Consider the following 288,358-nt stretch of genomic DNA (forward strand, 5'->3'; position numbering starts at 1 on the left):
TTCCTACTTTTCACCTGCAATGAGTTCAAGGTGCTTCTCAGAATCTGAGGAAGTATGGTAGTATGGATGTTTTCAATGTTAACCTGCTTCTTTCTGCTGGAATGCATTTTCATGCATTTGATTTGTATCCAACCAACAAACAAATTCTTTTTTAACATTTTTGACACCTTGTTCATTTTTAATCATGTAAAGCATTAAACTATTGCGAGTGGATGAAAAGTATGACATTATTTGAAGATAACCCACTTGAATGAAGGGAAAACAGTTTGAGATGGTACAGCAGGCACACATTTCAATTCATGGTAAAAGCAGGGCATGATATTTTACAGGAACTTTGCACTGTGCACAGATTAGTACTAAAAGTAGTTCAAACCAGCTATATGAACACTTTCACCTCTTTGAAATCAAATTATCATTGCTTTACAGAATGTATTTTTCACTTCTGTGGTTTAGCTTTTGCTAAATGAAGAATGAAGTGAAAACCTCACTTTATAAAATACTTTATTAGTGACCTGAACTGCAATGTTCACTTCCTTTGCAAACCAGGCTGCACCACTGCAGTGACAGCTTTGATCTACCTTGTCTTTCAAGGGGAATATTACCAAAGTATGGTTTACCTACCAGCTTGTGTTAAATACCATTCTCTTAAGGCTTAGTTCCATTGTTTCAGGCTCTTAATGGTACTTTTCTGTAAAAATACTTTGCATGTCTGTTTTATTTATCTAGAGACCAGTTTTCAAAACATTATTCCTTTAACAGCAAATGTTGTTGGTATCTAGAATTTATTTTTGCATTGCTACAGCAGTTGAATTCCTACTACAGCCGTATGTACCTTTCCTGCGGATTTTCTTGTAAAGAATGTTGAGACTGATTCACCCAAGGCCTGAATCAGAGAAGTCCTGAGGAATTCCTGTAAGGTGACAAGCACCTCAGCCAGTATCAGTAGGGACAAAACTTGCTGGATTTGGCCCATAGTGCTTTTAAGTCCACCATGAAAATGCGGTTGTTTGTTCAAGCTTAATTCACTTACAGACATTCGTTCTGTAATTGCCTGCAAATAGCCTTGAGAAGTTTGGAATGAAACATGCTACAAAAGTGAAATATTTTGTAATACTGCAAACACACTGCAGCCCCCTCCAGATACGTGCTTCCCTCACAGTAACCTGCCTTTGCTGGACATGAAAGTGCACTTGAGAATCAATTAGGAGTTTTTCAAAAAGAAAAGGATTGTGCTTTTTCTCCTTATATTTTCATTTTTTTGTATATTTGTCTCCTCCTACTCTCCCTCAATAGAACTTTGTACACAGGGTCCAACTCAAATTCTGAAGCTGAAATTACATACATGTATTTATATTTGTTTGTTTCTAGTTGCGTTACCATTATAAAATATACTTCTTTAAACACTTCCAGTGCAAGCTTTCCCATTAGCATTCACACTACTCTCTGCATAGATATCTTCCTCTGGGAACCAATGATCTGTTTTGCAAAGAACACAAGAAACCTTGGAAATAAGTTAAGTAACATTAGCAAGACTGACAGTGCTCTGAGTAGCACAAGTGCTCATATTTGAAATGCGTATTCCTTCACCAAAACAAAATGACAAGAACTAAATGACAGAAAAAAATTACCTTTGTTATTTGCCTGTAGCCTTGTAATAAGGAGCCAAATGAAAGTGAAGAATGAGATAAAAAGAGCAGTGAAGTTTTCAAGGACTAAAGACGCAATAGAAGAATGGAAGAAACAGAAAAGTGGATTCTGAACTGATGCTAAAAATTAAAGGCACCATTTTTTGCAACTCTTGTAAAAATTTCTCTAGAATATTAGAATTCTTTTTACACAAGTAGCCACAACATCACTGAGTTAGGTAGCTGAACATCTGGGGAGGTTCCTGAACACTACTACATAATTAAAACTGCTATGGACTACTAAACAGAGACAGACTGAAGTTCACTTGAAGGTATAACTAGTGAAAGAGGCCAGGACAGTTGTACCAGCATTGTAGGAGCTATGTACAATACATTCTCCTGCTTGAAGAAATATTGTTTTTGCAACAAGATCATTTGCCGTCTTTGGGTGAAATAGAGTAGATTTTATTAGAATTGATTTTATCTAGAAGCTCAATAGAATCTTTCATTTGGACATTTTGGCTGACTCTGTGTTCTGTGAATAATATCCTGTAGGTAGATAGTGTAGATATTTTTTATCTGCTCAAGTACTACCTTAATGGTTTCTTATTATCTTCATCCACAAGCATGAGCGTGTTCTCTCTCTCTCTTGTTTCTGAAACTGTATATAAGTAAAACCTCTTTATTCCTTTTAGCGCTTCATGGGAGCAAGTCATTGTAGACAATTTATTAATCAGTTCATCCATTATAGGATGCAAAGAAGCTTCTAAAAAATAAGTGTTCCCATTCATTATATGATATGAGGTCTCACTTTTAAACAAGTCTGGGTAAACTACTGTGGGATTTCCTGTCATTAAGGATAAAAAAAGAAGAAAAGGGTAATCAGAGAAGATGTCAGTGTGTGTTAATCTTAGGCCAGTTGGCAAAAGTACATTAATGACAATGATTTAAATTTTGAAGTTTTTAAATTGGAAAACATTGGGTAGAAGGTGTCAATTTGTGAAGAGATGAACTGTCGTAAAAGTGTATTTGTGGAAAAGACCAGCTTGCTCAGATGACACTGAAGAAAATGCAGTACAGCACTATGTACTATACACACTGGTTTGGCCTCCTTTGGTAGAACCTGCTACCACACTCCCAGATAGGTCCTGAATGAGCTGGTTGAAAAAACCCTCCTCATACAACTTCTGCTGCAGGCTGGTCATCTCCCAGATGCTGTGCCGCACTGCTTGCCTTGCAAACTACTCTTCCATAAGGTCAGGTGCAAACCTGGTAAAACCTAGTCAGTAATTCATGACTAGCCTATTTTTCCCTGGACATATCTGCTAACTCCTTGACTTCATTTTAGGTGCTGCTCTGTGATTTCCTGGCCCATTCCTAGCCCAGTGAACACCACAGGGTGGCCTAGAAACCACTATATGTTATGTGAAAGACCACCAAATAGAATTTCTACAAGCAAGCCAGAACACAGGGACATGAGGAGCACCCTGCCTCATGGGCATCAGATCTGCTTTCCCTTGGGGAAGGAGGCAGTCCTAGAAGCCATTTCAGAACTATAAGGGTCCTGGTTTAATTCAGCCTCCTGTGCAGGACATAAGGTGCTCTTAAAGTCCTTGCCATCTTGGATTCTCGTGATGTATAAAGAGTGCAGGGAGCTCCTACAGAAGTCTAGAGAAAACAGAGAATGCTTGAAAGGAAATTTACTTGAATCCTGTATGTAGCTACCAGTGTATTTTCTTTGGATTAACCTTACTGGTGACATCAATATCCTTGCAGAAACTGCTCATAGACAGGACGTCTATCTGGGATATATATGGTTGCTAGAGTGAAAACAAAGTAGCTTCTGTAGACAGCTGTTCTTCTATAAACAGTGACTGAGTTGCAAAGAGTGCTGTGGTGTGGTAGATCTAGACCATATAGGAGGCCCATCGACGTCTTTTTGTTTTGGTTTTAAATGAATTGGGTGAGGTTTCTAAGTAGCTAAGGCAGGCCTCATGGTACCTCTGTTACCTGGGGCCTCCATCACCTGCTGCCCTCAGTGTAAAATACTCAGGACACAGAACAAATGCTCATCAAGAAAAGGTTCAATTTACCTCACCCAGTGCTGAATTCAGTAAATCTGCCTCTCTGTGCAAGGGCAATGGAAACAAGAAGTTTTGAGTGTGGTGCTATATTATTTCCTTTTACAGTTTAATTTTTAAGTCTGAGTGTTTAGCCAGCTGTGCATTCCTTCTAGACAATTGAAGCTGTGTGCAGTCAGAAGTTCTCTTGAGATTTGCAGTCTCAAACTGGCCTAATCATCTGAGTCAAAGCACTGGTATTTGGGCATTTTTTGTTTATTCTTTTTCACTCCCTCAGCAAAGCTTCCTCCACCTTTTTTTGTTTGTTTGTTTGTGAAATAGTGATGATGTCAATACAACATATCTCCTTCCACAGCCTTGACATCTCATTTCAATTGTTCTTTGAGAAGTTGATACAGTGAAATCCCTAGAATTATGAATGGATCTGATGCTGGCCATTCATGTTTTAAGCCAATTGATTCTGAATAAAGCTGTCTTGAACCTGTATTAGGCAACAAGGAATTCTTGATGCTGCTATTGATCTGCTATATGTAATGTGAGAATCATGGTATCAGTCACCACTGCTTTGCTTTTCTCATCCACAAGAACCAAACTTTAAAAAGTGTGCTGAGGTCACAAATTAAAGAGGTTTTTTGAGCATTAAGACCCAGATTCTGCTGCCTTCATTAGATAATATCTTGCAGTGCAAAACAGATTAATTACTCCTCCAGTAATACATCGTGCAAAGCGATGGACTCAAACATCACCTGATTACTGGAACATCAACGTTGGGCAGTGTGAATCTGCTGCCTCTTGCACATAAACTTTATGTCTGAGCAGATAAAACACAAAATTGATCTGCTCCTTAAGCCAATCATAATTCAACAAAACATTAATGACAAATGGCAGAATGCCCCAGCCATCCTTCCAGACAATACTCCAGATGGAAGTCACTGGATAAAGAACAAGAATGTTTGGCAGAATGAGAAAAGAGAATAAATTTACTACACATCACTCTTTTTGCCTGACTGCAATAAAGTAATCGTAATAGAATGTTGTCACAGGATAATGGTCTCCTGCTGCTTTAGAAATGCTTTGCAAAACAGATGTTTACTTTCTCTGTGGGAGACATTGATCCCGGGACAACAATCTTTTCTATTAAAGGAAAATTAAGTACTTATAGGTTCAGCAGTACTATAAAAAGATAATTATAAAAAAGCCATGCCATGTAATAGGTGAAATAATATCAAATATATTGTGATGTATGAGATATATGCAACTAATTCCTAAGAGGGTTTAATTCAAATAGTTTCTTCGGGCAGCTCTGCGACAAACACTTTCTCAACATGTGCAGACAGGGCAATGCAGTGCACTATGATGAAGTTGTTTTTGTTATTTTAATCTTCCAAGGCTCTATGAACTGCAGAACAACAGCATTTGTAAATAAAATAACATAATAATATAATAATGGCAAGTAAAGACCATGCATTTTCTGTCTGAACTCAGTATTGTGAGTTTTGCTTACTAGCGCCAAGACAAAGTTTTGGAAACAGATAAAAATGTATAAAATCATAGAATATTAGAATAGTTAGGGTTGGAAAGGATCTTAAGACCATCTAGTTCCAACCCCCCTGCCATGGGCAGGGACACCTCACACTAAACCATGCCACCCAAGGATCTGTCCAACCCAGCCTTGAACACCGCCAGGGATGGAGCATTCACAACTTCCCTGGGCAACCCATCCCAGTGCCTCACCACCCTTACAGTAAAGAACTTCCTCGTTATATCCAATCTAAACTTCCCCTGCATGTTTCAAAATAATTTTCTTAGAAGAGCAATTATGCGAGATCGTAAAAAAATTCAAAGTATGCATATACATGCACACATTGCATTCTGTTGTAACGATTGAAAGGTTACATAGGCACTGTTTTGGTGAACTTTATACATTTTGCAGACACTTCTATTCATCCAGTAATGTGCCAACTAAAAAATTGGGCTGATGAGACATATATGAAAGAAGGACATTTGTTCTCTTATGTGCTGTAACTGCCTATGTCTATGTACTGTCAAAGGCATTTGACTGTCAGATGAAGCAGCCAGCCCTCTATGGTATTTAGCTTTAGCCAAGGCTGCATCTAGATCAGGGGGAACAAAATTAGAAAATTAACGAGGGTCTGAATGACTTGTTGGCTCACAAGACTGGCCTCCAGACCTTCATCATCTTGGATCTTCTGTTGTCCATTCCTATTTAGCTCAAGACATCTTGTGAAGGTGTTTGGTACTTTTACAGCTAAGGCCTTTATCCAACTCTGTGTATTCTATATCATGAATCCCAAACAGAGTTGCAGTATGCAGACTACTGACATCTTTGTAACCAGATCAGGCAGGTATCAGGTTGGCTTCCACAAGTTTTAAAGATCGTAGCTGAGCAGAATAGCCAGTGAATAGTGACACTGTGCCTGGGTTTACTCAAAATGCTTCTTCAGCTGAGGCAATAGAAGACTTGAACCTCTAATTGCGCTTTTTACTCTGCATGGTGAACTTCAGCATCTACATGCTGAAGAAAAATATCTTTTACATTCTTGAAAAGAGTAAGTTTGCTATATGAGTGCATTCAGTTATAATGATCCTGACCCGAGAGACAGTCACTGAGGCAAAGAACTTCCCTTCCTATTTCAGGTGTATACATTACAGGCATAAAATGAATATGGCCATGGGGGCATGAATTTTTAATGCTGCAAGGGTAACTCAAGAGTTCTGTCAAACGTTAATGATAACTTGCATTGGAAAATGCTACTTTAAGATAAAGAGGAAACTGAAGACTTAAAAAGTGTCAGTTTTGTCATCTCGAAACCATTTTTCCCTAGTGCTGAATAAAATGCAAATATGCCCACAGGCGAGTTGCTTACCCTACAGCTGAAGTACTGCACATGGAACCAGTTGACACTTTGGTAGTTTAGCAGTTTAGACTTATAAATATGTATTTGCATTTTCAATGCTAAGCTATGTAGCTCTTACCCAGTTGTCACTGTCACTGCATCAGCGAGGAAACCAGTTGAAGTTTGCTTCACTGAGGACTGTATGATATGATCAATGAGAAGGGAGTTTAATGGAAACTGAAGCATGTAAAGAGAGATAACATCTTAACACATAGTACCTGTGCTAGGGAAAGTGTTCAACACCAAAGGACACCTTCCAGACCCCTTAATTCCTGAATCTCCTCAATAGCAGGAGCTTGGCTGAAGGGCAGGCAGGGGCTTATGGCACAGGTCTCAAAGAAACTGTTAAAATGATTTCTTCAGAGGGAAGAAGGAAAAGGCAGAGTAACTGTCTCATCTCTCTGCACTCAGGCACTGACGAGTACTATTCCCTAAAAGAGGAAAGACAGAGGAAGGCATTGGATCTGGAAGCTCATGTGTGAATTAACTTTCAGGTGAAGTCATGTCTGGTTCCTGTCCTGGGGCTGCTGAGGGCATCACCAGGACTGCAGAAAGAAAATCTCTGTATCCAGTCATAATATTTAATAAAGCAACAGAAAGTAGTATGGACCACTCTGGCTTTGTTATTCATTTTTTCAAGCCAAAGGCTTCAAGCCCTAGAAAGTATGGCAAGATGAAAGGAGATTCACTGCTTATCTTATTCCATATATATTTATATAAGAAAAAAAAAAGAAAAAAGAAAATAAATAGAAACTGGGTGAGTCAAGAGAAACAAGGATGGCAACATTGAAAGCAATACCCTGGCAAAGGGATGTTGTGCCCTTGTTAAAACCAGCATGCTTAGCCACAGACCTGTGCCCCTTCTTGAAAGGAGACACGTGGTTTGGGCTGCCTAGGGCTGCACTCAAAAGCTTCTTCCTACCTGTGCAAATCTTCCCAGTCTCTCCAGTGGGTTCTTGTTCAGACATTTAACAGGATAAGGTTGTAAAACATGTCATAATACAGGGGATAGGTAAGTCATCTTAAAATCTTTGCCCTTTAAAATAAGTTTCGTTTGAACAAAGGTAATGGCAAGCTGTCTTCCCTGAAGGTAGGACAAATCACTACAGCTATAATCCCATTTCCTGGTAGCCTTTCTCCTGAGAAAGGACGATGTGGGGTTTCCATTATTGCCATGAAACTCCCCAGGTGTCTTTAAATTACCTCCATTGGTAGGGAAAGTTGGGAAGGAGACACCTTGCATTGTTTTCGAGGGTGCCATCCTGTACCCAAGCTCTTCTGCTGTGTGTCCTCTACCCCCCTCCCTTCTCTTTCTGCACGGCTGTAGCACAAAGCTGCTACAGCGGAAGGAAATCAGTTTTCTCTTTTCCTTTTTGGACATGACCCGCATGTCCATGTTTCTTTCTTGGACATGACTTCGTGGGAGCAGTGCTCTCACAAAGATAAGAACTTTTGCCTCTGAAGACCGATGGCAGCATCATGACTTCCCAGCTTTTAAAACCAGTTTTTTTCCTAAACTTAAGCTTCGAAACGCCAGCCGGGAAAGTTCGCTGGCGGCAACAACTGCCCGGGAAACGAGCACCGGCTTCTCCCGGCGTCAGGGGCAGGGAGCTGTCCAGCACCCCGCGGGACGGGCGGCAGCAGCGCGCAGCCGGAACCGGGGCGGCCGTACCTCGAGGACTCCCGGGTGCCCCAGCACTGCGCGGGCAGTACCGCTCCCCGCGGAGCCGGAGGGGATATCTGTCTTCTTCCCCGCTCCCCTTCCCTCGGCTCCAAAGCTCAGAGAGGGGAGCGCAGCGCCCTGTCCTCCCTCCCCGCAGCCGGCTTCGGCCGTCTGCCCTCCCGGGCGGTGCTGCCGGGGGCCGCTTCCCCCACCCCCCGGCGCCGGGGAGCGGGGCCCGGAGGCGGCTGCGGGCCGCGGGGAGCGGGACTGAGAGTGGCAGGCGGCGAGCGGGGCGGGGGCAGGCGGAGGGAGGAGGAGGAGGGGGAAAGGGCTCCGAACAACACGTGATTCCCGCGGAGCAGCGAGGGAGCCGGGGGAGGGGAAGCGAGGGCGGGCGGCCGAGGCAGAGGAGGGCAGCAGCCGCCGCCGCCGCTTTAAATCCTCCCGGCGCGGCGCCGCGCAGCACCCGCTGCTCCCAGGGCCCGGCGCGGGCTGTGCCTCCCGCCCAGGGGCACCCGCGGCCATGCGAGGCGGCCGTCCCTGCGGCCGCAGGGCTCGGAGCTGCCCCCCGCGGCTGCCCGCCGCCCCGCGCTGAGCAGAGCCGCCGCCGCCGCCGCCGCCCCGCGGCACCATGTCCCGGCGCAAGATCTCCTCGGAGTCCTTCAGCTCGCTGGGCTCGGACTGCCCGGAGACCAGCCCTGAGGAGGAGGGCGAGTGTCCCCTGTCCCGCCTCTGCTGGAACGGCAGCCGCAGCCCCCCCGGCCACCCCGACGCTCCCTTCGCCTCCGCCGCCACCGCCGCCGCCGCCGCCGCGGCCAGCGCCGGGGCTCGCCGCGCTCTTCGCCGGCGGCGGGTCAACCTGGACTCGCTGGGCGAGAGCATCCGCCGGCTAACGGCCCCCGCGGTGAGTGCCTCGCGCCCGGCTCCGTCCCGGTCCCCCCTGCTGCCGGCGGCAGCTCCGGGGGTCCGGTGTGCGTCGGGGCAGAGGCGGCGGTGCCCGCGCCCTCCTGCCGGCCGGCCCCGCGAACCTGCGGGAGTGACGATCTCGGCAGCCCGGTGCTGGAAATCGGGTCGGGAGGCACAAATACGCGCGCTGCCGGTTTAGCTGGGTTTATGGTTTCCGCCGAGTTTCTAAATTACAGCAGTAAAATCATGAAGTGCTTATCTCTGTCTGGCGCTAGCAACATTTTCGTATAAAAAGTTACATCTCTGTGATACATGGCATGCACGTTCTTCCTTCAGCGCAGGGGAGATGTCAACTTCTTGCATTCGGAGGGTTTTTCTGTATTCAATGGGGGAGAAAAAAAAAGTTTCGACTTTTTGGTCAGAAATATTTCAGCAACAGATTTCTCTGTGCCTCCCAGATGTGCTGGCATTCTGAGAGATCAGTGTATCCACAATGTAGTTTGAAATCTGTTAATTAACGGTTATCTGGGTAGCTACACCTGTATTTGCGGATCAGTGAAGCATTGCGCATTCTGAAAGAAGTGAATTTGGGTAGGACCCGTAATGTACGCTTGTATCACTCTATGACTGAAATGAGTGGCTCAGGAGTTCTGGTAGACTAATGTAAAACAGGAGGTCCTTCTCCAGCCTTTCTGTTATGATTGTGCTACACCTCTGTAAATGCCTCTATGACCATCACTACATTTTCCTCATAAAGTTTCAGCTGCACCTGAATGTTTCTTTGGTCTCTGAGATATTTTAATGTGTTTAGGTATAAAACATTAACGGCAACAAGTAGTCTTGATCTGTAAACAAGTTGCTATCGTGGCATTGGATCATCTTTTTGCCTGGTGTTGTCCAGCTTTGGAAATTAAGAGTCTCCTCACTATCAGCTGTCACTTTGCTTTGGTTTTAAGGATCTCTTTTTTGGGGTGTTTCTTAACCTGTTTGGGTAGGAGTAGACAAGCTGCTTAATGGGAGAAGTTAGCAGAGCATTACATAGCTAATGGTCGTCCAGCTTTAGTGAGGACTTTTCTTTCCCATTTTTTTTTTCCCTCGCCACTGGGAATCTGGTCTTGTAATGCTAGTATTAATAGATGATATCTCAGGTGACCCGTCTTGTTTTAGTACAAAAGAAAAGAAAAAAGAAGCTATTTAATTTTATAATAATGCAACAGTATAATTAGAGCATGTGTTACCCAAAATATTAGAATTATTCTGAAGTAGCTCAGTGCAGTATTTTTAGATAACCTCAGTATTTGTATTTTCTCAGCTTTGACTGTTACCACCTGTATTAAGTTGCTATAAAAGATAATTACAGTTTTCCAGCTTTGATGGATCGTTGTATGTGTTTTCAAAATAAGCATGCTCTTTGAATTAAAAGACAAGGAAAACTTTGGTAGCTCTTACAGTCCTCTTTCTTCCCTGCTCTCAGAGAAATTCCATTTAAGAATGCAAAAATTTCATCCAGCCTGGTTTTGATATCCCAAACAACAGCTTCCATGGTTTCCTTGGAAGCTAATTATAGCAATCCTTATTGCTGAACAACTGTGTTCTTTTTAAATTTTAATGTGATACATATTGCTTAAAATTTCCCTTTTTATCTTGGCATCGTAACTGGTGCTTCACTCTCATCTTACACATTTTGGCATAAATTAATGTGATTAAGTCTAAAAGTCATGTTGTCACAGTCCTGCTACACAAAGAGAATCAGTCTGCTGTCTTTTCATTTTTCACTCTGATAAATCACTGCTCAGGTGCATTATTATTTTGGTGCATCCTTTTTTTACTAAGAATCTGTTCTGTGATACGGAATAGATGCTTTCTTGCAACAAGTCAAGTTACCATATGTCTAGTGCTTTGATATTTTTTGCATATCTGCTAATACAAATCAGAAATAACTTTAATCGGAAATAAAAAAAAATAATACTTTGCCTATAAAATTAGTGTCAAATGGGACTCATTTCCATTATTTGTAAAATTGAAAGGCAAGCCTGAAGGTTGCATTGACATGTTCCTTCTGAACAAAAAAACTCTAATTATATCTTCATTCTATGATGCTATAGATATAGGTCTCCAGTAACTATATAGACATGATATATGTACACAGGAGTGTGTGTGAAGGTATATACTACCTATATTGCCTGCAATGGCTGCAGGCAGGAATGCAGCAGCAATTTGTCCCCACCCCAGTGCTGAACACTTTCAAAGTTGAAGGATGCTACAGGTTCTTTAGCCTTAATTTTGTGCTTTCCTTCAGCAACAGCTAGGATTGAAATACTGATGAAAATACTTTTTGTGTGTTTTCACCAAGGAAAATTTCTGTGTGTGTGTGTTTAACACTCCTGTGGCATGCAGAGAGATATCTGGGCTGGTGGTGTTTCAGTGTGGTGGTAGCAGGGGCTACCAAGAGCTGCTCTAGGGATGTGGGGAGCTGTGAACTGAGCAGAAGGAGCGCCCAAAGTGTGAAGGAACTGAGCAAGAGAGACATCCATGGGGCAGAATGGCAAGAAAGCTGTGCAAGCAGGCTAGGCCTGATGAGTGGTAGTGCACAAATATGTATGAAAATATTAATGTCTTCAGCACGATGAATTCATGAGTTAGTACAACTGTACTGATCATCAATGAAAAGTAATTCTGTAGAGTAATATGCAGTAATGCAGTATTTGAGGTGTCTTATACTAAAACAGTGAAAAGAAGTTACTGCATTTTGTGAGTATTTTGCACAAATATTACTTTTTCTGGAACTGTGGACAAAACCTGAAGAGTGAACCTTGCTGTGTTGCAGCATTGAATCCAACCCCTTCTGCTTACTTGCAGAGAACAGCTTCTAGCACTTTCCAGCACACATGATTTTCCAGCTTTTCTCTTAAATACCTCTTTAGAGATTTTTCCTGCAGTTGTTATATTAGAGGATGTCAGGCCCTGATCCTCAATCAGCACAGGGTCATTTTATGTTCCTGTGGGTTTGTAAATGTTCCCTGATGTGACTGAATGATTGAAGGTTGGACACTGTTCATCTGGAGCTTGCTTAGCCCAACCCTTCTCTTTCTTAACAGCCAGAACCAGAAGTCTAGTTCCTATAGGGCTCAACTCCGACCAAAACAGCCCCATATTTTGTGGAAAAGCATGTGATGATGAGGAGGGTGAGCAGACTTCCACATGTACCCTACTGCTGGCATTTGTGTTTGCTGGGGAGGGTCAGGGAAGCAGGGTGTGCTGGGCCGGGAGGCAGAGCAGTGGTGATGCAAGAAGAGAGGCAACTCTTAGTCACAGCCACACTCAACAAACTAACCATGTGTATGCTTAACATCACATTGAGCTGCTGCCCCATTGGCCCCTGAAGTACCATTTTGCTGAATAAGCAGGAGCACTGGTAGCAGGAGGGTTGAGGGTCTCCCAGGAGCAGGGCATAGCCAGGTGCTGCGGTCCAAAGGGTCAGGGACACTGTGCCAAGCCATAGTGTGCTCGGCATCTGAGTGTGAAGATAATGTTTTGTGGCACCAAACTTAGTTACTCAGTGCCATAACGCCAGCATTGCACACACTCAGCTCTTGTGACTCCTTTAGCTCACAAGATCACAGACAATGGTGCTCCATGCTTATTGCTCATGTCTGGCTCTGCCTTCTCACAGCCCTTCATCCCTGTGATGTTCCCACAAAGCTGAGCCTGTAAGTGCATAGGCAGCTCCTATCCACTCTAGCATGTTCCTAAATCATGTTCCTGATTGGGCACAGATGTCCCTTCTGTCCTCCTTCATCTGAAAGACCATCAAAGAGTCTTTGGTTATGTTCTCAATCAAATAAATCTGGAGCTAGATCCTGCTGCTGTCAAAATAAACAGGTGCTCTTCTCACTGGGCTGGGTTTAGTGTTTTTGGAGATAAATACTAAAATAATTATATGTACATAACAAGCAAATTTAATGATAAATTTTTCTTTTAATTCCAGCTTTGTTGTTGTGTTCCACTTTAAAGGATGAGTTTTACACCCACAGTGATAGAAAATTTGATTAATTATAACTAAAGATGATGACAGTATATGCTATTCCTTATCAGCATATTTTTTTCTGCCTTTAAGAGCTCTACTGTATAGGAATGATATCCTGGCATCTATGGCCACAGTTTTATTCTTTAGTGTCTTGCAGCAATTTTCACATTTGCTCCAGTTCTATCTTGACTTGTATCCAATACCAGGCTGAAAATAGAATCAAAATTAGGGAAAAAAGAAAAAAAAGTCACTGATTTGAACAGTCAAATACTCTGCTCCCATCTAAGGGGCATGGACTACCCTGAAGGAGCTGCAAGTGACTGGGCATGCATTCAGAGGAGATTGTGTCCCCCTGAGTGCTGTACTGATCATTCTGGAAAGAGAATTACAACATCACACAGCGTTAAACTGACTTACATTTCCGTTTGATTTTCTGAATGGCCTATGTAGCTCATCACTTGAACTAGAAACATTAAGTGAAAATTGCTTCTGATATACTTTTCTGTTCATTCAGAATTATTCCTGCTATTTTTTAAAGGCCCAGTTGGAGACAAAGTAAGAACATTTTTTCCCCTGTTTAATTTACAAAGCTGCTACTGGCTGCCAAATAGTTTGAATTTAAGAACTGTGTTATTGAATACAACCTTTTCCCTGACAGTGGAAGAAAAGCGAACCTGAAGACAGTCACTTAGGTTACCGGGTAAGCTATTATTTATGTCACAGGACTGCTGTAACTTTAAATTGTTTAATTGCAAGTGAATTTTCCAGTGAGCTCTGGTGCGGTTTTGGCAGAGAAGTTGCAATATAGCAGCTCAGATTGGACTTGGCTCTATCATAAACCTCTACCACTTACTCTTGAGGGATAGCTACTCTTTTTAGTAGCCATAACAAATTGTTGCCACTAGCAAGAGAAGTAACAAACTGATTTTACATGAGATTTTATAAACATTTTGCACAAGTATTCTGAGCTCCTTATGACTCACATCAACCCATCAGGTATATGTCAGTTCTACTATTGTAGGAATAACTTCTGGCTATCTTGCTGATAAAGTATAATAAAATCAGACTTTTGCTGAGTATCTTTCAACTTAACAGAGAGAAAAACCATTTATACACAAGGTCACACAAGCAGTCCACAGACAGTCAATCTGCTGTTTCCTACCTTGGAACAGAGCTGTTTAAGGTGTCTTAAACAGGAAAATTCTGGAAAATGTTATCAGTATGAGCACTATGGTGGGCTTTGATTGTTTGTCTTGTTTGGTAGTTTGACATCTCATTTAACCTCAGCAAATGAAATATTAAACAAACGAGTTAAGCTGCACCCAACAGCCTGCAGCCATTTTATTTACCCTGATGAAATTTTATTTAAGGTGAGTTTATTTGACATTTAGTGCTTAGAACAAACAGTAGAGAAAGTCGTTGTAAAGTAGGAGGGAATGTTATAATCATCAGTATATGCCCTAATAGCAGCGTGCAGTCATGGCTACATCACTGTCAGGGTGAATGTCTTTCATTTGCAGCTGCTTGAGCAAAGACAGTTTCCACTTTGCAGCGGTCCAGTATAGTCCTGGGGAAACTGTAATGTTAACACAGAGGAAATCCCTCTCTTTCCTTCTAACTCTTGTGCTAATGTTAAAGGCTGTTATAAAATGCTTTGAGTAAACAAAATTGTTCCATTTCATATCCAAATTCTTTCTAGACATGTCTGCTTGCTAACTCTCAAACTGTAAGTTTCAAAATGAAGATTAAAAAATCTGTGGTTTGTCTATAGGTCTCAAGGGATAAGCAACTTTGCAGCTCTGCATATGAAATTAGGTTCAGTCATACTGAGAAAATTGGTTATTTTCTATCCCAGAAGAATAAATTCCTTGTGAAGGACTGACGTGTAAAGCCTTTCATTTCCTATCTGTCTGCTATAGCAGCACCGATGATTTTATGTAGTAGATGTGAGTTGCATCAAAACATGAACAGGTAGCATTAGCAATAGATCATCTATTATATTCTCACATACTGAATAGATTCTTTCTGCAGCGCGGACAATATCTTCTATCCATTTTAGACATGGTGAAATTCAAAGATGAACAAAGTGATCTCAGCCAGTATTATAATGGATAGCACCCTGAGATATTTATCCATTGCTTTCAATGAGTTAGACTAGATGATGTAATAGTCAATTTCTATCCATAATGTCTGATTCTTCTCATTGAAAGGCATCTGGGGATGCAGGAGTTACAATTTCTAATTATTATTTAGTTCTGTTTTATTTCTTCAGTGTTTGCATTGTTCTAGCCATAAAATAATATGGGATAAAATTCTTAGTTTTAATGTTATTTAATAAATTAAGGCATTTTCTGTGATGTGCACAAGTATATACTCTGAGGAGTACCCCAGTTTACTTAAACTGAGGAGCAAAACGGTTTCAGGTTTAGGTGGTGCTGAGCTCAGGTACTAAACCCTTGCCTGGACCTGTCTGGATCATTGTGAGCTGTTGCAAGGCAGCCTGTTTTGCCTCCAGCTGTCAGGCATCCTGCTCTGGATCCCCAGACAGTCCCCTCCTGGGGATTCTGCGTCTTCTGCATCTCACCCAAATCTGGCACTAGTCATGGTCTGCAAGCAGTTGGTGGTTTTGTCTAAAGCACAAACTTCTGGAATCAGGAAGCTGGTTTATATGAAGAAAAATACATTTTTAGCTTATACAGTTACAGAGAAAAGAAGGACTGCACCCTAAAGGTTCAGAAACTAGAGAGTAAAAAACATTTATTTTCCTGATATTATCAAAAGCACTATTAAACCCCAAAATAGTTTTTTTAAAAGATTTTTGTAATTTTCATTTTATTATTTTGGGGATCTGCTTCTGCATTTCTGATTTATGTCTGTGCCTTTTCATACCATTCTTCAGCTATTGGGAGGGGCACAGGGAAGGATCCTGGTTGTGCAGGGTCTGCAAGGATCTGCTAGGTAGCCTTCTTTCTTTCTCCATCATCAGAAAATTCTCAGATGCCAAAGGAGCCTTCTTTTCTTTTCAGTTCTTCTTTTCCCTAGTTGTATCAATTTCAGTGCTTATCTCCCCACTCCTGGCATTTGGGAATGTGATAACTCTTTACCTTCAGCTGGATCCTTTGTTTACAGCCATTAACACCATTATTTTGGTGACCAGAAGGACAGGGGAAGAACAGTTTTCCACTGCTTTCATGATCATGGGGTAAATATTAAAAAACCTCAGACTGGATGTGAAAATGACTATTTTTGCCAGTTATCTCTTCTGGATGAGCCAGGTGCACACCTACTCATGTGTGCTTAGAGATCTGTAATCACCCGTGCAGAAAGACTTGACTAAAATTGTTTCTGCAATATGGAAAAAATAATGTTATTCATTAGTGAATGATCACCAGCAGTGAAGCTGGCAATTAAAGTCTTGCACATCTGCCGAGTTAGTGATTGAACACTACAGGTTTGAAACATGTAAAACTTTCAGCATCAAAGTGCTGATATGGCTGAGGTCTGTGGTAATGTGTGCCTGCCATATGCAGAAGTGTGGGTTCTTCTAGGAAGGACTTTGCTGCTCCCCAGGGCACAAGAGTCTGGAGGAGCCCCCTGACCCAACAGACTTCTGCAAAGAAACTGTGACAGAAGCAAAGTGGTTTCTTGCTGAGCCTATTACGCTCTTCAGTGCTTCGACTTCCATGTTTAACATTTTAAGCATTCGATTTTTCATGAGCCTGGCTGCTGAAGCACTTCTGAGGCTCAGCTAGGAGCCACTTAGCTTTCCTTGAAGGTCTTTGAAGCCTTGTTAGGGTTAAGGAGAAGCTGTCTATGTACCTGGCTGCTCTCTTGGCTCAGACCTTCCTGTTCTGTATAGTCCCCTTGTTTTCTAATTCTATTTGGTTATCTTAGGATGCAGAAGGAATGGGATGGAATATTTGGAACTGCATTTATGCAAATTTAGACTGAGTCATCTAGGACACTGTGTGCTGGTCTGTCACCTCTGGGTGGGTTTTGTCTGTCTTTACTTAAATATTTAAAAGATGTCTAAGTCTAAAGCAATCACTCAACATATTTTCTAGACAAAAGAAAGAAATGGGTATTTCTAAAGACTGAGTCTTCAGACATGTGTTAGATATCAACCATAGTATGAAATGAATCACTTTGGGTGCCTACAGTTGGGCAGATGAGCCCTACCATTTATTTCTGAAGGAGTTGCCATCAAATGAAAGACATTCCAGAAACAACAGAGAATGGCTAGGGAATCGGCTTAAATCTCTGTCCTTTGAGAAGATTGGAAAGCTTACTTTAGATTGCTTTAGGAAAGACATTTACAACAAAGGACACAATTAAAGTGGAAGTCCCCGTCTCTTTGTCTCTAAAACTGGCAGCAATGAAGTTAAAAGTTGGGAAAATTAAACTTAAAGAAAAAACCAAAGCCAAATCCCCCAAAATCCCCAAAATTGTACACAGTGTTTAAACTGGAATCCATTTTCAAAGGAAGTTGTCTGAATAAAAAAAAAAAAAGAAAGAATATTTTTAGTTCATTTAGACAAGTATCTTCATAAAGATTTTCTCCAATTAGTCATAAAAGTGCTTTTGAAGAGCTATTATTCCTCTAGCTTCAGGTCTCGAAACCAGTTTCACACTACTGGAGAACAGAGTGAGGTCTAACAAAAAGGGCAGATTTCTCCATGAGTGCATCCTGCAAACAGCAGTGGCTGGTGGAATAACAGTCACTGCCATGGCAGGGCTGTGACGGTCAGGGATGCTGCCTGCTGGTGTGCAACAACAGCGTACTCTGCTTACAGCATTGAGGTGCCACGTGAAAGAGCTGTGGTAGACGGTGAGCAGGTTGTACACATCAGGGAGGGTGGACAGGTCTTTCCAGAGACACAACCAAGAACCTGAGCCCCATGTTGAAAGGAAGGAGGGAAAAATAGAGATAACCCTTGAGGGTGAAGGGTATAAACTTCTGAGATGGAGAAGGCTGGAAGTTCGTTACTTCTGACAACACAACTAAGGCCCCTTTTCCACCAGTGGTTCACCAGTTACACTGCCCTGGAAATAAGTGGGAGAAGTGACCTCCCTTGCGATGAGGCATCAGAGCCATCTAAGCCTCAACCCTTAGAGGCTTCAAGAAAAGGAGGGTGATAGGTAGCAGAAGCTTTCTCCTAAAGAGACAGAGGCACTCATTCACCAGCCTGACTTGCTGCCTCAGGAGGTTTGTTGCTTGCCAAGAGCTCAGACATTGCGTTGCGAAGAAGCTGCCAAAGCTTGTTTGTCTCTTGGACTATGACCCCTGCTGCTCATGCATTATGGGCACCAGTGATACAGCCAGGGGAGACCTTGAGATAACTGTCTCAGTGGATGGAGGGATGTTGTCTACCATGACTCTAGAAAAGTCTGTCATGGTCGCCCATAGTGTCATTAGAGCCAGATTCGTGAGATATGGCCTGCTTAAGGGGGTGATGTGTGTAGAATATTGACTAGACCTGATGGCTCAAAAGGTGGCCATCAGAGTCACAAAGTTTGAATTAGCAACTAGTTACCTCTGCATATGCCTCAGGGATTGTTAACGGGTGCCAGCAGAAGATGGCCAGGATGGTCAGGGGATGGAGCACCTGACATCTGAGGAGAGGCTGGGGGTGCTGTGTCTGTTCAGCTTTTAAGAAAATACAGTTTTGGGGGTATCTTAATGTAATCTACACCCACCTAATCAGGGTGTGTAGAGAAGATGGATCCAGACTTTTCACAGAGGTGCAGAGTTGCATTGCACAGGAAAGACCTCCAGAAGTTCCATCAAACCTGTATGATTCATTGATTTGGTGATGTGTTACTATTTATTATGACACATTAGGATTAGCCATGGCATAATGTCTGGCTTCTGAATTAATTCAGGGAAGTCCTATGGCCTCTGCCATGCAAGAGATCAGTCTGAATATCTCCAGTGTTCCCTTCTACCTTGTATACCATCATTGCAAACAGAGTTTGGATATGATTTGATGTAGCAATTCTTGGATTAATTTACAGTTAACTATAGCAATATTCATAGAATCATAGAATAATTAGGGTTGGAAAGGACCTTAAGATCATCTAGTTCTAACCCCCCTGCCATGGGCAGGGACACCTCACACTAAACCATGTCACCCAAAGCTCTGTCCAACCTGGTCTTGAACAGTGCCAGGGATGGAGCATTCACAACCTCCCTGGGCAGCCCATTCCAGGGCCTCACCACCCTAACAGGAAAGAATTTCCTCCTTATATCCAATCTAAACTTCCCCTGTTTAAGTTTTAACCCGTTACCCCTTGTCCTATCACTACAGTCCCTAATGAAGAGTCCCTCCCCAGCATCCCTATAGGCCCTTCAGATACTGGAAGGCTGCTATGAGGTCTCCAAGCAGCCTTCTCTTCTCCAGGCTGAACAGCCCCAACTTTCTCAGCCTGTCTTCATACAGGAGGTGCTCCAGTCCCCTGATCATCCTTGTGCCCCTCCTCTGGACTTGTTCCAACAGTTCCATGTCCTTTTGATGTTGAGGACACCAGAACTGCACACAATACTCCAGGTGAGGTCTCACAAGAGCAGAGTAAAGGGGCAGGATCACCTCCTTCGACCTGCTGGTCGCGCTCCTTTTGATGCAGCCCAGGATACGGTTGGCTTTCTGGGCTGTGAGCGCACACTGAAGCTGGCTCATGTTCATTTTCTCATCAACCAACACCCCCAAGTCCTTCTCCGCAGGGCTGCTCTGAATCTCTTCTCTGCCCAAGCTGGAGCTGTGCCTGGGATTGCTCCGACCCAGGTGTAGGACCTTGCACTTGGCATGGTTAAACTTCATGAGGTTGGCATCAGCCCACCTCACAAGCGTGTCAAGGTCCCTCTGGATGGCATTCCTTCCCTCCAGTGTATCAACCAAACCACACAGCTTGGTGTCATCTGCAAACTTGCTGAGGGCGCACTCAATCCCACTGTCCATGTCAGCGATGAAGATGTTGGCATGTCACAATTTGATTTGCCCTTAGAAACATTGAGCTGATGTGACTATTCCTTTTGTAATGCATACCAAATATTAGTAAATCATTATAATCAAAATGAGTTGGTAACATTTACTGGTTTAGGCAACAGTTGTTATTTTCTATTTATATTAAGTCTTTCACTGGAAGTGGTCATGAGGCTTTAAAACCTCTCCAGTAAATAAGTGCCACTGGGTACCTGTGTAGCACACTTATATAGCAGGGGGGAAAGCTGTTGTAAGCTATCTTTTAGCTCCCTGAACAGCAGAATTATTCTTCTTGGAAAGGTTGTGTGTTTCATGCTACTAGGAAAAGGTTTAGCTGTTTTCCTCCATCCAGTCTTGCCCCTGGATGAAGAAAAGAGGTGGAAATGTTTTCCTGCTCACCTTCTCTCTCATGGGCAATGCATAGTCAGTAACGGGAGAAGTGGTACAGCAAACTACTCTTGTATGCAGCTATGAGCAGGTGTCATATCTCGTCTCGGTTTTGGTTAGTCATGGTCATAGTTACAGAATTGCATCTACAGCATAATGACATTCACCACAGATGAAATACAGCAAACTGAAAAGGTGAGTGCAGTGGCTTTTGAACTGTGCACAGTGACATGCCGTCATAATTCTTGTCAGAAGTGAAGAAAGACTTTGTGACTCCTCAGGTCAGTTTTCATACTGGCTGAGAGCACATTGCATAGAGCTCTGTTTATGACCAGTGTTTTAATCATAAATCCTATTTCTTGTCTGCACTTCGTTTCTAAGATTTGATAGGAGATAGCAGTGAAAAGGGGTATGAGTTCATGGGGTAAAATTGTCTCAAAACAGCTGGCAGCTGATTTAGCTTTCAGAAGAGGGAGTTAACATGGAGTATTTTTTATGCTTTCATTCAGCACTGCAGGAGAAGGGAGGTCTACTGATGATGTAAGCTCAGGGTTTGGGTTGCTTGTATGGTCAAATCCTGAGATAATCAAAACGATTATTCCCTGGGTAAGGAGTGCAACATCTGTGTGTAAGGCAAAGACAGTCCTTGGAAGATTTCTCAGGTATTGTAAGCTCCAAAACTGCCTGAGAAGATAAAACGCTATTTATTTTCTCTCTGCTGTGGTAGCAGGCATTTCTGCCTTCCATACTCATGCTGTAAAGGGAGAGCCGGAAGGGAGATTTAATTTAACAATCAAACATTTCTACCGTTACCTATTTCATGTCAGAGGAGTTGCTGGTGAAGTACTAATGTCCTGTGTGTAGAGAGTGCGGCTGAGGAAAATGCTGTATGGAGATGGGAGATGGCAGCTCTATGGACCTCTTTGCTTAATGCCATTTGGATTTTCTCCATTGCTAGTGAGGGAAGAGGCATCTTTTCTATATGTGAAGGCTGGATTTTTCTGCCTGCTGAGAGCAGGAAAGCTGCTGAATCACTTTTAGTAGCCCAGCAGGCCTAAGGGCTTCAACACCGCCTGAATCACTGAGAAGGGAGATAGACATGATGGTTTCAGTCATATGGTGTTTCCACTGTGTTTTCCAAGAGAACGTGTAACTTTCAATGCCTTTTAGCACATGAAACTTAGCTCCCACAGGGAAGAGAAGTATTTATCTGATACAGAATTAGAGAAAAACCCAGTAACTCTTTCTTATATTTTTGTTCATATAGTTATAGAATGGTTTGGGTTGGAAGGGGCCTTTAAAGTTTGTCTAGTCCTAGCTCCTCTCCACAGACAGGGACACTTTCCACTAGACCAGGTTGCTCCAAGCCCTGTCCAACCTGGCCTTGAACACTGCCAGGGATGGGGCAGCCACAGCTTCTCTGGGCACCCTGTGCAAGCACCTCACCACCCTCACAGTGAAAAATTCCTTTCTTATATCTAGTCTAAATCTACCCTCTTTTAGTTTAGAACCACTACCCCTTTTCCTGTCATTACAGGCCATGATAAAAAGGGCCTAAACTTTTTCTGAGTCCGCTCATGCACTTGTTAAATGCATGCCTTTCTACACATTTGAATTCAAAAGGGGAGACATGTTCTTATAGTTTGGTATTAAAAAGAGATTTTTACTATTGTACAAACCTAGTGCAGCCTACTGTACACTTCTTCATTCCTGCTGTCATCAAAACAGATACCTCCTCCTGCAAACTCAGAAGCAAGAGCAGGTAGAAAGCTCACCTCCCGAACTACACAGTTTTGTACAGCATTTGTATAGCAGTAAGCAAAATCTGAGACTGTCAAAGATGATGGCAGTTTTAGAACTAAATTCCTCTAGTCTGTTTCAGGGACATTTCGGATATTAATTTACAAAACAATTAGATATCCTTTCCAAAAAGTAGGGAAGTACCAAATATCTCTAATACTTGAGTATCTGCTGCTGCAGACCTGATCAAAATATCCCTGTGGGCCTCTGATACAAAAGGAAGGCTTATAAATCCCAGTTGTGTACCTTTGTCTAACCTCTGGCACCAGAACAAAATGGACATGTGGAAAACCTCAGATATTGTACAGACTAGTCTTTTTGAAAGAATGATGTTTTTGCCGTAAGTGACTTGGAAAATTCAAGATAGAATTACATGGATTTCACATTTGCTTTATTTACTCAGAGATCTCGCGTGCATTAATTCAAAATAATAAGTATAGCCTTGGCAGTAGTAGTAAGGAAAATAAAATAAAATAATCTAAAAGATTACTGGAGAGTCACAGCTTGTCAGGAATGTAAGCCAAAATAAATTGTATCTTTATAATATTCTGTCCTGGTTTGGGCTGAGATAGAGTTAATTTTCTTCCTAGTAGCTGGTGCAATGCTGTGTTTTGGCTTTAGTCTGAGTTTGTTTGTTTTAGTTGTTGCTAAATAATGCTTACCTGGATCAAGGACTTTTCAGTCTCATGCTCTGCCAATGAGGTGGGGCATGGGAAGCCAAGAGGGAACAGAGACAGAACACTTGACCCAAACTAACCAGAGGGGTATTCCATACCACAGCACGTCATGCCCAGTATATAAACTGGGAGAGTCACCTGGAAGGGCCAGATCACTGCTTGGGTCAGGCTGGGTATCAGTCATTGGGTGGTGAGCAATTGTGGTTGCTGTGCCTCACTTGTGTTTATTGGGGTTTATTCCTTTCTGGTTTTATCTTTGTTTTAATAATAATTATAATAATATTTTATTTAATTTGTGAAACTGTTCTGATCTCAACCCATGGGTTTCACCTTTTTTTGATTCTCCTCCCTGTCCCACAAAGGGGTACAGGGACTGAGCGCATCGCTGCGTGGTACTTAGTTGCTGGCTGGGGTTAAACCATGACATATTCTTTAGTACAAAATGCCCTAAGGAGCATACAAAGTTTAAAAACCAAATGCCTTTTCCTGATGATAATTTCATCACAAAGTAATAGCGTTTTCTTGAAGACTATTTAAAAATAATTATTTTTAATAACTGAGATAATTGGTGGGTGATTGTTTTTGAGAGGTAATAGTGAAGCAGCTCCTTTGTTATGCACAACTAGTCTTGTAAGGACTATTAATTATGTCACATTGCAAAATTCATTCTATTTAAATGGTGAAGTAACATACAAGGGATTAAAAATACCTCATTTGAAAAATAATATCATTGTGGTGGGCCTCTGGAAGGTAGAAGATGGAAGAGGAGTAAAACTGTAGAAAAATAGTGTGCTAAAATATCTGTTAATTAAACTGTACTATACTTCCCTAATCTTACAATTTGTATTATTCTTCCATAGCCCCAGACCATTCGGCAAACTCTTCAAAGGACACTGCAGTATTTTGAGCATCAAGTTATTGGGTAAGTGTTAATGTGAGGTAATGCAAGGTGTGTGGTAATGTTTTGCTCTGTACTTCCCAAGTGACAGCCTTGCATGCCAAGCTTTCTACTTTTTCTCTCAGATTCTCAGAGCATCAGAACTCAGTGTTTCCTATATGAAGAAAATAGGGAATCTTTTCTATAAAAGTATAAGATCTATACCAATTTGCTTTTCACAGAGCTGGCTGAGAATGTTGTTTATTCCATGACTTGAGGATCCAAATCTTTAAAAATCCTGCATCAGTGCCTGTCACACACATACACTGTTACATACTTCCAGGTTTTTGCAGAGACAGGGCTTAAAGCCACCTCCTAAGAGTTCATTTAGAAAATTAATAGATGACTGAGGAATAAGAAGGTAATAGCAACTAACAGCATGAAAACCTAAGGAATTCCCTTACAGATTAAAGTAATCTCCTTTCAACCTTTTCCTTACTTGCATGATATTTTACTGCCACAGCTTGCTTTTCCTAACAGACAGGATAGAATGGCTGTATGTCTGTAGCCATTCAATGACTATGCCATATGACAAATGAAGAATGCTGTCCTCTGAATTTAATTACACAGATGTAAGGTTTTGTGGTTTGTTTGTTTTTTGGTTTATTTTCAAGCTATAATGAGGGTCTTTTTAGCGTTTATGACACAGTTTCAGATCTCAGTGCACCGGAGGGAGTTGTCCTTTCTGGTTTCTCAATGTTTGGTTAACATTCTCAGGGAGCTGTAGCTTGGAGGTGATATCTGCAATATTAGCAGTCTGGTGGCACCTGGGGGCAGTGAGGGAGCCAGTCTTGGCAGGTAGCTGTGACGGGAGAAGGCAGGGGGAGAAGCCTTCTGGCTGCTAATGTTTTCAGTTGCTGAAAAAATTGCTTCAAGTGTCACATTCGGATACTTCAGAGGATGATGCAGTGCCTTGAGGGAAGCCTGTGTGCAATTACAATGCAGCTTTTTATTTATGGCTACATGTGGCTTAGATGTAGTTTTTTAAATGGACAAACTTTAAAACTGGGACACTGAAAACCTAGAATTCCTGTGATTTACAGTACACTAAGTTTGTGAACACCAGTATGAGCTGGCTAAAGTAGTATCTGTCTCTAGCGGATGTCCTATATAATAAGATGAGAAAAGCTTTCGGGTTGATATAAAAGCATTCCTGACTCCTGCCCTGAGTGGTGCAGGGGGATGGGGCTTGTGGTCAGTCCATAAGAACTCGTCTCTGCTGCTCCAACCTCCTCATGCTGTTATAGAATAGAATAGTTTGGGTTGGAAAGGACCTTAAGATCATCTAGTTCCAACCCCCCTGCCATGGGCAGGGGCACCTCACCCTAAACCATCTCACCCACGGCTCTGTCCAACCTGGCCTTCAACACTGCCAGGGATGGAGCATTCACAACTTCTTTGGGCAACCCGTTCCAGTGCCTCACGATGCTCACTGTAGAGAACTCCATCCCCCTGATCATCCTCGTGGCCCTTTTCTGGACTTGTTCCAACAGTTCCATGTCCTTTTTATGTTGAGGACACCAGAACTGCACACAATACTCCAGGTGAGGTTTCACAAGAGCAGAGTAGAGGGACAGGATCACCTCCTTCGACCTGCTGGTCACGCTCCTTTTGATGCAGCCCAGGATACTGTTGGCTTTCTGGGCTGTGAGTGCACACTGCCTGCTCATGTTCATTTTCTCATCAACCAACACCCCCAAGTCCTTCTCGGCAGGGCTGCTCTGAATCTCTTCTCTGCCCAACCTGTAGCTGTGCCTGAGATTGCTCCGACCCAGGTGTAGGACCTTGCACTTGGCATGGTTAAACTTCATGAGGTTGGCATCAGCCCACCTCACAAGTGTGTCGAGGTCCCTCTGCATGGCATTCCTTCCCTCCAGCGTATCAACTGAACCACAGAGCTTGGTGTCATCGGCAAACTTGCTGAGGGCGCACTCAATCCCACTGTCCATGTCAGCGACGAAGATGTTAAACAAGACCGGTCCCAACACCGATCCCTGAGGGACACCACTCGTTACTGGTCTCCAGCTGGACATTGAGCCATTGACCACAACTCTTTGTGTGCAGCCATCCAGCCAGTTCTTTATCCACTGAGTGGTCCATCCATCAACTTGATGTCTCTCCAATTTAGAAAGGAAACTGCTGTTCCCCTGCTCCAGCACAGTCTTTTCAAAGGCTGTAGCTTCCTTCAGGACACATCCACCTGCTCCACCTTGGATCTCTATGTGCTGCAGCGGCACAGCCTACCTCACCATGGGCTACGCCATGGGCTGCAGAGGAATCTCTGCTCCAACACCTGGAGCACCTCCTCCTCTCCTTCTGCACTGACCTGGGTGTCTGCCGGGATGTTTCTTTCACACCTCACACCTCCATGAAATGTTTTGCCCTGTCTTCATTTCCCCAGAAGCAGCGGCTGGCACTGGCTGTGCTCAGCATGGGGCAGCCCACATATTTCCTCACAACAGCCCCTGCAGCCACTCTGCCAGCAGCTGGGCACTGACACCTGGTAACACGTAAGTGTTCATCAGATCTGTCCTGGCCAAGATGTAACCATATAATCATAGAATCATGGGATTTCTTAGCTTGAAAAGATCTTTGATATCATTGAGTCCAATTGTTAATCCAGTACCGTGGAGTCCACCACTAAACCATGTCCCAGAGTGCCACATCTACACATCTTTTGAATACCTCCAGGGATGGTGACTCAACCACTTCCCTGGGAAGCCTGTTCCAGTGTTTGGCAACCCTTTCAGGGAAGAAATTTTTCCTAATATCTGATCTAAGTTTTCCCTGGTGCAACTTGAGGGCATTTCCTCTCATCCTACCACTTGTTACTTGGGAGAAGAGACAGTCACCCACCTTGCTACAGCCCCCTACCGTTGTAGAAAGCTCAGCTGCTCCTCATGACACTTGTGCTCCAGACCCTTCACCAGCTTCACTTCCCTTCTCTGGACCCCCTCCAACACCTCAATGTCTTTCTTGTAGTGAGGGACCCAGAACTGAACACAGGATTTTAGGTGTGGCGAGGATGCTGTTGGCTTTCACTTGGGCGCAAGCTGGCTCATGTTCTTCCAGCTGTTGACCAACACCCCCAGGTCCTTTTCCTCTGGGCAGCTTTTCATTCACTCTTCCCCAAGCCTGTAACATTGTATGGTCAATTGTTGTGACCCAAGTGCAGGACACAGCACTGAGGCTTGTAGAACCTCCAGATGAGAGGATTGGCTGTAGTGTCATTCATGGAGTTGGTGACACTGGCTGAAGAGATCATGCCTCTTGGCATGGTGGTGGGGTTGGGCCGTGACCATGGGCCATGACAGTTTGGGCAGTGTGTCAGGTATGTGGTCTGGCATCACTGGGGACTTGGAAAGCAGAGCAGACCATGCAGCTCACTGCAGAGTGCACCAGCTCTTACCACTGGGTTTTCCGTGTCTAATATGAGCCCACTCTTCCCAATATACATTACCTCCCCTGGAGAACCATTTTCCCTGTTGGGGGTAATGTGCTGTTCAGCTCTGAAGCCTTTCTAGTCCTTTTCCACAGGTGCTGGCAACCCAGGTGCTGAGATTATGCAGACATTAACCAGATGAAGAGTAAAATCCTTAAAACTGCTATTCATGATTTAGGAAGTATAAACAAAGTATGAAAGAATAACAAAAATGTTAATAAAATACTTATCAGTCAAGCTTTTCTCTGTGTAATGAGGTAAATCGATTGTATATTTTGCCTAGTGATTATCACTCTGGGGCAATATTTTCTTCACTTGTATTCCCTCTTCTGTCCTTATTATCATCTCGTAAAGCAGGTGCTAATGATAACTAAACATAGTTTCAGCTTCTGTTCTGTTTCTGTTGAATTAGGGAAAAACAACAAAACCAAGTCAAATATAATAATTTAGATGGCAGCTGCTTTCTTGCTGATTGGACCATTGCTCTGTGCCTTTCATCAGTGGTGGGATTCTTTTTAACTTTTTCTCAAGCAGGCTATAACACAAACTTTATTCTTGATAGCATATTGAGTTGCGGCTTGACATCCTTAATTCTGCTGAGATCTTTTCAGAAGTTCATTCATGGAGAAAGCCAAGTTTTAGACTTGAAGTGCTAATCTAATGTGGTGTGAAGGATTTATTATTCTTATTAGATACTCACCACTGCCTCACAAACATTTTGCTTAGAGTTTACTGTACAACTTTGTTACACACAAAACACCAGTCAGAATGATATATCCAGGACAGACATGTATAATGCCCTTCCCTCATATGTCAGCCCTTTGGAACTATTCTATTCTAATGTATTCATTTGCATTACAGATGATATTCCAGATTCTAGTATAATACTTGAAGTACCCAGGCTACTAATGCAGGGTCATCTATGTGTGATAATGCATGAATAGAAGGGAGGAAATGGAAGGAAGGAAGGAGGAGAGAAAGGAAGCTAAAGTTACCCTTTACCACTGCTTCTGAAAGACATTTGTTGACCTTACGTTTGTATAAGGAGATACTACAACTTTTTAACTTTTTCTTTTCACTAGTTACAGGGATGCAGAGAAGAACTTTCACAATATATCATACAGATGCTCCTATACAGACTGCTCTGGCAATGAAGAAACTGAAGATGTCTCAGGAATTCTACAGTGTACAGCAAATGTACTTGGTATGTGCTCTTTCAAGGGACTTTGCTTCCTTTAGCTGAAAGGAAAGTTTAGTGACCGTCCTAATGAACCAAGGAATTCTTGCTCCAACAAATGAAATTTAGGATGTAGGCAGCTACATCACTGTGCACTGTTACTACATTTGTATACATATATTTTGTGCCTTTGAGACAATCTGGCCTGATATTGCAGTGGAGATTTATTGTGCAATACTCAGTGATTAGAGAAGTTTCAAAGGCTTTGAGTCCAAATATCTGTGACAGACTTGCATCTGTGCAGGCCTTGGTCTTGAAATTATCTGAAGTGGTTTTATAGGGGTTCTACAGAACCAGAGATACTCTTATCATCTATGCTCCTGGTGGATAGAGGGTGTGAGAAACACAGAGCAGGATGTACCTGAGACATAAAAAATTCTGGAAGCTTACATTCATGTTGAAGAATAATTGCTGTAATAAACTTTCAGAAATGTTGCATGTCAAAATGATGTCATTCACCATTGAAGTGCGACTGTCTTAATAGGTATCAAAATGAGATAGTTGGCTATTTGCATCCATTCATATGATTTATCCAGCTTATTCTCCTTCCTAAGTGTTAGTAAGCTTTACTGCTTTTCAGTCAAACTTGTGTTGCTGATACAAATCTACCAAAAAAAGACAAAAAAATAAATAAAAATGCATAGCTTGACACTGAGAGCTTAATTTTTGATTGGGGTTAAGTATTTCACTTCTATGAAACTGATCATATACTTTGGTTTAGAGTAAACTTTACACATTGAGCTTTAACCAGGGGGCAATTGTCTATACTTTACAGGGAACTGTGAGGAGGAAAAGCAGTAACTGTTTTCAAAGATAATTTTTTCAAATGGATAATTCCTGATTTATTTATGATAGACATTTGCAGAGTAGCAAAGCTGATGTTACACAGCTCTACTTCCAGGACTGTAACAATTGACAATAAGTCTTTAAGTAAGGTCTAAGGTATGAAGTGTTCTCATATATTAATCGTATGCAATTATGCCTTTGCCGAAAGTCATACTAACGTGGACATGTGGGTTGAGGTGTGTTTACCAGTATTACATGTGTTTGTGCTCAGTCCTGAGTCAGGTAACCACAACTCAACTGCTTGCAGCACAGCAGCTGAGCTAGCATAGGTGTGTGCCTGCTGCTGTCTAGTGTCTGCTGTGGAGCACTGTCATTTGCTGTCTGCTGCTTTCATAGAGTTTGCAAATGAAGAGTTGTTCCAGTTGTTTCTCTGTGGGAAAGGCCCTGAGTGTCCTGGTGGCTAGCAAATGAGACATGAGCCAGAGGTGAGTCGTGGTAGCAAAGGTGGCAATAGCAGCCTCGGCTATATGGACAGTGAAGGGATTCATTATCCCCCTCTGCTCAGTACTTGATAGACCACATCTGGATTACTGAATCTGATATTGGGAGTGCAAAAACCATAGAGAAGTTGATAAACCAGAGGAAGTTTGGTTGAGACCATCAAGCTGGTAGGGACTACTGTACCTGCCCTGTGGGGAGAGGCTGGAGGAGCTGGGCTTGTTCAGCTTGGAGCAGAAATGGTTTTGAAAGAACCTACCAGCAGTCCCCAGTGCCTGTGGGGAAGTCCTCAAGGAGAGGGAGCAGCCCTAAGCTGAAACAGCAGACATTCAGATGGGGTCTTTTTTCCCATAAGGACAGTCAGGGAGAGGCACAGTTTGCCCAGAGAAGCAACCTCTGCGTGGTCTCTGTCCTTGGAGGTTTCTAACCCCAGCTGGGTAAAACCATGAACAACCTGGCCTTAACGACCAGGCAACTCAGCTCTGATTCTCTCAGCAGCTTCTCTGATTCTGGCCCAGCTAACATGAATCAGCTGTTTATATCACAGTGACATTTTTTGCTAGTTGAGTACTGGGCTTTTCTTTCTAAACTTTTATAAAGCACTTATAACACTTGTGGCTATATTTTTTGTAATGTTGAAACCCTCTTTGCTCTTCCATTTGAGGTTTTGGTAGGCTGCTGAAGTTGGGGTGGAAGGCATGAAATATGGCATTCTGCTTCAATAAAGGTTTCCTTTCAGCTGGTAATATACAATATAAGCGTGATTTTTTTATGGGATTATGCAGTTAGAGAGATGTTCTTCAACAGGAGGCACGACTCTGATATCAGGTCTTGTATGATAATTAAAGGTAATGATTTACCTTCCATGTCAGGGGAATATGGTAAGGTGATATTCTTCGGTCTGGACCATTGTATCCTGCTGACTTAAAAATCCTTCTGCGGGTATATGCATTGCATGTCTGTCTTTTCTGTCTCGTACTGTTAAACAGACTTGGTATGCTCTGTGAAACAGCTAACACGTTCTAGTTGAGAGATCACTGTGTTTCAATGACATTCAAAATGCTTTGGGTTTTTTTTGGTGTCAGGTGCTGTGTTCTGCAAGATGCTAGGTGCTGTCAGGGAGGTTCTGACTGCCTTTAACTGCTGCTGGGAAGAGACTGTAGTTGGCACTTGGCACATTTGGTCATGGAGAGAATTTAGAACAAATTAAATTGTAAATGCACCCAGTATTAGTTGCCATATTTTTTGGTTTGCATTTTAAAATAATTGAATGATAATGCTTAGAAAAAAATGCTATGATTGGTTAAGGGAGGACTCATGAAAGCAAAGACTTTTCATGTTATCATTTCCATATTAAAATTATTTAAAAAAATCAATTATTCAGTACTTATTTCACCATAATACAAAATATGTGTCCTAGAGTTATGAATATTTTTTCATCTTCAGACTGCTTTTAAATCAATATGTTAGTCTTGGCCCCATAGCATGGCTGACTAATGTAACAGACTGCTTTTTCAGTGTTATCCATGCAGGGCATGTGTGTCAGGCAGACCAGACCATTGGGATCACAGTGTAGGGATAATGTCTGGAGGATACTGTCTTGGGGAATTATTAAAGTCAACTTTACTGAAAATAAGGTTGCAGAGACTTACTCTTGGGAAAGCTCACCTTTTCAATAAGAAATTTTAGTTCCTAGCAAAAAAATAGATAAAACCTGTGTGAGCAAAACACTGAGACAGTTTAAAAGCAGTACTTTGTTGCTTCTCCTTATCTGGGAAAAGAGCATACAGGAATGAGCAGTAAAAACAGCTTCTTAATTTTAATTGCACCTCCTGTCACAACAGGTAAATAATAAATGGAGGCTGTGTAATTAATTCTCCCATACACAACTATTTTTCTGGTTGTATAAGAGTTAGTGGGAGCTGCTTCTATGCAAGAAGGATGTAACCACTCGGCTGTGTACCCAGAGCAATTGGCACTGCTAAGACAGGAGACAGGAATGAATCTGACTGTGATGGAGGCTAGAGAAACTGTTGAACCAAATCTGGCTCTCAGGTTTATTTATATGAATGGTACCAGGGACTTGCTGTCTACGGCTGGAAGAAAGTCTTTTCTTAAAGGTGATTGGAAGCAACTTCCTGCTCTCTTACCTTAGATAATGCCAACATGATTCACCTCTCCTGACACTCTAACTGACTCTAAAATAGTCATTTGGCATTCCTTATTCATCTGAAGACAGCAAATGCTGAGATCATTAGTAAGCTTGGAAAATTGTGAGCAGATGCTTCACCGCATGGTTCTGGTGCTTACACTGCTCACAGGAAAGTGCTGACTGCAAGCTGTATGCTCAGCTCAATGCATGTGATTTATCATGTATGAATACTGGAATTTTCCTCCTGTCAAGTCATCACTAAAGTGTGACACCATCTTCCTGAAGTGGGAGGACCTGATTCCCTTGTCTCCTTGCTGAGTTGCTCTGCTGAGTTGCTCCTGCTACAAGTCTAGACATCAGCAGAACTCTTCCTGCTTTGGTTCACTGTAATTAAGGGAGCCACGTCCATCATGTTCACCTGCTGTAAACTATGTCTGATACCAGATCAATAACACAGCTTTCCTTTGCAGTGACAGCTTCTGAGGCTGGAATATTTAATTTAAGTTTGTATCCTTTCCAAAATAGTCCAGACAGCTTTATTGTGGACTCAGTTTTCTTTAATTGGTGTATACACACTTTTACAATGTCCTTCATAAGCTTATAGAACCACAGAGCCATGGGATTTTTTTCAGTTTGGAAAGGATCTTTAATATCATTGAGTCCAACTGTTGATCCAGCAGTGCCATGTCCACCACTAAACCGTGTCTCAAAGTGCCACATCTACACATCTTTTTAATACCTCCAGGGATGGTTACTCAACCACTTCCCTGGGAAGCCTGTTCCAGTGCTTCCAATGCTTCCCCTTTCAGGGAAGAAATTTTCCCTAATATGCAATCTAAATTTTCCCTGGTGAACTTGAGGACGTGTCCTCTCTTCCTATCGCTTGTTACTTGGGAGAAAAGACTGATCCCCCACCTTGCTACAAACTCCTTTTAAGTAGTTTTAGACAGTGATAAGGTCCCCCTGAGCCTCCTTTTCTCCAGGCAAAACAACCTCCGTTCCCTCAGTTGTACCTCATCACACTTGTGCTCCAGACCCTTCACCAGCTTCATTGCCCTTCTCTGGACCTGCTCCAGCAGTTCAATATCTTTCTTGGAGTGAGGGGCCCAGAACTGAATACAGTATTCCAAGTGTGGCCTCACCAGTGCCGAGTACAGGGGGACGATCACTTCCCTGTTCCTATCATCCAAAGGAAAAGCACATGAAATTATACTGAAGTTGGGAAAAAGAGAAATCTGTTTCTACAGGGAGTCTTTATAAAGTTCCTAGTTGGAAATAAAGTATTTCAAAGGCTAAATGCTGGCTGTTTTTATCCTGTTGGTATGTGTACTGCTTTTAGCTGGCTCACTAAGCTGTGTTCAGAGCAGATTGTTGGTGTTAGTTTGATCTGAATTTAGATATAATGATAAGAAAAAACATCCTATGGTGAAGTATATTATGTTGGTGACTACCATATTTCTCCAAATAACTGTAAATTTATAATGAGGTATGTTAGAGAGAAAGATAGTATTTGAAGAGACTTCTTATTTGACCTTGAGAAGTTTTTATTCTTTCTGTGCCTCAATTTCCTATCTGAATAATGGAGATAACATTTTTTTTTTGTTTGTTTTTTTTATTCTTAATCTTTTAAAACATGTCGGTTGTATTCAGATTTTAACCTTCTCAAAGGGAAGGTGTTTTTGTACCATTTGTACATTCAGCATTTTGAGCAATGACAGGAAAATCCTGTTTGGGACTGCTTTTGTCCCCATAGTTTGAAATTATTTGACTTCAAGTAATATTAGACTTAATTACATATAGTCGGAATAAAGGGAAAAGCTTCCAGTTAACTGCATGTTAAAACTTTGGCAAGAAAAAAATAAGGGTGCAAACTTTTTCTGTTAGTAATTCCTACTGTAAGGAATTTATTTTGTGACATAAAGCCTTCATGACCTGTCTCCTGCTTATCTTTTGGTCAGATATTCCAAGCAGGTCTGTGCTACTGAGCTTTATGAAGTAATCTATTCCTTCATCTGCCATTGCTTCAAGTGCCCAGTTTCCATTTTTCAAACCCACTGATACTTCTGATATATGAAATTTTGCTTCTCACATCCCAAATGCACAAACTAGATAAAAACTGTACAGCCTTCACTTCCCCTCCTCCAAGCATTCTTTTAAAACACAGCACACAATTAATGTATCCTTTGTGGACATCAAGTATTTTTCACTCTTATTTCAATCCTTCACAGAAAACAAGAAAGGGAGTTTCATGAAGGGAGTTACCTGTTTTCCTTTGAATGGAAACAGTATTTCCTTTGGAGCCTTTTTGCATCTTGATAAGGAACTCTGTAATCTATTATAACTTTAACAGTAAAACTAATGAAAAGTCACCTAAATTCATAAACATTTATAAAAAAATCTGTAATGAAAAATTTGCAAAGCAGAGATAGGTGCTCGTACGTAACCTTGAACCACATGGAAGAAATGTTGTCTTTGAAAGCTTACTTGTATAATAGACTACAATATCTAAATTGCATGTACTGCAGTGCCATGCTATATATATTGCATAAATAACGCTTGCAAAACCTTGGGCACACAGCCCAAAGTTGCAAATGCATTTATACTAGATAGTTGTTTCAACAAGGAGGAGAAATAATTGCACCTATCTGACTTTCCATTGCAAGATACAGAAAAACATTCTCTTCCATTTTTTTATTCAAGAAATTAGCTTGTACAACAGAATCCTTTTTCATCTGTTATAAATATATTGGGTCCTAAAACCTTACTACACTTAATTCATTTTCCTTAAAAATGCACAACATGCATCAGTGGCTAAGTCAGCTCTGCCTGTGGCTCAGATGTATTGTAAGAATTTTTTCTGTTAGGCTTTCTTAACTTACAGGTTAATAATAGTGCTAGTCCTCTTGATTTTGCTTCTGAGAGTGGTGTGGGGGACTTTGCTTCTTTGTCATTTCTAAGTGAATATCTTTCTTGTCATCTTCCATTTGGAGGCTGATATGGCACAGTAGCAAGGATTCCCAAATATCCCGGTAAAAAGTTATGTGGAATCCCAGCCCAGAGCCCTGTCCTGTCAGGGAGATCAATCATGTCTCTGGATTCAGCCTCCCCAAGACACTGAGGAGAAGGTGGAATCCATCGCTGGTGTAGAGGTTTAGAGACCTCTTGATCTGGTGACATTTGCTTGTCACCACCAAAGAAGTTATGTGCTGTAGGCTACTCCATATAGAGCAAAGTAATTCATGCCTAAATATATCTTGCAGGACTGTTCCACAATTCTATGTCATGAAAGTAAGAAAATCTCAGCTTCGACTCATGTTGTATAGTTAAAAAGGAATAAATTTGTGATCATTCTAGTAACTATTAAATAGTAATACCACATCACTGATGAGAAATACTGCAATTTAAGAGGCAGGATATGTGTTGAAAAGGAGAAGCCAGGACAGATCTTAGACTACAATGAGATTAAACCAGGTGATGCAACTGAAAAAGATGGACAGGGTTTGGAACTCTGACTGTTCAGCAAGTATCTGAAACCCTACATAAATGCTTATATATTGAAGGTATGTAAATTACTATCATTTTTCTTTTCCTTTAAGCTAAGAACTACAGATAGTCATTAGGACGCAACTAATTTAGGATACATGGCCTGATTTATAATTAAAGTTGTTGGTTTACAAATGTCATAAAAGGAAATGTTACATGGCCCAGAGGACTTGCAATACTAATGGATTTTAATAATACTTGAAACTGTATCCTGGGGAGTCTAAGCTATACACACAGGACTCCTATTATTTAGCAGATGTTACAATGCACTGGCAATATAAGAGTACTCTAAACAAAAATCACATAGTTCATGTGATTTGAAATCTAAATTAGAATAGGACAAATGTTTATACCAAGTGGCCTTTGACATCCACTCTTCTCACATTGGAGCTATTTATTGCTAGAAAGCAGATGAGCTACCAGTAGATAGTCACCAGTTTGAAGTTACAATGTACAATAACATCTTGTAGAAGTCTATTTATAAAGCAGTAGACATTCTGGTCATGATTCATTGACTAAATGTAGGTGTTTGCCATTATTTTAGGTGCTGTGGGGTATCTTGTGTGGCCTCTGTCAAGCCTTCACAAATGTGTAGGTCTCCCTTGTGTCCCATATCTTGGCAAATGTAGATGTCTTGGATGCCTTACAAAGACTCAAGTAGAATTAGATTTTTATACTTATCTGAATTGAGCCCTTTATATATGTCAGGAATTATGAGAGATGATAGAGCATTTCATGGGTTTTTAAATTTCACTGTAATTTTATTCTTTCCAGAAAGCAAAGTTCTGCCCCCTATGTCAATTAACGGCATACTTATTTTAATAAAAAAGCAAATGAAAAAACTCTGTTCTTATTGCTGTTTGATCTCTAGAGTGAACATGAAACAAAATGGGTCTGCCTTAGTTTTAAGAATCATCAACCTAGTTATTGCAGTTTTCATTTAATAAACCCTATACAAAACTAAGAAGTGAGGTTCCAGAAATGTGATGTGCAACATAAAATGATGAGAGCTTTGCTTCAGACAGCTTGGCTTTGCCTGAAGAACTGGCTGCTATTGAAAGAGTTGAAAGGGGCATGTATGTGTGTGTGAAAGAACATTGCCTTTTCTTAATATCTCAGCTGAGTTTCCTGTGTCAGCAGTTTGGAATAGAATCTTTTACATGTATGCTGAGCACAAGTGATCAGGTCCTCACTAAGAGGTGGTAATTGCAATGATATTTCCAAGCATCATTTGTTAGAGGAGACCCTTGCTTTAACAAAGAAAGAAAACACCTTGTTATAATTGGATAAAACAAGTAATATAGGTGAACAAGTGCGAAGAATTCTTTTTAACAGTAATTCTCATGTTTATCATATGAAATCTTGAAATATATGGAGGCCCTGTATGGCACTATAGGAGAGGCGTAGTACAAATTTTACAGTTGTGTCAAAACCATATGTAAAGGTATAAAATAATGTTATTGTAAGTATATAAAAAACACTGAAAAGAGTAATACAAAAATACTATCTATACTCCCAGGTTGCTATAAATTCGCCATCATAATGAAGTAAGATCCAAGTCTTTTATACAGTAATTAGATACTGGTACTAGGCTCACTTACAAACCGAATGATTCATCTAACGTACCTTCAGCATTAGCCTGTGCACATCAAAACCTTTTTTATTGAGAGAATAAACATTGCTTTCCCTACCATCTTAAACTATGCTTTGGAACTTTGAACCGCCACCTGCCTTTCTGTTCAAAAGGCTGTGTAAAGAAAAGACCTAATTCGCGCCAGAAATCTGATAATCCAGAAATGTTTAAGAGATATTTGCTATAATTGAAGATGGCAAATTCTGCTTCCGTCCACAGTATGAGTTCTGGAATTGCATATTGAATTGTCTCATCCCCTTAATGTTTGACATTTACAGATACTTAATGCTATCCCAGAAAAAGTATTTTTCTATGCCAAAGGAATCAGATGCTGACCACGCTGCAATCATCTCCTCCAGGATTTACTAGAAGGAAGACCTGGATAGCTCATAACTGCTTCTGTGTGCTCTGCAAGTTAATGGTTTACTTTGAGGTTTTTATCACATATTTTATCTTCTGTTTGTTTCTGAAGAGCCTGTGAATTATGATTTTCTTTATGGGAACAAATTCCTATCTAATTTCTCCACTTAGTAATGTACAAAATTCTTAGAAATACTGTATTAGTTCCTTGACATTTTGTGGGGGATTCACAGTTTACAGGAACTGCTGAAAAGATGAAGGCAGACCTTTTACTAACATGTTATTACAGAATGAAGTCATCTATTTCTGCTCCATTTCAGTGAAATACTCAATTTGAGCCTATGCTTAAAGACTTTGGTAATTTTGAATCTGGCTCATAAGTATAGGATCTCTTCTCTAAATGTCATTGAGACACATTTTCAGAGAATAATAACTGTCCTTACATAGCACTTTTGTCATACATTCCAAAGTGTTTTGTAGTGGAAGCCCATAGCAGTATTTTCATTCTATGGTTGCTTTGCCTCTATGTCCTTCCACAATGTGCATATTTAATTTCTATCCAGTACGGGCTACAATAAAAACAGCATTGTAGGAAAAAGCAACAAAAATAAACTACTATGGAAAACCCCCAAACTAATTAGAGTTAAGACATGTGATTTATCCTCTCAAAGGAGTTGATTAAGTGGTAGGAACACAGTAGATCACTTTCCAAGAAGAAAGCAAATTGAGACTGATGAATTTTTAGAATTTCATTCAGTATATTAGTAAAAGGTCAGTAAATAGTAGAAGCTCAAAATAACAAATTACTTCACTTGGGCAACAGCAAAGAGTGTTGGGATAAATTTTCGTTTATTTAGTGTCACTACTGTTTAATGAAGTGTCTTGGTGAAACTAGGGGCCTGTAAGGGTGCTGGAGAGGGACTCTTCATTAGGGACTGTAGTGAAAGGATAAGGGGTAGCAGGTTCAAACTTAAACAGGGGAAATTTAGATTGGCTATAAGGAGGAAGTTCTTTACTGTGAGGATGGTGAGGCCCTGGAATGGGTTGCCCAGGGAAGTTGTGAATGCTCCATCTCTGGCGGTGTTCAGGGCCAGGTTGGACAGAGCCTTGGGTGGCATGGTTTAGTGTGAGATGTCCCTGCCCATGGCAAGTGGGTTGGAACTTGATGATCTTAAGGTCCTTTCCAACCCTAACTATTCTATGATTCTATGAACTAAGGAGGACCTTTTCCTACCTACTGATTGCAAGTTAGTGCCCATTAGGAAGCCTGTCTACGGTTATTGAGGTCACACGTGAGGCTATATAGGAACGCAGTGGCCTCTGCATTTGGAAGTTCGGGGCACACATACAGATCGCAAATGCTATTTTTTTTATGGGCAACTGAATGAAAGTTTTGATTACATGTCCACAGTGGGAAAAAAAAGAGTGGAAGTTCCAGCTTTTCAGAAAGGAATAGCAAATCATTGATTTGATGACTAAAAATTGACTCAAATTTTCAGTGAATTTGAATTATTTGGAATTATTGGAATTATTCAGTTGGAATTATCCCACTGCAAAATCAAAATAACAAAAAAAGAAGTATGACTCAGAGAAAGAGACAAGATTGGAAAGATTAGACTGTTTATGTATATGTGTAACCTGAAGGCTATAAGAAGATTATTTTGAAGATGTTATTGGTCCTTTCCTCAAAAGAAAAAACACGAAGGAAATACTGAATTTCTTGGAATTTGAAATCATACTGAATGTAATTTTTAACTATAGTAAATAGCCCATGGAGGTCTCCAGATGTAGTAAAGTATGCACGGCAGAGACAATGAATTCTGGGGATTTTTGTAACAAGCAGGTTTTTCTACATGTAGTAAAACTGTCTCCTGATCTGGCACTTCCATCCATTTCAGCGAATAAGCCAAACATTTACTGTAGCAGTTAGTGAGAAGCTTTCTCAAACCCATGTGTTTTCATGATTTTCCATCAGATTTTACAGTTTTCCTAAAGCATCTGATGCCAGTCACTGCTGAGACAAGATTTCAGAGCATCTGAACAGCAATGTAATGCAGTCTGACATTTTCTCTCCTTGTGATGATGATGGTCATTTCTGTTGTCTCTTGAAAGCTAAACAGATATAAGCATAGAGAAAGGGGCATAGAGAAACTCCAGAGAAGATATTAAAAAGATTAGGATCATTTATGTGGCAGTAAATGAAAAAGTTATGATGAAATACATAGAGCTAGTGTTAGATAAATATGTGATCCTGTTCATCATGTCTTGAAATAGGAAAGGCAGGAATAAGACAGTTAAAATACAGATTAAGTATGTTGTGCAAATTCAGACATGCATGTCACTGAAAGCAAATGCTTTGTAGAAATACGGAAAAATTGTGTGATAAAGTTGTTTGATTTAAAGAAAACCCATCATGCTTCAAGTGAAAATTGACGTCTTTTTGATGAGGCTTAGAAAGAAACTTTTCTGATAGGTATGTTATACTTGTTTGTTTTAGAAAGTTGTTTCACTTTGCTTGATTTTATCATTATCTCATGGTGTCTATTATTAGAGAGAAAATTCTCAGCTAAGATGGACCAGCAGTTTGTTCAAGCATACCTATTTTTATATTCTGAGCTAATCTGATTTTCTGTTTGTACTGTGTAAACTCAATGCAAAGCTAAAATGTTTTTAAAAGTAGTGGGATGTCCTTGAGCCAGGTCATTGACCTGAATTTTGTAGTATAATTCATGTTGCTTGGAGTCAGTGTGTTGTGTCCACACCAAACAGCCAGTCCTCCAGAGTAGATAGCGAGACTTATGTAAGATAACCACAAAACCTTAGGCTGAATACTGAGATAACAGCTCTCATTACCGATAGTGAGACAGTGCTTACATATGTAGCAGTAAAGTGCACAAGTGATCAGTTCTGCACACCCTATTTTCAGTTAGTGGCTCCAGGGTAACTGACTGCTTTACCATAATTTTATAATACCCTTTAAAGACAGCTTGTCTATGCTATCAATTTGGGCAGCTTTGTGGGGTGTTACATAGTTCTGTAACAGTATTTGGTCATTTCTATGAACAGCCTAGGGATTTCTGACACTGTCCAGTTCCTCTACTTTCAGGGCCTCTGCAATCTTACAGCCTTGGGTGCCCTTGCTAGACTACTCACTTTTTCACACAGGCTTCTAAAGTTACACACAGTTCCCTCTATGGAACAATGAGATTTAAAAGTATGTATATGTGTTTTTGTACACATACAAATATAATTTCTTGCCTCCTTGCTATTACTATCCAACTATGACTATTGTCTTATTTGGACAATAGTTATTGGTATGGGTTAGAATTTGATTCTTTCTGGGCTATATTGAGTATTTTTATGGAAGATATTACAATACTATGTTATGTAGACATAGAGGTAATGAGTCAGGAATTGGCACACTGTCCTCTGAGTCAGGGTATTAGGGCGCATTGTGTACCAGCGGTACTTTCTTTTGGCTTAACCGCAGATCTGACCATCTGTGGTCATAAAAGATCCTGGGAATATTTTTGTAATAACCTAGTTTAGTGCCCAAATTTGATTATGAGTAATGGCATCTGAATGAACTTTCCCAAATTATAACTATTACATCTCTTATAAAACATGCTTTGTCATGTTGTCATGTTTTGCTGTTTATAGATGTCATTTTATGCATTTTAATCTACTATTAATCATATTCAAGGTCCAAACAAAACTATCATTGCAGATAGTTTGCGAAGCTGTGGAACGCTCAGATTCCTTCTGAATATTGATAATTATAACCATGCCCGTGTGCACAGGCAGATCAGATGCTGCCTTGAGATGATCAAAGGTTATTGTCTGCAGACAACAGATGCATGACTTTTTCTGTCCCTTGTTATACCTCTTGGGCATGAAAGTCACTAATCACACTGTTCTAAATTTGAGAGTGTACAAGCAATCGAAACAAACAATAAGAAGTTCAGTGATACACTGAAATGTTATCAGTGTTACAAAGCACACTGAGTACATATTAAAATAAAGTACCTGTTATGCACTAAGGAAATTAAATTGCCTTCGTGTCTGTTAGAATTAAAGGTAAATTTTAAGCTGTTTGACTATATGACTGAACTGCAATTTGATTTGATTTCAATACACTGAAGGAACTGTGTTGTAAATTCCTGTATTAATTTCATTTGAAAACTCTTGCTGGATATTTGTAATTCACAAATTCACATACAGCTGATTCATATTTTTCTTTTTTATTACAGCTGAGAACAATGCAAACATATCTGTTTAATTTTATAATTCTACTATGTGTTGTACGGATTATATATGCATGAAAATTAACACAGCATGTCTTCCCTAAAATAAGACAGAAGAAAACTTTTAACAGCCATCTCAAAATTTCTTTTTCTAAGTTGTTAATTTTTATGCTTATCCTTAAAATGGTAAATAACAAACTGGAATAGGATTTGATACACATTTGTACCCAAGGGCTTCCATCACTGATATTTTTTCATTCCTTCAGCAGCACAAGCCTTATCACCTCTGTAAATCAAACCTTTTGAATTTCTGTGATGGAGTCTTGAAGTGGCATTGTGAGACACCACAGAGCTACCCATCTACTAGCAGTGTGGGTCACTCTAAGAAGCAGGTTTTTTTTTAAAGATGGGTGAGTGTAGAAACCTAAAATGGAAAGGCTTTGCTCTCTTTTACAGGCAACAAAAGAGTAATTATTCTTTTGTATCTTCTGGCAGTGCCCAATATCTGTAATGAGGAAAGTATTTTGTTTGAAAAAAAAACACACCAAAACCCAACCCCACACACCACCCCCCTCCCCCAGCTATGAAATTGTCATCTGACTGCAAAGCTTTGCATTGCTTATTGAAAGCCAAAGGCTGGAGTTTCAGTAGCTTGTTCTTCGGGCTGGGGACAGCTGGATCTTTCACACACAGTGAACAGAGGGGCTATAAAAGTAAAGACTCGTTTGTGACTAGGTCAACAATGCAAGGGATGCACCCCTTTTCACACAGTGGACTGCATGCGGCATGCAAAAGTCAGGGAAATTGTAATGTATCTTGTCTTTCAGTAGGGAAAGGGAGACAGACTAGTGTAAATCCCACAAGTAGTCACCTAGGACAGCAAACTGAAAGCATGAGTACTTCAACTAACAGGCAAAAATGGCTTCCTATGGTTAATTCCAACCACCAGAGAAAACAGAAGTCCTATGGGTAGGTATCCGGTAAAAAGTGACTCTCACTGACTTGGTAGAATACTGTGCAAGCAGAGTACAAAGGAAAAATGCTCCATTCCTGGAAATGTTCAAGCCCAGGTTGGACAGGGCTCTGAGAAACCTGGTCTAGTGGAAGGTGTCCCTGCCCATGGATCTAAAAATCTAGATGATTTTTAAGGTTCCTTCTAACCCAAACCATTCTACAACTCTATGATTCTATGAAAATGTGATACAGTAGCAATACTATGTTGTTAATGTCAGTGTCTTATTGTCCTATAGGTTTGAAGTTTGAGGAAATGCAAGAAAAGTTTGGGGAGGAATTCTTCAATATCTGCTTTGATGAGAATGAAAGAGTTCTTCGAGCTGTAGGTGGAACCCTTCAAGATTTCTTCAATGGCTTTGATGCTTTGCTGGAGCACATTAGAACTTCATTTGGAAGACAGGCCACCCTGGAGTCCCCTTCTTTCCTATGCAAAGAGCTCCCTGAAGGCAATCTCATGCTTCATTACTTTCACCCACATCAGATTGTGGGATTTGCAATGATGGGAATGATAAAGGCAGCAGCAAAGAAGATATACCACTTGGAAGTTGAAGTAGAACAGGTCACAAATGATAAGTTGTGTTCAGAGGGGACGAACACAGGTAACTGCAGTTGTCTGACTTTCCTTATCAAAGAACATGAAAATGCAAATATCACAAAAGCACTTCCACCGGGAACTTCCCATTCTCCCTTAGACCTGAGGATTAGCATCAGCACCTTCTGCAGAGCTTTCCCCTTTCACCTGATGTTTGATCCAAACATGCTGCTTCTCCAGCTTGGAGAAGGTCTTAGGAAGCAGCTCAGATGCGACACTCATAAAACTCTGAAATTCCAAGACTGCTTTGACATAGTTTCTCCTAAAATCAGTGCCACATTTGAACGAGTTCTCCTAAGATTATCTACTCCATTTGTCATTCGGACCAAACTTGAGGATTCTGGCTCTGAAAATAAAGATAAGGTAAGAACACTGATTTGGAAAGGGATGTGTGTATATGTGTGCAATGGGAGATGGTTATTTACTCAGAGAGAAGCAAGTCCTGTGTACTCTGGAAAGCTCACTTATGCCTTGCAAACAGCCAAGTGAATATTTTCCTAAATTATTTACAAGCTTTACCTGTGATGTAACAGTCGTGACATTGCCATTCAGAAAATTCTGCTCTGTAGAGTTAAATAGTGCTTAAATCAAAAAGGCGAGGAATTCTACAAAATGTCCATATCTAATCATTAATTTCACTCCAGCTATATTATGATATAACAGTAATAGTTATTAAGTCATTTAATAGGAAATAGGTTTCAGTATGTTTTCTGAAAGACTCTCACAGCAGGGTTCATGTTGCCACTTTATTATAGCCTAATTCTCTATTTCAGAATGCTGCTTTCCTCTGTGTTTCTTATCTCTCACCCTGCACTCAAGGGAACCAGGGCTATAAGTGGCACCAAGTATCGCTTATGCCAGTTTCAGTGCTTTCCAGTCACTTAAATAGGCACTTGTCCTCCCACACTGCCTCTTCCCTCAGTGTTTTAGAAAAGACCTACCTTAACTAGTGAGCCCTATGTTGAGTTCAGTGCATACCAGGTGAGTTGGGTGCGAACATGTCTTCTAGAGTGGACCTTTACAAAGGGTGGACGGAGTTTGTCTCATTGCATATCCTTGAAATATGGGAAGGCTTTTTGGTGTGAAGCATTTTGAGGGAGGTAATTCTCCCCCTCTACTTTGCTCTTGTGAGACTCGGAGTACTGTGTACAGCTCTGGGGCCCCCAGTGTAAGAAGGACAAATCCAGAGGAGGGTCATAAAGATGCTTAGAAGGCTGGAGCACCTCAACTATGTAGACAGGCTGAGAGAGTTTATCCTGGGGAAGAGAAAGCTCCAGGGAGACTTTAGACCATCTTCCAGTACCTAAAGGGGCCTATGAGAAATCTGGAGAGGGACTTTTTACACTGGTGGGTAGTGATAGGACAAGGGGGAATGGCTTTGAACTGAAAGAGGGTAGGTTCAGATTAGATATTATCATAGAATCATAGAATAGTTAGGGTTGGAAAGGACCTTAAGATCATCAAGTTCCAATCCCCCTGCCATGGGCAGGGACACCTCACACTAAACCATCTCACCCAAGGCTTCATCCAACCTGGTCTTGAGCACTGCCAGGGATGGAGCATTCACAACCTTCCTGGGCAACCCATTCCAGTGCCTCACCACCCTAACAGGAAAGAATTTCCTCCTTATATCCAATCTAAACTTCCCCTGTTTAAATTTTAACCCATTACCCCTTGCCCTGTCACTACAGCCCCTAATGAAGAGTCCCCCCCCAGCATCCCTATAGGCCCCCTTCAGATCCTGGAAGGCTGCTATGAGGTCTCCACGCAGCCTTCTCTTCTCCAGGTTGAACAGCCCCAACTTTCTCAGTCTATCTTCATACGGAAGTTTAGCTTCATTAGGAAGAAGCTCTTCACTGTGAGGGTGGTGAGAGACTGGCACAGGTTGCCCAAAGAAATTGTGGCTTCCCCATCCCTGGAAGTGCTGAAGGCCAGGTTGGATGGGTGGAAGGTGTTCCTGCCCATGGCAGGGGGGTTGGAGCTAGATGGTCTTTAAGGTGTCTTCCAACCCAAATCATCCCATGATTCTATGATGATTCAAAATATAGCCATTTCTGACAGCAGCAATGTTTTCATCTCCTAACTGGGCACTGCTCTTTGGCACCACTAAACTTGTTTCTGCTGCATTTTGCCCTGGAAATGGCATGTTGCCCCAAAAGAAGCAAACTACTTCTCATTTTGTATGAACTGATGGAATTTAACCTATTTAAAACCAAGGGGAGTTTATTTTTCTGAATCTGTCCTCAAAATCACCCTAGCCTTTAATTATGAAAAGGAAATGTTGTGTGAAAAGTTTGGAGGTGTTTACTCTCAGCTACCTTTCAGCACAATCATTCCTCCATTGAAAGAGGCTTGTGCCATGCTTCTTCCTCCCTTGGAACTTGCCCATCAATCTTGAGCACCTTCCTCTGTCCTGGGGTAGATGCATAGCCCTTTGACCATATTCTGCTCTGCATAAATCTGCTGTAAATCACTTTGAAGAGGAAGGTTTTGATGGGGAGGTTTTAGAACTTTTTTCCTATCTAATTACAAGTTAAACAAACAAAGCATTCTCTTACCTGGGCAGGTTTTATATGCTTGTGGGTTGCTCTTAGGAGAGGTGTCAGGGAGCAGAGCTTGCTAGAGGCAAGTTTTACAGCCAGCTTGGAAAGCAACTCCAGTTTCAGAAGCTTGTTCTGTAGCATCAGGCTGTGCAGCTCTGAGTGCATCCTTGTGTTATTGCTGTGGTTTGTACCATGTGTCGTTACAGTACATAATGGTTCGTATCAGTGGTGGCCCCATATCACTCTCACATGGGAGAATGACCCTGTCTTTCCTAAAGTCAGACCCTGAATAACAAGTATCAGTACTAGCACTGTAGTAGCAATTCAGAATTTCTTGATAAGCAGATGAAAGGGAATGGAAGTAAAGGAAATCCTTTGTCTGCCAGCAGTTAGAAGAAAAATTGTCTTGAACAGTAGGGTGTAAATAAGAGAGAAAAGGCTGATGGTGAGGTACAGGGGACCTGAGGTAAATGTTCTGCTGCAGGCACGGGAATTCATTTGGGAATGTTAATTTAGCTGAAGAGGTATTTTCTTCTGACTCACCCTTTTTATAAGCACTTTCTGAAGTTAATGAGTAGTTAAACGAAGCTTTGTGAGTAGTTAAATGGAGCTCAGCATGTGAAGAATTTTGCTAGATATTTCCTCTTTTTTTTTTTTTCCTAAGAAGAAAGGTTGCACAGATTCAGAGGTTGTGGTTGTCTTGCTTACATAGATTTTGAGAGGAGCAACATGGCAATACTGTTATGTCATGCTCAAGTCCTTAATATCTCTTGGATTAAAAAAACAGATTGAGCCTTGGGAACTGCATGCTGTATTATTTTCCCAGGACTCATGTCACTCATGTAGCTCATTTTTGAATTCTGTTTTATTTGCCAGCACTTGTTTACAAGTAGAATAGGCAGGTACGTCAGTGGCTATAAGCATGACCCTACTTAAAAGTTGGCAGTAACTGGCTTCGGTATTTCCATGTTTCTCTGTCACACACCTCTATTCACTTCACACTGCAATTACATCCTGTTTAAAACTATTTGTCTTTATTTTTAAAGCAAATTCTGACTCTGCAATAACCTCAACACTTTTCAGACTTGCTTGCTTTAAATGGCAGCTGAAGGGATGCAACCCAGACAACTCTGCTGCAGTTCTGAAGCTGTTTAAATATCTCAGTGGTTCATCAAGAAATCAAAGACGTTTTAAAAGGCGTTGAGATGAACAGAGGACCTTTCAGCCTTTCTTCAAAGCACTTTTATCTTCAATACGTAAATTAGATCATGTTTCAGGTTTGCAGTGAGAAAGAATAACAAAACAGTTTTCATTTAGTCTTGACACCAGATGTGTGTTCAGATGAGAGTAAGTCACAAATCATGGTATTACCTTAACTCAGCACCCAGAAGCAAATTGCAAAAACTATCTGTCCTGACTTTCAGGGTGATCAGTGCTTGTCACATTTATGCACAGGCTCACTTGTGTGCTTTGATTTACTGGGATTTGAATCACTGGAGTAAATGACTTGGCTTTATAACACTATCCTAAATTTCTGATGTAAGGCCTATGAGGACTGGGTGATAGGTGGCAATTCCTGCAAATATGCATGTACACCTTCGTGAAGGCACAGCTTCGTGTGTCAATGCACAAATATCACAGCAAAGGTTTTCTTAATTTTGAAATGTCACCTCGGAGCTTTGAGCATTTACAGGTTCCCATTATTGTAGGGGCCAAACAGGCAAAAGAACTCCCTACACAAAGAACATGGACTCTAGTTTTAGTCCCAGTTTTTGACACTATCTGTACTCCTGCATCATAATTCTAATGTTTTCATATTTACTTGGCTGATATTTCAGTCTCCATTATGCAATGGACACATGTGGACAATGCAAGAATTTATTCTGCAAAATAGTAAGCAACTATTGAATACATTTATTAGATAAGCAGTCTCACTGATGTTACCTGAATTTGTCAGAAGTTTCCAACTAAACACACCTGTAAGTCTGTGGAGAATAAGAACCAAATTGTGCAAACTAATCCAGAATAAAGCAGGAGATGATGATTTGCTTCCAGCTTTTCTTTCCTCCCTCCTTCTGTCCTTCCATTTTATTTTCTGTGCTTCCAGCTTTTCTTTCCTCCCTCCTTCTGTCCTTCCATTTTATTTTCTGCATTGATCAAGTCATCCGCACTGATTCTTTGGGTTTTTTCTTGATTATTCTGCACGTTCAAAGTTGTCTATATGCACAATTATGACTGTCTTTAGATCAGGTTTCCTGGTATGCATACAGCTCTTCAGATGCATAAAAGCTGAATATGATCTGATTTTGAGATTTCCAGTTTTTCTGTGAAGCTGAATTCTTGTTATTGTTTGTTGTTTACAGTATGATACTATTCAGATGCTGAGTATTAGGCCCTGTTGCTCTACTTCTACAAACATTCTGTTGTTTTTTCATATTTCACACTGATTTTTATTCAGGGCTATTTTTGTGTTTAACTGGAGAGCTTCAATTGCATGCAATCAGATTTTCCAAATAACAGTGTTTTCTGACTATATTAGTGAAGAAGGCCACCTGTGACATGATGTAAATGCTTGTCTTCTTGAGAGTACAGTAAGATGGCTAGAGCTGCTTTACTTTTTTAGATTAGGAAGACAAGCACTGACCCTCCTGGTTTTCCTTCCCTGGCTAATGTCTTCCTCAGGTGCCACTCCTGTACCATCAGTGCTAGGCAGATCTAGAGGAGACAGGGCTGCTCTTGTAGGGACCCCGTGTGTCCCCAGGGCACAGATTGACAGATAGAGCCCTGCCAGCACTGGCTTGTGGTACCTTTCTGAAACTGTGACTTAGCAGTAAGTGAGAAAGTTGAAAATGAATTATGAAAGAAATTATTTGGTTCTCTGCCATATACTCTGCAGCTGTATTTTCCTTGTACTACCACTCTCCTGCTCAGACTAACATCCCTTTTCCACCTTTGAAATAAATCAGTTTTTATAAGGATGTTCACTGGCCTTTGACTTACTGTTAGGCCTGTGAACACTTTAATTTGGAGAACTTGTCTAAGAATAAAGTTGGCACCTAAAACTGCATTACTGAGGGTGGCCAGATCTTTTCTGCTGGGATGTATTCTCTTTGAACATGCCGTTTTATCAAACCCACAAATTCTGCAGTAGTTTGGCAAAATGTGTTCCGGAAAATAATTTACTTTTATTGTGCTAAACAGTTTTGTTCAATAATTTTAGATACAAAATACCTTTTATTAGGAAAAAAAAGTTTTGATTATAGGCTATAATGTAACATATAAATATTAAACATTGAGTTTGATGAAAAGAATCTTCTGAAAATTTTATATTGTAAGAAGTTCCAAACACAACATATAATACAGATTTTCAAGAAACACCAACTCTGTAATGGTAAAATGTCCAGCAAAATGGTAGTGTCAGCTTTTTATAGCTCTACTGGTTGTGCATGCTGAGCCAGTGCCTCATCTTGTCAGTGGGGAAGAGAATTTTGTGGTAGATGAGCTAGACAGCACCAGCAGGAATTTGTCCCAGTGTATGATTTAGATAAATGAAAATAAGTAAAATTAAACCAGTGCAGAGCCAATATTAGAATCAACTATATCTGGAAAGTTAGATTCTCAAGTGTACAGATAGAAGCATAGTAAATGGCAGCATTTTTTTAAATGATGAGTAATAAACAACTATTCATTTTACAATGCAGGCTGATTCAGTGGAAGCTGGTGGGAATTTCCTCTGTTCATTTCCATTGTTTTTATGGTGCAGTTATTCCTCTAGTTCCTCTTTCATGGTATGAGGAAGTGCCATCTCTGGGTCAAGTATTTCCTTTCAGTAACTCAACTGTGTTTTTAGCATGTATGATCAGATCAAAAGTCCATCCAGTCCAGCATGCTGGCTCTCACAGTGTCCAACAGACAATGCTTAATAAACAATGTAAGAAAAAGTTAAGTCTGCAGTGCTCTTTTCTGTAATATACCCTCCAACTTTTACCTCTTCCAAGATGAAAGCACATCCTCTTGCAGTGGCATGCAGGATGTGGCACCTGATAGCCACATCCAGGACTACTCCTCCATAATTTTCTCTAGCACCTCTTGAACCAGGGAAAGTTGGCTTCTGTGGCATCCTGTGGACATGAGGTCTAGTGTTTACTAGAAACTGTGAAGATGAGAACTCTGTGGCCGCTTGCAGCCAGGTCTGTGGGGACATAGGGTGCAGGGTAGAGCAGCTGGTGAGGAAGCGTGCTTACCCATTGCTTCAGCAAAACACTTTCCCATTGTGTTTGTTAACCACTGGAAATTAAAAAGTGCATAAAAATGACACTTGTTAAAATCCAGAAGGTACATTGTCTCCTTTTCTGTATTGAGAGTCTATTCTGTATCTGTTACATTCATTTTTATTTTGGACCAGCTGAATGAAACGAGCAGCCCTGGTGCTGGCAGACTAATTTAAAACCCACCACACACAATCTTGAAGTGATTTGCTTTTGCTCTGTAACTGTGTTTTTTGTCCTTTTCTAATAAAATTCAAATGAAGTGGCGTGAAAGTCATTCTAGCATGAGGGACATCTGTCACTTGTGATCAAGGAATTCTAATTTTCCCCAGAGCTGAGTTACTCACAGTCAGTCAGCCTTTGACACTAAGCTCCCATTGCTTTGCAGACTCCTGGAGCTCTCAAAATAAGTGTTTCTTCTGCTTCCGCTAATGCTAATAATCTACCGTTTGCTTGTCAAAATGTGTTCGGCCTTTGATGGTTTTCAGATGAATTGGTCTGTCTGTCTGGACTGCTTCTAGAGGCTGTGATGGGTTATAAGAAACAATAGATGACATGACTTTCTTATCTCACTAACGGTTGTGCTTCACAGAACTTTAGTAACACTGAGAGAGTGGCCCAGCATTTTTAATATTTCTTCTTTAAGACAGGCCAATGAAAATGCCATTTTTAAAATGTTTTCAATGATAGGACTGAGAAGTGTAACAGCCTAAAGATAAAATACTTTCTTCTCTTTTCCATTATCTGAAAACCAAAGAAGCAGTTAGGAAATTATTTTGTGAAGTGGCTATTAATACAATTTGACTCTGTGCTGAACTCTCCCGTCTTATGATTTATATATTTTTTTTAATGATAAGGAAGCTGCTTGCACATGAAAATGTCCGACTTTCTCTATTTGATTTAAAGCTATTGAATGAGTTTCTAAATTATATCACAACCAGAATGAAACAGTACATTTTGTTAATTTTTACATTACAGGCACATCTTAGTTTGATTTTCAGGGAAGCATTTTTTCCTACCTCTCTCTTCTAGTGACCAAAATAAGTACTGGTTATTCAAAATGCCTTTTTATCTTTTCCTCATTTGCTTATGTGAGATCTTGACTGACCGTGCTTTTTATGGCATCACAGTCCTATAGTCTGAATAGGCATGATGTGAATAAAAGCCATTTTTCTTGGGATGGTTTAATTCAAGTAGTTTGTCTTATTTGTTGCTCTTTTTTAACATGCCTTTTATAACTGTATATATTCACATTCTCTCCAGCTGAAACTATTTATGATACATCTTCTTTTAAAAAGTATAACACCCCCTTGTGATTAAATAAAGTGAGTTAACCCATAAAATAATATTTATATTATTTGTTCCTGTCACTAAACTTTGGCTTTTATAAGTGAGGATTTAGAATAAGTATCTGAAAAGGAAAATAGATGTTATTTTTCCACAGATGTGGGACAGGCATTTAAGATAATCCTAGCACATAATTTTTGTCCTGTATTTGTTCAGAACAGAATAAACTTGTTCCTGTTTGCAGATTGCAGATGAGTAATAAACATCTTGTACTTTGACACCTCAGAAAGAGGTAAACATTCTAAAACTAAGTCCTAGATGAAGAAACATTTAAATATCATTTTGAACATTTTGACCAATGTAGTTTCCATCTGCCTTGTGAGTTTTATATATTTTACATCACTGTTACTCTATTTCCTTCTTTCTAAGAACTGTAACTGATCTCGCTCACACTGGACAGCATCTTTTTCTTTAACGATTCTCTTCTCTAGGACTACTATCAGAGCAGGTCTGTGCAACTCTGGTGTGAACATATAGTTTGATCTGTCTAAATAAGCATTTTAGCTATTAATTGCTATGTCTTTTTGACAGCATCTTCCTAGGAATACTGCAGATTCTTTAGTGGATTGCTGTTGTGACTGGAGTTGGTAGGGTCTGATTACGTGACATCTCAGTACTTCAGTCTAGTACTTCACTCCTCAATTGTTGAACAAGTAGCTTGAAAAATAACTGTTCTGTTGAAAATACAGGTCTAGGGAACCCTCCTTCAGACAGTACAGATAACATCATTGAAGTGTTTAAAAGAGTTGGCTAACATTGACATGTTACAAAGAGAACTGCTTCTGAAAATTCATAAAATACAAGCTTAAAACATAAAACTTTTGTAGGGAATGCCCAATGAATTCGAAATTAATGATATTCTAAATGTTAATCTTAAATGCAAAAGAGTTATTGTCTTTCTTTTTTTTTTTTTTTTTTTGGTAAAACCCTCAGTATTTTCTGCTTTGGTACCTCCAAGGCATCCAGCAGAGGGAATGTTTGAAAGGGTTAACAGAGCATGGGGATTATTCTCAGCTGTGCTTGCTGGGACTCCATAGCAGTGAGGACTTTTGAATGACTTCCCTGTGAAAGTCATTTCTGCCTTCATGGACACTGCACCTGGTAAAAGTCAGGCAAAAGGAATGAAGAGACTCCCTGTTCCCAAAGTTCTGTTATGCCAATAAAGGAGAGCTACCAATAAAAGAACAGAAAAGGCTATGTTTATTTCAACTCCATTGAAACCCAAGGGCAAAAATAGCAGTGCTTGTCAAATATTAAAGAAGATACCTCATATTGAAAATTTCCTAATTCTTAAGCTTCATTGAATTTTATTTATTTTTTCATTTTAAATGGAAAATATGCAATAAAAATACTGTCTACAGCAATGATGTGAGTCCTGTGCAGATATGCAGTGTTGTTTATTTTTCAGGTGGAAGAGCATACCATTAAAAGGGCATTGAATTTTCTCACTCATCTCAGTGGACTGCTGATTCAGTCTATTTCCTCTTTGCTCAGGAAGGCTTCAAATTCAGTTATTGGATAACTTCCGAGTCTTGAACGTGCAGTTTCTGGCATTCGTTCCTGGGAATATGGGATAAAATAGCTGAGAAAATTTTCTGACAGCAAAAATGCAGAAACATCTGAGAGGTCTCCCAACTATGTTCAGCAGCATTAGGGGGTCCTGAAAAGCTTTTAGACCCATTCTGAGTGATAGGGAACTCCGCAGAGAATTTCAGGGACATGGGAATAACACTGACAAATCCATAACGGTATTTAAAAATAACTGACTTATTTGCTCTCATTCTGTTTTTCCCATGGTGCCATATAATCATACATGGGCTTACTGAATGTGTTGAGCACACCAGGGTACTATACTGGGCTAGCAGGACTTGAAGGACTGTCCTAGCAGCACACTGCTTGTATTGTCTAGAAATTCCAGGGTTTTTTAGTAGAATATTCTGTGGAAAGACATTCACTGTGTGAGCATTGGTGTACTCAGGTGTGGGAGTGTAAAAGCCAAGAGAAGTGCCAGCAGATGTGGTCAGGATCTTCTGACCCCTAACTGATAACATAAATCAAGTTACAGTTCTAAATTAAGGATATCATCCTGATACTGTGGGATGAAATCCTGGTGGGTTATCATCCCAAACCCTGGTGCCTTTGCTCAGGATAAATAAGATGCTAATTCTTGATTTGCCTCACCAGTTAGCATCAACCTAGTTTCAAGAGGTTTTCTTTGAGAGAAGGTGCTTATTTTGAGTAAGGAGAGCAAAACAGATTCTGATTTGACATTAAATGCAGTATTTGGTGACTGCTCCTACAAATGTCTTGAGCATGAAACTCTTTCGGTAACAGAAGCTGTCCATATGGCATGTTCAGGGAATTAAACTTTTATTTCTAAAGAGGAGTCTTTAACTTCGTCAACAGTATTGCTGTATTTTTTTTTTTTGTTTAAGAGAGACACAATTATAAATTATCGTCTTCCTTTTTTTTTAGAAAAAAATCCCTTTTCCCTATAAGATTAGTTCACCATTCAACAAATTCTGACTCAAAGAATTGTATAAGCTTTATCTTTTTGTATGTGTCAATTTGATTGACATTTTAAGACTCATTTCTATAATAACTGTTGAAGTAGAGATTGTAGCATTCATTATGGGAAATGTCCACAAAATTGCTAGTGCATTAATAGCAAGAAATGACTAACACATTGTTTTCCACCTATGCCAAAGTACACCTCTACAAAATTATGAGCTGAAAGAACTGATTGACCACCTACCCAAGTGTTTATTTCTGGGTTTGTTTTCAGCTACAAATGGCTATTTGTAGGCCAAACCCTAGGCTCCTTTCACTAGCAGATCTTACAATGAAGTTGTTGGATGTTGGTCTGGGTAACTGCTGGGTAAGGATATAAATAAATTCTATGTGAAACTAAGGAGATTTTGCTCAAGAAATGACTTAATTAAGAGGATAGGACAGATCTAAGATTTTGTCTTAAGATGTTTTAATCAAAATAGAGATTTTTAAATGAATGTTACTATCATCTAATGCAGGTGTAGCTTTACAAAACCATAATATACAGGGAATTAACTTGCAGCCTGCCAAAGGAAGCAACACCCAAGTGGCATGTCTGAGATCATGAAAGCTTGATCTGCTGGCTTTTTTGTGACACAGATAAAAACGTTCTGTACGAAAAACCCTGTCACCAAAGCTCTTGGTATTGAATCTTCACTCAAAGAAGATGCTCATATGTTGCATTTCGTATTCTAATTCCTTTCTTCCCTAACCATCTCACTTTGCTGCCTGTGCTGCAGCCAGGCAGTGCTGGTTCTCATCCACGGTTACAGAAGTCAATTGTACTTCATAGCACTGTTTTCCCATCACAGTACTATATTTATTCTTAAAAAATTGAAAAATGAATAAAACGTTTGTTTGTGGACTTTTGTCCTGTTTTGTATCCAGTACCTGATACCTTTTCTGCAGTGAAACACCATTAAATCAGTTGTGGCATTCTCCAGGAGATGATCAGTTACTCTCTGACAAGCTGTGTGCTGGAAACAGTATCTGAGATAAGGTTTCTGGTTTGAAACTGCAGTCTGAATGTAGGATCCTTAATGTGAATGCAAGTGGACATGGTCTTGGCAGAGGCCCAAATAGTCCTCCAGCTAAAGTCCCCTACATATCTTTTCTGTTTGCCTTTAATATTTATACTTACGCATTACCCAAAAGGGTCTATAGTTCATGCCTGTATGCAGATATGAAGGGTGACATAGTCTCCAGATTGGATTGCTCAGAATCTAAGCAGATAGGCACTGTGTAGGACAAAACGAACATCTTGGTATGTCATGATTGTAGTGATAGGACAAGGGGTAATGGGCTAAAACTTAAACAGGGGAAGTTTAGATTGGGTCTAAGGAGCAATTTCTTTCCTGTTAGGGTGGTGAGGCACTGGAATGGGTTGCCCAGGGAGGTTGTGAATGCTTCATCCATGTCAGTGTTCAAGACCAGGTTGGACGAGGCCTTTCGTGATATGGTTTAGTGTGAAGTGTCCCTGCAAGGGGGTTGGAACTAGATTATCTTAAGGTCCTTTCCAACCCTAACTATTCTATGATTCTATGATATATGTTCAGTTTGCAATTTAAGCCCAGTTTGCTAGGATCCTGTATATAAAATATCCATTTATCATTAAATTTATTACATATGCTCTGTTACTCTGTTATCTTGTTTTAATGAATGTCACTGTCCTTACTTTCCAAGCAATTTTTACCTGATTTTGTCCATGAGAGAAACTCCCAGAATTTATACTTGAGCCATCTTGCCTCCTAGTGCTTACCTGAAGGGGTAAAACATAGGTCCTCTGGGCTTGTAGTTTAATTTCTTCAGCAAGGATGTGACAGAGATGCATGGAATGTATTTTCTTGAGACAGAAATAAGAATTTCTCCAGAGAAGGAATTTCGTTTTAGTATCACTTATGACTACTGGATGCTTTTGAATAAAATATGCTGGGACATGTTCCTCTCTCTTTGTTTGACCACCTTCTAATCCCTTTGTCTATAATCTCCTTCAGTTTGTTTGCATTTCGTGAGCAGTTTGGAGTGGGGAAAGTCCTCCTTCCCTCTCTGTGGGCAGTCTGTTTCTCCTGGAACAAAGCACAGTTGTGGTTATTCAGGGTCTTCAGTTGCTTGCCTGGTGAGCCCACTGAGAAGCCTCAACCCTTTAGCTGTGTTAGCCCTAGTATTTGAAAACCACTGTGGCAGTGAGCATCCAAATTAATGGACACACCACTGCAAATGGTTACCCCCATGAATAATTTTCACAGTGGCTGACACTAAGGAGGCCTCTTTAAACAGATGAATGGCTGTTTTCCTACTTAGGGTCCTTTTCTGAAAGGAGACTTTATTGTCACACTTTCCTGGCTATGCGATATTCTGATTAATGTCAGAAATAGGTAGCTGCCAGATTAGAGATGGCTTTATGCTTTCAAGTGTTAATTGCTTTCTATGCTGCATTATACAGCAAGCAGTAGTGGCTGCTGTTCAAACAGAGCTTTTGCACATGACTGGGGAAGCAGAAGGATTACATGTAAAGGAAAAACAGATTCCATTTCCTAACAAGCTGAAGGCTTACTAACATTTTTAAGGTATCTGCGTGTATGAATTGTGGCTGCTGGAGTGAAAATTGTACAAATGATCAGTAGTTGATAACATGTTATGGAATTAAAAAAAAAAGAGATAGTTTCTGATCCCTGGCTAGATTAAAAAGCATGAGGCTTACTTGTTTGAAAGAAGTGCTGTATGAATCATAAAAAAAATGCCTTGGGAGTTTAAACTTAGCAGATCTTTCCCTGTGTAATCCTTCCAGCATTTATATTTGTAGGTAGTAATCCACCTAAAGTCTGTCTGGTGCTTTCCCAGTTTAGTTAGAGAAAATGAGCAGAAATAAGGCATTCTGCTGAGCAAGACTGACATCCCACAGCATATTATAAAGGACTTGAGTAAACCTGTCTTCCCTTTAGCAGAAGTAGGACTGAGAAATGAGTTTAATTTGTAGGTTTATTCCCTTTGAAGAAATGTACCAGTAAGGGATATTTGTCAATCTGCTACTGCAGATCTGTGGGAAGAACCTAATAAATATAACTCTGTTCTTGTTCATGAAAGTGATCTAGATTTAAAATAGCTTCTCCCAGAGGACAGGGGAAGGATTGTTTTAAACTGGGATCAGAAACATCCTGAAAAGTTTACCTGAATGCCCTAGTTACCGGGACCCATTTACTGCTAATACATTTGTTACCAATGTGTTTTTCTAAAACACTGTGATTTGGGAAAAGCTAAAAGGCAATAGGAAACAAATGAGTTCTTATGTAGACGAATGAGAGGCTGAGACAGCCAGACAGAATGTTTGCTGCGCTTGCACGAGAGCTTGGTACACAGATGTTTAACTAACACTGATCTTCTTTGCAAGAGAAGTCCTCTCTCCACTAAATTCATCAGCATTTGTGCAAATTGCTGTAAGAGAGGCAGGATTTTAGATAAGGTGAAAAAAACACAAAAAGGTATCCCTTTGAGTAGCCTATTGCCAGAATTGCAGCACAGTCCTGTATAACTAAACTCAAACTGTAATTCAGAAAGTCTGGTTTTCTGTTATCTTGCATTTTGTTTGAGAACGAACAAGTTACGTGATAGCCTTTCTTATCTGCTTTGCACAGGAGTCTGAAAAGAAGAGGTGAAGAATTATCTTTTTACTTGTGCAATGTAATGCTGTTGATAGCCCACCAATGTACTTACTTTTAAGAATGCTAGTTTGCTTGATTTTTTTTTTTATTTCTCATTGAAGTGCTTTCATTTTCTACTTCAAAGATTTCTGCAGAGTAAATACATTAATAAAGTCATCGGTACGTATTTTTATTATACCACTGTGGATATTTGGAAATTCAGAATTTCCCAACTTCTGAATGAATTAATAATATTAATAATATAATATTTTAAAATGGTTTCTTAATTGATCTAAAATATGTCATGTGGCCTTGTTGGCTTTTAGAAAAGTGTAATTATCTGTAATCATTATACGATGCTCTTTAGGTAATCATAATGTGTACATCACGACACAGTCCACATTCTGTAAATATTCTAATAAGACATAGACATACTGCACACTGGACAGTGATACCATATATCTAATTATTTCCATATACTTGTATTAAGAAAAGCACTGATAAATGAAAAATAAACATAGGTTTTAGGAATTCACATTGCAAGCGTGTGTAGCATACCTGTGTCCTGTTTGGCATTTGCAAGATTTTACTTTTGAAGTGTCTACCTGTCAGTGTCAAATGAAAGGTTCCTTTCCTTGAATCTATCTTGCTGAATGAAACCTTATTTTGTATGCATTTAAAACATGAAGATCAATTTGAGATACACTGCATTAGAAGTGTTCTTTAGATGAAAGAAGATTTTACTTCCCAGTATTTAGACTTCTGTTCAGGAAAGTAAGCCTTGGAGGAAGCACCCTTGAAGTGTCAAATGGCACTGGAAGTTCCCTTGTTACCTGGCAAATGAGACTGGTTTGTAATGCTGTTATTATTGACCGCCAAATTTCATTAACGCTTGTGTGAGTTAGTTTTAATTAGAGATTTTAAATGTTTTCTTCTCTGATATTTTTGGAAATACAAGTGTCTTGAGTCATACAAATTCCATGTAGTGTGTGATTTTCTTGTAAAGTTCAAAATCTCCATAGGATGATGCATAAATCATTAAGAGGCTGTATATATTAGACACTCCTCAGTACCGAGTAGAGCTATTCTAATGCTATCTTGAAATCTAAAGTAAGGTATTAACAGATGTTGGTTGCATGAAAAGCAAGTCCTGAATCCTTTATATATTTCTCAGTGGCAATCCTGCCATCTTCTGAACAAAAAGAGCTTTACCCTTTGGACTCACTCATGAAGCTTAGCACCCACGTTCCTCTGGGTGATCCCTGTTCTGTAAGGTGTTAAGTATGATGAGGCGTTGGCCATTTCAGTGATACTTCTGTCTGTATGGCTACAGACACCTGCTAGTGCACCACAAATTAGAAAGCCGAGGCTATTGAATGTGAAATTTTTTTGCTTCTTTGTGTCCACATTGCAGGTCTGCCACAAGCTGATGTATTGTGTTATATATATTCGAAGTTTCACTAACTCTAAGTAAAGCATTTATTGACACTGTAAGTAGGAAGGGTACAAGAAACAAAGAAAAATTTTTTTAAAAAGTTTTTTTCATATAACTTGATAACTAGAGTGAAGTTATAACATTTGACATTTTATGTGTTTTGTCAGTTATAATGTGACTGTCCAAGTATTATTTGTTTATTAATGGACTCTTTCACAGGGAAGATAAGCTTGGGGTTCAAGCAAGTTGATGTGTTTGGCCATTTCAGATATCCAATAAGTACAAAATGTTTTCTTTGCTTTGGTATGAAATTGTTGGCTAAATACAACATCACATGGTAAGCCATGCTATGTGTTGGCATAAGGCCAAGCCATCAGTCCTGATACAATTTTCACAGTCCAAACCATTTATAGTTTTTTTCTTGGGTGCAGTCAACAAAGGCTTTGAACTGACTCCTTCTGCTGGGACAGTAGAAAGCCCTTCCAATAAAAAGCCTTTAAGAATATCTAAGACAATATTATAAGATTAAACCCAGTAAGATCTATTTATTTGTTTTAATCTATATGGCAAATGAGTATTAGAGAAAACCCCACAGCCTGTTGTAAGACAATGCTAGAACTAGAAAGCATAAGTGTAAATCAGTAGCACATAGAGAAGCGTTTCAGCCAGCCAGACATGGCCATGGCAGAATACATTCTGAACTGTATGCATAGCAGTGGCAGCTGTCCAGAGTCATTCCTTAGAGCTGAATTTGTCAAAAGAAAAAGCAGTAAAAAGCTAAATAAAATGTAGCATAAAATTGTATCTAATATTTCTGAAATCCAAAGAAGAAACGGTCTTTGTATTTTGCATTTGCAGGTTTGTCTGCAAGAGCAATCCTTTAAAACCAGAAATGACATCTGAAATCATGAAAAGCATAGCAGTGTGCCATGCTGTGTTCTTGCTCTAAAGAGAGGCACTGGATATGTGGAGGGGCACATATGTGCATCTCTTTTTGTCCCCTCTGACAATTTAGTTCATAATCCACTGTCTAGAATTACCATTTATTCAGCATAAAAATATTACCTTAACTCATGCTTAGCTTGTCTGGATCTTGGAATTTTCTTAACTATTGTACTGTTTAATGGGGGTGAAGAAGATGAGGACACAGAAATAACTTTTTGCTCTTAATGTAGCTCACCTTTCAGATTATACTGAGGATGCAAAGGGTGTCACTAATTCTAGCTCGTTGCAGGCTTTATGGGAAGGGACCTGCTGAGATACAACCCCCTCAGGTGGGTCTGTGGTGTTCTCACAGTGAAATTGAGTCTTAGAGGCACAAAACCACATTCTGTTTATAGCTATTACTTCATATAAGCTTATAGCACTTCATGCTCATAGCACTTCATATAAGTATGAAGTGCTGTAACTGAAAACTCTCCTTTAATTCTTTGTTCAAGTTAAATTGTTTTAATGAAATAAAGACTATTTGTGGATGATAATTGATGACTGTGTGGAGCACAATCCAGTGCAGACAGATTACAAAGGAACAAAAGGAATTTAACATAAAACACTGACCTTTGTATTTGACAGATTAAAAACCCTAAACTTAATATGGACTTTATATTCTTTGAGGCAGGACCATCTTTTTTCTCTGTTACATAGCACAACAAAGTACCAGTCTAATTAGCTAGTTTCCTAGGCACACTGCATTAAAACAATAAACTTAATGGATAAAAGCACATCTCTGCCAGAATCAAAGGTTTCATCCATAGACTGTTCCTCAGAATTTTGATCCTCATACCAAAATTCATTAATATTAGCAATACAAATGTTTCTTGACTGCTGATATCAGTAAGCAGTTTCCTGGGGTGCTGGGTGAAGCAGCTGTTATTGAGCCTCATTGACTCTTACTGTCCATGAGGGTCACACTACTCTGTCGAAGGCACCCATTCTGATTTCATTTTACCACACATGCACCTGCATTTGAATCTGTTTTCAGAAGTGTATTTATGACTCCCTGATGCCACCATCTGCAGGCCTATACAGCCTGGCAACATTTAAAAAATATCTTAGCTTTCCTGCTCATCCTTTCACATTTTCCAAGTACTACCTTGCTCTTAGTAATATCAGTTGACGCAGTTAGTGTTTTCCATGTTTCTAGGAGGTAGAACACTCAGGACTCTTTCCATGGAAATCTTTATGATTTAAATTGTGCTTAATGTTTTAGTAATGCCACCATATTTCTCTTTTCTGGGGGAAAAAAAAACAGCTTTTAAAAAACCTCAGAACTATTAAGACTTCCTTTTCAAATCTGGAGATTTGGGTTACAGTCTCTCTGTAGCAAATTAGAGACTGATGGGACACATTAGAGCCATTAGCTACTTTTCACATCATCTCTGTCTAGTAAAACAGGCATTAGTCCCATTTGTGCTTAACAAAGAACTAAGTTTGAAAGAGTAAATTAGTTGCTCACAGCTATGAGGTAAGTAACATACCTGAAAGATTGTAGCACTGTGTTCAGTTCATTTCTTCATCCTTTTGGCTATATTCAACTATTTTCGTACTTTTATGTAGTCTTCCTATTACACCAGTCTGTAATATACTCCTTCCCTACTGTTCTAGGTATTTTCTGTTTCCCATTTCCTCTTCTTTAACAATTCTGTTTCCTCAGTACTTCTAACTTTGCTAAAATTAATTTTTCATTTTGTGTTGACTGTTTTCATTATAATCCCAGTAACAGTGCATATTTTTAGGACCCTAAAGAGTCCAATTTCCAGCGATTGCAGGCAAATTTTTCATAACATGATCAAGTGCTGTTTTAAATTGGTTAGATTTTTTTTTGCCTCCAGTTCTCTTATTTGCAAGACTTTCACAATACTTTACTCCCCTGATGTTTGGAGACATTCTCTAATTTCCTGTTTAAATGTATTTGTTTCTAGCCTGTGCGCATTTATTGTTGTGCAGAGAGTATTGAAGGTATTCCTGAACCACAGTAATCTAGGTCCTGATGGGAACTCTCTTATGAGATATGAAATATGAATGGCCATACCCTAGGCAGATGAAGATTTCATTAATGTAAAAGACTGTCAGATGACATACGAGACCAATGGGAGTGATCAGGTTTTTTCCGCCCTTCTGTTTAATCATAGCTTAGCTTTTACTGGTTTTATATCACAACCCATTAAGCCTGTTCAAAGCTCAAAGCTTTGAGATGATGCATGCAAAAGCTAAGATTCACTGTGCTAGTTTGCCTTTCTAGGTGCTTTAAGTGTGTGACTGATTATGTTGTTTCTTTGGCTGCTGCTGCTGTGCTCTTTAAAAGCCATATTCCATGCACAGTTTGGTTGGTATTTGTTTGTTTGTTTGTTTTTTGTTGCTAGGAATTAGCTTAAACATTTTGCTCTAACATGTTAAGTCTATGAGATTTAGGGTAACTCAGAACCAGTAAGGTTTGATTTGATATGCTGTATGTATGTGCTGAAAATCCCAGACTGGATTTGCGACATAATTAACCACAATATTTAAGGATCTGAATAGACGCATTGTCAGACCCAAATAATAATAAAAATTAATCTTTGTGAGCAAAACTAATTCCATACAAAACAATTTCCATACAACTAATTCCATACAATCGCAATTACAATCTCAAGAACAATTTTTTTAATTTTATATTGAGTTTATACCAGAATAACTGCTCACTTCAGAGCAATTATTCTGGTTTAGATAAAAGGTACATAATACTGAGATCAAGCCTTTAATATAGGTCCTACTGCTATCTCCAGAAATATTGCTGACTGAAAGTCACATAACTTTTGTTTTGATGTTTCCAAGGAAACACAGCTTGCTTCCTCTGCCAGTTGGTTTCACCATGTGTGGAAGATATGTATTTTTTTCTCACTGTGTAGTCTTCTGGATTGCTTTAAAATTTCCTTCTGTGATGACTGCATATTTCACTCTGCATCTGCAGTGTCTTTGCATTGAATTGAACCACGCTTTCCTTCTAATCTTGATTTACCCGAGTATCAGGCACCAGACGGATTCAGCTGTCTTCCAGTCATAGTACATTGTAGCTGATTGTACATTTCAGGGGTTTGTTACTGGCTTTGTTTTGGTGGGATTTTTTTTCACTGAATGTTTCCATCACTCAGGCTCTTTTACTCCTACACGCTTCTGCAAAATGGTTCCTATGGTGACACTGCTAAATACCTTTCCATGTGCCTTGCATTGCACCCTGTCATCTTTGCCTTCAGAAGAAAAGGTGGTATCATGACATCCCATCCACGCTGCTTCTATAAGGCTAAACCAGCATTTTACAGCATATATTTGTTTTACAGAGCATTTTCAGTACATTTCTTACTTATTGAGGATCTTTATTAAATAGCAGTATGAATGAATTTTCAGTTCTTATTCACTTCCTATTGCACTGTCCATGTTTCTTCTTTCTCTGTAGAGCTTGCTTTCATAACTGCTCTCTGCCTGCAGCACTTGACATCCCTAATGCAAAGGGTACCCTCCTGAAGATGGCCATGCTCTTGACTTTTAAAATGCTTTCAAGGCTTTATTACAGTTTGAGTAAATGCCTTCCTGTTTGTGAGTGTTGCACTCATGCAAATTTATGTTACTTCAGAGACCATGGTAAAAAGGTACAAGGATCAGCTACATGGTGTCATCTATTAGCTTCAGGAAAATGCTTCCATAGGACTGCCAGTATTATTTATAGGGCATACACTATGCCAACCTAACAGTTCACCTGCATACTCTTACTCTTTGGGAAGCGTAAAGTAGCTTGGACAGTTTTATTGAGTGTCATACCTTAGAATACTTGAAAGGTAAAACATGTCCTGCAGCGCAGGTTATGGCATGTCAGCTGCTTTCTTCATGGTAATATTTTACTGTAGCCATTTCTATATATCTGACTTGGCTCCAAATCTATTATTTCTGAGACTCCATATGCATTTTAAAAGAGAGAATGAATATTCCTTCAGCTGGATAATAACATGTCAGTTTTGTTTACCTATAGGTTGTTACAAGTGTGCCATAGCTCTGTGAAGTGTTACAGGCTACTTTGGTTTCTCACATGGAAAAGTTAATTTTTGATGTATTTATACCAATTTGAGATTTTCCATTTTCTTTTCATTTGTTCTTTTCGATGCAAATATTCTGGCAGGATCTTTATCCATTTTTTGTACATGATTACTACTGAAGTTGTACTGTGGTTCTAACAGCACTGCACATGTAAATCATTATTGCTACTGACTCCTCTGTAACACCTTTGGAATAGTTCAGGTGCAACACAGCTTTTCAGTGAAGAATCTGTCTTGATTTGCAATTTAAAGGATTTTTTTCAGTTTTTTTTTTTGTATATGAGTTTGTTGAAACTCAATACAGTAGATGAAATGTGGAGAAAAATCTTAATGTGCAGACTTTGCATTATAGAAATCAGTGATTAAATTCTGGTCTAGTTGGAAGAAGAGGCTCTGCATAAATACAGCTTCAGGAGTTTTGAATTGCTAGTGGCTTTTGTAGATAATTGGAAAAGGTGGCTTCCAAGCTCACTGTGTAATTGCTACTTTCACAATTAATGCAAAGCTGATATTTTTTATTATAGGATGAGAATTTAGTGCAAAAAGGCTCACTGTCTATGTGTAACATAGGGAAAATCTCCAAAAATATAGGGCTCTTGTCAAAATTCTCAAAGACTGTCACTGATTTGATGTTTTCAGCTGGATCTTTGCTATAAAGTTTGTTAACCTAACTTTGTTAAAAATTGAAGGCAAAAGTTTAGAAGTAACATAGATCCTTACTACATCTTCAGTAATATTCTTAATAGTTTTTAATTTTTAACTTTATACTGCTAGTAGGTCTCGCATACTTTTGCTTATAAAGGTTGTCATGCTTCTGGTATGGAGTGATTTTGTCTGTGACACGATAGTGGTTTGAAAGCTAGAGGTTTGCATTTTTGCCTACCAAAATTTTAAATAATATTTGTATTTTGTAAGAACAGTAGCTTGGAGGAAAGCCAAGATGACATTGCTCCCTAAAAGTTAGAAATATGCCTAAAAATATCTCTTTAGGAAGAGGTAGATTTTCTCTTATCTATATACTGGTAAAGCAGATTATGTTTTCACTGTGCCTCTTTATTCAGTCTTGAAAGGTGGGTAATGATGACACAAGGTAAGCGATTTCAGTTCCTGTGTTTTCACCCAGCAGTGTGTGTAGAGCCCAGGATCTGGAATTGCAGGATGTCTGTTCAGCCCTGAACTATAGCTCACACAGGGCATGTATCTCCTGAAATATGTTACCAGCCGCCTGATAAACATGTCTCTAAAGGGTATCTGCATTTGTTAATTTGGATGAGTTGACAGAATGGCATAACCACATGCCTGGTACAGATGCTAAGTTTCAAATTCACAGTCTTACACACAAAAATACTAGAAATGACCAGTATAAGGGTTGTTATTTCCTACTTTATTGGGATTGATTTGCTTTAACCATGAGGACTTCGGTTGGTTGGTTGGTTTTTTAAATGGCCCCATTTTGGTGTAAATTCTCTAATGCCATGATAGCCTGAATGGTTCAAATATGACAAAGTTATGAGCAATGGAAAATGAGATCTGTTAATGGGAAATATTTGTCACCTTTAGTAGGGAAAGAGGCTTGTAATATTGCTTATGATGCAGAAGGAACAGCTTTTAGTCACAGTGTTTTTTAACTTTCTCAGGGTATGAAGGTTAACGTAACTGAAATGCTCAGATGGTATTAGTTTATGGCAGTGAATGGTTCTTTCCAGGTGTAATTAAAAAAGTGGATTGTGGCCTTTGCCATCTGCTTAAGTTATGTTTATGAGAAAAATGCTTTCCTCGCGGTGTAAGGACACAGGTAACTGTGTGTTGATAGCTTGAGTTACTGACTACATTCATACTTAAAATTCCTCACTTGAGAAAAACCCAAGGCCCTGGCAAACCACCATAGGTGTATATATGCGCTACATTCACTGGGATGCCTTAATTCTCTGAGGCTACTTAATGAGCCCTATACCTGAGTCCATGGTGGCTTTGTCAGTGCTTCTGACCTTAGCTTAAAATGTCTGTTTGGGATGGGAAAGGTGGCTTAGAACATACAGGCTTAGTATGGCTTAGATACTGAGGAGAAAGCAAAGCAAAAAAGCTGAGGCCAAATGTGATGGCTCCATCCCTATGGCTCTCTTCCAGTGGCATTGTTGTTTTTAGGACAGGTGTAAGGTGGGCTAAATCTGTTGGCTAATGCTAGGCGATGCTATGAAGTGCCTAGTGTGAGGTGGGATGCATGTTCTTTGGGCCTTTCTGAATCATGTAGCTGTCACACACAGGTCTTTGGCTGCGAGATCTAGATTCATGACAGTCCTTTCCAATCTGAGGTTCCTGAGATTCCTCCGCTACGAATGAGGGTAATGCCAAAGTTGCCATAAATCTGCCTTCTAAATACAAACAAGATGCCTGAAGATGTCTGAGTTACTGGAATATAAAGATTACTAGGCATTTTTATTTTCAGGTTGCATTACCCATTTTTCAGGGAAATATAAGTTCTGAAGAACAGCAAGAGGTGTATTTCTCAATCATTTGTCTGTACCATATGACTGACTGATTTGATCCAGTATCTTGTTTCTCTCTGTGCCTGGCAAAATATAACTGAAGACGGTTAAAAAGTGGAATGCACACTTACATATTTGGTGGGGCATTTTTTTCTGACTTTCTATCTGATGTGAGGTGTGAAGGCTATCTTTCATGAATTAACTTTGCATGACTTCATTATCCCTATAAAGGGACTAATTGGTTTATAACTCTTACTAAATCCTTTGCCTGAATGACTCTTTTCAGTAGTTGAACAGGGTTATTTTTTTCAGTTTTAAATAAAAAGCATATGTCCTCTCCTGCTTTTTATTCTCTTTCTTCTTGCACTGAATGTTGCCTTCCTCCTTCATTATGAGAGAGGATCATTAAACTTACAAGATCAATGCCTTTAATGTCCCTATTACAGATCCCCTCCAGTCTGTCCACCTGCTTACTTTATAGCTGTTACAAGGTCTGCCATCTCAATACCACTGTGGGTTTTTTGGTGGCTTTTTGTTTGTTTTGGTTTTGGTTTTTTTTTCCAGATCACTAAGGAAAACCCAAATACAGTTCCTTTCAATTTCTTCACCTTAACAGCCCTCCTTTGAAAAACTGATCACTCTCTTCTCCATTCCTTCCCTTACCCTACTTGTGAGCTGACAGAATATTATCCTTTCCAGAATTTATATTTCTTTATTATCTTCTTGTGAAAAACTTTACCAAGGGCTTTTTAAATGTTATACATGCTCTCACCTTTTGCTGACTGCTCCTTTCAAAAGGATTTCATTTTCTTTTGGAAAAGCCATCCTATTTACTTTCTATTATGCCTCTCAAGGTGTGCAATAATTTTATCATCTCAGTCATTCCATCATGGATGAACTGGCTAGGACTGAGTAAAAGTTCTACTTGCCTAGAATTCATATGGTCAACATAAAGCTTTTTAGCTGACTGAGCTGCTAACAGGGAAGGAAGAAAATAATGCAATATCTTCATTAACTCAGCTGAAAGTTGGTATCTTAAGAACATACAGATTGAGGACTTTAGGATGATGCTGGCTGTGGCTATTTAATCACCCATTTTTCTTTTTTAGTACCAGATGTTCTGACATATCTTTCTCAGACTGTGCCTCTTTAATCAGAGCTTCTCAGCACTCCTTGTGTGAAGAAAATTACTACAAAGGCATCATCTCACCTCCCTGAAAATATCCTTACTCTCCTTGGTGAAGAGTTTTATATGTTTTACACCACATGCCAGTGTGTTAGACCTCTGAATTCATTGCTCCTTCCACAAATAGAAGTGTGAGAGGACGAAGAAACTAACCTGGGTGATTTGGAAAGCGGCCTGCCATCTGGTATGGGCATAGCTGGCTCTTGATTTGATGGTAGCAAGAATCCTTATCATGCCTGTGCTCGCCTGGGTGTCCTGTGGGGATGCAGCACGTGGGACTGACGTGCAGCAAGTGTTCAAAAAACTATCTGCTTCAAAAATGGCAATTCATGCATTTAGGAAAATGAGCTATGTGGTGTGATTGTCTTTAGCAGCGGGGAACTGGGCAAAATTAAGTGGCAGATCCTTAATGACCTGTGAAGCAAACTAATGAAAGGGACTGAAAAGTGCACATAAAATGCCATGAGCATTTTATATCCACTCTGCCTTAGTGAAAGAAAGGCGCAGTAAGAATTAGACTGTCTTGGTTTAAGTCTGCATAACCATGCAAGAAAGCATATGGGACTCATGATGAATTATAACTTCTGTTCTAAAAATATTTTTTTAAAAACTTAGATTACTGAAATATAAACCTGTATGTGATCTGGAAAAAAATATTTTGCTATGTCTCAACATAATGCCTTGCTGAAGGGCTGGAACATTAAATACTGAATACCAGTTTCATAATGGACTTCATTGTAATTCAGGAATTGCAGAAGTAGCTGGCTTTGAGGTGATAACAGCAACTACTTTTATTATTTGCAATGACAGAGCATGGTATGACAAACTGATATTTGAGTTAAGGACCAAAACCTACATGATGTATGGCAATGCAATGGCATTTTCAGGACCAAAGTGATGTTTAACAGGATTTGTACGCATAAAGAATATCTATGGTTTTTAAAATTCTACCTGTAGTCTATGTTGTAAAACAAATAGATATCATTAATCACAGAAATAGATTGTTTTCTGAAGAAGTTACATATTTGTGATAAACAGCACTTGATAATTGCAACTGACAGCATGATTATTCGACAAACAGAAATGATGCAGGGCCTGATTCCCCGCTGCTGCAGATCAGCCATGGACATTCAAACCTGTGTAAAGTGGCATTCAGTCTGTCAGAAGTGTGCTACATTCATTTAGCAATTGAATGAGATGACTGAGCTTCTAGGCAAGGAAGAATTGGGGTCATGACAATTTCATAGCTTTTTTCAAGCTGTTTCCAAGTTTAGGTACGTATGATGGTGGGTCGGCATAAAATTAAACTGGGTCAGCATAGAATTAAACTGGCATAACTCAGGAGCCCTAAATTGAATGCCAGAAAGGGTATGTCAGATAGATTGGCAGACATAAAATTAGCTCCCAAGATTATTCATGAATTTTACTTTATATAAACATTGGTTTAGAAACAGACCCAGGCATGAGCTAGGGCTTTATCTACACTAGCATTGTGGAGTGCTGGGGACAGGTCTGGGGAGCAAAACAATAACTGTTGAGTACTCAGCACCCACATTATTTGCGTCTCTGTTGGTTTTGCTGTGGATAGGCTTTAGTCTGGTCCTGTGGCTGCCTGCCCTTTGGAATATGGAGTTGAGCAGGCAACTCCTGGAGAGCAGTCTGCTCTTAAAGGCTCCTCTGCCACGCTTTGCTTCTGAGGTGTGATCCCAATCCAAATTACAGCACTATAATGCTGTCTCATCTGAATCTACTATTTTAATTACACAATTAAATGATTCAGTCATTCTGCACTTAATTATTGTGCGATGAGCTGTATAAACCTTTCATTCCTTTCTGTGCAGGCTCCAATATCAATGTGAAAGTTGTAATAAGTTAGTTCAAATGAACCCTGTTCTTCAAAGAAGTAGCAGTTGATTTTGAATCCTGATACTTGCTGGAGTATCTGCAAATAGAAAATATCTTAAATCTCAGCTATATCACTGTTCTAGCAGTCTGGCTGCATTCTGAACATACAGGCTTTTCAATTACCTTCTTGAGGCATGCACAACTCCCCATGCAGCATACAGGAAAACAGGCACCCAGGGCTCTATTCAGTTGTCTATACTGTATCATGTGGTATGACTGCGATGCCCTAAAGCACAAGAGAAACCTGGTCCTCACAAGAGAGATGGCAGGAGGTGTGGGAGTCCTGTGCTCTTTTGGAGAAAGAAGCAGAGAGTGGTACCACAGAGCACCTCAATTCTATTAATACCAGCGTGTCAATCAGTGAATTTAATACCTACGTTTCACGTTTTGTGGCACCATGCTTATTAGATGTATAAATCCTTATTTGTGTGTAACCCTAAAATTCATACTATTAGCTATGCTGAAGACACTGGTGCTCCACTGTGAAATAAGAGGGTGCACTTACTTCTTTCTGTAGCATAAAATAACACTTTGTGATGATGGTTCATCATGGATTCAAATGAGTAGTTAGCAGGGATTTGTCATATTAGTGACTGTTGAAGTGTCTGTTTTTCTTACTCCTTTTTCATCCTCTTTTGATGACCATTAGCTTATGTTTGTTTTTTTTTTTTGTTTTATTGTTGTTTGTTAGTTTTTTAGAGAAATTTCTTCTTTGTTTTCCCTTCACTAAGTTACTAGTTTACTGTCTTAATTCTTCACAGTAACATTGTGATATAGCTTGGATATGCTTAAATGGTTCCCTGAAAAGGGATGAAATGTCATGAATGCACCGAAACTTAAGGGTTTGACCACAGATAATATTATTTCTTCTCCAAATATACAGTTTCATCAACCGGACAGCTCAGGACATGTTTAAATTACTTCCTACAGAAAAGATAATACATTTTTTGTTATGAATAACAGATGATAGGCTCAAATCACTAGTCAATCATTGTTATTAATGACAGAATCAAATAGTGCCGCATGTTTGGAAAGCATCAACCTGGCATGTTTCATTATCTGTAAAGTGCAAATAGGAGACACTTATTTGCAGCATACTTCACTTCCACTTCCATTAGCATATCCTAATAATGGTGACATTTAAAAAATATATTGTTGCAATAATACCATCACGAAGCCATCTAGGCTTCATATGAACAACAGAGGTCATAATGAATACTTATTATTATCTGTGGGAATATCATATTTCTTTCAGAGCACATAAACTGAAATACATTTGTTAAATGTACCATAAAAGCACTATTACCAGTGTTTTTAATTTTCCTGTTGTAGCAGCCCAGTTTGATGAATTGTCTCGGTTAGCTCTGGAAAAATTAATATTAAAATTAAGTGGGACTCAAATATAAAAAGATACTGACATGCTCAGGAGTCGTTACAGGTTGATTCATATGTGGAATTAGCAGATCTATGAACTAGGAACAGGTATAATTTATTTATTTTATTTACCTCACATCTGGGATAATGATAACCAGCTCATTAGTGAGTTTAAAAAGAGTATATCATTGACAAGAACATGTAATGACCCAGATCTCCCTCTGTTGTATTGCTTATCCCGTACATGTGGTATGTTTCCTCAGCTGTACACTCACGTGAGAGCAGAGCCAGCATCCAGAATGAGTTCCCTCACATCCTGCAGTGTCCGTCATGGGATTAGGCTGGCTGCACACTCAGGCAGGTAGTGAAGACCCCCAGCCTGCTCTGAGCTGCTGAAGAGGACTAAAAACCCAGGCCTGAATCCCTCTCTTCTTGAATGTGACTGAGAGCAGACTTGGGAGAGATGCCTTGACTCCCAGGAGGAGGCAGCAGACTGGGGTCCAAAATGAGACCTTCATTCCTGTGAAGCAGCAGGAAACACAGACAGCAAGGGAGTCACTGGAAATGATCATCTTTCTGGAAACAAAGGCATAAATCAGGGCAGGAAGATAAAAGGTGGAGCCTCAGTAGGATTTAAAAAATAGAGTCCTCTCCCAAAGACATGTCAGTTTAATATCTAATGACCAGTGAGAGCTTGGGCCCACATCTGTTCTTCTCCCAAGTGTATTTACAGCTAGAGTACTGTGCAAAACACTGCATAACAACTGCCTCTGCAACCTTTTAAGATAGTGGAGTCTGTGAATGAGGAATCAGTGCTTGTCCGTGACATCAGGTATTTGAAGAGCGCTCACTCTGTGAGGCTCTGTAGGGACAGAGTCTGGGCTTTGGTGCTTTATTGCCTTCTGTTACATCTCAGGCAAGTGGCTGGCTGCTAATGGGCCCAGCTGGAGCGCCTCTGGGGCATGTATGCAGGCACCTATAGTGTGTTTAGGACCTGCAGGGGGATGCTCAGGGAGCTTCTGTGTCTGTAACTGCTGTGTGAGGCCTTTTTGGTTGCAGTTGAAGACTTGTGCCAAAAGGCTGCTGAAGTCCTGTTTTAGATGTCCAAATCCTTTCTTTGAAGCTGTCCCGTGGTTCTGTCTGAATGATCAGCAATAATAATTGAGGTAACAGAGATAATGATTTTGTGTGGCTCACTTCTCAAGCTATGCTTTTTGTAGAATGGAGAGAAAATATATGCTGATGAAAACCAACTTCCTGGTTCAGTTCTGTAAGTCAGTGACAACAGAACAAGTAAAACATTACAATAAAATCAGAATGTACTTTTTAATACAGTTCCTTCTTGCACTCTGTAATATAAATGTCAGGCTACTACAGACATTCTCCATGTTGTCATGCATTTTAACTCCCTAATTTGGCTATTCAATTTGAGCTCCAAATGCAACAGTCTCTGGATTTTTAAACCTCCTGGCTAATGGAATTGATGGCTTCAGCACTGTCCTATGAGAAAAAGATATGCTACAGGCTGTGCCAAATTAACTTCATTTTTTTTAATTTAAGGGACACACGCTGCTGGATGACGACTAGTATGAAATTGGACATAGTTGGCTAACAGTAATGATATAATTTCTCATTTTTCTTTGTTATGTCTCCTAGGTACAAATTTACCTTCAGAGTTCAGCCAAGAGGAAAAATATTGACAATATTAGCATCTGATAGAAAGTGTATTTGTTATTTGCAGATCTTTTTCTACTTTAGTCATTTTTTCTAAAGAAACTTCAAGAAAATTAATAGTTCCTTTTCAGTGTCTGCAGAGATTATATTTTATAATTTTCCTTTGAACATTTGTAATCTTTTAATAGCTGTTTTTTTCCAGACAATGTGACAATAATTGCTAGATTATCAAAAGAGCAGTTTGATCAAGTTTGAACACTGGCTTGATCCTATTTCCATTGAAGTTAGAGAGACTTCTTTAGTAGGAAGAGAGTTGGAATTTGCTTCATGATTGTTTCTTTTCTCCTGCCAAGTCCTCTTTCACTCATCCAAGACAGTGAAGAGTTCTGCTTTCAATCACAGTGCTGTAAATCTGGTCTAGCTGCATTGACTCAATGCGTTTGTTTTTGTAGAGATCAGTATAAATGAGAGAAGGATTTATCCCAGTTGCATTCATGCTTCTTGTTAGTGAGGCAATGTACTATATAATTGGCTCTATTAATAAGAATTTCCCAGCATTAACTTCTTCTTCAGTATATGTATGGAAACAGATGGAATATATCTTAGACTCTAATAGATATGAAAGGTATCCCAGAAAAAAAAAATGGTTTTATTTGGCTGGAGTTTTTGATTTTTTATCCTGAAATTTAAAAATAGCAACAAATGACATTTATTGCTATCCATTGCTCATTTTTGTTGCTTAACTGTCCTGGATATCATGACAGCTGATAGAATCATAACTGTTTGAAGGGTTGGATCCTAAAGTAAAAACCACAGAAGGTGCTGTTTATTATGCTGTTTATATATGCTCCAGGGGACCGGAGCATCTCTGTTAAGAGGAAAGACTGAGAAAGCTGGGCTTGTTTAGCCTGGAGAAGAGACAGCTGAGAGGAAATCTTATCAATGCGTACAAATATCGTAAGGGCAGGTGTCAAGAGGATAGTGCCAGACTCTTTTCAGTGGAGCATGGCAACAGGAAAAGGAGCAATGGACACAACCTGAAAAACTGGAAATTCAACCTGAATATGAGGAAGAACTTCTTTTCTTTGAGAGTGACTGAGCACTGGAACAGGATGATCAATGAGGTTGTGGAATCTCCTTCCTTGGAGATATTTAACAGCCATCTGGTTGTGATCATGTGCAACCTGCTCTAGGTAAACCAGCTTTAGCAGGGATTTGGACTAGATTATCTCCAGAGGTCCCTTCCAACCCCAACCATTCTGTGATTCTGTGATCTGTAGCACTCAAAAAGTGATATAGATAGACAATCTAGAAACATGTAATTTGAATCTAAGACAACTTGTGGATAATTAAAGTGAAGAATATGAAGATAACAGATGAAAGAAATGAAAATTCTGACAAAATTCGCATACTTACAGTTGCATTGAGGCTGGGATTTTAGATTGAAAAAGTTGTAGCTTAGTCATAAGAAAAGAGGAAAGGAGAGGGTCCTTTCTAAACAGAGGGGGTGTCTTAATATGAGATTTTGAAAGGACCCTTTATATTGTTTAACTTTGTGGAAAAATAATTTGAGTGGGTGCTGTGATTATCTGGGAGTTCTCAGGCAATCTGAGTTGCTACATTTTAGAGCCAAGAATTTACTTGGCATGGATTTTTTATATGACCCTTAACATACTTATTTGTGCTGCAGTTCTTCCAAACAAGAAGGGACCATGCTTATACTGTGTGTGGAAATCTGGAATGTATTCAAATAATAAAAGACAGAAGAAGATAATTTTTTTCTCAGAAGTTCTGATATACAAAATAGCTAAAGGTGGCACTGATTTCTGTACTTGGCTCCTCTTTTATATTTTGGCAGATTTCTGTATGTATGTATTTAGCTGTCTGTTTCTCATTTATATACATGTGGTCCAAGAATTCATGCAACATAAATTAAGCATGTATTTCCTGTCAGATACGTTATTTGTGAGGCAAGAGTCATTGCACCTTGTTATTTAGCGATTATAGCACTTTCAGGAAGTTTAAATTATTCATCTTTACAAAAGGAATATAAAATTTAATTCTGATTTGAGCATGCCATTTCAAACCACCTTCGTTCTCATTAGGGTTCTGGTAATCTAATGTTAGATTCATTACCATCTAAAATTATTGCAATCTGCTGCCTTTTGTTTTGATTCAAAGTCCATAATTGTGCCACATGATGTCAGTAATTACTGAGACTGCTTTAGGAAGATACGCAAAGATACGGCAAGAAAAGATGATCAAGCCAAGTTTAGATTTGTTATGTGGTTGTACATGTGCGTCAGAAACTGCATTTTAGTAGTGTATCTGTTTATACTTGATATTGCACAAATTCCAGAAAAGGAGGAATTACGCTAGAATATTAGGAAAACAAACTAAATATAGTCTTAAATCATCCAGTATTGACAGGAAAGGACTCTTAGCCACACGAATATGAAGCTTCTATTGTATTTAACAATTTTTTACTTCCATTTCTTTTAAAGATAATATATGCTCTTCTCTTTGTAGAACCAGGTTTTCTTCCATTAAAACACCCAGACCTGCTGAAAATGAATAAGTGTTCCTGACTTCAAATAATGTTACAGGTTATATATGTTAAAACGTTAAATTATTCACTCTTTTGAAATAGTAATCCATTTTATTAATTTTGTCTTCTCTTTGTAAATGAATAAGGCAGTCTTTCCACCTGAAAAGGCAGGATGAAGTGAATTTAATTTCTAATCTTTGTTTTCATACACCTTATTATGAACATTTCACTAATGAAATGAGATTCTACAAAGACTATGAATGTGAAATACACATCCCGAATAGTTTACTGTAATAATGTAACATTACTTCAAAATGAGATCCGTCATTAAAAAACTTACATCTTTGAGGAAGCTTCAGTCTACTAATGGGACACAACATTGTGTGTCTCTGTTATTTTTTATAAGGTTAGAAAATGTGAATATGAGAACCAACATTCACAGGTGTGATGGTAGATGCTCAATGTGAAGTATTTGAAAGGTCCTAATTTTCATTCCATGAAATTTTATTTTTCTTTAAAACTTCAATTCTTGGTGGCCAGAAGCAATCGATTTTGAGAATTTGGTAATTTTCTCACTTTAGAATATTTTTCTTCTTCTTTTTTTTTTTTTTGTCATTGTAGTTCTTGTGACCACCTTTCTTTTGGAAACTTTTATTTTTCTGGCGGCAGATGGGAGTTTTTGTGGAGTAAATAAAAAACAGAAGCACAGATCTTGTGTATTTTATTTTCTGAATCCATCAAATTAAAGGACTTTCCATGTTCCATGATTGGAAGTAGAAAGAAGTTGAAGAATCCTGTAAAATGTCAGAGTTCTGAAATACATGTACATTTATGGGAGCACTTAAGAAAGATTAAGGAAAATCAAACTGAAACTTGGCAAAAAAAAGCTTTTCCTTTTGGTTTTTTGCATGAAGAAATGAAAATGCGTCAAGTTTAGTGGCAGTTAATGTAGACCATTTGTGGAAGCAGCTACAAATCAAGTGTTTATTAGACTGCTGCACACTTGGAATAAGTTAGTTTACTGCAGTGGGCATTATTTTAAATTTGTACTACTGAAAATGAGACCATGATGTTTCCTGAAATCACTAGCCAAAATTAAGAGGAAACACAGAGTTTAGGAAGAAGACAAAAAAAGAAGAGATCATGTTAAAATCAAATGTCAAGAGCTTACAGTAAATAGACGAGGATTGCTACTCATATTTAGTCCTATTTCATTAGGATGATGTGTTTATGATTACTGAATGATATGAAAGAAGGAAAACAGAATCATAGCAGGCTGGAGACAAGGGTGATGACTGAAGAGTGTTACAAAAGCAAGCTCCCTTTCCATATTAAAGATGTTTTTGCCAGATGATGCAGACAACAGATTGTTGTTGATTACCAGTATAATGAGAGACGGCTTATTTGGAAATTGGAGATCATTTGGAGAATTCAGTAAGCGAGGAGATGAAACTAAATTCCCTGAAGGCATTAGGAATCCTGTAATCCCACAGATGAGCAAAGGCTAACAACAGTAATCCCACTAAGAGTTCTCTAACGGGTTTTATAAGAATAGGAAAGCAACTAGCGTCTAAATCAGAACCAGATTACAAAACACCAAAATTTAGCTGCGTTGAAGCAAGGCTGAAAACCTTTTACAGCAAATCTGCTTAACTGGGAGAGAAGTTCTGGTTTTGCTGTCTCAGAGTTCCCAGTGTGACTTTGTCATTAGCATCCCATGGTAATTTTGGGTTCTAGCTAGGTGATTTTAAGTCCTGATCTCTTCCTCTTCAACTCAAACAGCAGTTTTTTAGAGTTCCTCAAGATAGTTTTCAGAAAAGAAAAAGCCAAACTGAAAATAAAAAAGACAACATAAACAAAGTGAAAATAAAACCAAATGCCCTTTACCCCAACCACTTCTGCACCCCCTTCTCTCTGCCCTCCTCTCTCCCCTAAAACCAAGCTTATCCACTAAATACATCAGCAGCCCTAGTGACTTAGTCTGGGGTGTCTGGTATTGGTCAATAGCAGACAGAAGACAGGAGGGTAGAAGGACAATGGATTAGTCTAATACTATTTAATTTAATACTGTAATTGTAATGCTATCACAGTGCCAGCATGACCTCTTTCTAAAAAGAATACTAGATGATCTTTAAGGTCCCTTCCAATCCAAACCATTCTGTGATTCTGTGATTCTTTGTATTCCAAGGTTGATGTATGAATAAGCATAGGAAAATCATTACTTCTGTGTTAGGAATTCAGCCTGGCTCATCAGAAAGTGTGTAAAGGTGATACTGATTGCCAAACTACATAGAGGGTGACACCCTTCCCCCCCATTTCCTCTCCTGTCCTTCCTGAAGAGTCTGTATCCTTCCATACCAACATTCCAGTCATAGGAGCTAGTTCACCACATCTTTGTAACACCAATAAGATCATAGCCCCCCAGGTGTGCCCATGTTTTAACTCTGCTTGTTTATTCCCCATGCTATGTGCATGGGGAATAAACCACCTGATGAAGCCAACTTACTGGCTGGAGTGACTGGAATTCCTTTATGCTGCTCTGTTCTCATTGATTCAAGTATCACAAAGAGAGAGCTTTAAAACATAAACCTAGCTTCAATCTGATAGTATTGATATATCTGAAAATACAGGGGGTTTTGAGGGGTGGTTTTCTTCAGGTTTTGATTTGTTTTGTTTTTGTTTTTAAATTTCTTATTGTGTGAACGTGAGACAAATCTCCTGACTTCAATGATTTACACACATGAAACTGAAACTTGACCAAGCTCTGCAGAATTTAGGGTTCTCACGATCTGAAGTGAGCAAGACAGCTCTGGGCTTAACAGAAGCTGCTCTCTGGAAAGCTTTCACAGAATAAGCTTTGATTTAACTTTTCTGTTGACTTCAGTTGCTAGCTGCTTTTGTGAAAGACAAGCATTTCTTAATGTTGTGAATGTATTTTATGTACACTTGTCAATGTTCAAATAGTATATAATTTCGTAACACAGAAAAGAAGCTGCAGTGGAGTTCTCTATATAGTAAAGTAGGCTGTTTAGCCATTTATTTCACCAGGTCAGGATTTTTATTCTAGGGATTTAAATATAATTGAAGTGCCTTGGTAATCTGTGGCCATTTAAGATATTTCAGTTGGGTCATTGTGTGTGAAATACAGAAGTGTTTTAGATTGGCTGAAGGGTCATAAACCAAAAGAGAAAGGAGAGAAAGAGATTTCATTCCTCCATCTTTTCACAAGCCACCAGTACATCAAAATGAGTTTCTGTAAACAATGCCTCATTTTCTTGCCTGTTGAGCAAAGGGTGTTGTTTCCTTTCACAAATGTGTGGGAAGAAACTGGGGAAAATGGCTAGTTGCACCGTTTGGCTGTGACTGAGAAATACCAAATGTCATCAGAGAATTGTTTACGCCAGACTGTTTCCATTTATTGTAATAAACCAACAAAAGGTATACTTGTACTATATGTTGGTAGGTATAACCTAGAATCTTTTGTTTCCTCCAATAAAAGATGAATGTATTCTGATCATTTGAAAAAAGAAGGTATATTTTTGTGACCTGGAGTGTACTGTCAGAAACAGCCTCCACATTAACTTCATACAACTTCAGATCAGGCCTTTCCATTTCTGCAGCTCAGCAGCCTCCATCCCAGAGAGCCATGCATTTTTAATGCAGTTGGAAAACTTCTTTAAACAAAAGATAACATTGCCTTGTGAGAGAATTTGTGTCTTAACACAGAAATAGGCAATCGGCAGTCTGCTTTTCTGTGCCATTTCCTCTTACCTGAAGCTGGATAATCATCTTCGTTTTCTTTCATTTCCTCAGTGAATACAAGAATAGTTTATTCTTTTAAAGAAATTAACTGATCTGTGAATAATCCCATTGATTTAAATTAAAGACTATTGCAGTGTGATTAATAACTGCTAAATTTTACTGTCCTTTTTTGGGGAGTGATTATTCTTCTGGTGGAATACTGTGCAAGACCAGGTTATTTGGGAGAGGTGGCTTATTTTTACTTTTTTTAATGTTGCAAATATATCATATGAACACATAAGAGAAGCTGGGTCCTATATTCTGTACTCCCAGCAAACCAACCAGTGCAGTTTTGAGGGTTAGAATTTTATTTCATAGATTCATCACCTTGATAGTATGATAACATTCAGTATTCTTTAAAGGGCTCTATATACTCAATACTTTATTAAAAGATTATGAAAAATTAGATTCTGGAGGACACTATTTCTAGACAGAAATCTACCAATGTCTGGAATTGGTGCAAAATAACTGAAGACAACACTGTGTATTGCTAGGCCCATAAGCCAGAATAAGCCAGCAAGCCTGCTCCAGTGTGGGCTCCCCTCTCCATGCAGTCACAGGTCCTGCCATGAGCCTGCTCCAGCAGGAGCTCCCCACAGGGTCACAGCCTCCTTCAGGCTCCAGCATAGAGTCCTCCAAGGGCTGCAAGTGGGTATCTGCTCCACTGTGAGCAGCCTGCCTCACCATGATCTGTGCCATGGGCTGTCGGGAGATGAATCTCTGCTCCGGCACCTGGAGCAACTCCTCCCCTCCTTCTTTACAGCAGAGTTGTTGCTCTCACGTATTCTCACTCCTTTGGCTGCAGTCGCTGTTGAACAGCTTTTTTACCCCCCCTTCCTGACTGTTATCCACAGGCGCTACCACCATCCCCATGGGCTCAACCCTGGCCAGCGGTGGGTCCATCTGGGAGCCGGGTGATGTGGGCTTTGCTGTACATAGGGGAGCTTCTAGCAGCTTCTCACAGAAGCCACTACTGAAACCCAGTGCTACCAAAACCTTGCCACACAAACCCAATACAGATGTGGTGTCAGTTTCAAACAGTGTAATGAGGGGGAGGCTCAGCAGCAGCCTGGTGTGTCTGGAAAACTTTTGTTAAAGACCCTTCCTGTCTAATCCATGCTGTGTAACTACTGCCTTTGCAAATACAGCACACAGCTTTGTATTTTGATCAGAAAGCACAGAGGACTGTTACTTGGGTTTAGTCACCTTTGTTGAGATTTGACATGAAATGAGGCTGTGAATGTGGAACAGCAATCAGTGCCCTGCTCTTGGCAGCGGCAAAAGGAGTTTAGTTCCTGAGGGAATTCCTTTCTGATTTTTTCACAACCTTAGACTCAGAAAGATCATCTTATAACGTTTTGGGGTTTGTTTTTTTCTGTGTTTTGTTTTTCCTTGGCTTTGTATATTTACAACAAAATACCCTAGGAACTGTTGAAAAACTTCCAAAGTTAATAGTATAGGGAACTCAGCAGTCATGAATGGGAAGGAAAGTGCTTCTGACTCTTCCAAAAGGAGCAAACAAAGCATGAAATTTTGAAAGGCATCCAGATCTTTTTCCTAAAACTGATTTTTGAAACCAGGATTTTAGGTTTAAAAGCTTTAATACTCAAAGAATCATAGGAGTCAAAATGCTGAAAATTGGGAAGCCATCAAGTGGGAATTCACAGCTCCATATTAGCTGCAGGTCAGTCTTTGCATAAATTGGATGAAGTTGGTCCCGCTCATGTGTGTACAGACAGCATTTCATTAGCTTCACTACGTCTCAGCCTGTCGTGGGTAAGCTGGGCCTGATCCAAAAGCAAGGTAGCTGTGTTAGCATCATGCTGTGCCTGAGCAAATATTGTCTGCTTCTCAGCAGGGTGCTTCAGCCAAGGCAGAGCACTGTGGTAGTGCAGTCCTGTGATTCCTGGGGCAGGGCTGGCTCATGGTCTGCCCACCCACAGCAAGTACAGAGCAGTTGTACAAGCCTCCATTAAGGTATCCAAGGACAGAAATCTGCAGTCTGAGTGGGCAGCTTCCTAAGGCAGCAATACTAATCAGTTTTAGACTGACTACTTCCCATGTCCTTCTTTGCCATAACAGCTGGTCCTCCTGTTTGCATCCACACTCACACTTTCCCCATCTCCCTCCAGGCTTTGTTAGACCATAGGCAGCAATGCTGAGCAGCAAAGATCTTGGAGACCACTTCATATTTCTATCTTCTTGCAACCTGGGTCACTGAAGCAGCTTGTTTTAAAAGTTGTCTTCAATCTGTGCTAGAATGATCAAGACAACAGAGCCCAGGTTTCAAAATACCTCCTTCTACCTTATTCTTCTAATTTCCTTTGTTATCATTTCAAGTAGAAAGTAATTAGTTTCAGTGAAGAAAATGGAAGCTAAACAGGTATTTTAATGCATACAGAAATGTGAATATTCACTACACATGGCTTTTCCCTCTCATACTCTATATATGTTCCGTTTATAATTAAGTTAAAGGCATTTTAATGATTTTTTTTTCTTTTCATTTCTTATAGATTGTAAAATACATACATTGTGGAATTTGGTAAAAATTACAATCTTAACTACTAAACCAGGCCAATGCATTCTTCCCAAATTCAGGTGTTTAACATGGCCTGTAAGAGTCTCCAGCTGAAGACTGTCTTTTAATTGCACATGTCAAATATGGTAGCAAAGAGAAAGTTACGGATGGAAGGTTCGCCTAGTGCTGTAAGGTATTGTGTTGAGCATGCTGAAAGAAATGAAAGCTTTTAAAGAAAAATGCAGGAAATTTAAAAGCCTGGTAAAGTTCCCACTAATACCGGCTGGATATCTTTATAATTACTTCGGTGAGAGGTAGTATGGCTCTTTCTAATTATATCTAACTTAAGAATGATTGGACTGGGAAAAAGAAATTTCTTCTCCTGGTGTTCTGAAAATATATACTACACCAGGAGATCAGGATTGATTAATCTTGGTATCAAATTCTAATGATAGTCTTTTATCAAAGCTGCAAAAGTACTTGATATATGGGGTAATAAAGAGAAAAACAAAGCAAAAATGCCAACAAAAGACTCCACATCTAATCACTTTCCTTGCTGTGGTGCTGGCAGGAATTTTGAGCAGATTTATATACTTAAGATGAGAGTTTGAGCCTGTAAGTCCTAAAGGAGAAAACTGTCTTCAAGCTAGTTAATGCACGAGCTAAGAGATCTTTTAATCACAGGAATGTTGAGATACCTAGGTTGGTAATGAAATGTCACATTTCCTAATAACTGCTGTATATATCTGTTCTGCACAGATCAAAGGGGAAAGCTTCTGCTGCTGCTCTTTGCCTACTGTTCTCATGAATAACCTACTCTCGGTTAACCATTTTGTTACCTTTTGATAAAAGCAATTTCCACAAGGAAACAAACTGACCTGGATCTGAGAAAGCAAAATATTTAAGAATAAGTATCACAGAATGACAGAGTACTTTCTGCTAGCAGGTCATCTTGAGCAGCTGGGACAGATTGTTCAAGCTTTTGCTAGGAGCTGAATATGCTAGTGGAAGGATTAGGTGCAAGATGTATCTGTGCATCTGCACAAATCTTGCAGTGAAAAAAGTAGGAACTAATCCAAAAACTAACACTTCTGTGGAAAATGGGAGTCTTCCGTGTACTGGCACGTTCCTCTGTAATCTTGCTTGGTTGACATTGATGGAAATAAATAAAAATATCCTTAACAATGTCTTTAACAAATGAACAAATTATATTTGTCAATGATACAGTTTTTTCAGGCATGAGATAACTAGAGATTTGATCCATCTGTTTTTAACCAGATAGATAGTCTTGGTGATTTCCCTTGTGTCATGATCCTGAGTGTTAAGTAAGTCGACAATGTTGCAGTGCAAGCTCAGTAGAAAAGCAAAAGTGTGATTTGGTGTGGTTGCACAACATTCAGGAAAAAGGTGCCAAGTTCAGGGTAGTGTCTCTGGGGAAGTTTCAGACCTGGGTATTTTTTTTAGCCCTGTCATGACTGCACACAGATGCACCAAAAAACCCCACCCCCAAAAAAATGGAACAGGATGAGTTTTCAGCTATAAGAAGGACTGAGCCCATCCTTTGGTGTCTTTCAATCAGCTACTACTGTTGTTGCATAACTCAATTGTTTTTTTGTTGTTTTTTTTTTTTCTGTTAAATTATTCAAATTAACAGAAAAATCTCCAATACTGGATTTGAGTGATGTAAACAAAAAGTAAAAATAAAATTACATGGGTTTTTTAAACAACAAAATGTCATAACTTAAAGGCACTCTTAAATTATTCTTACTAATTTAAATATGGCATACCATAAAAAATTTCCATGCAGATGCTTTGACTTTTTGTAAAATTTGGTCTAGTGGAATAAGATAAGCATTACCTTACTTTGGGTTCTGGTCATTGTTCTGTTTTGTAAGATAATTCCCCAAAACCAGGGACACGGTTTCAAAGCAACATTTGAGCAGACAGAGGTACTTAATGACAGTACTTTATTTTCTATTCAGAAGTGGAATTTTCTGCTTGTAGTTTGGCATGGTCAGACCTGTCTCTGTAAAGGCTGTGCCCAGGCTGTGTAGGGACCAACCTGGACATCAGTAAAGCCAGTGGCGAGCCAGAAACTCGCCATTACTTGTGTTGTGCTTACCCCCACAAACACCCATCTAGCTGGCTGCTGGGCTGTGGTACAGACCCTTGAATCTGCTTTTGGGCAGGAGCTGTGGGTTCTTCATTTTCGCTCCAGGAATCAAGAGCTGAAACCATGGTTTCACTTTTCCATAGATTCTTTCTTCCCTGTGCTCCCACCCAAACAAAAGCAAAATGTGTTGCTTTGAGGCTCATAACTTTGTTAGAGGATTTACAGGATTTTCTTTTGACTAAGTACATGGTAACAGTTGTGCACAGAAGAAAGCTAAGGAATAACTGTTATAAATGATATTATAAATGATAATGCATATGAATGTTCCTAAAATATAAGCAGGTGCAGAAAGAGACATGAAAAGTGTTTTTTAAGGGACTATACCTATTAATTTGGGATAATTATTTCAGGTAACTTAATTGCTAACAATTAACAAGCATGATTTTTACCTCTGTGAAGTTGGCAACCTGAATGTGCATTTGTGTCACCTTCCACCTCGCTGTCTTGTCAGGCTAATGGAGATTTAATGCTTGAAGTGGAGAACCAACTTCTCAGAAAGCTTTACTGACTTTCTCAAATGTTACATTCTTGTTTTCTTGTTCCCCATTCCTTTTTAAAACTGGAAATAAAAATGCAATAAAAATAATCGATTTCTTTTTCCCAGGAAAGACTTAAAATAAGCAGTGTTAAACATACATTCTCTGTAAATGTAATGTAATTATCTCCCATTTGTTCATAAACACAGAAAGAATATTAAATATGGAAAGTTTCCCTTACACTTTCATTTGTTGTAATCAAACTGTGGTTTTGATTATATTTTGCATTTTGCTTTGGTTGAAATGAAAATTGGTACAAGTGTGTGGCTTGGGGACCTCCTTTTTGGAGCATGTTTGTTGCTACCACTATTCTGACAGCTCCTGTCACACAGCAGGAACTGGCTTCTGGTTTTCAGGAGTTTTTAAAATAAGGCTCTTGGCTGAATGAAAGTTATGTGACAGAATGGTGAAATATCCCCTAAGCTGGAATGTCCCCGGGATCTGCAGCTTCTCAGAGCTGTCCATTTTAAACTTTTGTCAAGAATACAAATCTCACAGAGAAGTTGCATGAGGCCTCTATAGGTTTTTTTAAACCCTGATGCTGTAAAATTGTAACTCTGTGTTGCTGGAGTAGCTGTACATCTGCATAGGGTATCCTGGCTTTTAATAAAGCAGCAGTGAACTGCATTATCAATACCTAAAAGTTGCCACACTAATATAAATGTGTGTGACCTGAAAGCAGTCTTAAGGGATTAAATAGATTTTGCAGTGAAAGGAAAAACAGACAACCATAGAATATCTTGAGTTGAAAGGGAACCATAAGGAACATTGAGTCCGACTACCTGCTACTCACAGCACTATCCAAAACTAAACCATGTGACTAAGAGCATCGTCCAGACAGTTGTGAGAGCTGGATATCAGTCCCACATCAGTATTGCTGAGACAGGGGCTGACATGGGGTCCTGGGCCATGGGCAGGGTGCAGGGAGCCCTGTGGGGCTGGGCAAGGACAGTCAGGACAATAGTCCCTTCAGGACCCTGACAGATCATTTTTAAGTATATGAAGGTTATTATTAATGGAAAAAAAAATCCAATGTAATCTCAGTGTATTGTTGTTAAAAGAGATTTTGAAATGATCTTGGAAACACCAGTGAGTTTCTTCCTCTTGTTTTAGCAACTATCTTCTGTACCTCCATGCCATGCAGCCTGGCACCAGTATCTCTGCCCATCTGCCATGTTGAGTTAATACACTCCTCTGCTTTGGAGCATCCATGAAGGAGATGACTCAGGCACACATAGGGTAGAGTTACAGCTTTTTGCTACCTTGTGAAGACAGGGGTTCCTTCCAAGAAATCATTTTTCCCATGATTTTTATGCTTCAGAACTTATCTTGGACTTAACAAGGAGCGGTCTGGAGTACCATCTTAAAAGCAATTTCTGTGTCTTGAAGCAACAAAAGAGAAATTATAAATCCTCATCATCTTTTCAGGTGTAACCACCATTTCCTTTTGTTTGTCTAGTTGCTTTGACAGACTGATGTGCAAAGGATGGAGCCCTGTCCTTTGCTTCTTCCCCATGCACATTTACTTACAGATGGCTGCATGCTTTGATTTGGCATGCACACCTATGCTTCATGTGAAGAAGGTCCTACCTAACCTTGTTTTGTTTGCTTTTAATGTGTTGCTTTTAATGTGTTACACTCTTAACTCTTTTGATATCAAAAAATCACTTTGGAGGTCCAAGTTTAAAACCAAAGTATTTTAATGATTCTGGCATTATAATTTTCCCTCTTTCATGTTATAGAATATGAAAATATTCCTGGTGGGTTCCCTGCAATATTCATGCTGACATTCTATGCTCATGAAGTATGTGACATACTGAAAATGTTAAATTTGGTCTCTTTGGTCTGGAGACTATTGCATATTATGTAACACCCCAGGGTTTTCTATAAATAACCAGAAATTTGTAACACTCACTTTGCTACTGTGTGTAATAGTGTTCTTTTGACAATGCATTGAGCTGGAAATCCAAACTTGCAAGCAAATGCTCTGAGTTATACTTTGCAAGAACCTGAGTGCATTCTGAGTTTTGTTGAGCAAATGATGACTTGTTTATTCAGTTGCAGTAGGCATTGATTGAAAATATATTTTTTAATTTTTGTGGAGATGATATATATTTCTCTTAGTTTTTTCAATAAAGCATAGGTGTAATGGAAGCTGCTGTTTTGTTATGATTGTTATAAACCTGTATTTGTACAAAGAAGTGGTGTCTTCCATCGGCTCAATAAATGAGGCTTTTGCCCATGCTTTTCCTTAGACTAGGCAGTGGAGTTGGTATTTGATTCATAAGCTTTTGATCCATACTTAATCCTAGGATGGCTTGCATCCAGAGCATGCAGAGCGATGGATATTGTGTACCTAATGAAGTAGCTGTTGGTGTACAGCACAGTAGGACACTCTTACGTTCTTAAACAGCAGCAATAGAGAATGTCTGTATTCCTTGGTGGGTCTCTGGGGAGAGAGGTTGAAAGAGCTCCTGAGAAGCAGGGCCCCTTCTGTTTGCTCCCTTTTCTTTGCAGTGGGTTTGCAGTGAAAGTAAAATTCTGTGGTAGGTTTTTGTTTTTTTATCCTAGAGCAATTTAGGCTGCACCATCATTTCACAGAAACAAAATCCCATAAATCAGGATGTGTAATTGCTCGTTTCAAAATGTTCTCTTATATCACTGTAGATCAGGAAAACATCCTCTGAAAACAATGGAATTATTTTATTTGGTGAAAATATAATTAAAGAAAGAAGAAAGTAATGAATGTAGCAGCAATGAAATACAACTGGTTTTGGTCTTTCCCTGCTTATAAGAAAGATAGATTATATTATCCGGATTGCATGTGTGCTTATTTTCCATGTGTAAAAGCAGTCGAGCTCTGGGAAATTACTCAGAGGTGTGACTTGCTATGGCAAGCTTCAGGCAAATCTACTGTCCTGTTCCATTTAGTTATACTTTAAGATGCAGAGAAGGATCTAAGAGGCAAGAGTCCAAAGAAATGGATGGAGGTTATGCTGGATCCAAGTTGCAGACCAAAGTCCTCTAGAAACAGTCCAAATAATCTCAAACTTCTTTGGAGAGGGCTTTTCAAAAACTGAGTTGTGCAGTCTTAGCTCTTCTCTTCTATTGTCTCCCTAGGAAATCGGAGGCAACTTTGCTTCTGCTGTCCACTTTCCTGATTTGGCAACTTGAAGAGGCTGTTAGGCCATTTTCTAAAACACTCCTCAGTCATCAAGACTGAGTAGGACATCAGAATCAGTAAAGTAATGTGAAAGGAGTGATAGGGAGCATCGACAATTCCTGTTGAGCAGAGGAAATGATAATAATATTTAGCAGATCAAGCCAAAATGGTACTGAACCTTTGACACTTTCAGAGATTAAGGAGTTACCTAGGAAGAATATAATTGCAAAAAAATAAAAAAAAAGGAAAAAAAAAAAAGGAAGCCTCAAATTTTGTGTTGTAAGGTGGTCAATACTGTTGTTCCTGCTGTGCTGAAAGGCCAGATAAGCACTCAGAGTCGATAATTTGCCTGAAGCAGAGTGGAGGACTCCAGAGTGCCTCTTTAATGCCTTATTCACTCAGTCAGCGCTTCCTGAGAAGAATCGACGCGGGGAGGGTTGGCACAATATATTCACATGGACAGAGATCGCATCAAAGAGTTTAACACCTCAAATTGCCAAAGGCAAAGCAGGAGCACAGAGGGATGCAGAATTTCCTTCTAGTCTCACAGCAGGTTAACAGAAGAAACATGGCTCCAAGCCAGGTGCCATGCCTTGCTGACAAGCAGCATACCCCCCAGGTCAGGCTGACTCAGGGAGGGTGTGTGGTCACACTCCCTCCTCCTGAGCTGACACCCTATTTTCACCTAAAGGTGGAAGAGTGAAGTGGTAATATGAGATACATTTACTTTGCACAGCAGTGAGGTTCTAGGAACAGAAAACAAAAACTGTCTGGGAAAGAGGAACAAACTAAGAAGAGAATTTAGAAATGCCATACCATGTATAACACATTTGGCAATTTGTTCTTCAGAGTTAAAACAATTTCTTATGTGGCCTTTGAAACTGTGAGGCTGCATGCATGAAGAAAGCAGTGCCCTTACGTACTGAAAAAAAGAGTCTTGGAGCATTAAATCTGCCCATTTAGGTAGCTGACCAGCGTTCTGATGGAGATGGTTCTCCCAGAGCGAAGCTGAGGAAATAAGGCTTAGAAATTTATATATTATTATGTGTGCAGGAATATAAATTAAGAATATTGACAATTTTCGTTGCTTTCACTGACTTTCATTTGCTGTGTTCCCAGGCTTACATCTGAAGCTACATCTGTTGAGTTGGTAGTGGAGTGGGGTATAGAGGCAGAGGGGCATGGGATCAGGATAAGCCAACTCCCCACATTGACAGTAGGATCTGCAATGATAGCCTAGTGTCTGAAGTAAAAAAACTCTAATAGAAACAGGAGCTTCCCAGCATCTCTCCCAAAAAAGGAAGGAGCCATGTAGGGGTGGTTCTGAGCTCAGCAGGAACTTCCAGATCTCTGGATGCTTAAATCCCATCATTATTACAGACACCTCTGGATTCTCTGATTAAGGTTTTCTTATTTTGCTTGGAAGGATTATAGATGGAAGGAGGATTAAATGATAAAGTGAATCATTGTGAGAGTGAGAGAATGCCTACATGGTGAAAGAAAGGGTGACTGCAGGAGACCTTTTTATTTCAGTGGATTGTGTGGAATGGAAAAATACAGGTTTAAGGCATTATGGTGCCTAACACTGCTCTTGCATGCACAAAGTTTGTGCGTTGTGCCTGGCTTGACTATGAGATCCTTGGGGTAAGGGCTGTGGGATTTTTAGATCACCTAGCACAGTATTGCTCTGATCTTTGTGCAGTCCTGGAATGAAAACATTAACGATGATTGTTTTTCATGGCAGAGGCTATGCAGGCTGAATTTACAAAGTTTATCTGATTTAATTATCTTCTGCTTAAACAAAACATGTTCATCTTAGTTTTCTGTTTCTTTGTGGGTTTTGTGTGGGTTTTGGTTAGTTTTTTTGTTTGTTTGGGTTTTTTGTTTGTTTGTTGTTTTTTTTTTGTTTGGTTTGGTTTGTTTTTTTTAATACAATACTCAAGTAAGAAATATTCCTTTGCAGGATTTGACAGTTATTTTTGTGTGACTCAAATTAATAGAAATCAGAATGAATGTAGCCCCAACTATCAGATACATCATTACAATTGGTTTTTGACTGATTCAGTCTGATAATTTTGTGCTTGGTTACCATCATGGAGCAAAAGAGAACAGGCCACGGCCTCAGTGGTATGAACCACTGAACAGCTCTCAAGCCATTTAACAGGCAAATGGAGGATCTATAAACCAGTATGATGAACCACCTGCTACTCCTTTCCTACTGTTCTTTCTTCTATTCTGCAGATACAAATTACATGAATCTGTGTCACCAAGAAGTCTGCAGACTCTAACAGAATGTCAGCCTTCAACCCTGCTGCATGTATGAGAAAGCAAATAGGAAACAGGAGAACTGATAAACTTTTTCTATTCCATTCACACTAACCTGAAAGATAATCCAGTTCCAACCCCTTTGCCATGGGCAGAGACGCCTTCGACTAGACCAGGTTGCCAAGCCCCGTCCAGCCTGGCCTTGAGCACTGTCAGGGATGGGGCAGCCACAGCTTCTCTGGGCAACCTGTTCCAGTGTCTCATCACTTTCACAGAGGAAGTAAAGAGCCTCTTCCTAATCTTTAATCTAAATCTACACTCTGTCCTATCCTATTTGGCCACATTTAAATTAGCAGTTGTTTCGTTGAAAAAAGAATGGAAGCTATATCACCATTTCACTAACCTGTGGTTGTAGTTATAATTTACCTTTAATTTTGTGATTTTCATAATTTATAGCTAAGTTAAAGAGAATGAGCTACTCTGGAATTTGCTTTTAAGGCTAGTTACAGTCCAGGGGCAAATTTTAGAAACATTATTTAGACACCATTCTGAGAATTACATGTTACTGTGATTACTTCTTTATTTTACTGGGTTGAAATAGAATCCAACATCTGATTTGAGAATACTTTTGTATCAGTATAGGCTGTTTTCTGACACCTTGGTGAGTAGACTCTGTGAGTCTCATTGCTTGAACATGTGAGTGTAAGAGGCTTCTGTATAAAAGGCTACTATTTTAGCTGAAGACGAAGGATGGGAAAAGTGGAATGGTGATACACTTCTAAGATTTTTTCTTTTCTAATCTCTGTTTTTGATTTTCAGGTGATGGAAATTAAAGGACAAATGATTCATGTGCCAGAATCAAATTCAGTTTTGTTTCTGGGTTCCCCCTGTGTGGACAAGCTGGATGAACTGATGGGCCGAGGCCTCCATCTTTCGGACATACCTATCCATGATGCTACTCGTGATGTCATATTGGTTGGGGAGCAAGCAAAGGCCCAGGATGGCTTGAAAAAACGAATGGATAAGCTGAAGGCAACACTAGAATGCACACATCAAGCCCTGGAAGAGGAGAAGAAGAAAACCGTAGATCTCCTAATTTCTATTTTTCCTGAAGAAGTGGCTCAGCAGCTGTGGCAGGGGCAGCAGGTTCAGGCCAGGAAGTTTGATGATGTTACCATGCTCTTCTCGGACATTGTTGGCTTCACAGCCATCTGTGCGCAGTGCACGCCCATGCAGGTCATCAGCATGCTGAACGAACTCTACACACGGTTTGACCATCAGTGTGGATTCCTGGACATCTACAAGGTAACAGCTCAAGTCTTAAGTTAGCAAAATCTAACTGAAACTAAAGGGGGAAAATAAAAACCCCAGTAGCCATCTTTCTAAGTCACATACCTTCTCTGTAAAACCATGAAGGCAATATTTTTGCTTTGTATGGAAAAAATAAATCTGAAATCACATAATGAAAATCAAACACTTTGATGCTGAGCTGTCATCATGGTTCCTCCATATATACCTCATATTCCTATTTTCCTATAGGCATTCCTTCTGTATTATAGCCTAGTTTCCTTTAGGTGACACATCAGCCACAATGTCCTAAGGATGATGAAGTGCACAGTGATTATCCTAGCCCAAGCTGCAGCTCCTGGCTGGTGCTCAAATGCATTCCATTTCAGCTGAAAGTTGAATGGTTTAGTGTTTAGGTAGGTATCTTTTATCTGAAAGAATTCAAATTTTCTATAAAAAACAAAGCATTCACTAAAAAGAAATTGTTATGAGATTTAAATTTACACTGAAAAATTGAAGATGACAACTAGTGTCCATTCATAGTAAATGGAACGAGTGGGACATGGCACTGGAGTGCCATGCTCCTTTACTACCCTCAGAAAAGGAGATGTTGCAAGGGTTGGTTCTGTTAGCAACCTCATCACCTTCCCTTCTCTTCGATGGACTTGGTGTCCATTATGTGTTTGAGAGAAAAGAGTGGGCAGGTAGAATTTAATAAGTGCAGTTAAGATATTATCTGTATAATTATCCTGTGAAGTCTACAGAGAATATATTTTGTATATGGAATACCTTTATTTTTGTATATAATAGCAAAGCAAATTTCCTTTTATAACTGAATACACCAAAGGAAAAAAATGTAGCTGTAAAATTATATATTGACTTCATTTTGTGTCTGATGCTTCCAAACTAAATCACCAGTTTTCAAGACGTTTCAAGTAGTATTTCTTGATAGGCTATAGAGAAAAGGTTTATCTTTCAATTTTAGCCTGTACAACACTTCAAAAAGCACCCAAAAATATTGATTACCCGCTTAAAAAACAACTGTAACTGTAAAGTTTCAACACATACCACAGGTAGAACTGACCATGGTGTAGATATATGTTGGTAGGACAGTAGAGCAAAGTAAAAGATCGAGCTGTATATAAGTTTTATGCTCCTGGGCTAGTGGTTTGTTTTACTAATGTTCAGAAGCAAAAGGCCATGTTGGGAGAGGACTGCAATGGAAGGTACTAACCCTTGTTTGAAAATTTTATCAGTGATATAGTCAGAAAAGATTGGAAGTTTGATCGCAGTTTGTATTGATGTGATGTTGCTTCACTTGATCTCAATCCAGCTGTGAGAATAGGACTTGAGGAAATTCTGACCCACGGTCAAGAGTGATATCTGGTGACCCTGTTTCACATGCTGTATCCAGTACATGGGTGTAGTTAGTATTTTCCCAGATGAATAATTTTAGTCATCTTTTTTGAGGCATTCAGGACATTCTTTGTTGAAAACCGTGGTTGCATGGGAATAGGAAATAAAGTATGTAAAACTCTATGACCTGTTTGGAACAAAGGTTGGTTGAGTCCTGTGAGAACACTAAGAAGGAATGTTTATACATAGGTCAGGAATATTATACCATTCAGGCTGTGGCCTTCTGCCTTTCACCTAGCTTTGTGCTGCTTTAGATGATAGAAAGATGTTAACTGTATTGAAGTACTATCCTGACCTGTGAAATAAGATAATGGCTGCTGAGATGGGTGGTGTAAGATTTATGCATTCAGAAAAGGAATAAATACTCCAAAAAGTTAAGACCCCCATGTAATTCTATGAGCAGAGGAATAAACAAAACCTAATTTTGTATGGAAGGATTTCTTACACCTCTAACACCTTTTCTCCACTGTTACTACCTTAATATAGCCAGTTATTTTCCAGATCCTTTTATCCTGGGTTTTCCTCCATCTCCCTACTCCCCCATGTCCCCTCGGCCTCCCTACACATCCCCTGCTTCCCTCCACAGCCCACTCATGAGCAAGGCAGTGTGCACTCTGGCTATTTTGGAGCTTATGTGTCTTTTTTCCTCTCCCCAGATCTTTTTTTCATATTTTTTTTTTTTTAGGCAGAAGTCTAAAAAAGCTGCTGTGGGGTTGAGTGAAAATGACTCAGTTGAACATTACAGAAAGACAAAACTCAGGCAATGAACCCTTTTTCTTTTCCTTAGAGAATCAGACTTAAAATAAAATGACAATTCTTTTGAAAAAAGCATTTGCACTCTTAAAACAAAAATAGCTTGTGTGTTTATATCTTTTTCATTTGTTTCATATGGTATTCTGGAAGGTAAGTGTATTGCTAGGAATGATCACCACCACCACCACCACAACTGTAATTTTAGAAGTTATTGTCAGGCAGTGAATTTTAGATATATAATCACCAGGATTTGTACCCACAGCCTGCCTCTAAGATATACTCCTGTAACCAGGCTACAGAAATTCCTCATGTATACACATCAAAACAGATTAGTTTTCAAATTCTCTTGGTTTTAAGCAACACAGCAAGGATAATTTGTAAAGATTATTTGGCAAGTACTTCTGAATACAAAATTCACCATTTTGTAAACAGAAAATTAAGCAAAATTCATTAAATAAATTCCATGCTGTAAATTTTTCACCCAGCTTTACTGTTAACAGCATTTTGAATTCAGAACCTCAGTGCTTCTAATCTTGGACTCAGACAATAGATGTATTTTTAATTGTCTCTTACTATTCATTCAGGGCTGTTTACAGAGAAGTATGGCACAGAAAGAAGAACAAAGATCCTTGCATTTAACAAGTCAGACATAGAGGGCAAACATAATGAGCTGTTGGATACAGAATAAGAAATTCTTGGAGGGTTGAAGGGGAATGAATTAGACTTTGAAAATTCTTGGAAAGGAAAGTAAGTAGGTATAACTGATGAGGTAGAGAAAGGATGACCAACAGATGAATGCATAGGTAAGCAAGATACATGGAGATAATGGGCTCAGAAAAGGAACTTCATGGCAGCATTTTGAATGGATATCAAAGATGACACATCACATTTGTCTAGGCTGAGGTAGAACATTGCCATAAATGATATGCATGATGATATGAGCCTGGTGACAGTGAGAGCAATTTGGAAGAATCTGTGTTTTGGAAAATGAAACTTTGGAAAAAATTTGCTTACATATAGCCTTAATGAAAGATCAAGAGAGAAATCTTGGGGTAATCACAGCAGGGAGAGGATGTGAGAGAAATGAGACCTGGCAGTGCATTTGGAAACTGGTGCTGCTGACTGAGTTAATTATATTTGGCTTTGAATTGGGGAATGGGAGAAAAGATGCTGTTTGCAGGGAGTGCAAATCAAAGTAATGCAGGGGACATGCTTGGTAAGCTAGTGTCTGCGGACATGCAAATAGGAACATGGATTCCAGAAGCAGAAGTAATGGGAGAGAGAGGTCAGTAAATTTTGAAAGCAATTGTTTTGCATAAAATTAATACTGTTTGGCCAGATTATTTTTCTTTGTTTGGACCTGTTTTTCTGTGTATGTGAGTTCCTGTTTGTGAGCCAAGTGCTGCAAAACGATGCTTCAGCTAAAGCATCTCTTTATCAAATAAGCTATTTAGATATGATGCAGCCATGGCTGCTGGTACTTAAAACTTAACCACACGGATTGAAATCCTCCCTGCATAAGATTCCTCAGCTTCTGTTTCTCCTTCCAAGTAATATGCCTTTGACATAGAAACATTTAAAGTATTTTTTCTTATTGAATCCTTTTGCCTGTGTAGGCCTGCTTTGTTTCCCCCTTACTTTCCTTTCTGAAACAACCCAGTTTCCCTCCATCACCCTTTCACTACTGCATGGAGTAAAGGCAGCATGTACTTTTTTTGGCAGCTGTTCTTTTAACCATACATGCACTAGCTGGGTGACTGTTTATGCTGACTGGTTAACGTCAAGCCAAATAGGGCAGAACCAGGCTCCCTTGTGTAGGTGTTAGTTTCTTTGTCCTTTCTCTGGACAGAGCAGCATTTGTCCTTGAAGACATTTGCACATTTTCTCATAACAGTAAACTTCACTTTCTGTGAAGTGCTGAGTTCCACTTTCCATGTCTAAGCAGATAGTCCTAAATGAACTGTCAAAATGTCTTTGCCATACATCTTTGTTGTCAAAATTTTAATTGGAAGTTTATTGAATATTTACTGAATAAGACAACGTAATTCTGCAGGTTAATTTTATGGTTATAATTGACAAACTTGTTACATGAATTTCTTCTTTCTTTTGTTTTCATTATATCGCTAAATTGATACTCCCTGAGTGGTGCCACACACAAGCTTTGAGGTCCTTTACCAGCTTCCTTGGAGTTCTCTTTGGTTATTATTGCTGGCAACATTATTTCACTTACTTTACACTGAATGATATTTTATTTTTCCTGAATGATACAGCTAGCCTGTCAGATCTTCTTTTTCTGATTTTATATACCTAACTCTGGCTATTTTTTTTTTTTTTGCTTGCTTTAGAAACCTGAGACTAAAAAAAGGTGGGAAGTCTGGACTGCTCTGCAATCACTGGAGACTGATACTCACCAGTTCTGAAAAACACTGTTTATACTGAGCTTGTGGTATAATGTTTTCAGGAACCTGATTTTAAATTCACATTTTCTAAAAATACTACTTACATTTTTACACTGGTAGTTGAGGTTTCAGAAATCAGTATAATTCTACAGAAAATACCAGTACTTTCTCAGTGCTATGACTATCCCTCCTTGAGAACTGATATTTGTACATATTCATATATATGTTCTTTAGCTTACTATCAGTGATATAATGACTAAAGATTACTGCAATTAGAGGAGTCATGAGCTTCAGGCTATTCTGAGTGTTTTCAGGCTGTATGTTTTATCAGTTAAAAAACACAGTCTTCAAGTTTTCATGTAAAATCTATTACCATGATTTTTATCTTCTTTCCATCACTTTTGAAGTTTTAACCTTTTAAGCTCAGTGCAGCTACATAAACATTTTGAGAAGCTTTCAAATTCTTTTAGCTTCAGCTTAGGCATCTGTAAGATTATTATGAAGGTCATTATGAAATGCAATTAAAATATGTAAACAATTCTGGTACTCTTATATGAGCAATACAATGCACATAAAATACCATAATATACCTGATTTAAGATGAACAGGTGTTTTAGGAACTACTAGTGCACTAGGTGTTGTTTCTTCCTGTTAAAGTCAGTGGGTTTTGAATGTGTAATAGAACAAAATGGGTAATAGATGCTTGCTTTCTCCCAGGTGCCACCAGCCTGGTAGAACTGGCCTTCAGCATGTTGTTCTTTTGAAGCCCCACCATACAGGGCTCCTGAACCTTCCTCCTTTTCTTGCTCTGAGCAGGCTATAATACTGACTTTCTCCTTAACCTCTCTGGCTGTGTGTGTTCTTGCTGGCATGCAGGTGCGTTGCACTGCAGTATGAAGTCAGGGGAAAGCTGGGGCACCTATCTTTTTGGGGAACTCAGAAGTATTTTCGGGTTAAGTTAAAAGAATAAAGCCCAGCCAAACAAACAAAACCCACAAAAGATTCCTTGGATTTTCCCTGCAGATCTGCTGTATCACCACCCAAGAGCTCCAGGATATTTTAAGACTTCCCATTACTTTAAGAACTCATTGTTCTGTAGCCTTGTGGAGGATTTACACTTTTTGTCTTTAGTGAGATGTGCAAATGAAGCCAACAGACACGCAGGGTCCAGAAGAGTTATTCTTTTCTTTATAAGCATACAGACCTGCACAAAGCACTAAAACATCTGTGCGTGTTCCCCTGCTTTAGGCAATTCATCACTCAAGAATCCTCTAAAGAGTATAGGACTTCTGCTTCTGTATATAATTTCTTCCTCAAGAATACCATGCTTGTATCTATTTCTTTCTCTCTTTCTCTTTTGTCTCTCTCCTTCCACTTTTCTCTTACCTGAAGAGCACACATTTGTTTAAAGTATCTCTCTCCATTTCCCTCAATCTTCCTGGGAAGCCTAGAGCCAATAACCAACTTGCAGGTCCTGGGAGTGCTTTCCAAGTCCTCAGTTGTGTGTGAATGAACCTTGGCTGTATCTTGACTTTGTATTTGAACAGGACCATGAAGGGGATCCTCCTCTGGGGCTTCCCGCTGCATATTGAGGAGCAAGCCCAGACATAGCAGCTGGATGGGAACAATGGCTAAGAGCATGCCCTGTTGCAGTACACTGTCTCCCCCATGCTATGTTTTATAAAACCTACCATTAATACTTAAATCCTTTGTTTTCTTGGGTCAAGTTTTGTACGTTCTAAATTTTAGTATCCGTAAGTGACTGGAGAAAGTTGATCTTACTTTCCATCAGCCTAAGCTATTTCCATCTAAACAGTCCAGTACTGTGTCAGATCTAGCACAACTGTGGCAGCATATGGCTTTCCTTCATATACCTGAGCATGCCCAGATGCAGCATTTTTTTTCATTCATTCAAATAGCATTCATGACTGCACCTTAATTTCTTATGTGATATAAATAAATGCGGAGGATACTTAGGTAAGTTAAGAGAAAATAGCCAATGTATGAATTTCAAGACAGATATATTAAAACTTATGGAAGACATTGTTCAGTAGTTCTTTTAATAGCAGGTATACCTATATCAAATTAAGACCAATCTTACACCTGGAGAAGGGCAGTCACATTAAACTGAAACATGTATCTTAAGTTATGCATATTTGTTTTAATATTTGCTTATTTTGTTAAACAGCTCTTTGCTTGGCTTTGCAACTACCTCACACAAGGAAGAATGCCAGTCAGGACATTTTCTGTTCATCAGCCACATTTGGTGTGATTTTTCCAATTTCATACTTCCTTACAGCACAGAGAAATCATTTATGCACCATGACTTTTGTATTCCGTGACTAGAAACAAACCTGATGTTGACATCATGTGAACTGTAAGTCTCATAAGATGTCTCTATTTGAACTAGTAAAAACCTCTTTTAAAATACTAGATAATAATTCTATGCAGCAAGTACCATTTGTCTCTTTTCGTTTCATAAAGGAAAAATCATTGATATTATTACGGCATACATGAAAGGGTTCCTCCATATACTGGATACTCAAAGGTTTGTGCTTAAGACTAAGTAGGTGCTACAGAAAGAGTTTGAATACAGGTCTTCCTGCAAAATCCTGAATTTGCCAGCATATAGCATCATTAAACTCACTAAAAATAAAATGCCCTGAGGCCTAGTGAGAGCAATTGCTGTATAATTAGGCTCATGGGAAAGGGACTGAGGTTTATAGTAAGACATTCCTTCTGAAAAAATAGTTTTACCAGATAAACAGATTTCTGAACTTCATAGGTGGACACTCGGAATCCATTCCTGCTCAAATGGGAGGGATTTTCCATACACTGGACTATTTCCAAAAGCAGAATGCAGTGTCATAAAAGCATTGCAGAGTTACCTTGAAACTCAGGCTTATGATTTCACTGCTTAGGAATTAATTTTGAAAACCTGAGACACAGAAACTAAGAGAATCAAATAGTGAGGTAGAAATGGAAGGAGATTTTTTGATCCATTTGAAGATAATCTTATTCTCAAATTATATCTGGAAAACTTTTAAAACTTTAAAAAACAGGAGGTTTTTTAAGGTATCCCAGAGATTTTTGGAATCTGTAATTAATATTGTATCCAAGTAGAATTAATTTCAGCAAAAAGTGTAAGTAATTTAATCTGACAGACGTTGTTAAGCTTTAAAGTGTTGCACAATTCAACTATTTCAAAGCTTTTCTGCCAAATCTCTTCAGTAGAAAAACACACAGAATACTTCAAAATGCAAACAGAAGTAAGCTTCAATTTCTATTCATACAACATAACCTTCCCCCCCCAAAAAAAAACCCACAACACCCAGATGTTTATTAATTTGAAAAAAGTCAGTATTCCCTGTTTGTTACATAGACAGATGTAGATCTGTAAGTTACCTCAGGATCAAGTATACTTAGGCTGTGCTCAGAGGAGGCTTTTCTGAACTGTACCTACTGCCTCCAGAGAAAGGACACACACACCTCATCTCTCAGTGGAATAACTTACCTAGTTTCTATCCAGTATGTTTCTTTGACATTTCTCTCCTTAGAATGTGTGTTTTAGGTTATGTGACTTGTTCAATTCTTTCTAACATAGGCTGCCCAAAATAGTTCACGTTTGCCCTCCCTCCTCTTAGTGAGTAATAACATCCCTGACCTGCGTGCCAAAATATGCATGCCAAGATACAGGATTTTTTGAGCTAAGCAGAATCCTGCTGTTGTGCTGACAAACAGTATCTTAGCACTAACAGTTAACACACTCGTTCAATCTTTTCTTTTTTTGCATGGGGTTACTTAATGTGAGCAGGAACATGCACTCTGTAGTGCACTTCGGAAATCACAGGGTCTGCCGTGCATAAGAAGGTAACAGCTCACTTGGACTCTTCTGACAGTTTCACAAACTAAGTTTTCTCAGTCTGTGGCTTCCAGTTCCTGGTGCATTCCCATCCTGAATCCTGGCTTCATTCTGGGATGAGACTTAAGAAACCACCTCCTTAAATACTCTTATGCTCCATGGAAAGGAAACCTAGGTGTATAAGAAGCTAAGATACGCTTTCTAAGTCCAGGTTGACCAGTATGGATGGCACTTGCTCCAAGAGACAGCTAGGGACATAGCCTGACTTTGTTGCTTAAGAAACTATTCCCAGCTCTTCAAAGCAAAATTAATAAGCTAGAAGTCATTGATTTTCTTGTTAATGTAATCATAAGAATCACTTAAACTTCATATTCTCCAATAAATGATGTTCTGAGCCTGGATTAATCTCTAAGAGTGGAAAGGAAACTGTCATATGGAGTGTAGAAAGGCTCATCTGTCCATCTAAAAATCAGTTTTCCAGAAGGACTGCTTGATTTCCCAAAACTTGCACTGTCCTACTTCTAAAATTTACCTGCCTCAGTGAACTTCCATATTCAGTCTGCCTTATGTCTCTTCACATGGTCTTGTTCATTCTTTCTCTCCTGCTGTTCTGGGACAGAAGTGAAACAATGCTATTTATAACATAGAAGTAGTCATCTATAGACTATTCTCAAAGTCAGCAGAGGTAAGTATGGTTTTATAGGGTAAGTGTGAATCATTTTTAGTCTGAGATTCTTTTCCTGAAGGAGATGCTTAGCATAGGTCAGATGACTGCTACAGTTCATTTAATTTCATGGATTATGGAAAGAATTGAGAGTGAATAATCCATACTCAGATTACTATATTAGAGATATCTCTGGTTAGGTGAGCTGAAACTCACCCATGTAGTCTACATCTTATTAACTTTCAGCCTATACAGAAAGGCTGAAAGTTATTAGAAGAAATATTTCTTCTTTCCTGCTTGTGCCATCTAGTTCTTGCATGCTTTAGTTTTAGTTATTTAATCACATTACATAGTTTTATGTCATGTTATGTTTTTTAATGCAGAGTGCATTTTGACTGAGTAAAATAAAGTTTCATTGCATTTTAATTTCTGTCATATAATCAGCATCAACACAAGTTATTTCTTTCCTAATTTCATTGCTTTTTGTTATAATGGGAACTAGAATAACTCCCATCACCACAGAACAGGAGTATTGTGCTGTCTCTCAGTAGGGTTCCTTAGAATACTTTACTGATTAATTCAAATCTTGACTTTCCATGACTTTTGCAAATGGATATGATGATTGTGGTCCAAAAAACTATGTATTACTCTCTTCCATTGAAACAATCAATAACATGTAGGATTGACTGTTAAAATGCAATGGAGTATTCAAGGGTCCTTAACATTACTGCTGATTCTATTCACTTTTAGCTAATAAGAGAAATATTAACAGCATTTCATCAACCATGGAAACTGAGGTGGTAATTTTACTGATGATCACTGGAGAACAATAAAGAAAGGCTGACATTCTGGCAGATACTAATCTGCTGGATGATCACCAGGGAAACTGTTGCAGCCCCAAACAATGCAACTCTGTGACTCAACTGAGCAGTAAAGTTATCTATAATAAAATACAGAGAAAAAAAGATATCAGTATAGCTAATAGGTATATTGGGAGACAGAGTGTAACAAATAGTTAAAGCTTGGATTATAGCAGAAACTGCTGTAGCTAGTGCATTATAATGGTCTGCGTTTGACAGTATTGAGCACAGATACTTGAAGAAGGACAAAAAGCCCCATGAGCTACTTATGAAATGTCAGATACATGTAGCAGACTTTGTTCTAGCATTGTCATTTTGAGATTTATGCCCTTAAAATACAAAGATTATGTTCTTTATCACTGTATTTGCTGAAGCATCTATTTAAATCCTCGCTGTCTGCAGAAATGTTTGATTATTCTTTAAAAACTTGGAAAGTTCTTTTTATCTGAGACCTTATGGTCAGTAAGTTTCACAGGCTTCCCTCTTTCCTAACCCATAAGGATTATGGATTAAGAGCCCACCTTGTCATCTCAAAGACCTCCCACAGTCACTGGAGCTGCTATTAGGTTCCCCTGAAACCGTCTCTTGCTTGTCCAGAGGCTGAGCAAGCCCAGCTCCCCCAGCCTCTTGTCACAGAGCACGTGCTTCAGCTCCCACCATCTTTATGGCCCTCCCCAGAGCCGAATCCAGTTTATCGATCTCTGTCTTGTACTGAGGGGCCTTAAACCGGGTGAAGTATCTAGGTGTCATCTAATGAATGCATCCAATGGATGAATAACCACTTTCCCCAATCTCTGTTCATACAGCCCAGGCTATCATTGGCCATCTTTGCTCCGAGGATGTGCTGCTGGCCCAAGTGCCCACCAGAACCCCCAGGGTCTTTCCCACAGAGCTTCTCCTCAGAAGTTGGCCCCAGGCTGTATCAGTTCCAGGGAGATTCCTTCCCAGGGGGAAGACTTTGCACATACCTCTGTTGAATTTCTTAGGTTTCCTGTTGGCCAACTTATCCAGCCTATTTATGTCCCTTAGGATGGCAAACAGACTGTCCCACCCAGTGTGGTATCAACTGCGGGCTTGATCAAAGTGCAAATAATGTTATTATCAGGAAAAGAATCATAGATTTTGTTAGAAAAGAGAGACATACTTACTCAGTTGAATTCTAGATAGTTTTCTTGCATACTGTTATTTTGAAAGGTGCTAACCAATCGGTACAGATTGCATGCACCTAGAACAGTGTCTTTTATTTGTGGAGGAAAGAGGAAACATGCATTGGCAACAGGTGAAAGAAGAGGCAGGTATTTTAAGGTGGAGAATTATGTTCTTTGTGGGAAAAAAACCCACATCCAAACCAGAAAAATAGTTTTCTCAGTGGGAAAAGTTAAGTAAGGAAGGAGACCACTGAAGTGTGATAGCTAAGCTCTTTTCCCTACTGCTTATTTCTATTTTTTTTATCAGTCTCAAGCTTTTTAAGAGGAAACTCGTATCACTGCAACTGCTGTTTGTTATTATTTCAGTTCTATAAAATTAAATTTTATAGACTATCTCCCAGCACTAGCAGAGTTTCAGGCTATTGGCAGATTCCTCAGAAGTGATAAGAAGCAGTCTAGTAATAAGCTTCTCTTCAGCTAAATATAGCTTATACACTTCGTATAGTGTGGCTGTAAACAGGGTATGGAGCATAAAGAAACAGTTTAATACTCCAAGTTTTCCTGCCAACTTCAAATTATAATGATTATGAACCAGTACTTACTTCAGCAGAAATAAATGTTTCTGGTGATTATAATAACAGAAACATTTGAGACCACAAGCAGGATTTGATGCATGTCAAAAATCAACTGAATTTGAAGAAATATCTGTTGCTCTATAAAAGAAGGATAAGGAATCAAGACATGGCTGAAGAATAGCTGAGTTTAGTTATTCTATGTGAAGTCTGTATGTGTGATATAGGTAATCTATACATGCTAACAGAATAAACCAAATAAACTTTGGACAGCATAATGTCTTTCTTCGTGCATGTACCACTGAAAGGTTTTCTTTTCTAAAGGAAAAGCATCCTTGAGCTAAGGATGGTTATGCAATACTTATGTATTTACTTTTCAAAGTAATCCTGCATTCACTTGTATAACATCAAGGTACACAGGACTGTCCTGTAGTTCTTTATCCAGAATTGCACTGTAATTTTTTTTTTCCAGTGCCTTGTGAGGAAAAAAACAAAGAAAAATCTGGTCTTTATATATACATATATATATATATATATATGTATATAATCTATCTATATATATCTCAGGCAGGTGCTGAATGATGACTGTCCCTTGAATGGATTTGGCTTGAGAAGGGCTCCATCAGCAGTTAATTTTATCTCAATGGGACAGCCAACTCAAACTAAAATCACTAGTGCAACCTGTATTAAGGGCTCTTATTTATGTATGACAATATTCTAATGGTATTTATTTCTATAGTGAAGACAATACAATTTTTTATTTCCAATTTATTTATTTTACAAAAAAACATTTAACAGTCCATAAAGACAGTGGCATAGAATATTTTAGGGTGAATAGCTACTAAATATTATAATCCTTAGGAGTAAGGTAATAAACACCTATGCACTGCCATGAGAATTTTGGAGTTTTGATCATAAGCAAAGAAGCCTTCTTGAGATGAATATAATTTAACCCATTAAAAAGGAATAAACCATAAAATAAACACATTTATGGCTCTTATGTGGAAAAAAAAAGAAAAAGAAAGTAATAATAATGAGTATTCCACTGTAACAGTTATAACACAAATTATGTATCAGGCTTTTACAGCAAACCTGCTGAAAGAGACAGGGCTAAAACTAGAGCCAGTTCTCCCTCCAGGTACTTCTTTCAGTGGATGTTATGTTCCTTATTGCAGTAGGAATTTGAGGTTAGAAATGCCACAAGAGTGACCCCCATGGTTACATTTTTTCATGTTTATTTCCAAGTTGTGCTTTGAAAAAGTTGCTAGCAAGATTCCTGAGACCTCTAGGATTCCTGAATTTTTTCGACAAAAATCTTTAAATTTGCCATTGCAGGTTTCACTTACAAAACGGTGTTTCCCCATGTGCGTGCAGTCCTGAGAAATGAAGTGTGACACTTCAGTTCCTTCATTACTTCTAGAGGTTCATATACATAATGATTGGTGTATATTCATGCATTCACAAGGAAGAGTAAAGAAGCAGTGATGTTATTTTGATACACCACATTTTCTCTTCTAAACTGTCACTGAGTCAACACCCTGACTTTGTACCCGGAGAACATCATTGAGCTACAACTTCCTGTTTCTCAGTGAAGTAACAGCACAGCACAAAGTTTAGCTACTGGTAATTAGAAGAGACCTGTTGGAGCTGCCCAGGGAAAAGTTTATTAACCTCTGTTCTCTAGACACGTTGGAAATGGAGAAATTGCATTCTGACTACCAGATTCATCTGAAAACCATATTCCACCTAAAATTGGTAGAAAATAAGAATGTGTCTATAATACAATAACTTTAGATTTAAAATTCTATAATAAGTACTGTTCATGTCTAAAAGAGACATATAGTATCAACCAACAGAAGTTGGGTATGTAGAAAATGACTTCTCAAAAGTAGAAGATATTTTTGCTTGCGTCCTGCTGCAAGTCTTAAGCATTGTCACTTTACAGTATTCAGCAGCATCAGGATGTCTACCAAGAAGCTTTTTCTGATTTGTAGAGTGCACACAACTACTTCAATTGATTATGAATCTTAATATTTGATTTGTTGAGGTCCTGACTGAAAATCTTTCTGGCATTTCCAATTGGGTTTCTAGAAGGCTTTAGAGAAGGCCTTTCTATAGCAGTGTAAGTAGCTGCAGTGTTTCCTGACTTATTTGTTAATGAAGAATAAAACTTATATCCTACATTTCTCAATAGATTATTATATTTTTGAAATCCAAGTTCATCCTCACTTCTGTTCAACAATGCATGTATTAATTCCCAATTAATGAAAGCTCCAGTGAACCTGGAAATGGTAAATCAGCAAAAGGGGATGAAAAGTAGCTAAGAATATGTCAGGCTATCAGTGAGTGGCTAGAAATATTAAAAGCAGTAAGAAACGATAATTTAACTAGAACAAAAATGCACTAAATCTTAATAAAGTTAAAACTGTCAATAGTATACAAAAAATTGTTGAAATATTCAAAACAATATATATTTTTAAAAAGAAGCAGGATAATGTTTTCCAGCTGTAGTGCAAAATACATTTTCCTGTATATGTATCTAGGAAGGATATAAAAATCAAATATATTACTAATAATGCACTATAATAGTCACACTGCAATATTAAACCCTCATAATTTAGTTTATCACATGGTAGAGATTTCCTCTGGAGTTTCATGACTGCCTATCATCATCTTGAAGAGCATCAAACAGATCTAACTGCTGCTATTTTTAGCCACCTTGGTTAGGATGTTCTTTTTCTCTTAATTCCATTGGCAGTTACTTGAATATTTATGGAGTAAGTTACTCTCTGGTGTGCAGAGGGATTCCAGGATCTACCCAGAAGACAGTTGGGCATGAGCTATCAGAAGTGTTCTGTTTTTCTGGTCAAATTCTTGCTCCTGAGCCAAGGAGCATGCACATCTGACTCACTGACAGGCCCACCCTGAAATTCTAAAATGCAATGAAAATCTGTATTGCTCTCATCGCTCTTTCTATTTTAATGTCCTAATACAACCTCATGAAGTTCAACAAGACCAAGTGCAAGGTCCTGCACTCCAGTTGGTGTAATCCCAAAATTAATATAGATTGGGGTATGAACGGGTTAAGAGTAGCCCTGCAGAGAAAGACTTGTGGATATTGGTAGACATGAGCTGGCAATGTGCACTTGCAGCCCAGAAAGCCAACTATATTCTGGACTGCATAAAAAGATACATGGCCGGCAGGTTAAGGGAGGTGATTTTCCCCCTGTACTCTGGGACCCCACTTGGAATGATGTTTCCAGCTTGGGTCTGAAGTACAAGAAAGACATGGACCTGGTAGAGTAGGTCCAGAGGAGAGCCACAGCACTGATCAGCAGGATGGAGCACCTCTCTTATGAGGGAATGCTTAGGGTTGGGATTGTTAAACCCGGAGAAGAGAAGACTACAGGAAGAACTTATTGTGGCCTTCCAATATATAAAGTGGGCTTATGAGAAGAGCGAAGAGGCAGACCCCAAAAAGCAGTTGTGAAAAAAATTTGAAAATTTGTCAGATCTAATTTTAAAGGAGGGCTGAGCCAAAGTTAAAGTTGGATAGATACTCAGCATGGAAATTTCAGCTTATATGCTTAGTTGGGAAAAATCTTAGTACCGACTGAAAACAGGGCCACATAATAATAAACCATTAGACAGCCTTATCTGTTGTCTTCACACCCAGTTTCAGCTACCAGGTTGGTCTCAACAGTCCTAACCATTCCCCTGGTTTCCAGTATTACTGTCAGAGGAACTTCGTAGGGACAAGCACTTTAAAGTCATGAGGAAGCTTAGGTCCAATTTTTCTGGCAGTACACAGATACGTACAATGAAACTTCAGTCATGCTACTCATTCAGTGCATGCAATTTAGCCGTTAAATTAGTTTACAGAGCTATGGAAATTTCCAAATGGGAATAAGCTAAGAAAATAAGTTGTTTCGTATGAACATTTCAGGAACATGATAGTGTCCCAGATCTGTACTTGCTTACAGTGGTGTAATACAACTATCCCTAGTGGAAAAGTTATTCTGAAATTAAATTATTCAACATTTGTATTTATTTTTTTTGTATTTCACATCATAGATTCAGCTCTTTTTGTAGTAACTGCTTTATTTCTATTCAAACTGGTTATATTTGTCCACAGCTTTTAAGAATGACAATGGATTTCTAGTATTCTCCTTCTGATTTAGTGATATGTTTAGCATCTATTTCTTAGCCATCCAGAGTGTCTTTTTAACTTCTGATACTTTTCTCACTATGTCCGTGTATTTAGTTCCCTAGTTCTACATTTGTCACCAGCCACTGCAATATACTTGCCCATCCACTTGTCTTTGGAAAGACAACCTCCTAAACTACAGGGAGTTGGCAACTCTACTTCTTGTGGACAGAGATCCTGAGATATGGCATGTATAAAACAGAAGGCAGGCAGCAGTATTGATTGCTCCTATATGTTTTTCCTATACACAAGTACTATGAGGAGCTTCCAAAAGTGATGAGGGAGTGCTAACAGCTGTCTCAGCTCTCAGCTCTTGAGAAACCCTCAGCTTCTTATATATATCCTCCTGCACAGTCAGCAGGAAAGGATAAGGTGCCAAACTTGGCAATGGACTTGTAGCAGGTCCTATAGGTTTGATGATGGGAAATATTTGCTCATATTGCTCTGGGTACATTTACCTGTAATGCTTAGTTTTTGAGATACTATTTCCAGTTCTGGAAACTAATCTGAGAAGAGCTCTATCTACTAATATAAGTAGAATCCCTGCAGAAAGAAGAAGCAGCTGTATTTATTCCCTGAACAACTCCATCCTCAGTGCAAGCTTTCTTTTCACGCAAGTCTTTGCTGAAGCCTTTACTGGCATTCCTATAGCATTGTGGGCAGGGTGAAAGCCAGATTAGTTGCACAGCTAAACTGGAATGAATCTGTGAGGACTGAGTCTTCTTGGGCATGTGTTAATGGACTGTGTGCAGAACATGTTGCAACTGTGTGGGCAAGCGGAGTGCAAAACAATGCTGATAATAAAGCTGCAGAACTTGAGGGCTTCAGTATTTCTCAGGCTGCCTTTAACCAGATCCAGTGGGCTTCTGTAATTTCTTTTGCTTTCACTTGCTCCTGAGGGACAGCTTTCTTCAAAGGAAATAAAGGATAAGAGAGAGATAAGACCTGTCTGAAAAGACCAGAGGGATCATACTGCTGAACTTGATGCCTGAAGGTAGGAAATTCAGTCAGGTAGCCTGCGTAGTAGAGAGAGGTCACAATACTTATTTGAAAATAACAGTGACAGCTACAGCAAAAAGTATGTAGCAGTAGCATCTATTTATTTGAAAATTATCCCTATACCAGGAGAAGCTACCTGCTAATGAGAAGTTATAGAGTCTTCACTGGATTTTATGGTGATGTTTTGCTTTTTCTAATTCTCTTCCTGATATAATTTTCAAGCAGAGCAAATAATAATTATGAATTATAATCATGTGGTGCTATTCTTACCCAAAAGCAAAATCAGCCAGGATGGTGTCAAAGCTGTAAGCAGTTTCTCATTTAGGAAAACAGGGTTTTCTGTGTTACAGCTATGGGAAAATGTTGTCATCTCTCAGCTGATGGCATACACTGTTCTAGATGTAATGATGTTCTTTGGTTATAATGTTGATGAACCACTATGCAATCACATGTCAGGTTTTGACTACACCTGTTTGCAAACTGAGGTAATTATGCTCCGTTGTCTAATTGCTTATTTTATGGATGTTTTACTTACACATTTTAAGCAATGATATTTGATTGCAGATAAGTAATGATAGGGTTTTCTTCTCATTATCATACTTGAACATTTGATTTGTCTGATTACTGCAGGTGGAAACAATAGGTGATGCGTACTGTGTTGCAGCAGGGCTCCATAAGAAAAGCCTTAGTCATGCTAAAGCCATTGCCCTCATGGCACTGAAGATGATGGAGCTTTCAGAAGAGGTTCTTACTCCGGATGGGAGCCCTATTAAGGTAACAGCTTTGATCTTTATTCTTAGGTAGTCAGAGGTACATAGACCTGATTAATTCTGTCATGTTCTGTCAGCTGAAATTTGTTTACTGCTAGGAGAATTTAAAATTGCATCAATATATCACAGTCTTTTTTTATGGACATATATTTCACTGGTGCCCATCAACAATCATGTAAGATATGCCTTACTTTAGTAAGCACAGTGGACCACACAGACTAGCTGTCACCTTGTCAAATGTGTTGAATGCCTGTTTGTGGCTGGAGGGTATTAAATGCATTCCTGAAGCTCTGCCTCCAATTCAGTTTAGTGGGAGAAGAAAATTCACATGATCCATGACTGTCTCATGCTACAAGCTAAAATACAGTATGCAATGACAATAGGGAAATTCAGTTTGGAAGTAGTCTCCTGATCTGAACTTCAGTACTAGGGTAGGGGCACTCAGAGTTTTGTGGCTCTAAGGGACCACATGCCTTTTTTTCTGAATAGTTATTGACCTGTATAAAAGAACAATGTGTAGACTGGGTGCTTTTTCTCAGTTGTAATGTGCTTCCTTCCCATGCTACTCCAGTTCCTTCTCCTAATCTGGTATAGGAGATAGCAGGAAGTGGAAAACAACATATCCGTTTGTACCATTTTAAAGTTACACTGGTGTTCTGCTTTTCTTAATTTTATATCAACTTTGCAGCCTCTAGTATTTGAAATTGGTAATGTTTAGGTCAGAGATGGAGATTCAGCACGAAAGAAAAACCATGGAGGTATATACGTGCCTTTCTTTTTCAAGGGTTAGATTACACATTGTTTTCATTAAGTGTACTCACTCCTATTTGTGGTTAAATTGTTTTTCCCTTTTGTTTTCAAAGAAAATGCGGGTATTATGTAGAACAATTATTCAACACTGTCTAAAGCCTGTAACAAAAGCCATATGAGAATAGATGAAAAGGCTGGACAGATTTCCCATGGGATGATTTACACCGTAGTTCAAAATGCACTTTGTAAACTGATATTCCTCATGTCTGTTAAAAAATGAGGATGCTGCTGATTTTTTCTTTTTTTTTTCTTTTTCTCCAATTACTGAAAGACTGTTTTGAAGGTTTAAAATGACAGAAAGAAGGTAAATTTTTAAAATATGTGTTCAGGGATGTTGCTATGATGCTCCTTGAGCAATCAAATTCTTCATTCCAACTCTTCTCTTTCTATTAGTTAGGTCGTATCTTGAACTATATTCCTTGAACTCTTTATGCATAGTGAATTAAGAAATATGTAATCCAAAATGAATTGTTCTGCCCAGAAGGGAAAATGTGGATGCAAGGCAACCAAGCTAGAAAGACCATGAAATATAGTATGGAAGCACAATATTCAAATGCAAATATATTGAGTTCTGGATGAAATATTTTTATTTTATACATCAATGCTGATGATGATATTTTTTTTTTAATATCAACATAAAATACCTACTTGCTTATTGAAAAATGTCCACACATTCAAAAGAATAACATACTGAAAAATGTCTGGGACTATGGATCTTGAAGAAACTTTTTTTAAAGCTTCATGTGGACATTCATCAAACACAGAATAAGCATTAAAAGACAATGTCTGAAGATGCAGAGGGCATAGTGTTTTCAAGCTGGTATTAATTTAATCCTATTAAAATAGATTTTCTAGATTGCTTGATGATTTCTCTGTTTTTTCAGTGTCTATAGCTGGCTAATGCCTTTAAGCTACACTGTCACATTCTGGGAGAGCTGTCTTCCAGATCTTCTCCATCTTTTCACTTTCTTTTGAGTGATTGCTGCAAATATAGGGAAATTTTGAAGGTGTATGGTTTACTCTGATAGTCACAGTTTATGACTGTTTTCGTTACTAACTGTAACCTTTTCAGAAAATTTCTCCTGATTTCAGTGGCTGCATAAGAAACCCTATAGGAAAAGACTATAAGGACAGTGCAAAGGAAAAATACTTGCAGAGTATAAAATGCTAGGAATAATCAAATATTTTCAAAAGTACTAATAAACTCCTTTTAGAATTCAGAAGAAAAAAGTTGGTTCATCATACTTAAGCTGAAAGTAGAAGTACTGAGAAGCTCCTCAGTGGGTGTTAGGTGTTCTGTCTTCAATTTTAGGTGCAATAGATTTCAGGACAAGGGATGGTGATATCATAGACTGTAGTTGTTACTTTTGTACCTAGAGTGGCAAATTGTGTTTAAAAGCTTGTCTTTCACAGCAGCATCTTGATTTGATTTAAAATCTATTAAGTCTAGTATTCCTCTCTCATGTATGTCTGCCCAGTAAAACAATTGAAATAAGGACTTCTGGAGAAGTCTGCTTCAATTTGTCCTAGTTTAGGATGAGATGAATCATGCTCTAAAAATGTGTTTTCTCGGTTGTCTGTAAGGCAAGTTTATGGACTTAGCCTAAATGTGGATGTCTACAGCGTAAGCTTCTACACTTTGTCAGATGAGTCCTCCTACAAATGGCAAAGAATGCATAGCTTTTCTTAGTGGTTATGTCAATGATCGTCACAGTTCAAAACACAGAATCACAGAATCAGTCATAGAATAGTTAGGGTTGGAAAGGACCTTAAGATCATCTAGTTCCAACCCCCCTGCCGTGGGCAGGGACACCTTACGCTAAATCATATGTATTATTTCTAAATTGAGGTGGCATGACTTTACCTCAGATGTCAGTGATCCCTATTTTTGTTAGCTGCCAGTTTTTCGCTTAAAAAAACGTGAAGATGCCCATTGTGCCATAGATTCCCATTAAGAAATGTTCGGTGTGTATAAGAATGTTGCAAAGCTGTGTCAGTTCAGATTGGTGTTCACGTGTTTGGGCAATGCTCTTAAATACATGATTTAACTTTTGGGTTGCCTTATATGAAGTCAGGAGTTGGACTTGGTTCTGTAAACTACCTGAAGTTTAAGAAGCCCCTATATAAGTGTAACAGTTACTATGGACTCAGCTCATAACCAATAGTAGGAAACTTACTGTGCAAAACATTTTGCAATTAAACCTTTCCATTAAAATATTTAAATATTCATTAGCATTAGATGCAAAATACACAATGTAGACTATAAGACATTATAAGTGGCCTGACTTCTAAATAGTCAATGAAACTGTACTATAATGTGGTTACTTTGGGCTGGTCCTGTTGGTATGGATGACAAGCACAGTGTTTTGACTATGTTTTGACCTTAATTCTTATCTGTGATTCATGTTAAACAAGCACAAGTCATATTTCCTGAGTCCTTGCTGAATGGGTTGAATATAGAATGCTGACACAGCTTTTGTTTTATTGTATTGAAAGACCTACATCAGTATTTGAGTATTTGAAAAGAAGTTGAAATGAGAGGGCAGTTTTCCTCATGCCCAAGATTTGGTATCTTTGACAGCATTAGTGAGCTGCTGTGACTAAATTCTAGCATTATTCTTCAGGATAGTTTAGTAGCTATTTTGAAAAGTAAGACAATTACTTCAGTAAATCTGAGGCAACTTTTCAAAACATAATTCCTGAAAATAAGGGACTTTCTGATCTCAGGGCTGAAAAGGTGGGCTCTGTTTTCTACTCATTCTCTCCCAGACTGGCTGATAAGCCCTGATTAAATACAAAAAAATTATTATCAGCCATTTTATATAATACATGACACCACAGTTATTTGAAGCTTGATTTCTGTTATTAGGCTGATAGCTACAGCACAGTTATTCTGTTTCTGATTGCATTTTCTAGTATGAAGCAAAAATGCTAAACTCTCAGTGTTTGCAGGTGATTTCTTTTCCAGAGACATATCTCTTGTTTAAGCTCTCTGAGATCAGCACTGGAAACCACGAGTTCAGTTTTATTCCCTAGGTTTTTGAGGTGTGACTGATACTATGCATATTTAAGAGGTTCATTACTTAGGGGGGAACATTTTTTTAGACAATGTCATAATGAATCTGGGTTTTCCTGGTTACAGACTTCAGCTCTAGGGAAACCTAACTGCAAATAGGAAGTTTAGTGTTTTGTATTTGATGATTGTTCACTTAGATGTATCTGGCTTTATGATTATGGTTTATGGAATTTAACCATGCCAAGTGCAAGGTCCTACACCTGGGTCGGAGCAATCCCAGGCACAGCTACAGGTTGGGCAGAGAAGAGATTCAGAGCAGCCCTGCGGAGGACTTGGGGGTGTTGGTTGATGAGAAAATGAACATGAGCCAGCTTCAGTGTGCGCTTGCAGCCCAGAAAGCCAACCGTATCCTGGGCTGCATCAAAAGGAGCGTGACCAGCAGGTCAAAGGAGGTGATCCTGCCCCTTTACTCTGCTCTTGTGAGACCTCACCTGGAGTATTGTGTGCAGTTCTGGTGTCCTCAGCATAAAAAGGACATGGAACTGTTGGAACAAGTTCAGAGAAGGGCCACGAGGATGATCAGGGGACTGGAGCACCTCCCGTATGAAGACAGGCTGAGGAAGTTGGGGCTGTTGAGCCTGGAGAAGAGAAGGCTGCTTGGAGACCTCATAGCAGCCTTCCAATATCTGAAGGGGGCCTATAGGGATGCTGGGAATGGACTCTTCATTAGGGACTGTAGTGACAGGACAAGGGGTAACGGGTTAAAACTTAAATGGGAAGTTTAGGTTGGATATAAGAAGGAAATTGTTTCCTGTTAGGGTGGTGAGGCACTGGAATGGGTTGCCCAGGGAGGTTGTGAATGCTCCATCCGTGGCAGTGTTCAAGGCCAGGTTGGACGAGGCCTTGGGTGATATGATTTAGTGTGAAGTGTCCCTGCCCATGGCAGGGGGGTTGGAATTAGATGATCTTAAGGTCCTTTCCAACCCTAACTATTCTATGATTCTATGATTCTATGTGTTTTCTAAATTACTTCAGATTTAGGATAGGATTTAGGGTATATTTTATTCTTATCTCAGGACTAAATTCACCAGAATGCAGTTATTTAGTTTTTGTAGTTATTGATGTGTTCATCCCTGTGATAGCAGTGTTATGTCTTATTAAATGACACTTAGTGACTCAGAAAGCTCAGGAAAAAACATAAATGAATGAACTAAAAAATACCATATCACATAACCGGGAATTTAGGATAAGATTTTCACCTATCAAGTGCATTTGCAGATGATCAAATTAAGGTTTTTATCTAGGTACAGAGTTTTTTTGAAAGTGTTCTTTAGGAATCACAAAAATACCTTGTTTGTACAGCCATGTGCACCTGATGAAAAATCTGCTCCTTAGAGGCATGCTTCTGCAGCCAGTGAAGAGTGATGAACCTCAGGATGGCAACAAGGTGTATGAAACAGCTCTGGTTTATATCCAGGTGATACCCCTGAGTCCGAGCTCACGGTGTGCTGTTGAGAGCACCATGGTCTGCAGCTGACATGTACTCAGTCATTTGACACTTCCAGCAGAGCCAAAGGCAGCGGAAAATCACAAGCACAATGGAGACCGAAACTACACTCCTTATGCTTGTGTGAATAGCCTGCAATTTGCAAGGTGCTGAAAAAATGTTGTTTTGCAGAAAGAGAAAGCGAGCTATAGTATATAGCAGCCTCCGCAAATTCTATCATCAGTCTGCTCTTTTCAAAAGAAATATTTGTAACAGATAATGGGCTGATCATTCTTCTGTGAGTGATGGAGAAATCGTCAGGTCTCTGTAGGAATGTTTTAAAACTCAGTTCTATTTGAGGCAAAATCCCATTACTTTGGCATGAGCTAAGGCCTTAGTACAAAAGAAGGGCTTGTGACTCATCAGTGCAAATAGAATTGGATGTACATTTATATATATTATGTACATTTATATATATATAGCAGCCTTCCAGTATCTGAAGAGACCTACAGGGATGCTGAAGAGGGACTCTTCATCAAGGACTGTAGCAATAGGACAAGGGGTAATGGGTTCAAACTTAAACAGGGGAGATTTAAGTTAGATATAAGGAAGGAATTTTTTACTGTAAGGGTGGTGAGACATTGGCACAGGTTGCCTGAGGAAGTTGTGAATGCTCCATCCCTGGCATTGTTCAAGGCCAGGTTGGATGGGGTTTTGAGCAACCTGGTCTAGTGGAAGGTGTCCCTGCCCATGGCAGGGGGTTGGACCTGGATGAGCTCTAAGGTGCCTTCCAGCCCAAAGCATTCCAGGATTCTATGACTGTATTTTCAGTGAAACATTCTTTAGTCCAGAGGCGCTCATTTGATTGAGGCTCTGTACAAATAATTATACATACTGCCCTATGACTGTGGTTTGAAAATATTGGCTTAAGATTACCTCCTACATTTAAGTAAGTGTTACTTGAATTTAAGATATGCTTCCAATTTTACTACTTTTTTTAGGTGAAGCGGAGGTACATTAATTTTAATAGCAAGAGATAATGCTGTAAGAAGAATTCTCCAGAGCATTCAACTCATTCAACTTTAAAGATAAAGGTCAAAATGTAGATTTCATTTGATGTGCTAAACCCCACAGGGTATAGTTGCAAGCATCGCTTTTTATCATGCTTCAAATCTTGTCTAATTAATGTGCAGTGTATATCCCAAAGAAACAGAAAGGCTTTTTTTTCAGTTTATTGTTAAAAGGGCTGTGCTGGCAGAACATACCTGGTTTTGACTAATGAGATTTCCCAAGAGGTTGTTCTTTAAGATTATCTGCTTACTTTTACAGTGCATGAAGGTGCCCTAATAGTTGTGAAGGGATACAGGGCTGGGAATACACAGGAGAAAAATAAACAGCTTACATGAAGCTGCTGAAATTCACTACAATTATGTAGATTTGTAGTGTAAATGTGATCCTGTCTAAAACATAATGATTGAGCCCTACCACAGTAATTCAAAGCATGTTCTAAAATATGTTCCTCTGCAGCAGAAAAACGTCCTGTGTCTTTTAAATGATTATGTTACAATGACTTTAGGATTAGGCCTGTAAATACTGTAATCAAAAACTCAAGCAAATACATACCCTCACCTTTCTTTTTGCTCACCTGCTAATGACTAGGTCATGAAATAATCTAAACAGTAGTGCAAAGAATATCTAGGTGATATACATTCAGTTAATTTATTCTCAGCTGAGTTAGGCGGGTCCTTGTCAGGTGCTTGGCTATGTGTCTGCAAGGCACATAGTCTGGTCCTCGACTCAGTTATTTCTTTATTATCTACATAGAGTGCTTGATGCACTTGCAGCTTCTAACTTTCAAATGTGCATTGCTAAACTTATTTTATTATTGGATTATAAGCTGCACTCAAACAGTGTAGTCTGATATTAACGCTATCAGTGCAAGAGCTGGTCTTCATCTATCAGCTAGGGGAAGAACAGCATGGTAGAGGGACCACTTCATGTGAGGGATTAACCTCATCTAATTTCAAACACTGGCGGTGTGAACAGCTACATCTAAAGCTGTTACTGTAGCTCCCTCTTTAAGTCTAGAGTGTCAAGCTATTTTAGTCTGTATTCATCTGACACTCTCTCAGTGTCTACTTTATAATGAAATATTTGAATGAATATTTGCCAGATAAGTCCAAACTCAAGGGTGAACAGGCTAATAAGCTCTCAGATGGATGATCTTACTGGAAGGAGCTGGACTGAAATACAGTCACAGCCTTTTCATTTTTATTTTAGACGTTATCCAGACTTTCTATACTTCAACTTCCCATATATAAGTGATAAATAATATTTTACGAATGGAGCCTTTTCTGTAGCATGTCTCAGCTGTGTGACTTTACAGCCCTGCAGCTGAATTAGTTTCAGTTTGTGTTGTCTAGTTAAATAACTGCAGTCATGATGACTGCAACAATGAAAGCTCGAGTTTAATAAACATCTAAACTCTGCTTGCCAAGTGGTAAATTTTAATAAGCATGCACTCTGCCTCATGAGTAAGGGTACAAAGAGACAAAAGGGCTCTGTGGATTGTAATGGCTCATGTCCACAATGAGAGTGACACACTCTTCTAAGTAACATGAAAACAGCTGATGAATTTTAGTGCATGTAGCATCTTCTGCCAACTCATTAAGTATTCCCCTTTGCATTACAGTAATGTGGCACTTGGGACCAGAGTACAAGAAGAATGAATGTGCCCAAATTTGCTTGAATGTATGGGGTTTTTTAGTTTTGAAATGAAGGGGCCATTCCCAAACACACAATGAGGAAGAATGGTTTAGCAAGTGTTGTCTCTGTAATCCTTATCAGTGTTTCTTGCCTTGCTTCTAATTCAGATTGCAGTGTGTTGGTTTTATAACAATTTAGTGGTCATCACCAAATGTACATCTTCACGTAAGCAGTAAAAGGTAGTCTGCTTTGTTTTAAATTGTGAAAGGCTGACTCCTGATGCAGTCCTGTGTGAAAAGCTGCCACGTTGCTGCAATGCTCCTTGCTCCATTTGTAGTCTCCTAGCAACTTTGCCTTGTACTTAATGTCTACATCAGGCTCTGGAATGTATATAATATTGTATTTCAGGCTGCATAACTTCAAATTAGAAATTTCCTGGTGTTAAAAGGTCAGGAACAGTTCCATAAAAGAAACACATTAATAGACTTTTTACTAAAAATTACCAATAAGCCAGTTCAAGAGTTCTTAGTTTCATTGGCAACATTAGGTCTTTGGAGAGCATTCAGAGCCGCACGTCTCAGGAGGAAGTTTGGTACTTTTTCTTGAGAGCATGCCTGTGAGGTGGTGAGCTAAAGTCAGCCTTAGTGATGGCTCCCTGGACTTGAGGAGAGTTCATACCTCAGTTCAGCCCAGTGCCTTTGAAAATGCAAAATGAGAGGAGCTGATCTGTATCAAAGATCAGCTTCCAAGGCATTTGGAAAACTGCAGGCTTTTTTAGGCTACCCTAAGTGAAAATTCACTTTCTTCAACCCTCCAGTCATTTTACTCAAGTGCTTCCTTTTCTGTGATTTCAAGAATTAGCAATTGCTTTAAAAAGACAAAACCACACCCATGATTCTCAACTTCTGTTCTTTTGAAAGGACTTTTTCTTATCCAGTTATATGTTACACCCACTGTATGACAGCGTTACTGTGTTTGTGCTAAAATAACAAGGGTAAGTGGGGTTTAATACGACTAGTGGGTGCACAACCGCAGCTTTGTGTAAGAAGCTGGTCTGAAAAATTAGATTGATATTTATTCTGAAAACAAGGCGCTTTCCCAAAGCATTGGTTGTTCTTTCAGGTAACGTGCATTTCTTGTTTTAGTCAGATATTCAGGTAAAGTCTGCAGTAGATGATAAAGGTAGATTTTCAAAGTTAACAGCTCCAACATAAGGGTCAGCCTGTTGTGCACACTATTGCAGGGCAGGGGCATGATATTAAGATTGGCCACCCACTGTAAGCCCCAAATTGAATTAATTAGAAGACTATGAAGATATTTTTCTGACAGCTGGCAGGAAGAGACCTAAAAGACAAGCAGAGAACTAATTAATAGAATAATAGAATCATAGAATCGTTAGGGTTGGAAGGGACCTTAAGATCATCTAGTTCCAACCCCCCTGCCGTGGGCAGGGACACCTTACGCAAAATCATATCACCCAAGGCCTCGTCCAACCTGGTCTTGAACACTGCCGGGGATGGAGCATTCACAACCTCCCTGGGCAACCCATTCCAGTGCCTCACCACCCTAACAGGAAACAATTTCCTTCTTATATCCAACCTAAACTTCCCGTTTAAGTTTTAACCTGTTACCCCTTGTCCTGTCACTACAGTCCCTCATGAAGAGTCCCTCCCCAGCATCCCTATAGGCCCCCTTCAGATACTGGAAGGCTGCTATGAGGTCTCCACGCAGCCTTCTCTTCTCCAGGCTGAACAGCCCCAACTTCCTCAGCCTGTCTTCATACGGGAGGTGCTCCAGTCCCCTGATCATCCTCGTGGCCCTTCTCTGGACTTGTTCCAACAGTTCCATGTCCTTTTTATGTTGAGGACACCAGAACTGCACACAATACTCCAAGTGAGATCTCACAAGAGCAGAGTAGAGGGGCAGGATCACCTAATTCGACCTGCTGGTCACGCTCCTTTTGATGCAGCCCAGGATACGGTTGGCTTTCTGGGCTGCAAGTGCACACTGAAGCCGGCTCATGTTCATTTTCTCATCAACCAACAGCCCCAAATCCTTCTCGGCAGGGCTGCTCTGAATCTCTTCTCTGCCCAACCTGTAGCTGTGCCTGGGATTGCTCCGACCCAGGTGTAGGACCTTGCACTTGTCATGGTTAAACTTCATGAGGTTGGCATCAGCCCACCTCACAAGTGTGTCAAGGTCCCTCTGGATGGCATTCCTTCCCTCCAGCATATCAACCGAACCACACAGCTTGGTGTCATCGGCAAACTTGCTGAGGGCGCACTCAATCCCACTGTCCATGTCAGCGATGAAGATGTTAAACAAGACCGGTCCCAACAACAATCCCTGAGGGACACCACTCATTACTGGTCTCCAGCTGGATATTGAGCCATTGACCACAACTCTTTGCGTGCGGCCATCCAGCCATTTCTTTATCCAACGAGTGGATAATTTGAGGACCACTGAGAAGAGGTTTTGTATTTGGGCCTGACCATTCTCCTCTCATGCCGTGCTTTCTCTGACATCATTGTCCTGCAAGTAAGAAGCACAAGCACCTCTCTATGTGTACTTGTCTCTACAGCAAAGATAAAGCATGTCTGTAGAAACCAGGGTAGTTACCCAGGGCATCCTGTGGACTTTTCTACTGTTTATAGTTCATAGTGACTCCTACACGATCACAGCTCTTAGTGACTCACAGTATTTAGATTTAGCTGAGTAAAGAAACACCTCTGTAATTCAGTCATATGTCCTGTTCCCTAAGGCAGACATAGCCTTTCTATGATGGCAGCACCTAGCTTGTAACTTTGTACTAATGCCTGGCAGTAGGCACATACTTTATTTTCCTTCTTCAGGTGATATGTGTACATGCACAGGGAAAAGTTGCAAGGATTTTAAGATCTTGATTTCCTGCATGGGATTTCTGGCCACAGGATGCGCAGCTGGATTGTGGGGTTAGGTTTAAGGTCATGGTGTGACATGTCTCCCTAGTCTGATTCTCACGATTCAGCAGTTGTTCCAGACACAAATGCCTCCAAGTAATACTCCAGATGTCTGACTAGTAGAAGAGCTGGTTGGGAATTTTCCATGGAAAGTGCTTTATGGCTGAGAACACTGAATGTTCGAACCCAAAAACTTCCATAGAAATGTCTTGCCACATTGTCATCAAGCAAATTTACCAGATTTTGGTAAATTTCTGATCAAAGAAAACCCTGCTCCAGAATAGTTAATATATTAGTTGCTAGGGCAGCCACCTAGGAAAAAAAAACAAACCAAAACAAACCCCAGAGTAAAAGTGTTGAAGCTGTGTTCTTTATGAAAAAACAAAACAAAAACAAAACAAACCCCCCCCAAAACCCAACAAAACAAAACACAAACCCTCCAAACCCTGCATTCTTAATTACCTAGGATAGAAGATATTCTCTGATACTGTTTTGCCTCAGGGCTTATGTTGGGGCACTTTGTGCAGCTGCCAGAACTTCACATTCTGGTTCTGACTGTTCCAGTCACTGGAGAGCTTCCATGCTGAAGCTGAAATTTTCTATTGTTGTTGTTCAACTTGACTCTGCATTCAGACAAAAAGAAAGCAGTAATAACAAGAGCAACAGCAACACAGCTCACCAGGTGAATAAATAATTAAATCTGTGGTGTACACAGGAGTTCCAGGAGGTTGACATTGTTACCTTTTTACAAAGGGAACAATGGACTAAAGTCTTTAGAAAGTGAGAACTGCCATGTGTATAATGATGTTACGTATTTATATAAAAAGGACATAAAGCCATATATTTTGAAGTTATCCATGAACGTTTAAAGAATTAGGCTAGGAAACCCAAGGTAGCTGAGTGACGAACATTTCCACTAAGTCCTAAATGTCTGTTTTCTTCTTCCCTCAGTGTGTCTGCCTGTCATATGAAAATTAAAAGTCAGGTTTCTTCTGTCAACTACAAGACTATTTTTTCGTATCTCCTGAGATGGGGAAGAGATGGAAAATATTAAACAAAAAATCAATAAAAATAGTGATATGAGATAATACACAAACTAACAAGGACTCACAGTAGTTAAGCAGTAATACACCGATAAAGAAGAACAGATTTTGCATCAAAATAGTGCTTTATTGGCTTTTATGCAGTCTGACCACATAAGCATGAACAAAAAATGCTGCTATGCTTGAATTGCCACCTCGCTGAGTTAATCAGCACAGGTGATCCCAGAAGCCTTTCAGTGGGATTTAGAAGGAAAAATGCCTTGCACTTTGCAGCTATAGATGTGGTTGCTACCTGAGCATCTGTTTCTAGCTGCTGAGATGTTGTCAGGCAGCTGCTGCCCTGTGCTGCACTGCTGCAGCATCTGCCTCCCCCTTCAGTGACCAAGCTGCCTGCACCTGCCTTTTAGTCCGCTTGCTTTGAAATGAAGGAAGCCTCTTCTGTCCAGTGCTAGTGATATTTTATTACTGTCATCTGTTATGGAAATTCTTTTCTAAACTGGGCAATATGTTTGTTTCAGAACCACCATTACATCAGTCCTGTCCCTTCATTTTCTTTCTTTCACTTCCAAGAGTCCAAACAGTTAAATCTCCTAATCCAAACATTTTACTTTATCTGGGAGCATAATTACTCCATAAATTGCAGTTTTTGACAGCAAATAGGGCAAATCTGCCCCATCCTTTAATCTGACTTTTCCCTACAAGAAAGAAAGGGTGGTATGCCTTCAGGAGCCCTCCAGTGTGGAGGGGGGTTGGAACTACATGATTTTAAGGTCCTTTCCAACCCTAACTATTCTATGATTCTATGATTCTTCTGGATAATGCAGCTGGGGCCTTCATGCACTTGGTGATAGTGCTAGCAGAGCTCCCTCTTCTTTCACTCTGATGCAGGCTTGAGAGAGAGATTGAGAAAAGGGCTTATTGCCATCTCCTCCTTCTCCCCTCTCCCTTGTTTTTTTTCCACATGAATAGTTTTAGGTAAGGTGCAGTGGAAATGAAAGAAACCCAACAAATAAAAAACCCCAGATCTGAGCTGCATGCACTTTTTTATATTGCATGCCTTGTGTTACACATTTAAAGGGCATAGCTCTCCTCTCTGTGACCTATTAGTTATGTTGTCCCTTTAATATAATTTTGCTGGGTGGATTGTGCTTACTTGAGGAAAGAGGTGCCTTGGCACAAAAGTTTTTTTATTTTCCAAGGAAGAGCACCTTGTCTTATCTGATGCTGGATTGCAAACAGTCTTGCACAGAGTTCGAGAAGAGTTGCCTATGGGTTGTCTCATGGAGAACAGCGTCTTACTCAGCCCTACTGGGTAATCTTGTAGATACATTAACCTTTATGCAGATCTGGCTTCATACTCTGGCATCCACAGTTATGGGAGTTTTAGAAGCAGCTGCCAGCATCTCCTCTGCAAAAGTAAGAAGAAAGTATACTTGTTAATGGCAATTCTCTGCTTTTCTTCCCCATTTCTTCCAACATGCACACTTCTGAGAAGAAAAGTCAAAGTCTGCAGTTTTAAGTATCACTTTAAAAACTCTATCACATAACTGTTGTAATTATTCTATGCTAAACAGTGAGTCATTACACTGTGCTATATTTGAGTGAACAGTTCAGATGGGGGGTGGATGCTGGAAGATTATACTTGGCCTTCTGTTTGAAGCTGACAAGTTCAGCAACATTGTTCAACTGTTTCAGAATAGTTTAGTTCCCTGAGGAAGAATGCATTTCCTGTCATAAATAAATCAGTAAACTAAATGTTTAGTGGTATTTCAGCTTCCTTTCATATGACACATAGAGTATTTGGGAAAAAAATGCCAGTGCTTCAGAGGAACTTGCGACAGCCTTTTGTGTTCAAATGTCTCCCTTAAATTTAAACTAAGGTAAAAGTCATTCAGCAATGGGGACTCCACCACATCCCTGGGGAGGTTGTTCCAGTGATTGATTGATCTCAGTGTAAAAAAAAAAATCCTCACTTATATCAACATGAAACCTCTCTCAGTGCAAATTGTACCTGTTGCCCATTGTTGCCTCCATGTGTCTCCTTGTGGAGAGGGAACCTCTGTCCTCTTTGTAGCTACTATTTAAGTACTGGAGTATTGTGGTGAGGTCCCACTGAGCTTTTTCTTCTTCAGGGAGAAGAAACCTAATTCCTTCAGCCTTTCCTCGCAGGGCAGGTCTCCCAGCCCCTTGATGGTCTTCGTGGGTCTCCTTCGGACGCTCTCCATTTTGTCCATGTCTTTCTTGGAAACTGGGGACTAGAACAGTACTCCAGGCATGGCCTGACAAGAGCTGAGTAGAGTGGGATGATAACATCTCTTATCTCTGATAGCGATGCCCCTCCAGGTGCAGCTCAGCATTGGATTTGCCTCTGTTGCTGCAGTGACATGCTGCTGACCCCGGCACAGCTTGTTGTCCACTGGGACCCCAGCCAGCAAGGCTGCTCCCAGACACACAGATCCTAGACTGCACCAGGCTCTTTAGTTATTCTGACCCAGGTAATATGATGATATATTTGTATTGTTAATATTTGTTGCTCATCTGGGAGACACAACATCTCCTTTGCAAAAGAGTACATTTTCAGTTGTCTGTGAAAGTCGTAACACCTCTTACATTAATTTTAATGGAAAGTGAGTAATTAAATCCCTATGTGCCTTTTAAAAAAAAGTCTCCTTTCTGTCATTTTTGTGTAGAATACTTGTTTTTCTTTCTATGACAGCTTACTTTGTAGTAGGTCCATTTGTGCTGCATTTTGAAAATGGATGGAAAAAAGTAATAAAAACCTTTACCAGAAGAAAAAGAATCCTAAAAATAGGAAGATTTTTAGCTACAAATAAGTTCTGAAGTTCTTTGGGAAAGGAGCTAACTGCTGTTCTGTTTTACTACTGCTATTACTGCAGGGTGGGTGGTCCTGCAGGGTGGTCCTGCTCTGTAGCCACAAGCCACAAACAGTGCTTTGCAGAATTAGTTACCATTTCTGCTGGAACCATCAATCTAATTTACTCAAAAGAAGCAGACTGTTATTAAACCTTACCTTAAAGTAGTCTGTTCTGATTTTTTTGACTAATCTATATCAGCTTCAATGACAAATATATAGGGTACCACCCCTTGCGTATTTGCCTCTGTGTTCCAGGGGTATGTCTGCTTTCAGGGCCGCAGTACTGGGTTAGATGGTCTTTTGGTGTGATACGGTACAGTTGTTCTTACATTCTTGCCTAATTTATTGCCTGTTTGAGTCACAGAAATTTGCAGTTAAACGTCAAAATTCTTTTCCTGAGGGAATGGCACATTTAATAGCTAGGGTTGCTCAGATAACAAGAACAATAAAGAGAGTGCAAAAATTCTGTCTGCTATGGCTGAGGTCATAGTATCTATTTCAGCCTGGTTACCCTACAACATTTTATAGAAGAGAATCATAGAATTGGTTAGGTTGGGAAAAAAACTTTCAGATCTCCAGCCATTAACCCAGCACTGCCAAATCCACGATTAAACTGTGTCCTCATGGTTTGCTTATGCACTGCCATTTACTCCTCAATGGGCTTGAAGGGAGCTTGTGAGATTGTTAGGAATAAGCATATTGAGGAGACCAGAACATCCTTCTTCTGCTCTCAGAGCTGTCATTATTTCTGAGCGTTTGATGAAGGATTTTTAGCCCTTTTCCTCTTCCTTGATTGTTGTCATTTGTTGAGTTGTGTGCACTGGTTATCTAAATTATGTGACATTCTTGCTCCCTGGACAGAAGAAAAGCTTTTAATGCATAAGAATGAATGGCAAATAGCTAAATAATAAAGCCTACACTTTTTCATACATGAAGACTATTGTTTACAGGAGATGAGGTTAATTTTGCAATGATCTGTTTCCCATTGAACACAGTAAGTTTTTTGGTCGGATTATTCATGACTAGAAAGAAATGAACAACCATTCAGAATCAAAATGATTGTTTGCAAATGTATATTTTGCAGAACAGAGAAAGGTTACTCTTGTAGTAGAATTTTCTCTCCAGTTATGTCTATACAAACTTATGGAACCACATTCTACAAATTGCAGTCTCTAAGACAATGCAGAGTTTCCAGTGTAGCTTTCCATGAGGCTGACCATTTCATCCTGGATAGTGGAAGTATATTTCTCAACTTACCTGATTTAGAAATGTGTGTCAAGTATATCCTGCTTTTTGCTGGTTTTGACAGTTTTGTATGTAGCCCCATCTGAGATTTCTTTTTTTTTTGGTGAAATGTTTTGCACATATTAAACCAAGACTTCTTGTGAAATACATTAGTTTTAATGACCTTTGAGTAGGACAAAATGTTCTATGGTTGAGGATGGCATTTCTGGAAAGACGAAAAGGCATTAAGAGCAGCCAGTGGTTAAGTGTAGTGTAGAAAACCCTGCTTAGTCTCTGTGGCTTACGTTAGACAAAGGTAAATGTCCCACACTCCAGGTGAGTGAGTACCATTAAGCCCAGAATAGCACAGTGGCTGTTCTTAAGCCTCTCATCATTTTCTCATTTCATATTGTCCTGGGTTCAGCAGTAGCAGTCATTTTTCCCCTTCTTGGTAGCTGGTGCAGTGCAGTGTTTTGACTTTCAGCTCGGGAACAGAGCTGATAACAAGGATGTTTTGGTTTGGCCAAGGACTTTGTGAGCCTCATGCTCTGCCAGGGAGGAGGGGGAGCCAGGAGGAAGCAGAGACAGGACACCAGACCCAAACTGACCAAAGAGGTATTCCATACCACAGCACGTCATGCCCAGGATGCAACTGGGAGTGAGCCGGAAGGGCTGGGAGACGGCAGGGGTGGAGGAGGTATTGGTCAGAGCTTGGTCGGGCTGGGGGGGCGAGTTATCGGTCGGCTGGTGGTGAGATGATGTATTCTCTTCCCTTGTTATTTCCTTTATCATTATTACCATTGGTGGTAGCAGTAGTGATTTGTGTTATACCTTAGTTACTAAACTGTTCTTATCTCAACCTGTGGGAGTTGCATTCTTTTCGATTCTCCTCTCCGTCCCTCCGAGAGCAGGGGGAGGGCAAGAAAGGGGGGAGAAGTGAGTGAACGAGTTACCTGACTGGGTTTAAACCACGACACATATTTTGAAAGATCTCAGTTTTGTTTCACAGAAAAGATGCTTAAAACCTGCAGTTTATACAAACCTGAATGTTTTTCTTGCTAACACAAGCATCACCATGCACAGCCCACATAACAGTAATATTAAAATGAAATCTAAGCTATACACCAGGTTTTGCAAGAAGAAGCAAAAAGTTCTTTTAAAGAAGCTAGAAATTGTGAAATAAATGCAGTTTTTAGACCTTTGTCTGTATTTAGTAGACCCTCCCCCCCCAGTTACTTTATAAATGCCTCTGGAGCTATGACCAAATTGCAACAGATGACTACTTTTAGTTTGGTCTTCTGAAGAAAGGAAATGGACATGGAACCCTGACAGCTTCCTAAAAGTTCTTGTCCATATCCTCCCTTTCTCCTTTCCAAAAACAGAAAAGAAGAAAAAAAAAGCTAATACAAATAAATTGGTAGAAGTGATAGTACACCTTTAAACAGCAAATCTGTGTGCCTAAGAACCAAACAGCAAACACTGAAATTTGTGGAAATTTCTGTGAGAGAGGGCTGTGATACCAGTTTTTCTGCTGCTTCCTTTCCAAGAACACCAGAAAAAAAGGAAATCTTTAACAGGATCACAAGGACTTGTGATTTCCTCAGCAGGATGCAGGGGTTATGCAGATGTGAATATAATTTATTTTGCTATCTAGATAAAGCATTCGTTTTAATTAATTCTGCTTGCGAGCATTCCTAAGTCCATCTCCTTATGTTTCTTGGAGAGTAATGACAATGTTTGGAATAATGCCCTTACATCCTGATGCAACTATTTCCTGAGCGTATTGCCGATTTAGTGGGATAGGGTTCCAAAATGAGAACATTACTCATGTGTCCTGTCATTACATTGGAGTAACAGAAGATGATACCATTATAGCCCAGTGCTGTTACAGAAATTATAGTTCTTCCATGTTTGCTGCGACACATCTGGAAAACTTACTTGTGCATGAAACCCTCATAGACACCTTTGTTGCTGGTGTATCTCACTATCAAAACTTAATTTACACTGGTCTCCTCTCCACATCCCTCCTCTCCCATTCCTTTGTTTTGTCTTTTATTGGAATTTCACTTTTAAGGCATTTTCTAGAAGTAAGATTCTAATTTACTCCATGTGATTATGCCCAGGCATATCAGTTGTAGTTTTTAGGATTTGGCAGTGACAGCATTTAAAATCCCGTTGGACTAATATGGATAAACAGCATTGTCATCCTTCCCAAAAATGCCCTGAAAGAGGCCTGTAGTTTATCTTGCACCATGCTCTTAACTGCTATAACCCTCTGTTTCCTTCCCTGTTCTTCTAGCTTTCTTAAACCCAGGCATCCTAACTATCCCACAGCACACTGCCCACTCACCAGCTTGCATTGCCCTCTGCAGTCCTACCATGCCTTTGACCCAAATCCTTTTTCAGGCACAGTTTGGGTCAGTGAGAGTTCATTAAAAAGGTTGAAACACTATTTTCTGTGTAATCCAGGCCTTCTGCAGTGTGCTGTCAGCTATTGTCAACATAGGGCAAACTGGGTGGAAATCCAGTCAGCCAAAATATGTGCTTTGATGGTACCTTCTGTTTCAGACTCTATTGGACTGAGCTGACGTCAAAGGCACCACTTGTGACTTCCGCAGAAATGGCACATATCAAAACTTTTAGAGATCATTTTTTGGGGTGGTTTCCAGATGTCTCCAGGCTAAGCAGAACTTGTTCTGTTCCAATGAAAAATATTTTAAAATCTACTGTATGCCAATTTTCTAATGAATTAGTTTGCTCAAATAAACTCAAGGATTTGTAGAGGAGAACAGAGATTCTTGCTGCTGAGACAGAGGACAATTTTATCGTCACCTTGATCTTATAGCTAGGTGGGCAGACAAAGGGAAAAGGAGTTGCAGTCAAGTAAGCTGTCTTTAATCAGTGCTGAGGGTTACAACAAAAGCCTCTCTTCAGTCCAATTGAATCTTTGAGGAATCTACTCACTGCATAGCTTTGAAAAATCTTGCAAAGAAAGAAGACCAGAAATATGCTGGCAATTAGGGGAGAGGCAAATATGGGAGTTACCTGCATCAGATTCACAGCAGTTAGTTCAAGCAGCCGTTAACAGTCTAGTGGGGGCATCAGAGGACATGGGGCTGAGCATCTTTCACCTCAGAAAACCCAGTGTCACAATTGGCTGGAAGCAAGGAAAGATGGAAAGGTATCGCTCTGCACTTGTCATGTTCTGATATTTTTTCATAGGTGTTGACAACTGCTATGGTTTCAGTCAGGACAGTAATTCTTATGGCCCCTTGGGCTTGCCCAATAGCAGTGCTGTGCTTCTGTGGCTACATTGGGTCAGACCTGGACAAGTTCATCTTAACATAGCTTGGAGTCTATGTGCCTCACTGAGACTTACAGAGCAGGTAATAGCTTTAAAGATACTTCAAATACAAAAATAGCCTTTCTTCATTTGGCAAGTAATAGAGATACAAAGAACTTGAATTTACTTGGCAACATTTCCTCACAATTAATATGGAAGTGAACTTTGTCAACAGGTTCTTCACAGAAAGGCATAATTTAAAAAAAAAATCTGCATTTTTTTTAGGTACACTGTTCTGTGGTTTAGACAGATATTAATTAAATGCAAGTTTTAACAAAGATTTGCTTCCCTTTGCTCAAATATGCTTAAGTTCAGCTACGTGAATTTGCTGATGTGAAGAAAACCTCTGTTTATTTATATAGAAAATAATGAATTGACTTCAGAGAAGAGGAAAGGAGTATTCATTACTCTTCCCACATTTTTAAAATGGGGAATGGTATCTGTGGAACATGCAGGCAGGGCATTTTTCATCTTTCCCATAGGGCTTATTAGAAGTGCATTAAGATTCTTGGAATTTGCTTAGAAACCAAGATAAATTTCTAAGTAAGACTAAACAAAGAAAAATTGTGGTGAGTTATCAGACACAGTCCACTGTAGTAGCTGCTTTGTAATGAGCTTTGAGACATACCATAATGAAGTCTATTGTTGCAAGTACCTTTTGTTCGTGCACTGCCTACCTTTTATGAAGTAATTGGAGTTTAAAGTGCTACAGTTTTGAAATGTGTGAAAGCCAAGACCATAATATGGGAAGCTTCTGGGATTAAACATTTTTGCAATGAAAAATCTTAAATGTGTTTTGACTAATTTCATTCAAGGTTCATCTACAGCATTTTTATGTAAGTGAATCTCTTAGTTTTATGGGCCTTACCACTCCAATTAAAGATGTCATTGTTTTATTTTACATTTCAGTTCTGAACATTTCTAATACAGCCATAACATTTTTACTTAGTAATGAATTTATTGTTACAAAGTATCAGTCACTGATTAGAATTTTAGAAAGTAATTTTGGTTGGTTTGGTTGGCTGATGTTAGGTAATCAGTTTTGCTGTCTTGTGCCTGTTGCTGATGATCCACTAGATGTGCCTGCTCATCAAGTAGATCAGTGCAACAGAAAAGGATCAGTGGATTGATGGAGTTTGTGCTGAGCCTCTTGCATCTACACTTAATGCATTCTGAGGCTTTCACTTAGACTGATTTTGAATGCTTCCACGGTATGCGACCTGAACGACCAAATGTTGATATGGATCTTGTTATGCTGATAAGAGTCTGCCTTGACTTTGGTGTACATCTTGAGCGCAGCTACTTCTTTAATTTCCTCTGACAGGGGTCTAGTTCATACAGACCAAACCCGCTTTTTAAAGTGAAGCAATGTAGAATAAGTAGGGACAATTGGGCATATGCTTCAAAACTGCACTGTTTCTGAGCTCATTGTAGGACATGGCCTCTTTTTACTTTGGATCATTTTTAGTGAAGTGATCCTTTTTCTCATCCTCATGGAGGCTGAATGTACAACTGCCAAAGTATTTCCTGTGAAAGGGTTTATTTTGATAGTTATCCACAGGAAACTTAGCTGTGATCATCTGTGATGAGGAACAGACCAATGACAAAATAAAATGACTAGTTCAGTTATGATTGCAGTATATTAACAGAACTGACAGTCACAGTCCTAAGGGATGACTATCTAAAAAAATCAAATTACTTTTCTCCCTGTGAAGATTGCACTGATTTGCTATGCATGGTGTACTTGATACTGAAAAGTATGTCATTAGACATAGATCATTGTGACGTTATGAAAAAAAAAGGTTAAAAATCCAAGTTTATATTGTAAGCAAAATTGATTCAACATAATTGCTGTACTCTTAATTTTTCACCTGTAGCAGCTAGGTTAATGTTATACCCCGATTGGAAGTTTTTTGACAAAATAGGGCTCTGATTCCATGACACCAATGATGTTTTCCAGAAAGGCAGGTTTCAAGAGCTCTAATGACAGCTTGCTTGATGCCGAGTGGATACCACATGAGTTCCAGTATTTAACAACTTTTGATCATCCTCAGTTCACCTATTAGATCTGAAGTCTATAGATCCCCATTTGTATGAGGAAGTTTTAGGCCTCCAGTCTCCCTGCTGCACTGCCATGTTCTTAGGCACAGCGCAGATCTCCCCATTGTATCTGGAGCCACCCCTTTTGCTCAATGAGGACCTAAGAAGATACAAAGCTTGTGAGGGCTCATTCTGCTGAAGCTTCTGAGCTTGGGGTCCTGGTCTCCTCTCCTTTCCAAAATACTTGAATCATTATTTCTTAATACCTTCTGACCTGTATTTTGCTAAAAATTATAAATTTATTTCTCCCACCTGCTATTACCATCGAAATAGATATTCCTGTATTGGGCACAACTTTCTAGCTCAGTGACTGTTTTCAATTACTTTTGGGTGTTGTTTGTAGTAGGTGCAGAGTACAACTTCATTTGCATAGATTTGTTCAAGGAGATAAGGCAGATTCTCAAAGTTCTTTTGGATGTCTTCTCAAAATGCTAAAATCCAGTTCAGCTCAAGTTTATTTTCTAAAATTCTAAAGAAAATGAGAACCAAGTTTTACTTAATTTAGAGTCATAGAATCATAGAACAGTTAGGGTTGGAAAGGACCTTAAGATCATCAAGTTCCACTCCCCCCGCCACGGGGACACCTCACACTAAACCATGTCACCTAAGGCTCTGTCCAACCTGGCCTTGAACACTGCCAGGGATGGAGCATTCACAGCTTCCCTGGGCAACCCATTCCAGGGCCTCACCACCCTTACAGTAAAGAACTTCTTCCTTATATCCAGTCTAAACTTCCCCTGTTTAAGTTTTAACCTGTTACCCCTTGTCCTCTCACTACAGTCCCTAATGAAGAGTCCCTCCTCAGCATCCTTGTAGGCCCCCTAAATTTAATACAGAAGTTTAAAGTTCTGTTTCTTTAGGTGGTTTCAGAACTTAAAAAAAATATTTCACCTATCCCATGTGTTATTAAGGATAACAGGAAGACAGACATTTTGTCAGTCATTGGAAACCCTCAAGCGTATCACCACTTTCTAATTAGTTGTCCTTAAATGCAGTATGATGTTAGACTTAAAAAAGGCATACATGTATTTAATGCATCCTCTCCACCTTTCTGTCAACATCCTTATAATAGTGTTTTACTAGTGCTTTAAAGAAAAGGCTTTCCTGATGGAACTTAGCACCTTGCCTCAGGAGTCTGTCGCTGATATTAGTGTAGTCTGTTTAGGCCTGGGGAAGCTGGATGTTCGCCTGTGTCTTTATTTCCACTTTATTATTTCTAGTTGTGTTTCCATCTGCCATATCTCCATCTTTGACAATTAGCAGATATTTGTAGATGATTATCATGTTCCCCCTATTGAGTAATATTTAGCCAAGCTGTGAATAATTGCAATGTTTTTTTATTTTCCCCCTTAAAAAAATCCTCTCAAGGATCGGAATGTATCATTTATCTTTTCAGAAATCATTCCTGTTGATAGTACCTAGATTTTAAGTTAATATTCTTGGTGCAGTTGAAGTAGAGTTCTGTAAGAAGGAATGACCTAGGCTGTTATATGATGTTCATAGCCCCAAGTTGCATTTTTTTTCTTTTTCATGTGACCAGATTGCATGCTAACTCAAGTTCATTTTGGTCTTTATTCAGGAGACCTTACATAGAATTTTCCATTTTTTTGTCTTGAATCATGTATTTTTAGTTTTGAGTGTATTTCGAGATGTATTCAGTTTGTGTGATGAGTTAACTTGAAATGTCTGTTGCTTATTGCAGCTGCTGTTTATTGCAGTCTGTTATTTATTGCAGCTCATTAAAAAGCACAGGAAATAAAATTCAATATAATTTTTTTTTTTATTTATTAGGTACAAATACAGGTGAAATGAAGTTCAGGAATATTTAATCTACTTTATTCCATCTATACCTTAATTTCATTTCAAGTTAAATGCAAATAAAAATTATTAAATTGACATGATTTAAATCTTCACAAAACCCCAGCCAGAGTTTCTAATGGTGTCTAATGATTTCTTGCTCTCCAACTGTTTTCCCCTGACTTATTAAGGCTGCAAGTTAGACTTTGAAACAATTATATCAAGAATAGTATTGGTTTTCCTCTGTAGATAATCATAGATATATGTAGTTTCCAGTGTAATTTTTCTTGTTTATTGATTTTAAAAGAACTATAGTTTTATTAGTAAGGTTTGTAGCTAATTTGTTTGTTTTTTTCTTGGGTGCACATTCTCCACAGATGACCTACTAAATAAATGCCATCTTAGAAAAAACTCCATATTAGTATCATAAATTTTAATGTTCATTTTAAAAAGCCCATTAATGTAAAGATCCCTTTCCCCTTACCTTTTTTTCTCAGTTTCTCTACAGTGGGGAAAACACTTTTCTTTCTGGTGCTTCAAATGGTTGCTCCTTCTTTCTGCTTTTGTCACATGGACTTGATCATATGTCATCTGATAAAATTTGAATTAATTTTTGATGGTAAATATGTGGGTGGTTTTGATAGCAATTTAAAGGAAAAAGATTGTTGAGTTTGTTGCTCTTTTTATTTGTGGGGAGAAGAATTTGTGTATTTCACTCCTGGTTTTCAGTTACACCAATTACATATATGACATGTATCTAGGATATGAAAAATATAGTGCACCAGAGAATAGAGGGACTCTCTCCATGAAAATGCATTTCTGAGGAAAGGAGTAAAGAATCAGACTAAAAGGTAAAGGAGTTGTGAGCTCCTGTAAGCAAAGGTTGAACCGAGAGACAGCTTTAGGTGAAGAAGTTGACTGGACAAGTTCCGAGTAAAGCACAATTAGACAAGAACAACAGCAGGAAAGAGGCAAGTAATGATAATGCTGGATAAGCAAAATCCAGGGCTAGGCATCTGTGTCTTTCAGCTGCCATATCCAACCAATTAGCAGTATTAAAGGTTGGCTGGGCAGCAGCGACAAACAATCAAGTTGTAGATATGCCATACTGTCATCAGCTAGTTCATCCAAAGCTAAATTAGTGTTTAATTTGTCTAGTGATTTTCAAACGAACATGCAAGGATAATGGAGGCTTAAAGTCTCTTTCTTTCTTGGTCTTTCTCACTCACACAAATAAAAGCACAAGTATGCTTTCATTTCTATGTGTGTATGCTTGTGGATTATAGAAAAATAAATTGGTAAAAGCTTGTGAAGATAGGCAAAGGAATCTCAGCTAAGCCTATTAGCATGTTAGAATTTTTGTGGTTGTAAAATGCATAATATATATAAAAGGAATTTTATTATATTTGCAATTTTTTACAAAATGCACAAGCTAAAAACAGATGTATCTCTTCCTATGCTTTATTCTTTACCAATGTATCTCTGAGAGGGGCATGACTGAGAGACACAGAGGCAGAGATCACTGAATGAAGTGAAAGAAAGTAGATAGACTCAACATTGTACTCTTTCCTTCCCACAAGTGATTCACCTTCATCTGAGAGCAATTTGTCTCCATCTGTTTGGATTTTGTCATATTCTTGACATCATCAGGTCTTCATTTGCTAATTGCTTTGAAAATAAGGTTGAAATCTTTCTAGTCATGAAAACACTGAAACATTCAGGTTCATCTTAAATATTATTCTTAAAATTGCAATGCAGTTAATTTTGTCTGAAGGAGTTCAAACAAACAGTAAAATACTATCTCATTTGCATTCATGGCACATCTGAAATGCAATAATGATTAGATACTCCTTGCAGTTTTGCAGCTAAATCTAGGAAAAGAAAATGTTACATTTCATGTGAGTTACAGAGTGATTTTTTCATTAGCCATTTTATTTACAAATCTCTTTTTTAACCTGTTTTTTTTTTTTTTTTGGTGAAGGCAACAGAGCTGTACAGAGTACTCTCTGAGTTCTGATGCTAGCTTTTGGTATACTTGTTTTGTGGTGTCAAGAAAGTTTGATTGACTTGCTGAAGTGCTGGCTATACATGAATCATGAAAGTCTGTTAATGCTTTGCTGAAATCCTCAGTTCTAACAATTCAAAAAGGGTGCAAAACAGCACCTCTTCATGCTCATTTACTTTGTTGTATGAAGTAGGTTTTCTCTACTCGTCAGATTTGATTGTCTGAAAGACTCCCAATTTCACTGAGGAGGAAATTCACTTTCCCTGTGTATATCTGAAGCTCTGTGACAGTGAAGTACAAAGGCCAGTTAGGAGTGTCAATAAACCCGTTCCCAATTATAGCCAAGCTGAAGTCTTCTTACACTCTTGCTTATAGGATCCATACAATCACAGAGTGTCTTTTCTCTTTGTATGAGATTGCCATTGCCTACTAGCTTGCTCTAGACTTGTGGAGATCTACCCCAGAGGAGGGTAAGTTCTATAAAAGTCATTGTCATCATCTAGCTCTTATATAGTCTTACGTTAAGTCTACAGAAATTGAAATTCTTAAAAGTGAAGTGATGAACAAACAAAGGAACATGGCATCATCGTTATTTTAGAGATGAGTGAGATGTATAAGGATGGTCTAATACTGTGAGCTGTTCAAACATTGGAACATACATAGTATAAATTATCTGCACACCCATCTGTCATATGGAAACTTTCTGTAATTTACAAGCTAATTTGTCCTTTAGTTAAGCTAAGCATTAGAAAGGGTGCTAGCGGTCATGCTAGACATTTAGTGTTCAAATCTCTATGATGGGAGTAGTGCCCTAGCTTTCTTCACAAGGAAGCAAACTATTTTTTACCTATCATAAATTGCAACACTAAGTGTTCCTTATGCACACATTTCCATGTCATCATTCCTTATTTACTGTATTTCCAAAGAGGATCCATGTTGACTTGTTTCTGGCTTTTGTCTATATTTAATCAGATATATTGATGGTTAGAATGAGAAATGTGATAGGAACTAGTCGCTCCACTTCTTCAAACTTATGAACAGGCCTATTTACAAAATCTGGCCCGTTGTTTTGTCATGTCTACTGTGCCCATATGAAGGAGGGGGATTAATCCATTTTTCATCTTGATTATATTTGCCTTGGTGTTGGTTGTGAGAAGCTGGGGCATCCAGTAGAAACTACACACTTAAAATGTATCTCCTCTGTGCAAAAAGTATTAAGCATTTTGCAGTGTTAAAGATTTAAATGACGTAGTCAACAATTTAGGTCTCCTTATCAGTGTATACAGATATGTACAGATATATCATTATTGTATATAGCCTAGATAAGTTTGCTTCTAATAGTAAGACTGTAAGATTCTTGTATGTCAATGGTTTCTGTAGATATTAAAGCTGTTAGGCAGCAGATCCTTGTTGATTAGTGCCAAGCTTTTCTCAAAGCAAAGCAACAGGAATTTCATCTATATATAAAAGCATGTACTATGATCAAAAGATGAAGTATGACTTTTCGATCAGAATGTCATTTCGTTTTGCAGTCTCAAGGCTTGCAGGCTAGATTCAAAGACCATCATACTAAAATACCTGAAGAAATTTCTGCTGTTCTACAAACAGAATGATCTTCTGACAAGGTCCTATCCATCAACACCTGTTTCTTTGATAATTTACACACTCTTTTTAGGCCCAGAAGATAAAAGTGTGTCAACTTTGCCAGTCTGACGGTTGAATTAATCTCACCTATCTTTATCTATCTGTGCATGATGTGTCGAGGCTAAACTTACCATTAAATGTCCCTCTCTGTTCTGCCAGTAGGGTTAGACGCCTTTGGTAGTGATTGATCCAGCCCTTCCTAGGTGCAAATTTTGGAATGTGAATAATTGCAGCCTTGACATTATTTACCTTCTTGGTTTAGAAGAGTCTAGAAATCTAAAAGCTCTAATGAGCTGCTTAACTTATGGGTGGTTGAAATTAGGTGAAATCTACCTTAAATGAGTAAATTAGCAAACACATTTAAAACTGTTTCTTAGGGTTAAAACCCTTGTGACCAACTTATTTTTTAGGATCCAGCTTTTCTGTTCTCTTAAATATTTTGAGCATGTGTCATTTATCCTTGTTAAAGTATCACCCAATCCATTCAGTATATGTCATATGATGGCACTGTGAGACAAAGATGTCCTCCTACACTAAGGATCAAACAGAACTTTGTGATTTTTTTTTTCTTTTTTGCGTGTCAGTGGAGAGGAGGCTGGGAAAAATCCTCCACTGCTATGTGGGTTTGCTTGAATGATTAGCTCTTTTTAAAGTGCCTGAACACACAGATTCACACAGTAATTAAATTCCTGCTTTGGAAATGACTATTCAAAGAAAACAATAAAAAATGGTTTTGATTAAATGCTGCATCAGCAACAAAATGCAACATTTTATTGGTGAGGGAGCAGCAGCTTATGAAGAAGTACATTAATATCCCTTCTCTGGAATTTTAGGGGAACGGTACAGGGTGTATTCTTCTACTCAGCAGCTGTAGAAATTCCTGTTTACATGGTTTATACCCCCCCCCCCCCCAAATACTTCAAGTTAGACATTTTCTCACAAATGACACCCATTCTCTTTTAACCTAAACCCTGAGCAGTGCCAAAGTGAATTCATGTGATGCCTCAGGGCAGAATTTGGCTCACAAAACCTTGCCCCAGTATAAATTGCATTGAAAACTAGTCTGAATCTTTGGTTTTCATTTTTACTTCATCTAATTCTATCTCCTTTTGCTGATGAAGACTCACAGAGGCATAAAATCACAGAATCACAGAATCAAAGAATTTGCAAGACACCTTTTGAGGTGATCTAATTCAACCACTATTCAAATCAGAACTAACTTAGATCACAGTGGAAGAGCTTAAGTGGAAAGAGAAAAGGAATTTCAGCCTTCAAGTTTGAGGCTTCTTTATGTAGAAATGCTTCGTAGCACCTTGTTCCACATTCAGGAGAGATGACTGCATGCCAAGGCTATAGTCCAGGGATGTACGTGTGCAATGTTCACCACATTGGTTATGATTTAATTTTATGCCTTTTACACAAACCACATGATTGCTTTACCCAATAGCTATTTATTTATTTGTCTGTCAAAAGGAATTCAATGTTTGTTGGTTTATTACTGCATTTTTCATTGACCTTGTATAGTTTTCTGAGTCTTTTACTTCAGGCAGGGTGAATAATTCTAAGTTTATGAGCAAGAAATCTAGGAAATTCTCATTAAAAAAAAAAAAAAAGCTAAATGTTCATTTCTTGGAATGTTGTTCAAATATGGGGGAAATATATCCTGTAGTTTAGTTCTATAGAACACCTTGTGAAATTCAAAGTGATCTATATTTTCCTCTGAGCAGGTCTGTTCCTTGGCAACAATTCTGTAGTGAGCTGTACTGTCATATGTCCCCTTCCAGAAAGACACTGTGATATTTATAAATCTATCTAAGAATACAGATAACCCCCACACTAAAGCATATGTCAGGGCAAAGCTGTCAGTCCTGTCTACTTGCAGTTCTTTGAAGGAGCACATTGACTCACCAGTGTGTGGCCCTGATTTCAGACCTCTGAGCTCTGTAGAGTCTATTTTACATTAATAAATTTTACAAATAAATGCCCCTGTGTTGTGTATGCTGAGATTTAGAGATAGCACTGTTGTAGAAGCTGCTACGATGCTAGAGCAGATAGCATCGTACAGAATTTGGCTCATTCTCTTTGAAAGTATCTGGCAGCGTGTCATGGACTGGCAGCCATGAGAGGTGACTTTTTCCTTTCTGAAGGACATTTCAAGGGCAGAAGGGAGAAGGTCCTTATTGAAACACAGACCATCATATGTATGTTAGGGCAGAAAGTGAGGAGTGCTTCATTTATCTGAGAAATGGTAGTGTACGGATATCCATGTACGTTATTGAAACTGATGTCAAAAGTCCTGATCCAGCAGAACATTTCCTATTGTATTTAAATGTTTTGCTGGGACATCCATGTGTCTGGAAGTATTTTCATACATCTACTACTTCGTGTCGGCCCTGCGCTCTGCTGTCAGCTCAGCACAAAGACTTGACCTTCTTCCGCTCAGTCACATTATTAAGTCTTGGAAAGCTCCAGGCTGGCTGAGTGGGGCATTACTTCTGCCCATGATAGTTTTCCACTGTGTCAACTAATTCACAGCCTTCCCTCACTTCTTCAGCTCACGTCTGTGTAGGGCAGGCACTTCTGTGATCATGAATTTTGAGTCCTTATGGATGCTATTAACCCGTGAAGGAATCAGACTTCTCTTTCTAGCATGGGATTATTTTTTTCAGAGTCTGAGAACTGTTTACTAAGGTCCTTCCCTCTGTGTGTGCAGTGTGAAGTACAGCTACTACTCCCATGAAATATTACGATAGCTTATATTTCAGGAGGAGCTGTGAATGACAAACACCTTTCCTCTACAAAAAGGATTTCTTTTGGCTCAAGAAATCCCTGAACTAAAAATTACTAGTGGCAGAAATAATTTTGAAAATGAGCATGTATTTTTGCCCTGTGCTTACCAGAACACAGGTTACACATAGCTTCAGTTTGAATTGGAAAGTTTGCTTGCATTTTGTAACATCAGCTACTCTTTACTGGAAGACCAAAAGAGAGGTACCCACAGACTCCTTTCTCCAACTCTGCCTTTCAATACTGTTCACAAAGAACCTTTTCAGCTCAGAAATCAATCTTCACTGTCATGTACTTTTCCAGTTCTTCATGCTGTCACCTATCAGGAAAGATGTCTCTGATGAGTCCTTTCTCTGAATTAAACACAGGTTATGCTTTTAAAAATCAGTTTGTAAGCCCTTGAACAAGATTGCAGATACTTTTGCATAGCATCATGTATATAAGAAGCTTGAAGCGTAATTAAAAAATCAGCTAATTCTCCTTTCAGGAATTGTTACAGCTTGAAACACTGTTTTATGGTCTAACTAATAAAGGAAGATTTAAAGGTCTTGTAATGCAATGTTCCAGTTTTGACTGAAGGGAAATATGAGGTTTAATGTGTTCTGTTGGCTATCAACATGCAGACATATTTTGGTCAAAAATCAAAGATTTGAGGACATTTTATGAAATTTTCTTGAAGAGACAAGTACTGCTTCTCAGACTGCAAAATGGTGTCTTGCCACTTGCATTTTAATGTCAAAGTTTTTTTTCCTTGAAAATTATGTGGTGAAATGAGAGGGAAAGGAGAATGCATTTTTCAACAGGGTTTCAAAAGAAAAAAAACTTAAGAGCTTTGAAGATAAAGCAAATAACTGGATCTGCTTATTGTGAACATACTGGTTAACAGAAAAAACTGTGGAGGAATAAATTAGCAAAGATGAAATTTACTTCAGGCACGCCACTTCACTCCTTTACTTTTTCTAAAATATTTTTGTGTCTTCATTGTACAGTGAGTGTAGATGGGTTGTGAGTTTTCAGTGTTGCGTTTTCTTTCATCTTACTTGGATTAGGCTTTATTTTGATGGGAGAATGCTGTTTTCAGTATTGTGCCTAAGAAGCCATTGGGGCTATTGGAAGTGATGGAAACTGCACAGCAAAAACAGACCCCAGCGCTTTTATTTATAAAAATTAAAAATCATGCTTTGGCAATAAGGAGGTGTAAAGGGGTTACATACAACTCTTCTAAGATTCAGTACATCAGAAAAACAGAACAGAGCACTCTGACTTTTCTGTCTTAGCCCAGTCTGGGCTATAGTTCTCACTGATGCCATTTCTGGCATGTTTCCCCATCAGAGGATGACCATAGCTCCAGTGCTCCTTATCTTTCCCTATGAACCTTCTTTATCTATTACTATTATACAAAACCACTATCCTTCCTGTCACCTGGGTTTTAGCCATTTCTGCTCCCTGTGCCTTATTCTATAGGTAATATCCAAATACTGCTACATTTTCTTTAAAATTTTTAGAAGCTTCTTTTCCTTTCCACATAGCTATGTCTTTCCTCTTAGCCTCCATTCATCAGTGCAGGCTGTTTTTCTTTTGTGCTTCTGACACTCACATCAGCTTTTCTTCACCTTACTATTACTGCAGCTGCTGCAAAGACAAAATTAATTAATCTCTATTCTCCCTGTCATTTTCCACTCTAAATCTTTCTATTGCAGCCAATTCAAGTTCTTCCTCTTTATCTAAAAGGCCTTTCATTCATGTGGCTTTATGTTTCATTTCCCATTGTGACTTCTGATATTCTGCTCTAGAAATGTCATTTGCCTTTGTCCGTCTCTTCACTGTTCTGTAAATGTGGGGGTCTCGTATTTTCTGTTTTTTTTTTTGTTTTAGCCTTGGTTGGTTGGTTGGTTGTTATTTTTGTCATGGCAGTCTTGTCTTTGTGATAGTTTCCAAAGAGCTGTCTTTCCATCTGCGTGCATAATGTCTCTGAACTTTACATCTCAGTTGTATGCTGCCCTTTTATATTTTGCCAAATAACTAAGGGCAGATGAAGGAGCCATTGTTACAGATTAAGAGCATTAATTTTATTAAACTGCTCAATTTAAGATCGTTAATACATGCATAATGTGTTACACATATTTATAGTTGTTATGGACATAATATAGTTATTATGGACAAAGAATGCACACTAGTGTTCCACGTAATTTGCATTTCATATGTTATTAATAATCTTTACTGATTAATTATCTAAACTAATAAAATTTTCTGTGAAAGCATTGATAAGGCCTGCATATACAACAGAGCTTGGGAACTGTAAGTGTACATGTATAACTGTTATTATTGTTCTAAGTCGTCTAGGCAGATTTTCTTTTGCTGCAAAGTAAATGTGAGATATTGATGTATCCCAGTAAGTGTCTTGTTAATAATTTGATCACACCTTTTCTCACTTCATAAAAAAAGGCCTTAAACTGTTATCACAACACTTTTCAACTCAGTGAGGAAAAGGCAGACTAATTTATCTGCAGATGAAGTAAAATCTTAAAAAGACATTTTTATGAAAAGCATATTTCCCTACAAAGTAATACACAACCAATATAATGGTTACTCTCAATATAAGAAAACATACTATAGAATATTTCATGGCAATAACACCACTGTTGCAGGCTTTTTTCTTTTAGCTAACCACATAATGAAGCAGAAGTGAGGCTTTATTGCAAGCCATTCGTGGTGTAATTTTGTCATGTATAAGGCATTTATCGCTATGGTTTAATGAGAAAACCACATTAGTTTTCTTGCACCCAGTGGAAACTTCAGTTTTCACACTCTCATTGGCAGCTGTATGTGGTACGTAGTTCAACCTGTGTTTGTGAGAACATCTGCATTTTTTATTGTAGGAGAATATTTTTTAAAATAGTCAAAAAAACTACAGAACACAAAATGTTCTGTACTCAGCCAAACCAAGGTTTTTTTTTTAAATCTTTTTAGGTACACACTATAGTAAATACAAAAGCTGTCTCATTCCTACTGAGGTCACAAAAGACCTAATGTATGTAGATGGTTGGACTTGATGGTCTTAAAGGTCTTTTCCAACCTAGTTAATAATTCTATGATTCTATGTACTCCTGAATGAAATTTTGAATATCCATTTATTTTTGCTCCTAGCCTCGGTTTTTCCATGGCAGCTGGCATGGCTTTAGCTTCATTCACCTAAACTTGCAAAGGAAAATACTTTCTGTTAGGGTGGTAAATCAGACTGCATTTTTTTTTAGCCAGTCTGACAGTGTAATGCCTTGGTTTCTTTGGCACATCCTGAAAAGTCTTAACCACAAAGGCCATTTCCCCAGTGTCTTTTTAAGAAAATCATGAGAAAAGGTCTTGAAAGTATTTACTGTGTGAGTGCGGTTCTTCAAGAGATCCCAAACTTTTGCTACAGAGAATATGGAAAAACACATGGATTTGGAAATCCTTGGGAAGTCCTCTGTCACTGAAACAATGAGTGATAAAAAACTATGTAGACACTTACAAAGAATCACTTCAGGAGTGAAAGCAGAAAAACAAGCAACTACTTTACTTTTCACCACATATATGGCAAAAATAGATTTTATTTTCATAGTACAGTTTTTGATAGCAGATTTTCCTTCCACTCTAATATATAGTGTCATTTCCACTTTTCAACAGCAAAACATAGCTAGTGCTTTTTCTTATAGTTTCAATCTGGCCTTCACATGTGGTTGAATGTACCTTAGAAGAGGTCACAAGTGATTCTTTAATGATTCCTAAATAAATGTGCAGTATTAGTGGAACAGATAAGTAGCATTAACTCTGTTCTTAAAATTGTGTGCAAAATAACTGATCGTTCTACAGTCTCTCAAAACCAAGGCATTGTAAATGAGTTCTTTATTATTTATCAAAAGCTGACAGCACACTTGCTTTTCTGTGAGCAAGACCTTCTGTTTGTAATCTTTTGCTGAAGGCAGGTACAGACCTCACTAATACCCAGAAGGGCTGCTTGATCACTTCTTGACTGCAGGATCACCTTTTTCACTGGCAATGAGCAATGGAGTTTAAATGTGTAAAAAGCAGGAACTCTTCATGCCCCAAAACATGACAAAAATAATGTAGGTGTGATGAGTTTGCACAGATGTTCACAGCCAAAGCAAGTTTGTGAGTGCTTCTCAGTCTGATAGGATAGAGTATTTGAAGGATTTCAGTAGCTGCCTTCCAAATTGTAGTAAAGGTTTGAAAGTTCAATTAAATTCAAGTGTTATTTATTCACAAATTAAAAAAAAAAAAAAAGAAAAGAAGGCAATCCTAGTCTGTAATTAACAGCATTTTTGTAAAGATTTTATGTTGCCTGTGAGAATGTTGTAAGTAGTACCGCACTGAACACAGAACATGTTCTTAGGTCGGGCATGGGCTTAGCATATAGCAGATATAATTCTATACCCATTGTGACATAGAGGAACAAAATGAAAAGGGTGCCTAGCTGCATGGTAAAAACCTTGAACCCAGAGGAAGAAATATATTCACTGGCATGATGTGCAGTCCCACATGTTTATAGGACTTTATGGACACCAAGGTTATCGAATGCTGGCATTTGCCTTAACATAAATAAATAAATAAATAAATTGTATTAGAGTAAGTATGTATTGTGTTATTAAAAAATGGGGGTTGAAAGACATAAGCACAGTGCAATAACTGTGAATTATGTCAAATGGCAATATTGAGTATAGTATTAGTTAAGTCACTCATTTAGACCCCTTCAGACCCTCTGTTTTAGTAGCTGCTATTTATTTTCTTTACATTATTTCATATTTTGCAGCAGTCCAGTTGCTATGAGTAAGAATATCCTCAGAAGGTATAAATATTTTACTTTCATTTTTTTAACGTTAGAAAGTTAACGAGAAAAAAACTTTCTATTCGTAAAAATTTTTTTCTTTGCAAACACAATCGGTTGCTAGAATGTGTGCAGAATAATTCTGTTTATTCACTCTGAAAGAAAATTGGTTGCTGACTCCAAGCTTTACACATCTATGTAATTGCCACATCTCAGACAATTACAGCAGATAATTGCTATATTGTCACATTTGTTTTTTGTTGTTTTTTTGTTTGGTTGGTTGTTTTTTTTTTAATTTGCTGGGAGCTATTCCTCCTTATTTTGAGGGAAATTCAATTATTTTATTAATTAGTGCCCTAATCTTCAGCATCTTTACCCCATTGCATTATCTCAGTCTGCCAAAGTGAGAAAGACACTAGACCTTGAGTAATTTGGAAGAAAAAAAAGTATGAAGAACATAAAAGTACCATATTCGTTAACTCTACTTTGCTATTCTTTCTGCCATTTTGAGAAAATTTGAGCCTTTAAAGCCTGTGTTAGAAGAGGTGGCAAAAATGCCCCCCTATAATGTATCTATTTCTGTAATTTGATGGCTGATATTGCTGTAACTCTTGGTGATCTTATCCTATTCTGTTTATGATTCCTGTTTTGTTTGTCTTCAGCAAACATGCACAGAGGAAGAAATAGTTTTAGTGAAAAGATAACCCTCATTTTTTCTTCTTTTAACTGCATATGATTTAAGCTAGAGGACTGGGAGAGCATGTTTTCTTCCCCTTCACTCTTTCTTCTTTGGTTTATTATTTCTTTGAAAGGGTTGCTGTGACTGGCTTGTTAATAAGTGCTAATGACATTACCCTGAGCAGCACAAGGGAAACAGGCTGACATGCTTCTCATGTTTTTCCAGATGAGGATAGGCATTCACTCAGGATCAGTGCTGGCTGGTGTTGTTGGTGTAAGAATGCCACGTTACTGTCTCTTTGGGAACAATGTCACCCTTGCAAGCAAGTTCGAGTCAGGAAGTCACCCACGCCGCATCAATGTCAGTCCAACCACATACCAGTAAGTCCTCTTAGCCTTTACATACTCTTTTTATTTCAAGCTGCTTTGAGTTAGATCTTGTAACTTGCCTTGTCCTCATCACATCATAGAAAGTTATCAGGGCACCAGGACAACTGGAAAGAGGTGTCGCATGGGGCTGTCACTCTTTAGTTTGCAGGTTTGCATCAGAATGCTCAAAGGTGTCAGGCAGTGAAGGCAAGAAAACATAACAGGAAGGCCAACCATTCCTGCCTAAAATAACACGTAACAGAAGAAACGGGAGATGTCTCCTAAGGCACCATAATTTTATGCACTATTACCGCTTTAGCCTAATGATTTGAGTTCCAATTGCTAGGCACAGTTCATGGAAGGAAGCATATTCCCATTTGCTCAGAAGAAAGTCTAATTTACCAGTGAAGCCAATCTTTCAAAGTATTTATGCATTCTTGAAAACAAAATTTCTGATGTAGCGCTGTAAAGAGACACTTGATAGAATCATTTTTAATGTAGGAAAAAAGACGGAAAATGGCAAAGCACCAGCCCTAGAACTTTGAAGAAATTATGCAAATAGAGACAAGGCTTGATTAAATCTGGTTATGAGGAACACCTCCTAAATAAAAACGAGGTGTTACTTATTGTTCAAATTTGACAGCTTGACTATTAGAATTTCTGCTGCTTGCATTGTTACTGATTTACTCACTTTTTTTTGGCAGGAGATCTCAATCTTACTCTTTTTTCCAGCGTTCTGTATCTGAAGTAATTTTCTGATGTGTGGTTTTGTTCAGGTGTCGGGACTGTTTCTTTATTAATCTGCATGCAATTGCTCAGACAATACCTCTTTTCCTTATTTTTTTTTTCTTATGCAGAACTGTGAATCTCAGTATTTATTTTATCCCCATACCTATCTATGTAAATTAAAGTTTAAAATGGAATTTCTTCATCCAAGAATGGAAGGGTCTGATATGCTAAAATATAAATGAGACAGAAGTTAAAGTAATTCAAATTAGTGAATAAAATTACATTCTTCTGAAAGGGCCATTCAATTGAGATCAGATTTACAGAAAGAGCAAGTATAGCTAATTAAACAAGAGGCAGAAAAACTGAATCATGAAGTGGGCAGAAACAGATTCATACAATTGTCTGTTAGTGTGTGAGAGAAACACAGACCCAGCACAGTATTGGGCAGGTCGAGGGAGGGAATTCTCTCCCTCTACTCTGCTCCTGTGACTCCTCCTGCAGTCCTGCATCCAGCTATGGGGGCCCCAGCGTAAGAATCATAGAATCGTTAGGGTTGGAAAGGACCCTAAGATCATCTAGTTCCAACCCCCCTGCCATGGGAAGGGACACCTCACACTAAACCATGTCACCCAAGGCTTCGTCCAACCTGGTCTTGAACACTGGCAGGGATGGAGCATTCACAACCTCCCTGGACAACCCATTCCATTCCCTCACCACCCTCACAGTAAAGAACTTCTTCCTTATATCCAATATAAACTACTTCTGTTTCAGTTTTAACCCATTACCCCTTATCCTTTCACTACAGTCTCTAATGAAGAGTCCCTCCCCAGCATCCGTATAGGCCCCCTAAGGGGCCTAAGAAGGACGTGGGCCTGTTGGAGTAAGTCCAAAGAGGCCATGGAGGTGATCCAAGGGCTGGAGCACTCTCCTTTGGAGGCAGGCTGAGAGAGTTGGTCTTGTTCAGTCTGGAGAAAAGAAGGCTCTGGGGAGACCTTAGAGCAGCTTCCAATGCCTAAAGGGGCCTCCAGGAAATCCTGAGAGGGACTTTTTATGAGAGCATGCAGGGACAGGACAAGGGGGAATGGATTTAAACTGAAAGAGAGTAGTTTAGATTAGATATAAAGAAGAAATCCTTCACTATGAGGGCACAGGTTGCCCAGAGGAGCTGTGGCTGCCCCATCAATGGCTTTGGGCGGGGATTTGAGCAACCTGCTCTCAAGCAGGGTGTCCCTGCCCATAGCAGGGAGGTTGGAAGTGGATGATCTTTAAGGTCCCTTCCAACCCAAACCATTCTATGATTCTGTGAATGGCTAAAAGTAGCGATGAAAAGGCAAGGAGCAAGTTTATTTTGCATGCTTCAAAATTTATATAAGAAAATAAAGTAAACGTGCATAGGGAGACTTATAAAGGCTATTTCAAACCATGCCTCCTGGCATTGTTGTAAGCATAAGAACAGACAGGGAAGAAGTCAGGAAATGACACTGCTGACATGCTGACATAGTGGTCAGGAGAGACTGCAATTACAAAACACTATTGTGCAGTATTACTCAGGGTTTCTGAGGGTGATCTAGAGGGTTTGAACATCATGTACTACCTAAATAAACAAGGATCTCATGCATCTGTATGTAACTGTGCTTAAATACAATTTGTAGGAGTGTATAATTTGCTATGTATAAATAAAATGATTCATTGCAAACTTAGATGTGTTTATAGTTGACCTTATATTTCATCAAATGTTTCTATTTGATCATACTGTGCTGCTGTGTACTCAGTTAATATTTTTATCTAAGAAGCAGTGTTTTCCAAAGTAGACAATTCTACAATCAGTATGCAAATGACAGAATTTTCAATTACCTATTGGCATTTATCAGTATGTGTTTGTGTCTACCATGGCCCCGATGCAAACTGTGATATAAGGTTTTGTGCTTACAAAGCGTGCAGTTACTGGGAACACATCTAATACTTATCAATATTTTCATTTTACAGTACAGATTATGCATTATAAAACATCATCGGCATTCAAATTATCATGGCGCTTCAGAATGCCTATCATTGGTTTCAGACACTTCCTTGTGAGCCCATAATCAGCCTATGTAAGAATCAGAGTCTAAAATTATAAATATAAGATTTGGTGTTGCCTAGCAGCAGCAGTGAACCTGGGGCAGCCTTGCTCTAGTTACACCTGCCTGGGCAGAGCTCTGCCGTGTGAAACAGCACCTTTTACAGAGGTAGCCTTTGAAGCTGTTGGGGATAAGAGCTAACTTCGGTTCACAATATCTTGTTCTCCTGACTCAGACAGGTCTTTTGACTGAAGGATTACAGAGCCCCAATTGCTTTGAATCACTGAGCATCGTAAAATGAAAGCACTGGAACAGCACTGATAAAACTTCCACTGAAACGTGGAAACTGGAGAGGAAGTGGAGGATCTCAGACTGGTCCCAGTTTAAACACGTGGCTGGGAAGGAATAACAGAAGAATAAAACATTCTCTGTTCCTTTAGCAAACTGGCAAATTCAGCTCAAGGTTTATTTAATTAATCTGAATTTAATAAAATTGCACTATTTTCCGTACTCAGGAAGTAAGGACAGTGAGATTCATGAGACTCTTCTTTAGCACAGAAGAGAGATTAACTATTTTAAAATTATTTGTTTCAGCCTAAATAATGATTTTTATCAGATATTAATATAATGTACCTACATTCATCCTGTTTCCCTAATAGCATTACTATGTAATGCCTTGGGATCTCTAAGCAGTTATCAAAAGCAGGTAAACGTAATTGTTGCTGTTTGTCAAGTAACTGTATTTAAAATGAATTCTCTTCTTCTTCTTCTTCTTTCCGTCTCTGGTCTTTTCCAGCATGTATTTCCCTTGTGGAGAAGGTGCTTCTGACATCAAGTGTTGGGTGCAGATATTTTCCATTATTACATTCTGGGCAATAAACCTGGGTCCTGAGCTTAGGCAACAATGAACAGCCTATGTCCTACATCCTTATGTGATATAGTAGAGAAAGCAACCAAGCGTACCTTCTTATTGAGCTGGGTGAAGTCACTGCTGGTTTATCTGCAAAAATTGCCCCTCAGCTTTTAAAACTGATCAAAACCTGCAGAATTTTGAATAAGTTTTTAAACTGTTATCTCACAGAATATTGTATGGAAGAAGTTTTATTAAAGGTATTAAAAGTCACTGATTGACATCCACCGTACTGAGCTGCATTTGATATACAATGCATTGCATTAAAAATGTCATACCTAGTCCTTTCATAATCTTATTACAATTGATGTGTATGAAGAAAAACACCAATATATGAACTTCCATACTTTAAAAAAATATAAAGTGCAATCTGATATTAATTAGATTGAGACATAGTCAGGGTTTTTTCAGTCTCCTGATCTTTCTGGTATGTATTGAAACAGGGAAAGATTCAAAGCTACTAGATTTAGAAAGAAGGGCACTGATTTTTGGCATTACAATAGCATATTTGTACCTTTATACAGTGTATTTTATGAGCAGCCTACCAATTTTTCTAATGAATGCCATAATAATTATAACCTGAATTCATATGAAAAGAAATGAGCTGCTGTATGCTATCAAACTAGATGGCCAGCTGGTGAAGTGGCCAATGCTTGTTGCCACAGAGGAAGGGCTCAGCAGTCCATCAGGAGACAGAATTTGTATAACCCATCTGGGAAGCCATTCATTAAATTTTCCTAATTTTACCAATTAATAGGTGCATGTGAACATGGTTAGCTACAGTTTTCACAGTTCTTTAAGAGTTAGGGTGGAAAGAAACTTTTTTCTGTTGATAGCTATCCCTGTGAAAGGTAATATTTATAGAAGATTGATCTGGCCAGTTTGCTTTTCTTGGTGCACACTGTAATTAGGAAGGCAGTGCATGTGCTCCTTTATTGAAGTGCATTGTATTTCTTTCAGAAATACTGTTCAAATTGTCTATAGAAAACAATTTTCCTGAAAGAAGTTTGCATTGAAGTTCAATTCTGAGTGGGTGCTTTTTTAACTCAGATTCAGCAAATTGCCAAATCCCATCATAACATGACTATTATTTAAGGTATGTGGAACTTCATTATACAGAGGTTAAAATGTATATATGCAAACACAAAGCTGAATAAGTATTTAGCTCTTGTTAAAATCTTACTTGAATATAATAATTATGTTACACTGTTTATTGAAGCAGCAAATGCTGTAATTGTCATGTTTCATATCTAATTAGATATGAACATGGTTTTGAAGTTTATTATATAATCCATATTTTATATACATATATATGTATGTTTATGGCACTTAGGAACTGTGGTAGAAGGTACATGTTGTGGAGGGCTTGAGGAAGACAGAAGGGAGCAACCTGTGCAGATGGAGATACCTCACTTCGTTCTGGGGAAGCTGATGCTCCTGAACTGCTCCTACAGTCAGGTGACAGCAAGTGTCAAGGTTGGCAAGCAAGAGGAGGACCCTGACTGAGGACAGGAAGCATCACCACAGGAATCGGTTGCTTCCTCCTTACTATCTGTGGATTCTGGAAAGATTTTGCCTGACTGCATGGCCTGAAGGTGGCCTTTAAAACAAACCTGGTGTTAAGGGCAAGAGAAAAGGCAGGCCCCTGAGCACTCCAAACTACACACTGTGCTGGGCTTCTGCAGCTGGAGAAATCTGATGGCATTTGGTGGGATTTGCAGATTTTGCTGGCATGTGGCAACCTGTGGTAGCCATGTCCAGCAAGCTCTAGTCACAGCAGTGGGGAGGAGGTTTCAAAGGTTTCCAGGCACTGTTCAGGCAACATGTTCTCTGAAGCCCTCATGGTGTAACTCCGGCTATTGGAGCATGCTGAAGCTTGGTGAATGCTTCCTCAGCACGGGTGCTGGAACTGAGTTAGCACATGTGGTAATCATTTATTCCTTCAGCAGTGAAAATACAGTTCTCAAACTATATTGACTTTTTCGTATTTCCGATGGAGTTGCTACTGCAGGCTGCTAAGAAGCTGCTCCTCTTACTGTCTTGTTCCTCCCTTTCAACAGATCCAATTTGTGATTGCATCTTGTTTGGGAAAAGATGGAGGAAGTTAGCCCACTTTCACAAAAGAATTCGTAAGATATTTGCAACCATCCTTTCTACTGAGTCTGAGAATACTTTCTGTGTGTGAGTTTTAGTTAATCTTCACAGCATCCAGTGATAACCACAAAGTTCTGACATCTCTGAGAGATAGAGAGAGAAAGTGGTCTACTGCTTTCCAATGGGCATGGACAGAGCAAGAATCGTGTGGAAAGCATGCATTCAGCATAGACGTCCTTGCAATAAATTATTCTTCAACAACAAGTCTTTGTTAGTTCATTTTCTGAATATAGGAACTCAGTGTTGTAGATGTGACTGTTTCTTGCCAAAATAGTTTGAAATAAAATTACCTATCATCCCACCCATGCAAAAATGAGCTACAGCTTTTAAAAGCTTCTTCAAGATTCCCACTATGATCCCAATTTTCACTCATGCACAGACCTCTTGACCTTGAAATGCTTCTTTTTTTCCACTAGAAAATAGCCACATTTTCTGTTTCTGTACTAACGCTTTTTTTTTTTTTTTTTAAATGAACAAACTGAAAATGATAAAAGAAGTGGGATAATTCTCAGATACCATTTCTTTTTGTCTAAAACCTCCAGTATTTCCACCAGGGAAGGGACAGAACAAGAATTTAAACAGTTCTGGAAGGTTTTGGATTAGGAGGAAAGGTGTTAACAATAAATCAGCTTTAAGAAATTATTTTCCTGAAACTTCAACAAAGAAGACAAGCTGAGGGCAGATGAAGTTCCAGACAACTTATAGGAATGCTTAGGTATCCCAATCCTCACAATGTAAGCACTGAATTGTAAATTGTATATCCAACCACTTGAGTGGTACACAGAATTTTGAGCCTTTGAATAACCTACTATAAGGATATCCTTTACAATAGTGCTATAAGGGAAATCCACAGAACTGATGCAGGAAATACAGCTGATATAAATGGCAATATTTTCCAAATAGTTTTTATACGCATATTGCTGAACTGTGGAGGTTATGTAACTAATGGCTTAAGCTCTACAACTATAGGACAATCTAGGGACATTATGTAGAGTTTAAGCTACCATAAAATTTCCTCAAGGTAAAGGATAGATTACAGTCTCAGACTTTCAAAACAGGCAATCCGACTTCATCACAACAAAGTACGCTGATAATGGTCTGCAGGGTGAGGCAAACAGCCAGAACGGGGTGCCACCACCCAGGAAACCTTCCAGACCAGAAGGTTTTGTACTGGCTCTTCCCCTGAGCCAGAGGGGTAATAATAAAACTGCGTGGCTCAGCCTTGCCTTCGCTGAGAATGTGCATTATTCATTCAGCTCCTTGGCAGAGGTATCTGTGATTCTTTGTACCCATGAAAAGGACAAGAAACTTAGCAAGAGCTGTTGATCTGGGCCTTGGCCATCCACTGCTACTCTCCTTTTTAACCTAACAATTGGTCTAAATTTAGGAAGGAAGGTTCCTGCAGAAAAATGTCCTCACTGCTATGCACTGAGGGTTAGCAGATAACTTATTTCTGTAGCGTACACAAAGCTATAAGAAATCTGAGCCATTACTTCTTTCTCAACCTAGGAAACCAAATGTCAGGACCAATATATTTAAGGAATCTGAAGAATTTGTTCTTTAGGAGAGTGTTAACAAGAGGCCATTTTTGTCCTAATTAAAGTCTTTCTAATACTGATATTACAAGAGATAGCAATTTTTTTTTTTTGTTAAAACTATAAGCTAAAGTTAGTAAGATAGATCATAAGCAGCTTCCATTAGCATTTGGTAAAGAAGGTTTCCTGTCATGCTTGCTTGGTAGCTTGTTATCCCAGTAAAGTTTGACTGGACAATTTCTTATGGTATGAGGCTGATTCAAACAATATACCTAATATAGGAATGTGGATTCTACCACAAGTCACAGTAGTGGAGGGATTTCCAAAGGAGTATTTGCTTACTCACCCATCCCTCCTGGAGCATTTAATTGCAACCAACTTACAATTCACAAAACAAGTGAATATAAGACCTTTAGTTAATATCTTGCACTTTTGTTCCATGAGGAAAATACTGTGAAATATCAACTAAACTCAGTGCCAGCCCTGAACTGAATCAAAGAATATATCTATATTTTACAGTTTCAGACTTGTGTAACTATCATTACAATTAGGTAATGTTAGGCTCTGAGAAGGAAACCATTGATTTTTAGCAAGGCCAGATGCTCCATAGCGAAGAGTCAGTTTGAAGAAGAATGACTACTGCAAAAGCTTGCAGATTTACCTCAGAAAGTTGTAAAAGTTCAACTGTTGCTTGCAGAAAACTAATTTGGGAAGCATCAAAGAGTTATTTCACTTTATTAAGCCTGCAGTTTTAAAACTCAAAATATTTACTGCAAGTATTGCAGAGGAGAAATAAGAGAAGCTTCTCTGTAGAGGCCTGTACAAACTCTCATGCAATTTAGAAAAGATTACAATATTTTCATCATAAATAGATTATGACATTCAAACTGCATGCTAAACAAAGACCTCCACAGAAGTTCAAAGGCAGAAACATTGTTGGATTTGTAACTAACATTATTTAAAGACTGGGAAGAAAAAGACTTTATATTTCAATGAGCTCACACAGACTGTCTCAGCCAAAACCCATGAAAAACATTTAGTAAAGAAGTGCCTTTAGATGAACTGAGAATCCTGGAAAATTTGGCTGGCAACAGGATTCATTCATTCATTTACTTTCCAGAAGTAATCTTTTGAGACATTAAATAAGCAACGTATTGCAAAATCCACTGAAGCTAATGAAGATCTTCCCACTGATGCTTTTGATCTTCAAATTGATTGAGAGAAAGAATAAATGTCTTGGGAATGGAAAATATGAAGAATACTTTTGTATATCAGAATTTCCATTACCTAAAAACTGCTCGTTTCAATGCTGCAAGGGATTGAGTATGCCTATTCAATTTACTGGAAACAAAAAGAAAATGTATACAGTCATTTTCTTTATTTTGCAAGTCCAGATCTAGCCAGACACTTCATTGCTTCATGACTCCTGTGAACCTGTATCCCTTTTTGACCCCAACCAGGAGTCCCAGATTAAACCCCTGGGTACCTCTGATGAATAGTGTCAGATTTAATTCTGGGTTTTACTGAAGCTGTATTTGCTGTGTTTGAAACCAATTTATGAAATATAATACTACTGAGTACAAGAAGGGCACAAAGTGACCACCTGTGAGACTGTCACCTTCATACCTTCTTTCCAGCAGGAGACCTGGTGATAGTCATCACCCTGAAATGTTGATTTCTGCACATCTAGCAAGACTGGTGTGTTTTAACTGAGCCAAATGACACATTATGGATAAAAAAATATTATGAATTTGATTCCCTTTCTGATATACGACTTTCTGAATCCTAACACTGATTTTCAGAGAGTGTGGTTATCTGGGCCATATCCTTAGCTTATCTCAGTCAACAAAGCTCCTTGAAGTTGATGATGTTAAGTTAATATGTATCAGCCAAGGATCCTGAGGCTTTTTTGGGTGTAACATAATACTTTCAAGTAATTTTTAACTTAGGAATGCATAGGATCAGTCTCTTCCAGAGAGATGTTTCTTTACTGTGGTTTACAGGTTTTATGTCCTTTTGTCTGGTTGTTTTTTTCCAGGCTTTTGAAAAAGGAAGAAAATTTTGTTTTCATCCCTCGTTCCCGTGAAGAGCTTCCAGAAAACTTTCCAAAGGAAATTCCTGGGATCTGTTACTTCCTCGAGGTCAGAAGTGGTCAGAAGCCGCCAAAACCCTCCATCTCATCTGCCAGAATGAGAAAGGTTTCTTACAACATTGGCACCATGTTTCTCCGGGAGACTAGCCTATGAGGCCTGCTGCAGATCAAAGACTTGTCAAAAAAGCACAAGCCCAGAAATGGGTCATGACAGGGGAGCTAGAGGTTCTTTCTGTTTCACTGCCATGCTCTGAACAAGCAGTGAAAGCTCCATGTAATGTCAGGCAATAATCATTTAAAAAGGTGGGTGGTCATTGTCAGTAACAAAGTGGAGATAGGGAAAAAAAAATTAAGCAACATACTTCCACTTCCAGAGGAATTTCTTTCATAAACTTCAGTCTGGCCCCTCTATGGCAAACAACAAACAAAACAGAAAAATCCCAACTCTCAAATTGGAGGTTGGTTTTGTTTTGTGCAGACAGGATAATGGTTCTCTGTAGATTTGCACCAGCTAAGCAGAATTGAGAGTCAGTTCTGATTATGCATTCCTACATTTAATGTGTTCTTCAGTAAGGTAATGATGTTTTTTAACTTTATGAACAAACATTTCATACATATACTGTAGACCTGTTGTAACCTTCCTGTCAGGAGGAATTATAATTCAATACAAATATTGTAGTAATTTTACCTATTTTTATACATATTTCTCTTTCTGGATTATTACATTCCACATACTGTAAGATGAGTGAACTTAGGTAGCTTTCAGAAGAAGCTACTGTATATTTCATACATTCTACCTATCAAACCTTATTGTTATACAAGTGGGAAAAGTCATTTTTTGACTTTTGAGGCAACAAAAATAATATTTTACAAAAAAACCCCACACCACTTTGGTAAGTCTCTTTACCTGAGTTTTGTGCAAAAGCTTTAGGTGAGCATTGTCTTGCTTATATAAAATAATGTTCAGTATTTATTTTCCCTACAGTGCTGTATGTCCAGACATTCCAGGACAATGCAAACAAAGTGTAGAAGGTCAATGTGTTGACAGACAGAGTTCTGCTCAGTGGAGCTTGTTTCCCATGAAATTATCAGCCAAACTGAATTTTGGTAAAAGTCCTGGACTTTTTAAAAAAATGATCTTGTGAAAACTTATTGTGAGGAATTCCAGAAGACACTGGGAGCTCACTGAATACTGTTTTTCCATATTTTTTTTTTATAGGACTTGTGTTCCTAGTAAAATTATAATTGAAAATCCCATCTCTTATTAATAATGTTCATCTGGGAATTTCCTCTATTACTGGATTGGCTGAAAGGTCCCCTACTTTATCTAATGTAGACCAAAAAAATAATGAAAAGGGGAAGGCAGTGCTTCCTAAGGTTTTATCCAAATGGCAGTTCAAGATTTAGATGAGTCCATATCAATTAAAAAAAAAAAAAAGAGGCCAGTTCTTTGTTGTTTAAAATTAATATAGCTTTATTTTCTTCAATTAATTCAGTTGAAACAAGATGTGGATCTGTCCCCTAATAGGCACATTTTCTGGCATTTTTTTATTTCTCAGGTGTTCCTTTTCAAAGCTAATAGCAGCCAGGTTTCTTCTGCAGGTGCTCTTCCTTACAGTCATTCTAAAGTGGGCCAACGTAGTTCTGCTGTTGCAGACTGTTAGTTGATACTTGTGCAGTGATTCCAAAGTGTCTTAGTTTTACATGGACCTGATCAAAGCTCACTGAAATCTAAGGTAAGACTTTAAACAGCACTAGGAGGCGTGAGATCTGCATTTCTGTAATCCAGAACAGAAATTATAGTAGTCATAACTTGAGGCATCTTTTGAAAATAAGTAAATTAGTTGCACCACATGTCCAGATTATCCAATTATACCTTTCTGTGGAGGGAATGACAGTGCTGTATTTTTTCCCTTTGAGGAGTAGCCCATTTCAGAGTGCAAGTAAGTCAGAATGACACCACTAGCTTGTGCTGAATGTGTTTCAGGCTTCCTTTCCTTGAAGCCTTTCTGGTTGAGAAAGCATTTTCTTGAACCTATACAGACCTCAGCATGTAGAGGACATCTGAATGTATTATGTAGGGGTGGTGTTTTTCTTGCCTGAAGAGGGTAGATGCATGGGAATTAGCCTAGGAATGTACTCGAATGTAAATTCCCTTACTTTCTAAAGGGACACTGATCTTAAAGATTTCTTCCACTGATATTAGTGCATCCTTGGGTTTGGAGGAATTAATCTTTTATCTGCCTTGATAAACAACATCTGCAACTCTACTGCCTATCTGAGAAATGACTTAACAAAAACTGTTTGAGCTTGTGTTTGCAGAATTTCCATCCAAACTACTGATCTGAGAATTTTCTGTGTAGGATGACTCAGCCTATAGCCATTAGTTTGTATTTACACAGGATGTAGCGTGCATTTTTTTTTCCCTGGGAACATCAGTGAGACAATGCAAGAATCATAAATGGAACAAAGTTCATGTTTCACCACTGGAAGGGCAGCAACACATTTGTTCCTCTGATGTAGAATTTACACTCCTCTGTTTCTTCACGTATCTGCAAGTAGCAACATCTGCTGTCTTGAGTTTCTGCACAAAACAAATCTATCCTCTCTGAAGACAGAGGAAGGAGATCTGCATATTACCTATACAAGGCAAAGGAAGTATGATGCGAGAACACTACCTGGCGTCATCAGTCTCTTTGCTGCAAACTTTTTCTGTGCACCTTCCCTCTGCTCCAGGCTCACAGGGACTAGACACCATGGACTGACCACAGACGCAGACCCAGTGGCCAACTTCTCATACAGAAGTCATGATGCCTAAGTAAGCAGAGGCACCAGTCATTCCCCCTGTCTTCCAGCACACCCCCCCCCCCCCCCCCAGCACTTTTTGCAGATCATGTGTCAGATTTTTCCATCTGCTTGAATTCCCCATCACACACAGGTGATGCAGTGCCTAGAGGATAGGAACCCAGAGCAAGAAGCAAATAGTGATGGAAGCGGTAGAGTGGTAGATAAATCTTGTTCTGCATCACTCTGGTAATATCTACCATTCAAAGACAAAAGTATATGCATGGGAGAATTGCTGCTAGCAGGACTGTTAAAGTGTGGTTTTATTGCAGGATCCCACAGAATATTTATTTCTTAATTCCAAAAAGATAATAGTCATTAACTGTGGTTGTGGTTTTGGCTTCACTACTCATTCCCACATCCAGTTTCAGAACTGAGTCTGTTTGGAAAGGCGTTTTGGAGCCTGGAAACATGCCTCTGCAAATAGAAAGCTAAAGCTTTTAAAACCTTGGAAATCTTGTATGGAAATTGCATATTCCAAAAAAAAAAATCTTTGAGTCATTAGCCAGTCCTATTGCATTTCATGTGCCATTTCACAGTGCTGTCTCCTCCTGTGCATACAGTGTTCCCTATGAAGCCCAACAGCAGTATGAGGTGCATAACTACCTCTTATCTGTTTTCCATTAATGGACATAAACCCAAGACAGTCCCTCTTTAATTTTTTTCTGTATACAGCAAGCAGTGCAGAGCTATGACATGTCGCATGCATTTAAAAGTATCAGCACTGCGCTGAGGCTCAAACTCAATTGATGCTAATCAATTTCACATTGTATATTTTTTCCACTGAATAGATCCTTCTTCCAGATGATTTAAAAATAAATGCAAAAAACCAAACACCCAGAACTGCTGTGTTGAATTACAAATTAGTATGAAACCTGCACCTTTTGTTGGGGCAGGTTTAGCTGATGAGTGGCTTTCAGATTCCTCAGCTGGCACTGACTGCATGAAAACTGTCTTGTCACAAAGTCTGTAATTCAAAAGCAGCATCATGAATTTTTGTCATTTTCTGGGTTTTCCTGTTCCAGTCCCTGGCCACTACCTCACCTCTGCTGAGTGTTCAGAGCTCACTGAGGAGAGCTAATTTGCTGTCCTAAGGCAATGTTGGAGCTTCTGGCTTCTGTTTGAAGTTCTGGTTATCTTTTGCAAAATTATACATGTGTAGTGTTGGAAATAGCAACATGCTAGCAATAAAAGAAGCATAAAATAGGTTGTCAATCTCAGAAACATTTGGTTCCCTTCCTTCAATGGATAATACATTATCCATAGTGCTTTAGTTGTATTGAGGGTGCCAGTGACAGTAGAGGCTGTGGAAGGATTGAGGATTCAGGATTCTGAGTGTGCAGAAGACTCGTCAGGCAGGAGCTGATTGTCCCCTGCTAGTGTTGCATTCTATTTCCTGCTCTAGGTCAAGCTTCTGCTCTTCAGAAGACCTCCACTTTCCTGCCCTTAGCATCTTGTATTGACATAGACAGTAATTCCTGTTATTGTTCTTACTAGCATTTGTGGTTGACATGGCTGTTTATATCTAAAGAATAACAGGGATTAAAGGGCTGTTCTTTCTCTTTGCAGCCCAGACAAAACTGTTTCAGTGACACGGTAGGCACACACATCCTTAGAGAAGAAGAAGACCATAAAGCAAGTTGTCACTGGTGGGTTTGGGTGGAGAAGTCAGTAAAATAATAGTCTGTGGCATGTTTTTGACTTTCCCAAGCACTAGATTTATCTGTACAGCTAGGAGTTACTCCTTAACCATGTTACTAATTTGCAATGCATGAACAGCCTTATAACAAAAATCTGTAAATTCTTTAACCTCATATACAGGATTGATCTTTTGTGGCTTTGCTGTTAATCATGCAGGAAAGCAAGCAAAACAGTGAAACTAGGGAAACTGGCCCACTTTGGCTTAAGCATTCCAAAAACCAAGTTTCATCTGAAGACAGGGACAGGTAAGTGCTTCAGGCACTTGTCTCTTCTGCTCTAGACATAGCAAGAGGCTGCCTAAATCCCTGACTAACTTCCTCTGTGACCACAGATGGCAAACTTAGATTAGACAGGGGAACAGGATGGAAGTATTAGATTAAATATTTATTTTTCAAGATGGCCAAGATAAATGAGATTGATCCCAGTGAATTAAGTTCTTAACAGACCAAGTGCTGTGTCTCATATCCTCTAGTCTTGGTGCTTTTCAGAGTTTTGCATTGGTCAAAAGAAGTTGGATCAAACTAAGTGGCACAGGGATAGATAAGCATAGAATCATAGAATAGTTAGGGTTGGAAAGGACCTTAAGATCATCTAGTTCCAACCCCCCTGCCGTGGACAGGGACAGCTCACACTAAACCATGTCACCCAAGGCCTCGTCCAACCTGGTCTTGAACACTATTCCAAAATAAATAAAGGTTTTATAGAGTAGCTGTGGGGACAGTTGAGAACAGGGGCAAATGCAGTTCTGGTAATCTCTTCCTTCTGGAAACCTCTTCCTTGTAACTCCTGGATGCCATTAGGACATTAAGGTTTAGAAAAGCTTTTGAGCTTAGAGCTCCTAGCCCAGTTATGCAAAACCTGTGTGCCACCTTCACCTGAACTATATGCTGAAATGCCTACATAAACCTTGTTATCCTGTAGCAAAGATGGTAATAAAATACATAAATTCTAAAGAGCAAAGAGATAGTTGCCAGGTTATCATTAAAATACATTTTTGTACTTTTGTGAATTTGTAAGCCCAAAATTAACTTTCCATTAGCAGGAAGTCTCACATTGAGCTGCTTGTTTTCTAGATAATTATTCCATAGCAATACTCACTAATGATAACTCTTGAAGCTCTAGGTCATGCTAATCTATTCTGTGTAGATTGTTGGAAAACACCTATCACCTTAACAAACCATCTTTTAGCAGAAGATTAAATGGCAGAATAAGATGCTGTCATGTATTGTTAGTCCTTCCATCCTGTTCCCCATAGAGAGAAGAGTATGTAGTGGAATAATTTGATTTTGTGAGGTATTGTGTTTCTGTTAGTTTTCTAAAAATATATGTTGCTACTGACTTAAATAATGAAGAGCAAAATCAGAACTCTAGACCAGAATTAGTAAAGAGTTTTAGTTATAAGCAGAGTATTTTAAAGGCTGCCCACTGAGTAAGACTAGATGCAGCAGTAGAAGTAGCATCCTAGAAACAGCAGTACCAGTAATGTATGTAAGATAAATAGGAGGCATAAAACAGGCAGATATATATAAAGGTTAACGTCTGCTTTATACACAATAGTAAATATATGGTAAAAGTAATTGATACTCAGTAATGAGGAATACTGTTTAATCCATTTTGGCATTTGTTTATTACCAGTATACCTCTAAAAGATTGGGTTTTTCTTCCATAATGGGACTGGAATATTCTACTAAATCAATATCAGAGTTTCTGAAGTTATTGCAGAAGAATATGTTATGGATAAATAATTATGGAGAGTTCTTTTAAAAATGAACCATTGCTTGAAAGAACACCATATGGAAAAAAAGAAAGAGGTATGGACAGGTATGTTTATTTTAAAAGTTTATATGGCATTTCTGACTGCTTAGAGATCATTCTGAAACTGTACATTTAAAGCTCACAGCTGCCTGGTTCAGTTATTTGTATTTGCGAAGGAGGAGGAGGTAGAATTTTCAAAATAAGGGGCATACTTCTCAATCCCATTTTCTCTGCTTAAACACAACCTCTTTCTGAGGGTTGAACCCAACTTTGCAGAATGATCCTGAGGTTCTGCATGCCTAAATAATTTTTGGAAGTGTGGGTTATAATATGTATTACTTATATTCACTTGGAATGCTGTATGAAAGTGAATTCTAAATATCCAACCAGCAACAAAGGTACATTTTCACAATGCTAACCTGTGCTGGATGATGAAATGTGGAATCGTATCTAATTTATGCAGGTTTTTACACCTTTTTTCCAAGGTGAAGGTCCCAGATACATTGCTGTGGAATAGGAATGAGACTCGTTGGCCGCCTTTATGATGTTCTAGGGTATCCTAAGTGAGAAAGCACTGTCCAGCTACCTCCATCCATATTAGGTCACCTACTGAGGGAGTGTCAACCTGAGTCTTACTTTCTTTACATTACAACTCAAAGCCAAGTCCCACATGCTTTCCAGTGTTTAAGTGTGTAAGCATCCCTCTCCAGAAAGTTTTCACAGGTCCTGAAAGTATATAGGTAAGAAGCCAACAGAGAGAAAGCATCTGAAGAAAGTGAAGTATGTGTGAAGGAGAGAGCTGCTGTATACAGATATGCTGCTGATTCTCAGCTTTCGTGTATTTAAAAGTTGGATGACCCAGAGAGTATTCTGGGTATGACGCAAAATGCAGGAGAGCGCTGTAGGTAATGTCATGAACTCTCAAGGCATTAGGATGAACTTTAGAATCCATAATCCTTAGAGTTTTAGTGGAATTGTGTGAGAATGCACTATTTTCAAAGAAGGAAAAGCTTTGTATATTAAATTAAATTTAGATGTATAGTTGTGGAGAAAATTCGGGAAGGGGGGAGAAAGTCTAAAAATTTTAAATGCAAAATGCAAAGAAGAATGTCACAATTTTTATCATTTTACTTTTCTGAAATTTTGATACTCAATACAAAATTAGATGTGGAACAGTACAAGTGAGGCACTTTGCCAGCTGGTAGAAATTTGGAGGATAGTAAGAATGCCTTTTAAAAAATATATAGGGATACAGCACTTTAAAAAAAAATGTCTTCTGCTTTGTGAGTAAATATTGTTGAGAAATGCCTAAACTGAAAGAAATCTTAGAAGACTGTTGTATAACAACAAAAAGATGCTAAGTCTATGATACAACCTACAGTTCATACAGTCCTATATATGGAGTTTTCAAAGCACATTCAACCAGCAGTTGTTTATAGTTAATTTCAGGGAGAGCAGTATTGCACTAAGCACCCTATGCAAAAATGCCAAACAGATAGTGTTAGGTAAGGCATAGATTTAACTCAGCTCTTTTAGATTGTATGAAGAGATAAACTGCATCTCAATGCAAGGCTTTAAATGCTCTTCCTAATGTGTCTTCCTAATTAAAAGAATATTCCTTTCAACTAAAAGCTAACAATCTGTGATTGTTTCAAGCTCCCCACTTCTGATCTAAGATAATACTGGTGTGCTACTCCTATAGGCTCCACCAAAAGCCGTCTCACCATACCTGAGCATATCTCACTCACATTATTTACTGCTTCAGAATAGTGGCTGTTAGCAAGCAACATGAGGAGTCCATGCCTCTCAGGAATGGATATCTGATTTTCTTAACACTGGCATGGTTGTTTTTTCTCACCTCTTTCTTTTTTTGTCTGAAATAGTGTATAGGTTGGTGTCTGCAATCACTTGGGAAAGAACAGGGGAACAGAAGGGAAGATGCTGGCTGAACGTTCCCTCACTAGTAACTGCAGCTTCTGTCTGAGCTGTCCTAAATTGTACTTGTGTTGTTACTCACTTTGAGTACCCAGATTCTCCTACAGAATCTTGGGTTGGGCTCTGAACCAAAAAGGATGAGGGCAGCCACTCTGCTATACCGCTTCCATTCTTCTCTGTTGTGTTTGCAATTGCCATTCTGATCCTTAGACATCTGTGGTGTTTTTCCCCACAGTCATGGTTAGGAAGGCCGTGGGAAAGTTCTTCTTGGGAAGAAGCAATAGTATGCAGTCCTTCCACACTGTGAACTGTCACTCTCTCCAGAGAAAAGGAATTAGAAACAGTATTGTCCTCAAGAGCTGAGAAAACTTGCAGATTTTCCATGTAGAGTAAACAGTTTCTGTAATTACCAGGAAAACAAAACAGAGAGGCAAAGTTGTACAGCAGGAGCATCCCGTCTCATACACACTGCTGTGATAAAGAAATCCAAATCCTGAGGAATCACAGGCACGTTATCCTCGCTTGCTTTAAAGGTCAGCTAAGAAGTTAATTTCTCAAATGGGCTCATAGCTCTGAGACAACATAACACTAGTCATTTCTTCCAACAAATTGCAGTTGTTAGAGAAACTGGATTAGTAGCTCATAGACCTAAAAATAGTCATTATGCACTTGCCAGAGAAGGATGAATTCAGTAACAGAGGTGAAGGTATATCAAAATAATATCTGGAGTAAAAACAACAAAAAAAAAAAGCTCAACTCAAAGCAAGTTACCTGTAAAATTACATTAAAAAAAATAATCTGAATCACCAGCTGGAAGGATGACAGGGTTTAGTCTTGGTCCTGTTTTATTCGCCTTCCAGATCCACCTTGCAGCTGTTGCTTTATTTACTAAATCAGTTTGGCCACAGTTCTTTTCAAAGTCATGTACCTCTAGTTAGGCAGTGAAAGCCATTATTTTAAAGCCATTATCTTAATACTGAAAAATGAGAGTCTTTGGCTTAACATTTTAATCTTCTTTGCAAGCGGGGGAGTGGAGAGAGAGGGATAATTGCTAAACTTATTCAACTGAAAAACAAAAACTAAACTCCCAAAGACCAAATCTAATAACAGAGCTACAGCAAAACCAAGTTTCCAGACCTCAGAATATGTTTAGTAAAAAGTGGGTAATTATTTTTCATTACACCAAGCATCTGCATTTTAAAGAATTCTCTCTTATGCCATCCTTTTATGGATTTGTATTACTACTTGCTTAGACTTAAAAAAAAAAAAAAAGGAAAAAGAAAAACACAGAACACTTCTTTATTCTTCAGTTACTTATTTTCCATAGCAGAGCAATTCCACTGTACTGTGTATGACCTTGAAGGAGCAGCACTCCACTGCAAACAGGGAGCATCAGCCTGTGTGGTGAAAAGTTCTGCAAGCTGAAGACTGTAGTTGGATGCAGTTTATACTATGACTTAAGTAATTCTTTTTACTTTTATATCCAGAAACAGACTTGTATATCACTCAGGATTAACTTTCATCATTTTCTTTAGAATTTCTTTCTATAGTGTGTGACTTTTCTGTGCATCTTTCATAAAGTCTCTGCATTTCAGATCTGAGGCATTGACAAGTGTAGGGTACAAATAATAACTGTCAGCAAATCTAATCACTGTGAAAGATATTTGTTAAATTATTTATGCTCGTCTTTCAGATATCTTATAGAGTCCTTTTTTGCATATTCAGTTCTTGCAGAAACCTTTGGTTATCATTGTAAGAAAGGTCAACAGTAATCTTGATTTTGGGATTTAAGTAGCAGCAATACCATTTGTCTGTCATTCACCATGTACCATTATTACTACAGTGTTAAGGTTCATTTGTGAAATAGGAATGTCAGGATAAGCAGCATTAGCAGTTATCTGCTTTGCACATCCTACACATTATGTACGCATTTCATGGCATACGTCTATAGAACATAATATGACTGGTAAAATATGTAGAAAAATAGGAATAAAAAATACAAAATCTGTGGACAGTGCTGTGTTTGATAGCTATTATGAGATATTATGGATATATTGTCACCTGTTCTTGGGATTGCACTGAACCAAATCATGCATCTTTGGCATCCATCCTTGCTTCAGTGAAAGGTATGATCATCGTTATCTCTTCAGTCACTACAACTCAGTTATATTAGAGCCCAGGGCTCCACTGCTAGGATTTACTTCATACCCTTCTTGATTTGATTTTAACCTTTCCCAGTTTACTAGAATTCTGCAATTCATCTTTGCAGGTTTCCGCAGTATTTTGAAAAGGCTGTGTGTAATCTGATTGTGCAATCCACTGGTGCAACACACAAATGTTAATCTGTTTCAGACCACCATCCCAGAGAGTCCACACGTTTCACAGCCACACATAATGCCCTTATTCTCTATGCCACTTTGCTCTGCCCTTGTCCAACTTTAAAAAGGAACTGAATGTTACTAAAAATATTCCAGTCATTTATATTTGTTTCAGTGGGATAAATTCATTATTAGGAGAAACTTTTGCCAACAAGCTAGTTTTATTGGCATTAACTTCACAGCCTGAGCCTATCAAGTCATAGTTCAGTCTCTTCCCAAAGCCTTTGTAGACAAATTGAACTTTGCATGCAGTATCTCGCCTAGAACTGGTAACAGTTCTCCAGATGTCTGTCACTGTGATCCTGACTCTCCCATCTAGTGGAAACCCCATGAAATTCATGAAACCATGAATGGAAAATCTCATAGTGCTGATACTTGTTTAACACTTTCTTCCAGGAGCTTGTTGCAATTCTGAAATTGGTGATCTAACTGGCAATTTATTCAGATTGTCTTCATTTCCTCTGCAGAGAACCGTAGATGACGATTAATCTTTGATGCCTAAATGTTGTATCTTCGGAGTTTTCCCTTTGATTTCAGTGTTGCCAGTGTAAAAACTGAGGTCTCATTCCTGTCTAAGATGGTGACAAAAGAGCTGCAATAATGGGATCAGACATATGTGAGGGTAATTGTTAGGTATCAGTAAAAAACTTGTATTATTGTAGGAAGATAGATGTTCGCCTGAGTTCATGCTGCTCAGTTTTAGGAGTGGCAATTTTTAGTAGGAATTACGAGCCTATATTGGTGGTCTGTCATTTATTGAGAGCCAAAGAAAGGGTAGGAGCAGTTCAGTGCAGTGCAGTTTTAATTTCAGCTTTATGAATGCTGAGAATTCCTGAGTGTCTTGTTTCAAACTTCTCTGTTCACAAGTTGGATAAAAATCTTTGCTATTCCTAAAATATGAATATTGCCCACCTCAAAGCCTGTACTCCTGTGGAAGTGGACCAATCTGTCTCCCCTGGGTGAAAATGCTGTTTGTGTAATTCTGTAGTACTCTTATAATGTGTCCTGTAAATCTTCGCTGGAGAGAATTGCACAAACATTCTGCACTAAGTAATAAGATTACGACCTTGTTTTATCAACAAAGAATGCTCAGTATTAAAATAATACTGGTTGCCATTAAATAATACTAGAGCTCTATCAAGGTTTAGAGCACTATGATATTTGCAAACTGAAGCAGTTAATATAAAATTTCTTGCAGATACAAAGATAATTAATTTTAATTTTAGTAATTTGCTGAAGAGGGAAGGTGGTGTGCCTAGATATTTCTGTGAGCATAATTGTTAATAGATTAATTTTAGTGCTATGTAAATCTGAACATTATTTTAAAACATCAGCTTGCAATCTACTGAGAAGGGATGTTGCACGTTACAGTTTTACCGTGAGCTATCAGCTCAGCAAAGCATATAAACCAATGTCTTCCCACACTGAAACCAAGGGAGTAATTGCAAAATAAAGTCTCGTTACTTGTCCTAGCTATTCAGCAGAGGAATCCACCTGCCAACAGAAGCAAAGTCCATACAAACTATCACATGGTGCATTTTGATTTTTTTTAATTGGGGATTCATTTGGCAGTCTTAGTGGTCTGGAAGTTGCAGTAAGTACCTCTAATTGAAAACTACTATTTCAGTTATGATTGCTTCCCCAAGCCAACTGAGCTTATTATTAACCAAAGACTTACTTACTTGAAAACAAAACAGTAAAGTTTGGTTCTGTTATTTATGTCTCTGACTGCAAGCAGTTGAAGTGCATAATATGTGTAATAACCAGGCCTGTGTTGTGTCATTGAGATAGTTATTCAAGGCTGCAGCACCAGTATAACGCAGCAGAATTCAGTAATAATCCCTCTATGGGAACACGAGTCTATGTAATAAATTGATGTGCCATATGTGTAGGCCATGGGAAAATTGTGTGTGCAGTGAAATACATGCAGTCTTAAAAGCTTTTAATTGTACTGCTCTTCTTATAACAGAATGTGTATCTTGATAGCTGTGACCCTATAAGCTTTTGGAAAAAAAAAAAAATCTAAAGTTTATTCTTCTTGTTTTAAAATCACTGTTTTGTGAGTTACTGTTTACATAGGCCTGCATACAGCAAGGGGTCCTTCTCCATGTGTTGCTGGGAAATGCAAAAGCAGATGCCATCTGTAAATCTTGCAGGCTGGAAAGATCAGTGAAGCCCTTTACTGGATTTCCTCCTGCTAAGCTGCTGCTTCTTCTTAGCAAATGCAAACAGTGCCAATAGCCTGGACCACCTTCAGGAGAAATAAATCATTTGTTAAATGTCCTTGTTCTGTCCAGCTTTTATTGATTCTTCTAAGTTCTCCATTTCTGCCTCCTTTTGAGTAGATTTTGTTGATAGGATTCCTGCAAAGTGTAACAGCAGTCAAATAGTTTGCCTATTTTAAAGCCCCTGAAGGCCTCAAACAAGAAGAAAAAACTTTACAAAACTCATGCAGGCATGCTGTTAACAGATAGCAGAAGGATAAACTTACCTTCTTAAGAGTACTCCAAATTATCATTTAATGGTATGCCTGAACCGCGTCACTTGACATCTTGCTTTCATAGTACAACCTGCTCTAGTGGTGTTTGTTACAGTGAAGTCCTTTTAGTTTGTCCTTAAAGATTTTACTTGCTTGTCACCATACTAGAAACATAAGGTACACTCTCTAAGAAAAGCAATATGCAATATACTCAGCATCTTCTATTTCAATGCCTCTAGTTTTAGGCTAGTATTCATATAAATGTTTCTAATCAAAATACCAGTTTTATTGTTCTTCACAAGACCAAGCAAAGAAGTTTTACCTTGTCTAAATACTAACAGTTGTCTAGATACTAACAGTAACATCTATATTCAACAAATAATCTTTGCTCATGCTTCTAGTTAGTGTGTGGTGGGATCCATCATACTCTGGTTCCCCATTAATGCATTTGAAAGGGAAAAGTAATGAGCTATTTCAGTTCATGACCTTTGTGCAGTACCTGATTCATAAAGATAAGTATATCCAAAATATCACTTATGAGTTTTTCGCTATCAGCAAAACAACAAAACCTCTTTGAGGTTCAGCTGAGTTAGTTCTGAAGATCTTGCATTGCTTATTCAGTTTCACAAAGTTTCTTGAGTCATTGTAATGGACTTATTTAATGAAGCTTTTGCATAGACACTGGCACCAGCCTTCATCAAAAATTGTTCAAATTTTTGCTTCCCATTTTATCTGGAAGTCTACTTGTAATGAAGAAATTATCTGGATTAAAAATAATAATAATAGTCTTACAGATTCCCTTCAAAACAGTTCTCAGTTTATTTGATGAAGTCCTCTGGTAGGTAGCTCACATGAATTAAATTTTGTCATATTATTAACACAATATTCAGAAAAAATGCTTCCTCAGAAAAATTCCACTGAAGAACATTTTGTTCCTGATTGTGTCCAGGATAACTCTACTTCAGAGCTGATTCACTGAAGAGGTGATAAAAAAAGCGAGAATATGAAGACAAATTCAGAAATTTTACACATGATAAATATGTTTATTTGGTTTAAAAAAAAAATATACAACAGGGAAGTAATTGTTATGTTGTTTTTTTTTCTGTCATTAAACTGTGCTTATATATGTAACAGTTTCTCATAAAATACTTATTTCTTCCCTCACATTCTCTCACTTGAAACCAATACAGCTTCAAAGAAAAAAATGTTCCCTGCTTTATTTCAATGGGTTACTTAGTAAATACATTCCAGCTGCCAAGTCTGTCCAGACTTTCACTAATTTAGCTGTCACTGAGAGTCACTGGTAGATCTTGGGTTTCTAAGCACTGCAATAACATGACATGAAATGTACCGGTTCAATTAAACTCCTGGGTGCTGAAGATACCATCCAGATGGTATTTATTACTCTTCTTCCATCATCTCTTAAAAAGATAAAAAATTAGGTTAAGTCTGTGTCTTTGCATTATTTGAGTTCTCATATGTGAAGGCTGCATCTGGTAGCATGTTGCAGACTTGCTTTCCCATAAAGGAATAGCTGTTGTACCCTTTCATGATACCTTTGTTTGTCTGTCTGGAATATTTTAACATTTCTTCAACCATGTTGGTAGCTTCAAGTGGGCTGCCCAATGTCTTGAAAACCTGGATAGAAAGCCACACTAAACGTGTACAGAATAATTCTGTATTTCAGGTGAGAAAAGTTTCCTATGGATATGTTTGCTTTACTGGTAGGCACAGACCAGCTTTACAAGTGCACTGGACTCATCTTGTGCTGAAGAGTTGGTGTGTGTAGGCACAACATATGTTGACACATTGCTCAGTGATGCAGACACATGGTCATGCATTTCAGTCTGGCAAATTCTGAGGAAAACATGGAGGTTGCAGCATTTGGAATTTCAGATGTTAGCAGGAGTACATGATTTGTACCACCTACTCTCTCATGTCATGGAAACTACCTGGAGCGTAAGAAAAGAAGAAAAAAGAAAAATAAAGATAAATGAGGGGGATTGTGAGGTAGAGCTCATTTATCAAATTTAATGTTCTCTTAATCCTTCTTTGCATTGTCATGTATGGAACTAGCACCATTCAATTACAGTGGTCAACACTTATCATCTGTCTCGTAGGAATTGTATCTGAATTTCCATAGGTAAATTTAATTCTGAGTAGCTATAATACTGCCATGGGGCAGGAGATGACTATCCTTTTTAATAACCATTGTTTAAAGATTTGTTGCTAAAATAGTCAATATCCAAATACCCTGTTGGGACTTGGCAAGTAAGGTTCACTTTCCAGCAAGGTTTTGTGGTAGGAACTTTGAATGTTCGTGTGAATCAGGAATGATCAGTGGCAGTCCTAAGCCTTCACAAATAAAGTAGGCTTTTACAGTGCAGTCAAAACCTTGGTACTGCTACGCCAGAAACCCAGTGTTCTGAACAGTTACATGCTTCCTATCTCTTGATAATGCTTGCAAAGGGAAACAGTGTGACTCCTATTATACCTAATAAGAATCCTTGTTTGGACCAGAAGTCTTCAAAGAGCATTGAAACCATATCCTACACTCCCTGCTATACAAAAACATCTGTGGTCTGATTCTGCAAGAGTTCTATTTGCTGGGTAACGCTCAGTCTGTAAACAGAACCATAGTCTGGGACATTGATGTGTAACAAGTAGGAAAAAGCACTTTCCCCTGACCTGCACTTGGGTTTAAAGCTTAGTTACATGGGCCATCAGGCTGCAGCCCTGCGTGTGGTCTGTCAAACAGGTAATTTAAAAGGTGCAGGGGTCTCACACAAAGTGTGCATTGGTCAGGCCTTCTGCAAATGTGAGCAAAGGTGGTGGGGCTGTGGCCATACCTCATCAGGTGGTTTTAGATGGGAGCCTCACACCCAGTATCTAATGCAGCATTTCAGATATATAAGGACTTATTTTTCCACACATTCTACACCCATTCCTATGTATTTTATGAATCAGGTCTGTGATCAATGTTTTGAACAATTTGTTTGCTGCAGTTTCATGGGGTTACTATCTCTTCAGTTTGCAATGTAAATAATACTGTACATCTGCTATTTTATGAAGCAAATGCCATGTGAATTGCTTATTTTTTAAAAGTTATAGCTCTGTTATGGTTTATTTGCAATGCCATCTGACAGTATTGATTTAATATATGATGTACCTGTATGGCATGAACTAAATTGCTTATATTTTACAATGTGAAATATTTTATTTTTGTTTTCTAAAATGACTACATTTCACCCTATGAAGTTTCATAAATGTTTCTTTAAATAAGTGGGCCATTAGGTCTGAAAATATTGCTTCCTCTCCAGTAGTGCAGGCATAAGAACCAGTATTCCTTATCAAAATCACTGGATATATCATCTAGCAATTTCAGATTACAAATATATGTACAAATATGTAAACATTTATAGTTAATCAGAACATCTACTATATCTTCCTTGCTTTTCATGTAATGATACATTTTAATCATTTTGTATACTTTTTATTTGTAATTATTTGTGAGACATACATAGTGTAAATAACATATTTCATTATACAAGATTTCTAGGTATTCAAGATTACAAAAAAGTTGAATTTGTATATGAAAAGAAATTGACAGTATATTGGAATGACATAAAATGAAGTGGTGATGATTATGTTCTATTTATACTGTTCATTTCCAAATTGTCTGTTAAAGAAAAAACAGTTCATTTGCCCTTTAATGTCCAACCAGTTATTTCCAGTATATTTGGATCAATAAATCATGCAAAAGTCTATTAAATTCATGATGAATCATTTACATTTCCTCTTTTTCTGTGGACAACTTACCTATGGATAACTGAATTAAAATATACTAAAACCCCGTTTAGTGAAACAGTCCAGAAAGTCAATGAAGTTCTTTGTGGAAAAGAGCCTTTTTTCACTCCTAGCTCTCAAACGTCATCTTATACCACAAACCCAAAAGTATTGTTAAACTAGTAAGATATGTTACAACAAAATTCTAGATGCTTAAATACGCATCGTGTATATATACCTTGATTTGTAAGCTTTAGTTTTCATAGTTGTTGGCATGTAAAAACCTTACTAAAGCCTTTGTTCTTGATTCAACTTTTGGAGTTTTGAGGCAGAGCTTCTTAAATTTAACAGATTGTTGGAAAGAAAACGTCTGCTTTCAATGATACTATAATGGCTGGTTTCTTCCAATGATTGTTCAGTTCTTGGTTCTGTAGAACAACAGAGCAGAACCAGATTTCAGTCCTGGAGAACAGACTTACAAAACGGATGACATTACAATGAAATCTCAATACTAGCTCATTGCTACCAATGCAAGAACAAAAGCAGCTGGCATGCTGTAATGTTGTCAGCCTTACAAATGCTGCTTGTGTTGCCCATTTTTTCATGCCTTCTTCATCTTTTCTATATCCCCAACTGAGAACATGACTCATTCTGCTCTGCTATTTTTTACAGAAGCCCATTAACTAGAATTGGTTGCAGTATTTTTCTGTGGAATGTGTTACTGGGAGAAAATGGAATTTCAATTAATTCAGAATGTTGGTAGGAGAGGCATTTCAGTACGGAATGTCCTCGCCTTTTAAGTAGCTAAACTAAATCCAAGCAAGGTCTAGCCTATCCTAAAATTTTGGGGATTTTTGCCCTTCCCACAACTGGCTTTCAGCCTGGTGAACACTTTCCAAGAAGAGATTGATATTTTGTCTATTCCTGTCTTCAAAATTATTCCAGAAGATTATTCCAGAATTTTTAGATGGAAATTTGAATAATTCTGGAATATGATAGTCATTTCTGGTCCACAATAGATTTGGGAGTACTGTGTGTCAACCAGGAAACTGTGATAAAGACAATTCTTGGAGTCTCTTGAGCTGGGAGAGTTACTCGTCTATTAAAACACTACATTTTGAGATCTCACTTTGCCCAATAAAGCTTATTTATGTGACTGTATGGATGCAGGAATGCCTTCAGCTTAACACCCATATGGAGTTCAGATAATTCAAGCACAGAATGATACAATAGGAATAAAAGAAGGTACATAGAAGGACAACAATTATGAAAACTGTTGCATATCTTCCAGAAAATAAATAGGCAAGTTTTGCCAGATTTGAAGTGACATTGCTATGGTAATGATCTCTGAATACCATGGTGAAAGGGGATAGAAAATGATTATTCTGTGTTTCTTACAATGGCAGAATTAAGGGCATGTAATGAAGTTACAGGCAGCAGATTAAAAACAAGTAATGCAAGAGAAAGTACATTCTTTTTTTATAGAGTGTGTAGTCAAATTGTTGTTCTCAGTGCCAACAGAACATTTCAGAGACTAAAATAGAAGCAATTAGAAAAGCTGACGGAGGGGAGATTTATCAGCTGATTTTAAACATGTTGAACTGCAAGCTGTTGTCAGCTGAGGAAACCACTGATCCTTTGCTGCTGGAGTCTGAGAGAGTGTACCAGCTGGAGGTCTCTTAACACTTTTTTATGCTCTCCCCTGTGTAGTATTCCCTATGGATATTGTTGCAGATGAGGTGTTGGGGTACGTGGATCTTTCCAAAAAAGGTCTGGGTTTATAGGCTTGTATGGGAGACACTGGAAGGAGAGATTCCAGGACAATCTGAAGAGTGAGGGAAGAATCAGGAGGAGATAGTGCAATGCACTGGAAATAGGCTGGACATCAGAGTTGCTTTGGGGGGTGTGGGGGAGGAAAGGTTGGCTGTTTTCTAGGAGCAAGCATACATGGTAAGGATTTTAGACTGAAAAGGATATTGGCCAGAGCAGGAAAGGCCATCTAGTGATTCTTCATCGGGGACAAATCAAGAAAGTTGATTTCTTCTGAAATGTCTCAGCACAAACAGGTTTCATCTTTCACAGAACTTTCCCCATTCCTAAGGAAAAAAAAAGAACGTGTGGACCAAGGAAATAAATGAAGACCCAGCAATGGGCCAAAACTGGTGTTACAAGGAAGACTTGTGGGTCTTTCATCATCTTGATGGGGAAAACAGTCCCTTGTATTTTGACTCTACCTGAGTACCTGGAGCATAGGCGTTGCAGGATTAAGTCTGCGATGTTGACAGTGACAGCTTTAAGCAAAAAGTGTTAAGTTTTCTAACATGCAATATTTCTCCTTTCAGTGCAGAGAAGAGAAAATTAGATAATAGTACTGAATAAAAGAGGTAGTTCTGTAAGTCTACACAGCCCAGTTATTTTCCCTACTCTGTATACAAACATATCACATCAGTTCTACTTTACTAGCTTCCTAAGATGTAAGCATGTGTGAGATGCACAGACAAAGTGGAACAGAAACTGAAGTTGAGGACCATTTTGATTCCATATTTTCAATAAAGACCCTAGTGCAGAGGTGAAGAAATGGTATCTGCTAATGGCACAGAACTGGGAGTTATCAACACAGCAAGAGCCAAATGAAATAAGGGAAGAATGGAGTGGTCTTCAGACCACATAAAAGAGAAGTAGGATGAAGAGATAAGTAATGTGTGCCAGGATTAATTGCAGGTATGTCTGTAATAAGTGGAAGCTCATAATTTAGAAATGACATAAGAAGAAAGAAATGGAAGGGTACTGTCTGAGAAGTGTATGATTATAGCTACTAATGTCATATGAAATAATCAAATGTAACCACAAGAGAGATGGTTGTGGTAGGCACAGGGAAATATCAATGTCATTATATAAGGTACTCGAGGGATCAAATCTGGAATACTGTATGTAATTCTGATTATTTGTATTCAGGAAATTAGTGTATTCCTCGACTGACAGCAAGGTAACGTCTAAGGAAAATATAATTATTTAATTAACCTGTTTCTTTTACAGCGGACCGTGCATATTTTAAAAAGCATATAAAAAAAATTTGAAGCGTGTCTGATGCAATAATATTTCTTTCAGTGATGAATACAGCATCATCAAATTTTCAAAGTGCTCATATTGCTTGCTGCTCTGTTAGACTAAGGAGATAGAATGTGATGCAGCTTAAGAATACAGCCAGGAGATGCAAAAGGCTGAGTTGCCATCTAGTGTATCTTTTGACAGATTCAGGTTGTGATTCTCTGTACCTTTTCCTGTTTTATGTGATGCTAGAGTCACCAGGTGAAGGACCTTCAGCCATCTCCAGTACTTTTCTTAAAATGTGAGACTCATGCAATCATTTATGTTGGAAAAGACTTAAGATCATTGAGTCCAACCATTAACCCAGTACCACCAAGTCCATCACTAAACCATGTCCCTAAGTGCCACATCTACACATCTTTTAAATACCTCCAGGGATGGTGACTCCACCACTTCCCTGGGCAGCCTGTTCCAATGCTCAACAACTGTTTTGGTGAAGAATTTTTCCCTAATCTCTAATCTAAATCTCCCCTGGTGCAATTTGAGGCCATTCCCTCTTATTCTATCACATGTTACTTGGGAAAAGGGACCAACCTGCACCTCGTTCCACCCTCCTTTCAGGTAGTTATAGTGAGCAATAAGGTTTCCCCTGAGCCTACTTTTCTCCAGGCTGGACAACCCTAGTTCCCTCAGTCACTCCTCATGAGACTTGTGCTCCAGATCTTTCACCAGCTTTGTTGATCTTCTCTGGACACACTTCAGCATCTCAATGTCTTGTAAGTGAGAGGCCCAGAACTGAATGCAGGATTCAAGGTGTGGCCTCACCAGTGCCCAGTACAGGAGACAATCTCCTTCCTAGTCCTGCTGGCCACACTATTTCTGATACCAGCCAGGATGCCACTGGCCTTCTTGGCCACCACAAGATGGATCATGTTCATCTGGCTGTTGACCAACACCCCCAAGTCCTTTGTCTCCGGGCAGCTTCCCAGCTCTACCACAAGCCTGTAGTGTTGCATGGGGCTGTTGTGGCCCAAATGCAAGACCTGGCACTTTGCCTTGTTGAACCTCATGCAATTGGTCTCATTGATCCACCAATCCAGCCTGTTTGGATCCCTCTGCAGAGCCTTCCTACACTCAAGCAGATCAACATTCAGAACAGCTTCATGTTGTCTGCAAACTTACTAAGGGTGCACTTGATCCCCTCATCCAGATCATTGATAAAGGTATTAAACAGAACTGGCCCCAGTACTAAGCACTGGAGAAACTACTTATGGCTGGCCTCTGACTGGATTTAACTCCATTCCACCAACACTTTCTGGGCTTGGCCGTCCATCCACGAATGAAAGTTACATATCAATATTTGTGCTAGGGGTGTTGATTCAGTTTCCCAAATACAGGAATTTGAAATGCCTAGTTCACATTGCTTGGCCTCTAGCTCCTCAGTGGCTGAAGCACTCTGTGGATCCTGGACCATATTTACTGATGCCACGTCAATCTCTTAGATGCTGTAGAATGACACTGTATTCAGGCAACTGCATTAATTACGTCAGGATGAGGTTATCATTGATTTCCAAGAAAAAGAAAAATCACATTGTTTGAAGGGAAAACTAGCTAACCAGACTAATATCAGAGTTCTTCATTTAATCAGCATACAAGATGACTTTTACTGAAGTTCATTGACAAATGATGAAATAAAGCTTTGAATATGGTCCAGAGAAATATTAAATGGAGTTTTAATAATATACTGAACATGGTAATATAATGAATTGAGGACTTGTTTGAGCAAGTAAAACAGAACTGTGATTTGCTTTATTTCATTTGACCCTGAAAATATTTCTTTAAATCCATTAATATTATATAATTTGCATCTTTTCCTCCTATCTCATTTCTGCTAATAGTAGTCCCTTGCTCTAGCTGTTATTTCTTGTATAACATGTTTCATTGTAATTACTTTCAGAAAATCAATATAATCCTACAGTGCACAGATCTCAATAGACCACTTGCCCCATGGTGATGGTGAAAGAATAAATACTGCCTTCGTGTTGTCTGTCTGGAGCTGTCAGAGCCTATTATGACATGACAACGGTGGTATTCAGACACCCTTGCAGCAATATGAGAAGATGAGTGCAAGGCTCTTCAGCCAAAAAAGATTTTTGGTTATGTTATTGGCAATCTTCAATTCCCTGTCACAAAGCCCTGTGACTGGCAGCGTGAGTCTGCTCAGCTCTGAGTTTCTTAAACCTAAGATAGTCCGTCAGTAGTGACAACAGCCTGGCAATGTGTCAGGTAAGAAGTAGAACCTGTTGTCACACACCAGAGTCATTACAAGACTGGCCTTAAAGGTTGTTACTGATATTATTTATTTGTTCCAATGCACCTATAAATACTTCTTCCCAGTTTTGAGATCAAATACTACATATCTCTTTCTTTCTTTCATTTTTTATTTCCTCTCAGGTATTTGCCTTGGGAAATGCTAAGCTGGATAATGAGTTATGACAAAGTGCTTAGCTTCATTCCTCACCTCTCTTTCCTGAGTGCCAGATGCATTTACAGTTTCTGACCTGTCCAGTTATTTCAGGTCTGAAGACGGCAGTGTTAGAGAAGTTGATTTTCCATTTACATTACTAAGCACTCTGCTATCAGGATATCAACAAAACATCTTCTTATAGGTATCCCAGACTCTAATAATTCTTCCCCCAGATGGATTCAGAGCTTCTCCAGCTCTCTCGCTAACACATATAAAAGTGCTCAATGCCTCGGGAAAAAGCTCTGAAATCCAGCACTGCTTCTTCTCCAACAATAGAAACATCACCATGTGAGGTGAGAGAACCCAGTCTGGAGTCAGAACCACATCTTCGTCTCACATTAATACCTTTTCAGATTGCAGGCTGATCCCCTCTTCCATACTATGATTTGCCTCCTTCATTGCAAACTTTTGGTCAGCTGTCAGCATTTGTAAAGGATGTTTCATAAGAACTTCATATTTTGCACCTGGCTATTATGATGGACAAGACTTCCCATTAAAATCCTAGACTATTTGTTCAAAACAGCAACTGTCCTGTTTTGGATGACATGAACGCTTGTATTTTTACATGTTGTGTTAAGACTTTATTTTTATAAGCATATTGCCTGAGCTGTATTTTGCTCTTATTCTGTATTAGTTCAACAGTATTTTTTCCAAACGAGATATTCTTACAAGTAGTACATATACAGTAAGTTCCCCATAGAAGAGTTCTAGGTCTTCATTTATAAAACTTAAGTATACTGAAGCCATAGGCTGTACAAATACCAAATATCTCCATTTCAAAGGACTTTAGAAAACACTGGGATGGCTGAAGTCTTTGAGAAGCCTACACAGTAAATTTTTGCTATGCAATGCAAACATGCATATGTGTGAAATTTAAATTTGCATGTCTGTGTGCTGTATTACATACGAGGCTTGATTTATTGCTCATTATGCCTATGTGCAAAGCACTACATGGCCGAGCAATGACACCTTCCAAGAATGGTGCACTAAATGTATCATGTATCATGTTTCAAAGTCTATTTGGACTTGTGCAAGGCACTGACACTGTTCAGCTTTACATCCTTGTCTCTAAAAGAGAGAGGCATAGATGTGATGGATAGACCACTTCATGCATAAGGAATTGGCTGGATGGTCACACTTAAGGAGTTGTGGTCAATGGCTCGATATCTAAGTGGAGACCAGTGATGAGTGGTGATCCTCAGGGCTTGGTACTTGGACTAGTGCTGTTTAACATATTTGTCAGTGACACAGACAGTGGGACTGAGTGCACCCTCAGCATGTTTGAAATGACACCAAGCTGTGAGGCATGAGTGACATGCTAGAAGGAAGGATTGACTTCCAGAAGGACCCTGGTAGGCTCAAGATATGGGCTGGTGCAAACGTCATGAATTTCAAAAGGGCCAAGTGCAAGGTGCAACAAATGAGTTGGGGCAATCCCAAGCACAAATACAGGCTGGGCAGGGAACAGACTGGGAGCAGTCCTGAGGAGAAGGACTTGGGGATATTGACTGACGAGAAGCTCAGCATGACCCAGCAGTGTGCACTTGCAGCCCAGAAACCAACCATGTGCTGGGTTGCATCAAAAACTGCACTGTCAGCAAGCGGAAGGAGGTGATCCTCCCCCTCTAGTCTGCTCTTGTGACCCCACCTCCAGTTCTGCATCCAGCTCTGGGATCCTCAACATAAGAAGAACATGGGCCTGTTGGAGCAAGTCCAGAGGAGGCCACGAAGATGCTCAGAGCGCTGGAGCAGCTTTCCTGTGGAGACAAGCTGAGAGAGCTGGGCTTGTTCATCCTGGAGAAGGCTCCAGGGAGGCATTAGAGCACCTTTCTGGTGCCTAAAGGGGCCTACAAGAAATCCAGACAGGGACTTTTTACAAGGGCATGTAGTGACAGGGCAAGGGGGAATGGCTTTAAACTGAAAGAGGGTAGATATAAGTTAAATATTGAGAAGTTCTTTACTGTGAGGGTGGTGAGACACTGTAACAGGTTGCCCAGAGAAGCTGTGGCTGTCTCATCTCTAGTAGTGGTCAAGGCCAGGCTTGATGGGGCTTTGATCAGCCTGATCTAGTGGAAGGTGTCCTTGCCCAGGGCAGGGAGGTTGGAACAAGATGATCTTCAAGGTGCCTTAGGACCCAAACCATACTATGATTCTATGAACTCAAGCTAAAATTCATGGTTCAAAGCTATCTTCTAGAACTGAATCTGAGCTCAAACTGAAATGAGTGCAAATACATCTGAAATAGGTCTTGAAATAAATGGAAGATGGAAGATGGACTATAAGTTAAGATAGGTATGTTTTCCTAAGGGCAAAGGAAGAGAGATGCTGCTGTTACCTTTAGAAAACTGTTCAGAAATCTATTACTTCTTGGTGCTGAGATTCTGTTTAAATCACAAAAGAATAATATTGCAGCCCATTAAACAAATATGCTGTTGAAAACCCATCAATAGCAGTAATAATAACCTTGAATTCCAGTATAAGTGAGGGTTTAAAATAAGATTGAATATTGGAGACTATAGTTTAGAAGGAGAAAATAATTATCTCTTGATGTCTTTGCTGGCATTCAAGGAAGGAAGACAATTTTTTCTGCCAGTAAATAGAAGATCATTGGCATAAAAGGGAAGGATTATTCTTCACTTTAGGCTCAGATTAATTTTATATTGTAATCAGGCAAAATTCTCACTATCTCAGAATAAGCTTTGAATTTTTCAGATACTCTGGAAAATCAAGACCTAATCAATTTTAATTGTATGTAACAGATCACTACCTGCAGGAAGTGTAATATATATCATCTGTGACACTTGGCTGAGTATTTGCTGAATGCTTCAGTGCAAAAGGAGCTTGTGTAAATGCCAGTGGCAGAACTGATCTGTGACACTAGAAGTGTGTGGTACATCAATATCATCTTAATTACAGTTTCTTGAGGCAAATATATAGTAGTCAGGGAAGGATGGCATATTTAGCTTTAGCATAATTTATAAAAGCTTAACTAGTTCACTTACAAATCCATTGTCTGTAAATCATTAGAAAAATCCACTACAGATTATCCCATACTGCTTATTTAACTAGGACATTCCTGGTGGAGACTTTCTAAGGGCTCTTTTGTCAGACCCACGAGCCATCATGCTCTAAGGGTTAATATGGCAGAGACCCTGGTGACACTGATCAATATCCTCATCCCTGAGGACATTACAATTTCCTTGCAGAACAAAGCCTGCAAGAGAAAATGCCTGTTGGAGTCTTAAAATGGTCAGCTAATCACCAGCTGCAGCCTTTGATAACAGCCACACATGGTGTTCACCTGCTGATGAGTGGCTTCATTGTGCATTGCTATACATTTACATGGCAACGGCAGGTTGCTCTGTGGAGCATGGGGAAGGAGAAGATGTTCAATAGTATGAGAAGGTGAGTGACCAGTGTCGACAAAGATAAATGCCCTGTGGAATGTCAAAGTCAACAAAGTGGTTACAGCTTTTCCCCAGAGAGGGGCTAGGTAGCATGTTGTGGCAGTGCCCACTCCTGCTCTCATCCCTCTGTGGCAGTGGCAGGCTGTGACTAGTGCTAGCTTTTCCATCAGGAAGAAGCATCAACTGGAGTTATCTGTTTATTCTGTATTTGTCTGGTTTAGGCCTCTTTACAGGTTTTTTGAGGTGTGGAGCAGCCCCAAAAGGGAGAATTTATGATGCTCAAAGTGCGATAGTAGTAGTAACACCCAATTAATTTAAAAAATAAGTTTCGTATTTCCATTAAGAGAGTTTTAATTGACACAGCTGCAATGATTTCCAGTGTATTGCTAAATGCTACATGAAGGCTGGTGAGACTGGTTACTGCTTCGTCTTCCCTTTCCATTTTGATGCCTCTGCCATTATATGGAAGATCATGTATCACAGAAGTAAATCAGTATAGGCATGTGCTTGCATAAAACACTGATCTTTCTCTCAGACCTTATTCTGTTGCTGTATTGGGTCTGGCTGAGATGGAGTTAATTTATTTTCCCCATAGCAGCCCTCATAGCACTGTGCTTTGTACTGGTAGCTAGAAAGGTGTTGGTACCACACCAGTGCTTTGGCTACTGCTGAGCACTGCTCGCACAGCATCAAGGCTGTCCCTCCAACATTTCCCCAACACCAGTAGGCTGGGGGTGGGTAAGATCTTGGGAGGGGAGGCAGACAGGAAAACTGACCCAAACTGACCAAAGGGATATTCCACACCGTATGACAGCTAAGGAGAGGAGCATTTGCTATCACAGTTTGCCTTCCAGAGCAAGCACTATGTGTGCTGAAGTCGTGCTTCCCAGGGAGTGGCTGGACATTGCCTGCTGAGTGGAAGTAGAGAATAAATCTTGTGTTTTACTTTGCTTCGAAGCACAACCTTTGATTTTGTTTAATTAAGCTGCCTTTATCTTGACCCATGAGTTGTTTCTTTCTCCTGTCCAGCTGAGGAGGGCAGTGACAGAGCAGCTTTGGTTGCGAGCTGGCCAAGGTCAGCCCACCACAGCTGGGTACATGGCATGTCTCTGGCAGAGTACTTTCCACACAAACCTACAGGCTGACTCAGAAAAGCTGTTCATACGTGTCTGCCCAGCAGAGACACAAGCCCCACAGGCCCCAGAGACCTGTTAGGGCTTTAGAAGGACCTTGAGGACATTGCAACACATACCAGTAGGACAGGTGAGTAATGCAGGAAAAACAGAGGCAATGTGATGGCTTGCTTGCTTGCTCCCAGGCAGCACTGTGCTGCACTGCTCCTTCTGGGTGCAAAAGCAGCCACTGAGAAAAAAACTGATCTTTTCTTCCTGAAAACCACTTTTCACTCCACTTTCCTCCTCTCTAATAAATGGTTAATGCTACAGCATTTGTTTGATTAAAGAGGATTCAAGGAGCTACTACTCAGAGGTCACTGTGAAATACAGTGGTGAATTTCACTACCCATCTCACTGCCCAGAGAGAACTTCTCTGCCTTAATCATAGCAGTACCCTTGCTCTTTTCTTTCCTTATGTAAATAATTAATGCCATGAAAATGCATTCCTTCTTTAATTTGTGTGCCACAATTTTCAATGTCACTCCATACAGTTAGGAACTTAATTCCTTAATTAGGCTCCAACATACTCAATTTTGAAAAATGTGGGATCTCACTCATAAATTAATAGACAAGTGAAATGACTCATTGATTGCACTTCAGGCATGCTTGTGAATGCCTCCACCCTCCCCACACACCTCAGTAGATGGTATGGTGTAAATGGAAGAATAGACCTAGAAGAAAATGTTCTTTGAAGGGAAAATGTGGTGGGGAAATGCAATAAGAAGTAAATATTTATGTAAAGGCTAGGAAAACAAAAAAATTGTGGAAAAAAGAAGAAAGAGGGATCCAGTTAACCAAGGTTAAAGCATACAGAACTGTTCAGAACTATTTTAATAGCATCTACTACAGGGGTTAGGAAAGCAACAGGTGACAGGGAGAAGTGCATTCAGTGAGGAAAAGCCTGTTCCATGTCGAGACTAGCCCATTGTCACATCAGCCTGAGAAAAAGTAACGGGGAGGACGAAATAAAGAAAGGGAAGGCTGCCCTCTTAGTGGAAGGAAATGTGCTCCTATCTTTTGTGTAGATTCATTCTTTTTTAATGCAGCTTCACTTGCCATTTCACACAGAAAAATACAGTTCATAATTTAGCTCCCTTTTTTTTAAATTCTTTTCTCTGCATGGTCCTGATTGGGTAGAGCTGAATTTTCTTCAGATTTCTCTGAAGCAACTTCCACCAGTTATATACATTCTTTTTATTATTATTTATATGTTAACTTCTTGATTATTTACTGAACAGTCAGACCAAGAACATCCTTGATATCTTTTTTAAATGGCTTATGAGTGCCACATTTTAGTTTGACACGTTTGGCGGCCATTTCTGCTACAAAGAAAGTTTGCCGTATATAACTTGTTTTCACAGTGGTAAAACATAAAGGTTAATTTCTTGGCATACTCAGAGTCTGAAAGAAAGAGATACAGGGGAAGTACTTGGATGAAGTGAAAAAGAACTAGTGAATAAGATCCAAACAGATATAGCGTCTGCCAGTGAAAATTATAAGTGCCATATAACACAAAACCCCACAGATAATTGAGCAATGAGGAGCAAACCACATCACTATGTGAAGAGAAAAAAAAAGGAAAACAGAATTCCATCACAACTGGTTGCTTTCAAAATTGTATTGTAAGTCAGGAGGTGCCAAACAGGCTATTGATTTAAAGGCCTTGCATGTGATCTGGAGTTTGATGCAGCACTTCATGAAATCTTGTCCGAAGAGCTGAATTACATAATGGGAAAATATCTTAAATAAAAAAAGGTTCAGGACACAAATTCACTTTCTAACATGTAACAAGAGGCATCACAGGTTTTGGTGCCTTAGGAACAGATTCCTTTGTCCCTCTGGCATTGCCACTAGACTAGCAAGGAAGTTATCTGTTCTGGAACCATATCTGAGCTCTTTGTAATTCCTTACCCTGCCTGTTTACTGCCTGCTCTTTGCCAGGAGACTGAGAAACAGCCCTCCTTGGTGGGTGGCTTCAGCAGCAGGAGATGTGAACGCAGCCCCAAAACAGCACATGCTTTTACATCCTCCCTGATTCTTGCCCCAGGGGAATACATATCACTCAGTCTGACCTTCATAACTCTAAAAAACTCCCTTATCTAATAATTTTTTCATCAGGAGCATATTTCTCTTCTCAGTAGAAAACCCCTTACAGCAAACTAGGCTTGGTTTAAAGCCATTGGCATGGAGCTCTGCAGGTTCAACTGCATTTTTCTGGAAAACACCGACTTAACCACAGTAATCCCAAAGCTGTAGTCCATCTGGCTAATTTCTGCACTGTCTGAACTGCAAGATGACACTGGATCTCTGAAAAAAAAGTCCAAAATAAAATCAAAAATTGCAGCCAGCCTGGGGTCTCAACGCAGGGAACAGCACTCGGATCAGTCAAGTGTGAAACTGGAAAGTTTAACTGTCCTTCCTTGCAGGACCACAGAAAAGCCAGGCACAGCTGAACTTTGGTAGGGAAATGATGTTTCAGGCTTTTTATTGCAAGAAAATAAAATGATAAATAATGGAATATTAAAAGCATGCACCAGGTACTGTTACATGGGCATGTCTTATGGCTTTCTCCAATATTACTTTGCTGTAACTAAAATGACCATGACTGTATCAGCAGTGCGGGTGACTCCTGCGTTGGTGAGATACAGCTGTTGCAGTGCACATTTGCTGCCACCATGGGCTCACAGGTAATAAACATTATTACCCCCATGGTACCAGCCAGTGCTTCTCCTCGCATAAATTATTTTGCAATAGCGTGACCTATCCTCATGTGGTGAGCTGTGTTTCTACTTCAGCATGGTATAAGCTGCACTGTGTCAAAGCCACAGAATTGTTGAACACAGATCCTAGAAGATTTCAGCCATTTATTGAGTTCCAAAGAAAGAATAATTTCGTACTGCAGCTTCACGAGGGCTGTTGGGGTTTTGTCTTGGTAAAGTTGTGTGATTTTTTTCCCCACGTCACATTGCATAGGCATGCTTATAGAATCTGATTTACACTTCTAGATTTATACATATATCTGATTTACACTTCCACCCCCTCTCCCGGGACAGTCTAGACGGCTTTACAAGATTGATAGACAGGAGAGTGTCTGAAAGGCTATGCTTTTCTGTCCAAAGATGCTTAGATGTTTAACACCTTTTAGCAATAGCCCTGAATCTGGGGGAGTAAACTCAGTTCCTGGAGATGGCATAAGCCGTTGAAGAAACAGTACGGCATCAAATATACTCAGCTGGAAACCGAAGAGCATGGTCTTGCACACAACGTGTAATATGAGCAAGCTGTTAGGCAAATGTCAGGTTAGCTGATCTCTGGGAGCACAGCTGTTTTTTGCAGCATCCTTTCTTTCCTGCTTCCTAGTATCATTTTTCTGCTTCAGACCCTTTTTCCCTAGTACCTCCCCAAAATATAATTTTCCAGAGCTGAGGTGGCCAGGTGCACCCTATATTCAATCTGGGACAATACCTGTTTTAGCAACATAACCCCTATTTCTGATTAAGGGAAGGTAACAGCACATGTCTGACTGTTTATGTAATATTAAATCTTTGGAGAGACTGTAAGGCTCCCTTGTTCATTCTCTGTGAGTGAGTGATCCTTCTCCTTTGAATCTCCTAACCATCTACCATCATCTATCAACATCACTGGATGTGCACCAGGACTTGCTTGACAGTGTCATGAGACACAGGGAAAGCTTGTCTTCCATGTCTGTATATTGGCTGCTTTCGCAAAGGACTACTACTGGGCATCTTGGTAGGATCTTATCAGGAAGGTCTGCATGTAGCCTGTGCTGTGTCTGACTGGGCACCAACTCCATACAGTGTGCAGACTTGACTCATCAAAACAGGCATCACACATACCCTTGAAGGACTTCTTAGAAGAGCCTTTTGCTTCAAACTGCCTAGTATTCATCACAGGATCTGTTCACAGTTTGTGCTTCTCTAACAAATTAAATTCTTTGTACTTTTCCTCTTATCTCTTTTGGGGTTTTAGATACTTGATTTTAGCTTTGTGAGTCTTTTAACATTATTATTAAGAGTACGAGGTTTCTCAGCAGGCTGAAAAAAGGAAATCTCTGCTGGCATAAACAGCCCAGGCCCCTTTAGTTCAGCCTGTGAAGTGGCTCTGTGTGTTTCTTGGAGTGGTCTGTCTTTATTAAATAAATTGATAAGCAAAATCCTAGTTCTTCAGACATTACACCGGTGTGAAATTATGCATGAGCTATAGAACAAAAGAAACAAGGCAAATAAAAGTAAAGAGAAAAGAAATAGTGATTTACTATGCAGGGAAATAAACAGCACCTTATACTGTCATTAAAACTGAGGTATTTATTTGATTTCCCTTTGCATGAGTGATTTAGTAGATTGCATCTGACAGAAGACTCAAGTATTGACCTCAGTACTTCCTTTGAAGTTCTGGTTACCAAATACATCCACTGTGGCAAAAGTTAAGAGATTTAGCTTTTTAGTCTGATATAAAAATAAGATTGGAGTTTGCCCTGTAGTTATAACTGTGATAGCATGGATTTGCTTGCTTGCATTTCCCAGTCACTCATTCCCTGGGGGTTCCAGGAACAACCCAGCCAGTCTCTGCATATAAGAGACGTGGGACTGGCTTGGTTCAATGAGCTGATGTGCAACAAAGTGCTAAGCTGAACTCCTACTGGCTTTGCTATGAAGCATTCGACCAATTTTGACAGCTGCTCTCAAGGGGGGATTTTGAGCAGATCTGCAGATTCCCCCTGGGCAGCTGCTGCTGTGTATAGACCAACTGACAGACACAGCTGCTTCTCCTCAGCATGTTGAGTAACATCCCAGGTAGTCACTCGGGCCTTTCCAGAGATGCTCTGAGGTTGCTCCTGCATCCAAATCGACTGAAATGTACATAAATGGCACCTGTATGGTCAGTGGAAACTGGTTCTGCAGATGGTCATGGCTGGAATGGTCACATAGGAAAGTCCTTTGCACACACTTAAGATAGGAAAAGCTTTTACATAGTTGAAGAAAATTGGTAGCAATGGATCTTGCTTGTAGGTGTGAACATGCAGGACCCTAGCACAGCTGAATATAAAAAATCCCCATGCCTAGAGTTTGGAGTGTCTCACCTAATCTAGCTGAAGATGCTGCTGCAATGACTCTTGCAGACCCACATCACCAACCAGACAGCAGCTGGTTATCCCACTTGAGAAATTCAATTTCCCTTGTGAGTTTTATCCTCTGTAGAGATCTCAGTAAAACAGTTTATCTAAAAAACATTCTCTGTCAGTGCCTGCACCACTATGGCAGAAGCCTTATCTTCACATATAAAAAATTAATAAAGTCTTTATGGCAGAGCCCTAAAATAACTGATAACTTTGAGAGATGCAATAATAATGTTAAAATAGTTCATTTTAAAAGTATTAGTAAACAATAGTAAGCTCTTTCCTTCCTCACAGGCTGATAAATGATTCTGTAGAGTTTTAAAGCACAGACATAGTTCCCTACTAAGTCTAACTATTAATCATAGAACCATATAATAGTTAGGGTTGGAAAGAACCTTAAGATCATCTAGTTCCAACCTCCCTGCCATGGGCAGGGTTGCCTCACTCTAAACCAGGTCACCCAAGGCTCCATCCAACCTGGCCTTGAACACCGCCAGGGATGGCGCAGCCACAGCTTCTCTGGGCAGCCTGGGCCAGTGTCTCACCAGCCTCACAGTAACATACAGACATAGCATGGACAACACGCTTAAAGTGAAACAGCTCTCCTGTTCAGACTGTCAGACTGGATATAAGGACACATTTCATCCCTGTCATGACAGTCAGTGGCATGGGCTGCCCAGAGTGGTTATGCAGTCTCTGTCCTCAGAGGTTTTCAAGTCATAGAATCATAGAATAGTTAGGGTTGGAAAGGACCTTAAGATCATCTAGTTCCAAACCTCCTGCCATGGGCAGGGACACCTCACACTAAACCATGTCACCCAAGGTTCTGTCCAACCTGGCCTTGAACACTGCCAAGGATGGAGCATTCACAGCTTCCCTGGGACACACATTCCAGTGCCTCACCACCCTTACAGTAAAGAACTTCTTCCTTATATCCAACCTAAACTTCCCCTGTTTAAGTTTGAACCCGTTACCCCTTGCCCTATCACTACAGTCCCTAATGAAGAGTCCCTTCCCAGCATCCCTATAGGCCCCCTTCAGATACTGGAAGGCTGCTATGAGGTCTCCAAGCAGCCTTCTCTTCTCCAGGCTGAACAGCCCCAACTTCCTCATCCTGTCTTCATACGGGAGGTGCTCCAGTCCCCTGATCATCCTCATGGCCCTTCTCTGGACTTGTTCCAAAAGTTCCATGTCCTTTTTATGTTGAGGACACCAGAACTGCACACAATACTCCAGGTGAGGTCTCACAAGAGCAGAGTAGAGGGGCAGAATCACCTCTTTTGACCTGCTGGTCACATTCCTTTTGATGCAGCCCAGGACACAGTTGGTTTTCAGGGCTGCAAGCGCACATCGAAGCCGGCTCATGTTCATTTTCTCATCGACCAACACACCCAAGTCTTTCTCCTCAAGGCTGCTCTGAATCTCTTCTCTGCCCAACCTGTAGCTGTGCCTGGGATTGCTCTGACTCAGGTGTAGGACCTTGCACTTGGCATGGTTAAACTTCATGAGGCTGGCATCAGCCCACCTCACAAGCATGTCCAGCACCACTCATTACTGGTCTCCAGCTGGACATTGAGCCATTGACCACAACTCTTTGCGTGCAGCCATCCAGCCAGTTCTTTATCCACCAAGTGGTCCATCCATCAATTGATGTCTCTCTAATTTAGAGACAAGGATGTCGTGTGGGACAGTGTCGAGTGCTCTACACAAGTCCAGGTAGATGACACCAACTGCTCTACCCCTGTCCATCAGTTCTGTAGCCCCATCATAGAAGGCCACCAAATTGGTCAGGCAGGGTTTCAACTTAGTGAAGCCATGCTGGCTGTCACCAACCACCTTGCTGTTTTTCATGGGCCTTAGCATGTCTTCCAGGAGAATCTTCAAGTCCCAACTGTATGAAACCTTGAGCAGCCTGGTTTGACCTTAAAGCTGACCTGATGTGGGCAGGAGGTTGGACCAGAGATTGCTAATTTTCTTCACTCCTTGATTCACCTTGTGATCCTGTGGTCCTCTAAGAAGTGTGGCTACTCTCTGCATGGCTGCTGTCTGCCTTCAAGGAACCCTTTCTTAATTCCTTTACTTACAAACCTTTTCTGCTTATATTCCCTTCACCATAATCTAGTGTTGCAGGTTTGTACCCATTTTGGTACTCAGATACATCTACTTGACAGGGCACTTGCTAAACTGGAGAGTGGTTAAGAGTGGGCTGAAACCTGAGTTTTATCAATACAGAGATGGACTCTGCTCTTGGTTGTTGGGGCTTTTTTCGCTTTGAGGATATACGTAGAAGTTTATAGAGCTTGATGTTCATACGGATATATTTACCTGTAGGAGGGGAATGACTCATCTCTGGATTTTGGAAATGGAAGTGATGACTGGATTGTTTTTTTGGAAATGGGCTTTTACACCATTTTCAGTGCTGTCATGTTACTGTGAACAGACCTAAAATGCAATCCAAGCAACACTGCAAAATAGGCTTATGTGAGAAATTCTGCTGACCGTACTATGGGAATCTTACTAATAGAAGTGAGAAATACAGTTCATATGAAAAATGAAGCCTGATACTGAGAGCCTTCTACCTGTTGCTAGAAGTGAAAAACTGGGGTTAGCCCTGAAAACTGAGGATTTATATTCTTTCTGATATTCCTGTTGGCATTAATTCATATAACCATTCAAATTTCATTCAACCTTGCAGAATCCTTGACCCCAACTGCATCTCTATCAATGTATTTGCTCCACAGTCTAATTATCTGCTGTGAGGAATGGATATTATCAGTTTTCATTTTCAGTTTTCATTTTGGCAGCTTTCAGTTTTGTTAGCATATCTTCTTGTTCTTGCATTGCAAGAGAGAGGAAACAGAAGTTCCCCATTTACCTTTCCTACCACATTTCTTTATTTTGTATAGTTACTTCTCATCTCCTTTTATTCATCTCCTTTCTAAAGGAAACAGTTCCACTCTTTTCAATCTGTGTTCTTCTGTGTTCTCAATAATTATGCCCTTCTCTCAAGCCTTCAGTAATTCTGTGCAATTTTTCTCAAAAAATGGTGGCTGATATTGTAGAACTAGCAACATAATCACACTACTTTTGCTGTATTCTCCCCCATTGATTTTTTATGTAGCCTGACGTATCATTTGGTTTTTTCCAACACTGTGATGCATTAAGTAGAGGTTCCAATAATCTGTAATGATATGCAGTTTCTTTTCCTCAGGTGATAAAACTAACAGACTTCTGATTCAACTGTTGAAGGAAAAGTAGTTTTATGGGGTTTTCTGTACATACTAACTTTACATTTCAGCTGTTCAAATACTGTCTGTTCTAAAGTTTTTCTATTTTTATGTTATGAATAGCCTAAATGACTTTATCATATTTCAGATTTTATGAACAGATTTTGTAGGTAAAATTCTGCCAGTTCTTTTGTATTGTTCTTGTTCCATGATAATGCATGGAACAAAATGATACACAATCACTCTCATGCATTTTTCTTATGCTTAGTGAGACTTCAATTTTGTTTCCTTGTGCTGGGAATGTTTTATTCCTCCTAAAGAAAGCAGACCTACCAAATTCTTGTTTTCTACAGATTCACTCACAAATAATACAAGTCATAGATAGAGAAAGAAAAGGAATAAAAGAAAAGAACAAAATGAATTTCCAGCTCAGTCCTTTGCATATTCAGTTTATCATGCAAAATACATTAATTCAGGACTTGTCTATAAAAGCATCTGTTCTCCATTCCTGCTCCTCTCCTACCACACAGAAAACCAGCAAAGACCAAATTGAAGTTTGTAAAGCTTTTTAAAGTTTAGAATTTTACCTCTAGTGTAAATAAATATTCTGAAAAATGTTTTGGTAGTGAGCAGCCCATTCAAAGACATTGCCAGCACACTGGGACATTAATAATTTCAAACTATAGCTTACCAAGTGAAAAAAAAAAACCCAACATTTTTAATTGATATCTGTAGTTTACAAAAAAAAGAAACAAGAACTCACCTGATAGTGGTGGAGGTCTCCTGTTTCGTATGCCCAACAATATGGGAGAAGACGTAGTGAGAGACTTATATTTCTTCTTTCTCCCATGCTCTTAGATGAAAATACTCATGGGAGAAGAAATACATGGCAATGTGGCAGTGTATTGTTTTGATAATGGAGCTAGCTCATTGCTAAAAGCAGGACAATGGCATCAGTGCAGCCTTCCTCTCAGACTGGGAAGCAGGACCGTATAACAAAACATCATGCTGCCATGGCTCTACCATTCCCCATATCTAAATTTGTGTGTATAGGGATACACCTAAAAGATACTGTGTGACATCACTGCATATCACTGTAAAACTTGAGAACAGAAACTCTAGACTGGGGGTGTCTGGGTTCCCTTTGAGCCCGTACAGCGTGTCCCAGACCTGCTGCAGTAAGTACCATAGTGTCTCTTCTAGCAGGCACAGTGCAGCTAGCTTTCAGGAGAAAACATCCCTACGGTCCTCTCTACAGAAGGAGGCTTGAAGTAGATGTGGAGCTACAATGCTTTCCTGAAAATCTAGGCAATGTCAAATGAAAGTTGGGTCTGAGGATCTCAGTGCAGAAAATTTTTCTAGCACTGTATTCAACTGTTCATACTTTCTGAATTGTTGATCCACGGTACAGAAGAAGCTTATCAGTGTGGCCTTAAGAGAAGGAGGGAAAGAAAAGTAACATTTATTTAAAAACAGCGATTGCAGTTATAATAATTTTATATGTAGTACTATGCAGTATCTTAAGATCATTAAAATACAGTTGTATATTCTTTTTTGAAAAAATGGCTGAAAGATTTTGAAATTACCCCATGGAGGTCCACAGGGAAGCAGATATCCACCTGCAGCACATGGAAGACCCCGTGTGGGAGCAGGGGGATGTCGGAAGGAGGCTGTGACCACATGGGAAGCCCACTCTGGAGTAGGCTTCTGGCAGGACCTGTGGCCCCATGGAGAGAGGAGCCCACACTGGCGCAGGTTTGCTGCAAGTAATTGACAAGAAATAAAATTAATTTCCCCAAATTCTGCTTGTTTGGCCTATGACAGTTGTCGATCTTTATTTTGACTCACAAGATTTTTTCATCTATTTTCTCTTTCTGTCCTGTTGAGGAGTGATAGAGCAGCTGTGTGAGGGTCTGTCAGCCAAACATGGTCAAGCCCACCTCAGAGTCCCTCTCTGTAAAGTCAACAAACTTGACATCTACCAATCACATATTTGCCGATAGAGAATAATTTTCACAATCTACGTGATTTTCAGTTCACTCAGTGATTATATTCAAATGCAAAACCTCCATGCATAACCTCTTCCACAAAAAAAAAGGCATCATATTCCATATATTATACTTTGCATCTGAGTGCCCTATGCCTGGTGATAGGTATCACAGGCCTTTGTGTAGAGACATTATAAAAAGTTTCTAATCATGGATATACTGCAGGAGGTAAGAGGGCTTTACCGTTTTGTATGACTTTGTATGTTTTCATATGTCATGTGCAGCTGTGCAACCATTTCTATTTTGAGGTTGTGTCTGTCCGTGAAGTCGCCAACCCACAAGAGTTTCAGATTCAGAGGGACTGGATGACTGGGCCCATTAGTTAGCCTGAAAGAAACTTAATTTTCAAGGCTCCAGGACGTGATTATGCTAAATGATAGAAAACTTTTCTCTGTTTGCTCAGCAGATGACCTGCTGCTGAAGTTGGCTGTTACTAGCCTCACCTGATGATATTCAGGTTAGGATTTTTAACACCTTCTAAAAGTACCTTTAAAGAACACCATCTGCTTTCTTTTTGATCACACTCTTCAGAATCTCCAGACACTGAAGAGGTCAGGGAGCTGGGAATGACGGTTGAGTTGAGACAAGAAAGTATCTTTGCTGTGCCCTCATTTATGTAGATCAGCTGACAGTTGAAAGCATACCTTCAATAGCAAGTATTAAAACCTAACCATGGAAATCTGACCCTCCCGTAAGGACAGAAGCTCCACCTCTTCTCCTTTAAAATGGTATGAACCAGCAATTTGAGATTCAGATGTTTGGAAGTACTCACTTCCTCTATTACCCTTTTTGATCATGCTCATTTCTTCAGAGCCTCTTGAAAGCCACAAAGCAGCCTGGCAAAATCAATTTTCCACCAAGAGAACCTAACATTAATTAGACCAGCTACAAAGAAGAGTGGCAAAGCAGAGGAAATTAAATCACAGAGCTCCATCTGAGAAAAAGGCAATGTGTGGCGTGAAGTGTAGACAGCTAGCAGAACAAAAAGGGCATTCTGACTGAAAACAAAACCTGTAAGGCATGTAGAACCTGTGATTGCTGCTGAAGCAGCTATGTTATACTGGTACTGAAATAGGGAGATAAAAAAAAAGCGATAAAAGAGCCAAGGCTGATGGCAGTAAGAAGTGAACAGGAAAATCACTTTCTGAGCTATAAGCTGCTGAGGAAAACGTGAAACCAAGTCCAGGGAAAGAAGGAAAGAGTTTAGATTAGTTTCCTAGAAAATGTTTCTTTCTAAGTAAAATGTTAGCAGTGAAGAAGATCTATGAACTGCCCTGCAATGGCTGTTTGTATTGAAAAAACTGCTCTATAGTTTTTATTGCGTTGGAAAATAACAGTTTTTTTTCTTTTGTATGTGTTGCATAAATTAGATTCCAGCTCCTGAGCTATGCATAACAAAAATCTGTTTAATATCATAACTTGTTCTGAGAGGAAAAAGCCTCCTGACCTATAACAAGTGGGAGAGTAGCGAAATGTATAATAGTGACAGGGATGAAATCTTGAGATAAATGTGAAGTTTTTCACATGACTGAATTTGACTCTTCATCCCCTCTATGTATACTTATCCTGGAGCAGAACTTTAAAACTATAGAAAACTTAATTTTCCACGTAACAATGCACATTATATAGGGATTCATTCTGTTGCATAGGCACATCCATCACCCTCAGGAATAATTTATTTTTCTATACTAGAGCCCAAAAGTCACTCTGACTGTGCTGGAAAATATTTGGGGATATTTAAAGTAGAGATGACTTTAGCTAGTGAAGAATGTAGAAGCTCTACACAATTTTTCTATTTGCAGGAGAAATCTGGCTTTAGATCTGTACATACTAGGTTTCCAGTGTGCCTACACTTATGACCATCTGTTGGGTGGCACTGTGCCCATTCTCAGCCACATAATAAAAGTTTCCAGGAGAAACAAGTACCAGCCAAAGTGGAGCTGACAAGGATAGCCTTCACATCAGAAGACAGCCCTTACAACAAGCTGTGTTGATTAGCACTATACACCTCTGCAAGATGGTGTCTCTGATCAACCAAGACTCTCTTCCATGGGTCAGAGGAAGAGCCTGACAGGAGGCACTCTAGTAGGCACCTCCCCCAAACGCTTTCTGATGATGTCTTCTGAACTAGCTTCTCCTTGGTGCCCTACTATGCCCTTGTTTCTCTTGGGTATCTTAAAAACAGCAGGGAAATTGGCAAAACCCGCTTTTTATGGAAGAAAGAAAGTTGCAGCCTCCTTTCTTGTAGCTCTTTGTTCTTCAGCTACTTCTAAGTTCCTCCTAAGACTCCCTACCAAACAAGCAGCCTACAGGAATGTTTGCAGCCTGGGTAAGAAGGTACTATTTTGTACATATGGAAAGGCAATCTGATTCCATAAAACTTGGAAAGAAGAACTAATGAGTCACGCTTTAGGAATCTTTTGAATTGGCTACCAGTAATGGAGCTGCCTCCTACATTGCACAGGAGACACGAGTTGCACACTTGTGAGGCTGCCCAGCTGAGAGTTTTTCAGGAAGGAAATGCCAGCTGACCAGACCCCAGGGTTACCCAAGAATAATGTATATGGATTGTTTTGAAAATGTCAGGCTCCATGCTGTGGAAAGGACATTGGAAGGCAGATCCAGCTAAATCAGTTTTTCTTTAACAATTAAGTGTCCTTGATTTATTTACTTAATATTTGCTCTGAATTGGTTACCTTAGCTTAAGCTGCGTGATGACATTGACCTTACCTAGACTGGAAAAGCTGTGGGGAAATAAATATTAAAATATGTATGTAACAAGAGTAAGCTTTTTTTTATGGCTATATGGTTTTTTTTATGACAAGAAAGTTATGAACTCAATAAAAAACTGGAAATGACAGCACTAAAAGGTTTGTCTTTCTGAAGATAAGATAAAGAAATGTGCCAATAGGTCAGTAACATGAAGCTTGGGCAATATCCATTTAGGTTTAGATGCTGATGTTTTCTGAGTGCTTATCCTTGGTGATTTGAAACTTATGCATCTGCTGAGCTGGGAGGACCTTTTTCCTTTGATTCTTAGGATTTTTTAGTTGTGTCTTGTTTAAAAATAGTGTGAAAAGAGTTTCCTTAATTTTATGAGTTCTTCCACTATTGGAAGAACAGAGAAGACAGGAACATAAAAAGAGACACAGTAAAATACCCTTTGAATTGATATTTTTGTAGTAACATTTATGCCTTCAATGCAGTTGTGCTTGATAGGGATTTTTTCCAAAGTATTTCCTCTGACTTTCAAAATAAGGTTATCTTTAGATCGAGAAGTACTGGTCAGGAGGTCCAAATGTTTCTGATTCTCTCTGATCTGCTGCATGAACCCAGGAAAGAAAGTATTTTCAGGGAGCAATTTCTTAATTCTGATGTGGCAAATCATAGGCTCCAATAGCCTGATTTATTTATGAGCAGAGGGATTTCTGCAGTCATATTGACTATCAAACTTTTGGTATGCAAGCTGGACCTAGATCTCATAGTCCTATTGTTAAAATCAAACCCCCTAAATAAATTATTGTTCCACTCCAGAGTTGTTACAAGGCTGAGTTTAAAAAGCTTATTCAAAGTATAAAAGTGTCATACTTTTTTCTTAATTTTAAATGTCAATGAAATCTTGTTTCCCAGATGAATGTCTACTTCATCTACCTACCTACCTGCCTATCTGCCTACCTCTACCTTCTCTTTCTGAAAACATGCTAGAAATAATTTTCTGAAACTTCTTAGCATATCTGTTTGAACAAGAAAGCAAACAGTATTCTGGGTAGTGAAAACAACTTGACAAAATTCAGCTTGGTATGCAAAGAGGTCCTTTCCCGCACATAATAGTTAGTATTCAGTTTGACGTGACTGCAGTTATGTCACAGCTGTGATGGTACCACTACCTTGTTCTTTTATTCTTATGCCTGGTTGACATACAGTGACAAAAGTCTGATGACCAGAATGTCTTCTCATGAAGCTGGGCCTGACTCAAATAGCATCTAGCTTGTGATGAGCCAGGGAAAAGACTTACCTTAGATCCTTTTTTTTTTCACACCACTCGTAAATATTGAGAGCCTCCCATACTCATGTATTCTATTTTTTGACAAATTAGTACTCTTGATTGCTCACACCTGACTAACATGCAACACCTATTGGAGCACTAACCATTTTAGGGAGAAAGGAGATAAAAAACAACCATAAGCTGCCAGAACTAACAGTGCAGTTATGAATTTATAATTTAAATGATGAAAGGCGTCAAAAAGGAATTTTCAATTATTAATTGTTTCAGCTAGAAAAATAATTATAGCAATTTATTAAAGGTTACTTTAAAGCAGAGATTACTTTAAAAAATTTTCCAGTTGACTCAGAGGAACTGGAAAGAAATTCACAGCAGTCTTCGCATTACAATTAAGGAAGAAGGTACTTCACAGCATGGCAAACAGTTCTGAGTTGCTTTGCTAGCTTTTCTGAAGTAATATGCAGTTGGACTGGCATTGTGTGTATTTTTTGTGTCTTGTTTACATGTATGCCTTTGCTGAGCTCTAATCAAACTATGCTGTTAGTCATAGCTGTAGCTAATTAACAAAATCATGGCAGTTACTAGCATTTTATGTATTGAAAGCTTCACATAAGGTCCTGCTTAGGGGAGACATAAAAAAAATGGATACAATTGGTGAAAAAAAAATAAAATAATCAAAATCCTCACAGAAGGATGATTTTTCATTGCCAAGTCTGATAATAGCCTTGGATCTAAAAAAGTATTTTTCACTGTTTACTTTCACTTTCCCTTTCTCCTTTTGCCAGAAGTCCTTACTGTTAGTCATGATCATAATGGATTAGAGCTGTGATTTTTTTATTTGGTTTTGAAATTCTAAGATAAAAATTAGTTTTGTTTTTTTATCTTCTTTTAAATGAGGAATTGAACAATGTTCTCATTCACTTCTGTATTTAAGGGTAGAAATCAGATAACAGTTCAGACATCTGCAGATATGTGCTAGTCCAGCTGGGAGCCGTGTTCGAAGGGCTGTTAAAATAACTTTGTATATTCCAGTTCTGCCACATAAAAGGGCTTCTCTCTAATTATAATGTGAACACTGCTAGTAACACCATTAACCTCTGAGCCAGGCATCTAAGCTCCCATCATAATCAAGGGAGATTTAATCAAGTCAGCCAACAGAATATAGAGAGCTATTTACCTGACCAAATGTAGGTGTTTGCTGTTAAAGGAGACAAACAGCTCTCCAGAGCCTGTATCTTTACTGGTCAGGTCTCCACTGACTACCATTAAAAGTTAAATTTCTGGCTCGTACAGATACCTAAATTTAAGTACCTAAACCTTTAGATAAATCTCCTGAATTTGGTAATCATCTGCAATGTGTTTGACATTTACTTATGCAATAGACATGCTGACATAAATTATTATAAAAAGCACTTTTCTCTGCAGTATATACCATTTTTTTCCTGAACATACTGTCCTGGGTTCAGCAGTAGCAGCCATTTTTTCTCCTTCTTAGTAGCTGGTGCAGCGCTGTGGTTTTTACTTTTGGCCTGGGAACAGTTCTGATGACACCAATGTTTTTAGTTACTGCTCAAATGTTTAGTCTGACCAAGGACTTTGTGAGCCTCATGCTCTGCCAGGGAGGAGGGGAAGCTGGGAGGAAGCAGAGACAGGACACCTGACCCAAACTGACCAAAAAGTTATTCCATACCACAGCACGTCATGCCCAGGGGGTAACTGGGAGCTAGCCGGAAGGGCAGTCAGTGCTTGGTCAGGCTCAGTTGGTGAGTGGTATCATATTCTCTTCCCTTGTTATTTCCCTTATCATTATTATTATTGGTGGTAGCAGCAGTGATTTGTGTTATACCTGAGTTACTGGACTGTTCTTATCTCAACCCATGGGAGTTACATTCTTTAAATTCTCCTCCCCATCCCTCTGGGAACAGGGGGGAAAGAAGAAGTGGGGGAGTGAGTGAGCGAGACTGCGTGACTGACAGAGTTTAAGCCATGACAGCATAGGTAAAGGATTTTGGTAACATCAGAGAGTCTCAGCTTCAGACAGTTATCACCTACATAAACCGGAGCTGTAGGTAGATCTGTATACATGCAAAACTGAAGAGTCAATAAAAAAAGAGGGAACACATCCTAGATGTTTCTTTCATAATTGCAAAATCCATTGTTTCTTTGCACTTGCATTTACGCGAACATTTGTGGAACTGTCCTGCTTTGTCTCTGTTCTTTCCCTGGATCTCTTCTTCACCAGGTGAATAAATTATGACCTCAATTGCCCTTTTATTATTTTCATTCTTTTTGCCTTTCAATTGTAAAGCATTCAGACACTTTTTCTGTTTTCTTTTTTAACCTGATTCTTACTGGTCTGTTCTTTTTATCCCTGGTCTCTTTATGCCATCTACCCACAGGGCTCACTTTGCTTCTCCCAAAGAAGAGAATCATATCAGTTTTAATGTCAACAGCTATTTCCTGAAGGTGAACTTTGCTTACAGATTTAACTCTCCTTTTCAGATCTGTGATGCAACAAAATTTTGTATTTTTTTTAGAAAAATAGAAATTTCCACTGTGCTTTTAAAAGCAAGATCTGCGCTGTTGTCTGAAAGAGTTGAGGCTGTTCAGCCTAGAGAAGAGAAGGCTGAGTGGAGACTTCATAGCAGCCTTCTAGTATCTGAAGGGGGCATATAAGGATCCCAGAAAGGGACTCTTCATTAGGGACTGTAGTGATAGGACAAGGGGTAACTGGTTCAAACTTAAATAAGAGACATTTAGGTTGGATCTAAGGAAGAAGTTCTTTACTGTGAGGGTGGTGAGGCACTGAAATGGGTTGCCCAAGGAAGTTGTGAATGTTCCATCCCTGGCAGTGCGCAAGGCAGGGTTGGACAGAGCCTTGGGTGACATGGTTTAATGTGAGGTGTCCCTGCCCATAGCAGGGGGATTGAAACTTGATGATCTTAAGGTCTTTTCCAACCCTGACCACAACCAGAGAATATCAACAAAGCTGGTGAAGGACCTAGAGCATACGACATGAGGAGCAGTTGAGGGAACTGGGATTGTTCAGCCTGGAGAAAAGGAGGCTGAAGGAATACTTTATCGCTTTCTGAACTACCTGAAAGGAGGTTGTAGTGAGGAGCCGATTGGTCTCTTTTCCCAAGTAAAGAGTGATAGGACAAGAGGAAATGGCCTCAAGTTGCACCAGGAGAGATTTAGATTATATAGTAGGATTTTTTTTTCATTGAAAGGGTTATGAAACATTGGAAGAGGCTGCCTATGGAAGCAGTGGAGTCACCATCCTTTGAGGGATTTAAAAAATGTGTAAATGCGGCGATTAGGGATATGGCAATGCTAAGAAAAAGGTTGGACTTGATGATCTTAAAAGTATTTCAAACCCAAGTAATTCTGTGATTCTGCACTATCTGCAGAAAAGCTGTACATTTTTTTCTAGGCTGCCACCTTTTATTTTCAACTCTTTGTTGCAGCACTTTTTATTTATTGGATTGCAGTGTAATTGCTCTCACTGGCACAGTGAAATGTGAAAGTATAACCATCCTGCTGACATTTCTTTTTTGGCAGTTTATTAAATAATGATGTGAAATACTGGTAATATGGTGCAACATGTCTATTACCGTTAAGGACACTTAAATACATGACAGCAGAAAGAAAAAGTGCAACCTTGTAAAACTCTGAAGAACACTGTAATGGATATTATTGCTCAAATGCCTGAAAAAGCACACTTACACATGTGCAGAAATAGCAGTCAAATAGGCTACTGGACTTACACTGAAACACTGGAATGTTTTGCTAAGAATTACATAAGTATGTGATCAGATTTATGTATTTATTTTCCAAAGAGCTCAACAAACTTGATCAGACATGGCTGGATTTCTAAGTCCCTAGGAAACAATGAATGCTTAGTTCAGTTTCTTGCTTAGCTGCATGTAACTACTGGGAAGAATGTCAGCAGCCCTGTGTCGTTCTTTATCAGGAAGAATAGATGTTGAAGGGTATAACGTTATGCTGGCCATGGAGCTAGATCTAGCTCCTCTTCAGCCATCTTGGATGCAGTGTCTCCAAGGTGAAAGTAAGCTCAATACAAATGAAACAAACATTTGAAATTTAAAGAAACAAAGAGGAAAGCACTGTTCAGGTAACAAAATTGCCTAATTTGTCAAGCATCACAAATGTACAGAATACTTTTCTGAAAGCAATGATATACTCCCTATTTTATAAGGGGAAATCTGCTTCTTTGAACCTTTGTTCATACAAGCAGACTTCTTCATTTGAGTATTCCCACTTGAATCAGTGCAGCTTTTATCAACAGTGAACAGAGCTGGATTTAGATTTGACAGCTGCAAGCAGAGCTGGCAGTCAAGAAAAGAGTAGGTGGAAAATTTATTGTGGCCTCAGTCTGGCACTGGACTTCAGAGTGTGATGAACTTAACATTTACACACACACCAGAGACAAGTTTCATGCTTCACGATGTCCTTATGACCAAGGATGTTACTATATTCTTAGCTAAAACAGCCTTAGTTAACACAGCCTTAGTTATCTTGGTGACTGGTTCAGCTTTAACTCAGCTAAATTCTGTATTACAAAGTATTTCAGATCCAACCTTTCCTGATTATGTCACAACCATCTCTTCCCAAAACTGATTGATAGAAAAATTGGTAGCCCTTTTCATAGGTAAATGAGGCAAATGACCAATAGACCATGTTTTATAAGATGTCTTTTGAAGCTTTTTTTAGCTAAACTGTTTGCAAGTCTGGAGAGCACTTATAGTCTGCTCACTCTAAGTGTAGGAGGCTGAAGGGAACTTGTGTCATTCTGCCAGATGTTATCTGTGAGACAGTATTTTAGCCATCAACCCAGAGGGAGGCTATATAGTTCCTTGGACATGATACTATGCTATCATTTGAGATAACAGTAAGAACTTGATATAAAGGAGCTGTCAGGTTTGTCCCCTCCAAAGTAGATATGAAGTAGAATATGAACTGAAAGCAGCACCCTAATCTGCTACCTTGCTCCCTTTTTATTGCAATTTAAATATGTGCACATCAGTCATATTGTTAAGGTAGAGGTTGCTCTTCTGTATGGCTTTTCTTTCCATCTCTCATCCACACAGTATCTCTGACTGACTCTGTCAGAAAACAAATTTGAATTTAATGGAATAATACATTTTATGCTATAGGTACTTCCCATGCATCAGCACTAGAAGAACATACATGGACTGGGATAGATGATGCACTAACTCATAGGTCAGGTTTAAAGGCAGAGTGACATGGGTTACGGTGTGGTAGAAATCCACTGCAGACTGCCTGAACAAGAAGTAGCTGGGGCTTCATATTTGCAGGCCCTGGTCCTCATGGGGGGCTTTAAACACTCCTTTATTTGCTGGAGAGAGAACACAGCAGAGCATAGACAATCGAGGAAGTTGCTGGACAGCATTTATGACAACGTCCTGACACAGGTGGTAGAGAATCTAACAAGAGGAGATGGGCCATATGCTTACAAACAAGGCAGGGAGGGTCAGGAATATGAAGGTCAGAGGTAGCCTTGACTTCAGTTAGCATGAGTGGTGGAGTTCGGGAAGAAACAAAGTAAATAGCAGGATCACAACTCTGGCCTTAAGGAGGGAAGACTTTGGCCTGTTTGGGGACCTTTTTGGAAGAGTCCATTGGTATATGACCCTGGGGAGAAGACAGGCCTGAACAGCTGGTTGATTTTCAAAGATTCTCTTCTCCAAGGTCAAGTTTGATGTACACCAGTGTGTACAAAGACAGCAGTGGGACCATGTGCATGAACAGAGATCTCTTGGCAAAACCCAAACACAAAAAAGAAAGCATGAAATATGTGGAAGTAGGAAGAAGTGATGCAGAAGGGACATAGAGACACAGTCCAAGAGTGCACAGACAAGGTTAGGAAAGCCCAAGCCCACCTGGACAGCAAATGACATCGTCTACCTGGAACTGTGCAAAGCATTTGACACTGTCCTGTACAACACCCTTAACTCTAAACTAGAAAGGCATGGGTGTGATGGACAGATAACTCAGTGGATAAAAAAATTGGCTGGATGGTTGCACTCAAAGAATTTCAGTAAATGGCTCTATGTCCAATGCTTGATGGGGTATAAGGGGTGTTCCTCAGGGCTTGGTACTGGGATGTCACAGTTTAAGGTATTTGCCAGCAACATGCTGAGGGATTGAGTGTGCCCCCAAAATGCTAGCTGATGACACCAAGCTGCGTGGCATGGGTGACACGTTAGAGGGGAGGATTGATGAAGAACTTTTCCCTCTTGTCTGATGAAAAGCACAGGGATTACAGCAGGGTTACATGTGTCAGCACCAGCCAAATTAATTCAAGAAAGAATTCTGATCCCAAATCAGGTTGCTTTTGTTGCATTACAGTTGCAGATGTGAGGGTCTGGAGTAGTCTGGATTTGCCAGTTCTTTCAAAAACTAATTCATTTGAGAAAGTTGCTGGTCACAGATTTCAGAACCTAATTGTAAATACCCACCCTTTTTATTTTGGCCATAGATTAGGTTCCTACTTATGGCCAATTCTTTCTCTCTTACAGTATTTTGAAGCATATGGCTGAAGTTAATTCGGCATCTTGCTGCATGTGTCATCCAAGCAACTCTGACACTTAAAATGTTAATCAGATGGTAGTCTTCTATTTGACAAGTAGGAATATGACATTGTGAAACTCCTGGTTTCCTAGATGCTGCTAAGTATATGCAAAGTATTGTGATTTGATGGGAATTTCAATTTGCTATAACCATGCTTTGTATGAGAAATTGTAAACAGATGGGTCACCTTGTGATAGCTAGGAATGAAATAACAAACGGGGGAGTTATTCCACTTTTATAGCACTATTACTGAGAGCAGAAACTGACTATTAGGTCATTTTCTGTCAGGCTGAAGCCTGGCCAATTGCATTTCAGTTCCTAACTGTATGAGGTACTGTATGGATTAATGTGGAGTTACTGAAATTCACTTCTCTTATATTATGCCTTATGTCCTTGCCCACCTTCTCCTTCTGCAGTATCCCCAGGTTCTCTGTATTCCCTGAATACCTGTGATACCATCTAGTTTATCACATGCCCAGTATCTCTTTTGTTCCCCTTATACCCATGTCATTCCCTTACCACTATGTTTTCTCTCTGCTTTCCATTTCCAAGGCAAGAAACTATCAATCATGTCCTGTAGCTAAATAGGAATTACAAGTGCACTGACTGGCCATAACATAACAAAGCAAAGAAACAAATCAGAATAGCTGCAGATTTTTAATCCTAGGTATTGGAAATTGTTCTTTTCAATCCAGAATATTTTTTTTATTTGGATGTCATGGTTATTAGACTTTTTTTCATTTTTGACTTTGTGCGGTGCTATGGAGGAAAAATTACCACTCATAGGATACATGTCATCTGAATTATATTTTTAAAGTCATCTGTCTGTGACACTCCATAACCAGTGGAAAGAAGGATATTTGAAAGAAGATTCATTTTATTCTGTGGTAGGTCAAATGCAACTTACATTGATGTTCAACTCTCACAGAGTAAAATTAGCTACAAAGAATCCCATAAAATAAGACTAAAGATAATTCAACCTGATTTTTGTACCTGAACATAAGAAAAAACTTTTTTACCCTGAGGGTGATCAAACACTGGAATAGTCTTTCCAGAGAGGCTGCGGAGTCTCCATCCCAGGACACATTCAAAGTGTGACTAGACATAGCCCTGAGCAACCTGCCCTAAGAGGCCTTATTTTGAGCAGGGTTGTTGGACTAGATCATCGCTAGGGAGGGCTTTCAATTTCAACCATTCTGACATTCTATGATTCTCATTTCTTTTGTTATAAAATATGTGTCTAAGAAAATGGATAATAGTGACTGATGTACCTGTACATTGTAATGCTTCTTTCAAATTCATTATCCATTCTTCTGCCAGGCAGTGAAAAATCTATACAATTTGTATGCATGAACTAACATCATACAAGTTGATTGTCTTGAGAAGATGATGTTTACTGATGTTCTCTTAAGTGTCCTCACAACTAACAGGAATTGTGTGCAGTGGAGCATGCAACAACCTTGCAGTAGACTTTTAAATATCTTGTTGAAGCTGAAGTACTCAATGTTTTCTTTGCCTCAGTTTTTCCAAAGCTTAATGTGTAGAGTTTCAGAGAGGAGAACGATCAGTTGCAGATGAAGACTGAGTCAGGGAATGCTTGCAAGGACTTCACTCACATGGGTCCAGTGCATTCAATAGGCTGAATCCAAGGGTGCTGAGAGAGATGATAAAGTCCTTGCAAGGCTGCTCTCTATCATCTCTGAAAGATCATGGAGATGGAAGAAGGTTTTCCAATGACAAGAGGAAGGCAGATGTTACACTTACGTGCAGAACAGGCCAACAGATCAATCTCAGGAACTACAGGTTGATCTGCCTCACTTCAGTCCATGACAAAATCATAGAATAAGCCCTCCTGGGGGACATTGCTGAGCACATGGAGAAGAAGAAGATAACTGGGAACAGTCAGCATGGATTTGCCAAGGTTAAACCATGCCTAACCCATATGAGTACCTTCTACAATAAAATGATTCCATGTTCAGTAGGTAGCTATGAAAATACAAAACCACAGCCTACTCTGCCAGCAGTAATAAAACTGAGATTTTGATTATTTATTTGGACAAATGTCAACTGAAATAAGGATGAGGCTGCTGAAGAGCTTGTTGTCTATTAGGAGCCACTTTTTGGAGCACATCTGTATTTCATTACAGAAATTCTATCTGCACTATGACCTGAGGCAATCTGGCAAAGATATACCACATCCTTTTTTTTTTTTTTTTTTAATAAATAGGAACTTTCTGAGTTCTTTTGTGCTTACTTCTAAGTACGCTGTTATAGCTTGAATACCAACATTTTTATCGTAGGTCATAGAAAGCACTGAACCCCAAGATGACTATCAGTCAGTGCTAGGAACAATGTAGCAGATCTGCTTGTCTGCCTATATCCTCCTGACATGCCCGCAAACAGTGGGCTTTCACCCCTCCAGGTCAAAGGCTCAGAAGCAGAGACAAAAAATCTCTACTCATCCTCTCTCTTCTTCCTCCTCATATAAATAGTATACCTAACAACTTGCACCCAGATAAATTACTTACCCACATTTTCCATTCTCTGTTTAAGTCTTGAGATTTACATATACACTAAACAGTTTCAAGATCTATTACTTCAGGGAAACAGACAGAATGGGATAACATTTTTATACTTTTTTCATAAGCAGATTGTATTGACTTGCATGTAATGTAGCTTGAAACCTTTCTCTAACTCTCAAATGAGAGCACTGAATTAGCCCACTGATCTTTACTCATCACATTAAATCCATGTGTTCATTGAAGCTGGACTGACTAATTTGTTTTTAATTCAATTTTATTCCTCTCCTAGATCTTTCTACAAGATCTATTACTCCATTTTCATTTTAATATTATTTCTAGTGGGACAATACAAAATAATTTATTCTGAAAATAAACCTCTGCAGCAAAATTCTTTACTAGTGTAACTCTTTCATTGGCAATGGATTCATTTGGTCCCACTTTAAAAACCCTTCCATTACTCCACTATTCATTTTATATATATACATATGTATATCTGAAATGCTATGAAAAGAAAACAAAACCTAATACCACACCAACAATTAGATCAATGTAAAAAAGCAACCAAAGACCTAACAGCTGAAGAACAGTGCCATTATCCAAAATGGCAATAGAATAAAAGCTCCAGACCCACCATGAAGTCCCATTATGATTTTCTCATCTGTAGCCCTGAAGCCTAGTTATACAATACTGCCATTGCTAGCAAGGGGCCGCAGAGTTTGTACTGAGTTGTCAAGGCTTTGTCTGAACTTTTCTTGACTTGCCTAGAGCTTTGTTTTCAATTAATCACAACAGCAATTTTTCTAGTCATGTCTGACTTGGTTTTATGTTGCTTACCTGTATATGGTACAACTCTCATTTCTATATAAATAGTAGTACCAAGTAGAATTAAATCTTTATGATTATAATTTAATAATGTGGTGGGGAGAAATTCCAGTCTGTCAGATGGCACAAACCTGGAAAAATGGGTTTTCAGATGGAGTAGAAAGGATTACAAGCACGAGATTCTAAGTGAGAGTACAAGTCTTGCACTAGAGACACCATGGCTGACACCATGCAATGGAGTCTGTCACCAATTGTTATTTAAAGAATTGCAGATTTAAAGCTGGACAAAACTGAGTTTAGGGGTAACAAAGAACAAGAACCTTCCATATGTAAAATGCAACATATACAAGTCTGTAGGTGAAATAAAAATCATATGAAAATGACCCCAAGTAAATACTAGAGTGAATAAAGAGAAATCATCACTACTCCTCTTCCCCACCAGAGTGAAGCTGACATGTGAGTCAGAGGAGCAGTCGTAGCATGACCATAGAACCAGGAAAAGGGGTGCTGTATACATACATGGAAACATGTGGGTAACAATTGCAACTGCATTATTACAGTCACTGATTTAGAAGTTATCTTTTTTGTTGGAAGTTGCATCTTATCTCCTCACTAGTTTATATTAAGACAGAACAGCTCATCTAAACTCTCATCTGAAAAAGTAGGAGACTCGATTCAGTGGCCCCTGAAGTCTAATCTAGTTCATTGTTCTTCTTTGTTTAATTTAGCATAACGTTATGAAAGGAGCTAAGTGATGATGATTCATATCACTCAAAGTCTTTTATGTAGAAAGTGAGCTTTAGTCAAACTCATTTAACAAAATCTCAGTATGGTGAGATTGTGGGTTCTGAGGCAAACCACAGGAAACATAAAAGGTGGCCTCCCTCAGCCTTAATGTCTGCATTTGAGTTACAAATGTTTAATTATTGCTTTAATGCTGGTTTTAACCATTAACATTCAGGAAAAGTATATAACTCTAAATGAATTGTTTTGAATGAGGAACTAACTTCCATGCTACCACTGCCTTTGGGAACACAGGTCAGGCAGAACTTTGTCCATATCTTAGCATGCTCCCACATACAGACCCCTGAATCCTTGGTACCTAAATTACCAATCACTCCCTTACCAAGGTGTATAAAGATCAAGCTGTTTACAGATCCCAGGTAACCTGTGTCACACACCTCTAGGGCCACATGAGGACGGACTCTGGATTGTTGTGTTTGCCTGACAGCCATGTAATAATGCAAATTTTCTGTCCCCACTGCAGCTGAACACACCTCTGGACTTCAGCCCAGGCTGCACTGAGAGCATAAATGTGCCTGTAGAGGGACAGTAACAATTCAGATCATGATATCTGCTGTGGGTTGTGAGGAATAGCCTTCACCTTCTAGTTTCTTTGCTTTGATTTCAGAAAAGAAGATCAGAGGTCTTGGGGGACACTTCTGTACACACTTGCTCATTTACATTTCTTTGTTGCTTATGTCAGTTTTGCAGTAAAAATAATCTTGGGAAAACACTCTCATCTTTGCTAGGATGGAGGCAACGTTGTACTTTAAAGCTGCAGAAATGAGAATGATTTTGTGTGTGAGAGTGGGATATATGGAGGGATGAAATCCAGCATGTTTCTAATGAATGAAGATGCTTCAGAACTGAAACTGTTGTGAGATAATACAGAAGTTGCATTTAGTATTTCTGTAAATCTGCAAATATAATCTGTGCCACTGAAAGATGGCAATGTGAAGAAGCATGATTTCCTAGAGGGAATGAACTACTGCAGAATGTGACATCTGTGCTGTTTCAACTCATTTATGCAAATTTTCCCACCTTCTGACCAACATTTATCTATTTATTCATCTATCTGACATTATCGCCTGCCAGCACTATAGACAGCAGGACTGTCATTGCGGCTTTTTCCTCTGGTGTCTTAATGCAGTAGATCTTGTTTGTGTAGTGCAGTAATCCCTGTTTAACAGTCCTAGCTACCACTAAAAATAGAAATAGCCATGTATTATTTATAATAGGAGTTAGGAATCTTGAATAGTGGTAGTATTTCATTTTGGCCAGCCAGTGGACTACACATGCAGTGACAAATTACAATGTGGTGGTACAGAAATTCAAGTGGGATTAAAAAGTCACAGAGGCTATGAACATCTGTTAGACCAGTATATAAACCACAAAGGCTATGGCTGTTTGTTGGGTTGTTTTATTTTTTCCCACTGCTGTTGAACACCAGTTAAGATATAGAGTTATATTTTACATACAATGAATTCATCATGTGAATCATTCTTCCCTCCTGGATCACACTGTAATAAGTATGCCAGGCAGGTCTGCTGTAGGAAATAAATTACTATTTCCTTATGCTGATTAATATGACCAGAGCTGAGGGATCAGCATGGATACGTAGAAGGTAGTTTGTGATATGTAGGAAGTTGATATTGCAGGACCTATGTTCCTGTGAGGGTGCAGCCCCAGGGCTCTGCTCAGAGGCACGTCTCTGACTGTGCTTGTCTCATTCCTGGACAAATGTCTTCTTGTCATTTGTAGATCATGACAATGTTTAATACATTCATTGGTACCAAAGCCAGACTTCCTAAGTCTTTTTTTTAGGAGCCTGCAAGCTCTTGGCTTTGCATGCTCCTTTACTCCAGTCTGAAAACAAATTTGACTTTTCCAGTCCTCAATTTTTCACGTGAACTCCTAAAAGCCTGCTTTCTTCTGTCTGGTATATATACTTCCATAAAAGGATCCAGGTCTTCAGCTAGAATGAGCTCATTTGTAGCTTACTAACAGAGCATGCAATGACTCTGTAAGTCTCCTTTTCCCTGCATTTCTCTTGGAGAGAAATTCAAATGACTGAAAGCTAACTTATCATCTTCACTTACCACAATTCAGGCAGAAATTTCAAGAGGTGGAACTTTAAAACAATGAACACTTACTGTATTTTGGAACAGAAAGCTCCTTGCTGTCTAGGAGAGAAAAAAACCCATCGAACACAAAATCAAAATGAGATCTTCCAAGCTTCCTGCTCACAACTGTTTCTGGGTGAGCTGAGGCTAAAAGAGTGGGTCAAATGATAGGTGTCTAATCTCTTGGTTAAGCCTTGTGATTCACACCACAAATCAGACTTTGAACACACCCAGAAAAACTTATCATTATATGATGGTGGAAAGTGAACCTTTTTATTGTTTTTTTTTTCAGTTCTTCTCTTGGCACTGAAAGTCCATTGTACAGACACCTGGCAACTAAAGCTGTATTATAAAGCTACACTTAACCAATATGATAGGAGGCAGATGGTTTCTTTAGCAACTTTAAAGCAAATTTTAGAGCAATTCCTCCCCACTCTGGTACATTTCAGTATAACATTCAGCACCTGCTGGCTGGGAAACTGTAATTGTTGGCACTTGAACTTACTGAGCATGATCAGAAATAAAAACAAAGATGAGCCAAACTGACTTCTTCAGTCAACACACTCATGCATGAAGGGACCCCAGATATTACCTCACAGCTCCTCTAGTCTCCAGTTCAATGATGTTCTCCAGTGCAGGAGCTCCCTGACTGAAGGGATGACAAACCCCTCCACAATGGAAAAAGTTTCTGACCAGAATTTTGTGTTTAGTCATCTACTTCCCTCAAGTCAAAAGGAATTTAAATGCAGTAGTTTTATCACCTTCTCTCCATATATGTAGTTAAAACATTAAAGGAAGCTTATCTAATAGCATTTCAGCAAGGATGTGAAGTCAAGTTAGACAATCAAACCTCTGTCAGCACCTTTGCAGGTAAAATAAAAAACATTTGGACTTCAAGAAGCTTTTAATGAAACCTGGGATTCCAAAATTGCCCATACAGCCTGGATATAAAATATGTTGTGTCTTTTTCTGATTGTTTGGAGGAAAAAATTGGAAGCATAGCCACTACATGAATTTTATATTAACATGTCTGTAGGCACGGTAGCAAACTTCTCAGACATGAATTAGTACAATAGTAGAAAATGATGCTTGCCATGATGTTTGATAAGGTCAATAAATGCTGCATATGTAAAAGGCATGAGGTATGCTTGCAGTCTAAATGAGACCAACCAGGAAATTTTCCTATTGAAATTCCTTGTACGATGCTTTATTTTGATTGATAAAATTACATCTGAAACTAAAAACTCCTTAGGAAAGCCACTTGTAAACTACTCACAACTTTTCTTCTTGAATATTTACAGCTACATATGATCATGGACATCCATTTTAGTTAAAACTTTTTAAATAACATGAAACGAGTACGTATAATATATTTTATGCAATAAATATAATAATATTCAGACAAGATTTATTCCTTCCATTTTTAGGCTATTAAAAAGTGTAAATCTGTATAGTGTCAAGCTCTTCCAGTTACATTTGACAAATTGTCTGTATGACCTAGAACAGGAAATGAAGGCCACAGATACAGCTCTGCCCTGTGTATAAAGTAAACTTGCAAAGAGATCTCTCTGCAGAAAAAATATTTATAAATTCTATAAAATTTTCATTCAGATTTTTTTGGTGCTTTTCCTCAGGATTTCACTCTGCCAATCAATCAGGATTTGTCAGAATTCCACTGGAGAAAACAAACATCCAATGCTGCAGGCCTGAGGTACTGAGCTAAGCTAAACATGTGTGGTGAGATGGTAAAGATAGGATTATATTTTTCCCTTTCAAAGCACAAGCAAGCATCACTGGAAGCCCCGGGTGCTATATGCTGACAGCTGGGTACCTAAGTGACATCCAAATGTGCACACATGTGGCTCTGAAATTTTAATTAATCTGCTCCAGAGAATGCTCTCATTTGGAAGATTTAGAGAACAAAAGACAAAGCTGTGGCGCAGATTTGAATTTGACTGTTCAGTCCAATGTGACATCTAGAGCTCCCTCTGCTTTCCTTGCCTGCACTTTTTGATTATTCTACACAGTGAGAAAGATGTACAAATAGCTCTCACAGTCCTGGTTAGCCTGATACTACTGAGCAATTGGGATGGAAATTTTTCTCCTGTGCAAACTCTTCAGAGCAAACCTACCTATACCAGCTAGTCCTGTTTTGATATATTTTTGAGAAAACTGACTTTTATTATTCTCTTTTGTATAGAAAAATATTATATGAGAAAGCAGAAATAATCCAGTGGCTTGTTTTTTTTAGTAACATTAGAGAGTTACGATTGAATATAGAGGGGTCAGCAGTGGTGGTATGGAAGGAAATGATTAATAAAAAGTTTACTCTATAATTAGACTTTTGTCTTCAAAAGAGAATATGAAGAAAAGTTGCATGGCAAAAGGTCCAACTTAATAATGACTACCTATTTCTGCATTAATAATCAAGTGATTGCTCAGGAGACAATTTTCTGGCTACATGTTGCAGTCTTTATTCAAGGATGTGTACTCTGGCCTTCTCTGGGATAACAGCCCACTTATCTTACTTTGCTCAATTCCTTTTCTTCACTTCCACCTTTCTGCTTCTCTAATATGCAATTTTTATCAAAACACATCTGACACTCTCTTGGACTGATTTACAGCAGTATAATTTACACCACTTCTGAATGTTGACCTTACAGTTGACAAGATAACAACCATTATTTTTATTTCCATCAAAGACTGAAACAGGAATGAGGGATGTCCACAGAAAAGCACAAGCCTCTGCAGAAAAAAGGGTAATTCCCTGGGCTAGATCTGCAGCAGGTCAGTTCTGCCTGTGGAAGAGTCACACATCCCACAGTGACAGTCAGACTGCACTTAGCTAAGAAATTGCATTGCACTATGAAAATCCTCAAGGAGTACTTGGGGTAGTATTTATTTAAGGTCGAGTTCCCTGTTCTCACTGATATTGGAGCAGCACCAGTGACATTAGCAGTGTTTGAATTCCTTCAGTAGACTGACATGGAGCTGCTGCTGGTATTTAACAACATGCCAGATACCTGTGTGCAAAACATGGCTAATAGCTACTGACTGCACATTCACACGTGGGTAGCCCATCAAGCTAACTGTACTGATGTTAATATGCTGGTGTCAGTGGGAAATGCATACATGTCCACAAAGCTGTGTCTTTTTAGACAATGTGTCTAAAGGCTGTGTGTCTCTTACAGTGCTGGTGTTCCCAGTCATGCAAACAGCTGGGAGCTGGGAAATGATTCAGGTCCTCTCAGATTCGAGTTAGCCATCAGAGAACCATGCCTGAAAGCACCTAGTAGTCAAAACTAGGATAAGTCTTCAACAACAAGCTTATGCCCTTGGTTTTAAACTTTTCTTCCCCTTCCTGCCAAAAGGAGTACTCCTTCAAGCTCTTTAAGATTCTGGAAGTTGTCAAAAGCCAAGTAAAGGCTAGGGAGTCATGCAACATAATGGGAACCATTTGGAATAAAAAATGTATGTGGGGACCCAAAATCTATACCATCTTTGTGTTTCCAAAGCAGTTTCACTTACTTGGACTACCTTGCTCTGGTCTGGCCATGTGAGTTCAGGGCTCATCAATGGCACAGAGGTGGGCTCCACTTCTGGTTTAGCCTTAGCTGGAAGAGTCAGTCTGTGTGCTGTAAGATCACAAATCAAAGTGGGAACAAAAGGCTACTTGCTTCCAGACCACAGTCCTGATCCCAACTGCAGCGCTACTGTAGACATACTCAAAGTCAGATGGTTTTCCAGAAGTGTTCTCTTGAAGTCTCCTACTTAGAGTAACCTAGAGGAGACTGATTTTCAGCAGTGAATTAACTAACAAACACATTGGCGTGATCAGACCACTTCAAAGCAATTCTGGTGAAAAAGTTAAATGTGGACGAAAATCATCAGACACATATGACACCCATGACCGCAAGCCAAGAGAAATGTAGATATAGGTGAGAAACAAGTCATTCCCCTTTTCCAGGGAAATATTGCTTACCAGCAATAGTCTATGCAGCTTTCTAGTCAGAGTAATATTCTTCAAGAGAACAAAGAGTACATTTTCAATTTTATAATCCAATGCAAACTTCAAACATAAAGGAATCTTAAGAATAAACTCAAAACCTGTAATTGTCATATGCAAGAAAACTGAAGCTGCCTGAGCATAAAGTAAACATCAGAAAAAATCCTGTAGCTGCCTGTAGTGAGGAACAGTCAATAAAATGGTCAATCCCTACAGGGAAAAGAAAGTACTGTACATTTCAGCTGGTTGATAGGCCACTCCTGATCCAAGGACCATCAGAAGTTCTTAAGAGGAATGTCCAATTTATTCTTATGGTTACTGAGGTGCCATAACTACTGCCACTTATAGGGGTATAACTGTTGTGCTTTTGAATGCTTGGGTCAGAAGAAGTAGTGGTTTGGTGATGAAGAAGAAAGAGAAACAGGTACCAGCAGGGGAAGCGTAACAGGAAGAATTTTCCCTGTTCTGCATTGCTGATCTTTTTGCTGATGTCATGGGCTGAACTTGGCTGGACATCAGGTGCCCATGAAGCCACTCTATCACTGCCCTCCTCAGCAGGACAGGAAGGGGGTGAAAATAAGATGGAAGAATATGTTGTGGGTCAAGATAAAGGCAATTTAGTTAAATAAAGCAAAAGCCATGCATGGGAGCAAAGGAAAACAAAAGATTTATTCATACCTTCCTATCAGCAGGCAATGCCCAGCCACTTCCAAGGAAGCAGGGCTTCAGGATGCATAGTGATTGCTTTGGAAGACAAACATTGAAATGACAAATGCCCCCCCTCCTTTCTCTTAGCTTTTATTGCTGAGCGGGTGTCATGCGGTGTGGAATATCCCTTTGGTCAGTTTGGGTCTGCTGTCCTGCCTATCCCCTCCCAAGATCTCACGCACTCCCCGCCTGCTTATGAGGGGAATGTTGGAGTGACAGCCTTGATGCTGTGCGAGCGCTGCTCAGCAGTAGCCAAAGCACTGGTATGTTACCAACACCTTGTAGCTACTAGTACAAAGCACAGAGCTATGAGGGCTGTTGTGAGGAAGGGAAAATTAATTCCGTCTCAGTCAGACCCAGTACAGCAACAGAATAAGATTTGAGAGAAAGATCAGTGTTTTATGCAAGCACATGCCTATACTGATTTCTGTGATACATGATCTTCCATATAATGCCCAGGAGGAGACATCAAAATGGAAAGGGAAGATGAAGCACTAACCATTCTCACCACCCTTCATGTAGCATTTAGAAATGCACTGGAAACTACAGCTGTGTCAATTAAAACTCTCTTAATGGAAACCTGAATGCCAAGGCATAAGGGAAATCTGAGAGTTACCTAAAGAAGAACATGTATTTGTCTATCTTTTCTGCATGTTTATTAAATAAGTATCATAGAAATAGTATTTAATATTTTTTCACAGATCTCCACCTCCATTGATTGTAAATGCAAAACTTTTTTTCTTTTCAATTTGGCTTTGCCCTTTGTAGGATTTTAATGTTCATTAACATGAAAGCAAAATGCACTGGGTATTATTCATCTTCCTTGATGCAACTCTTATGAACACACTGGAGCTACATAAGGAATCATTTTGTCTCCTTCTATCTTCTTCAAAATACATGTAACACTCTGTTCTACTCATTCTATTCTATTCTGTTCTGCTCTACAAATCTCAGAGCAAAACTAATTCTCTGTTGTATTCACAAATGTGGAAACAAGAGGTTGTACCATGCAGAGAAATCTCCATGTGATTCTGTCAGATATTTGAGATAAGACCATTTCAAGAAGATGTTGAAGGATCCTTTTTCTCTGACCTAATTCACAGACTTAGGAGGAAAATTGAATGGTATAAACCAAGTACTTCAGAAATGCCCCTTGGAAGATAGGTGCTATAGCTCAAATACTGAGACAATTTCAATAATCCATTCACTTTTCTGTTTGCTGGGGTCACTCACCATCTGCTTGAACTACTTGGCTGAACAGCTTTAGAAGTTAGCTTTTTTCTCAGTTCAGGAGGAAAAGTATCTTTTAAAGTTACCAGAGCAACCAGCTCTGGATTGCAAAATATTATTTTCGCAAGACAGATAGTCCTTGTTTATTTCTTTCTATTTTTATAAAACAACATATCTTCTAAAATGTGGAGCTATTTTCTCCTGTTAATTATGTGTAATTTAAAATTTGTTTTAACGAGCATAAAAAAGAAGACAAGAAAAAAGCAGGGTCCACAATATACAAACATACACTCTTTGGAAGGGGTACAAATGCAATTTGTGTTACTGAAACACGTCTATGTCTGCCTTGATCACCCCTCTCCTGCCTTACACTGTTTGAATATTGCTCTTTTCAGCCCCATACCTCTTCCCAGCTCATCACTTTTGCTGTGCAGCCCTCCACCAATGCACCTTGCCCTTCTCCCCCTGCTCCAGATGTTTCCTGGTCCCTCCACTATCTCAGGGTTCTCTTTCACCATCCCAGAGCCACCTCTGAATGCCTCCCCACCTCCCACATGCTAAACCTTCTCCCTAGTTCTTTTCCTTTCCTTCTTCCCACAGCTGAAAACCTCACTTTTACCCTCTTCCTACCTCACTCGCATTAACCTGATTTGCCTTTGCTTCACAGCAGCTTTGCATCTGAGCTGATGATAGTTAAAATTCGCCTTCCAACTAATTTTTTTACTTCCATTTCTTCCTAAAGTCTCTCTCAGTTCATGATCCCAATCCTTCTTGTCCTCTGCTTCCGTTTCTGTTCTCTGTAGTCTTCACGTGGTAATCCTTTCTTTATTCCTCACAGCCTGTTTTTCTATTTCTTCTTAGCCTCCATCTTAAAAAAGAAGACACCCTTCCCTTAAGTAGTATTCCTAGTAGTCTCAGTGAGAAGGGGAGCCTTCAGATGTTTAGTCCATTAAATTCTCATGGAAAGAAGAAGAGATAAAGGAAATGAATATGTATGCTGGAAAGATGTTCAGTATTTCTGTTGAAAGGGAAAATGTATCATAAAATTGAGTGAAGTTTATAATGTCAGGATATGTAAAAGTCTGGCATAAATTGACATGTCTAAGTCTGGCTAGGATGAATGGTCATCTTTTCTAAAGCAGCATTTTGCAGTTTTGTGGTCTAAAAGCCATAGAAAGTGAAGGGGAGAGGACAGTTTATCTAAGGACTGCTTGCTTTTTCTTAAATACGCATGAAGCTTTATATTGTTCTTCATGTTACATGTTCTTTCCTTTTTAGAGTGCATGAAAAACTGAACCAAAGTGCTGGTAAAATGCTAGGTTTAGTGTGGTGGTGTCCCTGCCCATGGCAGGGAGGTAGAACTGGATGATCTTAAGGTCCTTTCCAACCCTCACTATTCTATGATTCCATGATTTCCAAACTTGCTTTCCATCATCATCATCTTTCCTTCGCAGATGTCCAGTCAATGAGTGCCCTTTAAATTTCAGTATCACATTTTGACAAGAAAATGCAAAGAAGGCATATTTTGCAAGTGTTTCTTGCAGGCAAATGGCATAAAACAACGTTATATAGTTTTGCTCAATGTTAGAAATGCTTTGTCAAAATACTCCTCTAGTCAGATCTAAGGTTTGATTTTAAGGTAACACTGAAATATTTAAGCAAATAAGTAGGTTGCTGTTCTAAGAAATACATCTTCTGTTTTGCAGAGCCATGCAACAGAATGAGTATTACTCATTATCCCTGATTTATTCATTGCAGTTAGTTATTAGGCAGCCCTATTGAATTTCCTAGCAGGATACCATTCTATTTTAAAGGCATATGTGTGTTATACTAATCCTTAATTTATTGTTCTTTTACAATATAAAAGCCCTATTTGTTGTTGGTTAACAAAGCTGTAATCATGCAAAACTTTGTCATTTTATTGGCTTTCATTGAAAGTCTTGTGAGTGACATCTTCAATGCAATGTTACCATTAATCTTATTAATGGGTCGGACGAACCTCTAGATTGGAATAGTCTTCTCAAATTTTAGGAGATGTCTTTCTTATTTCACTTTTATGAACAAAGATGTCTATAGCACCAGTGTTTTCTGAGGTTTTGTATATAAAATTGCTCTGCTGAAAACTTGATGAATAGCTGGGCATTCAGAGGTTTAAAACCCTTTTTTTGGTGTTTTGATGAATGAAATCTATATATGAGTTCTATCAAAATGCCTTGATTTCCTACCATATTTCTTTTAATAAGCTACAGCTAAAAACAGCTGATCATGAATAACTTAAGAAAATGCAGTTCTCACTTAATCTCATTTAAAATATCCTTGGGTTTTCCAAGGGCCAGAAAAGCAGATTAAAAATTGTTTTACAGATCATAGGAGGTATTGCTTATTAAAGCACATATTAATTACTTCTCCGTTGATAAATTACTTCTGACACATGTAATTAAAGCAGAAGATTCAATCATTAACTTCAATCAGTGTGAAAGTACACTGAAAATGAGCAAATTGTAATGCACAAAGAGAAACAGACTAATGGTACACTGCATTTTTTTATATTTTAAAAAATATTTTCCTGGAAAATACTTATGATAAAAAATATATATATATGATTTTTCATACTTCTAAATCCATAAATCACAAAAACAACATGAAAGGAAAAAGAAATGCTTGCAACATAGATTAAAAAAAGTTTGGGTGAAGAAATGTCTGACCTTATAATCATGGTATGATACATATATGTAGTACACACCTATGATGTTCCATAGATGCAAACAGGCTGGTATCTGACACTGACAGTTATTGTAGAAACATGAAGAAAAAGACAGTCTCTGACTCAGAGAAGGGTTTGTGACATTAATAACTGCATCACTGTGTGATTGCATTACACTGCAAGGAGAAAAGTGTTATACTTACAGAAAGGCCAATGCCTCTTAGCCTTGTTAAATGCTTTGCTAATGCCAAAAGACAGTGATTTTCGGTGAAATGACTCCTTGGATTATCTCACACACTGACTAACCCTAGTGAAGTGGGTTCTACTTTGAAGTGGCTGGTAGGAAACAACTCTGTGTCCCTTTCAACCCAGATTTCAATGATGTTAACACATTTCTCTTGGATACTAGTTATCGCCTGAATATTGTCCCATTGACTGTTATCAGACTTATTACAATTCAACCAGATGATTTTCAACCCACCCAACACTGTTTGTCCAGTGCAAAACTATTTAGCTCTGAGATGATGTGTATAGTATTTCATACTTTATTATATCAAGTTCTAAATATCTCCAAGGATGGAAACTCCACGGCCTCCCTTGGAAATCTGTGACTCGTTTTCCCTTGTACCTAACTGAAATTTCTCTTGTCATGTGTTTCTGCTGTCTCTCCTCCTTCACTCTGAGGAGCCTTCTCTGTACCTTCCCATCAGGTGTTTTCCTATTAAATTAGGAATAGTACATATAAAAAGGGGACTTATAAGAAAGATGGATACAGAATTTTTAAGAGCTCCTGCTGTGATGGGACATGGGGTAATAGTTTTAAAGTAAAAGAGGGAAGATTCAGACCAGATATAGAGAAGATTTTTTTTACAAAGAGGGTGGTGAGACACTGGAGCAAGTTGCCCAGAGAGGTGGTAAATGACCCATCCCTGGCATGTTCAAGGCCAGGTCACGTGGGGCTCTGAGCAACCTGTAGTTGAAAATGTCCCTGCCCATGACAACTGGGTTGAACTAGATGACCATTAAAGGTCCTTTCCAACTCAAACTATTCTATGATTCTATGCTTAAGTGGAGAAAGGTTCTGACTGTAATGATGTTTTGAAGTATAAGCCTAACTATTTATAAAAGTGTCTGGAATAAGATAATACTTTCAGAAAGCAAACGCTGGAGCCTGGGCACTAAGGAGAGGAGAAAGTCAGTGGGAAAGCTGTTGAATGATCTCCCATGGGCTGAGAGACAGAAGCTGGAAACTGATTTAACTATCAGTGCTGCTAGCATTCTTGCTGAGAACTGGAGCATCAGTGTGTGGAATGGTTGGCAAAGAGGTGAAGTCACCCAGGAACATCTAGTGTGACTACCCTGTGAAAGAAGGTCAGACCAGAGGGTCTGTGGTGGCTTGCTTGAGTCGTTCCTGCTCCCCAAGGGTTAACAGTCCCAGCAGGTGAGTTCAGTGCTTGGGAAAAAAGCAATTGCTCAAGTTACAGCCTCCGTTGTCTATATGAGTGCAGTTTGTGAGAGAAGTCTAACTTTTAAAAGCCAAAATGAGGTGAAACAAATGCAACCTACAAAGGTGAAGTACTTGTCAAAGATCATAGAGAAAACAGGAAATAAAAAGAAGCACATTAATTTAACATAGCCTATAATATAGAGGTGAATGTGATACAGAGCTAAGTACAACTCTGGCTTCATTTACAGAAATGAAATTACACCCACTTACATTACAACTGATTATAGCTCCCACTGTCTAACTTAAACAATCCCCAGGTCTCACATACCTAATGTGTGCAAAGTTCAGAGTCACTCAGCCTTTCCTGACATTTGAAATAGCAATCTGAGGCTGCAATTCTTTCTGTCTTCTTCATTCACAATGGCTAAATTCTAATTACATTTTTTATTCAAGCAGCAAGCATGTGACTTTGTTAAGCCTGGAGGATTTTTTCATCTTTTATTTCAAGAAGGGCATAAAGAGATTGAAAAAACTTAAAACTTCTGATTAAAGATATCATAAGAGTGTGTTGCTCAAATCTGTATCTCAGCCTCTCATTGGTACCATGCATTTTATTCAGGGAGATCGTTATACCTGTTCCTACTCAGGCAGTTTGGAAGAGATGCATATTTACCTTAGGCCCACTGTAAGAGTGGATCTGGTTCGAGACCATCTTAAAAACCTGAACGTGCACAAGTCTATGGGACCTGATGAAATCCACCCACGGGTCCTGAAGTAGCTGGCAAATTAAGTTACTAAGACGCTGTCCATCATATTTGAAAAATCATGGCAGTCAGGTGAAGTTCCCGACGACTGGAAAAAGGGAAATATAACCCCCATTTTCAAGAAGGGGAAAATGAGTGACCTGGGGAATTACAGACCAGTCAGTCTCACCTCTTTGCCTGGCAAAATCTTGGAGCAGATTCTCCTGGAAGGCATGCTAAGGTACATGAAAATCACACGACATCCTTGTCTCTAAATTGCAGAGACATCAATTTGATGGATGGACCACTCGGTGGATAAAGAACTGGCTGGATGGCCGCATGCAAAGAATTGTGGTCAATGGCTCAATGTCCGGCTGGAGACCAGTAACAAGTGGTGTCCCTCAGGGATCGGAGTTGGGACCGGTCTTGTTCAACATCTTTGTCCCTGACATGGACAGTGGGATTGAGTGCGCCCTCAGCAAGTTTGCCGATGACACCAAGCTGTGTGGTTCGGTTGATACGCTGGAGGGAAGGAATGCCATCCAGAGGGACCTTGACACGCTTGTGAGGTGGGCTGATGCCAACCTCATGAACTTTCACCATGCCAAGTGCAAGGTCCTACACCTGGGTCAGAGCAATCCCAGGCACAGCTCCAGGTTGGGCAGAGAAGAGATTCAGAGCAGCCCTGCCGAGAAGGACTTGGGGGTGCTGGTTGATGAGAAAATGAACATGAGCCGGCTTCAGTGTGTGCTTGCAGCCCAGAAAGCCAACCGTATCCTGGGCTGCATCAAAAGCAGCGTGACCAGCAGGTCAAAGGAGGTGATCCTGCCCCTTTACTCTGCTCTTGTGAGACCTCACCTGGAGTATTGTGTGCAGTTCTGGTGTCCTCAACATAAAAAGGACATGGAACTGTTGGAACAAGTTCAGAGAAGGGCCACGAGGATGATCAGAGGACTGGAGCACCTCCTGTATGAAAACAGGCTGAAGAAGTTGGGGCTGTTGAGCCTGGAGAAGAGAAGGCTGCTTGGAGACCTCATAGCAGCCTTCCAGTATCTGAAGGGGGCCTATAGGGATGCTGGGGAGGGACTCTTCATTAGGGATTGTAGTGATAGGACAAGGCTTAATGGGTTAAAACTTAAACAGGGGAAGTTTAGACTGAGTATAAGGAAGAAGTTCTTTACTGTAAGGGTGGTGATGAGCTGGAATGGGTTGCCCAGGGAGGTTGTGAATGCTCCATCCTTGGCAGTGTTCAAGGCCAAGTTGGACGAAGCCTTGGGTGAGGTGGTTTAGTGTGAGGTGTCCCTGCCCATGGCAGGGGTGTTGGAACTAGATGATCTTAAGGTCCTTTCCAACCCTAACTATTCTATGATTCTATATAATTATTTTCATGACAGAATGAAAAACATTCTTAAAATTCTGTAAGTATTCGTATCAACAGTGTTTCTTCGGCAAAATAGTTAGCATCTCTCAGGATGTGTAAAAAAAACACACAATAAGAATTCACTTTTGTTTTGAGACTTTGTGATTGACACAAAATACATTTCCTCATATTGTTCTAAATTGGGTAGAATGCTGTGAAGTAAGAAACATGGATTGGGAAACCAACAAGGAAAACAAATGACTTTCAAAAAGCTACCTTTACGTTTATTTGTTCATTACTTCACCTGTTAATGAAGAATAGTGTAATAATTGTGTCATGACATACAAAAGTTCATTTTTGCCTTGCTATTTATTTCAAAGAGTGGAGAGTCATAAGATCACAGGATAACTTCCATCACAGGATATTTCAGGCTGGAAGGGACCTCAGGAGGCCTCTAATTCAACCTCCTGCTCACAGCAGGGTCAGATCTGAAGTCAGACCAGGCTGCTCAGGGCTTCATCCAGTGGAGGCTTGAAAACCTCCAAGGACAAGAAGAGCAAAACCTGTGCCTCTGCCTGTCGTCTTAGGAAAGAAATTTTTCCTTATATCAAGGGTGAACCTCTCCTGGTTCAGTTAATGCTCATTGTCCCTTGTCCTTACAATGTACATGGCTGTGATGAACCCAGCTACATAATGTTGATGACCTCCACATAGGCACTGGTGGCTACTGTTCGATTCCCCCAGAATCCGTCTTTGCTCCAAGCTATGCAAGTCCAGATGCCCCAGCCTCTTCTTAGAGGGTGACTGCCCCAGTCTTCACCAGTTTGATGTTCTAGTAGGAATATAAATGGGAGAAAAACCTAAAGAAAAAAAAAACACTATTATTTTCTCTACCTTTTGCTACAGTATTGGTCAGCTTGCCTATCCAGTATTTTACACATCTGGTTACTCACTCAGCCTGACTCTGGTGGGTGACAGTACCAAAAATCTTGCCAAAGACAAGGTGAAAGGCATCCTGTGTTCTCTCCTTATTTGTAATCCAGACATGTTTTTGCAGGAGACAATCAGGTTGCTCAGACATGATTCATCCTGGCAAACCCATACTGACTGTTCCCAGTCATCTTCCTCTCCCATCTGTTCTCAGAAATATGCTCCAAGAGGACAGAAATTTGTGCTCAGGGGAAAATGCAGAGTTAGGGGATGCCAGAAGTCACACCTACCCTATACGCACTTCCAGTTTCAAGTACACTTCGGGTTTGAGGCTTCCTGAATCAAAATTGTATCTTTGTATTGATCAGCTTTAAAGTATGTTTTCCTGCAATGGTGCCTCTAGCAACATTTGCCAGCCTAGTTAAACAGGTAGTATCTCCAACAACCTGTGACAAGGAGTGTCACACTTTAATTTCACACTCTGTGGAGATGTAGGGGTTGACAGATGTAGATCTTTGGGGTTGACAGGCTTACCCTGATCAGCAGTCTTCTCTTTCTATAAAGTGGAGAGGAGGATCCTATGAAGGAGGAACAGGCAGGGCTTGTTTTTTTTTTAACAGACATATATTTTAAACTGCTTGCTTGGAAAAGTAAATAAAAATATCAATTTTTGAGATGGAGAAAACATAGGAAAGAATGGGAAGAAAACTTGCAAAGAATGAAAAAGCAGCTCCTTCCTCTGCTCTGTCTGGGTTCATCAGCAAACTCAGGAATCGTGATAACTTTTATTTCCGTTTAGTTTCCCTTCAGAGTAGAAATACTTCATTATAATTATTTTACTTATACATACACTTTGCCCAGGGAGAGGTCAGGGTTGGAAGTGCAGACTGAATGTCTGGCTAAGCACAATAAATACGGTTACTGAGCAGGTTCCATGAAATCCCTGAATCTCACCGTTAGATAATGTCTCTTCTTACAGTAATTCAGATGCATCTTCTTTGCTGTAGGACACCTTCTTTCCAAGGACTTTACAAATCCTAAATGTAACCTGCTGTGTTCAGCTCCTGTCACTCTGTAGTTTGGTCATAACCACTAAATACAAATACACAGTTATTAGGGCTAACACACGGACTTTTGCTTAAGACAAAAGCAGCTTTAGTCACATACCCTTAGACTGTGCTTTAGATCATAAACCACAGCCAATTTCCGTGTGTACATTACAGAAACTACTTAAATAACCGTTAATTTACACACAGCTGTCAACTTCATTTTTTCCCGCTGTAGGAAAGTGTGACATACTGAAAACTGAGTAATTTTTAATATCGCAACGGGTAGAGGAGTGCTTTAATGCTTTTTAAAAATACATTTAGCTTTGTTTTCATCATGCCCTCTTTCAAGTTAGATCCCTCAAAAGCTGTCCCTGAAGGCAGGAGGCATCTTTTTTTATTTTATACTTTATGGGGAAATATGTACTGCTGTCAAAATTAAAATATTTATCTAGACATTTAATGATAACATCTGTTCAGGCAGGTATGTGTTTATGTCTGTAATATGGCTGGGTTCATACATATAAATGAATAGCTAAAGCAGTATTGTATTCTTTTAAAAAAGAATTCTTCTTTCTATGGAACAGGGGTATGTGTATCTGAGTATTTTTAAAATATTTAAGTAGAGAATATCCTGCTGTTGGTTTATTAGAAAAATCAGCAGCTAACCTTGAAGCATCTCATCTGAAATATCTGGACAGGATCTGCTTTCAAACAAAAGGTTTTAATTTCTAATTATAGGGTGCAGCCAGATTTAGATTTTAAAACGATTTAAGGAAAATACTGCAGTTTAAGTAGACATCACAGATACATTTTTAAGGTAGCAACTAGAAACTCAAATTACTGTGTAATACGTAGTTGTTTTACATAACATAAGAAGACAAAAGATGGTAGTATACTTGAGGAAAACTGCATGAATGTAAAGTAACTATATCTCTTTAAGAAAAAAAAAATTGACTGAGGAAAAAATCTTAAGGAACCTAGTGGCTGATGTACCAAATAAATGACACCTGAAAGAGGTCATTGCCTGTAATTCAACACCCTTCAAGATACTTTTGTACATAAGTGCTACTTTTTCTTGTATATTCTAAAGTATCACTAGCCTATAGGAGACTGAAAAATGCTCGTGACAGGGATGTTATGTTCCAATAGAACTTGGTAAAAAATACAATATCACAATACCATTGGTGTAGAAACTAAACTGCACACTGGTAGAAGAAGATTACATTATAATTGAAATTGAGTACTAAGCTGAATGAAGTCTCTATCCTTCTTTGAGTAGACAAGAATAATAAAATTGCAGTTGACTTCCTTGGGGACAGGATCAGACCCTAACAGGCTAAGTATGATAAATCAAAACAATTTATCAGCAGCAGATGTTTGCAACAGATGATTGAATAAGCACTATGTAGATTTTTTATGAAATACCTTTTTTTAAAATGTATAACTTGTTAAGAAATTAAATCCGATTCATGCGAATTCTAAAATGTTCTATATATTCATTACAGTATGTAGAGGGCAATTTTACTTGCCAAAGTAATCTCTATAGCAATAATGTTATACAACAGTAACATTATATATATACTCATTCAAATTTAGAAAAAAAGTTAATGCTGCTCCACATAAGAAGAATGCAATAGGAACAGGGAAACAAAGTAAGAAGAGTCAAAAAAAAAAAGTAAAACCACTTTCCCTCTAGGGCTCTTTATTTGCTCTACAAAGGCATTTAGGTACCTATTCCCTATGAAACTGGGGGTGTTTGGCTTCTAAAAATGGTGAAGCACCTACATACCTCTGTGGATATGTCTCCTGCACTCAGCTGGGTAGTGTTATATATAAAACATAACACTGAAACGTAATGGATGTTTTGACTGATCCTGTCAACACACATGATGGTAACAACTGCACACATCCCTGTGGCTACTGCATACATGACTGGGATTTCCCATCTTGATAGAAGCATGAAGCACACTGAGTACACAGCCGGGAAGCTTGATCTGTCCTGGAGGCACAAAACTACTCATTCAGCAGAAAAAAATAAACCATGCATCTGCGGCCTATCTACCAGACATCCTACCCAGATGTTCACCAGCAGTTCTGGATGGGCTGCAGGTATTCACACATCATAGGAAAGGTGTTCAGGCCCTTCACTTCCTTCTGAATAAGCCTAATAGCTTGTTGTGCATCCCAGTGACTTCCAAAACAAACACACACTATGGATGCTCTCCCTGTGCCCTCCCTTGGATTTTTGAAATACCAGTATTCCTCAGCCTATTCGGGGGGAAAATCAGTTTGCTCAGGCCAAACACATGCAAGGGAGAGTGCCAAATATCTAACAGCACATGTGGTCATTTAATGCACTTGAGCCCAAGGACAGATGCTCCTCAGTTTACTTATATAGACATAGACTTACATAGACATAGGCAAAGGTGCCATAAATCAGTTCAAATATGTCATGGGCACAAGTTAATCAAATTAGTTAGGAAAGATCCCCCTTTTCAAAGTGATAAACCTATTTAAGACCAGGACTCCAAGAATAGATTATAAATTAAAATAAAAACAGATTTATAATTTCTTCCTTAGATAAAGCAAACCAAATATCAGTTTATTACTGCAGCAAATTTATGCTGAAAACTGTGTATTCAGTGCACTCATGACTAAAAGAAGACATTAACAAAATTTAGTGCAAGAATGAGCTGTGTTTTTTTTAAAAAACAATATAATAAATTACTGGGACAACACATCAGCCACTGTGGAGTATTTTTTCATAAATGGGACTTGAAAGCAACACAGGACAGCTTTCTAAATGCTGTCTGAGATAAACACAAGAGTTACAGGATAGAATTCTGAGTCACATAAAAGATCAGAGAATTCAATGGTGACAATAAGGCCACCCCAAAAAGGAGGGGCAGGTCCACCTGGGTGCATACTTCAGGATCTCTCTCCCTAGAATTTCCCAGGTGAACAGATGACCAGTGATAAAATGCCTGCCCATGTGTAGATCCCTCATTTTGGGTTCTTGATGCAGAGCAGCCATTCTTCTGTGATTTTTGGACATTTTGATTTTTAGAACTACTGCTCCACCTGAGCTATCTGATGTCTGAAATCCTGGAAAATGTATTGGAAATTCTGCAAAATGTACTGGACAAAGCAGCAGTAAATAGTGGCTTGATGATAAAAGATGCCATAGTCTTTCCTGCCTCCGAGTTCTAAGCAGTTGACATGTCTTAGCTAATAGCAGCTGGATTGCAACAGTCACTGATCTAGGGATTGTTGTTCAGCCAGATGTTTGCAAGGTCCTTTGAGACCATCAGGCTGAAAAATGAAGTATAATCATCAGCTGTTATAAATAGCAATGGACTCAAAGAGGCTCACAGAGTCTGCACGGTATGCGCAGCATTCACAGAAATCTGGCTTTTCATTTGCTATGAGAACAGCAGACCAAGTATGAGAGTGATCCACCTCCCTCACAGCTCTTGTAACAGTCCAAGTACCCTGAAAAGTGATGGGAATATTTCCGTTCACTTCAGGGAATGCTGGATAAGATCCAGATAGGGCAGGAGATGACTCTATCAGTTTTTCCTACTTAGTATCATCTTATGAAAGGGATGTGCCAGGAAGAGATAAACCATCTGAGTAATTTTCCATATCACTTTCAAGTAAACAGAGCTTACATGGTTACAGAGCAACTATGAGTTTACAATGTACAACATTCCAGGAAAGAATGGTAAGCTAATAAAGCAAATTAAAGGAAATATTCCTGTGGTGTATATGGGGACTGATTAAGTTTAAAAGGGCTTTCACTTTGGATGGGAAAAACAAAAGTTTGTACTCTATCATCAGCACTCACCAGTCACAACATGAACACTTTAATGGTGACTGGTGCTCCTGTGGGAGTTGTTATGACTCCTATGTTCCCTTGATAAATTCTGTTCTCTGAGATGTTCCCAGGGTTTGTGTACATTCTGCTTGTGGCTGCACTGATAGCAAAGTCACATTCCTCAACTCTAAACCCCCAAGAAATATATTGTGGTTTTTTATGAGATTCATTTGGCTTTGCTCTGGAAAGTCAAGGAAGAGGACATGATTTGACCTTTAGCATATAGCCTTCCTCTTATGAGAACATCTTTTCATTTGTATGCTTGAGAAATAAAGAGCTCTTTTCAGGAAGCACGTCTTGCACAACCAACATGATCAGCCTGACCAACTTTCTTTGGCCACACACATGGGAAAGAGATGTCTGAATGACAGCATGCTGTGATCAGTGCTACCGTGTCTTAAAATAGATGTTAGGTGTGTAATACTTGGTGAAATACCTTATTCTAACAGGGCAGTCTATAAACACAGCTCCTAGACTGCTTAGATGCCTAAGACATCACTGCTGCCTGTTTTCTCTAAAATTCTTCCTCCAAACACACTCTGTAGCCTGAGAGTTGGGTGGCCATATCCTCCCTCTGAACCTCCTACACAGTTGATGCCCCTGAGAGAGGTAGCTTCTCCACCTGATGATGTGGACAATGCCCTTTGACATGTTCATGGCTGTTCAGGAGCCACTTGCTCTCCTATGCAGTTTTTGGGACACTTCTATACCCTGCTCTGCACAAGCTGCTGCATCTGTTAGCTAGGCAACTGTGTTTCTGAAAAGGTGAGCCCTCATGAAGTTCAACAAAGGGAAATGGCAAGGACTGCACGTGGGGAAGAATAATCTCAGGCACCAGGGCAGGCTGGTGCACTTTTTTATCTGAAAACTACTATTATATTGAGGAATACTTCCTATTTAGAAGAAATATTTTCTTTTAAACAAGCAAAATGAAAAAAAAATCCAAATAAATAAAAGGCATTTACATGGCTGCTCATCACAGTAGATAGGACGGTATAAAAAAAAAACAACAAATGTCACATCAACATTCCTAATGATATCAAGCTCCAAAAAGACATTCTCATTATAGCTCTGTGCCACAGATAACAAAGTGAGTCAGAAACTTGAATTACATCCAGAAATGAATGGGGAGAGGTAGGAAAGTGTGTAAATCAAAAGATAAGGGTTAGTTTTCTCCCATGAGCTCATTAAATTGGATCTTTTTGCTGCAGTTCTATGACAGCAACTTGACAACTGGGAAAGGGACAGTTTCAGTATATTTATCATCATTATTGCCCTTAGGCTGTTAGATTCCTGGAGAAAGTAAGACCAGACCCCATTTTTCTAACAAACATGCTTGATCCACTAGTTTAACCTCTCTTAAAATATATTCTATTTCTGTCAGTATCATGATTAGCACTTTCTTTTTCTTTCTTTTTTCTTGGTGGTTTGAGATGGCTGTAAACTCTGCTGAATGTGAGGTTGTCCCCTGAGGAGCCACTTGCAAGACTTCTCTGAAACTCAGTCTACCAACCCCAATTCAAATGCCTGAGTAGCTAAGTGGCTTTTACTCTCTCTCAGCTTCAAATGGACACCTAGAAGTTTGCTGAAGAAGAAAGTCTGAAAAGTCACAGCTAATCCTAAATGTTCCGCTGTATTATTCTTACCAAAACAGAGTTTCATCCTAATGAGGTCTAGAATAATGAAAGTAATTTAAAACAAAGTTACCCATAATGCAGGAACCAAAAGGATAATGGCAAATATAGCTACAAAGTGCTGTGAAATTCAGCCTTACATTCCTATTATTGACCGTTCACATCTAATGGAAATCATCAATATGTTCCTATCACCAAGTGCAATTGTGTGCTGAACAAAAAGGATAGCAGATTTATATGGTACTGGTTAATGGCTAATGCCAAGTATTCAGGCTCTTTTCTCTCCTTATCTATCAGTTAATTTCTTCATTAATTGGCCTATAGATTCTTGCATCTCCTGTCTTTTCACTTTTTGAAGAAACTACTTACTCACTTTGACCTTAAACCCTACAGCACTTCATCAGTGCTCCTCCTGTTCTCCACCAATGGATCATCTGCATTTACAGCACTGATTGCGATTTCTCAAAGGTCACAGTAAGAAGCAGCATTCAGAAGTAACAAGACCAGCTGGCCAGCTAACCAAATAAGGGGATAATACCTTCTCCAAAATACCTTACAAATGTTATGTGACAACCTATTAAATTAACCATATTTAAAATGCTACGATGATTTGCTATGTTTCAACACAATTACACCTAAAGTATGTTAAGTGACAGACAGCCTAGTCTTTGTGGACTTTTTTTGTACATACATGTACAGTGTCAAGCACAGACAGTCCTTGATCCCCTGTTAGGATGCTGGCCTACCACAATAAAAGGGCTGTATGTTTTATGACGATTCAATCTCATAGTAACAGTAAAAGAACACAGTTCTTGTTCAGAAGTACTTTGAATCTGGTCCATCCCTTCTTAACCATTTGGTTCTATTTTAGATTAAGATAGTAATGCTAGGTGCAGCCTGATTTCTCCTCTCCTTTTATTCTAATGTTATATACCTGATGGCTTCCAAGATTACCAGCAAATGTTTGTGTGAATCCATCTTCAAGAAGACAGTGACATATTATAAATACAATCTAATTTGACACTGCAGGCAGGAATGTCTTAGGTGCTAGAATTAATGTCAAATCTAGACAGCTCCAGGCTTCACAGGCATCTCCAAACAGAGGCAAAAAAAAAACCAAATTACTGTGTCTCAGAGCTGGCAACAAACACTGAGCTGCTGTGTTATCTTGTATGCACAACTTTACCAGAAGTAAAATTAATTTAGAGTATTGGTTGAATGTAATAAATACTCTGACCTTGGCATAAGAGGAGCATTTCAAGGAAAAATATCTGGAGTTCGTTCACAGCTAGCTATAGCAGAATCACAGTCATGCTGGGATTCAGCTCATTTAACTTTCAGTGCCAGCCATGCTGGCATGTGTGACAGCACTATAAGCTTTTTGCACAGTTCATAGAGAGGAACTTGCACTTCAAGGACACAGGCTATCTCCTTTCTCTTTTCAGATATCTACTTGAAGAAGAGATAAATTGAGCTCTATCTTTCCCTGATCATGCTCACTGGTTCTCTGGCAGGTGACACTGGCAACTGGGTAAGCATATATTGCCAGCCCTAGGAGAAGAGAGCAGGATATCTCCTCTGAAGGAGGCAACTCCAATCAGAGCTTGGATTGGAGCTGCCATTTGTTTTTTGCAAAATGACAGAGATGTGGCAGGTGACACACTGAACCACGTATAAGAACTCAGGAAGCTAAGAGTGATTTCTGCTATTTAATGTGCAAAAGATGAAAAATACTTTAATTTTCAGTTTATCTTCAAAGGACAAGAAAACTTCCCATGCATTTCTTTTGTATCTGAAGGAGTCCTAGTTTATTCTGGCTTAATCAAGGTAAGACTTTCAGAACTCTGCTAATGACCATTTCAGGGCAGCAAGGGCTAGGAAGAGTGTTCAAATGTAATAAGCTCATAGAAGTCACTGAATGTTTGAGCCACATTCACTGAAATCATAGATTACCTTTTCCATCAACCATTAAAAGCTATCAATAAATCTGCAGAAAAAAAATCAAACTCCAGACTATTCAGTGTAAATCTCTGCAGGTACTGAGATATTGGGAGATAAGTAAAGTTTCTAAAGTCTCTTTCTGAAGTTATTTTACTATATATTTATTTTTTCTGTACAAGTGCTTGAGGCCTTTAGAGAAAAGAAAACCCTGTAGCTATCTCCTTACACGTTTTATGATATCCAACACTACCATCATGGCTCCTGGAGAGAAACAAACAATTCAAGAGAACGATTCATCTTATGTGTATTAACTTGCTCAGCTATCCTGCTGCAGTTACCTATCTTTTTCCTGGATAGCCTTTTTTTAACTAAGATGGCTAATTAAGATGCTGAAGCAGATGAAGAGCAGTTTCACTTACCAGCTGTCCAACTTGAACACAACTGTCCATACCAGGCAAACAAACACAGTGGGAGCTGTACCATAAATAATTAATTACCAATAATCTTAAATTAAGGATACAATATATAAAAAGCATTCTCGAAAATAATTTTATCACAGAATATGCTGGTTTTCTTTCTGAGCATGCTGCAGCATGTCACTTGAAATTAAGTGCACTCCGTATTGAAACTGCAGTTGGCCCTCAGGACATTCTTTACTGGATATTTTCTATTTCATTTCTGCATGGGCTTTTATTCATTCATTCTCCAGGCTGGAAAACTCTGTGATGATCTGCAGCCTTCTGTCTGGAAAAGCAGGTGAAGGTATATTATGTTAGAAACTTCTGATAGGGCTTCTCTTACATGTGCTATCATTGCACAACAACTAGGATAGAAGCTAAGATCAGGAAACCGTCTTCATGACTAAATTATTTCACCTCTTAATTCATACACTAAGTCAAGATAAAACCAGTAAGAACAACAGTTTGCAAAAATTTCTGAATAACTTTCATGAGGCTAACTGATAAAATTCATGAGCGAAGTATATCACATGTATATATCATTGCTCCAGATTGGGGGTTGGAACTAAAGTATCTTAAGGTCCTTTCTAACCCTAACTATTCTATGATTCTATTCTATGATTGAGACTAAAATTTTAGGTAAGTGCACAGATGTTTGTCAACCCCACAAAGAAATATAGCAAGGGAAAGCTGCCTTTAGCCAGTGCTGGCAGACACATAGTGCCGAGAAGTGTATAGTAAATAATGTCAAATAACAGAATACCAATAAATATACAAACAAAACCAATAGAGAATGTGATGGGGATTTTTTTTTTTTACAAGTGTAAAGTCAAAACAATATGGAAAAATCCAAGAACAAATACTATGACACATGGAATAGCCTCAGCAAATGCGATTTTAAAGCATGCTTGATATAAATGCCATTTATTAGCATTCTGTTGAGAGAAGGTATTTTCCCTATAAAGCCTTCCAAGGGCTGTTCAATGTATAGATGGATTCATCAACATTCATTTAATAACTTGGCTAATGATGATGAGAGCTGCTTGGCAACCCTAACAAAGCTACCCATCTCTTCAGTCTGACTTTCAAGCAAGCAGCTCAGACTGCTGCCAAAGGAATGTAGTTACAGATAATGGAAACAGACTGAAGTAACTAGGCAGAGCTAGGGCTAAATAGCTTTTAAATGAGATTGGAAGTGTGGGAGGGAGGAGATGTGATAGAGGTCATCTCAGCGAGAGTGTAGAGCAGAGTGGGGTGCAGAAATGAGCAGCTCTTGCAAGTTGAGATAAAGAGTTGGAAAGATGTTTCTCCCTCACTGGTTAATTGGAAATTAACTGAGAGTGCCAGAGTTACTTATTTTTGAAACAGCATTCTGTCATTTTCCTCTCTCTTCCTTCCTTTCTACCCTATGTGTGCTTTTCTCCTTCAGAAATAAAATCCATCATCCTTGCTCAATAGCAAAGTCTGTAGTGTTGAGCAACAAAACGCTCTCTGACTTACAGAAAAGAAAGGCTGTGGGACTGGGAAAGAAACCAGTTTAGGAACGGGGATAATGATTGGACATCTTACTGATGTTACTGTTTCATGAAGAGATAAGGCAACTTCTGGAACAATACTGCTGAAGTTTGGGCTTGTAGCCAACTCATTAAACAGCAGCACAATTTAGCGAGTAGTTCATATAAAACAAAACCGTGAGAGCAGTTGCTGTCACAGTTTCCACTATTATTAAATCTCATCAGATTTTTAGCTGCAATTTGACTTGAAAGCAGAATTAGAGGTGGAAATGGTCTTAATCCTTCTCTTTCATTCAAAATTAGATGTCATTTTGGTTTTTGCACCGAATGCGAGGGAATTTTCTGGTGCAATGCTTGCTACATTCCTATTTTTGTATGGTCACAGAGTTTGTCAGTGCTTCTAAGAACTTTAATACCTCATATAAGAGAAAGAAACTAATGTGGCATGTGTTTTAATTGTTTATTTTAAGCTTAAACTTGGCCTTTTAACCTTGCACTGCAGACCACATGAATTAGTCACAATAGGGCACAAGAAGTGTATGAACTGATGTTTGGTCCAGAAGATGCATGCACTCAAGCTTGACTTTAAGTATCTGGTCAGTAACCATGAAAGAACACTCCCAAATTTAGTCCATGATCAGAACCTCATAAGAAAAGGTAGTATCTGAATGTCTGAAAGCACAGACAAATGTAACAGCATGGCAGATGACATACTTCCAGTTGTACTGCTTGATAATGTGCAAATCTAGCCCCATATTATATATATTACATGGTAATAGATGATTTCAAATGCTAGAAGAAAAATGCCAGCGTGTCAGTTTCAGGCTAATTGCTAGGGAGCAAGGCAGATTTCCTTGAATTGCAGAGTCAGAACTCTTTGCTGAAAGGATTGAAGAGTTCATTTTTATCTCCAGTATAGAGAAACTAGATGTTTACTTTTCATTTGTTCTGTGCCATTTTTTCTCTAAAGGAATAGAAAACAACAAAACATAAACCTCTTCTGTCTGGATAACTTGAAAGGATAAAACTATCATAGCAGCCTTCCAGTATCTGAAGGGGGCCTATAGGGATGCTGGGGACTGTAGTAATAGGACAAGGGGTAATGGGTTCATACTTAGAGTGGGGAGGTTTAGATTGGATATAAAGAAGAAATTCTTTCCTGTGAAGGTGGTGAGGCACTGGAATGGGTTGCCCAGGGAGGTTGTGAATGCTCCATCCCTGGCAGTGTTCAAGCCCAGGTTGGACAAGGCCTTGGGTGGCATGTTTTAGTGCGAGGTGTCCCTTGCCCACGGCAGGGGGGTTGGACCTAGATGATCTTAAGGTCCTTTCTAACCCTAACTAAACTATGATTCTATTTGGTAGTTTAAATATCCCTACAAATTTCTCTTTTCTCTTAGCACTATCCTCTGGGATAAAACAAAGATTTTTCCAGAAAAGTAGCCATTTCTCCTTTCTGTTTCATAGCCAGCATTTCTACTAAACCCTGTACAAGAATGAAATATTCCCATAACATTATTTTTAAAGTGGTGTAAATTTTGATACAGCTTTCACAGCTTCAGCACAGAAAAGCTGGCACAGAAATGGTCAGAGACTGAATGAAAATCTGGGGGAAAATCTGAAGCTCAGCAATGCCATCTTCTAGTTTGATAAACCCAAAGAGTAAATAAATAATCCAACAATTCATTTATCTTCTAGCTTACACCCATTTTAAACTTGTGCCTGCTACCTTGAAAGGCTAAGGCTTGTTTTTTTTACAGAGAAGAGAAGGGAAATCCAAAACTGTCACACAGCATGAGGATACCAACATGAGGATACCAGCAGTCGCTACTTGCGTGAAAACTCATTGCCAGCTTTGAAAAATCATGCCATTTTTGGTATCCTGTCAGACCTTATCTGTAAAGACTCCACAAGCTCCAAAATTTACCAGTTTTTCTGTCCCATCAAGAAACTTTGGCTACTTCTCCCCCATTTATGCACGCTTGGGATGCTGAACCAAAGCTACTCAGCACGAAGGCACAGCTCACCCTTCCACCCCTGCCTGCCATGGGCAACAACCAACACTTGCTACAGGAGAGAAAGAGGGAGCAAAATTAGTCAAGCCTCTTCTCCTGCTGCTGCTGTGACAGCTTGCAAGAGTTATGAGAAATCCATTCATATCTGGGGCTCATTTCTGCGTCTTAGGAAAAAGTCTCCTCTCCTGGCATTTGTTGGTCCTCATTCAGCACACTAGAGACAGCTATTTAAAGTGATTGAGGTCAAACCAACCAAAACACAAAGACTGGACTTTTCCCCCAGAAAAGGGTAACAAAATTGACCCCAGGGAAGAAGGAGATAACTACATCTTGAAGTTTCTAGTTATGGGTACTGTGGATCTTCCTTAAACACTGTATGCTTAAGAAAGCATAAATAGGTGGCTGCAGAGAATATTTTAATCCGGGCAGAGCAACAGTAGAGCAACTCTACGGCAGAGCAGATGACTGGAAAGGCAGCAGGAGACGTTAGCTCAGTTTTATACCTACAGAATGCTTTCTGGAAAACAAAACAAAAAAATGGGAAATTATAAAACATTGTTAAGATTAGGTTTCTTTGTGGGGTTGTTTTGTTGTTTGTTTGGTTTTTTTCCACACAGTTTGTGTGCACAATACAACTAGATCCTGAATTTTCCTGCTCCAGCTGTTCTGAATGTATTGCTAAACTGTGTGATGTTTCAATACACAAAGCAATTCATGACATTCCAGTTCAGTAGTTTTCATAGAGTTTTAGGAAGCATTTGAAGAACTCCAAAGAAATCAGTGCCCATTGCTACATCCCCCATGCAGTAGAGAATAATAGGGAACAAATAGGGATCAAACTACTTATAACGTGCTGGTGAGATATAGCAAACATTTCCTGATCCTGTGTGAAGAATCAATGAAACACTTCTTTGACCCAGAATGAAGTTCCTAATGAGAAAAATTTCCAGAAAGAAAAAGGATATCTTCAGAGAGTTTCACAATGCAAGATCCCTTAATGGGGCCATGGTTGCCCCTCCAGGGAGCAGCATTTCCTCTATGAGGTATTAGACAAGAAGTTTACACCCTTTGCCTGTCAGCATCTGAAATTCTTACCTGCAAATGTTACGCAAAAACTGTAAATAGTATTTATAACTGCATGTAGCAGAGCATCACCAGTATGACCACTCCTGTTTCTGGGCCTCCCATTGCCAAGGGAGTAAAAATCTTCCACTTGAAAATGGTAAGACAGAGTGACAACAAAACCCCTGAGCCTGTGTGTCCTGGGTTCAGCAGTAGCAGTCATTTTTTCTCCTTCTTAGTAGCTGGTACAGTGCTGGTTTTTTGAATTTTGGCCTGGGAACAGCACCGATAACACCGATGTTTTTTGTTACTGCTCAAATGTTTAGTCTGACCAAGGATTTTCTGAGCCTGATGCTCTGCCAGGGAGGAGGAGAAGCCAGGAGGAAGCAGAGACAGGACACCTGACCCAAACTAGCCAAAAAGGTTATCACAGCACATCATGCCCAGGGTGTAAACTGGGGGCAGTTACCCAGAAGGGCTGGTTCACTGCAGGGTTGGGCTAGGTATCAGTATCGGTCAGCGGGTGGTATTGCATTCTCTTCCCTTGTTATTTCCCTTATCATTATTATTATTGGTGGCAGCAGCAGTGATTTGTGTTATACCTTAGTTACTGGATGGTTCTTATCTCAACCCGTGGGAGTTACATTCTTTCCATTCTCCTCCCCATCCCTCTGGGAGCAGGGGGAGGAAAGGGGGGGTGGGGGGGAAGCGAGCCAAGACTGCGTGGGTCTGAGTTACTGACTGCACTTAAACTACAACACCGTGACAGGTTTCTCTTTGAGTCTCTTCCCTGGGATTCATACTTCCCTGTTCATCCCCAGCATCTGTAAGTTGCTTTTAGCATGCAGCAGCTGCCAGCTCTCTTGTTCTCTAAAGAGATTCCGTTAAATAACCACTCTGCTACAGCCATGAGAAGCATTTATTCTGATGCCTCAAAAAGTGTATTTGGAAGCCATTGCTAAACAAAAGCTTGACTGAGTATCTAGTGTAGAAAAAGCATCCTGCAGGAGAGAGCAAACTTGTTTATAGAAAAGGAAGGCTTGACTGCAGGAACGTTTCTTCTTTTCCTCAAAATCTGCTCACTCTGCCCCTTCTGCAAAAACTTTATTCCTTGAACAAAACCCATACATTCCCTGTTTCCCACCTTCTTCTTTGTCTGAGACTCAGTTTCCTGAAGTGTGGTAAGGATGCAGAATACTCTGAAATTTCTTCTCCCAGTTGACAGGGAAAGACAACAGAGCCTGTAATTTACACATAGCACAGCTGGAAAAGAGTTAGAAAGACTTGGATTCACTCAGCTCTGCCTTGATAGTCCCTGCATTAAGCATCAGGTTGACAAAAAGGCCAAAAGTGGGATGCAGTTTGGAAGCCATTGCTAAACAAAAGCTTGACTGAGTATCTAGTGTAGGGCACTAGTGGAAGTGGTTGGGATGCCAGCAGAGCCATATGCCTGAGCCCACAAATGAAGCCAGGCTGGGGCCAGCATCTTGTTAGATCCTCATGAGAGGGGACTGTTTGATGTGGGATCTCTGCTTTGATTTGCTCTTTGGGACTTATGCTAATTGTGAAGTTAGCCAGCTGCATGTGATATCCTGTCTGAGGAGGGTCAGAGTAACTACATAAAAAATATTTTCATTTCATTTCTTTCATCTAATTGGCAACCTAATGGTGTTTTGTCATGAGTCTGGGGCAATATGGCTCATTGTGTGAGAGTCCAGACAGATATAATTCATGTTTTGTTCAGCCTGTGAGAGAAACCTTAGCAATTTGAGGAATTAATTCCCTTTTGAGAGGAAGGATAATTCGATTAAAGAGATAGTCATTAAGATAATCACTGCAGATCTGCTGCTCTTGGCTTTTCTGCACAATACCTTGCAGAGCCTTCCTGCTTGTCAGCTTCTGAGAGCGCTGGTCTCCAATTCCTGATCCTTCCCATCCTCTGCACAGAAAGACCAAGTACTCAGGAGTCAACAGTGTTCAATCTTGTCAGTGGATGGTTGTCCGTCAAAGCCAAAGAAACACTCTATCTCAAAGTCTGGAAGGGTAACAGATGGGCTGAAAGATCTGATTCACAGTTATAAAAAATAATGGTTCCTAAATCTCAGAATGTGGATTTAGCTGCAGTACCCATATAAGATGTTCACTGATTAGTGTAACTGGTTGGGACTGGAAGTTCACATGTGATTGGGGGAGCAGAGAAAGACTGAGATCTGGTAAAATCACTGATCTGGAACCAGAATGTGGGGCCCTTACTGAGCTGAGGTAGCCGAGAGCTTCAGGAAGATGCTTGGTGCCAAAAGACCTCCACCCCTAAAGGCCTCCACCCCTGCCCTCTCCAGCTGCCTCCATGAGTATATGCTGATCCCTCAAGCTGCTTTCTGCCCCCCCTTCCTGGATGCAAGAAAGATGGAGAACGGCTTTTAAAACACTTCAGATTTCAAGCTCACTTTTTACCCCTCTGTCCTGAACTGTTTTGTCTGTGTCAGAGTGACAAACTTGTCCCTAAATAAAATGAAGTAAAAAGAACACTTACCAGCCCCAGTATTTTGTGCTTTGAAGAAGAGGTGCCTTGTTCAGCTAAGTGATTTACCTTGTGTTTCATCTCCCCACATCTGGCCACACTTTGCAGCTTTCAAAACCTGCATTTTGTAACCACTCAGTTGACTTTGCCCGCAGTTGATTGTTAAAATCAGAAATTTCGTATGAATGGAGTACATGCAGCAAAGGGCACAGAAATATCTATTGAAGAGATGGTGTTAGGGAATAAAACTAGTCATGGTTTTGTGGTGCTCAGGAGAATGACATGGAGATTGCCTAAGCAAAGTGATGGGCACCTGGGAAATGGAGGAAGAAGATGAATAAAATATCAAGAAGACAAAAGCTAGTAATGGATTTTGGTTTAGAAACTTAAAAGTTGACAAGAAGATATTAAAGGTACATGGACAAAGGCACTGGAGAACTCTGCTGCTGGAAGGAGGAACTGGTCAGACAGAGGATCTGGGGTAGGTACAATGACAGGTCTGCAAGCCAGAAATACCTGGAGAAGGGAGGGTGAGGTCCAAATGGAAACGACAAGGGTGAAACTAAATCATATGACAAAGACTGAGGTATTTTGTTCTCAGGTGCTGACAGCTGCTTCATCATCTTTTGGGAAAGCTGTAGGAAAAATTCATGACTGCTAGGTCTCTACAGACTGACTTGTCCTACATCTCCCAACACCTCAGAAAACACATAAGAGAAGCAGGATGGTTCTTATCCCCCAGCCTTTTGGTTGAATGTATGGTTACCCAGAGAGAATCTATCTAATAATGGATTTCTACAGAGGCAGCAGTAGTCTATTTAATGTAGTTATCCCTTCAGCCTGGGAGGGAGGGAAATTGCTGGAAAGGTGAGTTACTAATAGCTCCCTAAACAGCACAACAAAGAAGTGATGTTCAGGGCTTCTGGTGGTCTTTCTAAGCCTGCAAAGACCAAGTGCTTCCAAGAAGTTTCCAAATTATTTCACCCATGAGTTGCTGTCGTGGTTTAAACCCAGTCAGGTAATTCGTTCACTCACTCCCCCCCTTCTTTCCCTCCCCCTACTCCCGGAGGGACGGAGAGGAGAATCGAAAAGAATGCAACTCCCACAGGTTGAGATAAGAACAGTTTAGTAACTAAGGTATAACACAAATCACTACTGCTACCACCAATGATAATAATGATAAAGGAAATAACAAGGGAAGAGAATACATCATCTCACCACCAGCCGACCGATAACTTGCCCCCCCAGCCCGACCAAGCTCTGACCGATACCTCCTCCAACCCTGCAGACTCCCAGCCCTTCCGGCTAACTCCCAGTTACATCCTGGGCATGACGTGCTGTGGTATGGAATACCTCTTTGGTCAGTTTGGGTCAGGTGTCCTGTCTCTGCTTCCTCCTGGCTTCCCCTCCTCCCTGGCAGAGCATGAGGCTCACAAAGTCCTTGGCCAAACCAAAACATCCTTGTTATCAGCTCTGTTCCCGAGCTGAAAGTCAAAACACTGCACTACGCCAGCTACCAAGAAGGGGAAAAATGACTGCTACTGCTGAACCCAGGACAGTTGCTAAACATTTCAGGACAGCAGCCAAGTTACAGAAGAGTCAGTCTGGAGGCTTGGGTATCTATTCTTCATTCTTTTGTAATGAAACAGAAGACAATTCAACCACAATATACATTGTCTCTCTGTATTACTCAGGTATGTCCTTAAACTGCACCTTTCTCTCACAGACATCTTTTTCCCTTCATAATGTACAAAGCATTCTTGTCTCTGAATTGTGCCCTTAGAAGACAGATATCCTCTCCTCCCTAGTAAAAATGCTAAATCCACTAGAGGGGGCATCTGTCATACCCTATTCTTGCCATACTGAGAGTCCCTCAGGTTTCCTTTGGATTTTGAGACTTCTTTCCTCCCCCACAACTACCCTACTCCACAGCTGGGTAAGATCCTAATGGAGCCCTTTCAGTGAAATCTTACCCTAACTACATGCTTCTGTGTGAACAAGTATTTACGAAATTCAATACTTATATGCTGCTTACTGTAATTGGCTTTGATCCTTGTGGGAAAAGCCATTTTTCATCCAGATGAAGTTTTTTTCCTTTTTTTCTCTTTCCCTTTAACAACTAATATGCAGAGCAATGATCTGAACTTCCTGGAAGATCCTTGTTATCATGTATTGACTCTACTGGTCTTCAACAATTTAAGCTGTAAGTAAAACAAACCCTAAATTACACACAGAAAAATTATCAGAGGGATAGAGCACCTCTCCTAGAAGGAAAGGCTGAGAGAGTTGGCCTGTTCAGCCTGGAGGAGACTCCAGGGAGACATTATTGTAGCCTTTCAGTTCTAAAAAGGGAAAGATGGGGACAGACTTTCTAGCAGGGTCTGCTGCAATAGGATGAGGGGTGATAGTTTTAAACTAAAAGAAGGGAGATTCAGGCTGGATGTAAGGAAAAAAATCTTTACAATGAGGGTGGTGAAATACTGGCACAGATTGCCCAAAGAGGTGGTGGATGTGCCATGCCTGGAGACATACAAGGCCAGGCCTGATGTGGTTCTGGGCAACATGATCTAGTTGAAGATGTCCCTGCTCATTGCAGGAGGATTGGACTAGACGATCTTTGCAGGTCCCTTCCAACCCAAACTGTTCTATGATTCTATGACAATAGAGAACCAAGTTACAGAACAGAGAAATAGGTCAGCATGTACCACAGTAATAAGTGCGTCTTATGACCTGAAGAGATTCATATACAAGTGTCCCTTTAAACTTTAAGGTGATGGCACCCTGACACAAAACTGTAACAATAGCTGTGAACTATCCTACTGTCATAGGCTGCAGCCAGCCTGTTTCTAGCCTATTCCTATTGCTGTCTGGTATATTAAGGTAGAGCTTTGTATGAGGTTTCCCACATCAGTACTAGAGCCTGCTGCATCTCAGCTGGGAGAGAACTGTGATGTGTGCCTGTGTAGAGCTTGAAACATGCTTTGATTTATAAAGCACTGTGTTCATATAAAATAAAATTACTGTTTCTCTCTTCAATATAAAAAGTCCACAAAATTAAGAAGTTGAAAAAAGTACCAAACCCCAAGAATATTTGGTTCTCCTCACATGCATCATGTTAATTTAGAAATTCAGGAAGGCAATAAAACAGAACAGAAAATAGACCTTACTCATAGAGCTGTAACAGCACTCATGATTTGAGGTTTACCACATCCCCCAAGGCCAGAGAAGGAGTGATATACGCAATACAGTTTTAATGATTATTTGTCAAATCTGATTTCCATAATGGAGGTACCAGGACTCACATTTTCTTGGTAAAGTATTCCATAATTTGATTGATCATATTTGCCAGTTGTTCAGATTAATTTTTCCTCTTCTCAGTCTGCTGCTCTGCTGTGTCTCAGGTGAGATTTCACCTTAGCTCAAGAAAAATTTTTTCCATCTTTTCACCTGAAAATATTACGGAAATGTATCTTTAATACAACCTTTTTCCTATAAACCCAACCTTGAAAACAAGCAAACAAAAATAATAAACGTATCAGTTTCACTTTGTCTCCAAAGGCCAAAAAGTTCTGGGCAACAGATGTCCTAGTCAATGTGCTTCGGCTAAGAACAATAGATGTCCAAAGTTTCTAGGGAAAGTACCTTAGTATACACCAGCAGGTGTTATAAGAGTAAGTAAATGAGAGGTTATACCTTTGGTGGCTTGTATCCAATCCATCTGGGGTTTTCTAGCCTAGAATTACTTGAATAACAGTGTGAACTGCCATACATAGAGTGCTTTTTAAAGCATGGCTCCCATGGCAGCAAAGACTGTTCTGCTAGTGGTCTCTGAGACAGCTGAGGGAATACTGAATGACTTCAAATAATGGCTCCAAGTATCTGAGCAACTGCATCTCTATTAGTGATTTCTGTGTCAGGAAGACCAAATTGATTCAGGAATAACCAGATTCAGCTGTGGGCACCTCAACCCCAATCCTCACTACAGAAGAAACAATGGAAAGTTTAGTTCATGTGCTAATGTGCCAGCAACAAACTCTATGTTGCATCTGAAAACTCTTTTTTCTTTCCTGTGCTGCTCAGAGGTGGGAAGACACTGTTCACAATGGTGTGATCAGAAGCAAACAGGAGCAGTAACTGTTCCCTTACTACCAACCATCAGGTCTCATTACTTTTTCAGTAGCATTGCCCCTTCCCAAAAAAGAAAAAAGCAGATACACAGGCTGCTTCTCTGTTTGTTCACAAAATACACTAGGAAAATGTCTGGTGTTAGAATATGGGACCATTTATTGGCATTTTTATATCATACTGCTTACTCACATTCAGTATGCACCTGCACTGAGACCAGGCTGAAAGTGGCACAGTGAAGGGAAGCTAAGAGCTTGGCTTTTAAAATAAATTGCATTTAAAATACATGGTGATTTTTTTTTTTAAATTCAAGTACTACATGGGAGACATTGTATGTTATACAACATTTTGATTGAGACATTGTATAGTGTACAACGGTTTTGTATATTCGACACTGTCCTACACGACATCCTTGTCTCTAAATTGGAGCGACATCAATCTGATGGATGGACCACTCGGTGGATAAAGAACTGGCTGGATGGCCACACACAGAGAGTTGTGGTCAGTGGGTCAATGTCTGGCTGGAGACCAGTAATGAGTGGTGCCCCTCAGGGATCGGTGTTGGGACCGGTCTTGTTCAACATCTTCGTCTCTGACATGGACAGTGGGATTGAGTGCGCCCTCAGCAAGTTTGCTGACACCAAGCTGTGTGGTTTGGTTGATACACTGGAGGGAAGGAATGCCATCCAGAGGGACCTTGACACACTTGTGAGGTGGGCTGATGCCAACCTTATGAACTTTCACCATGCCAAGTGCAAGGTCCTACACCTGGGTCGGAGCGATCCCAGGCACAGCTACAGGTTGGGCAGAGAAGAGATTCAGAGCAGCCCTGCCGAGAAGGACTTGGGGGTGCTGGTTGATGAGAAAATGAACATGAGCTGGCTTCAGTGTGCACTTGCAGCCCAGAAAGCCAACCGTATCCTGGGCTGCATCAAAAGGAGCGTGACCAGCAGGTCAAAGGTGGTGATCCTGCCCCTCTATTCTGCTCTCGTGACACCTCACCTGGAGTATTATGTGCAGTTCTGGTGTCCTCAACAGAAAAAGGACATGGAACTGTTGGAACAAGTTCAGAGAAGGGCCATGAGGATGATCAGAGGACTGGAGCACCTCCTGTATGAAGACAGGCTGAGAAAGTTGGGGCTGTTGAGCCTGGAGAAGAGAAGGCTGCGTGGAGACCTCATAGCAGCCTTCCAGTATCTGAAGGGGGCCTATAGGGATGCTGGGGAGGGACTCTTCATTAGGGATTGTAGTGATAGGACAAGGCTTAATGGGTTCAAACTTAAACAGGGGAAGTTTAGACTGAGTATAAGGAAGAAGTTCTTTACTGTAAGGGTGGTGAGGCACTGGAATGGGTTGCCCAAGGAAGTTGAGAATGCTCCATCCCTGGTGGTGTTCAACGTTAGGTTGGACAGAGCCTTGGGTGAGGTGGTTTAGTGTGAAGTGTCCCTGCCCATGGCAGGGGTGTTGGAACTAGATGATCTTAAGGTCCTTTCCAACCCTAACTATTCTATGATTCTGTATCACCTTATTCACTCAATTCTAATCAAAAGGCTTTTTGAAGGTGTTTTTCAGTTTTTTACTAAGCATATATGAGAATTTACCTGAGAAAAGGGAGCTTTATTAACAGTTGCAGAAAATGCATAAGCAAAAGCAAAAAACTCTCCTTGTGACTGCTTTGAGAAATGACAATCATGTAGCCATGAAAACATCGTTTTTATATCTGCAAAAGTGAGATTTGAGAAAAAGGTTGACACCTACTGCTAGTACGGCAAGCATTGCAGCCTGTTTCATATTTGCATGTATTCTTTTCAAGTTTACAAAATGCATATTTTCCTGTTCAGAAAGATTTTACCAAATTTCCCCTCCTCCAAACTGCATTACAGGCTGCAATGCACAGACACATGGGTATGGCGTTTGCAAACAAACCTGCAACCCTTTTCCCTGCAGCCCAAGAAGGCCAGCTCCAACTGAGCCTGACTAAGCTGCAGGTAGGAAATACCCCTATTTCTTGTTTTGAAGATTTGCAAATCATCAATGGGGAACAAAAATGATACAGCATTGAAAAATAAAACTTGTAAAAACTGACTCTTCAGAAAACTATTTCAACTATCAAAAACATTCATTGAAAGTTTTTTTTTTAATATATTTTTCCTTGAAACTGATAGAGTAAGGGGTTGTGATGTGACTGCAGGGCAGGTTCTCCATACAAAAAGGGCTGTTTTACCACAGAGGTTACAAGTGCTGTAACAATCAGTGGAGATTCAATCCTGCTGGGTTTTTTTTAATTCTCAGGCCATAATATTTTGAATCCCCTGATGAGAAGGTTGTTAGGATGGTAATCTAAGACTTAATCAACTTTAGTAGTACTTTGATATCAATCTCCTCAGTGTCCATCTCCTCTTTATAACAACAGTCATTCCAGCTTTTGGTAACAACATGAGGACCCTTCCAAACTGGTATTCTATGATCCTATGACATCAAACCGCAAGAACATGAAAAAGTTGCCAACTCTGGCTGCCATCATTAGCAAAGCCACAGCCACTATAGGAGGGCTGGCAGAATGAGCGCGTTACAACAGCAAGCCAATCTCCAGAGCATGGGAGAGGCGTAATCAGTGTTACCTTCTCATTGTAATGCTTAATAAAAATGGATAATAAAGCATTTGGAGTACTGTTGAAACAAAAAGCTAGTTAAAATGAACCTGATAATAAAAGGCTCAGTGGGTTTTCTTGAATCAAGTGCTAGCCTTAAGCAATCAAAAAGAATTTCCCAAGAGCTTGCTTAATGAAGGAATTAAAAGACACATTTGATTCACACGGCTCATTCTCCCCATCTTTTGTGGTTGTGTTTGTGCTTGGGACCCACAGTAATGCCTTCCAGCCCTTACAGAATAATGATGTCCAACACAGCCTTCCCTTTGTCAGGGCAAGCTGCTTACACACTATAGCTGCTTGAGTGGGCAGGAATGACGTTGGTCTCTCAGATGTCCAGAAAAAGCTTAAGAAACCTTCTAGTTAAGCATGAAGAGAGACATAAAGAAAAATCCTTGTTTTTCCAACTTATAATTGCTAGAAATGTCACCTATGGAGGGCTGTGGACACTGATCTCAAATAAAGGTCAGTGTGCACTTAGACATATATAATGTGATTGATATGCTTTTGAAGAACATATGGCTATGAGAAACCCAGGGTATAAAAAATATGAAGAAGACATAAGCACTATCTTTAATGAAGAAGACATAAGTACTATCTTTATTTTCCAGATCCCTTTAGCAGCATTTCAGGAAACAATGTGAAAAAGCCCTTTTTCTAGTTAATATCTGTACTCAACCATTCTATGTTTAAAATCACATCGTATCTGTGCTGCCCTTTTTCCTGTGCCAGCTGACCAGGAGTGATTAGTTGGTCCTGCCTGTAAATGGGAGGTGGAGCAGACCATCAACCGAGGCCCACCAGTGAAGAACTACCTCTCAATCAAGTACTGAGCTTTGTCAGACTTTGAATCCCTTCCAGCAGACACAGACATTGGCATTAATCATACTATATGTGGTAAATTTTGTTTTTCAATAAAGAGAAAGCCCTTTTAGTTAAAAAAGCTTAACTTAAAGTAGAATATGGACTGGGCCTTTAATTCATCTCCTTTTGTATGTAAAATATGTCTAGTTACTCTTCTCTGTACCTGGAGTACTGAAACTTATCATGAGACGTTACATATTGCAAGGAGATGTGGCACAGTGCAAGGTGCAGCATTCAACAGCCTATCGGGGGGGAGGAGAAACCTTCTGCATGATACTTCAGAGAAACACTTGCAGATCCCTGGTACTACTACAGCCTTGGTGAAATACCAGTTTGGTTTGCTCCCTCCTGACCAGCAGCCAAAGATCCAACATTTATACTCATGCAACCTTTTCCTTTTAAAAACAACCTTTTTTTGATCTTTACTCTTATCTTCTCTGCCAATTTTCAGTAATAAATTGATGAAATCCATCCAGGATTTCTTTGAAGATACTCAGAATATGTTTTGAAGAGATGAAGGCAGAAAGGAAGGTGCATCTGTTTATACATTCCAGTCGTGTGACAAAGTAAAATATTTAGCAGTTCGCTAATGAAGGTAGAAAATGGAGTATGTTCTACAGAACAAAGCAATCCTTTGAGAACCTACTTAATGAGATTAATTCTAGCTGCAATGACAGTCTCTGGTTTAAAGTCCCAAACTACCTGCATGGAGGAAAAGATAAAGGAAGTTAAACACATTTTCTCTTTTCTTCTTCAGACTTTTTGTTTGTTTGTTTTTAAAAACTGGGGAGAGACGTTAAGCAGAAAAATGAGATTCACACTTATGTAAAGAAAGAAGCTCTTCTCAATACACTGTAGAAAAAATTGTATGCAATTTACAGTGGTAAGCTTCAAATCAGTTTGCTGCAAATGTATAGTAATCTAATAAATTATATTTAATACCCTTACAGCATGAAACCATATAACCACATAATATCCACTATTATTCAGCCTGATCAAATTTAAATGGTAGGGCTGAATACAGTCAATGTTTTTTCCAATGGAATTAGCTGAATAAATGTAAGTATGACAAATATGGATACAACTCACAGTCCTAAACTGCCTTCTAGATTGGATCAACAGAAACAGCCCGTGAGTATGTGCTACTGACTTGAATCCATACAGTTCAAAGCAAAGTTTAGAAGCATTAAGTTTACTTAGGCTAAAAGGCTACAGGAGCCTAATCTATAGAAGCTTCACAGGCATGTTGTCTTTTCCTTATTTAGTGATTGGATTTTGAACCCAGAAAGCAAGACTTTTTTCAAGATTGAAAAAGTCAGAAAATCCACTATCTCTATAAAGTTCATAAAAGGCAGTCTCGCACACAGTGATCATAAATTGCACTGTTATTTGAACAAGGCCCTTAAAGAAAAAAATTATCATCCACTTCTACGGTTACAGATGTTACAGACCAAGAACCCTTTCTCACCATCTCATAGTGTCTTGTCTATTGAGGTTTGCACAAAACACCGGTATTTACCTGATAATGGAAGATCATTTAATGGCCCTTGAAAGCTGTATGAAATTATCATGGCACAATGCATGTAGAAGGTATTTTATTCTTTTGAATTCCCGCTGCCTACAGTTGTCATGAGTGGGAGATGGCAAATGGCCAGTTCTGGACTTCCCACTTAGTTATTGTGTTATGCCCTTGGAACCTGAAGGAGACAATGATCTCCTGTGTATCTGGCATTGAACAATTCTGCTACCTTTTGTAGTAAACACTTTAATCACACAAAGTGAATGCCAAGTTTTGATGTTTGATGCAGTTCGTGATAAATTGATTACTGATTAGGTATTGCTAGTGTAGGACCTCAACCAGTCTGTGTTTCCCATTGTCCTCGTTATCTTCATTCCATGTGTTCCTACAGTGTGTAACTTATTTGTTAAGAAGGAACAGGCATCTTAGCTCAATATGCTTAACACTCCCTAGCAAAGCTAACAGAACAGGAAGGCTGAGACATGGAAATATCTTCTCTGCTTTTTTCTGATTAGGATGTGTCAGAAGGAGTGGAGAAGTACATAGAGCAAGAGATTCTGTTTTAAAACTCCTTTTTGTTTTTTAATACATTCTAGGTTGTTTGTTTATTAGAAATAATTCCTATGAATTATCACATTCAGAGCCAGCTACTGCTACTTAAATGTCATGCTATCAGTGCTGAACAAAGAATAGCTTAATGGAACAGAGAGTTGTTAATAGCAATCCCAGATAATTAGAATCATAGACAGCCTCAATCTGCATGCAGATGGTGCTCCAAAGCCATCTACCTACAAACAGTCCAGTCAAAAAGGTTTTATCTTGGCAAGGATGTTATTCAAAGCTGTACAGCAAAGTGACCATGCTTCCATATCTTAAGAGCTTCTCTTTCCTTAAATGATTGTTGAGAGATCATTTTTCCTGACCATGGCACAAATGATATTCAGGAAAGTAGGCTCAGATTTTGTTATATCATACGTAAAGCGAACAGAGACAAAGAAGACAAAACCCACAAACTAATTAGTAGTGTTCAAAATTCCCATCGATTTGACACAATGAGGAGGCTAAGTTCATTATTAAAAAAAGAAAAAACAACCAAAACCCCAATAAAATCTAACACAGAGAAAAAGCAGAATTAAGGTTTCCATGGTAACCTTAACATTGACTGTTTCAGTGACTTAAAAGATGGTCTTTCATTCTTCTGCTTAGGCAGGTCCTATCTGACATTTGATTTTTCCTACCACTTTATTGTACAGTTACAGTCCTCTACTTGCTGTTTAGTCATTTTATTGAGTCTAATAAAGCCAGCTATTACAAAATAAGACTGAAGGTCAATGTATTCACTTTCCACAGAGCAATATTAAAAGCAAGCTTTTAATATTGTGACTATATAATTATTAATAAGTATTAATAAGTATTATTAATAACAATAATGAAGTCTAGATTGTTTCCTGTGTTCTGCAAAGAGTCTGAAATGTCAGAAATATGTTGTGCAGCCCCCAACACCTGAAACCAAGACTAAGCCCACTGCTTCGTCCAGCTTTGCGCAAAGCTCTTCTCAGAGTTGGTTTTGCATTAAGTTCATGGGTGATGCTACTCTTTTAAGAACAGTGATGGACCACATCATCACACCTAGTCAGCCCAGAGACCAGAGAGATATCAGTGCTGAGTTCAGACCTTTTTTCTCTATACCTCCTCCTGAACAAGGGCACTGTGACCTTTTGTCTGGCTGCAAGAGACAAGCTTAGCAGGTTTGATTGCTCAGTGTAAAGGCAAAGGTACTTTCTCCATGAGCCAAATCCAGTCTTGTTGCAATACAGCTGACTGCAGATGAGCTTCCTTCAGCTAAATCATACAAGAAATATGGAATAAAAACCAAATAATAAAAAAGAAAGATAAATAAAATTTTGTGTCTTTTATTGCAACTTTAGGGAAAAATGCTCTGAGGTTTGTACAAATGATATATTGCTTGTGTGACACAGGTAGTGCTCTCTAGCCCTGTTCTTGACTCTGTTTTTTTAAATTCTTTAATAAAGAATTACCTCAAACATGTGTGTGTATATATATATATATATATATTAGCATAATTTGGGGTTGCCATGGCAATAAACACAGCATGAAAGTATAGTGTAATTATAACCAGCACTGAGATTCAAAAGGAAATATTTCTCAGGCAGTTTTAAGTCAATACAATGCAAGTATCTTATTTGTGTGCATTTGTGGAGATCTTATTTTTTATTACAGTGTTAAGTAGAAAAGGCATTCTCACCAAAGTCAGTGGGAGTCTTGTTGTTGATTTTAGTGATTACTCTTTTGGATGTGTGTATTCATTTTGCTTTGTACCTATGACTGTCAAAATATACAATGCAGATTTATTCCTTCCAGCATTTGCACTTCCAAGGTTTTCTGAGTTTCAGTATTTGACCAGTGGATATCTGGGTGGATGCAGGTGAATGAGGGCCTTTGCACAGTCTCTCTGTACATTCCCACCTTGTAGGTGGGAAGGGGTGTACCTTCACCTGTACATCAGTGTGCCAATAATGTAAGATGTATGCGGGAGAGGAGCAGGATGAAGATTAAAAGATTTACAGGCTCCTCCATGCTGCCTTTGAAAGGCAATAAGCAACAGAGGTGCAGGATGGATGTGGGGAAATTGCAGCAGATCATACACAAAACATCACAGGCAGAGAAGGAGGAGGTACAGCTGATATGCATTAAGGCAGCAGGTCTCATGCAATAGAATTTCTTTTAAACAGTGTAATGACTTGGTAGGTAGGGGCATAGGGGCATTGCCTCAAGATGGTAACTTCTTTGAATCAACAGTAATAAAAGGCTGACCTTTACAATACAAATTCAAGATAGAAGGCTGGATTTTTTTTGTTACATTAACTCAGTCTCTAACACTTATTTCTGCTGAGGTATCTGAGCATCAATGGTGCTTCAGAAGTCAGAGTCTTAAAATCCTTCAATTCTTTCAAAAAAGTAAATTTTTCCCCCTGGAAAAAAGTCTACTATTTGATACCTTTATCAAAGCTAAGGAACAATTCCTCTGACCTTGCCTTACTTTTAACTATTTTGGTTTTTTTTTAGAAAAATTAACTGTGTTTCTTTTTCTGCTTCTCTCAGTAAAAGAAAATCCAAGGTGTTTGTATTTTGGTTGCAGATTTACTTCTGGGAATATGTGTGAATTTCACTTAAGGGTTACTTTAAGTCTATATTTCCTGAATTCAGAATGACAGTTTCTAGAATAGTTATTTAAATAGCAGGTTTCAGTCACAGGTTACTGCTGTGTACTAAAATAAGACTCGATGCTTTTGGCCTTCATTATAACCACTAATTTGCAGTGGGGGATCCAGAACTCACACCCTAGTTATATGTGAGTTCTCTCCACTTCCCCTCCTTGGGAAGCTGCAGAGAGCAATGAGGTTGCCCCTCAGCCTCCTTTTCTCCAAATTAAAGACCAAAGTTTATAATTGCTCCTCACAGCACTTCCAGCCCTTTCACCAGCCTTGCTGCCCTCCTCTGGACACTTTCAAGGACCTTCACATCCTTAGATTGCAGGGCCCAGAACTGCACACAGTATATCCAGGTGAGGCCGCACCAGCACTGAATACAGCAGGATAATCATCACTTTTAACCTGCTGGTTATACCGTGTTTGGTGCACCCCAGGATGCAGTTTGCCCTCTTGGCTGCCAGAGCCCACTGCTGAATCATGTTGGGCTTGTTGGTGACCAGCACCTCCAGATCCCTTTCTGCAGGGCTACTCTCCAGCTGCTACTCTCCCAGTCTGTACTTGTGCCTGGCGTTATTCCATCCTAGGTGTAGGATTTGGCATATCGACTTGTGAAATTGCAATGCTAACACAGGGGGCATGAACACCAAGGTTTCTCCAAATATCTCCTGTCACACTGAGCACTCAAAACCCTTAAGCAGTCTCAGGGAAGTAGAGATAACCTTTGCCTTTTAAGTCAGGTCACATTTTTATGTATATATGTGTGTGTGATTATTATCAATATGTGGGTTTAACGTGTATATTATATAATACATATCTTTATAATGCGCAATAAAAAAAAACTAAAATATCAAATATTAGCATCAGTCTTAAAAGGCACTGATGAAACTAAATAAGAAACCTTTGTGTTGACAGAAAGGAGAGGGGAAAATAACATAGTCTGTGAGTGCATTATCATTTACAGGTGATTTTAATGCACCAAATAGTAGAGTTAGGGTAGCAGGTTGGTGCATCCAGAGCAATCACTCCATAAGAATTTTCCTGACAGTAAGAGGATGTGTGTTTTTTTTTATTCAGGAATTGGTTTTAATGGATAAGATATGGCTAAAAGGGCTGCACAGCATTTTGAAAATTGGGCACTCGTTACCAATGGTGCACTTTGGAGACAGATGATTCTGCCACAATGTGTCTGGTTTTAAAGGGGCAAAAGAAACTGAGTGGGGTGAAACATTAACTGGCAGAATGGACACAGAACCTATTACCACAGTATACTTTTGAGTAAAGAGTGAAAAAGGAGGAAATTAGAAAGCTTTCAGACACCTTGCCATGGAATTTAGGGATCTGAGACATAAAATCATTTTTTCTTATATAGTACATTGCTATTTAGGGATGACTGAGAAGCAAGAAGCACTTGGGACTTTTGTGTCTCTGAAACTACCTGAGAGAAAAATGGAGCTGTAGAAAAGAAATTACACTTCAGCAGCACTTGGGCAAACAAACTGACTACTAATAAGGGCCTAGAATTAGACTCTTGAAACAGGGCAACAAATCTATTTTCCTTATAAATAGTAATTAAAATATGATTGCCCTGCTTTCATAAATCAGTTCCAAACACAGAGGACTACACAACTGAACACTTCATATAATTTATTTGAAAGAAAAACTACTAGAACCGTTGCAGAATTTTTCACAGTTTACTCTTCGTGTACCTCTACAGTGACATGTAACTGAGAAAAAGAAACCAATCCAGAAAAAAACCAAAACCTTAAAGAATTGAGAGCATGTGCTAGTAACTCTAGGTAGGACAAGAATATAGTAGCTTTCCTGAAGCAATAATTTTTTAAATGAAAAATTGAACATGTTGAAATGTATGGATTCATGACTGAGGAACTCAAGGAATTTAAGTATACCATCTAAAGTTAGAGAAAAGAAAACCAATTATAAAGAATTACAGTATCTGTCCTTAAAAAATAGTTCAGTCAAATTTGGTATCACACACACTAAAGTTTGAAAACAGTTTTTGTTATTCAGCTATTTCAAATGTCACTGAAGTCTAAATTAAGATAAAGTAAAGAAAGCCTAACAGGTCCAAGCACTGCTTCTTTCACACTATTTCGCAGTCTTTTGGATGCTGCTTCCACTACCACACTTTTTCTGTGCCCCTGCTTTCTACTTAAAAAATTAGTCCAACTGGGTCCATTATTTTGTAAATGGAATGGAACAAATTATTTGTCCTCCTCAATTCTGAGACCAGAAGCTATTGTTCTAAATACTTTATCTGGTTTCTTTTATATGTAATCCATACATGTATATTTTTCCTAGAAGCCAAATTAAAGGGTTGTATGTTCTTTTCAAGATACCTAATCCCATTTTGAAGAATCCAGTGCAATGGAAAACATATCTTTTCACTGCAAAAACTCTCCAACAGGAAGTTAACTTTATTGCTAGAAAATTACCTCTGATTTCAAGTTTGAATGTGTATGACTTCAGCATTAAGATGCTGGTTCTTGTTATTCCTTTGCACATAAGAGAGAAGAAAAAAGCTAACAACACTGTCAAGTTACTTTTTCCTTAATACTGGTACTTTGATACCACAATAAAATAATTTCTTACCCTTCACGTCATTAAAAGGCATAATACATGGAAACCTTAATACTACAGCTGTATCTTTAGAATCCTTAGTGCTTGCACCCTTTGTGACCTACCCCATCCTTTTGGATAGGAGCCTCCAGAACTGAGGGCAACATTGCAGCAGTTATCTTCCCTGTGTAATGAATAGACCTGCACAGCTATCAGGCAGCCTAATATGGGATGGACCTGCTCCCTTTCTTGGCCTGAGTGGAAAATGACTCCCTCCAGGGTAGAGCCATTTCTGCTATGATGTTGACTTTTTGACATTGATCTGCATTACAGAGAGACCTGAAGAACCTTAGTTATCAAGAGGGAAAAAGAAACAGTGACTAAACCCTATCTAAAAATACCTTAATAGGCAAAAGGAAACAAAGGCTTGTGAGGGTTTCAGCCTAGTCCATATAACCATAATGAGTTTAAATAGCTGGGTGCTGTAGCTAACACACTGGGAGGGGAAATGGCATATACATCTTTAACAGAGAGGATTGCTTACCTAGATGGTAAAGGATTCTCTAGTGGATATTAATTATTCGAAGTCATTAAAAAAAAGAGTGACTCATACTTTCTCATGAATTATCCACCCAAATTAACAAGTAAAATGTTATGAGCTGCTTTATAGAAAGGCCCCAAAATGGCAATACTCCTTTCTGACCTTCAAAACTATAAATCAGGGGGAAAAGATGACTAATAAACCCTACCCAGCAATTAGTATGCATCAATTTACTGATTAATTCACAATTGATAAGATGGACCTTATCTCCTGCTTAACTTGTGGGAAATCACAAAGTTAAAATAAACTAATATACATGCAAATGTTTCACTCAAGGTATCTTAACATGCATGAAAAGCCCTGTTCATAACAGACCAGCAGCCTAAATTCAGATTTAAAACCTTTGTGCTAGGAAGACCTGGAGCTGAGAGATTTCTGCCATCATTAAGGGATGACAGATCACAGTCTAGCTGCTGCCATTTATCACAAGACACCAAATGAAAACAGACTCTACAAAACAAGAGAGAAATTTCCAGAGGACCAAGAAGAAATTTCAAATTACTATATCTGCATAATCTGCCCTTTGTGGCTTCCCATTGACTGACAGCTTCAGAAACACTGAGCTACTGAAGCATGAAGGCTTGGACAGCTTTTGGGCACAAAGAGAAGTTCTGCTGAAGCATCCTGCTTAATGGCACAAAGCACCTCCCACAAAGGCTGAAGTAGCTCCTAAAAGCCATTTTGGGTATAACTGGTGGGTTTTAGCTCTGAATTTCACTCCTGCTTGGAGACCACAAAGCTTCATAACATCCTGGCTGTAAACCTGGAGGAATGAGTTAGCAAAATAGGGTTTATTCAGTTTCTTTTTTCTTGCTAAATGAAGAAGTAAGCATAAACCTGCTTCCTGGAAGTTCACACTGATACTAAAAAAGAGTAGTAACATGAACACAAATAAAAGAAGGTGAGAATTTACTAAGGAGACGTAGTGCATTAGGATTTCTTGCCTTGAAAACTATCACATGGTTTTGGTGGCTTTGGTTCTTTTTCTTTCTTGGGACATAGAATTTCCACTGTTTAGGGTTGTGATTTTTCCATCAAAATTGATGCAAACACAAGTGGGTTTCATTAGCTTTCTGAAAAATCACTTGGTGCTTGATGAATCCTCTAGGCATGAAATATGGCAGCTCAGTAGGAGGCTAGAACTGATTTATTTTTCCTTTTTAAATGGCATAAGCTTGATTTCAGTAGGAATAAAAGACAGCTAAAGTAGCATATTGATTTAGCAAAGAAAGAAGCATCTTAGTATGAGATGATTCCTATGCCACTAATAAGGGCATCTGGAAGACAAACCAGAAGTAGAATTACACAGTTAAGTCTAGCAAACCTACTGCAAACTTGAGGGGGTCCACACATTGTTTGAAAGCTATGTGTGGACCATGCAGGTGGCAAGTACAGCACCTCCCTGCAGAGCTTCCTCTGTGGCTGTGGGATTTGCGATCCTCGAGTACCGAGGGCTAGGGTATTTCTGAATTTCCCTCTCACAGGTCTTTCAGCTTCCTCAAGTCCGAGAAGATAATGAAGGAGGCCTGCTTGCCCATGTACTGTGTACACAGCCCACTGTCTCCAATGAGATGGTCCCACTAATTTTTTGTTGTTAATGTTTTCTGTTATGCTACAGCATGGGAGACATTACTAGCAAGAGTGAAAACAGGGTCTTGGTGATGGGTCTCTGCAGCTTACTCTAGCTGAGGTTGTAAAGTGAGGGGGTAATCTCTGTGTCACACACAGATACATCCTCACGGTTTATTGCGGGGAGCTCATAAATCTCTTCACAAGGCACTCTGGGAAAGAAAGTGTGCAAGGGCACCCTTCATAGAATCATAGAATAATTGAATGGTTTGGGTTGGAAGGGACCTTAAAGATCATTTAGTTCTAAGCCCCTGATACAGGCAGGGACACATTTCACTAGAGCAGGCGGCTCAAAACCACACCCAACCTGGCCTTGACAGATCCTTGCAGAAGGCCAGACAGCAATTTCTACACCATAAATGTGCAGAAGATGAATCCTGGGTTGACCACATCACACCAGGGCATGTGCTGCATACAATGAGATCTATGGCTGAGCAGGATCCACTCATATATTGCTTCAAGGTTGTTCAGGTTCTTGTCCTTTCTCTTGGTTCTTTTTGATTCTTTCTGATGTCTTATTCTATCTCCAAGGTGTTACATTAGGACCTTCCTTTTTCATTATTTTATCTACTTTCCTATTTTCTTTGTTCACCCCAAGCACTGTGGAGGAGCAATCTCTCAATCCAATGAAGGCTTTGCCATATCAACCCTTCCTTCTCACCTTCTGTGAGATATACACAGGGGTGATACAGAGGAGAAGGGATTTATTTTACTAACATGGTAGTGATTTAATAAAATTCACATAAAAGAGGAAAGGGATTTACTTTGAGGTTTTGTTATTTTGAGTAACAGGACACTGGAAGTCTCTTCTTAAAACCTTTCTTGCCTTAATGCCAGGAACAAAGCTTAAAAAGGTAAAAGTGCTACAGGAATGATTTTACTGCCACTAATGTTGATGGATGTTATATGTCACTGATTCCCTTTACTCTCCAACTGCCTCTTGTCTTGGATGGTAAAGTCTTGGAAAACAGAATTTTATTTTTATTCTTTGAATAGCACTCTGCATCTCCTGTCATGCTCTATTCCTAGAATGGTCTAGGAAGAAGAAGAAGAAAATGTAAAAACTTCAGGGCATTTTTACCGGGTCAAAACAAAGATCCATCTAAGCAATTCTCCTCCTCCAACAATAGCTAGCAGCAGAGGAATAGAACAGAACACAAAAGCAGATGTAGTGCGGGCATCCAGATTTGAGCAATCTGAAACTTTGAGACTTTTTAGCTAGAGATCTTAATTTTGTTTTTATCAGCCCTGGATTATGGCATTTTCAAAATAAGCTTGAGGCATTCACATCATCCGAGGACTTGGGGGTTGCTGGTCGATGAGAAAATGAACATGAGCCGCCAGAAAGCCAACTGTATCCTGGGCTGCATCAAAAGCAGCGTGACCAGCAGGTCAAAGGAGGTGATCCTGCCCCTTTACTCTGCTCTTGTGAGACCTCACCTGGAGTATTGTGTGCAGTTCTGGTGTCCTCAACATAAAAAGGACATGGAACTGTTGGAACAAGTCCAGAGGAGGGGATGATGAGGGGATGATGAGGGGACTGGAGCACCTCCCATATGAAGATAGGCTGAGAAAGTTGGGGCTGTTCAGCCTGGAGAAGAGAAGGCTGCTTGGAGACCTCATAGCAGCCTTCCAGTATCTGAAGGGGGCCTATAGGGATGCTGGAGAGGGACTCTTCATTAGGGACTGTAGTGATAGGACAAGGGGTAACAGGTTAAAACTTAAACAGGGGAAGTTTAGATTCAATATAATGAGGAAGTTCTTTATTGTAAGGGTGGTGAGGCACTGGAATGGGTTGCCCGAGGAAGTTGAGAATGCTCCATCCCTGGCAGTGTTCAAGGACAGGCTGGACAGAGCCTTGGGTGAGATGGTTTAGTGTGAGGTGTCCCTGCCCATGGCAGGGGTTTTGGAACTAGATGATCTTAAGGTCCTTTCCAACCCTAACTGTTCTATGATTCTATGATTCTGTGAAAATGAGTCCCCCGGCTTAATTAGGCCATCTGTAAGAAAGTATTTTTTTGTTTACCTTATGCCCTGTTGAACAATCTCATTCACGGAAAAACTGTGTGGTCACAACAAGGTCAGTGGTAATATCATCAAAGCAAGGTGCTGAGTCTGCAGTGTATGCTACTGGCCCAGACTGTTTTACTAACCGGATCCCCACTAATTGTGGTGGAAATCTATGAAAGTACATGGCCCAATGAGGTAATCTGTAGTATGAGTTCATCTTCAAAAAATGCTGAGAAAACATTTGTTCATTTTCTTCTGGTGATCATTTGGGGGGAAAAAAAAAAAAAGGAAGATTTCACTCTTGTGACTAAGAAAAATTAACAATCTTTTTTACTAAGAATATAGGAGCTTTGCAGCTAAGGATGAAACTACGAAATACACAAAATTAAATAGAATTCATAGTTTAGGATTTTTCCTCTGTTTTTTTTTTTTTTTGAGATACCTGAACAAGCTGGAATTCACATAAGAGAAAAATGTCTCTGTGGTTTTACATCTTAAACCAAGACTGATTTTAGGACTGTGTTACGGTGTTGTTGCTGAACAGTACATTTAAATTTACACTCACCAATGGCTTTCACAAACCAATAACTTTCATCAACCATGATCATTAGCCCAAATGTCAGAGTTCCTCTCCAAGCTGCCTTACGGTGAAACTGATGAAATTTTCAGCCCGGATTACAAGATCCCAAGAGTGTCAACTCTCACTAATCAGTGTTAATGGCTATTTCAGCAGTTACAGGAGTGAGACTTTTGGTATCAGAGTACCCCTGCATGCAGTTATCTAAACCCATGAATGATCTGTACAAGGAAACCCTTTTTAGTGTTTCTGAAGTAATGGTCTATGAGAGACTAGATCCACATTTCACCTTTTTAGCATGTTTCATCATTTTTTCTTCCCATTGGGGAATGCTTCATGAAGTGATCCTGTCTTCATTATGATTCTGATAATACCTTTTTGAGGGGGAAACTATCTTAACTCTGATGAATGACAAACCCTATTTTACTGCCTTGCATTCATATAAACCAACGTTATGGAAAATACTTCAGGCTGTCACGGTGATCAAACGTAATTTTTCTGGTGGTGTTCTTTCCCTGGACTGGTCACATTTCTGTGTACTCACCTCACAGGAACAGAAACAGCAAATGTGAGGCACTGTTTGAGAAGACACAACTCAGTATTTCCACTGCTATTCAACTTGTCTCACATTAGAGAGCATCAGCCAGTATCTCTGCCACTTGCTTTGGCCCCATCACCCTCATGCACATGTGGGCACTGGCAGCCTCTCACCCGTGGGCCCATACCCAGCCTAGTATGTCTGGGAAGGCAGATGTCCTGGGTTCAGCAGTAGTAGTAATTTTTCTCCTTCTTGGTAGCTGGTGCAGTGCTGTTTTTTGACTTTTGGCCTGGGAACAGAGCTGATAACAAGGTTGTTTTGGTTTGGCCAAGGTCTTTGTGAGCCTCATGCTCTGCCAGGGAGGAGGGGAAGCCGGGAGGAAGCAGAGACAGGACACCTGACCCAAACTGACCAAAGAGGTATTCCATACCACAGCACGTCATGCCCAGAAGTTACCCAGAAGGGCTGGTAGACTGCGGGGTTGGAGGAGGTATTGGTCGGTGCTTGGTCGGGCTGGGGGGGGAGTTATCAGTCAGCAGGTGGGGAGGTGTTGCATTCTCTTCCCTTGTTACTTCCTTTATCATTATTATTATTGGCGGTAGCAGTAGTGGTTTGTGTTATACCTTAGTTACTAAACTGTTCTTATCTCAACCGTGGGAGTTGCATTCTTTTCGATTCTCCACTCTGTCCCTCTGGGAGTAGGGGCAGGGCAAGAAGGGGGGAAGTGAGTGAACAAGCTGTCTGACTGGTTTTAAACCACGACAGCAGATAAATAAAAAAAATTGGGTAATGCTATTATCAGCTGAACTTTAGAGCTCTCAAAGCATTCTAATTACTCAGGGGTGTGGGGAAAAAGATTTTCAAGTGCAAGATAGAATACGTCTGGATGTGTCAGTTGTCAGTGGTGTTAAAATGCTCCATATCTGAGAGCATGTTGGAATGACTTCATTGGAGTATTGACCAAGTGTTTTAAACATGCACCATCTGCCTTTCCATGCACTCCTCTTTCTGTTGAGAGCAGACAGTTTAGCAGATACACATTACACTCTCAAATACTGTCATAAGAAGTATCTGGGGCCTTGTGTTCCTTTCCTTGATGAGGACATTTAGGAGCATTCCTGGTGGTGAGAATACCTAAAGCTGTATTATTCTAAAAAAACCTCCAGAACTAAAGCCAAAATCATTGGCTTTAGGAACACTAGAACCATTTGGAGGCAGAACCTTTTTTTAAATTTTGACTAGCAGAAATGTCTAACTCCATAGTGTGTGCTTTTATGTGACTCTCCTGCTCAGAACAGTAGATGTTGCAAATAAATCAACATTATCATGAAGCAAGAGAATCATAGAATAATTTGATTTGGAAGGGACATTGAAAGGTCATCTAATCCACACACACCACTGAAATGAGAGTACCCTAAACCGCGGCAAAACATTCTCTACGACTGTGGCATCTATTAGCAACTGCTCTGCCAAAAGTTCTCTCATAAGAACTGAGGCTATAGTCAGCTTCTGGCTCAATTAATACTTAATCATTTATGCAGTATGAAACAGTTACAGTTGAATTGCAAGTAAAAGAGCATGGCTGGGGGGATGTTTATTTGCTCTGGGTAGACATATGTGAATTAGTTCTGACAATGCTCTGAGACAGTAGATTGTAATCAAACTTTGATGCAAAAGTCTTCTGACCATCCTGCATCTCACCTCCTCAAAACGAATAACAATATCCAAAGAGAAAGAGCTGGTTAGGGGGAATTGGAAAAAATAAGATATAAGGGTTGATAGGTTGCATTGGGAAAAATAATTGCAATATACCTGTGTAGAAGAAAACATAGACTGCAGAAGAATAAGACCAATTGCCAGAAGGCTGTTGAAAATTCAAGGGCTAAATACATGTACTGAAATCAAAAACTGTGGAAAACATTGTTTGATGAAGTTGCTTGGAAGAGTACATTGAAATGTCCTTAGATGCAATAGGAAGAATGAGTGGATTTTTTAAATGCAAACAAATTTTCAGGGAAACAATACTCGACTGCAGGACAGACTCAAAAAATAGCCCTGGGAGTCCCAGGTTTATGTTAATGTTGAACAAATAATTGTTATACGAACCAAAATGGAACAAGTCTAATTTCAAGTCTGTTAAAAAGAACAGAAATTCTGTTTTCTCACTGAAAGTTTCCCTTTATTTTGATGAGAAGTTTTCCCCACCAATTAAATTTAAGTGAACATCCAAATTAAACATAACTTACGTGGAAAATGTCAAAATGAAAAAATATATGAAACTATTATTATTTTTTTATTAAATCTTTAAAAGTACGAATTCTGGAGTGAAGACAGTGCAAAATATGTAATATTCTTTTGGTGCACACAAATGAGTTTCTGTATTTATACGTCTTATTTACCCAGTTACCGAAGACTATTTCAATCCTTAATTTCAGTCAGATTGTCTTTAGACATCTAGGCAAAGCACTAGAAAATGCTCTACCAGTGGCAATGATCAGAAACAGGAAAATCAATAGATGACTCTTACTGCTATTTCTCAGCTTGCTTTATGAGGTGAATAGTGAGAGGGAATAGTGTCCTATATAAGCACAGTATTCCAGCACAGACCTCACCTAATCCTTATCCACTCTTGCACCCCTTGATTGCTGTCTGTAGCGTTTTGCCCCAGCCTCTGCCCACAGGTGCTGCATGGTGATTTCTTCCCTCAGAACAGGCATGACCACTCCAGTCAGATGCTCTCAGTTATTACCTCTTTCCTCTGCTTTCTTCACAAGATTTCAGGTCATGCTCACTTGGATTGGTTCATCTGGGTGTATATCACAAAAACGAGATATATTTAAGACCATGGGAAGCATAATGGGCTAAGAAGACAGTGGATTAAATACATTATTCAGCTTTTAAGGGTAAGAATTGGTCCTTTTAACTGGTATTCCATGGTCTTTTACAACAGCTTCAGTTCTTTTTTTTTGCATTCAGACATGGATGGGATACACAATATACTAGCTCCCTAGATGAGATTTCTCACCAATAACTGCCTAACACTAAATCTCTGTGCTCTGAAGCCCAGAGGTACTGGAATTGTAGAAGGACATGTAACACTGAAAGAATCCACTCCCTCTCCTGTCAGTGAATCAGTTTGTTACCCACAGTCTGCTATCTTCCTAGGCCTTCCTTAAGCCTAACCCAGAATGACTAAATTCATGAGTACGACACTGTAGTAAAAGACCATGGAGTGCAATATGAACACCAATACCAATTCCTTCCTTTCTCTAAAAGATGTCTAATGTTCACAGTCCTGTGTCTTTCCAAAGCATTAGTTAGTTCAGCCATAATTATAGTTCCAGTCCTAACATGATATGTTCAGAAATTTAGAGGATCAATCCCCATTGTTGAAGACAATAAACCAAAAAAACCCAATTTTTCTATCCACAGCAAACTATTAACACCCAGTAAGCTACTCCCTGTCAAGTCTGTTACATTCTTTAGCCCTAACCATCATGCCAAGCAAAGCTTGCAACCAGGACAGTAAATTTCATCTGTAGATAGGAAGGGGGATTGGATTTATTTCTTTAACAGGTTTTCAAGGGCTTTTTATAGCAGGACTACATCCTCTCTAGCAATACAAGTGTCTAATGGATTATGGGGTGTTTTATATCCCCCAGTAATGTTACATGGGTTTTTCTGAAAAAAAAAATTGTCTTTATTCCTTTTCAAGCTATGTGCCATTTCTCAGAGACTGAGAAGGGGTTAAAGCCAAAGGAATGGATAACTAACGTAATTGAAAATCCTGGGGTTGTTAAGATAAGACTGATGGGGGATAAAACAACAGTTTAGTGAAAAGGCTTTATTACTAGCTTGCTTGTTTTATTCTTATTCAGGAATTTTGGTGACCTGATCCAAACTTGCTGTGTCAACAATATACATACTTTGTACTTTATGTCTCATAAATATGAAGGTGATTGATTAACAGTTCAGGCTACAAATTGGTGCTTTGTTATTTTTGTAAATATTTTCCTTATAATCTGTAAAATGCATTAATTTCTAAACCTGGAAAGTTGTCAAGGGTGAGAGTCATCCAGCAGCATAAACATACTACTGGATAATCTCCTTTGTACTTGGCAACTTCTTGTTAACCAAGTAAGAAAGTAATTGATTATGAAGTTCCATTTCTTTGGATGAACAGAAATATTTTTATGTACATCTGTCACTGAAACTGATTAAATAGTCTATTAGAATGAACACGGTTTTTGCAAACAGATGAAACACTGAATTAGAGGCAATTACAATACAGCTAATCTGAATAGACAGCACATCTACACAACAAATTCAGAGTAAATAACTTCTGTTCAGCTTGTGACTAATGTTTCCCTTTTCACTGTCAATCGAGCATGCTCAGGCAAACTTCTGAAAAGTCAGTATTAGAACAGATCGTTTGAATAATCCAAATTCATCCTGCAAAAAAAAGCCAGGGTCATGTTGACAAAGTGTCCCCATGGTCTAGGATGACTTTAAGGCTGTGTTTACACATGGCCTCATACATCCTGTCTCTAGACCTAAGTATTTAGGGTTATCCAGGGCAGACGCCCAGGTGCCAGATGTGAATCAGCTCAGGGCAAGGTGCAGTTACTTGGTTTGCTCATGGGCAGGACCACACTGAGAGTCAACTGAAGTTTCAAAGCAAGTTAGCTTCAAGATTACACTTTCCCATGTGAACTGATGATCTTGGGGATCTGTTAATTTATTGTTTTACAAACTGTACTCCATTTCACACCTGTAGGAATACCCTAGATGCAAATATGTATAATTCCCAAGGAAACTGCCCCATTGTTTTATAACAGTCTCTGAAAAGAAAATTGCAGCGGTATGTGTCTGTTTCTAATTATAACCACATCTAACCAGTTTCAAGATGGAGCTCAATTGTCTTCTGGAAAAGATGATACAATGATGATACTATCCAAGCAGGGAACTGGCGTTACTGATTTAGGAGCTTCTTTCCTTCCAGTTAGATGTATACTATGGTGATAAAACACAGGGGTCTTCAAATACCATTTAAAACTTCATTCACAGAATCAAAAGATTTTATGCAATTTATGTCATAGAATCATAAAATAGTTTGGGTTGGAAGGGATCTTCAATGGTCATCTGGTCCAGCTCCCCTGCAATGAGCAGGGTCATCTTCAACCAGATCAGGTTGTTCAGAGCTACGTATCATTAACTTGTTTTGCTTGGTTTTGTAATTCTTAAATCTGTATTGGCTTCATTTTTTTTTCCATAATTTTCCCCTATGTGAGAGTGCAGCTCATCTCAGCTAATCTTAATTGTTCAATATATTTATGTTTGGTAAGGCAGTGGTCCCAACTTTTCTTTTTGTGAAAAGAGACCAAAGCTTCTCCAAATTAGCCTACCCTAAAGCATTGTTCAAAATAGGTGAGATGAATTAAATTTGGCTGTAACATATTTCTGTCCACTGACTACATAGGAAACCAGACAATTATCTTGAAATGAGATGCTTAAGGTTTAAATGGTTGAAGTTTTGAATGGTTTAAATGGCTGAAATTAAGCAAGATTAATTGCACCCTCAAAGCTCATTTTTCCTTTTTATATTAGCAAGTGTTTTATCAAATCAACTTCTTTTTCTTTTTTTTTTTCCTACTACCACAGATGCCTCTGAAGACTTTTTGCATTTGATCTCTGTCCTTCCCGTTGATATATTATTGTTCTCTTTATTTCTATGTTATTTACCAGTGCTTTAGATTGCTTCTGGTAATAGCAAGAGTAACCCTAATATTAACAGATATATTAAACTGTGTTCTTACTGGCTCTCCCCCTGTTCTCTGCTTTGACTAACTTTCATTTTTTCTTGATAAAAAAATTTACTTATTTTTGTGCAGCTGGTTTTGAGTGATTTAGTACAGGTCAGCTGCACTCCAGGGCTGTAGCTACAGCTCCTGCAGAATTACAAAACAGGTCAGATCAATAGGAAAGCATTGTAAGTATTCAGAAATCATGATCGGGACTCAGGAAATCAACAGGTTTTTATTTTAAATGAAGAGATTAATAAATACATGTTGTAAGATCTTTTTGCCCCATGGTTTTTAAGTCTTTGAGAATTACAACTCACTGACTTGATCTACAGCCTCATGGAAAATGTGAAATATTCATAAATGCCAAAAAGAAAGAGAGAAAAAAAAGAGAGAGAGAGAGAGGGAGAAAGAGAGGCAATAGAGATGCTGCAGAATAGCATGACTACCAATGTTATGGCTTTAAATCTTGTTTCATGTTAAAATAGATTGATGGCAACAGTGAGAATATTGCTACTTCTCAGTTTTTCTGTAGCTCTTTCTGTGGTTTATAATGTTGTCAACTAATTCTCTATGTATTTATGTGGGTTTTTAAAACCTACCCTCTTAAAATCCCATTGAGGTTCAGGGCTTCATGATATTTTCATACATGCCTTCATCTGTTAGACCTTTTCTGAATGCTGGAAACATGAATGTATGCAGGCTGGGTAATGAAGACAGCCTTACTAAATTCTCTTTAAGTGCCTGTCTTAATCTCAGTGATTGTTAAGAAAAGAAATCCTCAAGAACAATAAAATGCTGTTTGAAAATAAAATACAATCACAGGTTGCCTATGAACACCAGAAAAAAATAACCCAAAAGGTAGGTTAACAGGCACACATCTCTTCAGACAGGCACATGGGAATAGATCAGCCTGGCAGCCTCTGTAGACTTTTGAAGAAGTCTCTCATTAGAGATGTTAGTTACTTTTATCTATTTATGCTACATAGCACTAGGAGCCTCCTGCTGAGACTTCAGCACCATTGTGGTAAACATGATCACAACGCAAGAGTGCTTCTGGTCTCAGCATATTTCCAGCATCAGTGGTCAGAGAAGAGCAAATAATTGCATTTATCCTCACGTGGGCAAGGAGAGGAGGCATCCAAAGATGAAACAACTTGCTCTGCAATTTGCAAGGGTATCTACAGTGGAGTCAATCTTGGACTCACTGCTTAGGAGGTGCTGATATGCCATGAGGACAGTCCCTCTTTCAAACTGTATCATGAGCCTAAATTCTAACTTTAGGTTTTTTCTATTCAGTTTATTCAATCTAGGACAGGGATATATGTGGCTTAGCCCTTGGAGAGTTAAATCTGGGTACTGAAGGAAGGACAAATGCTGTGAGCAAAGTGTGATGCTTCAGGGAGGAGTCACGCTAGGCCAGTTGTATGGCTTCTGATAGCCAAGACACTTTGGGTGTCCTTTCATAACATTGTTGTGCTGTGCTGTAGCTGTGTTGCAGGTGCAGGTTTGGATTCCCAAAGGTTTCCTGATAAGAGAGATCATTTCCATGGCTTTTCTTTAAATGCTGAGCTGAACATCTGGGTTAAGTGGTGTACGTAGTGACTGTGCTTGAAATAGACATCTCAAAGTTTCATCTCATGGAAAAACATAATTGTCTTTCTTACTGGCATTTCGCTTATATTTGTCTCTCTTTTTAGCCTATTGTTAGAGAATTTTGGAGAAAAAGAATGCTTCCCAAAGAAAGGCAAATGAGGTAAGTTACTAAATTAGTTCATTTAAGATGCTTTTGTTCAAGTGACAATTCAAAAGGACAGCAGGCTAAATGACTCAGAAGTGTGAGAAGAATTTGACTATGATTTATTATCTTGACACCCATTATAGAATCTTTGTTTTGTGCTATACTTCAGAAACTGCTGCATTAAATGCATTTCCAAACATTTCATTGTTGTTTTTGTTAAATCTATTTTTATGCAATTTCTCACTCAACTTGTGAAGATTCATTTTTGACCGACATCCGAGGACAGTTAACAGGACTTGCACTGGTGTATACACTTCATCATATGCTGAATATACAGCAAAGGCACCTGTTTCAGAATTGCTGTTTTAATAGTTTTTGTCAGCTTCTGGCCCCTACTTATTTTAGATTTGAACTCTGCTAGCAGTTTATTATGCAATGCATTTGCTAACATCTTTGTCTTTTGATTCAGGTTATCCCAGGTCTGGTGATGGGCATAAGTTTTAGTTTCCCTTTTTATTTCCTGTTGCGATCAGATTTTGGGAGCCAGGCTGGCAGAGCTGAGCAGCACCATGCTATTTCCCCAGGTCTCTGCAGGTTGCAGGGTGTGCAGGAAGAAAAAAAAGAAACATCAGAGCTGTCTATGAATGACAAGCCCAGATCTGAGGATCTTGATGACTTTTATCTGTGCTGTTTCAACTAAATCAAACTGAGCATCAACTTTATCCACAATTAAACAAGAATCTGAGATTTATATGATCACAAATGGAGACCGCAGTGATGGCCTAGCACAAAAAGATGTAGAACATGACATTAAAAATATTGACAATAGGCACAGAAATCAGAAAGTTAAATATCTTAATGGTCTATACCTTTAACCAGATAAAAATGTATATGCTTTGCATAAACGTTTCCTCTTCAGTCTAAATTTTTTCACCTTTCTTAAAATGTTCATGAAAAGTGGAGCATATACAATGATGATTGCTACTTCACTATTAATCAAGTAGGTGTGTTTATGCTTATTTTACAGAAGAATGGCTATAGTGGGTCAAATTATCTGCTTTCCCGTAGTGGTTACATGGTATTTTATTGATGATTCTCCTAGCCCATTAGTACCTGCACTGCAGCACTTCTGAGCTGGGAGTGTTTTTTTATGGAATGATTGTGGCTGCCCCATCCCTAACAGCGTTCAAGGCCAGGCTGGGCAGGACTTTGAGCAACCTTATTTAGTGGAAGGTGTTGCTGCCTGTGGCAGGATGTTGGAGCTAGATGAGCTTTAAGGTCCCTTCCAACTATTCTATGATTCAATGATTCTATGAAATTAGCAACTCCTGGTTTATTTCCCTTCTGTGAACTTTTTCAGCCTCTCCCTGAAGCCATGAAAGCTTTTACTGTCCATAACTGTCGTGGTTTAAACCCTAGCCGGACAGCTCGTTCACTCACTCCCAGTGAGTGGTGCCGGGCTGAGAGCAATCGAGGGCTCAACACCACCCCCCCCCCCCCGGGGCTCTCCCTTCCCCGCTCCCGGAGGAACGGGAAGGAGGATCGAAAGAGTGCAACTCCCACGGGTTGAGACAAGAACAGTCCAGCAACCAATGTACAACACAAATCACCACCGCTACCACCAACTACAACAATGATAAGAGAAAATGACAAGGGAAGAGAATACGATACCACCGGCTAAGAAATGAGTCCCACCCTGAAGCCCGTGTCCTTCCAGGTAACTCTCAGTTACCCCCCACCCCGGCCATGACGTGCTGTGGTATGGAATACCTCCCTGGCTAGCCCGGGTCAGGCGCCCTGCCTCTGCTTCCTCACGGCTTCCCCTCCTCCCTGACAGAGCATGAGCCTCACAGAGTCCTTGGTCAGGGTAAACATCACTTAGCAACAACCAAAAACATCGGTATCACCAGCGCTGTTCCCAGGCTGGAAGTCAAAACACAGCACTGCACCAGCTACCACAAAGGAGAAACATGACTGCTACTGCTGAACCCAGGACATTATCCACCCCTTATTCCATACCATTCACGTCATGCTCAGATCCCACATTTTCAATACACCATTGCTCTCCCACATATATGCAACCATATACATACAGACCAAGAGAAAAAGTTAATTTTCTTAGTGCACGGACCAATCCCTATAATGCTGCTGAGTCCATTCGGTCCATGATGTCAGGTTCCATCTCTTGTAACAATCTTTCAGGGCAGGAAAGGCTGTGTGCAGTATTGGGTCGTTGCCTGCTGATGCTGGTCGTTCCTTTACTGCGGAACTCATCCGGTTCTGTCAAAGTTCATTCTCTGTTGGGATGATGGTTGGAGGGAAGTCAGGGCTAGTCGTTGGTGACCTGGAGACATCTAGTTGATGAGCTATAAAAGTATTACACAGCAGGCAACAGCATACAATTAAGTTCATTGTCTGTTTTCCCCTAAAATCAAATCCCCTTGAGGTATACATTGGACTTCCCCATCTTCCCGCATTACCCACCAAGTATATCCAGGTCCCTGAGCAAAAGCAATCCCACGAGTGGGTTTGCCTTTACCTGAAGCAGGAATAACCCAGACTGTCTTCCCCAGCAAAATCTTCATATGCACCACGGGAACTTTGTCCCCCTCTACAACATGTAAAAGTTCTGACTGGGCTGGGCCAGCCCTGTTGGCGGATCCTCTGGTGTTGACCAACCAGGTGGCCTTTGGTAAGTGTGTATCCCAATGCTTGAAAGTTCCCCCACCCATCGCTCTCAGTGTAGTTTTTAACAGCCCATTGTACCATTCGATTTTCCCAGAGGCTGGTGCATGGTAGGGGATGTGATATACCCACTCAATGCCATGCTCTTTGGCCCAAATATCTATAAGGTTATTCCAGAAATGAGTCCCACTGTCTGACTCAATTCTCTCTGGGGTGCCAGGAGGAGCTGTGCTTCAGTGCCAATCACTTCTGAAGCAGCTCGAGCCCCTTCATAGGCTGCCAGCATCTCTTTCAGATGGGGTATAGCTGGCCTCAGATCCTTTGTATCCCCAACTCCAAAAGCCGAGGGGTCGACCTCGAGTCTCCCCTGGTTGACGGGTAAAATCTTTTTGCATATTCCGTAGCTCGGTTGAGGTCCGAGGTCGAGAAGTTACCTCTTATTCTTCTTCTTCTTCGTCATGTGATGATGACTCCTGATCGGATGCTAGACCAGGTGGCGAATTCATTGTTTCTTCATCTTGCTTCACCCTTCTTGCCTCTTTTGCTTGTTCTCTTGCGTACAGGGGCAACCAATATTGGTACGAAGTGGTCCTCTGGTTTGGCTGCAGTGATTATCACTGTGGTTTGAGTAGCAACTGTACTTGTTGCTGGGGGTGGTGTAGCTGCTGTGCTTGGAGCTGGGGTAACTGCACTGTCTGTTGCAGTCGAAGTTTGAGCAGCTGCCGTACTTGCCACTGGGGTAGCTGTGCTGTTCATTGCAGCCAAAGCTTGAGTAGCGACTGTACTTGTCGCTGGGAATGGTGAAGCTGCTGTGCCTGGAGCTGGAGTAGCTGCGCTGACTGTTGCTTTGCCCTCAGATCCGCCGACATTCTTTTCCTTTTGAAGGTGCTGGATAGTGTTGAACAAGGCCCCGTAAGCATAGGCCAAGACCCCGCACGTTGCCATGATTTGTCTATCTCTGGTATGGCCAGAATGACCACACACCTCATTTAAGTGTTTTACTAATTCTTCTGGATTTTGCAGTTGTTCGGTAGTGAAATTCCAAAGTACTGGAGGGGCCCACTGACTTAGATACTTGCCTATACTATCCCACACACCCTGCCACTCATGGCTGTCCAGCCTCAGGGAAAATCTCTCGGTCCTCCTACATCGTCGTTTGACCCCAGACAAGACCCAAACCTGACTCTGCTTAACTCTTGAAATCAGTAGTGGGCAAAACACACTCTGTATGCGTGCTAGCATGGTGATTCCCATCACCATCAGCAAACAAGTCTCAACAGCATTAAAAGACCATTCAAAAACTTCAAAACTCTCAAATGTAAATGGTCTGGGGGGACGACTGGGAGGGTAAAAGGATGTCTCCTTCACAGGTTGAGCACCTGAGAAGGAGAAAAAAGATGTGTAATTGCTAAGCAATTCTATTATATACCTCCCAAAGTATAAAGGTGGTGACCACACTGGGAACATAAGCCAGATCAGTTTCATGATCAATGATTCTATTGTATTACAAGTCATTACCATAAAGTACAATGAGACAAAAACCTTAGCCCAAGCCCCACACTTGAAAAACACTAATACAGCAAATACCGGATGGACGTAAGATACGATATACTGAAACTGTGAGATCAAGAGGAACAACCTTGAGAGCCAATAAATCAGCATTGTGACGAGTGACTATTAATCCGGTCAGATCTGTCGTTATCTCAACCCCTTGTGCCCCACGTTGGGAGCCAAAAGAACTGTCGTGGTTTAAACCCTAGCCAGACAGCTGGTTCACTCACTCCCAGTGAGTGGTGCCAGGCTGACAGCAATCAAGGCCCCCCCCCAGAGGGCTCTCCCCTTCCCCGCGCCCGGGGTCAGGCGCCCTGCCTCTGCTTCCTCACGGCTCCCCCTCCTCCCTGACAGAGCATGAGCCTCACAAAGTCCTTGGTCAGGGTAAACATCACTTAGCAACAACCAAAAACATCGGTATCACCAGCACTGTTCCCAGGCTGGAAGTCAAAACACAGCACTGCACCAGCTACCACAAAGGAGAAACATGACTGCTACTGCTGAGCCCAGGACAATAACTTGCAGTGAATTCTGCCTCTCAACTGCAATACCACCTGCAACAAAAGTCTCTCATTTGTTTTGAGCCTAATTTCTGGAATCCTCATTGAACATACTTACTTCCATAATAAGGTGCCTTAGGGAGCTACAGTGGGAAAAACTCTGGTAATAGAATGCATTACTTTGTAGGAAGCTGCTAGTATTTTTCAAAGTCAGGCCCCGAGCAAGAACAAGTGAGAGCTACATCCGCAGAAGTATCTGAAGAACGTGAAGTGCAACTGTGCTAGTGAGGAGAAGTAGGTTTGTCTCCTGTGATCAGAACTGTTATGGTTAAATAACACCTCTTCTGCTCTTTCTGCTAGGCTCAGAATGCCTCTGGTCTCACAGTTTGGGAAACCAGATACTTTCAAGGATTGTTACATTAAATAAACATTTTAATACCTGTAATAATTCTGCAGCTATGTCATAACCAGAAAATATGAATTTTAATAATTAATAGTAAGGTTCACAGTCTTTCTGCTTCAAGGAATATTACATATGGACTTACCTAGGGAAAAGGACAGGGAAAGAGGCTGCGGACAGTGGTTCTGTAGCCATCTTACTGCTGCTCCATGCTCCATAGGTAACTCCTCCCTCTCTAAGCCCCTCTGCAGCCTTCCTCCATCAAGGGACTCAGCCAATTGTATCACCAGTCTGAAGTGCCTGACCATAAGGGTTTGGGCCAACACAAGATGGCAAAATCTGAGCACTGAGCCTGGGAGCTGCAGTGGCCAATGGTTCCCCTCCTGCCCCACCAGCAAAATCTCTGGGATGCCTTGTGGAGTGGTTAGTGTCACCCTCCTTAAATCCCAACTATCTTTCATGTTTGTTAGCCAATAAATAATTGCTTCATACTCATAGATGTGCATACCCTTCTTGCAGAGTCTCCTTATGCAGAGCTAAAGGTGTCCAACGTGACTCAGAAGGTGGGTATTGATACCTGTTATGTGTCAGTTTCATCTCAAACTTCTCTTATTTTATAAAAACTTGGAATGCTCATCACTTGGTAACTTGTAAATGTTAACAAAACACCATTGCAATCTTTTTCAATAAGAAGGGTCAGAAAGTGAGATGAAGGTGTAGGTCATGCAGCTTTTCTCCTTGACCACCAAGTACCTGAATATTTAGTCTATTTGCATTCTGCTTGTTCTTATCTTTCTCACAGTGTACCTTCACAGGTAAATCTGAGCTTTCACAGAAGGATGGATGTTGCTTCTAGATCTAAACCAGAGCAATTTCTGCAGAGCTGAGCTTCCGCACTGACTTTCAAAATCCACAAGACAACCACCAAGCCAGCTATTTTAGCTGCAGCTCAGAGAATCACCGCAGTACTGACAGATAATGTATAGAATTATACTGTATTACGCCTTTTGGTTTTAGTTTAACAATGTCAAATATTTTTAATAATGAATTCTTAGCCTTATATTCTTGTGTATGTACAATTAAAATTTTGAAGACCTAAAAGAAGGGAAACTTTGTCATCCTTGTTTTTCATTAGAACAGTGCTTTATTATAGAACTACAGATAACTACTTTTGCAAGGGAATTTAGCCCCTGGCAAGCTAGGTAGCAGAGCTCTGAGTTATATGCCATCCTCTCCACCACAGAACCACAATGAAAGATTTAATGCTTAAATATAGCTTTGATGGACAAAAAGAAGCATTAGGTATCAAGCTTTGACAAGATACTTGTAGCAGCAAAATGTAGCAGCAAATCTCATTTCTCCAAACATCTACTTTGAAAGAATCTGCACAACCTCTCTGGTCTCTTCTTGTTTATTAATTTTGTGCAGTGTCTTCTGAAAAACTGTTTTTAGCAGTCATCTCAATGCACTGCAATACACAAGGCACTGATGAAAATTCTAGTAGTCATGCTTACTTACTGTGTCAGTAAGAAACTATTTTCAGTAGAATGACGAACATGAATGAAAACTTAATGGTGAACAAACAGATGTAAGGAATTCAGTTTTTAATTTACTGCATCAGAGACTGAGAGACCCCCTTTGGGGATCCTTGGTAGGCAATTCATTAGTCTAGTCCTGCAGGCTTACATGATTTGCTATACATAATTGCAGATAACTAGATTTTTCTAAAGGTTAAGAACAATACTGGTGCTTAACAACACATTGAAACAGCTCATTCCTCGTTGGCCACTGTTAAATTGCAGTGGTGTTTCACTTCCTTTATTACTGCAGTAAGTAACACATTTTCTGGAAGACTTCTTTAAAGGTGGTGATTAAAAAGAAGGAAAGGAAAGTCAAAAATTATACTTACTTAAACTTTCTCTAGTAACACAGCTTTGTTACCAGATAGACAAAGTGCTTCCTAGTAGTGAACACTTACAAACTTCCTGGCACTTAAAAATATAGCCTGAGAAATTCAAAGGTGACTAAGGATTTTGAACAGTCAGTTTTCTGAAAATTTCTTGGGATTTATATGGAGGGAGATTCGAAAACCTCCACCACAGAGTTTATTGTCCAGGTGGCTCCTCAGGCGGTTTGTGATCAGGAATGGAAGGAAATTGTAGAAAGAAGATCTGAGGAAGGCATTACTAATGATGTGGAGATGTTGGGAAACAGTAATTTAAATTCTAGCTACTGAAAAGATGGATCATTTAGTGTGACAGCCTGTGGAAGAGAGACCTGCTCTGAATTCGCTGCTGGAAACACAACTTCCAGCATAGGCGGTGGATATGCACCAGGAACTTCAGGGAGCTGCCCAGAGATGCCTACCCTCTTTCTGGAAAATGGCACCTTATCCATAGTCCGAATTTATCTAATTTAACTTTCCAGTCAGCAGATCTTATGCTTCATTCATTAGAGTCAAGAGCTCTTGTAAGAAGCCAAGGAAAAATGGAAACAATGACCTCATCTTTCCAAAGCTTTCTGACACTACTCAGCACAAGTGCTCGTCCCCTGGCTCTGAACCCTCTGGGATGGATCCTGCTGTCCTTCTCCCCATCCCAGGCATTTACAGTTCTTCCTGTCCATTGCTGTGGTCCCTGCAGTAGGTCTGGTGTAGGTCCTCTGATCTCACAGAACTAGATAACCAGGCACCTAAAGACAGTATCCAAACTGTCCACAGAGACATATGTAGCCCCTATTTGGTCTATAAAACAGTTCATGAGTTACATTTAATAACTATCTACTTGATAGTATGGAGCTGGTTATTGCCTGGGTTTCTACCTGTTGTCATGCCCACTATCAAATATATTACTTATATGTTTTAGTTCCCATTCTCTTTGGGAGAGAATGGGAATAATTTCATACCATCTCTTTCATACCATCATTTGCTGAATCATTTCATATCATCTTACTGGTATGAAATGATTCAGCAAAAGATGTAGTGGAAGAATATTTCATGCAGCTTAACAAGACAGCAAGAACTACCATTGTCCCAAAAGGAAAGCATGGATGAATCAAAATTTACTGGGGAGATAAGTTGGAGGAAACAATAGCCTGGACAGTAATGCAGACATACTGAACAGGATGCTCTGGTCAAACACCATATTCAAAAAGTGAGGTTGTACCTCTCTAGAAAAGTCCAAAAGCATTGCCACATAAAGGGATAAAATCACACCCAGCCCTCAAAGAGAATCCTGCTTTATAGCATCAGCTAGCTCTCAAGGAACATGAAGAACTCACTGATTTATCCCTGATGTCTCGGTTACCCATGAATTGAGTGCATGTGTTTGGTTAAAAGCATCCAGAACTAGGATTGAAAAATTCCCCTGTATATTTTACGTGACTTCCCAGGGAGGACAAACGATTTAGACACATTAACTTCAGGGCACTGCACTGATTTCTACACAAAACACTGACATACCACCTTTTTCACAATAACCTAATGCTTTACTGCCTTGGCCTCCTCTTCTACTGCCACAGGGTGACAGCACAACACACAGGAGGCAAACTGACTGCACCCATAGTGACCTCACCCAGCTAAGAAGGAGCAAACCCGAAGGATTTTGTTCCCAGGACTGTGACTTTCTCTTTGCTAGCAATGCACAAACATTTCCTAGAAAATAGCATTTCAGATCATGGACCATATTTATCTTGGGTGAGTACTTTCATTTGGAGATGACATCTGCCACTGACTGGAGGGCTTCCTTGGCTCTGTAGCAGCAGCTAAAAGCTGACTTTTCCCACACAACCAGTGAAGACAGGTAGCTGTTTAGCGAATTGGTCCAAATTACCTTCTGAAGGCTTTCAGAGATGCCTGCAGTGATTATATATGCCTTTCTCCAGGCTCCCACACTTAGATATTACAATTCTTAATTTGGGGCTTCTGCCTCAGTCTGGATCCTAGTCTTTCTGCAACACGACTGAAAAACTTTATCAAATGCAAAAGCATTTCAGAAACTAATGGTTGAATCTCCTTTAGGAAAAAAACCAAAACAAAATAAAACAAACAAAAACCAAGACTCCCCCACACAAAACCCCAACCAAGTTGTATTTCTTGACTGATCTAAATACCATGGCTAAACTCAGCCTGATGTGTCCTGGAGACACACTTCATTGTGAGGTCTCACCAGTGTGATGGTGCTGCTGTCTGATAAACTCAACCTGTGTTTTCCTGGTTGTCCTGTCATGTCCTGGAGGACTATGTGGAGAGCCTCAGAGATGACTCAGTTTCCCACTGCAATCAGAAGCAGAGTACTAAAGACAAGACAATGCTTTATGAAGGTGTGATTGATATATCTTGTTCTGTTGCTTTTGGCTTTACTGGTCCAGGAGGAGAATTCCTACATGCTGTACTCTTTGTCAAGGATAATCCTAATTCAGCACAGTGTCCAGTGATGTTTGAGGACCCTACTGAAGAAGTCTGAATGTGAAAGCATGACTAAGCTGAATCCTGTTGGGACTATTTTGGCATTATGATAAATTGCAAATCTGCACAGTGGAACTCTAATTTTAATATAAAATCAAAAAGTGTATTTTCCTTTTGCACTTTTCATCTTCAAAGTGCTTTCAAAATATTAATTAGTTAATGCCACAGTGATTTTGGCAATCAAACTTTTCCTAAAATAATAATAAAAACTTTCTGTAAATGTTAATGGGCCATTGAACTTTGCAAATGTAGTGACTGTACTGGAAAAGGGATGCATTCTGTCAAAAAAAAAAGCCTTTGTCTGAAGCATAAAAAGCAAAGACTGAAAAATTATGCGTAATAATATTGTTCAAAGATGCTTAAAGGTCAGACTTCTAAAACTTTCCCCTTCTGAGGAGAAAATGCTCCCCCTATGAAGCATTGCTATCAAGCTGTTCTTAGGACTTCCTATGACCCTGCCTTTCCATTTTTTCTCATTGTGTTCAATATCATCCAGCTCTAAAAATGAGTGTTCATTATATTGTCCGAGTGTAAGGAAATCCTACTGTAGCAAGAAAAACACAAACCAATTGTAAATAACCACTTCTTCATTTTCAGATCAAGTTTAGTGTAATCAAAATGCTAATATGCTCAGAGTGAGCTACCAGAAGCTGTCTTAATCTTTATTCTTTTAAGGAAGTACAGTCTGGAGGAGCACTGAGAGCCCAGCTGAAGCGGGTACAGGTACTTAGCAGGATGTGCTTTTGCTGTCATGAAACTGGTTTGTCTGATATACCAGGAGCACAATATCAATGGTCGTTTGCCAGTTGCTGGGTATTTAGGGTTGGAAAGGAATTTAGCACATCCCAGGTGGTGATAAACAGATGTCACCAGCTTTTGTTTTCACCTGGAAGTATTGGTGCCAGGCAGAACCTCACTCCATACCACAGATGTCCTCTCAGCAGCCAATGCCCAGACATGATACTGAAAAAAAAAAAAATGATGTAACAGAAGACTTGAAATTACCAAAGCAACCAATCAAAAATATGAACAATGTCAATGTGAAACAGGGATTCTTTCACAAGCAATCTGAGTGTGCTGGTGAAGCAGGAGGGGGTTGAGAAGTTCGTTAGGACTTTGTTTATAGAAGGTACTTGACACCCTGTATCTTGGGCCTGTGTCAGTCCCTGAAAACAAAGATTTCAGAGCATTAAACTGTATCAAAAACACCCACAATTAAAGACAGCGCTTTACAGTAAGCAGTTACTGAACTTGCTTTGACATCCTCTAGAATATACCAGGAGTAATCCCACCCAACTCCTGATTTCATACTGTAATATTCCCAGTGGTATTATGAAGGGAGTTGTCCTGGGTTCAGCAGTAGCAGTCATTTTTCTCCTTCTTGGTAGCTGGTGCAGTGCAGTGTTTTGACTTCCGGCCTGGGAACACAGCTGATAGCGATGTTTTGGTTTGACCAAGGACTTTGTGAGCCTCATGCTCTGCCAGGGAGGAGGGGAAGCTGGGAGGAAGCAGAGACAGGACACCTGACCCAAAATGACCAAAGAAGTATTCCATACCACAGCACGTCATGCCCAGGAGGTAACTGGGAGTTAGCCGGAAGGGCTGGGAGACTGCGGGTTTGGAGGAGGTATGGGTCGGTGCTTGGTCGGGCTGGGGGGCCGAGTTATCAGTTGGTTGGTGGTGAGGTGTTGTATTCTCTTCCCTTGTTATTTCCTTTATCATTATTATTGGCGGTAGCAGTAGTGATCTGTGTTATACCTTAGTTACTAAACTGTTCTTATCTCAACCCGTGGGAGTTGCATTCTTTTTGATTCTCCTCTCCATCCCTCTGGGAGTAGGGGGAGGGAAAGAAGGGGGGGAGTTACCTGACTGGGTTTAAACCACGACAGGAGTGTACTATAAATGGTGTAAAACCACAGTGAGACCCTGAATCAAACCCTATCTCTGTACAACGGATGCTAAGTTGACTTCTTGATCCTTGAGCTCTTCTTCCTTCTCATGTAGCCAAACTGGACATAGGTAAAAATCAGCCAAAAAGCTCTACAATGAACATCTGCTGAAACAAAAACTGAACACTGAACACTCTTAATGATCTCACTCCTTCAAGGAAGCATCAAGCATATGAAACCTCACAGTGTGTACTTGGGTCTCCCCTCCATCTCTGCCCAGTGCTTTCCCAGCAGAAATATCCGTCTGCGTCTATTTTATTTGGCAGTGTTGTATGTGTCCTGAGGCAACATCCTTACCCCCTGACAAGGATTAATTGGGCTCTCTGCTGAATGATACTGTGAAACCAAGGGCTTGGCCTTGGTGTAAAGCAACTAGCATTGGCGAGCTGCAATTTTTACTTGCCATAAATCTTTCACCTTAAAGACAAGAAATACTTAAAAAAGAGGATAGCTGACATCCCTGAGGTTATAGATCTTCACAGAGAATTCTGTAGTGAGGGCATTGTCTGAGGAATACTTCCCAGCTGCTGTCTTCCCTTCCTGGCAAGCATGGCCAGCTGGCTACTGAAGAGGTTGCAGTTCTCTGCAGGGCTCAGTGCTGCCTGAAAGACATCCATTTAAATATTCACTTTTTGTTCAGCATACTTAACCACCATTGCAATTATTTAAAACTTACGTACTAAATTTCCAATGACTTTGTGCTGCCTTGAGGTCATTAGCTTTAATGAAAGCAGGAACAGTGACAAGGCCGAGTAGTCAGTTCTCTACTGAAGCTTTTAAGTTCTGCAGAGATCTGGAGTCCGAATTGACCTTTCCCATACAATATAGGGGCATCTCTTCCAGGTTTAAGCACATCTTTTCAGTCTTCAAAGGTGACTTGCTGCTTTTGGGGCTATTCAGTGTTGAGAAGAAAAGGAGTGGGGACAGCAATTGCTGAGCATTATTCTGCCTTAGTGGCCCATGCTCCTGCAGTGGCTCAGGAGTCTGGGCACAACTGAGAGATGTTAACTCTTACAATTGACCCAAGCTGTTCCAGAGACAAAACTTCCTCCACAGTCCCAGAAACAGGAAGGAAAGACCATTTGTCCTGACTGACATCAGTCTCAGTCCCAGACAAACTGGATCCTCAGCTGACAAGTTCACCCTAGGGAAGGCTCTGGGTGCTTTTCAGTCAAGAGAAGTAAACATATAGTATATGGTCTCTATCCCTTAAGGGTGGTTACACTGCTTTCCCAAAATGAGAAACTAGGCGGACTTCAGTATTAAGGTAATTTAACAGAAAAAATATTGCCTTTCCTGACAGAAGTTAAGCATATTCAGGGTACAACACAGGTACTATTACACAGGTAAGAAATAATCTCCTGCTGTTAACTTACTGAGGAAAATTTTGCAGCTGCTGAACAATGGAAGATTATTTTTTAGGGATAGAAACCTGATCTTTTCTTAATAATCTTATTGAAATTCTGCTATGGCAAATTCCTGGAGATATGGGGACAAGGCAGCACAGCTCCCTCTACAAGACACACCAACACATGAGTTAGATCCAAGAACAGAGAAAATGATGCAGTGCTCTCCCTCTCTGGGCTGTGTGAGTTATTTGTTGTGGTTCCTTCTGTTGAATTTAGATGTTTTTTCCTCTTTGTCAAAGGGCTCTGAGCAGATGGTGTCTCCAACATTTTTTCAGGTTTGCTTATTTCTATTTATTCAATTAATGTACTGGATTTATGGGAGCAGTGACGTACTGCTACAAGTCTGAAATATGTGCCATGTGATCAGTCATCTACATCATGTGGACTTGTTATTTTACCTGAAAAAACAGTAACTCAGTCAATGAAAATTCATCTTACAGAAAAAAAACAAAACCAAATGAACAATAAAAAAGCCAAAACAAAACAAACAAAAAAATACCAAAACCAAACCCACCCCAAAACGTCTATTTAAAATCCTGCATTTTTAGTATCTTTGGAGAACTGGCAGGTAATGCCAGTACAAAAAAATAAGGCAGACTAGATTTGAATCCCAAGAGATAAAGGTCTCTCTACAGTTCATGTGCTTTATAGTAATTTTTCTTGTGGGAAAGAAGCAAGACCACAAATATATCAGCCAAAGGTGAGGAAAAGGGCTTAACTAAATTGTAAAAGCTAGCACAAGGGCTGCTGAAGTTCATGCAAAGCTTGGACTACAGCCCCCATTGCTCCTCCAAATGGGCACAAACAATATGGCCAGGAAGAGCTGGAGAGTCTCTGGAGGCGCTACATGGTTCTAAGGGTGATGGTCAAGACCATGACATCCCAGGTGATTTTTATCTTGGTCCTGTCAGGAAGGGGGAAAATGGAGTAAATCCTTCAGGTCCGCAGCTAGTTCCACAGCTGAAATTGTCATAGGGATTGTTTTGTTGACAGGGCTTTTTAAAGCCATGGCACCCTACTCCAGGATATAGGATAAGTAGGGAGAGATTGGATCCACCTGGCCTGATGGCCTTTTTTAATGAAGTAACTAGGCTTCTGGATGAAAGGAGAGCAGTGTCTCTCTTAGTACCCTGGTACCCATGTGAGGACATTGTGGTCTGGAAGGGTGAACAAGCAGATGGGTAAAAAGCTGTTTGACAAGTGAAGAGCAATGTTTAATTGGTTGTACCTGATCTAGAGGCCAAGAACAAGGGGAATAACACAGAAATCTGCCCTGGTAACTGCTCTGTTTAACATCTCTACTGATAACCTAAAGGAAGAGACAGAATGCTCCCCTCAGCAAATTGCAGGTGGTGCCAAACTCAGGGTGCATCTGGGATCGGGTACCATGCTACAGGGGAGTCTCTATCTACTCAGACTGTGCTGTTCCCTTGACCATTCTGCTGTGCTGTATGTTTGCACCTGTGTACTTATAGATAGAGGATGTTTCTAGAAGACTTCTATTCCTTCATTTTTTTTTTTTGAATTCTCAGGAACAAAGAGACATGAAAATGATTTAAGTTTTAAAACCTTTATTTGTCTTAGCTAACTTTCCTGCTTCTCCTCCTCTTAGCAGCTATGAGTATTCCTCATGGGGAAGATGAAAATGATAACTCTTTCCACATATGGAAACTGAAGAGACAGATGATGAACTGTCATTTCCAGAAAGCTTTTGCTTTTGTTCTTGATCCCCTGAAGGAAGAACTGCATCCTCTGGAAACCAACAGAACTGCTTTAGCTATAAGGTTTCCCATACAGCCGTTCAACTCCCCAGGACTCACTTGGGCTTCTTTTGCCTTAAGGTCTTCTTTGTTCTTTAAGGTTTAGGGGGAGAGTTAGTTTTGTTTTATTTTTTCCTTGCTTGCTATCTCCTCTGCTTTTTGTTTTGCTTTCTTTCTTTCCTTCTCATTTTGAGTTTTGATGATTTATGCATACTGAGATGCAAGATGCTTCTGGGAATGCCTATTGCTATTCAGATGCCTGGAGGAAAAACCTTTTGTAGGGAGTTGCTGAAGTTGCTACTAAAATCTTTTTAATATTATGTTCTCCTTCTTTCCAACCTTAACCATCTCTGATCCTTGTGGAGGTGTTATCCTGATCAAAAAGGCTTCTCTATTGCTTGGGCAACATTTCAGTTTAATATATACTCTTTTTTTTTATCTTTTTGGAGATTCAGGGACTTGAGAAAAGTGAGAAGATCAGTTGCCAGTGAAAACTGAGGCAAAAACATTGTTGAGATCCTCGGCATTCTCTATGTCAGTTCTTACCAGATCCCCTGTGTTATTTATCAGGAAGGGTTACAATTTCTTTTTAATTCCTTTTCTGGCTAATATACTTTAAGAAGCCCTTATTATTCTTCACTTCCCTTGCCAAATTTAGCTGTAGCTGTGCCTTTGATTTTGTGATAATTCCTCTTCCTTTTTTACAGCCTTTGCAAAGAAAGCCACCATGACAGCCTTTGCAAGCTTCTCAAAGCAAGGACAACAGCCTGCCTGTTTGCACAAGGATCCCAGGTAGTTCCAGAGAGACAGGGAGGAGGAAGCTCCTCTGTGAAATCAACTGTAAATCAACTCTAAACTTCAAGAGGGAGCTTGCAGCAACCACACAACCTGTTGTACCCACCAGGGGCTCCCTTACCATGGTCTTAGATCCTTGTGTGGCTCAAAGTCAGCAGAGCCATGCAAGAGTCTTTAGAGGTCTGCCACATGATGCTAATAGAAGATAAAGCACACAGAAGTCTCATTTTCTGCCTGTCCTGGGTTCCGCAGTAGCAGTCATGTTTTTCCTTTGTGTTAACTGGTACAGTGCTGTGTTTTGACTTCCAGTTTGAGAACAGTGTTGGTGAAGCCGATGTTCTCGGTTGTTGCTAAGTGATGTTTACCCTGACCAAGGACTCTGTGAGGCTCATGCTCTGCCAGGGACGAGGAGAGGCTGTGAGGAAGCAGAGACGGGGCGCCTGACCCGGGCTAGCCGGGGAGGTATTCCATACCACAGCACGTCATGTCTGGGGTGGGGGGTAACTGGGAGTTACCCGGAAGGACAGGGGCTTCCGGGTGGAACTCGCTTTCTTGGCCGGTGGTATCGTATTCTCTTCCCTTGTTATTTTCCCTTATCATTGTTGTAGCTGATAGTAGCGGTGGTGATTTGTTGCTGGACTGTTTTTGTCTCAACCCGTAGGAGTTGCACTCTCTCGATCCTCCTCCCCGTTCCTCCGGGAGCGGGGAAGGGGAGAGCCCCGGTGCGGGGAGGCAGGGGGGGGGGAAGACGGACACGGACCTCGATTGTTGTCAGCTCGGCACCACTCACTGGGAGTGAGTGAACAAGCTACCTGACTGGGTTTAAACCACGACACTGCCACATATATATATGTCTTCATGCAGAGAGGAATAGAGTGCAGAGCTGGAAGTATTGCCATCTTTGCTTTAGAAATTAGGATCTACAGGTTAGTCTCAATTTTCCCACAGTCATGGCCAAAGTGCTTACAGGGTTCAGTGCATGAAGGAAAGAGAGTTCTTTATGTTATTGCGTGGGAAGATAATCTTAAATGTCATTATACTCAGCCTCTGCAGTGTAGAATACTTTATTATTGTTTGGCTTCTAGAGAGGATGTTCCTGGGAAAATGACAAACATCGAATTAGAAGTCCAAACAGAAGCAGCCACGGGCAGTATGGTCAGATCCTCCCAAGCCAGCTTCACAGCCTTGCAGGGGCCTGCAAGCCTCTGCAACAAGGTTCTAAGCAGTACATCTGACAGCGTGCAGTTGACAGAGTATCTTACATGGCACTGCTATTTGGTCTCAGGGGAAAACCAAGGACACTATTTAAGTAGAACAGAGTGACCCTCCCATGGCCATGTTGGTCAAGTGTATGCATTGCAGCTGACTGTGGCAGGTCAGAGAAGCCTCTGAAGCTGTGCCAGTGGGTTAGACCAGACATCATCTGTATTTATGCCAGGAGACTACATTTGCAACTCAGTACTCTGCGCTGAGGTCTTTGCTAATAGGGAATCTGGCTTTGATGAATGCGTGGACTTAGCTACTTGTTAAATCTGCAGTTTTAGCATTCAGACTACCAAAAGAAGTAATTTGGGGTTTTGGATTCTTATGTTCTTCTTTATTAATCTTGCAGCGTTTGACGTTTTTAAGATTACATGGATGTGGACCATGACTATACTCTGTGCCTTTGTCTAGTTTGATTTGTAACTGTTCTTAGGTGGCTACAAGTGCCAAGGGTTCCTTTTGCCCTTTGGTAACAAGGGCCTGCTTGCTGTACTTCAGCATCTTACCATATGGCTTGGAGCCAGGCAAGTCAGACACCTTCAATCTCCTCTCTGATTGTGTCAGCTGTCCTTGTTAGGGTCACCAGAAAGGGGGGAAGTATTCATTCCTATGCAATAAAAGGCAGTGCACTTGAACATGCTAAGGAGGAGGGAACAAATATGTGCTCAGGCACAAATACTAATTCATTAAATTATCAAGCCGACCTTCTGAAACTACCCAGAGACTGACTCGATAGTGTTAGATTTTCTTCCCCATCATGTGATTTCTGTGAGCATGGATATGCTCAGTAGAGTCAAAAGGTAACAGTCTCAGCCATAAGATCTGACATTATGTGACATGCTGCTATTAAGCTACTGCAGGAGTGAGAAGTGATTTTTTAGTATAAAGGTTGCTTCTTGGTGCTACAAGTCTTCACAGGCTGTCCCCGAAGCCTGATTTGTAAGCAACGATCTTTTCTGTGTAAGAAAAATTCTTACAGCCTAGAGGGTGTTTTGTTCTCTGGAAGGAAACATACTGATTCTGCCTGCAAAATTTAGTCATGGCAGTTCTGATCCTGAGTTTATTCTAAACAAGCCCATTCAAATTTAATTCTAAGAGTTGAAAATCAACAGTAGTTAAAACTGCAGTGTCTATACCAAAGCAATATATGTTTGATGATAAACAAGCTCAAATGGTGGAATTAAGCAGCTGTATCTATCTAACCCTCTTTGATTTTCAAATTGGTTCTCTTGTTGCTCTTCTAGTACAGTAAACAAATACATTAGTGGACTCTTTAATCTGGCAGTTAAAAGCATAACAATGTAAGATGGTTTGAAGTGGCCAACCTTTCCTGTCAAGAATAGATCACATGGATAAAATATGTTTTTAATGGATTAAATCAGTGGCCACAGTGGAGGAGAGGAGGAGAGGAGAGGCAAGGTGAGGCAAGGAGAGAGGATTTCAGCCAGAAGGAACCCACAATGATCATCTGGTCTAACTGTGTAACCAGTTCAGGGCTGACTAAAAAGCATGTTGTTAAAGGCAATGTCCAAACACCTCAAACACTGACAAGCATGGGGCATTGACTACCTCTCTAGGAAGACTGTTTCAATGTTTGACCACCAACTCAGTAAATAAATGCTTCCCAATGTCCAGTCTGAACCTCCCCTGGTGCACCTTTGCACCATTCCCACATGTCCTGTCACTGGATACCAGCAAGAAATGGTCAGCACCTCCCTCTCCATTTCCCATCCTCAGGAAGCTGTTAGGAGAGCTATGAGGTCACCCCTCAGCCTCCTCTTCTCCAAACTAGACAACACAAAGTCAGCACGAAAATGTTCAGATGTTGGAAGTTTGGAACTTTTGTAGCTTCTGTAATGACTAGAAGTGTTTGCCAACAAGGAGTCCTTACAGGTGGACATACAGTAAGTCCTGACCGCATTAGGATCTGTCCAAGGCAGAAGACATATTAGTAGTCCACGGGTGATGGTTACAGACATCATGATGGATGCAGAATTGCCCACTGTTGTGGCTTCTACAGAAGTTTTGCAAAAATGAACAGTTACAGATAAAAAAATGCAAAATTCTGTCTTCTAGGCAGCCCAGCCATTCAGCAAACACATTCCCCTTGTCAAATCCATCAGCAGCTCCCTGTGTGCTTATTCATGTTGAGGAGCTACCACCACTCCTAACAGTAGTCTGCCTTCTGTCTTCTTTATTCACAGTTTTTTATCCATTCTGTGAGACACAGTGGCCACACCTGTGAATACAGGTTGCAAGCTGACTGCAGGCTGGCCAGTTTATAACCTGTTCAGCTGGTTCTGCTGAAGAGTCTTCATTTTGGATTGTAGGACTGCTGAATCTTTTGTTCCCAATGAGGAACATATTTCTCACCAACCTGACTCCAGGCTATCTGCTCAGATTTACACCACAGGGATTATTTCAGACTGTGAAACTACAAGCATATTGGAAACATTTGCATGCAATGACAGATGAACAAGAGCCTGGATCTTCCCTAATAGTTAATGAGCTGCATCCTAGTGATGAATACATATGCTTAACACCAGCAACTGTTATGAGAAATATTTCCATGTGGTAAACAGAGTGAAATATAACCACACTCCAATCAGCTCTCTGTGACAAATGACATGAGATGAGCAGAGCTCTGCAGCTGACTTGCAGATTGGGGAAGTATGTGAGCATGTGCAACCCAGGCTAAGCCAGCTAGTCAATACAAAAGTGTATTGCAAGCTTTAATTTTGGCATGTGTGCCTAGCGCACATATTTGATCTAGCTTCACACCAAAGAAGAGTGGTGGATGCAGCTCACGCTGTGGAATGTTATTTAAATGTTTGCACTGACTGCAAGTAGGAAGTCATCTTGTTGGACTCATTAGAAGATACTATTTTATGCAGTGTTCAACCATCCTTGTCATGTCAGAATTCAAACTAGACCATGCTGGCAGATTGAGGCATCTGTTGTCTGTATTGGTGATCTTCTGTGAGCAAAAAGGCAGTGGCTAATCAAAGCATAGGAGGTTAATGTGAATGGCAGCATAGTGCACTAAGATGCTGTTGACTTACCAGCTTTTTACAGGTATTTGTTGTGTATTGCCAAAATAGCTTGTTAGGAATAGGCAGCTCTGCAGTGCTGTTTTTGTAGAGTTCTGGACACTTTAACCAAAACGCTAGCAAGACAAATCAGACCTGTGGATGGTGCAAAGTTGAGATGTATATCCTTTGCTAAACAGTACAAGCAATTCATACATCAATAGAATTTGTTTATAATTGCTAGTTCTTCACTGAAACCTAGCTGGACAAGTTAGCCAATTTTTCTTCATCGCTGTCTTATCTGCTGGAGAGTTACTTGCTTTTATAGAATATTCGGATATTCAAAGCCTAACAATAGAGGGGATATCAGAAAACAGTTTGACTCATTGTATATGCTTGATAGCATAGCGAACACAAATTGGGAAGAATCTTTGGAAGTTTCCAGGTCTCTGAAAGTTCTCAGTTGCCATTAATCCAGGTCTTCATCTGGGTTATCCAAAGGTGAGCAGTGTCAGGGCACTGACAGGCTCTGCAACTCTGCACTCTGCCTGTGTTCAAAGCTTGTCCTGATGCATTGCAGCTGTGTAACTAGCCTCAGATCAGATTTGCAGGAGAGCTGTAGGATTCTGAGGCCTCGCGTCTTCAACTGGGACCTGCATTAATGAACTCACTTCTTGTCCAAGGTTTGTAACAGGGATGCCTGTACCCAGCGTTGTACCACAATTCCCATCACAGCTTGATGACTCGACTTCCTAGTTTGGTCCTTTCTTGTCACTGCAGACTTTTCTGGCAATCACTGGGCTGTGGCTGACACTGGTTATGGACACAGGACCCACTGTGCTCTTCTTATTTGGGTACCATGGGATACTGCCCCTTGTCTGTAAGGTGACTGCCGTGCTGCACTGGCTGTGACCTTCAGCTCCTCATCTTCCATGCAGCAGCCCCCTTCTGCTGCTCTCTGACAAGCGGATGATCCAAACAATTTCAAAGTCTGCAGAGGATTTTTGATTTCAAGTACGTAGAGCATTCAGAAATTAGAATTTCTACCGTCCTTGCATTTTCTGTTCTAAAGTTGCAAAATAAGCATTACTGAGCAGGGTGCATGTAATATATTTGACTTTCAAAACTGTTCAGCAGCTTGATGCAAAGATTTGCATTAAATCTGTTTTTATCTGAATTGGGCCTAATAGGGAGACACATATTTTCCTCCTGACTGTCTTATATACCAAAACTCCTAAAGTTTGAAGTCAATATTGCACTATTGTTATGACAATATGACTGGCAGCTTGCTTTTTGACCTTTTGGTTGCACATGAAGTCCTTTTTAAGCTAACACCTCTTTGCTGGAATTTAGGCTTGTTATTTTGGGACCTGACAATTGAAGATATACCCAAATCATATTGTCCAAAGTTTTCCTGGCACGCAAATGACATCATGACACCCCAGGCTTCTAGTGTGTGGGAGCGTGTTCCTCAGCGGAATGGCAGTTCTGAGTGGTTTTGACAAACAAGAATGAAGCATTGAAATCCAGCTGTTGAAGAGCACAATTCATCATCAGGAGGTCAAACTTACTTAGCATTTTCAAAACTTACTGTTTGCAATGTTAGACATTTCCAGAGTTTATTGTGGTACGATTCTGAATTGGAGCCGGTGTAAATTTCTCCTGTTGTGTTTTAAGCCCAGCTGGTAACTCAGAACCACACAGCCACCTGCTCACTCCCTGTACTCTGTGGATGATTTTAATCCATATTTGGGAAGTCTTGCATTGAACAGCTTAATAGATTTCTTGACTTAAAAATTATAAACAAGCCCAATCTTCTGTAATTGCAACTTTTACATATATACAGTAAGAGGGTAACTCTAATGCAAACATCAGTTATGGTTTGGTTTTTTTTGAATCAAAGGTAGGAAATAGCTATTTCCCAAAATGTATTATTTTTGATTAATGTGATCTCAGAAGTACAATTTAAATATTTAATGAATAAAAATAAATAATAAACATCTATGTCAAACAGTTTGTCTTCATGTAAAGGTCTGACAGAAAACTGAACTGCTAGAGTAAACAGAATGTACTTTGCTTTTCCAAGCCAACAGCAAAATGAAATTTGAAAGCAGAAAAAAATAAATACTATATTTGACTGACAGAATGTGATAAACAATGCTGACAAGTTTAGGGTCACCTAAACTGCTTGAGGCATATAAGCATGCCTATTAGAGGCTCACAGGGATCACAGCAAAGCCCAACACTATTGAGTTTTTTTTATCCATTATCTCAAAGCATATAGTAAATACCTACTGGAGACAATATGCAGATGACAAATGGTGAAGCTTGATGTGAGCAATGAAATCATACAGAATAACGAAAAAATGAGGTATGAACAACAGTGGTGATTATAAAAGCACCTGGGAATGTGGTAGCTTTCCCATCATTTGATATCCATGGCTGAAGATTTTATTTATCTTCAAATGAAGACTCTGATGTCTTTTGGGGAAATACGCTATAGCCAAACAAGTCATGCTTTACTCAAATATAAGTTAGGTTGCTCAGTATGAAGGTAAATGGATAAAATTAAAGGAAGCACCCTGAGATTTATATAAATTGAATTTACTTTAACATTATTGAAAACTGTCAGAATGACTTGAAAACTCTGGATTTAATGTACTAGTGATGCTTCCTTTTTTTTTTTTTTTCTGATACAAATAGCTTAAAACATCAAACCTAGCACCTTCTGAGATTTTCAACCAGCATTTGTCTACTTCAACTCTTCATACATTAACAGCAAAACTTAGAGAAGGGAGAAGATGGTCTGAGTTCCTGAATCTGGGTGCGCACAAAGGCTCCACCATGGGGGAAACCCTGACACGTGATTTATTATCTCTTATTTTTCCTCCAAGTTCTTTTTTCCATGGAAAAGAAACCTTTGGGTGCTGAACAGTCGGAGAGGCAGCATGCTTCACAGGGCACCAGTCTAGGCAACCAGGAGATCAGAGCGTTCTCTGTACCAAATCTTCATCAACCTAAAGAGTGCCTGTGATTGACAAAGTACTTAAAATCTTCACTGTATACATAACTGAGTCTCATACTTACCTTTTTTCTGAGTAAAAACAACAACTCTTCCACTGCTATCGTTACTTCC

At 39.5% G+C, this 288,358-nt stretch overlaps 1 protein-coding gene and 1 long non-coding RNA gene across 2 annotated transcripts; one reads left to right on the forward strand and one right to left on the reverse strand.

The window, feature by feature from the left end:
- Window positions 1-5,269: 5,269 nt before the first annotated feature.
- On the reverse strand, window positions 5,270-187,466 carry LOC134161970 (uncharacterized). Its single transcript, XR_009964153.1, has 2 exons — window positions 187,134-187,466; window positions 5,270-5,462 (listed from the first exon to the last, which is right to left on the reverse strand). It is a non-coding gene; the product is annotated as an uncharacterized LOC134161970 (long non-coding RNA).
- Window positions 8,777-155,846, forward strand: GUCY1A2 (guanylate cyclase 1 soluble subunit alpha 2). Its single transcript, XM_062615353.1, has 8 exons — window positions 8,777-9,191; window positions 23,925-23,986; window positions 28,526-28,647; window positions 43,147-43,865; window positions 90,798-91,283; window positions 108,776-108,919; window positions 144,417-144,571; window positions 153,986-155,846. Exons 1-8 carry the CDS (start codon window positions 8,919-8,921, stop codon window positions 154,191-154,193), a joined length of 2,169 nt encoding a protein of 722 aa, XP_062471337.1. The 5' UTR covers window positions 8,777-8,918; the 3' UTR covers window positions 154,194-155,846.
- Window positions 187,467-288,358: the final 100,892 nt, after the last annotated feature.

The sequence above is a fragment of the Pezoporus occidentalis genome, unplaced genomic scaffold (assembly GCF_034315485.1).
Source record: "Pezoporus occidentalis ecotype Australia unplaced genomic scaffold, CSIRO_AGI_Poc_V1 ctg18, whole genome shotgun sequence".
In the NCBI taxonomy this organism is placed as follows: domain Eukaryota; kingdom Metazoa; phylum Chordata; class Aves; order Psittaciformes; family Psittacidae; genus Pezoporus; species Pezoporus occidentalis.

Excerpts from the sequence above, each read along its gene's own strand:
- GUCY1A2 (XM_062615353.1), top strand. The coding sequence starts at position 8,919 with ATGTCCCGGCGCAAGATCTCCTCGGAGTCCTTCAGCTCGCTGGGCTCG. Across the intron at positions 28,648-43,146 it reads GTGTACAGCAAATGTACTTG|GTTTGAAGTTTGAGGAAATG; the intron begins GTATGTGCTCTT and ends ATTGTCCTATAG. Across the intron at positions 91,284-108,775 it reads GATTCCTGGACATCTACAAG|GTGGAAACAATAGGTGATGC; the intron begins GTAACAGCTCAA and ends TGATTACTGCAG.